General features: G+C 40.0%; 6 protein-coding genes, 1 long non-coding RNA gene and 2 pseudogenes across 51 annotated transcripts in view; 2 read left to right on the top strand and 7 right to left on the bottom strand.

Annotated features, from left to right (window-relative positions):
* FAM184B (family with sequence similarity 184 member B) overlaps positions 1-37226 on the bottom strand; it is a 48468-nt gene extending 11242 nt beyond the window's left edge. The window contains exons 1-9 of the mRNA XM_045573885.1: positions 36871-37226; positions 15262-16068; positions 13952-14087; positions 11734-11873; positions 10312-10518; positions 6839-6949; positions 5392-5499; positions 2892-3045; positions 747-910 (exon numbers count right to left, since the gene is read on the bottom strand). Of these exons, the coding sequence (XP_045429841.1) occupies positions 747-910; positions 2892-3045; positions 5392-5499; positions 6839-6949; positions 10312-10518; positions 11734-11873; positions 13952-14087; positions 15262-16068; positions 36871-36993 (1950 nt within the window). The 5' untranslated portion in view covers positions 36994-37226. The remainder of the gene's footprint in view (positions 1-746; positions 911-2891; positions 3046-5391; positions 5500-6838; positions 6950-10311; positions 10519-11733; positions 11874-13951; positions 14088-15261; positions 16069-36870) is intronic.
* A 1959-nt stretch (positions 37227-39185) lies between these two features.
* Positions 39186-42973, bottom strand: LOC123651460. The gene is made up of 2 exons (XR_006740199.1): positions 40954-42973; positions 39186-39633 (listed from the first exon to the last, which is right to left on the bottom strand). It is a non-coding gene; the product is annotated as an uncharacterized LOC123651460 (long non-coding RNA).
* Positions 42974-45425: 2452 nt separating this feature from the next.
* DCAF16 (DDB1 and CUL4 associated factor 16) lies at positions 45426-57415 on the bottom strand. Of its 2 annotated transcripts, none has more exons than XM_036419990.2 (3): positions 57269-57415; positions 52089-52183; positions 45426-49536 (listed from the first exon to the last, which is right to left on the bottom strand). In XM_036419990.2, exon 3 carries the CDS (start codon positions 48917-48919, stop codon positions 48269-48271), a length of 651 nt encoding a protein of 216 aa, XP_036275883.1. In that variant the 5' UTR covers positions 48920-49536; positions 52089-52183; positions 57269-57415; the 3' UTR covers positions 45426-48268. The 2 variants fall into 2 exon arrangements, with proteins under 2 accessions (XP_036275883.1, XP_036275882.1); XM_036419989.2 differs by having other exon boundaries at positions 45426-49521.
* A 7817-nt stretch (positions 57416-65232) lies between these two features.
* Positions 65233-89473, bottom strand: LOC118708506 (general transcription factor II-I repeat domain-containing protein 2A). Of its 10 annotated transcripts, none has more exons than XM_036419961.2 (5): positions 89223-89473; positions 80108-80173; positions 69237-69316; positions 67930-68029; positions 65233-67275 (listed from the first exon to the last, which is right to left on the bottom strand). In XM_036419961.2, exons 1-5 carry the CDS (start codon positions 89332-89334, stop codon positions 65324-65326), a joined length of 2310 nt encoding a protein of 769 aa, XP_036275854.1. In that variant the 5' UTR covers positions 89335-89473; the 3' UTR covers positions 65233-65323. The 10 variants fall into 10 exon arrangements, with proteins under 10 accessions (XP_036275854.1, XP_045429791.1, XP_036275872.1 ...); XM_045573835.1 differs by having other exon boundaries at positions 89227-89301; XM_036419979.2 differs by lacking the exon at positions 80108-80173.
* A 5946-nt stretch (positions 89474-95419) lies between these two features.
* Positions 95420-97512, bottom strand: LOC118725424 (stress response protein NST1). Of its 3 annotated transcripts, none has more exons than XM_045573871.1 (3): positions 97318-97512; positions 96178-96199; positions 95420-96037 (listed from the first exon to the last, which is right to left on the bottom strand). In XM_045573871.1, exon 3 carries the CDS (start codon positions 96004-96006, stop codon positions 95464-95466), a length of 543 nt encoding a protein of 180 aa, XP_045429827.1. In that variant the 5' UTR covers positions 96007-96037; positions 96178-96199; positions 97318-97512; the 3' UTR covers positions 95420-95463. The 3 variants fall into 3 exon arrangements, with proteins under 3 accessions (XP_045429827.1, XP_045429829.1, XP_045429831.1); XM_045573873.1 differs by having other exon boundaries at positions 96178-96194; XM_045573875.1 differs by lacking the exon at positions 96178-96199.
* Positions 97513-97639: 127 nt separating this feature from the next.
* Positions 97640-125156, top strand: NCAPG (non-SMC condensin I complex subunit G). Its single transcript, XM_036419935.2, has 21 exons — positions 97640-97883; positions 98777-98977; positions 99760-99988; positions 101382-101527; positions 101815-101899; positions 103556-103748; positions 104394-104543; positions 107491-107631; positions 108393-108516; positions 109742-109831; positions 110974-111153; positions 111724-111834; positions 113727-113846; positions 116888-117115; positions 118388-118569; positions 119253-119427; positions 119700-119861; positions 120095-120233; positions 120594-120680; positions 123961-124030; positions 124937-125156. The coding sequence occupies exons 1-21, from the start codon at positions 97773-97775 to the stop codon at positions 125058-125060; spliced, it is 3048 nt and encodes a 1015-aa protein (XP_036275828.1). The 5' UTR covers positions 97640-97772; the 3' UTR covers positions 125061-125156.
* On the bottom strand, positions 124085-243724 carry LOC118708384 (ligand-dependent nuclear receptor corepressor-like protein). Of its 33 annotated transcripts, XR_006740177.1 has the most exons (11): positions 243393-243724; positions 215069-215120; positions 210668-210733; positions 193781-193860; positions 192738-192867; positions 157693-157944; positions 155853-155943; positions 143182-147989; positions 134286-134312; positions 129453-129512; positions 127414-127444 (listed from the first exon to the last, which is right to left on the bottom strand). XR_006740177.1 is itself a non-coding variant. In XM_036419747.2 (10 exons), the coding sequence occupies exons 1-9, from the start codon at positions 243567-243569 to the stop codon at positions 129496-129498; spliced, it is 5673 nt and encodes a 1890-aa protein (XP_036275640.1). In that variant the 5' UTR covers positions 243570-243724; the 3' UTR covers positions 127312-127444; positions 129453-129495. The 33 variants fall into 33 exon arrangements, 32 of the variants coding, with proteins under 32 accessions (XP_036275793.1, XP_036275802.1, XP_036275810.1 ...); XM_036419747.2 differs by lacking the exon at positions 134286-134312 and having other exon boundaries at positions 127312-127444; XM_036419728.1 differs by lacking the exon at positions 129453-129512 and having other exon boundaries at positions 127313-127444.
* A 29313-nt stretch (positions 243725-273037) lies between these two features.
* Positions 273038-273792, top strand: LOC118725373 (annotated as a pseudogene).
* A 13124-nt stretch (positions 273793-286916) lies between these two features.
* LOC118712248 lies at positions 286917-287117 on the bottom strand (annotated as a pseudogene).
* Positions 287118-288358: the final 1241 nt, after the last annotated feature.

Raw genomic sequence — 288358 nt, 5'->3', positions numbered from 1 at the left:
GCAGCGGGGAGCACGAGGGCCATGGGCCAGTGTGAATGCTGAGGCAGGGCGGGGCCAGAGGCCTGGCTCCCAGGAGCCCCCTGTGCCGCCCAGCTCGGTGGGCATCAGGGATGAGCAAGCAGGGCGGGAAGCTCATGGAGAGTGAGCTCTGAGCTGGGGGGCGAGGCTGCTCCCACCAGGGGAGCAGGGAGGCCTAGAGGGGGGAGGAGCTCAGAGACAGGCCCTGCAGCCCTGAAAAGGGAGGGTGGGGGGCGCGGACTGGCTGCCTCTAAGCCCTGTCTGGTGCCAGCTCCCCGAGAGGCTGCTGGGTCTGAATGAAAAACAACACGCAGAACTCGAAATCCGTGTTTGGCTTTACGAAGAGGGGAGCGAGGGACCCCCTGGCACCGTGGTCGGCAAGCTGCAGCTCGCGAGCCACATGCGGCTCTTTGGCCCCTTGAGTGCGGCTCTTCCACAAAACACCACGGCCTGGGCGCGTCTATGTTGAAGAAGTGGCGTTAGAAGAAGTTTAAGGTTAAAAAACGTGGCTCTCCGAAGAAATGTCAATCGTCGTGCTGTCGATAGTTGGCTCTGTGGACTAATGAGTTTGCCGACCACTGGCCTAGCGGAGGCAGAAGGGTGCTCCCGTTTCAGACAAATACCCGGCCTCTCCTTCCCCGCTTGGAAAGGGGGGTGTGTGTGTTGGGGAGGGACGGGGGGGGGGGACAAGGGTGTGTGTGTGGGGGAAGGGGGGACAGGGCGCTGACCTCTGTGGTGCTGGCGAGGCCCTCGCTGCCCCCTGCACCCGGGGGGACAGGCTGCTGCCGGTCAGAGCTGCCCAGGGCCCTCAGCTCAGCCTGCAACGCCTCCAAGTCCTGCTGGTGCTCGGAGCAGGCGGCCTTCTGCTCCCACAGCTCCTGCCGCAGGGACTCTGCGGAGGAAGCGCAGTCAAGGTCAGGTGTGTGCAGGGAAGGTCAGGGACACTCAGCCAAGGTCAGGTGCCCCGGGAGGCTGGTGTCTGTCCCGGGGTAGGCGCTGCTGCAGGCTTTGGGTCACGCTCTCCAAACTTATTTCAAGACGACAGCGACAAGAGTTCCATTTGCAGCGCTGAACCCCCAGTGAACTGTTCCCAGAAGCCCTCCAACCATCCTAGCCCCTTTTTGTGGGGTGGGACCTGGGGCTCAGAGAGGTTGAGCGAGGAGCCCAGAGCCACACAGCGAGGCAGTTGTGGAGTGGGGATTCCACGTGCCCAGTGGTTCTCCGTCCCTCGGCACCGCCTCGGAGACCCTGCCGGGTGTCAGGAAGGCGGAGGGTTCGGGTGGGGCAGCCTGAACCGGCACTGAACCCCGAGGCAACTCTGAGCCTCAGCACCACGTCCACGGACCGAGAGGAGAACAGGGACAAGCACCTCTTCTGGGGTTGCAGGTCTCCCAGTCTGAAATGTTGACGTTTATGCCAACTCTTAAAGGGACAGAACGTGACCCTTCCCCTGGGGTGGAATGTGGGGGCAAGAGATGGCACATTATCCCAACAGAACCGAGCAAAACCAGAATCACCAGGAGAAACAGACATGCCCTCCTGAACTAAGGAGAGGAACAGCCAGAAACTCACATTTCTCCCCTGAGGATGGTGCTGGGTTCTAGGTGTGCGCTGCTGTGATTGAAAGTCAGAGGAAGCAATCCTTTCAAAATGACTATTTTTGAATAGAGTGCACGCTATTCAGTGACTTTTTTTTTTTTAAAGAATATAATTTTTAGGACTAGCAAATTTAGTACTTTTCTCTTACGGGATTTTGAGACTACATTTTAGTTATTGCAAGTGACTTTTGAAATATGGTCCCAATAATTCCATAAGCTATAAGGTAAGCACCAGCATGGACCTCAGTACATAGCAATATTTGTAAAATAAATGAATGATGTCTAGAGTGAAAATCTATGATATTGTGAAAGTGTATTAGCTGTGAAAGGTTTCCCATATGCCTACTAAGCGTCTCTCAAAATGTATAGTATATTAAACACATATAAGAGCTTAATATATTCTGATGACATTATGCTGAAAAACTGACCTGGTCATGTTTTCTCCTCAATAGAATTTTAATAAAGTAACTTCTATAGCTTTTCTTTAAAAAAAAAAAAAAAAAAAAAGAAGAAGAATCCAGACACTGCCCATTTTTTAAAATCCTTTACCACAAAATGGCAATAAAACCTTTTAGCAAAGCATCAACTGTAGTGTATTCATTACCTTCCCCTCTTCTCCCACCACTCACTCAACCATCCAATTATTCATCCATCCATCCATCCCCCTACAAACCCAGTTATCCATCTCTCTGTCCACCTGTCCATCCTCTGTCCCATCTACAGTATCTCCCCACCGATCCATCCATAGATCTACTCATCCATCCACCCACCCACCGATCCAGCATATCTCGGTCCCATCCCAGTGTATCACTCACCTTCACACCCCTTGCCCACTGACCTCTCCTGCAGGTCAGGTGTGTCTCAGACAGGGAAGGCCTCAGCCCCCCAGGTTTGCAGAAATCTCCAGAATGGAATGAGAGATTGAGGCAATCCCAGAAAGTGCAGATATGTTCAGTAACAATGAGAATGATCCTTCACTGGGCCCATGCTGTGTTTGGTGTTCTCTATGCAATATCTCCCCAAATTCACATTACACCCCTATGAGGCAGGGCAATTGTAACTCCATTTTATGAAAAAGGAAGATGCGGCTGAGGGTGACCCACCCCAGGTCCCCAGGTCTCACAACTAGCTGCTGGCAGAGCCAGGAGAGTTGTTCTGGCCTGTGTGCCTCTTCCACCTGCTGCCCGCCTACCTCTACCACCCCACCCCCCAGCCCGGCCTCCCACGGCCCTTGGCTCCCCATGCGGACCCCTCAGGGGTGTGGCTGGTGTGTACCTAGCAGCAGAGCCTGCGGAGCCTGCATCCTCGCCTGCTCCCCCTGGGCCTCTTGTGGGACCTTCTCCTCCAAGGCCGGGCGTTCCAGCTGGAGGGCCTGTTGCTGGGTCTGGAGGCCCTGGCCGGACTCCTTTTCCAAGAGCTCCTCGGGGGCCTGTGGGGAAAGTGGGAGGAAGATCACACTGGGCACAGCAGGGGACACCTGTGCCATCTGCCCAGCTCCTCCTCCGAGCTGGCACCGGCCCCCTGGTGGGGCGTACCAGTCTCCCCTCCACCCTGCCTGGGATGGCAGCGATGGCCTGGCACAGCAGCCATTCTGGACCCTGTGAACCCGCCCTGGTCCACAGCTGACTGGACTAGAGGCCCCTGCTCAGAGCTGGACCGGTCAGTGGGAACGTGGTGTTAGGAGGCAGGAGGAAAGAGAACAAGAGAAAGACAGACGCTGACTAGATGCCCTCAGAGTTAACACTCAGGAAAACAGCCCCACCAGCACCTCATGGGAGGACTGCGGACCTCCAGAACCGTAGGACAAGAGCTGTGTTGTGTTGAGCCACCCAGTTTATGGTCATTTGTTACAGCAGCAATAGGACACCAATAGAGTTTCTTTCTCTTTTTGTGGCAGCAGAGAGTTGTAGTTGATACATTTTGAAATGAGAAACTGGAGGCCAGAAGAGATAAATTCGCGTTTCCAAGGTCACACAGAAGAGATGCAGGACTCATCCTCCCCTCTGCCTCTCCTTTTCTGTTCACAGAGGAGGACAGAGGCTCAGGAAGGTGGGGTGACCTGACTGAAGAGAGGTGGACGGGGGTGGTGGAGCAGGACATGGTGGAGGCAGGATGGTAGCCATGGGCTGCAGTGTCCACTCCCTCATGCAGCCTCTGGGAACAGTGGGAAACGGGATCTCAGCAAATGCAGGAAGCTCCCTCCCCTGAGAGGGGACAGAGCCATCCTGAGCACAGGAAGGCACTTCTCAAAACTACTGAACATTCTCTAAATGTAAGTGACTTTACAGGACCTATTACAGTCCCCTGTAATCCTCTCGGCCAAACCCCAGCGCATTAGGGGTTCGATTTTAAGATGTACATAAAGCATCTTTGAAAGGTGGTCAGCTGCCCTTGAGAATGACTTTGAACGCTCCCTTCCAGGGCATTTCTTTAAAACAGAAGCAGTCTGGGAGAGTGAACTGCCTGGAGGACGGAGACCCAGTGTGAACACAGGTTGAAAATGACCTGCCGCTGCCGAAACTGGTTTGGCTCAGTGGATAGAGCGTCGGCCTGTGGACTGAAAGGTCCCGGGTTCGATTCTGTGGTCAAGGGCATGTACCTTGGTTGCAGGCACATCCTCAGTAGGGGGTGTGCAAGAGGCAGCTGATCAATGTCTCTCTCTCATCGATGTTTCTAACTCTCTATCCCTCTCTCTCCCTCTCTGTAAAAAATCAATAAAATATATTTTAAAAAAAGAAAGAAAGAAAAGAAAAGAAAATGACTGCCGTTTGACCAGGAGGAGGGCGGAGGCTTCTGCAGTGCGTGTCTGGAGCAGAAGCAGCGCTCTGTTTTTCTGTGCACGGTTTACACCCAGGTCATGTACCGCTAGAGACAGCGCTGAGCTGAATGTCCACATCGCGTTAACTCTGTTTATGTGTTTTCCTTCCCTGTGCCGTCTGCTCAAAGTACCAGCTCAGAACCCCACAACCGACCGCCGAAAGAAGGAATAGCGGGATGCAAAGCTGCACCGAATGGACCTGACATTCATGAGGTTCCCCGCAGCCCTGGGGTGCCCTGGGGTCCGTGCTTCCCTCTGGAAACGGAGCCCTTAAGGGAGGAGCTGGGAGAGGGGAGGAGCTGGGAGAGGGGAGGAGCTGGGAGAGGGGAGGAGCTGGGAGAGGGGAGGGGCTGGGCCTCCCTTGGAGCCCCTGGACTCCTGGAGGAACCAGCCTTGATTTCGGCTTCTGGCCTCTAAGCAAGTGAGACGCCACGCTTCTGTCTGTGCTCTAAGCCACCAAGGGTGTGACGGGTCACCATGACACTCCAGGAAGGGTATACAGCCACCGGAGCCAACAGAGACACTAACGGGCACCAGTGTCTGCCCTGGAGCAGCATCCCTCATAGGGCAGCGAGCGAGCAGGCTAGCCGGGGAGCAGGTGATAACAGGGAGGTGGAGGGAGGTGGCGGGAGGCGGCCTGGGCGTTGTTGTGACTCTCAGGCTTCGCGCTGAGCAGAACCCAAGGCCCCTCTGGGTCCAGGCCGCTTTCTCTGCCGGGCAGGCTGCCCTCAGCAGGAGAGAAGACCCATCTGACAAGCCTGCTCTCTCCCACACCCCTCGCGGCAGTGTTGGGGCTCTCTTTTGTTCATGGCTATTGCAGAAGGACTTTGTAGTGATTTATTTTTCCCCAGGGGATTGGCAGCTCTGAGGGGAACAGTAAAAAAGCCCATCAGCGCCAGCGTGTGCCACTGGGACACAGAGAGAGGTCCTTCAGTACAGCCGGAGGGGCCGGCTCACCTGGGGCTCCGCGCAGCCGCGGGGCGGGCAGTCAGGCACCGGGGGCCCGTCCTCGCCTCTCCGGGGACATCCCTTACTCTGCTGGATGAATTCTTCCAGCCTGGAGACCTGGAAGAGAGGAACAGGCATTGACACCTGCCTCCTGGCCGTGGCCGTGAATCTGGGAGTTCCTTCTCCTGGTCCTCAGTCTGGGGACAGTGCCCCATCCCACAAAGACTAACATGCTTCCAGAGAGGCCCGCCCTCCCTCCCTCCCTCCCTCCTCCCCTCCCTCCCTCCCCCCCTCCCTCCCTCCTCCCCTCCCTCCCTCCCCCCCCTCCCTCCCTCCTCCCCCTCCTCCCTCCCTCCCTCCCCCCTTCCTCCTCCCTCCCTCCCCCCTTCCCTCCCTCCCTCCTTCCTTCCCTCCCTCCTTCCCTCCCTCCTTCCTTCCTTCCTTCCTTCCATCTTTCCTCCCTTCCTTCCTTCCTTCCTTCCTTCCTTCCTATCTCTTTCTCTCCTTCCTTTCCTCCCTCCCTTCCTTTCCTTTTAATACGTTTATTGATTTCAGGATGGAAGGAAGAGGGAGAGATTGAGCCTGAAACTGGGCATGTGCTCTGGACAGGGGGTGGGCCCATGAAGCAAGCTGCTGTTCATCTGGTCTACATCCCATGCCTATCCCTTCCTCCCTCGCCTGCCTCCACCATGGAGGCCGGACAGCTGAACCCTGGCCTTCCCAGGCTGGCCACGTGGCACCGGTGTTACCCCCGGGGGGCAGGAGTCCGCTGGGTGCTGAGATCGCTCTCTGCTGCCTGCTGAAGCGGGCAGGCCTGGTCACCACTGCTCCCAGCACCCCCCCCTCGCCCCCCACCCCACCCTTCCCGTTTTCTGGTTTAAATGTGGGCCTGACAGTCGGTGTGGCTACCGACACCAGGAATCTGAGCCGACTTCTCCATTCGAAGCAGCAGGCTCAGTGCCCGGGGCCCACGATATTTTTAGGGGCCATAGAAATATTTTAATTTCTTTCAAAATCACAAGAAAAAAAATACAGCCTGGCTATATTTATCTTTATAGGAATGCAGTCCTAAAAATAATTTTTAATTTGTGATCCAGGAAAGGAGCCACGACAGCGTGTCCAGTGCCCACAGAAGTGAGAACGAAGCCGGGTGAAGGAGCCATCCGGACCGCAGAGGGGCCAGCGTGGTATCATTTAGCCACAGAACCAGCACCGCAGCCTCCTCCTCCTCCTCTCACGAGAGACAGTAAGAGCCTCTTGGATAAGCCTCCATAAATCAGGCTCTCTGCTAGCTGTGGCTAAATTTATTGTTGTGCTCAAGTCCTTTTGTTTCTTCCGAGGATGCCGAATGCGATAAGGCCGGGGCAGTTCCCTGAGATTGCCAGCATCTCCGTTAACCAGCACCTCCGAGGGCCCAGAACCCCCCTCCCACACCCCGCATTGATTCGAGTCTTACCTGGAGCAGAGAATTCTGGAGCTTCTCATTTAGGGCCGCTTTCTCTTCTTCTAGCTGCTTTATTTCGTTTTCTGACTTCTTCTTCACCTCTTCCAACTGTTCTTCTACTTCCTAAATGGTGGTGAGGAGAGTTAGCCACACAAGGCACAGACACATGGGCTGGAGTCACCCTGCCTGATTCCCAAAGGGGTTCCAAGAAGCTTATGAGAGTCATAAAATACTGAAAGGATGAACAGCAAGATGGTAGACAATGATAATGACATTAAATGTAAATGGTCTAAGTGACCTCCAAAAGCCTGAGGCCAAAATAAATAAAGAGTAAGATCCAGCGATACCATCAAAGCTCTTTGAATAGAAAGACATAGGTAGATCAAAAGTAAAGAAAAGGATTAAAACAGACCATGACACAATGACAATAAAAACTATAGAATGACTATATTTGTATCGAAGTAGACTTCAGGACAGCAGTATTTCACAAATGATTAAAGTGCCAATTCATTTAAAAGACATAATAATCTTTATTTTTATTGATTTCAGAGAGAAAGGGAGAGGGAGAGGGGGAAGGGGACAGGGAGGGGGAGGGAGAGACATCAATGATGAGAGAGAATCATTGATTGGCTGCCTCCTGCACACCCCCTACTGGGGATCGAGCCTGCAACTTAGGTATGTGCCCTTAACTGGAATCAAACCCAGGACCCTTCAGTCCACAGGTTGACACTCTACCCACTGAGCCAAACCAGCTCAAGTTATCTTTAATAAATCAATCTGAATTTATATAAAGCAAAAGCTAAGGAGAACTATAAAGTGTGACAATTTAAATGTGAGATTCAGTACTCCTTTCTCAGTAATCAACAGAACAAGTAGAGCAAAATTAATGAGGAAATAAAATACTTGAGCAAGACTATCAACCAACACAACCTAAATCAGCACTTATAGAATCAGCAGCAGATCCATATTCTTTTCCTAGTGCACAAGGACCATCCATCAAAACAGACCACATTGGAGCCATAAACAAGATGAATAATTGAAAAGGTATGAAATTATATAACCCATTCTTTGACCACAAGGGAAATGAAATAGAAATCAACAGGAAAAGATCCCAATATTAAGCAGCATATTTAAAAACAACCAAGAGTATTTTTTGGAGTTGATAGAAATAAAAAGTTGGGAAATTTTTTAAAGAAAATTATTCACATTTATAATTGTTAGTAAAAGTAGAACGCAGAGGCCTAGAATGGTTTGGGGTGATTTCCTCACGGTCTGACAGTGAGTCTGTTTCCCCAGACTCGGCACTTCTTACACACTAACTTGAGTCTGCGTTTGAGGGCATGGGAGGTGTTTAAGTTCCTTGAAAGCATGCATGATTCCTGTACCTCTGCATTGCTGAAAACACAGGGTACACATTCAATACACAGTAAACGAACAGTGCAAGGCGAGTGGCAGGTGAGGACTGGGAGGATGCTCACCAAGGCCTGGGCATGCGTATCCTGTTATGCCACAGAGGACAAATCTTAGGGACTCTCAAGTTACCTAATCTCCCAGGTTCCTCATCTCTGAAACAGGAAAACCTCTGCCTCCAGGGTTGGGATAAGGGGGAACCATGGCGTGGAGGATTGTCATTCCTTTGGGCTGCCCAGCATCTGATTCTCCTCCAGATATTGGGGAAGTCCCCCGCTCTGTTACATTCAGAGCCCTCCTTCCACCTCAGAACCCAGGACCACCAGCCCTACCTTCCCAGACTTAACATTCAGGGCCCAAAGCGGCTGGGGGGGCAGAGCCGATGCTACCTTTGTTTGGTTTATTTGCATTCTCACTCCTGATTGGCTGGTGGACGTCGTGAAGTGATGGTCAATTTGCATGTTTCTCTTTTATTAGTGTAGATATTGTTAACTTGTTCCATTTTATTATTAGTTATTGTTGTTGTTAGTCTCTACCAGGTCTAATTTATACATTTAAGTTTTATCTTTGGTATGTATGCATAGGAAGAAGCATAGTGTATATAGGGTCTCAGGCATCCACTGGGGGTCTTGGGATTAGGGTGACGACTGTAATTAAAGCTCCGCCTATGTTCACAATAATTACCAGTTTCTAAAAACATTCACAAAGGTTATTTGCTTTCCCAGCGAATGGGAGAGATGAGGCTCTGTGTTCCTCCTTAGCAGAAAGCCTCCCCTTTGCTGGGAGGTCGGAGCAGTACCCCAAGGCTGAGAGTCTCGCACACGGCCAGACCTCCGTGAAGTGCCTACACCCACGCAGTGCTTGTGCGGCCCCAGGCACGAGCATATGCTGTGCTTTTTCCAAATGGCTCACCTCATTTAATCCTCATACTCTGTGGGGTGCTATTTTCATCCTGTTTTATACACGAGGAAGCTGAGGCTGGCAGAATTTCTCTCTGAGGGGGCCCAGGTTAAATAACGGCTCTGGTCACGGAGCGAGAGGGTGGCAGGGATGGGATGTGAGGCCAGGCTGTCGGCCAGGCCGGAGTGTTTGTTTCATGTTATTTCTCTCTGTTTTTGCTGAGTAAAGTTGAATTTGCCTGTTAAACGCTCGGATGACACAATTCTAGCCCATGTCAATGGCTCCAGACCCACAGTCTTAAGGGGTGATAGGGGGAGACTTACAATCTATAGATAAGAGCACCTGTGTTAGTCTGAAAAGTAACCATATTATTTTAAATCTTAGAGCACATATACATATGTGAATAGGGGGTTAAGTTTTTCTTAAAAGTTTCCTCTTTGTGTTTTTTTAAAAAATTTTTTTTTAATTCAATTCAGAAAGGAAGGGAGAAGGAGAGAGAGAGAAACATAATGATTAGGAGGTTTCATTGACTGGCTGCCTCCTGCATACCCACCCCTGGGGATCGAGCCTGCAATCTGGGCATGTGCCCTGACCAAAAATCGAACTGGTGACCTCTTGGTTCCTGAGTTGATGCTCAACTGCTGAGCCACACTCTGCTGGGCTCAAAGCTTCCTTTCCAAGGCCTGTGTGAAGCGATTGACTCAGCTGTGAATTCAGCAAGCAGAGTTCATAACCGTGGTCAGGCCGACCCACCAGGGGTCAAAACATCATCTCATCGCCTGATGACTAATTACAACAGCTGACATGTGTGGACCCCCAGGCCTGCACGTAGCTGCACTCCTCACCCCAGCCCCTTCCCCTTTATAATCCTGTCCCCTGCCTCTTGCTGGAAGGCAGGGTTTGATGCTTGTAAGCGCCCTATCTTTTTGGTTGGCTGGCCTTCTCAATAAACGCCCGATATGATTCAACCCTGCCTTCGTTATTGGACACAGCGGGGTATCCCCATGCCCTCCAAAAGACCCTGAACCTCCTCTGGATGGAGGACTAGCTCAGACCTGCACACAGCAGGAGCTCAGACGACGTCTGAGGAAGAAAAGGGGAAACAGAGGAGGAAAGAGGGAGGAAGGAAAGGAGAAGAGGAGCAAACGGAAGAGTATCCGTGGGCGCGACCTCACCCTCTGCAGCCGCTTCCTGTCGGCTGCCGCGGAGGAGCGCACGGACTTGATCTCCGCCTTGTGCGTCCTCACCAGCTCCTCCAGGCGCCGCACCAGCTGCTCCTTCAGGTGCTGCTTCTCCTCCTCCGTCTGCCGTGTGAGCTTCCGGAGGTCCTGCTCGTACTGCTGCTTCAGGTGTCCCGTCTCCACAGCCGCCTCTCGCTCCGTCTGTAAGAGGAACGCCCGGTAAGCCTGCCAGGCGGGGAGATGAGCAGGGGACCGCCGCTTCCTTTCCTTGCGGCTCGCACAGTGTTTATGTGCTGGTTTTACAGCCTGTTTCACAAGGCGCAGTAAAGTTTACAAGACTGTATATTGGATATGTGTAAGAGGCTTGACTTGATGGACCGTCGGAAAAGGGCTTTTTGGAATAATCGTGTGTTAGCTGTTGCAGGATCAAACAGTCAGGCCCACACTATAGAGGAGGGGTGGGGACCCTCTGGCCCAAGGGCAGTAGAAGGCCTGCGAAAGCATTGGGTCTGGCCCTGCCAAGGCATTGGGGATGAGTTAATTAAATGTCTGACCAACTATAGCAGGCCAGTTTTTTGTTTTTTTTAATATATTTTATTGATTATTTACAGAGAGGAAGAGAAAGGGATAGAGAGTTAGAAACATCAATGAGAGAGAAACATCGATCAGCTGCCTCTTGCACATCCCCTACTGGGGATGTGCCCGTAACCAAGGTACATGCCCTTGACCGGAATCGATCCTGGCACCTTTCAGTCCGCAGACCGACGCTCTATCCACTGAACCACACCAGTTTCGGCAGCAGGCCAGTTTTTAAGCTGATGATTTTGTATAGCCTGCGCATGACGTTATAAATATCTAAATGGCCCTTGGCAGAGAAAAAGGCCCCCCACCCCCTGCTGTACAGGTTCCTAAAGCACTGGTGGGCAAAGTCAGGAGTCCACAGAGCCAACTATCAACAGTGCAATGACTGACATTTCCTTGGAGAGCCACATTTTTTTTCAACTTAAACTCCTTCTAAAGCCACTTCAGCACAGACTCGCCCAGGCCATGGTGTTTTGTGGAAGAGCCACATCTCAAGGGGCCAAAGAGCTGCATGTGGCTCGCGAGCCACTGTTTGCCGACCACTGTCCTAAAGAATGCTTTCTTTGAACTAGGGACATAGAGAGGGACACTAAGCAAGTTTCCAGTTTCCCTTCCATGATCAGGAGTTTGGAGAATTCTGCTACATGCTCTGTCTCCTAGTTCCAAACGCCATGACGTTGGTGGGAAGCTGGTGGAACCCAGACCCACATTCTCTCCCTGGGGCCCTGGCCCCTGCTGCTTCCAGGGAGATCATCGTGGCTGGGGACTGAGGTCTACCTGACATTCATTCTAGCAAAGCCCCATGTCCCCACCCCCAGCGCCGGGTCCACACACCTGCGTATCGGTGCCTCCTTTCGTACACAGACACTCCTTGGGAAGGTTCTGATCCTGCTGAGGATGGGGACTGTGGGCGTCCACGTCGCTGGCTTTCCCTAAGACTTCCTTCTCCGGAATTCGCTCTGTCTTCGTGTCATCTGCGAGCAAAAGGTTCAACAATGCCCTTGGCCTTGACCGCATTCTGAGGCCTCCTGCCACTGAGTGCCCATGCCGCTACTCAACAATTCTGCCCACCACTCCCCGTGTAAGCCCTGCCCGGTGGCCTCCTGACCCTCAAGCATGGTCAAGGTGGCGACTGCCATCTTCACTCAAGCAGCACCCCGAGTTCAAATAGTTGTCCTGCTCTCCCTTCTTAGACTACTCATCTTTCATTTTTGTGACTGTTTTCCATAAGTTACAAAAATTGAACATGTTCCTGGGTATACGTATATATGTAAAGGATAAGACTAAAAGTAACTATAACCAAAACTGTTCATTTTCTTCCCCTATTCCCCCTCATTCCCTATATTAGAGACCACCATGCTCTAAACCACATGTGTCAAACACAAGGCCCGCGGGCCAAATCCGTCCCGCCAGGCCTTGCAATGTGGCCCGCACCGCGCTGTCATCACTGCACTCCGCTGCGTTTCCATCACAATGACAGTTTATGACTGTTCAGTAAACCATTCGGCCCGCGATTTAGGCTGGATTTTAGATTTTGGCCCCTTCTCTGATTGAGTTCGACACCCCTACTCTAAACCCTCCACGCCTTCTGGTCCCCACTCGGACCTCTCCTCCTCTGCACCTTTCCAGGCCTCCAGGATTTCTCCTTTCCCTGACTCCTCCTCCTCCTCCTCCTCCTCCTCCTCCTCCTCCTCCTCCTCCTCCTCCTCCGGCCTGGGCCACGCAAAACTGTAACTGTCCTGCATGCCCCCTGCAGGCGGAGCCCCTGCTGTGGGCCTTTGTTGTCTCTCCCAGGCAAGCTGGTCACACTGCAGGTATCAGAGAACTTTCTGGGGAGGGGGCCCCGTGGGAGGCGTGTAGGAATCAGATATTCTTAGCCACGAGCACCAGCTCTATCACCAACCAGTCTGGCTGGCCTTGGCCTCGACATTTTCCCTTGCTCAGACTCGGTTCCTGTGATGCTGACACCACCCTGCTCCCAGAATTATGGGGAAGACTTAATAAGGTCACAGTGTAGTTGGTCCGAAGGTTGTGGGTTATTGTGAAGCTGATTAATAAGGTCACAGTGTGAGATAATGTTAAACGTCTAGTGTGTATGGTGGTTATCAGAGGAGAACGGGGGTTGGGAGAGGATGAAAAGGAGAAAGGAAGATGAAGAGAAAAAAGGGGGCTAAATATATGGTGACAGAAGGAACCTAGGCTCCAGGTGTTGAGCACACACTAGAGTATATATATGTAAGTTGTACAACTGAAATTTATAAATGTTATTAACCAACGAGAGGGGTTGTCCTTCAGCCCTGCCTGCCCCCTCTCACAGTCTCAAGGGCAGGAGGTGACCCGGTGATCAGGAGAAGGCAACACCCCATCACACCTCTGCTGCTGCCACTGCCGGCAGCACAAGCCTCAGCCGGCCTTGGTTACCTGAGTCTTGGGCAGCCCTGGGCAGATGGGCAGCCACCATCCAAGGCTTTCCCGCACCTCGGGCCAGCCCTGGGCAGTTGGGGGGCTAAGAGGACTGGGGGGCTCCAGAGGCAGGCACACAGAGTGGCTGGGCCTTGGAGGTGGGCTTGGCCTTGCCACAGGCCTGCCACCCCACCCCAGGAGGGTGTGTGTGGGGACTGGGCGCCATCATCTTGTGGCTGTGGGCACCGCCATCTTTGAGGGTGGGGCAGTCAATTAGCATATTCTCTCCTTATTGGCCATGGGCGCTGCCATATTTGACCACATAAAGGTCAATTAACATATTCCCTCTTTATTAGATATCAGCTCAATTAATAAAAATATTAAAAAGTATATAGTGTTGTCTAAGTGTGGTGTGCTGAGAGGTGCGGGCACGGTGGTGGGCTGGTGGGGCCACATTTGGGAGCAAGGGGTCCTTAAGACTCACACCTTTTAGAGGTCTGGCCTGCAGCAGGGAGGTGCTGGCTCACCTGTCTTCTATGGACCGGACTGGCCCACCAGGTGGGGCAGATCAAACAGCCCTGCCCCTCCACTCTGCACCCAACCAGGCGGCTAACCGTCCCCCTGCAAGTAAATCGTTGTACGGTCTCACCTGTTTTCTGTGCCACGTGGCACTCCTGCAGTATCAGTCTGTCCTTGGCCACAGCCAGCTTCTCCCCAAGTTTCTTTGCGGTGCTTTTCAGCTCCGAGTTCTCCTGTCGAGCCTCCTTGAGCTGCACATCCAGGTCCTAAACAGACAGATGGTCGCATGTCTCTGGTGACAGTTCTGGGGAGAGACACCCTCTGCACACAGAACCAACATCAGGTCTGAATGGTGGGGAAGCCCTTAGTCTCTGGAATTCAGTGGCCCAGGGCTCATCAAATCCCTGCTCACCCTCTGACTGGCTGTGTGACCTTGGGCAGGTTACTTAACCTTTCTGAAGTGAGGATCAAACGAGATGACGTGTCTGGGACTGAAAAAAATGCTCAGGGAGCACAAACCGGTTTGGCTCAGTGGACAGAGCGTCGGCCTGCGGACTGAAAGGTCCCAGGTTCGATTCCGGTCAAGGGCATGTACCTTGGTTACGTGCACATCCCTAGTGGGAGTGTGCAAGAGGCTGCTGATGGATGTTTCTCTCTCATTGATGTTTTTAACTCTCTATCCTTCTCCCTTCCTCGCTGTAAAAAAAAATAAATAAATAAAAAAAAATCAATAAAATACATTCTTTAAAAATGCTCCGGGAATATTAGGAATATCAGCCATTGCTACTGTAGGGATTGGGGTCTGTGGGGCTCACATAACTGATTTAGTGGTCTGGCTCCCTACAAATACAAAGCCCCAGGGATTTTAGGTTATAGGCAAGCTGTTCTGGAATGAGCAGGGTCTTTACAATTAAGCTGACCTGAGCTCAAAAACTTCAGGAGTGGCCGTGTGCCCCGCTAGGCCAGCCCTTAAGGCTCTCAATTTCATCTGCAAACTGGAAGTCTAAGCTCGCTGAAATCAGGGGCCAACATGAGCTCGCCACGTGTCTCCTGCCCATAGCCCTGGCCTGGCACACAGTAGGTGTTCAATAAACACTTGCTAAATACATGTGGTTGGGATAGAACGTCGGCCTGTGGACTGAAAGGTCCCGGGTTCGATTCTGTGGTCAAGGGCATGGACCTTGGTTGCAGGCACATCCCCAGTAGGGGGCGTGCAGGAGGCAGCTGATAGATGTTTCTAACTCTCTATCCCTTTCTCTTCCTCTCTGTAAAAAAAATCAATAAAATAATTTTTAAAAAATAAATAATGCACGTGGTTGGGCTCAGTGGAGATAATAACGCTCATTTCAGTACAAGTCGAGTGCTTCTCACCGTGCCTGGCACATAGCAGGTGTGCAAATTGCGGGGCCCCCGCGGGAAGGTGGGAAGGGCCTGCTCTACCTGAATCCTTTCCTTCAGCTTCAGGGCGTACTTCTTGAGGTCGCTGATCTTGCGGCCCCGGTGCTCCAGGTCCCCTTCCAGCTTGCGGACCTGGGCCTGCAGGGCGGCCTCCTGCGCCTGGAAGTTCTTGCGCAGGTCGGTCTCCTTCTCCTGCCACTGCCACAGGGCCTCGCTCACCGACTGCTGCATGGCCTGGCGCACGGCCTCGTTCTCCCGCTCGTAGGTGGCCCGCAGCTCCTCGGCCTTGCGGGCGTAGTCCTTGCTCAGCTGCTGGTTCTCGCCCCGCAGCCGCTCCACCTCCAGCAGCACCTCCCGCATCTCCTCGGGAGGCCCGGAGCCCGGCTCCGCCTTGGGGTCGGGGCCCCACGGGGGCGGCTGCGGCGCCTCCTGGCTCACCAGGCGCCGCAGCCGCTGCTCGTAGTCGGCCTTGAGCTCCAGCATCTCCTTGGACAGGGACAGCACCCGCTCGGCGTGCTCGGCCTCGGCGCGCAGCTCCCGCTCCTTGGTCTCCAGGCGGCACGAGGCCGACTGCGCCAGCGCCTCCTGCGTGAGCCGCCGCTGCAGCTCCAGGGCGCCCTCCAGCGCCCGCACGCGCTGCCGCAGCGCCTCCTCCTGCTCCAGGGCGCCCTCCAGCGCCCGCACGCGCTGCCGCAGCGCCGCCTCCTCCGCGCCGCCCCGCTCCCGCTCCCGCAGCAGCCGCGCCTCGGCCTCCGCCACCGCCTGGCGGAGCTCCGCCTGGTGGGCCTCCCGCAGCGCCTCCAGGCCGGCCTCCGCCTCGTCCTGCCGCGTGTTCAGCGCGTAGATCACCTGCGGGGAGAGCCGCGGGCCCGTCAGTGTGTGTGCGGGCCAGGGGACCCCGAGAGGAGCACCCCAAAAGGGGGCGGGTGTGGAAGTGATTTATTAGAAATCGTGTCCAGCCGAAACCGGTTTGGCTCAGGGGATGGAGCGATTCCGGTCAAGGGCATGTACCTTGGTTGCGGGCACACCCCCAATACGGGGTGTGCAGGAGGCAGCTGGTCGATGTTTCTCTCTCATCGATGTTTCTCTCTCATCGATGTTTCTGTTTATCCCTCTCCCTTCCTCTCTGTAAAAAATCAATAAAATATATATATTTTTAAAATAAATAAATTACAAATAAAAGAAATTTTGTCCAGGAGAAACCAGTAAGGGAGCAGGGGAGTGGGGCCGGGTGGAAGCAAGAAGGGGGTGAGAGAACAGAAAGGGTATCCCAGGCAGTGCTCCCTAGGGGCTTCCCAGTGCTGTGGGAATCAGCGGGGGGTTCAAAGCCCTCATTTGTTGAGAAAGAACACTTTGGGGTGCAAAACACAGAACGCAGAATTCAGCTATACATAGAAAGGATTCTGCCCCAGGATCAAGGGGGGGAGGCACCTCATACACCACCGTAGGCACTCATACACAGTAGAAACCCATACATAGCAGATACTCATACGTAGTTGGAACTCATGCATAGTAGGTACTCATTCACAGTAGGTTCTCACTACATAGTAGGAACTGATACATACTAGGTACTCATACACATTCTATCCACTGAGCCAAACGGGTTAGGGCAACAGTTTCCCTCTAAAGATGAAAAAGCTCTAGAAATGGTGGTAATGGTTGCATAACAATGTGGATGTAACTAACGCCACAGAATTGTATGCTTAAAAATGGTACATTTCATGTAATTTTATCACAACATAAATGACCTAAAAACGTATTGAAGTCCCCTGTCTCTCACACCCAACATCCACTCCATCAGCGTTCCACGCTCCCCTTAATCCGGGCCATGAGCACCTCTGGCCCCGACCACAATGGCCTCTTCATCCTGTTTCTATTTGCCACCTCCAGTCCGAGTGAAGTCAGTCACCCTGTGTCACTGCTCAGAACCTCCTGACGGCTGCCCAGTGCACTCAGGAACGGCCAGCGCCCGGGGCTGGGAGTGGAAATGCCCGGGAAGTGCAAAGGTCATGTGGCTGCTGTCCCTTCCTTTACGGAAATAGCTCGGAACCGGGCCTCTGCCGGCAAATGGGCTTGGAACTGATTTCCGGATGGAGGCCAGGACGCTAATGAAAATCTCACACCGGCCAGCGGAGAGCTGTTGCTAAGCGCCTGGCCGCACAGGCTTTGAGCTGAGGCATTAGCTCCTGAGGAATTGAAGCCCAACCATCTCCCAAACCAATGTGGATGGAGATGGAGCTGAAAGGTAAGGGGTGTCTCTCCACAGGCTCTCATTAGAGTCCCTCCTGGCGAACACTCACACAGACAGGCCTGCCTGCCTTCCAGCGAGTTTCAGCAGCAGCAGCAGCAGCAGCAGCAGCAGCAGCAGGGGGACCTGGATTGATCTGGAATCACTAGTTTTAGCGTTTGGAAGACAAAGACTAGCCATCGCTCCCTTGGTTAGCCAATCTCGTCAATAGCTGTGCGTGCCTGTGTGTTCGTGATACTTCTGCGAATAACGCCAGTGCAGAGGCATCTTAATGCCACTCCCAGGGAGTATTTGAACAGGGAAGTAATCCAGGTAGGAGCCGCAAAATCAGGAAGGCAGCCGGCCTGCGTCTGTGGGAGCGTTTGCCTGGGCCAGTAAGAGGAGGGGCTGTAAGGAAGGGCCTGTGGTTGGACGTCAGCCTATGAACCCAGAGGTCACGGTTCCATGCCAGGGTTACCAGCTGGATCCTCTGTAGGGGGGCGTGCAGGAGGCAGCCAATCAATGGCTGCACGGCCTTCTCACTCATCATCGATGTTTCTATTCCTCTCTCCCTCTGTCTTCCTCTCTGAAACCCATTTTAAAAAACTGCGTGAACTCAAAAGCAGAAATAGCCACTCCTCAAGTTTACCAGCCAGGCCTCTGTGTTCTGGTCACCCCAGACAGACAATTCAACAATAACTGGGTTTGCCCCAACAGTTGGCCACTGAGTTCCTTTATTATTATTATTAATTATTTTGCACCAAATTCGTGCAAGGGGCTCGGCCCTTGCAACCCCAGCTTTAGCTGAAGCTCGCCCGGAAGGGACTTCGAGGTTCAGTGGAGGTGAGAAGGAAAACCCCTATTTTGTAAAACAAACAAACAAACAACAAACAGAAAAAACTGCTGTTTTGAATTTTCTGCTGTTTTTCTTAGATAGCCTCTTATTCTAAAAAAATAACTTCCTCTCTCCTCTTTTATTATTATTCTCACAATAATCCCAGAGCAGGTAAGTCTCATCGCTGCCCAGATTGGCAAACCAAAGCATGGAGTGGCTGGGTAATGAGATTGAGGTTATGGGGCTGGTTAGCCACCAGACCAGGCTCATTTCCATGATCGCTCTAGAGTAGGGGTGTCGAACTCAATCAGAGAAGGGGCCAACATCTAAAATCCAGCCTAAATCGCGGGCCGAATGGTTTACTGAACAGTCATAAACTGTCATGGTGATGGAAACGCAGCGGAGTGCAGTGATGACAGCGCGGTGCGGGCCACATTGCAAGGCCTGGCGGGATGGATTTGGCCCGCGGGCCTTGTGTTTGACACATGTACTCTAGAGCCTGTGTTCTTAACCACCATGTAAACCACCGAGTGCCAATGGAGTAAAAGTAAGTCCTAATGTTGCGATTGGCAGGATACAGGCTAGGCTGATACAAAAGACTCCCCTAAATACAGAGGGTTCGGTAAGGTGGAATTTATTTTTCTCTTTCTCATAATAGTCCCAAGCTGGTGGTGGTCAGATGTGGGTGGGAAGCTCTGGTCTCTGATCACTCCGCTCGCCACCTTCCACCTTCATCAGTCCTCAAACTGCAGCTTCTGCTCTCTGAGCCCAAGGCCACTGTCATGTGTGTTGGCTTTCCCGTCAATAGGAAAGGGAGATAGAGGAGGTCCAAGGTAAGCAGCTAGTGCTTAGGCTGGTGGTGAACTGGTGCATACATCACCCTTCTCACCTCCCACTGACCTGCACTTATTTCCACAGCTGCAAGGGAGGCTGGGAGATGCGGCCTCTGACTGGGCTGCCGTATGACCAGTGAGAGCACAGATGGTTCTATTACAAAAAGAAAAGAAAAAAAAAAAATGGGGGAGACAGGCTTTTTCATTAGAAAATTAAAGCTAGATCTTGCCGTTCACCCAATCTACACCAGCTGCGTGTGTTTTAAAAATATATATATATTTTTTATTGATTTCAGAGAGGAAGAGGGAGAGACAGAAATACCGCATTTTCCGGTGTATAAGACGACCTTTGAAACGAAAAGAAGTCAACCGAAAATCGGGGGTCGTCTTATACACCGAGTATATCCCAAAAAAACGTCTCAATATGCAGCTAAACAAATTTTCCAACTCGATCCCACATTAATCACTGCAAGGCTGCTCGGACCGCCTCTCTAACTCAGCCAATCCAAGCAGGCTTTTTATGCATGCAAATTATACATGTTCTGTACCCGAAGCTACACTGTGTCTAGTAAAAAGCCTGCTCAGATTGGCCAGAGTCAGAGAGGCGGTCTATTAACAAAAGAACTGGTGTTGCCTCGGAAGTTGGGGGTAGTCTTATACAGCGAAGATAGGCCTAAACCTATGTTTTAACTGTAAAATTAGGGGGTCGTCTTTTACGCCGGAAAATACGGTATCCATAACGAGAGAGAATCATGGATCAGCTACCTCCCGCAAACCCCCCCACTTGGGATCGAGCCCACAACCTGGGCATGTGGCCCTGACCGGAATCGAACCTGGGACTTTCAGTTCGCAGGCTGACTCTCTAACCTAGGGGTGTCGAACTCAATCAGAGAAGGGGCCAAAATCTAAAATCCAGCCTAAATCGCGGGCCAAATGGTTTACTGAACAGTCATAAACTGTCATTGTGATGGAAACGCAGCGGAGTGCAGTGATGACAGCGCAGTGCGGGCCACATTGCAAGGCCTGGCGGGATGGATTTGGCCCGCGGGCCTTGTGTTTGACACATGTGCTAACCGCTGAGCCAAACCGCCGAGGGCTACACCTGCTGTGTTATGTGTAAATGAGGAAGCTGAGAATCAGAGAGTTTAAGCAATATCCTTCATCTCCTCAGGGCAGAAATGAATCTAGAGCGTGTCCCCTGATTTCTAGTCCAATGCTCTTTTATCCTAAATTGAGTCTTCAGATTAAGTTGAAAAGGTTACCATCACGTTTCTAATGTATGCCAGAAAAACGCAGTGACCTTTAAAAAAGGATACATGACTGTGACATTGCTTGAACATTGAGCTGAGTTTCAAAAGGAGTCAAGAAATGTTGAAAAGAAAGATGAATATATTCACAGCATTTTAAGATTGTAAGCACAATATCCCCAAGACCATATCTTCCTCCGTTTCATAAATAAGTCAACTTTGGCCTCAGGAGTCTTCTGATTCCTACATGGTCACACAGCTTCTGTGAAAGAGCCACAATTGGGCCTTTATCTCTTACAATCTCTTCATTTTTGGCATTCCCTCTGTTACAGAGTTCCCGAACAATCAATCAATGCAGGAGGAGAATTTGGAGAGACTTACTTTATTCATCGCACGATGGGCTTAGAGAAAATGAATTCAGATTCTAAGCAAGGCTACAAGCAGAACGTCCCTTTTTATTAAAGAGCTGGCCCTATGTGCACTTAGTGGTTATCTCAATGCTGGCCTTGAAAACAACACAGTTCTATCCAATTAAAAAATGCAGCTGGCATGGCATTGAAATTACGAGCATATCTAGTGTCTGGCCTACAAGGTCATACAGCCAAGTTTATCTTCATCATTATTCAAACAGGCTAAAGCAGGCTAGAAAGCAAAGTTATTTTTTTTTTTAGAATAAGAGGCTATCTAAGAAAAACAGCAGAAAATTCAAAACAGCAGGTGGGTTTTTTTTGTTTGTTTTGTTGTTTTTTTGTGTTTTTTTGTGTTTTTTTTTGTTTTTTTTTTTTTAACAAAATAGGGGTTTTCCTTCTCACCTCCACTGAACCTCAAAGTCCCTCGTGAGAAGGATAAAGGGCCTCGGAACACCCTAAGACTCCCAGGAAATCCCACTTCTATCTCCTTGGGCATTAGCTACAGAATTTTTAGTCCTTTGTACTGGCTCATATTCAGAAACCAGCTAGTTTCAATTCATGGAGATTCTTCCCTTCATCAAACACTATGCTAGGGGCAGAGGAGGGATGTGAAGATACAAAAGCCCTGGTCCTTGCTCTGGGAGCTTACAAGTTAGTGGCAAATACATAATAACAACCATGAAGAAGAGTAAAATGACATAGTGGCTGGATCTAGCATGGTGGCTACTTTATTTATTTCCCCGGAAAACACTAATCCATACACCATCATTGATGGGCTCTGTCCACAGGGTGAGGAGGTATTCTTGTCTGGGCTGGGGATAGAACACCAGCCAAAGCGACAGACACCTGATGGGTATATGATCCAAGCCAAGCCAAGCAGAGTCCTCGCTGGGACTTTATTTATTCAGTTTGGAGAGAATCTCTCTAGCTGACTGGGTCTGAAGGTTGGAAGGATGTAACTTCAGAGTGACCTGTCTTCTTCTTTTCACTAATGTGTTAAAAGCCAATTAATAGGAAAGAATGAATGACTCTGCTATTTAGACCCATGTAGAGAGAAAAGCGGGAGAAAGAGTTAAAGACATTTATATGTCTAAGAGCAAGAAATATCTAGGTCTTTGTGTCATCCTTATCATCACCACATCCTCATTATCGACACCACCACCACCATCACTATCAGCATCCTCATCCTCATCATCACCATCCTCCTCCTCCTCATCATCATGGAAGCAATTTCTAAGATACCTAAGAGGAGGCGAGAGTAAACTCCGCCCTCTGGTGATTCAGAGGCCTGACAGAGATATCTGGGGACCGTTATTCAAGCTCTAGAGTCTGTCCTGGAGTTGGAGAACCAGCTAAGCAAGCTCCTGCCAGACCTGAAGACCGTAGCTCCTGTCAACCAAGTACCTGGCTGAACAGAAGAAGGAAATAAACTACCTGCAATGCCACCTGGTGTGTCATAAGAAATTAGAAAAGCAGGCCTGGGAGGAGGAAGCCCTGTTGAAAAAGCCTGTGGAGTAAATAAACCTGACACCTGAAGGCAGCAAGGAGAGTCTTCCCATTGTGGAAGGTCCCCAGTCAGCTACTTAAGAACTTTAATGGTCTCCATTGGACAGAAGACTGCTTTCCTTTGTTGGGGTGTGTACAAATCAATCCTTTTTTTGCACTTAAAAAAAATGTACTTTTGGATTCTTCATCATAGTCAGCAACAGATGGCATTGGAAACAGATTTATACCCAAGAAAGCAGATTAGGTTGTGGACATTCTGTTTGTTATTCTGTCTCCCACAAGTATCCAACAGCTCTTCCTCCCTCCCTCCCTCCCTCCCTCCCTCCCTCCCTCCCTCCCTCCCTCCCTCCCTCCCTCCCTCCCTCCTTCCCTTCCTTCCTTCCTTCCTTCCTTCCATTCTTTCGAAGTATTTTGATTGTTTTCAGAGAGAAAGGGAGAGGGGGAGAAATATAGAAACATCAATGATGAGAGAGAACCACTGATTGGCTGCCTCCTGCACATCCACACTGGAGATTGAGCCCACAACCCGGGCATGTGCCCTGACCAGAAATCGAACCGTGACCTCCTGGTTCATAAGTCAATGCTCAACTACTGAGCCATGCCAGCCGGGCCTTCCTTCTTCCTTCTTAAGAGAACCCCAGTTATGTTCAAGCAGCTGCTCCCCACGCAGTCTGGGGGACTCAGGGCAAGCTGGCCCCATGCCCAGCTCCTCCAGCAATGGGTCTCCATGGGGCTTTGGCCAATTGATACAGAACAAACACAACCCTCCACTCAGCTCTGATCTCATATTTACTGAGGCTGTCGCCGGACCACGTGACGGGCTTCCTCAGGACACACCGGCCCTGCTCCAGGGGCTGGGACAGGAATAGCAGGTCTGGACGGACACACTCTGGCAGCCGGGGAGGAGCGCTTTGCGAGATGAATGGCCGCAGTGTCGCCGGCTCTTCCTGCTGCAGTAACTTCTCCTTCGGAAGAACGCTGACCCGTTTCTCCAGCCCGCGGCTCTCATGGGCTTTTTATTCGGAGGCCATCCTTCCCACACAAAGACCTGCACTGTGTTCAACGATGAGCCTTCTAATGGAATTTGCTATTTCTGGGTCTCTGGGAAAGTGCCGTGAACGTGGGCTTGCAAGAGCAAGGGATGGCAGGTGTCCAAGGGGCACGCTGCTCAAGGGCGGGCTGCCCTGGCAGGAGCCGGGAGAAACCCAGGAGCAGGTTCTTTCTTCACTCCTTGGAACTGGTTTGGCTTCACTGCAGTTGTGATGTGGACACATTTTAAAAGACAGATTGAGCCGAAACCGGTTCGGCTCAGAGGATAGAGCATCAGCCTGGGGACTGAAGGGTCCCAGGTTCGATTCCGGTCAAGGGCACATATCTTGGTTGCAGGCACATCCCCAGTGGGAGATGTGCAAGAGGCAGCTGACCGATGATTCTCTCTCATCCATGTTTCTAACTCTCTATCCCTCTCTCTTCCTCTCTGTAAAAAATCAATAAAATATATATTAAAAAAAAAAAAAAAGATAGATTGATCTCCCCACAGCAGGTCTTCTCACCTCTCACTCCAGTTTCTTACCGGGTACTGGCCCACAGATGGTAGCCTGCTCAGTTTGCCCAGTGTCTTTGCCCAGATGTGTGATCTGCTGGTTATTTGGACTGGGATACGGAAGCATTTGTGGGTGGCAGCCCAGTAGGAGCATGCACAGAGGATGTTGGGGGGGGGGCGGGTAGCATGAAGAGCACCACAGACCCTGCACCTTACTCTTTCTTTCTGTTTTTTCAATATATTTTTATTGATTTCAGAGAGGGAAAGGGAGAAAAAGGTAGAAAACAATGATGAGAAAGAATCATTGATTGGCTCCTTCCTGCACGCCCCACACTGGGGAACAAGCCTGCAGCCTGGGCCTGGGCCTGGGCCTTGACCAGGAATCAAACCGTGACCTCCTGGTTCTTAGGTCTATGCTCAACCACTGAGCCATGCCGGCCTTCCTGTTTCTTTTATTGCTTGGAGCAATACAGCTCTGCCCCCAAACCCAGCAAGACAGAAGCTTTCTGCTTAGCCAGTGGTGCCCTCCTTCACAAAATACTTTCCTGCTCATCTCGTTACTCCACAAGGTCCTCCCAAGTGGCACCTCCCTCTGGGAATGGCTCATGGCATCACATGGAGAACTTCCCTTAAGGCGGGTTCTGCAGTTTCGGCGTCATCCCTGGGCATGTGCTGGCACCCAGCAATGTGTTAGCATCCTTAGAGATGCAGCTTGGCTGGCCCACCTGGCATTTCATACTCTCCTGATGGCACCTCCCTGCTTCCTGGCACTGATGGAGGCGCTAAGACATATAAATAAGGCACAAGGTGAGGTCCTTGTCTTCAAGGATTTAACAGTTCAAATTAACCAGCTCATATTACTGAGTGTTAATGGGAACAGGGTGCTATGTGAGAAGCCCTTAAAGGTTCAGAAATGGCCGAAACCGGTTTGGCTCAGTGGTAGAGCGTTGGCCTGCGGACTGAAAGGAGCCTACCTGTAACAACGGTGAGTGCTGTGCACAGAAACTTATCTGAAGGAAATAATCTAGCAAGTGCGCAGGGATGCCCAGCATCAAGAATGCCCAGCACCATCCTATATAATAAAAGCGTAGTATGCAAATTGTCCCCTCGACTGGGAGTTTGGCCAGGAGTTTAACCAGGGGGAGGGGCCACCTGGGGGAAGGGAGAGGGCCCTGGCCAGCAGCCGGCAGTCACTAGGAACCCTACCAGTGCATAGATTTCATGCACTGGGCCTCTAGTGCTGATTTGAATAATGGAAAACTGGAATCAACCAAAATGCCCACCAGTAACTGTCCTTGCCTATCTCAGGGAACCTTCCTTGATCCCTCCAGTTGTTCAATGTGTTTGTACTTCTCGCTTGGCAGCACATTCATATGGCAATTCACTTTTTTTTTTTTAAATTCTCACTTGAGGATATTTTTTTCCATTGATTTTCAGATAGAGTGGAAGGGAGGAGAAAGGGGGAAAGAGAAGGAGGGGAAGGAAGGAGGGAGTGAGGGAGGGAAGGAAGGAGGGAGGGAGGAAGAGAGAGAGAGAGACATCAATGTGAGAGAGGCACATTGATTCATTGCCCTTCTCATGTGCTGTGACCAGGCCAGGGATTGAACCCACAATCGAGGTATGTGCTCTAGACCGGAATCAAACCCGAAACCCTTTGGTCCTTGAGCCTACGCTCTAACCACTAAGCAAATTGGCCAGGGCAGTAATTCACTTTTTGTATTAAAACAATAGAAAATAGAAACTCTTGTAACCAGTCTCCATTCAACCAACATGTGGATAATTTAATACCCTTCCTCCTTCTGCTGGAAAACTGCCACATGTCTGCTCACATCAATGATCCTGTTAATGCCAGTGGTATTGCTATTGTAATTATGTAACTCAACACCACACTAGATCAATTATTTATGAATGTCAAAGTAAGGTGCTGTTCCTATGGAAACTGGTGTGAATGCTTTGGAAAGACTCAGTAAAGGTGTTACTAAAGAAAAAAACATAGTACCAAATTAGGTGTGACAGAGAAGGGAAAGTTTTAAAGGTTCAGAAGGATTCAGAACTCAGGTTTGAATTACATATGACTTTCACATGAATATTCTCCTCCTTTTTGATATTTTCTCAAGCATTTAAAATTGTAAAGACTGTTCCTGATTCACAGTCATACAAAAACGGGCAGTGGGCTGGATTTGGCCTGTGGGCTGTAGTTTGCTGACCCTGTTTTAGATGAAGAATATATATATTATGTTTCGTATGTGTTAGGTTTTTCTTTTATGGTTTTCATTTTTAATTATTCAAAATGTTCAAATGACATTAAACAAGAAGGCTGCTATTTTGTTTGGTCTTATTCTTTCTATTTCTCGTGCTTCTAAGATCCAGCCATGATAAGGGCTTTTTTACCTGGCACATGATAGGTGCTCCAGAAATGTTACCTAAATGAATGAAGGGAAATTATTCAATATTCACACAATGGAGTACTGACACAACCACTAAAAGTTATGTCAGAGAGTTCAAGATTCATTGTGAAGGGAGAAAAAACAAAAACAGGGTCACACAATATTGCAAAATATAAGCCTATTTCAGAAAGCTCTGCCCTAACCAGTTTGGCTCAGTGGATAGAGTATCGGCCTGTGAACTGAAAGGTCCCAGGTTCAATTCCGGTGAAGGGCGTACCCTGGTTGAGGGCACATCCCCAGTAGGAGGTGTGCAGGAGGCAGCTGATCGATGTTTCTCTCTCATTGTTGTTTCTCACTCTCTATCCCTCTCTCTTCCTCTCTGTAAAAAATCAATAAAATATATTACAAAAAGGAAAGCTCTCTGTCTATACATGTATGGGGAACAGTATAGCAGAATATATGAAAACGGTATTAGTTGTAGAACTATAGTTAGCATAGGTTTGGGGATGCTTTAGGATCTTTTCCTTTCTCCTTACCGCACATTTGATTTTTCTTAGATAGGTATTATCTGTGTATAACTGGTCACTGTTATTTTTCCCCCCTTACAACGCTGGTGTCCTGAAGGAATTTGCATCTGACCAAATGGAAGCTCCAGTTTGGCCAAACCCTGCGTCTGTGGTCAGGGTCTGGCTGACCAAGTCCGATGTTGGCCTGGGAGGGGATGGGGGAAGCCACCTGCTTGTTATGTAGGTCCCTTTCCACTGCGCTCAGAAAACCCGGGGCTCCTGAGTCCTGGCCTGAGAAAGGGGCTCCTCTCTCTCCCACAAGATGACCACGCGCAGTTACGTCCAAGTGTGGCTTTTTATCCGAGCAGAGTCAGGAGGTCCCGGAAGAGTGTGTTCATCAGCCTCTCGATGAGCTGGGTACCAGCCTCTAACCAGGCCGTGTGAGGCACTGGAGGTTCAGGAGCGAACAGCGCAGACAGAAACCCCTGCCCTCATGGAACGTCCTCTGGGGAGAGGAGAAAGCAGTAACCAGATAGCGGGGCCATGGGGACAGCTGGGGCACCCAGGGAGCCTCAGAGGGCAGGGGGCCCTGTCTGAAGAGACGTGAGCAGAGCCAGGATCCGGCAGGCTGGCAGCCGCCCGTTGTCTTCACTAGCAGAGAGGTGTGGACAAGGCTGGAGACCCTGAGCTCTGACGAAGGTCAGGGCTGTACACCCAGTGTTTAGTGAGACAACATCCCCAGCAGACAGCCATGTAAATCCTTACTGACCAGACAGTCTGCCTGTTACAGGAAATTGTCTGCCTAATGGCTATAGGTGTATCCCAAAATTAAATAAAGGGATGGCAGAGCCCAAGCAGAGTCCTTCCTCTGGAGCTGGGCTTCCAACTTGTTTCTTGTCTTGTCTCCTTCCTTTGTGTGTGGCGCCTCTTCCAGAGCCCGAACTCTGAACCATGTGGGACCAGCAGAAGAAATCAGGAGGACGAGGTCCAGGCAGCGCGAGCCGGCCACTCGCAGGCCTGAAGGCGGGAGTGACCCTCAGATGATGCCACCGGGAGGGACCATGACAGAGAACTCACTCCAGGTGAGCGATGTTAGTCCGGGTGGCATGGTGGCCATGGGGGCTTCAAACAGGACAGTGAGACGCTCTGGTTTATAGAAGATCCTTCTTGTCCCTGCTGGCGGGCCAGGGTGGCCCACCGGGCTGTCAGGCCCACAGCAGGGGCGGAGGCGGCCTGGACAGGAGGGCTGTGCACATGGGCGAGGGAAGGCGGGCTGATGGAGTAAAGCACCAGGCTTGCTTCAGAGCTGGTTTAAGCAGGAGCAAGACAAGATGCAGCCTGCTTTATTTCATTTTAAACTTTATCTACATAATGTTTATACCTTTACATCACAGTTGGCCCGTTTACTGTGTACAAGGCAACGTTTATTCACAGAGTTGGATAGCCATCACTGCAGCTGGCTTTAGAATATTCTCATTAACCCCCCAAAAAAACCTGCATCCCCTAACCCCGTGGTCGGCAAACTGTGGCTCAAGAGCCACACACAGCTCTTTGGCCCCTTGAGTGTGGCTCTTCCACAAAACACCACAGCCTGGGTGAGTCTATATTAAAGAAGTGGCGTTTGAAGAAGTTTAAGTTTAAAAAATTTGGCTCTCCAAAGAAATTTCAATCGCTGTACTGTTGATATTTGGCTCTGTTGACTAATGAGTTTGCTGACCACTGGGCTAACTACTCGCCACACTGTACTTTCTACCACAGTTACATACCCATTCAAAGGATGGACATTTAGCTTATTCCCACTTGGGGGCTGTTGTGGATTATGTTGCTGTGGACACTGTGTAGCAGTCTTTGTGTAGGTGTATGCTTTCATTTCTCCATGGTGTGTACCTACGCATGGAGTTATTGGTTTCTATGACAACTCTCTGTCTTACGGCTTGAGGAACGGCCACACTGTTTTTCCAAAGCAGCTGCCACGTGGTACATTCCCACCGGCAGTGTCTGAAGATTGGAGTCAGGTGTGTTGTTGTTTTAACGTTTTTATTGATTTCAGAGAGAGGAAGAGAGAGGGAGAGGTAGATGCTGATGAGAAACATGGATCAGCTGCCTCCTGCATGCCCCCTTCTAGGGATGGAGCCCACAACCCGGGCATGTGTCTGGACCAGGAATTGAACCTGGTGACCTCCTGGTGCATAGGATGACGGTCCCACCAACTGAGCCACAACAGCCAGTGGGAGTGAGGTTTAAGGTCACACTGTCTGCTGTGAGGAGAACGGATTGGAGGAAGGCCGTGTGGGTGTGGGGGGAATGCAGACAGGAATGGTTATGCAAGAGTGGTGCCATTGCCCTAACAGGTTTGGCTCAGTGGATAGAGCATCGGCCTGTGGACTCAATGGTCCCAGGTTCGATTCCGGTCAAGGGCATGTACCTTGGTTGCAGGCACATCCCCAGTAGGGGGCGTGCAGGAGGCAGCTGATTGATGTTTCTCTCTCATTGATGTTTCTAATTCTCCGTCTCCCTTCCTCTCTGTAAAAAATCAATAAAATATATGTTTTAAAAAAGTGGTGACATTTGAGTAGGGCTCAGAGATACCTGCTTAAGGTGTTCTTCATGCTAATGGATGGCAAAAATGTGTTTGCAAGATAGCCATCTTTGCATCATGAATCACACTGTTCATTTAAAAGATGCCAACAGAGAGGACTTGTTAAAACAGATCTGCAATTTTCAAATCTAGAATCCTAAGGCAAACAGTACAGGACGGCTCACACACTTCCCCAGACAAGCTCCTGCATGCCGCGGAGGGAGTCTGGGTGCAATAACACCTCCAACCTCCAAGCCACGGAAACACGGGTGCGTGTGGCACCAGCTGCTGAGGACTCCAGCGGCCACAGGGAGGGGCTGGCCTTGCTCAAGCAACAACCGGGTCGCTTTCTGTCCCTCCACGACAGGAAGCAAAAGCACACTGACATCCGCCAAGCTCACCGTGTGCCAGCCCTGGGGAAGCGCCCCACGTGCATGCCTGATGTGTGCGAGACCTCGCAACCAGTCCCCAAGGGAGAAAGAGTGATCATTCCCAGCTACAAGGAGAGCCAAGTTGATCGCCTGGAACTGGAAGGTGATAAAGGCCCCTCTGAAGAGATGGCCTCTTAGCTGATACAGTCACGTGAGGACCAGGAGGAAGAGCATTTCAAGGCCAACCCTCAAATTGTTCATTAGCCTTCCAGGCGTCTTCACGCTTATTCATAGTTAATTTCTTAAAAACATACCTTTATTGATTTCAGAGAGGAAGGGAGAGGGGGAGAGAGAGATAGAAACATCAATGATGAGAGAGAAGCGTTGATCAGCTGCCTCCTGCACACCCCACACTGGGGATCGAGCCTGCAACCCAGGAATGTGCCCTGACAGGGAATCGAACCTGGGACCCTTCAGTTTGCAGGCCCGCGCTCTACCCACTGAGCCAAACCGGCTAGGGCCACAGTTCATTCTAAATCTCTATGTTTAAGAGTAAGAAGTGCCCCTCTAGAAATAAGTCAAGTTTAAATTCATTTAAGAGAGAACTTCAAGTCCAGCCAGAGTGGCTCAGGGGTTGAGCGCCATCCTGTGCACCGAAAGGCTGCCAGTTTGATTCCAGGTCAGGGCACATACCTAGGTTGTGGTTTTGATCCCCCATTGGGGCAGGAATGGAAGGCAAGTGATGGATACCTCTCTCCCACACCCATGTTTCTTACTCCCTCTCTCCTTTCCTCTCTAAGCATGTGCTTGGGTGAGGATTTTAAAAAGAAAAAGAAAAAGGTAACTTCTAGTGGAGAGTATAAATCTTTTTCCTTATTATTTATGACTGGGCCTCTCTCACAGTCTGGGAGCCCTCAGGGGCAGGAGGTGACTCGGTGATCGGGGAAAGGCAACAACTCATCACACCTCTGCTGCTGCCACTGCCAAAGTGCCAGCCTTGGTTGGCCCTGATTACCTGAGCCTCGGGCAGCCTTGGGTGGCTGGGCAGCCACTATCCAAGGCTTGCCTGTGCCTCAGACGGACTCTAGGGGCCCAGAGGGTTAAGGGAACTGGGGGACTCCGGAGGCAGGCACCCTGGCAGGGCTGAGGGGACTGGGCACTGCCATTTTTTAGGGCATGACAGTCAATTAGCATATCCCCTCCTTATGGGCTGTGGGTACTGCCATCTTTGAGGGTGTGGCATTCAATTAGCATATTCCCTCATTGGCTGTGGGCACTGCCATCTTTGAGGGCAGTGCAGTCAATTAGCATATTTCCTTATTGGCTGGGTGCTGCCATCTTTGTGATGGTGTGAGGGTCAATTAGCATACTTATTCTTTTCTTTTCTTTTTTAAAAAATATATTTTATTGATTTTTTTACAGAGAGGAAGGGAGAGAGAGAGAGAGCTAGAAACGTCTATGAGAGAGAAACATCGACCAGCTGCCTCTGGGACATCCCCTACTGGGGATGTGCCCGCAACCAACATACATGCCCCTGACTGGAATCGAACCTGGGACCTTTCAGTCTACAGACTGACGCTCTACCACTGAGCCAAACCGGTTTCGGCTAGCATACTCATTCTTTATTAGATAGGTTTTTTATACTCAATGCCTGTTCTCCATAACAACATCCCCCCACCCATCTCTACCACCTCCCTATACCATTGTTTCTGCTTATTATGTGTCTTGGTAGACTTTGGTGAGGTTCTGGAACATGGCAGACACAGCTCCCTTGATCTGCTTGTGCTGGAAACAATGGCTTTGACCCCCAGAATTCCCCATGAAAAAAAAAGTATCTATGAACACAGGAGTCCCCCCTTATCCATGGGGTTATGTTCCAAGACCTCCTGTGAATGCCTGAGGCTGGGGGCAATACCGAAACCTGTATGTACTATCGATATGTTTCTTCCTATGCACTCATACCTGTGACGAAGTTTAACTTACAAATTAGGCACCGTCAGAGAGCAACCACAATAACATACACAATAAAGTAGGACAACTGTAACCACAGGCTGTACTGAAAGTTGTGGGGATGGCTTTGGGGTCACCATTAAGTGACATCGGGGTCACCTGAACACCAGCAGTGGCAGGTCAGTCGGCCTCATAGCCCAGACAGCTCCTAAGTGGCCAGCTGGGTGGGGATGGCTCTGGAACCTCCCGTTGTCCTAAGTGACTCCTCTGTGCCCGCTTTACAGCGTAAAGTGTCAGTTCTGAAGCAGTGGTTCTCACGTTGTGTTAACGTTAGGAGCTCTTTAGGGGCTTTGGGAAAACAGGAAGCCTGCCACCACCCTCCCCTCTCCCTCTGAGATGGGGCCTGGGCCTTACATGCTTTTGTTTTTTAGAAATATTTTGAAATATGGCAGGGGGCGGGAGGAGGGGGGAGAGGATGCCAGGAAAAAAAAATAATAATACAATGAACATCCACATAGCCTTTTCCCAGATTAATCTATTTTTAATATCTGGCTCCATTTCTTTTATCATTTATTTGCTCTCCTTCTATATTTTATTTTCTCTCTTTTGTTTATAAGATGCTTTGAGAGTAAGACATCATATGCACTTCCTTAAAAGACATTGTCAACGTGCATTTCTTCACAATAAAGACACTTTCTGACCTAGCTGGTTTGACTCACTGGTTAGGGCCGTGGTCGGCAAACTGCAGCTCGAGAGCCACATGTGGCTCTTTGGCTCTTCCACAAAATACCATGGCCTGGGTGAGTCTATGTTGAAGAAGTGGCGTTAGAAGAAGTTTAAGTTTAAAAAATTTGGCTCTCAAAAGAAATTTCAATCGTTGTACTGTTGATATTTGGCTCTGTTGACTAACGAGTTTGCCGACCACTGGGATAGAGCATTGGCCTGTAGACTGAAGGGTCCTGGGTTCGATTCCAGTCACGGGCACATACCTCAGTTGTAGGCTCCTCCCAGGCCCAGACCGTTAGGACGAGTGAAGGAGACAACTAATTGTGTTTCTCTCACATCGAAATTTCTCTGTCTTTCCCTCTCTCTTCCACTCTCTCTAAAAATCAATGGAAAATTTTCCTTGGGTGAGAATTAAAAAAAAGGAAAAAAAGAAAAAGACATTTTCTTACATAGCCACAGTATAGTTGTCAATGCCAATGCCAGGAGGTTTAACATGGATACAAACACTTGTGTTTTCTCTATCCTCATATTCCAATTTCTCAGTTGACCAGTAGCATTTTTCCATCTGGGACAGAATCCAGTCTGGGATCAGGCAGTAAGTGTAGCTGCTGTCTCGTGTGCTTTCCAAAGCTCTCTAGGTGGATTTAATGTGTGTCCTGTATTTATTTACTTGCATGTAGTAAACAGGTATTAGCTGTTTACCACGTGCAAAGTATCATGAATAAACTAAGGAGTTTCTTATTTATTTATTTATTTATTTATTTATTTTATATATTTTTATTGATTTTTACAGAGAGGAAGGGAGAGAGATAGAGAGTTAGAAACATCAATGAGAGAGAGTCATCAGTCAGCCGCCTCTTGCACACCCTCTACTGGAGATGTGCCCGCAACCAAGGTACATGCCCCTGACCAGAATAGAACCTGGGACCTTTCAGTCCGCAGGCCAATTGAGCCAAACCGGTTTCGGCAGGAGTTTCTTATTTTAAGGGCTAAACATACCAGCGATTTTCAACCTTTTTCACCTATCAGAGATACAAGTAAAATAAAACTTATAGAAAGATTACATAGGAAGAGGTGAAAAATACACGATAAGTAATCGGTGGCCAAAAGAAAGGAGTGTTTCGCCGAAACCTGTTTGGCTCAGTGGATAGAGCGTCGGCCTGCCGACTGAAGGGTCCTGGGTTCATTTCCGGTCAAGGGCATGTACCTTGGTTGAGGGCACATGCCCCGTAGGGGGCGTGCAAGAGGCAGCTGATCGATGACTCTCTCATCGATGTTTCTAACTATCTCTCTCCCTTCCTCTCTGTAAAAAAATCAATAAAATATATTTTTTAAAAAAGGGGGGGTGTTTCAATAACAGTATCAAACATGACTAATCTAAACAATTAGCATGAAAACGGTAAAAAGAGGCACAGCAGAATAAGAATCAACTGTGAATTCCAATGCAGAACCTATGTTGAGACATGCTGCCTTCTGCACGCTAGGGACCATGCCTGCTTCCTTCACTGCCATGTCCTCAGTGCTTGGCGCACAGACGGTGTGCCATAAATGGTGATGAGTGACCTGACTGCATTATGTTCAAATGCTCTGTTTATGTGTGTGTCATGCCACAAGGATAGGGCCCTGTCTTACTCAGCTTTATGCCATCAGTACTCAGCACACAGTATGCATTCCCTAAATTCCCTAAATTCAAGGCTCACTTCTCCCACAAAACCGCTCTGAACTGCTCTGACCATAGCGACTTCGTTTCTACTTCTATAGAGCTGGTCATTTGAAATGTCCAATTTAGCAGCTGATTATATAGTAGTGTTTTTTAGGTTTTTTATGGTCTAAAGTTTTACATATGTCTCCTTCCCCCCTAATTGACCCCCCTCCAATATCTTTTATTTATTTTTATTTTTTAAAAATAAACTTCTTTATTGATTTCAGAGAGAAAGGGAGAAGGAGAGAGAGAAACATCAATGATGAGAGAGAATCAATGATTGGCTGCTTCCAGCACATTCCCCACTGGGGATGGAGCCCGCAACCCAGGCATGTGCCCTTGGCTAGAATCGAACCTGGGGCCCATCAGTCCTCGGGCTAATGCTCTATCCACTGAGCCAAACCAGTTAGGGCCGTGTCTTTTATTTTTTGATCCAACCTTGTTTCTCCAAAAATATTTTAGAGATGATGGCTTACACTTTAAAAAAAAATTATTTTTTATTTCAGAGAGGAAGGGAGATGAAGAGAGAGAGAGAAACATTACTGGTAGAGTGAAACACAGATCTGCAGCCTCCCGCACACGCCCCAGGGGGGATCCAGCTCGCTTGTGCCCCTGATTAGGAATGGAACCCACATCCTTTCAGGGCACAGGAAGATGCCCAACCAACTAAGCCATGATGGGCAGGGAGCCTTATCCTGTTTATGGTGCCCTGAATCAAGAATATCACTACTGCCCTAGCTGGTTTGGCTCAGTGGATAGAACATCAGCCTGCGGAGTGAAGGGTCCCAGGTTTGATTCCGGTCAAAGGCACAGACCCAGGTTGCAGGCTCGTCTCCAGTGTGGGGATTGCAGGAGGCAGCCAATCAATGGTTCTCTCTCATCATTGATGTTTCTATCTTTCGCCCTCTCCCTTCCTCTCTGAAATCAATAAAAAATATACTAAAAAAAGAATATCAGTACTTTTTTGGGGGTTGATGTCACTACTTGATGAATGTAGATTAGATCATTGGTGCCAGCAGCACCTGCCATGACCTCCAAGGACTATCTCCATGCCCTTTTCCCATCCTTCTTAAAAAAATAAAATAAAATAAATTAATATATATATTTTAAAAAATCAACTATATATTGTGTGTGTATACACACACACACACACACACACAATATATAGTTGATTTTTTTAAAAGAGAGAAAGGGAGAGGAATAGAGAGCTAGAAACATTGATCAGCTGCCTCCTGCATACCCTTCGCAACCAAGATACATGCCCTTGATCAGAATCTAACCTGGGACCTTTCAGTCTGCAGACCAATGCTCTCTCCACTGAGCCAAACGGGTTTCAGCCCTTTTTCCACCCTTGACTAAAGAGGTCACTATTTACAGAGAGGCACGTGTGTAAGAACGTGGAGAAGTTACCCTGGGAATTGGGGATGCGGGAGAGAAGGCAGCTACTGTCCAATTCCTGGTCTCTGTGCTCTCCCGCTCCTGGCGATGTGGGAAGGAACATGCCTGCAATCCTACCCAAAAGTGGGTGTGGGGAACGGGAGGGAAACAGTCAGGGAGGAGGGCGGAACCTGGACCTGGAGTTTAATATGAGATCCAAGGAAACCCCAGGGGAAACCACTGACTCCCGCTCTGGGGACCTCGGTGGAAGGCAGAGGGGGATGTAGATGTAGCTCATCTACCCACAGGCACAGGGGGACCTGCCACCAGGAGCTCCTGACTGGGGGCCACAGGGGGACTAACGGGCAGAGCAGCAGCTCCTCGCTGGTCTCCGTGAGGAAGCACACAGTCCGCGGAGGAATCGGGGCCCGGGGTGGGAGAGGGATGGGCTGGCTGCCCTCCCAGGCCCTCAGTAATCCCACAAGGAACGGTGACCCTGCACTTGCTCATTGATGCTCCACACACGTCCGCACCCAGTGTGATAGTAAGTCCCCGGGCTGCCTGCCAGGTGTAGTGACGGCGCCACACAAGCTCCTGGCACTCAACCAAGGACCCAAATATTTGTTGGAAGAAGAAAACAACGAATCAAGTGTTTAAATCGAGCGCATATGACCTGCCCCACTGTAAAGCTCAGCGATTAATAAAATCACAACATTCCAGGCATGGCCACTTGAGCAGAGCGGGCAAAAGGAACACACACACACACACACACACACACACACACACACACACACACACACACACACACATACACACACACACTCATACACACACACACACTCACACACACACACACACATACACTCACACACACACTCATACACACACACTCACACACACACACTCACACACACACTCATACACACACACACACACACACACACACCAGCCCTGAATCAGCGGGATCCGCACCCCCCGTTGGGCGCAGCACCCCCGCCGGGGCACAGCTGGGGATGGAGGAGCCTCCTGACAGGGCGCCCCGCAGCTGCCGCGGCTCTGCCCGCGGCCAGTCTGCCCCCGCGGCCGATCTGCCCCCGCGGCCGGTCTGCCCCCGCGGCCGGTCTGCCCCTGAGGACGGTCTGCCCGCGGCCGGTCTGCCCCCGGCCGGTCTGCCTGAGGACGGTCTGCCCCCGCGGCCGGTCTGCCCCCGTGGCCGGTCTGCCCCCGTGGCCGGTCTGCCCCCGCGGCCGGTCTGCCTGAGGACGGTCACCGCGGCCGGTCTGCCCGCGGCCGGTCTGCCCCCGCGGCCGGTCTGCCCGCGGCCGGTCTGCCCGCGGCCGGTCACCGCGGCGGGATGCCGGGCGCTCCCCTCGCAGGGCGGCCTCGGACAAAGTTCCCCCCGGGCTGCCCGGCCCTCCCGGCGGGGACCCGGGGCGGAGCCCGCCGGCCCTACCTTGGTGAGCTGGGCGATCTTCTTGCACATCTTCACGTGCAGCTCGGGGTCGCCGTCCGCGCCGGAGCCGGCGCCCGGGGCAGGGCCGGGGCCGGGGCCGGTGCTGCTGACCGCAGAAGCCATCGCTGGGCGCCGGCGCCCGGCCCCGCTCGTGTGCTCGCGGCCCGCGGGGGGCACGTTCGCGCGGGCGTGGGAGCGGGGAGCGCGTGAGCGCGGGGCGCGGGCTCCGGGGGAGGCACTGCGGTCCGGCCGCACCGCCGCGGCCCCCTCCCGCTGCCCGCCCTGCGGGCGCCGCTCCCTGCGGGCGCCGCTCCCTGCGGGCGCCGCTCCCTGCGGGCGCCGCTCCCTGCGGGCGCCGCTCCCTGCGGGCGCCACCGAGGCCCGCACGTGCGGCTCGAGGTGCGGCCGCGCCCCCTGCGGGCTTGGTGTTTGCGGGCGATGGGAGAGCGGAGCCCGGGAGGGAGACGCCGGCCTCGGAGAGGTGCGCGCTGGCGGCGCGGCGCTCCCGGACCCGGTGGCGGCGTCCCTGGCGGAGCGGGGACCGGAGCCGGCCCCAGCCCCAGCCCCGGGCCGCCGGGCGCACCGTTAGGGAGGAGCCCCTGGCGACGTGCTGCTGGGGGAGCGGGGTGACGAGGACCCGGCACCTTCCCAGCTCACCCAGCCAGCGGCTTTGGAGCCTCGGACCCTGGTCGGAGGGCTCAGGTGGGGGGGCGGGGTGCCCGGAGAGGGGCAGGAGGCGAGAGCGAATATCGGAGGAGAGGAGGCTGCGGGGCGTCTTGGGGAGGAGCCCGGGCGCTGCGGGAGGATTGCGGGGGATCACCAAACAAAGGGAAGGAGGGGGCAGAGGGGCGCGGAGGAGCTGGGGATTGAACCCGGGACGCAGGTGCGGGAGGCGGGCGGGGCGCAGGGGGAGGCGGGCGGGGCGCAGGGAGAGTGAACGGAAAGGTGGAAGATGGTGGAAAGGAGGGGGTGAAGAGGATGGGGAACAGTGGAACAGATGGAGTGCGGATAGCATAAATCAAGCCCAGCGAGAGGGGGTGACTCGCCCTGATCCCAGATCCTGGATTACCAATTTGTTCAGTGAGTGGAGAGGGGGGAGGGGGCCAAATGTTTTTGTGGCTCTGCTTTCTCTGGTTTCACACCATGGGCTTTTAGGGAAGCTACAACACCCCATGCAGATTCTCAATAGCGTCATCATCATAATAAGCAATTAGCATGGTTAATATTTTACAAGCTGCCTTAGACCAAGAATTTTAATAATCTCCACAAAGCAGGCACGCTTCAGTCTCAGAAACCACAACCCCATGCATGGCTTTGCATTTCTCTGAAACATCTATATAATTTTACTTCTGAAAGCTACAGTTTCCTGTTAAACATCTCTTTTTAAAATATATATATATATATATATATATATATATATATATATATATATTTTATGATTTTTTATAGAGAGGGAGATGGATAGTTAGAAAAATTGATGAGCGAGAAACATCAATCAGCGGCCTCCTGCACACCCCCTATTGGGGATGTGCCCACAAAGTACATGCCCTTGACCAGAATCGAACCTGGGACCTTCCAGTCCGCAGGCCGATGCTCTATCCACTGAGCCAAACCGGTCCCAGCCACATCAGACATTTTGATTTAGTGCATCTGGGTAAGGTATTTTAAACAATCGCTTCAGTGATGCTGTTGTGTATGGTACCAGACCCCACCTTGAGAATTGCTTTAATAGTGCAATCAAGCTTCGTCATGTCCCTCTATGAATTTTTGCTTTATAATCTACGCTATGACACGGCAATTTGACTCCTATGTATTATACCCAAGAGGAAGGAGTACGCATACCCACCAAAAACACAGGTATAAGAATACTTATTGCAATTTTATGTATAATAGCCCAAAATTAGAAAGAACCCGAATGCTATCAACAGGTGAATAAATGAATGACGGTATATTCACAGAATGGAATAGTCAACAGCAATGAAAATATGGACCACTGATATATGCAAACACCTGGATGAATCCCGTTACACTGCTGAAAAGCTAAGCATAAAATATCTCATTCATACGAAGTCGAGAACAAGCACAACTAATTGCTATTTAAGAGTAGCTAGTTCAGACTGGGAAAGGGTGCAAGTGAAAAATAAACTTTTTGTTCTTTGACTTCAGTGTTTACATACATCGTGATATGAGAGTATCCTTATGTGAAAACCATCACGTACACTTAGGATTAGCACACTTTATGTACTTCACTGTAGGTTTATTATTCCTTATTTTTAAATAAGGGCAGATGGACAAATTGGTTTCCTTAAAGGATTTTTGTTGTTAATCCTCACCCGAGGATATTTTTCCATCGATTTTTTAGAGAGAGTAGAAGGGAGAGGGAGAGAAGAAACATTGATGTGAGAAAGATTGGTTGCCTCCTGCACCCACCCCAACCAAGGGCCGGGGAACCTGTCACCAAGGTACATGTCCTTGATCGAAATCAAACCCGGGACTCTTCAGTCTGCGGGCTGACACTCTATCCACTGAGCCAACCATCTAGGGCTCCTTAATGGATTTGATGACAAAGAAAAAAAATGTATCACCACACAATCATATGCAATTAAATCAAAATTTATTCCAAGAATACATAAGCCTCTGTAATAATAAAAGGGTAATATGCTAATTAGACTAGACGTTTTCTGGACATCATTCCAGATGTCCTTCCTGATGAAGTGGGGGTCAGGGGGAAGCAAGCCCCAGTCCCAGATGCCTGCGGGCAGCCTGGGAAAAGGAAGCCCGGGTCCCATGTGCCTGCGGGCAGCCAGAAGGAAGCCAGCCTGGGTCCCGGGTGCCTGTGGGTGGCCAGAGGGAAGCCAGCCTGGGTCCTGGATGCCTGCTGGTGGCCAGAGGAGGGAAGCCCAGATGCCAGATGCCAGAGGAAATCTGGTACAGGCAGCCCGGATCCCAGCAGCAGGGGGAAGATATTCTTGCATGAATATCTGTGCACTGGGCCTCTAGTATATAATAAAAGCCTAATATGCTAAGTGTCCGGTTGTCTGATGGTCCGTTCAACCAAAGCATAACATGCTAATGATATGCTAAGAATGCTCAACTACTCACTATGATGTGCATTGACCACCAGGGACAGAGGCTCCAACCAGTAGGTTAGCTTACTGCTGGGATCTGGCTGATTAGGACTGAGCAAGACTGGCTGGACAACCTCCTGCATCCCTCCCCAGCCTTGCTCATGCACCTGTGTGGTCCCTCAGCCTGGCATGCACCCTCTGGCAATCCAGGCTGAGGGACACTCTCTCTCCCCCCGAGTGCATGAATTTCATGCACCGGGCCTCTAGTAATAATATAAACAAAGTATAGAAAAAACCTCAAACATAAAACTCACAGGAAAAGTATCTAAAGTGCTACAGGAATATATTATGGGAATATATTATGGAATATATTATGAATCTATAATATAATAGGAATATATTATGAATCTATCACTGGATTTAACTATATTTTGATGGCAAAAATAGTATGGAAGATAAAAAACTATGAAATTTCAAAATATTGTTTTTAAAGACATAGATAATTCATTATGCTTTTGAGCCCACAAAGGTAAAATCAAAATGAAAAACTTGAGATGACTGCTGTAGATTACGTATCATTTTTTATAAACATTTTGAGACTTGCCTAAGCAAGGAACAGTTTCTTTTACAAGATAAATTTTTAAGTAATATTTTCTCAAAAGAATTTCTGCAGTGCACAACTTACTGGAAAGTGAGGACCTTTTGCAATTGTGGTGTATGATGCCTGACAATGCTACATCTGTATTTTAAAGTGTCTACTAAGTCTTACTAAATCTGTAATAATTACATTTAAAAATAAAAATTTCAGATTTACTTTTGTGATAGTGACATTCATCCAAAATTGTGTATTTGGTATACTTCTAATTGATTTTAATACTAACCTAGTTTTCTATGTAATTATCTTCTTTTCCCCTAATTTCCCAATATCTGTCTCAGTCTTTTCTACATTTTCCATATACTTACTTTGTCCTAAGTTTTCTAGAGACCTACTTCCTAAAACCCCTATCCTACTTACTTGACACAGCAGTCATCCTGGGGTTTTTCCTTTATTGTAGTCCTTTGTGAGATCTTATGTTTTGAGGATCCCATGCCTTCTGACTAGATTACTCCTTTGTTTTGGTGAAGCACATCCTCCAGTAGTCTCCGAAGAAAGGGTACCTGGTAAGGTAACATTCTGAGATCATGCAAGTCTGACCTTTAGGTTAGCCCCATACTTGGATTGACTGGATATAGAATTCTAGATCAGAATTTTTAAATTAGAAGGCCTTGCTTTCATAGTCTTCCAAAAAGTCTGAATGCCATTCTGAAAATACCCTTTTCTGTAAACCTTGTTTTCCCCCTTGGGAAACTTTTAGGATCTTTAGCCCTGGGATCCTGAAATATCATGATGTGCTTTTTTATTTTTTAGTTCATTGTGATGGGCACTCAGTAGATCCTGTTAGTTTAGAAGACCTATGTCCTGTTTTTGGGAAATCTTTTTTTCTCTTTTCACCTCTTTTCTCTCATTTTGAGGTTTTTATTCATCAGATGTTGCATCCCATTCCGATCTTATTTTCCTATTTTTCATCTCTGCCTTTTTCTTCTTTCAAAAATTTCTTTAACTTACCTTCCAACACATCTACCAAATGTTTCATTTTGGCTTATTTTTCCCAATGCTTTTATTTTCCGATTCTTCATTTTTTTAATAGCATCCTGTTATTTCATAGATGCAATATATTCCCCTAAGTTTCTGAGAATATTATAGCTTCTTTGGGAGTTTTATGTTCCCTGCACTATTCCCCCCCCCCCCCCCCCCCCCCCCCAGTCATTTTGTTTTGGTTCTCATCTTTCATTGTTGAAGGTATCCTCAAATGTCTAATGATAATGATTCTTAGCTATCAGTTCATGGTGAGTTCAAGTGACTGAAAGCCGTGTCTGAATGAGCAGAATTTCACTGCAACAAATAATCAAGTGGCCAGCTGTTTTTTTTTTTTTGTTTGTTTTTTAAATTTTTTCATCTTTCTGGATTGGGTGGACAGGACTGGTATAAGCCTGGCTGCCAGATCATGTAGCTGGTGGACAAAAGGGACTGATAGCTCATAATGTTCAAAATACATTCTCTCATCCTGTTTTCAGGATAGTACTTCACTACCACTCTCCCCCAGTCCCAGTTCTTAGTCTAACTGGGCCTTTGGTTCAACTTCTCTAGAAATAAGCCTCTGATCTTTGGCTAGTCAGAGGTATAGTCACCTGGCTACAAAAGGAGGGCACAAATAAACTTTTCAAATAATCCCCTTGCTTCCAACTCTGCTCCTCAACCTCACCTCCCAGGGTACTTTGTGCTTCCACTCCTTGTGTTTTTGGGGGGCTCTGGAAGGAAGGGGTAGGTGATCCAAATTTGTGGATCTTTCCTGAAATGAAGAAGAACTACCAGAACTGAAGTATTGGAATTAAAAAGTAATACTTGGGCAGAACTATTCTGTTCTGTGGGAACAACTACATGACTACAACCCAAGCTGTATCAAAGCTATAAGCACACGTATAGGGCTGCTAGTTCAATTTAAATTTCAGAAAATTACTTTTTTTCATTGTTTATCTGAAATTAAAATTTATTTGGGTGTCTTGCATTTTTATTTGCTAAACCTGTCAGCCCAACACATTTAAAGAAATAATGTGTCATAACCAGATAAGACCAACACTAACAAAGAAGACAAAAAAGCCATATTGACAGATGAAAATTGGGATCTGAACCAAAGCATTCAAGTCACTGGGAAATTCCACATTATTTCCAGGCAGTAGCCAGGGCCAACACCATATAACCCACTTTGTGGGTAAGTACTCACAGAAATGCATAGGCTGTGCATTGATGCTTTCAGTTAATACAGAAATTTAATTCTCTGGCTTGTGGTTGGCCTCTAAGTTGTGTCATCAGAACTCTTGCCACCTTACCAAGTCGTCCTGCTTGCTCAGAGTGCAATCATAGAGCCAATCCAGGGCCTTTTTTGATGGAACATGGCCATACCCTTGGAGTGTTCCAATTGTTTGGGGACCTCCCAAAGGAGGTTGCCCCTCCCTAATTAATACATTGTAAAACACTAGTTGATATATTGGAGCATCAGGTTCCACAGCTGAAGCTATGTCTGGAAAGGTAACATTGATCAAGGGTTTAGCAGTTAACCTAAACTCAACTTCCCCCACAGAAGAAGACATTACCAGATGCTTAATTTACAAGCTGTAGGACTCTTCCATCTGGTTTCTGTTAAAATCTAATTGGACATGATGCCAGCTTGGGTTTTCTGTGTATACTAGGAAACTCAGTTTTAATCTTGCTTGGCTGATCAGGATCCCGAGTTTCCTACAATAGATCCGTGGTCAGCAAACCGAGGCTCGCGAGCCACATGCGGCTCTTTGGCCCCTTGAGTGTGGCTCTTCCACAAAATACCATGGCCTGGGTGAGCCTATTTTGAGAAGTGGCGTTAGAAGAAGTTTTAAAAATTTGGCTCTCAAAAGAAATTTCAATCGTCTTACTGCTGATATTTGGCTCTGTTGACTGAGTTTGCTAACCACTGCCCTAGATGATTACTATGTCCTACTCCAGGGAATAGGGCATCACTTTCCAAATGAACCCAGGGATTTTTATGTCATGTATTGGGGTCATCTATATCTTTCCAAATACTAGTAAATTGCCCAAACACCAGTCAACTGTTTTACAATTCAACTCTCAACTATTGATAGCATGTTTACACCTGTTTATATGCATTAACTCTGTACTATCTGCCTACCACACCATTTGAAAAATCAGGCAATCCTTTCCCATATCTGAAAAGAATGTCACAGCTCTCACAACACAGGTGCTGAGTAGCTATCAAGTGTTAGGTCATTGTGGTACCCTTTTCCTTCCATTTTCTTGGTTTACTTACATGGGAGATCGTATACAATGACCACTCATATGCAAAGTCATTAACTAAACTTTGTTTAAAATACCAGATTTCCCTTTTGATAACAGCAAGTTGACACAGGAGAAATACTTAGTAGTTTGTCACCTAGTATAACTTCAATTTTCTCTCAGTCTAATGGATATTGGACTCATATGCTGGCGGCTTGCATGAAGTCAGAAGTTACCTACTTTCTGGATCTCTCTATAGATAGATATCCCAGCCACATGAGCAAAATACTTCTGGCCTGACTTTTGTATGCCATTGTCTTGTGAACTTAGCATACACAACTTAAATCTGTGCAAAATATTGATTTTATATCCTTAGCTGATTTTCCCTTGTGGGGCTTAATTGTTGGAGTGTACCTTTCACATGAATTTATACATTTGGATGGCTGTCCTACTTTAAAATATTTAAGGGCTAGTATAAGGATTAAGCTTATTTAATATGATTAGAGAACAGAAATAGTATCTATAGCCAAAAGATTTGGGATAATTTATCTTGGCTCAATATATTTTAAAATTAATCTCTTATGTATACAGTATTTTATTTAATTTTGCACTCCCAGTATCTGGATTATAATAGCTAACATTATTAGATGAATGACTAAATTTCTAACTAGAGATATTTAAAACTAACAGGTTGCCCTAAAAGATGAGTTCTCTAACACTGGAGCAGAAAAGCAGATAATCATTTATTGAAGATGTAGGAGTATTATGCAAATATGTATAACCCATGGGGTGGGCTAGAAGGGGTAAATGGGGGAAAAAGGAGACATGTAATACTTTCAACAATAAAAATAAAAGTATTTATATATCAATAAGAAAATAACCCAAGTGACTTCTAAGGTCCATAAATTGCTCTAACAATCTATTCAAACATATTAACACTGTTTTCATCAGAGCATTTTTTTTAGGTAGATAGCTGTAATAGGAACTCCGGAGGATAACCCCCCTAAAGCTGACCTAACATTTGTCCTTCTGCAATGCATTGATTTTTTTTTTCTTAAGAAGCTGATGGGTTTAAAATACATGATGTGATCTTCTGGGCTCAAAGTATTTGGACGTCAACAAAAAGGAGGCTGCTATCTGTTCTGTGAGAGACTACCTTTAACATTAATGTCCATTGGTTGTTTAGAAATCCTGTTTCCTTAGTTGTTTGATAAGTATTTCTATAGAGAATAAATGTGCCCTTCTTTATCCTAATTATGGTGACTGCCCTGGACCAAAGGCCCATGTAGGGAAAGTATGAAAGTGATAAATTCACTCCTACCCCCACATCCATGACACACAGAAAGAAGTAAAGGATTATGGCTTATTCGGGTGCCTATCCTTTTGTACAACCTGGGATTACTTACTGTGTGAAAAAATGAGTTCAAATGTGGGTCTTGACATCTCACATTACCTTCTTTAGGTATGTTTCTTTCCTAGAGTTGCCAAGTCACCTCCTATCAGAGACACTGTATAGACATAGGCACGACATCTACTGAATTTACTTAGCACTTAGTGAATGCTGAATATGCCTTAAGCACAGCAGGATCATTTGTTGAGAATAAATGACCATACTCTGTTCAGCATGTACAAAGCTGTTGGTTTATTCAGCTACAAAGTTGGGGAAAGGGTTCCTTTAGGAGTGAATAGCAAAAATGTGTCTATGAGCAAGGTATTTTTATACATACACACACACACACGCAACACACACACACACACACACACACACAGAGAAAAAGGAACATATACATCGTATTTTAATTTTTTGATTTCCCTATCTTTCACACCTCCCCTTAAAAAAACAGGTTGTGTGACACAATGTATTCTCACATAGAGTTGGTACACCATACTGGTGTGAATTTGTATCTACCTCCTTGAGAGCAGATATGTCAAGCCGAAGGTACGAATTTGCACAATTTAACCGTTATGAAACAAATGACTATAGACAGTGGAGTCTTCATAAGCGTCACATGTCTACTGGCCACATTCCCTCTTTTGTACAACCTAGAAGGAAGACCATGGGACAAATACATCCATGCCAATGAATAGAGGATCAATCAATGCCTCAACAGAACCTGTTGAATGGGGACCCAATGTGGAACTAGATGATATGACAGGAAAAAGAATTGTCAAAATTGCGCTTGCTATGATGTTCTGTCTCGTAAAGAGGCCTCAACAGAATCCTATGCAACAGGTCAATAAGAGATTTAACGTACTTCATGTGACCTTGTATTCAGGCACCAACCATTGATCCAGATCCGGCTCTAGATCTTCGTGAGTCCACCGAGTGGCTGAGTTCTGAGGAACTTGACGTGAAGATCCTTAACACACTCCTATTCATTGATGATAGTGATCTTCCTGGGCCCACTTCAAGAGCGTTTGTTACCCGACTTCGGCTGATTTCATCATTTGCAGAGATGACACCTTATACAATAATCAGCTCTCTTATAAATGATGGTTTCTCAAGGGTGATGATGATTCAACAAGTAACTGCTGATGCTGTAAGATTCATCAAGCTTGAGAAGCTTATTCAACAACATACTGAGAAGAAGTTTCAATACTTGAAGATTCTTAAGCTTGGGGGTCATTACCTACTCACTCAGCAATCGTTCCCTCATCTCTTTAGAGCTGCTCTCTTGTTCAAAAGAAAACGCAAGGGAACATTCAAGGATTACAGAACCACAAGAGAACTCAATGCAGAGGTCTCCGAACAAGAGAAGAGGTGCTGCAAGAACCGCCGTTCAAGAAGATAAAGCTGGCACAACTTGACCATGAAGGCTTAAAGACTATTTATGGGATGTCAAATGAGGATGTTGACTCAGTTGTAAATGCAGGTGAAAAGACCAAAGAGCTAATCATGAGCAATTTGTTGCAGTTACCAAAGTCCTCGAGAGGCTTGCATCAGGAATGGAGCATCTTCCACCGAGAGACCAGACTACATCATGAAGAGACTATGAAAGTTATCCGATGACTACCAATTATCTACCTCACTTTACAGCCATTTAAGAAAAAACAAACAAAACAAACAAACAAACAAACAGGTTGTAACATTTTAAAAACCAGTTTCACAGAAAACATCTACATAGGAACAGTTTCTGATACATTCAGTTACACTAAGTGTATATGGTTTCAGTTCAATCATTTTCTACCAACAAACATTTTTCTATCAATTACAATCTCTTCCTTTTTTTCTTTAAGACAACTAAGGCTCAGCAGAAAATACCATTTTGGTTATAAACACCCTTCTCTTTCCTAAAGTTGCTACACATTTACAGAATTTGTGATTCTATTAATGCTTTAAGATTTTGATGCCACATTGTAGATAGCACTTAGTTATGGAGAATAGGAAAAAGCAAAACTAAACTAAGGGGGTATAAGATAAATCTTTAACAATCTATTTTTGAGCCCTTTAGATGCCGTCAACCAAGACCATACACAGGTTTCAGTCTTTATAGTGTGAAAAGATCGAACGGTCTCATGCATTTTATTTATGTTGACTTTTACATTTTGACTCATCTAAATACACTGCAAGACCCATTTACAAGAGTACATATACGTTCTTGTTTATATAGATCTAAAGCTAATATATGTAGGAAAACAATGATACTAAAAAACTCTAACTTCAGGTTATATTAGGCTGAGACTTTCCATAGTAAGGTTCTTTCCATTTAGAAGCGATCCTGGAAAGTTTGCAATGGATGGGAAAGTGCATTAAGTGCTGTACCAGGAAACATACAGACTGAAATACTTTAATCCACTAGCAGTTAGTATAGAAAACATAAATGCTCTCTTATAATCCTTTCTCTTTGGTCTTTTGGAATGTATTTCATTTCCTCTTGACTAAAGTCTGGGTGCCAAGATGCAGGAAATAAATTCCTTATAGAATAGGTGCCTGTTTAATGCCATAAGCAGACCTATCCATATAAAAGCTGTGAGATAAACCATATTCCCACCTTTGCAACTACCTCCCTAAAAATGAATGTCAGAGAAGGGTATGCTTAGGGAAGGTACTACTCGGAGTAGCTAACCTCCCACTTTCCACAGTGGCTGCTGTGAAGGCTGGGTAAGAAGAGTAGCCTGCCCTGTCCTTCCCATCAATCTTTAGATACCTAGAGTTAGAGTCTATTCAGTTAGGCAGAGTAAACTGGGGAGAACTGAATGTGGAGAGTAGTCAATTTATTTTTTGCAACCCTGTTCCTTTTGACGAATTCTCTATTGAAGTTCTTGTTTTTCCACAGGATCTGTCAAAGTGAGTGCTCACAATGCATGTTTTCTGTAGTTGATTGATGGGCCCCTTGGATAGATATTCAGCTTGTCAGGACAGGGCAGTTTGGCTGAGAAGGCTTTCCTTTCTCAGCTCTGGGCTGTGTAACTTGCACTGCTTTCTCAATCAGAAACAGGAGATACCAGAGCAAAGGGTGAATCTTTACAGGGATGTAGTTAGGAGTTTGTTAACTGCCTTCTGGAAGTCAGTGTAAGAGTAAGTGGTATTGATGGGTTCAGTGCGGGTTGTTTCCTTAACTGTTTTAGTTAACCAGCCACAGCAACAACCAGAAACACACGAATTAGGGATCTGTTTTAGGAATTCAGGGATGGGAGTGGCTCTACTCAGGGTTCGGCTTAACTGTTTGGTGGCAAATTGCAGCGCTCCATTTAGAGTAGCGTGATCTCTGGAAAGCCGGCTGGGACTTGTCAGCGGCTTTTGAAAAGGTGGGACGCCACAAGAAGCCAGAGGTGGCCACTCAGGAATGGGTTCGAGTTTGGGTACACAGTGGGAGCAATGGGAGAGCCTTAGACCTATCTCTCGAAGTATATGGACTGGTGTGTTTGGATCTAAGAGTTTAGCATGATACAACCAGGAATTAGGATTTAAAGGTCTCCAAGTAGTTGAATATTTTAAAAGGCACTTAACCTGCCAGGCAAGACTCTCCAGAGGTGTCAGGTTGGGCACCACAGGGTCCTCTTCTTCAGAGGAATCCCACTCTTCCCCAGAACTCTCATTTAGGTAGTTAGCGTTTTCTTCTTCCTCACTTTCTGATTCTGATAAGGGACCAGGAGAGGGGTTTCTGGGACCCATTGGAATAGAAAAGAAAGAACCAGAAAAAGGTAACAATTGAAGCCAGCAAAACACTAACACTGGCAAACAGAACAAAAGATGAAAAATCCTTTCAACAAGATTACCTTGCCTGTTTCTGAGTCCGTTACACACACAGTATGCCTCTGGCTTGCACCGCTACGCAGTTCTTTGAGATTATGTTGTATATTCTTCACTTACAAAGAAGACATCTCGGCTTTCAGGACCAGTTCAGTGTGTAAGTCAGTCACTTACCAGTGGCACAGGTCAGTCTCTCTCCTTTAAGTCCTGGCTACCCAAGAAGAGAAGGATCTTCATATAGGCAAGCTGATTTTCTTAGCTTGGTCTCAACTGGCTGTGATACTCTGAAGAGACACTTGTGTCCTCTGTTTTGTTGTTAGGGATATTATATCTACTTGGTAATGAAAAGAAGCTCAGTGGTCGGCTTCACAGTCTGCTGGTGCAGCAAATGTTGTGCAAGGGATGGTGGGATGAGTTGTCAAGGACATCTGGTGAGCACGGATCCGATGTTTTCCACAAGTGGTGCAAACGCCCTTGGAAACTGGTGACTTAGCTGTTGGACTACCTGGAAAGGTAGCCTTAACCTGTAAATGAGAAGACTAGACACGATATTAAAGCCTGAAAGCACTAGGTAACATCACTGTCTATCTGTGGATATCCAAGAACACTGATGCTGAACAAGAAATCTTCTTGACTTTCCCATCTCTACTTTATAGGTGTAGGCAGATTTTCCTATTGGGAATGGCTCCTATAATCATAAAATTGGAAAGGAGACCTGGGCCCATTTTAATCCTTTGTTGGTACATATCTGGGCCAGCTTGTTTTTACATATGCAGTTTGAGCCCAGAAAATTATTTCCACAAAGCAGATCCCTTATGTCTCGAACTCCAAGTAGAGAGCTATAAAAACTATTTTATTTATATCTTTTTTACCTTTAGCTATGCTTGGTGGGATTTAGTTTTAAGAGACGTGTGTCCTGCTTGTAGAGCTGCTAGATATTAGGACATTTGGTGGGACCCAGAGGTGGTGGTCATATGACCCCATTCTCCAGGTAGTTGAAGATGGCAGGTATAAACCTTAATACAATAGGAATTACACTGAATGTAAACAGGTTAAACTCACAATTAAAAGGCAGATAGATACTCAGACTGGATTAAAAAAACAAAACAAGATTCAATAATGTCGTTAACAAAAGACATCTTAAAGCAAACAAAAACAACAAAAAACAACATAGAAAGGTAAAAAAAGAAAGAAAAAAAAAAGAAAAAAGACAGCAATTTTAACATACAACAACAAAAGATTTTAAGCCAAAAATTATAGGGTCAGAGATGGAAGTGACCATGAATGAAACAATGGTATTCGATGTTATTTGAGGATTTGCTGTTCTTATCATATATTCACCTGAAAACAATACTCAAATTTTCTTAAGTAACCACTAATAGAACTGAAGGGAGAAATGTAAGCAAGGATACAAAAAAGCATGAAAATCAGTTAAAATATTAATGTACTTTGAGTATTACATGATTAAACAGAACAATACCAACCAACCGATATTGGAGGATGCACACACACAAATAGATCATGCATAAGGTTATAAAGTATAACTAGGGCCATTTGATTCAGAGTAAATCTCTGACCACCATGCAATAAAAGTAGGTATTAAGTGTTACTTAAAAGTACTCCCCTGGGAAGGGCGGGTTCGGGTAGAACCCGCTCTTTTTGTGGGAAAAAACCACCACAAAAGGGACATCTGTAATATTTCAATAATAAATATATATTAAGAGAAAAAAACAATCCTATGCTGAGACATAAATGAATCAGGGATTAAAATGAAAAGTATAAAGATTAAAAATATTAACACCGAATAATAAATGTTAACTCGTTTTAAAATCTCCTACAAAACCTATAAGATACTTTTATTGTCCCCATTTACACAAGGCTTAAGCTACATGGCCAAGGTCACACATCTACTGATAGTCAGAATTTGAACCCAGGGCACTCTTAACTTCTATACCAGTAATACTAACTAGAAAATGCATTACAGAAATACCTTTCACAAGGTAAATTACAAAGTAAAAAAAAATGATAAATTCGATGACATCAAAATTAATTATCTTTTGACTGAACTAAAGACATTAAGAACAAAGTTTACAAATCAACAATAAGAAGTAGCAACCTCAGTAAAGAAATAGGCAAAGGACAAAAATATCCAATTTACAGAAGGGAAAAGCCACGTTATTAGCCATATGAGTAAAGGGATACCACACTATTCCATTTGTTTGGCAAAAAATTAGAAAGCTGGAAAATATCAGTGTTAGTGAAGAGACCAAAGGAACTCCTTTGGAAACTAATAATTATAGACTGGGAGAACCTTTCTGAGAGCAATTGGCAGCACTACTTAGCCAAACTATTTGCACACCTCACAATCTAGCAATTCTACTCTTGAGTAAATAAAGCAAAAAAATTCTCTTAAGACCAACATGCATTCTGATGCTTCATCTTTGATAGTAAAAAATTAGAAGCTTTCTAGGTTTCCATCACTGGAGGAGTGGGTAGGTAAAATGTGGTGAAAGCACATTAGAAGTACCGTATACATTGCAAATGGCTGGACTAAAAACATAGCTCTAAATGGAAAAAGCAAAATCCAAAATAGCAAATCCCATTTACGCCATTCTGTAGGAGGGATTTTAAAAATGAGTTGGCAAGCATCACTAGTTTCAAATACACATGAGTTGTAGAAATAAGGTCATATAGTATGGCTTCATGTCATTATTAGTCTTCTCAAAAATATTTCTCTGTCTTCTACACATTCTAATTCAGAACCCATCAGTGTCTGGCACATATTAGGGTCTTAGCAAGCTTTTTGAAAAAAAATTAATGAGGGAATGATGAAGGCCTGCTGTAACTATAGAAATATGTTCTATTTTGATTTGAGGGAGCCAGAAATCCCAAATTATACTTAACTGACTTGTTAATATGTTGGACAAAGACACATTAAAGTTTTTTAAACAAGATCAACACAGATGATGCTACTAAAGCAATATAAAGGGAACTACTTATAATTTCATCTTTTAAGAGAAACAAAGCAAATAGTTTTAAGTTTATAATATTATTATATAGTTCAATCTGAAAAAGAAAACTCAAAACATACCGTAAGTCTTTATTTTATTGAGACAGGAGAAGCTGTTGGTTTTAATTCTTCTGTCCTCTTACATTTTTATTATTTTTCTTTCAACCAAATTCCATCTGCAAGATCAAGTACACTTAAGTTATTACTCAAAACATGCTGTAAAAGGCTCACTCAAGGAGAAATAAAACAAAGATTTTTTGCAGGCATATGTAAATTCTAGAATGAATTCATTACAGTTTTTTTCTTTATATCACATGTGCAGTTTTCCCATATCAAAACTGAATTACCACACCTATTCTATATATGCTCATGTAGAATTCACCTTTAAAGAATGCGTTTTCTGAAATTTTGTAACTAAACAGCCTTATCATACAAATTCTTTAGTTTTGTTATTTCTTCAACAAAGTCTCCCAAGGACAGAAAAAGATTTATTCCCAAAGTTGCTATTATTTGTTCTTTTCCCGCAAAGCACTAAAAATAAAATTCAAGAAATAGGCTAAGGTTCAAGAGAGTGAAACTATAGTGTTTAAATTGTATTGTAGCATCTTCTTTTTTGGTTTACTAGCTTTAATCAAGTATGATTGACAAATTTAGATATTTGAACATGAATGTGATATTTTGATATATGTATTCATTACAATTACCACAAACTAACATTATCACCTCAGTTACCATTTTTTGTGGGTGGTGAGAACACTTGAAATCTACCTTCTCAAGTTTCAAGTATGCATACTAATTATTTTTTTTCATATATTTTATTGATTTTTTTACAGAGAGGAAGAGAGAGGGATAGAGTTAGAAATGTTGAGAGAGAAACATCTCATCAGCTGCCCCTGCACTCCCCCTACTGGGGATGTGCCCACAACCAAGGTACACGCCCTTGACTGGAATGGAACCTGGGACCTTTCAGTCCGCAGACCCACGCTCTATCCACTGAGCCAAATCTGTTTTGGCCATACTAATTATTATTATTTTTTAAAAATATATATTTTATTGACTTTTCACACAGAGGAAGAGAGAGGGACAGAGAGTTAGAAACATCGATGAGAGAGAATCATCGATCAGCTGCCTCTTGCACACCCCCTACTGGGGATGTGCCCACAACCAAGGTACCGTATTTTTCGGACCATAAGACGCTCCGGACCATAAGACGCACCAGTTTTTAGAGAAGGGAAATGAAGAAAAAAAGATTCTGAAACAAATAGTGTCCTAAAATATTTTATGTGCATTAAAACCCAACATCACAGTCAAACACATGTAATCAACCCTGTAAAGTAAACAGCAGCATTTAGAACCATTTTAGAGCCGGGCAAGCACACAGAGACCACACAGGGCCGGGCAAGTAAAAAAACTTTTTTTAAAAAGTATATGTGTAGGCTATATTTGGACCATAAGACGCAGGGACTTTTTCCCCCCACTCTGGGGGAAAAAAAGTGCATCTTATGGTCCGAAAAATACGGTACATGCCCTTAACCAGAATCGAACCCGGGACCTTTCAGTCCGCAGGCCGACGCACTGAGCCAAACCGGTCCTGGCCCATACTAATTATTAACTATAGTTACCATGCCGTACATTAAATCTCCAGAACTTACTCATCATGGATCTCTACTTTCTCTCCACCTTCCAGCTACTGGTAACTTCCATTATACTGTTAAGAATTTGACTTTTTTTAGATTCCACATGCAGTATTTGTCTTTTTGTGTCTGCATTATTTCACTTAGCAGAATGTACTCCCAACTGATCCACATTGTTGCAAACTGCAGGATTTCCTTCTTTTTAAAAGACTGCATGTTCCATTCTGTGTATCTCACATCTTTATGCATTCATCCATTGATACTTAGGCTGTTCCCACATATTAGCTACTGTGAATTACGCTGCAATAAATGTGGGAGTGCAAATATATCTTTGAGATAGTGACTTTATTTCCTTTGAACATATACCCACAAGTGAGATGGCTGGATCACTTGGTTGTTCTATACCGTTTTCTGTAACGGCTGTATCAATTTACATTCCCACCCACAGGTATAAGGTTTCCTTTTCCCCCACATCTTTGCCAACATATTTTCTTTTTCTTTTTTTTTTTTTTAAAATATATTTTATTGATTTTACACAGAAAGAAATTGAGAGGGACAGAGAGTTAGAAACGTCGATGAGATAGAAACATGGACTAGCTGCCTCTTGCACACCCCCTACTGAGGATGTGCCCGCAACCAAGGTACATGCCCTTGACAGGAATCGAACCTGGGACCTTTCAGTCCGCAGGCCGACGCTCTATCCACTGAGCCAAACCGGTCCCGGCTTCTTTTGACTTTTTAATAACAGCAATCCTAACAGGTGCCAGGTGTTATCCTATTGTAATTTTGATTTGCATTTGCCTGATAGTGATGTTGAACACCTTTAGGCTGACCTCTGTTGGCCATTAATACGTCTTCTTAATGAAAAATGTGTATTCAGACTTTTGCTCCCATTTTTAATTTTTTAAATTAAAAAATATTTTTTATTGATTTTAATAGAGAGGAAGGGAGAGAGATGGAGAGTTAGAAACATTGATGAGAGAGTAACATCCATCAGTTGTATCCTGCACACTCCCCACTGGGGATGTGCCTGCACTCAAGGTACATGCCCTTGATCTTCGAGAATCAAACCTTCGACCCTTGAGTCTGCAGGTCGATGCTCTATCCACTGAGCCAAACCAGCTAGGGCAATTTTTTTGTTTTGTTTTATATTAGGTTGTATGAGTTTCTTATATATTTTGGATAATAACCCCCTTTGAAATAAATGATTTGCAAATATTTTGTCCCACTGCAGGTTACCTGTTCATTTTGCAGGATATTATCTTTTAAAAAGTTTCCAGATTATAATGTTCAAAAAGTACTGAAAATGTTATTCATCCAAATAAATAAATAAATAAATAAATAAATAAATAAAATTAAAATATAGTTAGGCTGACCTCTGGTGGCCAGATGCCTTATCCTTTGGTAACTGACAAAACTGTATGAAGTGCCCTGGCTAGTTTTGCTAAGTGCACACCTGCAGACTGAATGGTCCCCAAGGACGTTGGTTGCAGGCTCTATCCCAGCTCTGGTTGGGAGACAAACAATTGATGTGTCTCTCTCACACTGATGTTTCTCTCTGTCTCACCTCCTCCCTCCCACTCTCTTTAAAAATCAATGGAAAAATATCCTCGGGTGAGAATTAACAACAAAGAAAATCATTTCTCATTTGTGGCAAGGTAGCCAACTAAAATACAGTAAAGGAAATAATATTGTTAGAAACTTCAAAAACAAAGCTACGAAGGTAGCAGGCATCCAAAGCATGAGGAGAGCTGAGCAAGTAAAGGCCATAAAAGAAAATGCCTCCAAATATTAGTTTGTCCTAGTTAGCTTACCAGTTGATTGAGTTTACATAAAAAAAACAAATGGTATATGTAGAAGTTCTCAAAGTAAGAATAGGTCTGTACTATCCCTTTCTGTATTCACTCTCTTTAGGTGTCTATTGAGCATCTGAAATGTGGTTAGTAAAATAATGCCCAATTTCAAAGACTTAGCAGAAAAAATATAAATTATCTCATTAATTATGTTTACATGTTGAAATGTTGTAGATATATTTGATTAAAAAGTAGATGCCCTTCCTAGGCTACTTCCACCACAACTTTCTGGTCAGTGTACATTTAAGCTATAAATAGTCTATAAATGTTATCAGTATCTTTCATGCATTCTTAGGCCTCTAAGTAACTTATTAGGTAAAAATGCTTTTTCAGAAATTAGACATCTTGATCATTTTGAAATTATGGGCAACCCAAATGCTTTCACATGAATTACTTTGAATACCTAAATGTTTAAGGAATTAGGAATATGAAGAGAATGGATGAATCAATTATGGCATATTTATATAACTATAGCAATACTATAGCAACCTGTGCCTCAGTTTCCTCATCTTAAAAGAAGGTAAGTTACTTCACAAAGGTTGTCTATAAAGATTAAATGAAGTAAAGTGTTCACACCAACCAGTCAGTGTCTGGCACCTAAGTGTCCACAGATATGTTATTATGAAAACATCAATATGAGTAAACCTTAAAAAAACAGTACTGATTAAAAAAGGGAAATTGTATATTTGAATATTCATATTAGAACATGAGAACAATCGAGTATACTTATTCAGAGATGTATTTATAAATTATTAATATATAAAAGTTAACAGTGAATTCAAAAAATTCGTTACTACTGGCTCTAACAATAAAGTGCTCAAACCAGTGTCTGGCACATAAAGGTCCACAAATGTAAGTTATTATTATAAAAATATCAACATGAATAAACCTCAAGAACAATACCGATCGAAAAAAAGGAAATTAAGAACATGACTTTTCATATTAGAACACAAAACAATCGAGCATATTCAGAGATGTATTATCTATTATTATTACTACTACATAAAAATTAAGTGAATTCAGAAAATCCGTTATGCTAGGGAGGGAAGGTGATTCAATAGGAGAAAAGATGTAAGGGCAGCTCTGTAATCCACTTCTTTCTTTGTGTGTGTGTGTTTTTTTTTCTCATTGATTTCAGAGAGGGAGGGAGAGGAGAATCACTGAGTGGCTGTTTCCTTCACGCCCCCCAAAGTGGATTGAGCCTCTAACCCGGGCATGTGCCCTGACCCAAATCGAACCCTGTTCACCTGGTTCATCGGCCGAGGCCGGGCTGTAACCTATTTCTTTAGATGGCTGTGAGCACTGAGATGCTCACTCTGGTCTGATACAATTAATTCCACTAAAAAAAGTTTAAAGGCTCAGTTCCCCCTGAAGGCAGCACTCCTTTATAAACAAACAAACAAACAAACAAACAAACAAACAAACATTTCTTTAGCTTAACCACCCTGTGAACGCTGGTGCCATTCTGTCCCGTTTAGTACCCGGTCGGTGCCCACCTTTGTGAACCAGGCCTCGAAAGGAGGCCCCCGTAGAGCAGCTGCATCTACACTGAATGGCCGCCTGGCTCCCCCTCTGCAGACCTCCCACCAGCCGAGGGCCCAGGCTGGGAAAGGCCGCGGCCGCCTCCATCTGCAGATCCCGTCTCCCTTCGCGGCAGCAGCCGGCCGCGGCCCTGCCCTCAGCTCTTTCCCTTCTCCACGGGCTCCAAACGAACCCCCCTCCCAGCTCCCTGCTCCCCTTCCGCGGGATCCCCCCGGCAGACTGCCCTTCTCACCCAAGGAGCATTTCTTTCCGCCTCACGCCCCGCCGCACGCTCTGGCGAAGGCCAGCGCGGCCACCCGACTCGCCCTGTCCATCGGGCACTACTTCCGGGCGAGCCTTCGCCCCGCCTCTTCTTAGAAACGTCACTTCCTACCCGACAACGGCTGCTTAAACCGCTACGTTGGTGGGTGGTCTTCCCGCCGCCGCCTCGGCAGTCTCGCGATATTTGCCTCTCCCGGGGGAGTAATTTAAATGCTGGGGCGGTAATCACGCCCTGCGAGCTCCGAGGCCCGTTCTCACCCCTCCCCATGGTTAAATGGAACCAAAATCACCAAATAGCAAGTTAATTACCAGGACCTGGCTCTCCCCATAAATGTACATACTGTTTGTTTTGAATGGAGCCGTGAGAAGACTAGGACAATGAATTTCGGAGAAATAAAGTATTCTGGGGTCCAAGAAAAATAATTACTACTAGTTCAGAAAGGCTAAATATGATGAAGTATTAAAGTATTAAAGCCACTGGTGATCTTGAGTTCATGAAGCATACTTTTAGGAAAGTGGTACCCAGGCATATTGAGAATGAAAGGATGCTGGGGGAAAAATCCTTTCATTGTCAAAATACACCTTTTTCCCCCCAGGAGAAATTAATATCTCAGGAGAGAAATTCATGTCAATTCCCTTTTGATGGTTTGCTAATTCAGTTTTCTAAATGACTTTAGTTTGTCTGTGTTACGGCTAATGCATTCAGCATTCTTAGAGTAATGTTGGCTGATCTGGGGGTGGAAATGGGGACATCAGAACAGGGTGTAAAAGGACAACTTCCCAGTAACATTCTTTCTGGATCAGGCGCCATGACATTAAAGACTTGGGAGTTTGAGTTTAGGCCCTCAGCTGTTCGGCCACAGCATTTCCGTGAGTCAAAAAGTATTTAATGACGCCAACACAGAGCAGACTTCTCACTTGGCTCTCAGCACACGCCAAAGGGCAGGTTGCCTGTGTCTCTGTCCCACCAGAGTCAGCGGTAACTTCCCTGAGCCTTTCGTCTCCCTAATTTCTTGGGGTCATCGTTTTATTCACTGGTTTCCAGAAAGCCAGTGATGTGTACAGTGATGTGTGACACCAGCTTATATTCTGCCTCGGTGACCTCACGATAACCTCAGAGTCCTGGCCCAATCACAATGACTACCTTCCAGCCCTCACACCTGCATGGGGGCTCCATGCTCTTTGAACACCACCTGCTGGGAACCAAGATCAACAGTAATTAATATAAATGTGAGAAGTCCACCAGAAGGCTGAGTTTGGACTCTGGTATTCACAGGGTGAATTTGCATCTTATTACCTACTGCTGACTCAGTGGCCTAAAGCAAACTCCCCCCTAACCTGATAATCTTACTGTTTACTAAACATTACCACTGATAAGTCCCTTTGCATTCCTAAAAAACAATTGTGTATTCTAGTAAATAAAAGCAGTAGGAAATGGAGACTCTGGTGGTACTTAACTACTACAGTTAAGCTTTTCCCTGGCTTCCCCCCATCACTTCAAAATTAACTTTTCTAGTCTAGTGTGTCAATTTTCATGTCAGCTCTTTCTCCAAACCTTTGAACCCTAGAGCCACGCTGGCTGTGGCTTTTCACACCGCCCACCTGGGGCTCACCTGTACTGTGGAGGCTTCTTCCTGCTTCATCAGTAACTGCACCAGCTCTGGCTCCCACAACCCAGAAATGGCCTCCACCAGCGAGCTGCCGTCATCAGCTTCTCCAACAAGGTCTTCTTTGCAAAGCTTTGCTTCCACCGCTCCATTCCTGTTTCAAAGGGGATGGGAGTGTCACCTGTTGGGAGTCCTGTGAGTCTTGCAGCAAGAGGAGGGACAATCGGAGTTTGAATGGTGGGAGCCTTTGCTGCCTTATTCAACAAACTCTCCCCAAAGGACTGAGTCTGCTGGGAGGAGTAAGACCTTGTCTCCCCATTTGCTGGGGATCGGCAAGGTCAGGCTCCCGGCATTCAGTCAGCTCCTCAGGCTCCAAGATGGCTCTGTCCCCTCTCAGGGGAGGGAGCTTCCTGCATTTGCTGAGATCCTGTTTCCCAACTGTTCCCAGAGGTTGCATGAGGGAGTGGACACTGCAGCCCATGGCTACCATCCTGCCTCCACCATGTCCTGCTCCACCACCCCCTTCCACCTCTCTTCAGTCAGGTCACCCCACCTTCCTGAGCCGCTGCCCTCCTCTGTGAACAGAAAAGGAGAGGCAGAGGGGAGGATGAGTCCTGCATCTTTTCTGTGTGACCTTGGAAATTCGAATTTATCTCTTCTAGCCTCAATTTTTCATTTCAAAATGTATCAACTGCAACTCTCTGTTGCCAAAAAAAAGGGAAAAAATAAATCTCTAAAACTGGTTTGGCTCAATGGATACAGGGTTGGTCTGCGGACGTAAAGGTCCAGGGTTCAATTCCAGTCAAGCGCATGTACCTTGGTTGCAGGCACATTCCCAGTAGGAGATGTGCAGGAAGGAGGCAGCTGATTGAAGTTTCTCTCTCATCGATGTTTCTAGCTCTTGATCTCTCCCCTTTCCTCTCTGTAAGAAATAAAAAAAAATTTTTTTAAAGAAGAAAAAACAAAAAACAAAACTATTGGTGTCCTATTGCTGCTGTAACAAATGACCATAAACTGGGTGGCTCAACACAACACAGCTCTTGTCCTATGGTTCTGGAGGTCCGCAGTCCTCCCATCAGGTGCTGATGGGGCTGTTTTCCTGAGTGTTAACTCTGAGGGCATCTAGTCAGTGTCTCTCTTTCTCTTGTTCTCTTTCCTCCTGCCTCCTAACACCACGTTCCCACTGACCGGTCCAGCTCTGAGCAGGGGCCTCTAGTCCAGTCAGCTGTGGACCAGGGCGGGTTCACAGGGTCCAGAATGGCTGCTGTGCCAGGCCATCGCTGCCATCCCAGGCAGGGTGGAGGGGAGACTGGTACACCCCACCAGGGGGCCGGTGCCAGCTCGGAGGAGGAGCTGGGCAGATGGCACAGGTGTCCCCTGCTGTGCCCAGTGTGATGCTTGTTCCTCCCACTTTCCCCACAGGCCCCCGAGGAGCTCTTGGAAAAGGAGTCCGGCCAGGGCCTCCAGACCCAGCAGCAGGCCCTCCGGCTGGAACGCCCAGCCTTGGAGGAGAAGGTCCCACAAGAGGCCCAGGGGGAGCAGGCGAGGATGCAGGCTCCGCTGCTAGGTACACACCAGCCACACCCCTACGGGGTCCGCATGGGGAGGCGGGTTTGCGGGGGAGGATGAGGGAGGGGACCAGGGCAACTCTCCTGGTTCTGCCAGCAGCTTTGGTTTCCCCGAAAATAAGACAGTGTCTTATATTAATTTTTGCTCCCAAAGATGCGCTAGGTCTTATTTTCAGGGGATGTCTTATTTTTCCGTGAAGAATACGGTACACATTTACTGTGAAATGAAAATAAAGGAAATTTATTACCTGTATACGGTATGGTAGTACGGTAGTTGTCAACACAAACCAGACAAACTGTGAATCCTACAGTATCAAGAATTTACTCATTTATTCAATGACAATCATGTCATCATCCTCTGGAACATCATCATAACCATCCAATTCCTGAATCTCCTGGTGAATTTCTTGTGACTCCATTTCTTTCAGAATCAGTGGACCAAATCTTTCATGTTTAGCAATAGCACTGTCTTTAAATGAGTACTTCTTGTCAAGGTATCCTGCTCGCAGTGCATTTGCAATGCAACTGTCAGTGATTTTCTCCCATGAATTCTTCACCCAAGTCACAACTTCTTGCAGTTTAGGTTTCACAAAGTTTCCACACTGATTTCTCTCCATTCTATTTTCAACGTAGTCATTAATTTCCATGTGCAAATTGTCTTTGAATGGCTTGTTTATTGCAATATCCAGAGTGTGGAGATAGGCTGTCATTCCTGCAGGAATCATTATCTGATCTATTTTTCTTTCTTGAAGAAATGTCTTCATGTCTTTAGCGCGGTGAGTGCTGGCTGCATCCCAGACTAGCAGACCTCTTTGGCTCCCTCGCATAACAAGCGGCAGCATTAAATCGACCCACTTCCTTATAACTGCTTGTGTGGCCCAGGCTTTTTCAGTTTCAAGAATAAAAACACCCAAAATACGTTCAATCTTTTCCTTCTTGCCCTTAGAAATGATTAAAGGTGGGATTTTAGTGCCATCCAGACGAATTGCCAAAATACAGGAAACACGTGCACTTTCGTAAGCAGTGGAGGGAATGTAGGCTAAGGAAGCACCCCGCTGTTCAATTGTTGTTTGAGATGATTGGCCCATAAACACTGCAGTTTCATCCATAGCTATCATGTTGGAAAGATTGTATTTAGAGAAGTCAGCATCATCAATAAAGGACTTGAATGCAAGTGCTCGCTTAATAACTTGAGTATCTTCCAACCTAAACAATGTTGTAGATCTTCTTAAAGACAGCTCACTTCGCTGAAGGAAATTGTCCAGCCAGTGTTGTGATGCTTTGAAGTCTTCAGGGGCTATGTCAAACTGTGGTGCCATTGCAAGGGCAAATTCTTGAATCTGAGCCCTATTCACAACTGAAGCCTTTGCTCTCCTGTCAACAACCCATTCACAGATCAGGTCTTCCAGCTCGGAAAATAATGGTTGCCGACCTGATCCACACTTGCGCTTTTTAGCATTTCCCTTGTCCACTTGTTCAATGAGGTTACCATACTCTGCTCGCCATTTTCGGACCAATCGCATACTCAACATCTTCTCTTTGCAGAAAACAGTAAGATTTTGGCCCCAAGAGTCTTCCACGATTCCTTTCTTGTACTCCACAGAGTAGCTTTTTCTTTTTGTGCTCATTTCTAGGGGTAAAAAAAAGGAATTGGGGTATCAAGGTGGGGAGAGGGGGATCACTTAAAATGACATAGGGGGGATCAAAGGGGGAAATCAAAATGGCACAGGAGAATCAGAGGGGGGATTACCATTTTAGTAACCCCTTTTGATCCTCCTGTGTCATTTTGATTGCCCCCTCTGATCCTCCTGTGTCATTTTAAGTGATCCCCCTCCCCCCACCCCTGTGCCACTGAACACCTTCATCAGACATCCCCCCTATCCCTTTATCAGACATTTACCCCCTGGGGCCTGCCTGGGGACTGTCACTGGGCTTGCTGGGGCCTGGATCTGGGCTGGAGCAGGGTCTGCCACTGACTGAGAACCTTCAGTCCTCATGAGGGCGGCCGCGAGCATCAGGTAGTGTCACCAGAGACAGACCAGCCTTCACCACCTTTGCCGCGTCCCGTCCACTCTAATCCTCCTGTTCTTCTACAGGCATCTGCGAAAGTCTCCTCCTCTCTCCCGCCCCACGCTCACCCCTCACTCCAACCTCCGCTCCGCCTCCACACAGCAGTGACGTCAGGACTCCACGTAATGTCACTGGTTGCTAGATGCCAGTCGGGGCGGCCCTAGCTACCAGTTTACAGTAAATTAATTTTCATTCTGAGACAGAGCCTGGGGGGGGGGGGTGTTTATTTTCGGGGGATGCCTTATATCAATATTTCACTCAGAAGGAAACCTGTAAGTAGGTCTTATTTTCGGAGGATGTTTTATTTTCGGGGAAACATGGTAGTTGTGCGACCTGGGGACCTGGGGTGGGTCACCCTCAGCCGCATCTTCCTTTTTCATAAAATGGAGTTACAATTGCCCTGCCTCATAGGGGTGTAATGTGGATTTGGGGAGATATTGCATAGAGAACACCTAATACAGCATGAGCTCAGTGAAGATCATTCTCATTGTTACTGAATATATCTGCACTTTCTGGGATTGCCTCAATCTCTCATTCCGTTCTGGAGATTTCTGCAAACCTGGGGGGCTGAGGCCTTCCCTGTCTGAGACACACCTGACCTGCAGGAGAGGTCAGTGGGCGAGGGGTGTGAAGGTGAGTAATACACTGGGATGGGGACCGAGATATGCTGGATCGGTGGGTGGATGGATGGATGAGTAGATCTATGGATGGATGGGTGGGCGATAAATGGGACAGAGGATGGACAGGTGGACAGAGAGATGGATAACTGGGTTTGTAGAGGAATGGATGGATGGGAGGGGTGATATATGGACAGACGGATGGACAGGTGGACAGAGAGATGGATAACTGGATTTGTAGAGGGATGGATGGATGGATGGATGGATGGGAAGATGGGTGAATGAATAAGTGGATGGTTGGGTGAGTGGTGGGAGAAGAGGGGAAGGTAATGAATACACTACAGTTCATGCTTTGCTAAAGGGTTTTATTGCCATTTTGTGGTAAAGAATTTTAAAAAATGGGGCAGTGTCTGGATTTTTTTTAAAGAATGCTATAGAAGTTGCTTTATTAAAATTCAATTGAGGAGAAAACATGACCAGGTCAGTTTTTCAGCATAATGTCATCAGAATATATTAAGCTCTTATATGTGTTTAATATACTATACCTTTTGAGACACTTAGTAGGCATTTGGGAAACTTTTCACAACTAATACACTTTCACAATATCACTGATTTTCACTCTAAACATAATTTGTTTTCCAAATATATGCTGAGCACCTGCTATGTACTGAGGTCCATGCTGGTGCTAACCTTATAGCTTATGGAATTATTGGGACAATATTTCAAAAGTCACTTGCAATAACTAAAATATAGTCTTAAAAGCCCATAACAGAAAAACATTAAATTTGCTAGTCCTAAAATTATGTTCTTTTTAACAAAATAAATAAGTCACTGAATAGCGTGCACTCTATCCAAAAATAGTCATTTTGAAAGGATTGCTTCCTCTGACTTTCAATCACGGCAGCGCACACCTAGAACCCAGCACCATCCTCAGGGGAGAAATGTGAGTTTCTGGCTGTTCCTCTCCTGAGTTCAGGAGGGCATGTCTGTTTCTCTGGGTGAGTCTGGTTTTACTAGATTCTGTTTAGATAATGTGCCATCTCTTGCCCCCACATTCCACCCCAGGGGAAGGGTCATGTTCTGTCCCCTTAAGAGTTGGCATAAATCTCAACATTTCAGACTGGGAGACCTGTAACCCCAGAAGAGGTGCTTGTCATTGATAATTTCCTGTTCTCCTCTTGGTCTATGGCAGTGGTCGGCAAACTCATCAGTCAACAGAGCCAAATATCAACAGTACAACGATTGAAATTTCTTTTGAGAGCCAAATTTTTAAAACTACATAGGTAGAAACATTGTTTTTAACTTAACTAGAGACCCGGTGCACAAAATTCATGTACAGGGTCGTGTGTCCCTCAGCCAGCCCCTCAACTCTCCAATCTGGGACCCCTCGAGGGATGTCTGACTGCCCAGTTAGGCCTGATCCTTGTAGAATCAGGCCTAAACGGGCAATTGGACATCCCTCTGACAATTCAGGACTGCTGGTTCCCAACTAATCACCTCCCTGACTTCCTGATTGCCCCTAAACACTTCTGTCTGCCACCCTGATAACCCTATAACTACTCCACTGCCAGCCTTATTAATGCCTAACTGCTTCTCTGCCACTTACTGCCTTCCACTGCAGGCCTGGTCATCCCTAACTGTCCTCCCCTGCAGGCCTGATTGCCCTCAACTGCCCTCCCCTGCTGGCCATCTTTTGGCAGCCATCTTTTGTCCACATGGGGCAGTCATCTTGAGTGTTAGAGTGATGGTCAATTTGCATATTACTCTTTTATTATATAGAATTAGGGTACTCCTAAGCTGGCCTTTGCTAAAAACCTCCTCAATCTGAGTGAGGTACGTTCACTGAGGTAGACCCCTTCCAACTCTCCCATCCACACTCGTCTTGTATACTTGTTTTGTCTATCTCCTGTTGTTCATCCTCTCTATATGTCCAAATCATCTCAATATAACTTTCTCAATTCTTGACACTACATCATCTTTCACTCCACAACGTTCTCTAAAATTAACTTAATAAACTTAAAGTTTTGTCTTAGTTAATTAAACTATAGGTACGTTAAATAAAATTTGGTATCATACTTAATAATGATATTATTTATTGATAAAATTAAATTCTTTACAATTTACAATATACATAAAATTAAATCATGACAATGACTGACGAACACTAATGTGAACAATGGCCTTGCATCTCCTTGGAAAGTTTGGGTAAGTCAGGTTTGTATGTTGTTGTTTTTAATTTTACTCGCGATTCCAGGTTCTCATCAATAAGACGACTTCTCAATTTACTCTTGATAAGGTTCATGCTTGAAAATGATTGTTCGCATAAATATGTAGACCCAAATAAGGACAAAACAGCAAATGCTAGTTTTTTCAGTTGATTGTATGAGTCAGGAATACTATTCCAGGTGTTAAAAATCAACATATCTTCCTTCTCCAGGTGTTTCAAAGCAGACCACTTATGCTGTGAACTGAGTTCACATTTGTTTTTCTCTAATATTTCTATATCAGCACAAAGACGTTCAAATTTCGAGCTCCACAATTCTTTGTTTTTTAAATCTAGCAGTTGCATTTCAAAGTTGCCAATGTCAATATTAAAAGGAGAAAAATTTAATTCTGTTACAGTAGCATTAAGAGGTTTTTTAACAAAGGCTAAGGTTGCTTTGCTGTTTCTTAATTCCTTAAACCTATTGAGAAAAGCTTCCCTCATATTTAATAGTGTTGTTTTGAAATAGCAAATGTCAATATCAGAATTGTTTTCTTGGCGATGTTTCAACAGGCTTGGAAAGTGAATCAAAGTTTCTCTTTCAAAATCTTGAGCAAAAAGAGATAATTTATTTTCAAATGAAATGACTTCTTCTAACATTGAAAAAACTGTGTTTCCTTTCCCCCGTAGTTTATGATTAAGCTGATTTAGATGAGATGTAACGTCTACCATGAAATAAAATTTTTGGATCCATTGATCGTTCATTAGTTCTGGATAGTGAACACCCTTCTCAAGGAGAAATGCTTTAATTTCTGTTAATAAGGAAGCAAAATGTTTCAAAACGTTTCCTCTTGATATCCAACGTACCTTGTTATGCAGCAGAAGATCTGGGTATTCACTCTCCATTTCAACTAAAAATTCTTTAAATTGGCAATGATTAGGAGCTTTAGCTATAATGGAATTGATCATGTTAATCACCAATTCCATAACTTTGCAAATTTCTTCTGGAAATGTCTGCGCACAAAGCGCTTCTTGATGAATGATGCAATGGTAAGTAAGTATCTCGTGATTAATTTTTTCTTTCAAAATATCAACAAACCCGTTTCTTACATCGGTCATACTTTTTGCCCCGTCTGTTGAAATTGAGACAATTTTATCAAGTGGAATATGATGTCTTTCAATGCACTCAATTACAGAATTTGCTATATCCTCTCCACTTGTTTGACCTTTGAGTGGCAATAATCCTAAAAGTTCTTCTTTAGGACCTGTAGATGAAACAAATCGTACAAAAAGTGAAACTTGTGCTGTATTATTTATGTCACAAGACTCATCAACTGCAATTGATAAAGATGAAACCAATTTAAGATCTTCAACTTGCTGGTCAGTTATATTCGAAGACATTTTGACTGTTCTATCTTTCACTGTTTTAGCAGACAATGGTAACTCTTTAATTTTTTTTAGAATATCTCCTTTGTTCTTAAAATCTCGAAATAGCTTTTCGGATACATTTATAAAACAACTTTTTATGTATTCGCCGTCTGTATATGGTTTTCCTCTCTTAGCAATCTCTTGACTAACCACAAAACTTGCAATATTAACATTGTTGGAAGACTGCATCCCGTAATTAAACACAGAACTTGATTTTTCTTGACTCTTCTGAAGTTCCTCAACTGCCTTCTTCCTTGCATCACCGACAGGATATTTAGTACTAAATGACACGTGTTTGGTTGTAAAGTGTCTCTCCAAATTCGATTTCTTGTTATGTGCCAATTTTTCCTGACAAATAAGACAGGTCGGAAGGCCATTTAAGTTTTGAATAAAGGCGAAAGTCTCGGTCCATTCAACTTTAAATTCACGGTTTTCGTCTTCTGTTTTTCTTTGCTTCTTCTTTGTAGCCATGTCAAACATGGCACCTAAAAAAAAGTTTCATTTTATAATAATAAAGCCACCAACAAAAATAATTACAATTCTTAAATTGATGACAAAAATACCTGTAGTATTTGTAGCTGGTTGGAAAAATACAGGTAACTTTATGCTTCAAGTAGGTACTTTTGTCACTGTGTGCAATTTGCGGTCACGACCAGCACTAACCACTGCACAATGAGAATGCTGACTGACTGGCTCACTCAACTCGCTCGAACCTCCCCAGCGCTGTGTCTCCTGTCGCCGGACTGACACCCCCACTTCTTTTAAGGCCACTTCTTCAAAATAGACTCTCCCAGGCTGAAAACTGACTTCTGCGCATGGGCCAAGAAGTTTCAATCGCACTGTACGTGTGCGCCCTCACGTGGTATTTTGTGGAAGAGCCACACTCAAGGGGCCAAAGAGCCGCATGTGGCTCGCTAGTCGAGATTTGCCGACCACTGGTCTAGATATCAACAGGAATTAAACACTGACATTTTAATGTCAAGTAAGCATACTCATGCTACCCAAGAAATAGTCAGTAAATGCTATTCTAAGGATAGTTTTACAATATCACTTATTAAACATGGAAGAACATTTGAAGTCTTGAGAACAGAAACAAAATAAGGAAGACCAGAAGCATAAAAAATGTATACCAACATTACCTTTCTTTCGAAAGAGTGTATTTAGGTAATTTTCTGCTTGGTATTCAATCTTTTCAGTGTTGGACTGGCCCTGAGATGATAGCTCCTCTGTTGGTGTTGACTGTGAGGAATCAAGAGATGGTACACAATCCTAAAATTATATATATAAAAAAGAAACACCAACAATTAAAAAAATCACTTTCTAACTGTGGGATTCCATTAAAAATGGCAAAAAAAATTAACTCTAAATGCTCATTTGTTCTATCTTTTAAATATATCAAATTATCTAGAGAATATTAAATTTGAAACAGAGTCGGGAAAAATATTTAGCTCTGACAAAGGGCCAAATTAGCTTATTTCTTAGTAAAAGTATAATAAAAAAATAGAAGAGCAGATAAGATATATTGCTGAATAATTTCACTATATAACATGCTAGCAATGAGAATTTTTAACAAAGCAGTTATGGTTACCTACTAATCTAATCAAAATAGGTACAGGTTCTAGAGTTCTCATTTCCTCTCAGACCTCTCACAACAGAACATAAAGAATTAGGATCCCGCTATACAAGAAGATGCTGCCTGTCTAGTTTCTGCCCTGTTTACAGTAGACACTAATATTTAATAATTTACACAGGATAAAATTACGATATTCAAAAGACTTCAAGAGATAGAAAAAGTTAAAACTTTTTTAGTAGTACCACATTATCCTCCAACTACTGATTCCTAAGAAATTAGCCAAAACCGGTTTGGGTCAGTGGATAGAGCATCAGCCTGTGGACTGAAAGGTCCCAGGTTCGATTCCTGTCAAGGGCATGTACCTTGGTTGCGGGCACATCCTCAGTTGGGGGTGTGCAGGCGGCAGTTGATCGATGATTCTCTCTCATCCATGTTTCTAATTCGCTATCCCTCTTCCTTCCTCTCTGTAAAAAAATCAATAAAATATATTAAAAAAAATAAAGAGAAAGAAAGAAAGAAAGGAAGAAAGGAAGAAAGAAAGAAAGAAATAAGCCTGTAGGATGGTCTTAGATCAAACCAGGACTCCAGGATCATCAGCTTTGTCTATGTAAATACAAAACAGATCAGAACTGATTTCATGAGTCAGGGAGCTATGAGAAAGAAGTGTGACATAAGCAAAAAAGATGAGTGGTTTAGGATTTTCACCTACTAGATAAGGTGAATGTTAGACTTCTAACAGACTTTAAAATTCTTCTAAGTAGGAAAATCAAGTATTTATATTCTATAAGACACAAATTCTAAAACAAATTATATTTAAAAATTGTGTTACAATTGTGCAAATAGTTGAGATAATTTCATAGCAGTAAAACTTACACTATCTGCTTCTCTTTGTAGGTTACAAAATGAACAATTTTCATCCATAGACCAGTCAGTCAGTTCTTCTGGTTCACAGTCTTTAAAAGAGGGAAAAATATTCATTAAATACACTAACTTTATTAAAACAAAAATACCACTCTCCAGAGCAATGGCTCATATAAAAATAAATAAATAAATAAATAAATAAATAAATAAATAACTACTAACAGTAAGGGGAAAACACCAAAATTAAATGGTGACATCTAGAAAGAAAGAAACAGAGAAAGCTGTAAGGAGAGTATTTTTGCACTATTATGGGACAAAGTAGCAAGAACAATGAGCTGGTTATAAATTAATTTTCTAAGTATAGGGTTCATCCAGTTTTCTGAAAGACTCAATTTATCATTGCCTATTACATTTTTTATTTTCACTATGATATAAATCAGAACAGAGAGATATGGGGGGAAAGGAATAAATTTTGCATATTATGAAAGACAACATAAAACGAAGAAATGAAGTAAAACACCAGAAAAGCCCACAGATTTGAGAACATGGAATGCTGCCTAAGAAAAAAGTAGAAATCGCCGAAACCGGTTTGGCTCAATGGATAGAGTGTCAGCTTGGGGACTGAAAGGTCCCGGGTTCGATTCCGGTCAAGGGCATGTACCTTGGTTGCAGGCATATCCCCAGTAGGGGGTGTGCAAGAGGCAGCTGATCGATGACTCTCTCTCATCGATGTTTCTAACTCTCTATCCCTCTCTCTTCCTCTCTGTACAAAATCAATAAAATATATTAAAAAAAAAAAAAGTAGAAATCCACAGCTAAAAAGTCAGACCAGATTTTATTACGTTGTTTAAAGGCTTTATTGCAAGAGTTAGAGAAAAACCAGGTAAACAAGTTATATCATTCAACATACAACATGACTTTTTTCAGAAGAATGTTCCGTATAATTCAACTACTAGAATATATAGTATTTGTGGAAAACAAACATTGTGTAATGAAAGATTTTCTGAAGATATAACATTGTCATCCCAACTATACTTGGTATAGACTATAGAGTGATTTTTGAAACTTACTCTGGTAACAGAACTACCCCCACTCCCGCCAATTTCTTTTCCCAAATAAATTCATATGTAGAGCCTCAAACCATAATCAATGTGAGGCAGTTGTACCATAGTAATTTACTCTCATACTTTTGAAATATATAAGGAAGTTGAATATGTTTCTGGTAAACTATCCAGAAAATACCCTTATCTGTTATTGAAGTAATTATGAGTAAAATTTAGTTATCAGCCCTTAGAATACTCTTGCATCAATGCAAACATACATTTGAAGATAATACATAGAAGATAATGTAATTTTTGGAATATAAAGTGTAGTGATAGCTTCCTTTGACTTTTGGCAGTGATCCAGAAATATTCCTGATATTTATCTGGACTTGGAAAAGGCAGCAAATAGGAACATAAGATCCAGTAAAGAATAAAGGAAAGATAACTATATGTGAAGTCTATGAAAATCTAAGATTTGAACTTACTAGCTCTAACTAGTCTAGCCATAAAGTTTTTTCTTTAATTTCTACACCTATAAAATAAGGATCCCACCATCACTTATTTGTGGATCAAATGAAAAAAGTAAAATACTTTATAAACTATAAATATGCAAAAGCTATGAACAAGGTAGAACTACCAGTCTATTAACTCCTATACTATCACACTTATATTTAATAAGGTTAGTTTGCAAAAGGCAGGTAATTTTAATTTAATATCTGATTAAGATATTAAACATGCTTTTGTAAACAACCAGACAAATCAAAAAGTTTATGCAATCTATACAATTAAAAATCCAGAAGTGTAGCTACATATATTTATAATTTTTTTCAACCTTTCACTCTGTCACTGGAACAGAATCACACATTCATTCACACTTTTGAATACAGGATCACAGGGTCTCTTACTAGGGGCCCAGAGCTGTCTGACCAATGGGATGTATATGGAGAAGTGACAGTATACCATTCCATAAAAATGCATGGAGAGTTCTCCCAGTTCTGAGCTTCCACCATCCAATGTGTGAAGAACTTGCTTCATATAATCATTACTGCTTTAGTCTGTGACCTGTAGTCATGAGGTAATATGATCCCATCCACAGCCTGGAGTTCAGTGAATCTGATCACACATAAGCAGGAAACAGATTTTGGAGCTGTTTGTTATGCAACTTTACTGTAGCAAAAACTTGACTCGTGCTAAGCAGAATATAATTTTGATAGTCAATGAAATCTAAACTGCTTTTTTTTTTTATTATAACTGCATTAATAGGGAATATGAAAACAATCAGCATTGTGATTTTTAAAAAATAGGTGGTAGACTAGGGAAGGGGTATATCTGAAAAAACATTGTAAGGTTTCCGTAATAAATATGTTGATTCAAAGGATGACTTTGGATTAATTAAAACCATTACCAGTTGTAAAATAAAATCGGGCATGCTGAGATTATCATCATTTACTTCAGAAATTCTTCAAAGAAATGTTAATTAAAATAAATGTCTACATAGTTAAATAAAGAGCAAGGAATAATCAACGATTACATAAATGCCAGTAAATTTTGCTGGGTTAAAAAAATCTATGACTTTACCAATACTTAAAAATTGCTCTTTCTCCAGCAACTTTTAAAAAATATATATATTTTATTGATTTTTTTAAAGAAAGGAAGAGAGAAGGACAGAGGGTTAGAAACATCAATGAGAGAGAATCATCGATCAGCTGCATCCTGCATAGCCCCCCTGGGGATGTGCCTGCAACCAAGGTACATGCCCTTGACTGGAATTGAACCTGGGACCCTTCAGTCTGCAGGCCAACGCTCTATCCACTGAGCCAAACCGGTCTCGGCTCTCCAGCAACTTTTGATTTTTTAGTCCAAATAAATGATGGTAGGATTTATGTGTGTGTGTGTGTGTGTGTGTGTGTGTGTGTGTGTGTGTAAACAGGTTTTGAAAAATCAAGTGTAGAACCAATTTCTTCCTCTGTACAGGTTGTCTTTTTATGTCATAAAAATTAAATAAGAACTAAATAAAAACAAAACATAAGGCCAAAAGGCACATGAAAACATGCTCAAAGTCACTAATTGTCCGAGAGATGCAAATCAAAACAACAATGAGGTACCATCTCACACCTGTCAGAATGGCCAACATCAACAAATCAACAAACGACAAGTGTTGGCGAGGTTGCGGAGAAAAAGGAACCCTCGTGCACTGCTGGTGGGAATGCAGACTGGTGCAACCACTGTGGAGAACAGTGTGGAGTTTCCTCAAAAAAACTGAAAATGGAACTCCCATTTGACCCAGTAATCCCACTTCTAGGAATATATCCCAAGAAACTAGAAACAACAATCAGAAAGGATATTTGCACCCCTATGTTCATAGCAGCACAATCTACAATAGCCAGAATATGGAAACAGCCTAGGTGCCCGTCAGCAGATGATTGGATCCAAAAACTATGGTACATCTACACAATGGAGTACTATGCTGCCATAAAAAAGAAGGAATTCTCATCATTTGCAGCAACCTGGATGGAATTGGAGAACATCATGCTGAGTGAAATAAGCCAATCAATGAAAGAGAAACACCACATGACCTCACTCATTTGTGGATAATAAAGAACATTATAAACTGATTAACCAAAAGATAGATATAGAGACAGTATATCAACAAGCAGACTGTCAAATTACAGCGGGGAGGGAAGGAAGATCTGGGGATGATAATAGATCAACCGAAGGACTTTTATACATGCATATAAGTACAACCAATGGACATAAAACTCTGGGGAGGGAGGGGATGTGTGGGATGGAGAGAGGGGGACAAAAAAAATCAATAAAATATATTAAAAAAAAAAAAAAAAGAATATCAGACTAAAGATTCCAGGGGAGTGATACGAATAAGATAAGCACTTTGTGAACCTTAATTTTAAAATGTTACACTTAACCCATAGTTTATGAGTGCCAAGAAGTTCTCAGAAGTCACAGAGAAGGTAGAGCAACACAACCCCTATTTTATTTCTGTCCCACTCTAAATGGACAATTTTCACACAAGAGAAAGATTTGAAATTATTTAAAGGTAGGACCTCTCTTGTACCTTCCCACTCAATTAAACTTTGGCTTTAAAAAGAAAAGAAAAGAAAAGAAAAAAAAAAGAACATAATCATTTTCTCTTTCAAATACACTTTGACAATGAATTAAATATCTTCTTTAAGTTGTCTCTCATTTTGAAAATTTTAATACGATTTTATAAGTTCAAAAGGATCAAATTGTGTACTTTACAGGTACAACCTTATTAATGTCATGTCCTAGCCTATTTGCTCAGTTGATATAGGATTGGCCTGTGGACTGAAGGGTCCCAGGTTGGATTCCAGTCAAGGGCACACATTGTGGGTACTATCCCCAGTAGGGACTGTGCAGGAGGCAGCCAATCAATGATTCTCTCTCATCACTGATGTTTCTACCTCTCCCTTCTCGGAAATCAACAAAAATATATTTTTTTAAAAAGGGCAATGTTATAATGAAAACAGAGTAAATGAGTGACCATCCTTTCCACTGTTGGCAAGTACTCTTACAGTCAGTTTTCCTCCAATCATTTAACCCCGTGGTCAGCAAACTGCGGCTCGAGAGCCACATGCGGCTCTTTGACCTTTTGAGTGTGGCTCTTCCACAAAATACCATGGCCTGGGCAAGTCTATTTTGAAGAAGTGGCATTAGAAGAAGTTTAAAAAATTTGGCTGTCAAAAGAAATTTTAAGCATTGTACTGTTGATATTTGGCTCTGTTGATTAATGAGTTTGCCGACCACTGATTTAACCTAATCTATTTTGGAAAGGTAACAGGCTTGGAAATTAGAAAACCTTAGTACTGAACCATGGGTTTTCCACATTCCAGATGTTGCTTTGGGCAAATTACTTTCTCTGAGCTTCGGTTTCCCTCTCTGTAAAATGATAAGTTGCAGCTTAAGGCTGTAGTAAAAATTAAATAAAAATATGCAAAACACCTAATAAGCCCTAATACCTTTATTTTATTTTAAATAATAATACTTATTTTGAATATTCTTTTTCTATTCAGTAGCCTTTAACCATAAGAAATATAGTAGTTCCCAAAGACAAAACCCAATGAAAAGTGAAAAAATACAGCAAGGAAACTTAAATGCATATTGCTCAGTGAAAGAAGTGAAAAAAGCTAAACACTGTATGACTACAAGTGTATTACATTTTGGAAAAGAAAAAGCTATAGAGGCAGTGAAAAGATCAGTGTTTGACATAGTATAGGAACAAGGGAGAGGACTGATTTTTAGGGCAAACTATTGTGTATGATACTTTAGTGGTGTGTAAGTGACATTGTATATTTGGCAAAACCCACACAAATGTACACACACATAGAGAAACCTAGTAAAAATTATGAAGTCTTCAGTTAATGCATCAATATTAGTTCATCAAATGTAACAAATGTACCATTAATGAAAGATGTTAATATGGGGGTACCTAAGACAAGGGGAAGAGGGAGTATATGGGAACTCTTCATACTTTCAACTAGATTTTTCTGTAAATTTAAAACTGCTCTCAAAAATACCATTTATTTTAAAAATGAGAATCATATTATGTACATGTATAGTCCATCAAAGAGATAAATTTAACTTTTTAATAAGCATACTATTGTTGGCTAATTAAGCTTGTTTCTCTAATCTTGGCATTACAAACACCATGATATTTGGAGACATGTTTTTCTACATTGTACACCAACACCTGCGGGAATCCACAGGGAACATGACCAGCCCCTGCAGTCCCAGCCCAGCTCGCCCAGAGGAGGCTGGCGGGTGTGGGGCAGGTTCCTCACAGGCACCTGACAACTGGCACCTGAGTGCCCATTGCCAGTGCATCGCCAATGCCCACTATGTTCTGCCCCACCCTCTGGTGGTCAGCACATGTAATAGCAAGCGATCATATGACCGACCAAGGGAGGGGACAATTTGCAATTAGGCTTTTATTACATTGGATTAGTGCAATTATACTTAAGCAACTTTAATTAGAAGTCTTTTTAATTAAAAAAAGAAATAAGAATTTTCCTATGAAATTTGGAAAAAAGCTAGAACATTAGGGATGAGAAAGGGCAATGAAATTATGTGCCTATATAAGAAAAAAAGATTGAATTCCAAAGCTTAGCTGATTTTATAAATACCCTACCAAAAAAAAAAAAAAAAGTACAAAAGATAAAGTACAAAGTCTATTGGAATTAAAAAGTAAATGGAATAAGATATACTGCAGTGGGGTATGAAATTAACTAATTAGATAAATCTGTTATAATAGATCCACAATGTAGTACTGTGCAGCCATTTAGAATAATGATCAAGAACTTTATATACCTGGAAAGAAACCAAGATGGCAGCATAAGTAAACGCCTAACTGCAGCCTCACACAACAATTTCAAAAAATACAACTAAAATATAAAGTGGACATTATCCAGAACTACAGGAAAGTTGACTGACTGGAAATTCTTCAACTAGAAGGAAAGAGAAAACAAGAAGGAAAATCAGAGGAGCTGTAAAAGCCTAAGGTACGGAGACATGGTGCACACGTGGGGAGAGAACGGAGCCGGAGAGGAGGGGCGGCTGAGTGCCTGGCTGGCATTCCGTAGAGTAGGGGTGTCGAACTCAATCAGAGAAGGGGCCAAAATCTAAAATCCAGCCTAAATCGCGGGCCGAATGGTTTACTGAACAGTCATAAACTGTCATGGTGATGGAAACGCAGCGGAGTGCAGTGATGACAGCGCGGTGCGGGCCACATTGCAAGGCCTGGCGGGACGGATTTGGCCCGCGGGCCTTGTGTTTGACACATGTGCAGTAGAGGGAAGGAGATAAAAGCTCCGGACTGTGCTGAACCCCAGTTCCGACTGCACTGAACCCCGGTTCTTGGTGAGACTCTGGGGTCCCAGGCTCATACAGAGGGATTCTAGGCTGTAAGGCGGAAACTCAGGGGAGCGGTGAAAGGCAGAGCCCCCGAGTGGAACACATTGCACGCAGAGGACTGACTGTTGACTGTGCAGCTGGATTGCCCTAGCTGGAAGGAGCTCCGGACTGTGCTGAGTCCCAGTTCCGACTGCATTGAACCCCATTTCTAGACCAGACCCTGGGGACCTAGGCTCATATGGAGGGAATCTGGGCTATAAGGTGGAAACTCAGGGGAGCGGCCAAAGGCAGAGCCCCAGAGTAGCGCACATTGCGCGGAGAGGACCAACTGTTGACTGTGCAGCTGGATTGCCCTAGCTTGAAGGAGACAAAAGCTCCAGGCTGCACTGAACCTCACTTCCAACTGCACTGAACCCCAGTTCTGGGTTCATTGGGGGAGAGCCTAGACTGTCTGGTAGTGGGCGAAACTCGAGGGCATCTTTCTCTCAGAGGTGCTTGCAGCGAGTACCGAAGCACCGAGTACCAAAGGACACTGAGGAACACTGAGACTCAGGAACCTCATAGGGTGGGGCTGACAGGAAGCCAAGGCTGTAGGCTCTACCCTGAAACTCCACCCCATACGAGCTGAGCAGAGAGGCTTTTGAATAAGGCTGTCTCCCGGCATAGACACAGCTGATCCTCACAGACAATTAGACTGGAGGTCAGTTCCCCCAGTGATACCAACAATTAAAACGTAACTATTAAAGGCTATACACACAGTCCACAAAGGGATGCACCAAGAGTGTCTACGTCAGATAATTGGGAGGCTGACCCACTGAACTATATAGGACACCTTAACACACAAAGCCACCCTACCAACTCAGGGAAACTGTGAAAATGCCGAGACAAGGAAACAGATCACAAACAAAAGAAATGGAGGACAAAAAGCGACTAGATATAAAGTTCAAAACCACGCTTATAAGGTTTTTCAAGAATTTCCTAGAAAGGCCGATAAAATAAATGAGATCTATAAGGATATGAAAAGGGATCAACAAGAAATTAAGAATACATTGTCTGAAATAAAAAATATTATACAGAATCCTAAAAACAGAATGGAAGATCACAAGAATCAAGTCAAAGATTTGGAACACAAAGAGCCAGAGGACACTCCCCCACAGAAGCAAGAAGACAAGAGAATCCAGAAAGTTGAAGATAGTGTAAGAAACCTCTGGGACAACTTCAAGCGAACAAACATCAGAATTAAGGGAGTTCCAGAAGAGAGAGAGCAAGATACTGAAAACATACTGAAAGAAAAAGTGAAAGAAAACTTCCCCCACCTGAGGAAAGAAATAGACTTACAAGTCCAGGAAGCACACAGAACCCCAAACAAAAGGAACCCAAAGATGACCACACCAAGACACATCATAATTAAAATTCCAAGAACAAAAGACAAAGAGAGAATATTAAAAGCAGCAAGACAGGTAGTTACCTATAAAGGAGCACCCATACGATTGTCAGCTGATTTCTCAACAGAAACCATGAAGGCCAGACGGGAATGGCAAGAAATATTCAAGGTGATGAATAGCAAGAACCCATAGCCAAAAATACTCTACCCAGCAAAGCTACCATTCAGAATCAAAGGCCAGATAAAGAGCTCCACTAATAATAAAAAAAAAAGCTAAAGGAGTTCATCACTGCCAAACCAGAATTATACAAATTGCTGAAGGGGGTTCTTTAGGAAGAGGAAGAAAATAAAGATAAAAATTATGAAAAACAAATATGTAACTATCAACAAGTGAATCTAAAAACCAAGGGAATTAAAAGCCTGATGAACAATATTAACTTTTGAATATAATAGAATCAGAGGTATGGAAGGGGAGTGGACTGATGATTCTCCGGGAAAAGGGGAGTTGGGGGGAAAAAAAAGAAAAAGAAAAGGGGAGTGGGGAGGTGCGGGAAGAGACTGAACATAAACTGTGCACCTATGGATGAGGACAATGGGAGGTGGGGAAAGGGCAGAGGGTGGGGTGGGAACCTGGTGGAGGGGAGCAATGGAGGGGGAAAAAATGAGGAACATTTGTAATAATATGAACAATAAAGATTAAAAAAAATTTATATACCCAAATGATACACTAGTGAACAGAGTAGGTATAAAAACTATATACTATATGTACAGTATATACTACTTTAGTAAATCAATAAATACATACTAACATATTTTAAACATATATAAAAATGTTAAAGGTTATCTCTGGGGCATGGACTAATTTTTTAGTTTTGGGCTCATTTATATTTTATAATTTCCTAAAATAAACATGTGTTATTTGTACACAAAAGAAATAATAGTCAAAAAATAAAATACGGGTATTAATTCCTTAGAATATTCTGCCCTTTGTGTAATAACTAAAGAAGGAGCACAAATACATACATATATTCATAACTACATATGTAAATAATTGAAAGCAAGAGTATACAAATCACAAGTTGGACTTTGGATTATCAGAAAGCAATTAAGTATAATGCTGCCTTCTGACATGAATGAAAGAACAGTAGGCTCATGAAATACCAACATAGGTTAAACTGTTATTTCTTTAGATTTTTCCTTTATTTATAAGCTCAGAAAAAAAGATGAAACTATAATTAGTCAGTTTTGCTTATAACAGGTAAAAATATTTAATTTAGTGTAAAGCTGTGACACAGTGAGAGATGTTGAAAGTTTAAAAGGTAGAAGATAAAGATCTTAGCCATAGAATGATAAAACATTGGAATGGGTATAGTTTGAAGTCTTGGTCCTTATGGTCATATTCTGCATGGATGTCATTCATCTGGTTGAAGATGGGTGGTTGGAACAAATGATCTTGCATAGATACTGTCAGCTCTATGATTCATAGCTCAATAATCCTCCTCAACATTAATAAAGAATGAGCAGAAAACTTTGGATTACTCCAACTATCACTATAAGTACCTCAACTCAAAGGACTTATATCCACAGAGAGAAGGGCCTTTAAGCTATTAGATAGGACTTTGGTCATAGTAGAATGGAAGGTACCAGAGAAGGACAAAAGGTAAAAGAGTCAGCATTAAAAAGTGACAAGATACAGCCGAGGCCAGTTTGGCTCAGCGGTAGAGCATCGGTCTGCAGACTAAAAGGTCCCAGGTTCGATTCCGGTCAAGGGCATGTACATTGGTTGTGGGCACATCCCCGATAGGGGGTGTGCAAGAGGCAGCTGGTCGATGTTTCTCTCTCATCGACGTTTCTAGCTCTCTATCGCTCTCCCTTCCTCTCTGTAAAAAAATCAATAAAATATAAATATATTAAAAAAGTGACAAGATACAGAAATAATTCAATCAAAATCAAAGTAGAAAATCTATTCTTGCATTACCCATTTTGTAAATGAACTGTACTATTCAATCTCACATGCCAATCTCACATGCCTACAAAAATGCTCTCTCCCTGTGCTCTATGTTTCCAAGCAAGCAGTAAAACAGCTAAACTATGCTACCACAGCCATTATATCCCAGATCAAAATCTTACACCAGCATTAATGCAACAACATTTGGAAGGGTGGGCTATCATAAATAGAGGCTATACATAAATAGAAAACTCTGACCACATATGGCAGGATTTCTCAGTGACAATCCGAGTTTTAGACTGCCTGTATCATAAGCAACAGGCAACTTGAATCCCTTTAAGTCTTCTTTAACAATAAGGCAGGGAGAGTAATGAATAAAATGACAAAAACCAAATTTACCACTGAGCCAAAACAAAATTCATTTTCAATTTTGATCAGTGAACTAAATTTGTAAAGATTATGACATCATAATAATAGGAATATTTGGATCACTGTATGTATTCATTAAAATATTTTCCAATTAAACACTAACACAAATTCATGTTTAGTATAAAGATAGTGCAGAAGAACCATTTCTCATTTCTTAAATGGGACAGGTTAAAATTTTGAAATAAAACATTACCTTCAAATAAACTGAGGTCTCTTCGTAGCCGTGGTCCATAAAGCCCTTCTAAAATACTCTCAAAACCTGTGTTATTAAAGAAAGAATATTAACTATGAAAGGAAGCTTAATTTTATAATAACAAAAAAGCCATAAACTCTATAGGAATCAGCAAATTTAACACTATAAGGTGTAATTTCTCCTATAGCTGAGTTAATTTGAACTAGGCAATACATAGCATGTCATACAATAATTATCAGAAATTACATGATCATAAAGAAATATTCAAATGTAAATATTCACTACTAAAACAGATAAACATTTCTGTCATTTAGAAATATTCCCAGGTTAAATTATTATGGGCAGATTTCTTTTGTAACAATTTTGTAGAGAGGAGAATAACTAGAAAAGATGTATAATTCTGTTTATATCTGTAACAACATATGTTAGCTTATAAAAAGTAGCATGTTTAACCTCAATTACCAAAGTGAGTAAATGAGTGTCAATGGGGAGAAATTCTTGCTATGCAAAGTATGATGGCCCGGCCAGGTAGCTCAGTTGGTTGGAGCACCGTCCAGGGCACCAAAAAAGGCTGCAGTTCAATTCCAGGTTGGGACACATAACTAGGTTGCAGGTTTGATCCCTGTGGTGGCACCCATGGGAGGCAATCATGTGATGTTCCTCTTCCACATCCATGTTCCTCTTCCACACCCATGTTCCCCCATCTGTCTCCCCCTTCCCCTTTCCTCTCTCTCTCTTTTTTAAAAAAAATATATATATTTTATTGATTTTTTACAGAGAAGAAGGGAGAGAAATAGAGAGCTAGAAACGTCGATGAGAGAGAAACACAGACCAGCTGTCTCCTGCACACCTCCCACTGGGGATGTGCCCGCAACCAATGTACATGCCCTTTACTGGAATCGAACCTGGGACCTTTCAGTCCACAGACCGACGCTCTACCACTGAGCCAAACCGGGTTCGGCTCCTCTCTCTTTCTAAAATCAAACATATCTTCGGGTGAGGATTTTTTAAAAAATTAGGTATAAACTGTTAACCTACTTGTAAAAATCATGACATAATTTATTCATAGGTATGGACTGTTTTAAAAGGTTATTAAAAACCTTGTCAAGTTAGAAACCTTGTTCTCGACCTTACACAGTGTTTCACTATCTGGATATAGTAATTTTAACATTTTACAATTTTCTTTTTAAAATCTGTATTATATTAAATTTAAGGCAGTTTTTTTTTTTTTTTTTTAAACTATCATCCAACGGAAAATTATCAGAATAGGAAATAACTGGGAAATTAACAAAAAGGATTATTTAAAGATTGCTTACATTAGGAAGAGAAAATATTAAAGGTAGAATGATAGATCGGAAAAATGAAAGGTAAAGGATATTTTTCTCAGTGATATTCCTAAATTATAAAAATGCAGAAATATTACTCTAGAAATGTTCCATAACCCATGCTTTATTTTTAAAAAAATATATTTTATTGATTTTTCACAGAGAGGAAGAGAAAGGGATAGAGAGTTAGAAACATCGATGAGAGAGAATCATCGATCAGCTGCCTCTTGCACACCACCTACTGGGGATGTGCCCGCAACCAAGGTACATGCCCTTGCCCGGAATCGAACCCGGGACCTTTCAGTCCGCAGACCGATGCTCTATCCACTGAGCCAAATCAGTCCCGGCCATAACTCATGCTTTAAAAAGACATGTTAATATCTCTATAATCAAGATGCATATTCATGTCAATGATGTGTCATGGTGAAAAAAAAAATAACATTTTTTCACATAGAACATGAAGAAATGATGCATCTTATCCTATATAATAAAAGGATAATATGCAAATAGACCAAATGGTGGAACAACTGGTGCAACCGAACAACCAAACAACCGGTCTCTATGACATGCACTGACCACCAGCTGGCGTGAGTGGAACATGGTGGGTGTTTACTGCAGCTGGATGGTGGAGCAGGTGAGCAGGGGTGCCAGACCAAGGCGGGACACCGGTCACTGTCATCAGGGCGAACCTCTGGTGGTTACTGAAAATTCTTCACTCCTGTCCTCCATGGTCCTGCCTGGCACTTGCACCTTCTGCTGGCGCTAGAGCTACCACTCATGGCACCCAGCACTGGCCCAAATTGGTTGGTGCGGTCAGTGGAAGTAAGCAGTGCTGCCAGCACCAATTGCCCCTTAGGGCTTCTCCACCTCCCCTGCTTCTGAGAGGAGATGAGGCTTAGCAGCTGTTTCTTACACCTGCTGCCAGCGATGGCCTCGCTCACACCCACAGCTGGAGCTGCTGCTCGCACCCATTGCTGGTACCAGTCCTGATCGCTGGGCTGCTGGCCCTGAAATCCCCTGAGGGCTTCTCCCCCCTCCCCCCCCCCACTCCTGAGGGGTGATCGGGCAGCACCTGCCACTCACACCTGCTACTGACATCAGCCCCAACTGTTGCGTGCCTTCAGCATGTGGGAGCAGGGCTGTGGGCAGACAGGTGACTGAGGCTGCAGTGGGAAGGGTGAGGTGGGGACAGGAGGATGGGCTGAGACCTAACCCTGTGCCTACTGCAGCCGAGGCCCACAGTTCCTTTTGAGGTACATGATTTCGTGCACTGGACCCCTAATAACTTATGATGTCTTGGATTTGACAAAGTAGTTATCATGGAATGTAGACAATATGCACTTAATAAAATCTTTGTGAAATGATGCAGTACTAGTTCCCATGAGTGGACATTTCAGGTAGAAAAGTGAGTGAACTAGAACCAGAGAGTGCTTTCAAGAACTTTCCTACTGGTTAAAACCTCAGACCGAACGAGCCCCAAATCTCTTTCTATTACTAAGATAATCTAATTCTATTTTGCTGTGATCAATGGACTCCAAAAATTAACCATGCAAACAAACTATTTTAGGATGTCATTCTATTGAACAAAATATATAGCCTCTTCCTATGTAAGTTACTAAACTGGATTTCTCATAAATTGCTGGTGGGATGCAAAATGGCACAAGCATTTTATTTTAAAAATATATTTTATTGATTTTTTTACAATAGAGAAAGGGAGAGGTATAGAGAGTTAGAAACATCGATGAGAGAGAAACATCGATCAGCTGCCTCCTGCACACCTCCTACTGGGGATGTGCCCAAAACCAAGGAACATGCCCTTGACCGGAATCGAACCTGGGACCCTTCAGTCCGCAGACCTACACTCTATCCATTGAGCCAAACCGGTTAGGGCTGGCACAACCATTTTAGAAAACTTTGACAATCTCTACTAATTTAAACAGGCAGTACCACATGATCAAACAATCTCACTCCTAAATATTTGCCAATATTTACCAAACAGAAATGAAAACTACATTTACACAAATACACAAGTATTTATAGAGTTTCATTCAAATTTACCCAAACTCGAATCAATCCAATGTCCTTCAACCATTGAATGAAAAATCAAATTGGTACAATAGAATACTACATAGTAAAAGGAACAAACTACTGACACATGCAGCAACATGGATACTTGTAACAATACTTTCTTTAAAATAATGTGGCAATAATATTAGGGTAAAGAAAGAAAAAGAAACAAATATAAGTAAGCAAGGTAGGATTGTTGCCAATTAGGAAAAAACTCTACAAATGGCAAGGAAAGGAAATAAGATGTTTAGAAAAGTGATTCCAGTCTAGACAGTGTGACTCAGTGGCTGAGCATCAACCTATGAACCAGGAGGTTATGGTTCCATTCCTGGCCAGGGCACATGCAGGAGACAGCTGATTGATGATTCTCTGTCATCACTGATGTTTCTATCTCTCTCCCCTTCTCCCTTCCTTTCTTTGAAGTCAATAAAAAACATTAAAAAAAAAAGTGATTCCTCATAAGTTTTATTTTCTAGAAAACACAAAAAATCTGAAAGCAACATTTTTATTTAGCTTTAAAGACAAAGTGCCATTATTCAAATACAAATATGATATTGTTTCCTTAGTTTCCTAATGGAAGCAGTAGGTTGGTCTGAGCCTATTCACATTCTCCTATCTATAATATATTCTGTGGTGGGAAAAAACAACCCTTTTGAATGAATTATTTGATGATATGGTAAATTCAAACCCAGTATGGACTCTCATAATACAAAAGTTAAATGGGTCTCCAAAATGTTGAATCTATGAATTTGGTGCTCAAACCCACTGTTATCTATCACCCATGAATGCTGGCAAAAAAGAAACTCCACACATAAAAAATGTAGGTTATTATAATTGAAAGACTGGACTTACTAGTAAGGAAAAAGAAATTACATATCCATATATCAGAATGCCTGTGTTGCTCCTCCCAGGACAGCACTGTGATAGAACCACCAGAGTTCACAGTCATACAAGACAGGGGAACATACAGGACACAATAAACACCAAGCTGTCACTGCAAAGCCAAACAGGAAGGTGTGCATGCATGTAGTCAGCCAAGGAAAGTAGCATGGGCATAAAGAGACAGCTCCACGCAGAAAGGACGCTATATTATGCTCCAACCAGCCTGTCGCCCGAATCTAATTTAAAACACAAAATTCACACAGGTGGCAGAATTTTACACTTCCAAGTATAAAATAATTCAGGAGTACTCAGAATTTTAAATCTTCCATGCAAAATTCATTGATAACTTATTTTACAGAGATATTTGGATGTACATCTTAACTATCCAACTACATCTAAGTCCATTTGTCTAATGCATGCTACTAGGCATTGTCATAGTTTATATCTTTTTAAGTGGATAAAAAACTTGCCAGTGCTTGAACAAATAGCTGTATAGCCAAGGTCTTAGGGTAGTTGGCCCACCATACCAGTCCTTACCAAATCCAGATTTCTAAGTGAATTCACTCTTTTGGGATTTATATTGCAACAGTGACTGATGAGCTAGACATTAGTGGAAAGTCAAAAGAGGAAAAAGCCAGCAGCAGTCAGAAAGGTATTAGGTTGATTATATAGAATTTTATTTATGGCCTATTCAACATCTAGGAAGTACTCTTATATAATTTCTTCAGAGGTTTTTTTTTAAAAAAGGGAAATGAACATTCTCTGACATTGATAACTGCTGATTATAGATGGGCCAGGTAGTTTGGAAAAAAAAAGTCCATTCTACAAACACTTGCGGAGTGCAGATCTCTAAGACAGTTATGATATTACTAGGAAAGTTACTTAGAATGGAAGGCATCAGATGTCTTTTGGTCTCATATACCAAAAGCTGGGGTTCGACTAAGTGAAACACTGTGATTTAAAAAAAAAACAACACATATTTTTTATTGATTTTGTACAGAGAGGAAGGGAGATAGAGAGTTAGAAACATTGATGAGAGAGAGTCATCGATCAGCTGCCTCTTGCACACGCCCCACTGGGGATATGCCCGCAACCAAGGTACATGCCCTTGACAGGAATCGAACCCGGGTCCCCTCAGTCCCCAAGCCGACGCTCTATCCATTGAGCCAAACCGGTTTCGGCTGAAACACTGTGATTTTTAAACTATGACTCTGACACCATAGAAAACAGATCATTCAAGCCCTTACTACCTTTTCCTCTAACATGCCTCAGGATCTTTTTATTGTTCATCAGCATTCCCACCAGAAAGAATCTATTGGCAAAACTGTAAAGCTCAAACCTGCTAATATCCTGTGCAAATCAACAATAATAATAGCAAAATTTTTGGAATGCTATATGCAGACACATGTTGACATATATTTTCTCCCAAATTACATATTGATGACAAAGGGATAAGTGATTACTTTCAAGAAGTATGGGGAATAATGCTTTAACCAAATTTTCAAAGCTAACAACATGAAGCTCAAGATATGATATACTACTATTAAGAAGCACAGAACATCTCTTCAGAGGAAGTACTGGCAAAAAAAAAAAATTCACAATCAATCTAATCATGAGAAAATAACAAATTCAAATTGGGAGATATTCTGCAAAATAACTATACTGTACTTATCAAAAATATGAAGGTAAAAAAATACAAGAGAAGCTGAGAAAGCATTGAAGATTAAAAGAGACTAAAGGGATGTGACAACAAAATGCCATGTGTGATTGTGGACTAAGGAAAGGAAAGCTTATAGATAGAGAAATAGATAAAATTTGAATATGGATTATGATTGAGATAACAGTATTATGTCAATATTAAATCTCCCTGTTTTAATAACTACACTGTGGTAAGGTAAGCACAATTTTTTTTTTTTGATTTTAGAAAATATACACTGAAGAGTTTAGGAATAAAGAGGTACAATAGCTGCCAACTACCTTCAAATTATTTCAAAAGAAGTTAGGATGAATGGATAGAGAGGTAGACAGAATGATATGGATAGAAAGCTAGAATGATGAAGCAAATGCAGCAAACTATAATGCAATTAGTGGATGTGGATAAGCATAGTATATGAGTTCCTTGTACTATTCTTCCAACTTTTTGTGTAAGTCTGAAATTATATCAAAATTAAAAGTAAAAATAAATAAATAAATAAACAAATAAATAAATAAATAACTTGACCTATAATATTTCCTTTCTGATTGGTGTTTCTGGTTTCTTAGGATATATTCCTAGGAGTGGGTTTACTGGGTCGAAAGGGAGTTCATTTTTAGTTTTTTGAGGAAACTCCATACTGTTCTCCACAGTGGTTGTACCAGTCTACATTCCCACCAGCAGTGCACGAGGGTTCCTTTTTCTTTGCAACCTCACCAACACTTGTCGTTTGATTTACTGATGTTGGCCATTCTGACAGGTGTGAGATGGTACCTCATTGTTGTTTTAATTTGCATCTCTCTGATAATTAGTGACTTTGAGCAAGTTTTCATGCGCCTCTTGGCCTTCCTTCTGTCTTCTTTTGAAAATATTCTATTTAGGTCCATTGCTCATTTATTTTATTTATTTATTTATTTATTTTAAAAAAATATATTTTATTGATTTATTGATTGACAGAGAGGAAGGGAGACAGAGTTAGAAACATCGATGAGAGAGAGTCATCGATCAGCCACCTCTTGCACACCCCCTACTGGGGATATGCCCGCAACCAAGGTATATGCCCTTGACCGGAATCGAACCTGGGACCCTTCAGTCCCCAAGCCGACGCTCTATCCGTTGAGCCAAACCGGTCCCGGCCATTGCCCATTTTTTAATTGGGTCATTTATCTTTCTTTTATTTAGCTGTATAAGCTGTTTGTAGATGTTGGAGATTAAACCTTTATCAGTGATAACATTTGCAAATATGTTTTCCCATACAGTGGGCTTTCTTGTTGTTTTGTTGATGGTTTCTTTTGCTGTAAAAAAGCTTTTTATTTTGATGTAGTCCTATTTGTTTATTTTCTCTTTAGCTTCCACTGCTCTAGGGTCAGTATCAGTGAAGTTCTTTTGGCATAGGTCAGAGATTTTGCTACCTGTGGATGCCTCTAGTATTTTTATGGTATCCCGTTTTATGTTTAAGTCCGGTATCCATTTTGAGTTTATTTTTGTGTATGGTGTAAGTTGGTGACCTAGTTTCATTCTTTTGCATGTATTTTCCAATTTTCCCAATACCATTTATTAAAGAGACTGTCTTGACTCCACTGCATGTTCATACCTCCTTTGTCAAATATTAATTGAGTATAGAGGTTTGGGCTGATATCCGGGTTCCCTATTCTATTCCAGTGATCTGTTCTTATGCCAATACCAGGCTGTTTTGAGATCAGTGGCTTTGTAATACAGCTTGAAATCTGGTATTGAGATCCCTCCTACTTTATTCTTCTTTCTCAGGATTGCTGTGGCTATTCAAGGTCTTGTTTTGTTCCAGATGAATTTTTGGAGAGTTCTTTCTAGGTCTGTGAAGTATGCCGTTGTTATTTTAATGAACTTTCTCCCCATAAAAGTAGAATATTATATATATTATAAAAAAGTGAATCAAAGACTTTAGGAATTGAGATTTAAAACATTAGTACTGGGTTAATACTATAATAAGTTGTGGTACAACCCTAAGACATTGCTTACAATTTCCTTATTTAAAAATACTGCTTTTGAATAATTTCCTTCCTCAAAGGCAGAAAGAGTATTTTATAAAAACGATTTCAAGTCGTAAGAGCACTGGACATGCAAGAAAAAAATTTATATATACACATAAAGTACATTCACACGCATACAAACATGCAAAGGAAAAAGAATGTCCGTTTGCAAATCTTTAGAAAGTGAAATATTGAGTATAAGCACATTAATAGCAAAAGATAAATTGAAATAAGTACACAAGCTACATGTAATCCCAATTCACACTATGAATAGATGCTTCACATATAGGATACTGAAAACATGCAAAACCTAATCAACAAGTGTACATCCGGCTTAAAAGAGTTCCATTGTTTATTTAAAAACAACAAGGACAAAAACAAAAGTATGAGATGGGTCTTACTAGGTCTCCTGACTAGGACTGGGACTGAGGGGGGGGGGGGGGGGAAATTCACTATACAGTTAGAGCCTCCCTCCAAAGAGGAAGAACTTCAAATCCCAACCGCCCGCGCTCCAGCGGCTCCTTCTTAAAGGGGCACACACCGCGCCGCCGCCGAGCGCCTCCGAGAGGGCAGAGCGAGGCGCCCCCGTCCCTCGGGCGCCGGGGGAGGAAGGGGGTGCGGGGTACGGTCGCCTGGGACGCCCTCCTCTGGAACTCGGTCGTGGCGGCCGGCCCGGCCCCCGGCGGCGGCGGCGGCGGCGGCGAGAAGGGGGTGTGTGAGCGCCCGGCGGGGGCGCGGACCAGCCCGCCTTCCTCCGCGGCTCCCCTCCGCCCGGCCGCCGCCGCCGCCGGGCCGCTTCCTCCCCCTGACAGGGCGGCCGCCGGGCGGCCGGGGGCGCCGCGGAGTTGGGGGACAGCGCGAGCGAGCGAGCGAGCGAGAGGCTGCCCCGGGGGCCGGGCGAGCGGGTCCGAACTAACAGTTCGCGGGGAGCCCAACAGCTCCGGGGGGAAGGAAGGGGCGCGGACGGCGCCCGGGCCGGAGCCCCCAGACAAAAGGCGAGCCCGGGCCGCCGCCGCCGCCGCCAGCCCGCTCCCCACTGAACTGACCGGACAGGAGACAACTCAGCCCTCAGCCCCAAACTCCGCGGGCGCGGCGGGCGGCGCGGCGCGGCGCGCGGCCCCAGCCCGAGCCTCTCTTACCCACACAGTGCATGAGGCGGTGGCGCCAGGAGTCCAGCTCCCGCCGGAATCCTCTCCTCTCCGCCGCGCACCGAGGGCTCCGGCACTGAGCGGCGGCGGCGGCGGCGGCCATTCCCTCTCTTCCTCAGTTCATCAGCGTCCCGCGTCACGCGCCCTCATTTACATACGAGCGGCGCAGGCACGAGGCAGCGGCGCGCGCCCCCCGAAGGGGAGTTGATTGACACATGTCACTACCTTCCCTCGGCCCAGCCTTCCCCGTCCCGGAGAGGCGGGGAGGGGAGGGAGCGCGACGAGGAGGAAGCAACCTGCCGCTTCCGCTGACCCCGCCTCCCCATCCCCTCGCCGGCGCCTCCTCCCGCCCGGAGTTTACTCAAGCGAGCCATACTGCTCCCGCCGCCCGCGAAATCCCGGAGCGAAAGCGAGAGGCTCCCGGCCCCGGCCAGGAACCTGAGTGCCAAGCCTTCCCCAAGAGACTTGGGCTGCACGCAGACTTCACTTCCCAGGCTCCGTTGCGCCAGAGTCCCAAAGTGGAGCTGGACGCCGCGGCGCCATGCATGCTGGTCCTAGTAGTCCAGCAGGGATGGGCATGCTTCAGTCCTACTTGCATACTTGAGCTTGGTCCTTGGACTCCTTTGAGCTGTGCCTCCAATGCCCTGCACCTGGAACTGCTGTGATCTAGCCTCCTCAACTTCTTTAGGTTCTACTATATATGGGCGGTGAAAATCGCAAGAGTAGACCGCTTCTTAATGGTTCAAGCTACACTTAGTACTTTAAGGGCTGGAAATTTTGGGGGGGGTTACTGTCATCTCGCCACGGCAGGGAAAAAGCAGGCTGGTCATTGGGCCGCATCCCAAATAATGGCGAAATGTCCAGAGAGGTCCCTCCCTGGGGGATCTCTCCAGGGCGAAGAGATTTCGGAAACTATGTGTAAGGCTTAAGGAAAAGATGCGAGGCTTTTCACCGAGAATTATTTACGGAGGGCATTGGGCTGGATGAAAAACCCCCAAAGAGGAAACTTGTTATCCTCCGCAAAATGTAAACTCCTGGAGGATAGTGACCCATTGAAACTTCTGTACCGTGACATCTTTCACCTGATTGACCCTACTACATAAAGTGTGGCACTTTACAAATGTTATGGAACATATTCTACTCTATGCTTGAGAAAATACTTTTTCTTCAGAATGAGTTTTTCATTTAAACTTCAGTGACACTTTTGACTTTTGCATCACAACAATTGTGCTTGTGATTCTGTATATGTGCAGGGGGCTGAACCCAAAATTTACTAAGAAGTTCTGTGTATTACTGAAAACATATGCACAAGTATGTGGGAAATATGTTGTAATTCTTCCTGGAAATTCCTATGAATTCTGAGTTCAGTACTCCCTGTTTTGCAGTTTATCCTTATCCATCTTTCCTTTTTTCTTTTTTCCTACAAAGAAGTATTTCATTGCTCATCACTACCTCTCAACAGTGAAGATATAGTTCTACACTTTCACAGATTAAGAAAATGAAGTTTGAAATCTCCAAATCACCTTTCTAGAATGGTCCCAATTACAGAAGTAAAATCTCACATGAAGGTGCTTTAGGAATTATCAGTAGAGTTTCAATTACTGATCCCACTTGTAATTGCCAGCTATCAGCATTTGTAGCTTTCTGATCACTTTTACAGTAATTGACATTAGTTAGGATGGTCTAGTTTATGATGTAGCCATAAACCCTAACAAAGGGTCCAAAATTGTGGGGGTGGAGCTTCAGAGCAGGTCCTTGTCACCAAGCAACCTGAGCATTTAGGACAGCCCCAATCATTGTAACTTCCCCACCTGCATGATAGGTCCAAGGAAGATGAATGATGAATTGGTTCTTCCTGAAAGTGATTCAAGTCAGTTCCACTCACGTTTCTTTGATAAAAGCAAATGACACAGGCATGCCTATTTTTCAAGGGAGCTCAGAAGTGCAATCCTCCTATTTTTCCAGAACAAAGATAATCAGAATTTACTGGTGAAGAGCACCAATGATTCCAGTCATCAATTTACAATTCACTCTCTTTACACTACAAAATATATTCATCCCTATCACAAGTGAGATAATCCAGAAGTTCTATTCAGTAATGGAATATAACTCAGTTTAGCATCTCTGGGTGATGGCTGATAGTCCCTATGTTAGAACAGGAATAAGCTTCTATTGTTATAGGGATCTCAAAAGACAAAGAATTATCCCTCTCTGCTTACACACACACACACGTTCAGTGATGGGACAGAGTCAGGATAACCTCAGTAAAGGTGAAGAATGGAAGACTCACATATGTTACCACAGCTAACACAGATTACTTACTTTCCAGCCTCTTAACAGTTTCCTTGCCACCACCATTGAGGCTCTAAGTCACAGCCACATATTTTATGTTTTCCATTCTGATAATTCTACTCCTTTCTGCATAGTCAGAATGGACTAGATCAATGTTAGCTAAACTCATTAGTCAGCAGAGCCAAATATCAACAGTACATACGACGCTTGAAATTTCTTTTGAGAGCCAAATTTTTTAAACTTAAATTTCTTCTAACTCCACTTCTTCAAAATAGACTCAATGGTATTTTGTGGAAGAGCCACACTCAAGGGGTCAAAGAGCTGCATGTGGCTCAAGAGGCACATTTGCCGAATACTGGACTAGATTCTTTTCTAGTAACGGAGACTCAAATCTCAGTAGCTTAAAACAAAGATTTCATTTTTACTTAAACTGTGTCCTCCAAAATTCAGTATGAAGGAGGGTGGGGAGAAGTGTTCCATGTCCTTTCAGGGACCCAGGTTTATGGAGCCCCACGACCTGGAACCTCCCCAGTCACCATGACAAGAAAAAGATGTTAAATCACTGTCCAACTTAAATTAGTCTGAAAATTTCACTAGTATTTTACTGTCAAATTAAATACCCTAACAGCAATCTTAATTTACCCTGTAATTATTAGTGAAAAGGATTATTTACCTTCTTGAGTAGGCTCTGAGCATTCCTGGTACTAGGTTGGATTTACTTATCAAAAACCCACTTTTCTGCCGAAAACGGTTTGGCTCAGTGGTAGAGCATCAGTCTGCGGACTGAAAGGTCCCAGGTTCGATTTCGGTCAAGGGCATGTATGTTGGTTGCGGGCACATCCCCAGTAGGGGGTGTGCAAGAGGCAGCTGGTCGGTTTCTCGCTGGTCGATGTTTCTTTCTCATCGACGTTTCTAGCTCTCTCTCCCCCTTCCTCTCTGTAAAAAAAAAATAAAATAAAAACAAAAACAAAAAAAACCCAACACCACTTTTCCACACCATGGGTACAACACAATTCAAGCAAGTCTTGTTGCAGTTCAATAATTCACATCTATATGATAATTACCCCTCTCTGTGCTCTTAAGACACTTTATATAATTCCTCATTGCTCTTACAGTCTTCGATGTATTATAATTGCTGTATTTGTGAATGTACTTTACTGTTTTACTTCCACTCCCTGAAGATTGTGAAGTGAAGGCCTGAGTATTCATCATTTCTGTATGCCTGCAATCTATGGTTATTTGATAGCAAAGACACTTTTGTTGGATTAAAATGAAAGGGATTTTTACAATAAAATATGGAAGACATAGGTCTCTCACCCACATACCCACCATCATTCTATTCATAAATCTGAACTTATTTTTCTTCTGTGATGTTAAGACAATGACAAAAATAGATGGCATGTTTTTATAATTTACAGGAATTATGTTCAAACCAGAAATTAACATCATTTGGCCTTTCTGCTGGTTGAAACTCCTAATATAAAGCAAACCACAATGTCTTATATAAACAAAGCATATCATTTTTCTAACTAAAACATTTTAGGGAAAATATAAACAATTCATGAATTTTAAAATGGTTTTCCATGCTATTGTTAATATTTGGGTTTGGTCTTCAGTTACAACATATAGAAAATGTTTATTTTGATATGAAAATAGAACAAAATACCAATATTTGGTAAAGAAACCCAATAATAAAGCTCTGAAGTGAAATCCAGTGAATTGAATACCTTAAATTATCATAAAGGTTTATTAAAACAATGAAGTATGACAAGGGTCTATATTAATACCAACCTAGAAGATAGAGGTGAAATAAAGATAGAAAAGAATGAAGTGCCGAAACCGGTTTCGTTCAGTGGTAGAGCGTCGGTCTGCGGACTAAAGGGTCCCGGGTTCAATTCCGGTCAGGGGCATGTACATTAACTGTGGGCACATCCCCAACAGGGGGTGTGCAAGAGGCAGCTGGACGATGTTTCTCTCTCATTGATGTTTCTAGCTCTCTCTCTCTCTCCCTTCTCTGTAAAAAATCAATAAAATATATTAAAAAAAAAAAAGAATGAAGCAATTCAATTATACTATGATTTAGCCTTATAAAATAGAAGAGATAGAAATTAACTACTAGTATGATGTTGGTATAGTGTTAGTACCTCTTAACTTAGTGGTCAATGTCAAGGTCATATAATATTTGAAGATTTAAATTATAATAATAATCTTATACTGTTTTAAATTATAATAATCACTTATGCAACAGTGAAAGGTCAAGTTTAATATTATCCTATCATAGGCTTTCAAATTTAATAAGCAAAATCACCTGGTATATTCTGCGGGAGCCTGATGTGGCTGGGATCTCCCTTTTCATATTAGAACATAAAACAATCGAGTATATTTATTCAGAGATGTATTATCTATTATTAATACATAAAAATTAAGTGAACTCAGAAAATCTGTTACTGCTAAAAAGGGAAGGTGATTCAATAGGAAAAGAGATATATGGGCAGCTCTGTAATCTACTTATTTATATATATATATACACACACACACATATATATATAAATTTATATATACATTTATATATACACATTATATACATTATATACATCACACACACACACACACTAGCTGTACCCAGCCACATGTTGCTGTGGCTCAGTCTGGTTAAATGGAAAAGAAAGAAAAGATAAAGTACACGTTTCTAATATGTTTAATTTCACAATGCTTGTGAGTATATAGTATTTTTTGTTGTTCCATTGTCTGTGCAGTTATAGAGATTGTCTGGTTTGCAGACTCTAGAACACACAACATATAAAAGCAGCAATACGTGTCTAGATCTAAACTGCACAATTCTAAAGATTGGCCCTGAGCTTTGTTGATGGTGATTGCAAACACCATTCAAATGGGGAATTACAATCTCTTAAATTGAAATGGCATATCCGTTGGAATCATAGGAATGTGAGGAATGAGAACCTCTTCACCTTTGAAAGGTCCTGTCAAGATTGATGCTTCTATATCATTGCTCATTAATTTTTTTTTTATTGCAAGCCGTGTGCTGTTGCAAAGCTTTGGCTGGTTATTTTGCAACATAATAATTGGCACACCAATTTTCAATTGCAGTACATGTGGTGGCATCTCTGGCAGATAAGAGTGAATTCAAAAATTCTGCTGGATAATGAACTGCTTCATCTGCTTCCAAGAGTGTCAACAGACTTGTATGTGACTGCCTCGCTTTGAATGTTAGACTGAATAATGTTAAGTTTGTTGATGCCATTGTTCTTGGCCACAAGAATAGCTCTTTCACTCAGCCAATTGTGATTCTTTTTTTTTTTTTTTTATTAACTATTGTTTATTGATTTTTCACACAGAGGAAGGGAGAGAGATAGAGCTAGAAACATCGATGGGAGAAATACATCGACTAGCCGCCTCCTGCACACCCCACACCCGGGATGTGCCTGCATCCAATGTATTATACATGCCCTTGACCGGATCGAACCTGGGACCCTTCAGTCCGCAGGCTGACACTCTATCCACTGAGCCAAACCGGTTTTGGCCAATTGTGATTCTTTTTTTTTTTAGTTGTATTTCATTAAAGTTGTTGTGTGTGGCTGCGGTTAGGTGTTTACCTGTGCAGCCATCTTGGATCCTCCTCTTCCTAATGCCCAACTGTAATTCTTATAATTGGTTTGAATATTGGGAAATACTTTTTCAACCAATTTTTCTTTTGAAGTCACTAAATTGAAGAAATTGAGGCAATGAAATTCATCCTGAGGTCAGATCAACTGGCACCTTTCCGTTCCCAGTTTCCAGCAATTGATGTGAGAATATTTCAGCTGATCGTTTTGCAGCTGGACACGCATATTTGTAGTTAATTTTAACGCCTTTTCGTGTCGCCACAAAGTAGAGTATTTCATGCAAGCATTTATTTCATTCGCTGGTGTCGATTGAGGAATTACAGGTAATGTTTGCCTGAAACCTCCTGTTCTGGAGGTTCTCCAAGTTGAGGTAGCTTAATTTTTCTGGCGACACAACACATTCCTTTTGTTTCTGCATTAAATTTCAGAGCCTTGCAATAAGGACACACTTCAGTCACAGTGCCGATGAGAATATGCCAGCTCAAACTATAATCATCAGCTGGGTTGTATTGGAATGCAAGGCGATGGCAATCGCGTGATTGCTGAGCACGGAGTTGTGTTTGATACTGATCTGCTGTTTTGCGTTGAAGTCTTTCCGGCACTCTCAGCCTGTGGCGTTCATTCTGCTGAGAACGAAGCCGATTTAAAGCTGCAGAACGCGATCGCCGTGCTCGCAACCGTGCATCCTCAAGTCTGGCTGCACGTTGCTCTGCAGTTTCCTTGGCACGTTTTTGAGCCATTCTTTGTCTGTTTCTCTCGTTTGCTGATGCCCGTTCTTCCTCAGTTTGATTTGCAATTACCCGTCGCACCGCTTCTGCTCCGCGAGTACGACGACCTAGGTTTGATTTTCTGCGAGGCATTATTTGGATGAACTAAAGCAGATCGATTGCACTGAAAAAAAAAGTTATAACAAAAATATATAAAATTGCAAAACATTAAAAAAGGAAAAAACATGAACTAAAAACAAAAGAACAAAACATAAAAAAATACTAAAGAAATATTTCAATTCAAATGCAGATCAATCGACATACCTCAATTCCACCGCCAGCTGCACTGAAAAATAAGAAAACAGTAAAAAAAAAAACAAAATGAAAAAATAAACAAATAAACTATACTCACGAAACAAACGCTATGGTAAACGACATAGCTCAATTCCAACGCAATGCCACACGAAATAATTAAATCAAAATGAAAGTAACTCAAAATCTATGAAAATTCAATTTAACAATGTAATCGGAAACACTGTTATGAAATGGAATCGTAAAATATTTAGTATACAGTAGATGTGTTGCTTTTACGTCCAACACATGGCGCTGTTTTTCCAAAAAAGCATGTTTTTACCTGTCACATGTGTGACATTTATATAATAGTAGGTATATAAAAACAGTGCGTAATTGAATGCAACGTTGTGTCAAAATTTCAAATATAGACTTTTCATTGATTTCACAGAGGGAAGGATGAGAGAGAGAGAGAGAGTGAGAGAGTGAGAGAGTGAGAGAGTGAGAGAGTGAGAGAGAGAGAGAGAGAGAGAGAGAGAGAAACACCAATGAAGAGAATCACTGACTGGCTGTTTCCTTCACGCCCCCCAAAGTGGATTGAGCCTCTAACCCGGGCATGTGCCCTGACCCAAATCGAACCCTGCCCACCTGGTTCATCGGCCGAGGCCGGGCTGTAACCTATTTCTTTAGATGGCTGTGAGCACTGAGATGCTCACTCTGGTCTGATACAATTAATTCCATTAAAAAAAGTTTAAAGGCTCAGTTCCCCCTGAAGGCAGGACTCCTTTTTACACAAACACACACACACACAAACAAACATTTCTTTAGCTTAACCACCCTGTGAACGCTGGTGCCATTCTGCCTCCGTTTAGTACCCGGTCGGTGCCCACCTTTGTGAACCAGGCCTCGCAAGGAGGCCCCCGTAGAGCAGCTGCATCTACACTGAATGGCCGCCTAGCTCCCCCTCTGCAGACCTCCCACCAGCCGAGGGCCCAGGCTGGGAAAGGCCGCGGCCGCCTCCATCTGCAGATCCCGTCTCCCTTCGCGGCAGCAGCCGGCCGCGGCCCTGCCCTCCGCGCCCGCTCTTTCCCTTCTCCACGGGCTCCAACGAACCCCCCTCCCAGCTCCCTGCTCCCCTTCCGCGGGATCCCCCCGGCAGACTGCCCTTCTCACCCAAGGAGCATTTCTTTCCGCCTCACGCCCCGCCGCACGTTCTGGCGAAGACCAGCGCGGCCACTCGACTCGCCCTGTCCATCGGGCACTACTTCCGGGCGAGCCTTCGCCCCTCCTGTTCTTAGAAACGTCACTTCCTGCCTGACAACGGCTGCTTAAACCCTTAGCGCATGCGCCCAAACCGCTACGTTGGAGGTCGGTTTTCTTCCCGACCCCGCCTCCCGCCGCTGTCTCGGCCCCGCCTCCCACCTCCCGCCTCCCGCCGCCCTCTAGGCAATCTCGCGATATTCGCCTCTCCCGCGGGAGTTATTTAAACGCTAGGCGGTAATCACGCCCTGCGAGCCCTGAGGCCCGCAGGAGGGAGTCGGAGGGGATTGAGCGGGTTTGGCTGGTGTTCAGTGGGTCGAGCTGCCGCCGAGCGCCGACAGGACTCGTCCTCGCGGAGTCGCGCCACCATGGGGGCCGAGAAGAGGCTGCTGCCCATTAAGGAGGCCTTCCAGCTGGCGCAGCAGCCGCACCAGAACCAGGCCAAGCTGGTGGTGGCGCTGAGTCGCACTTACCGCACGGTAAGCGCGCCGGACCCCGAGGCCCTCGGCGGCCGCTGCCCGCGGCCCTCCCGGAAGCCCCGGACTCGGCGCACCTCCCGCCCACCCTCCTCCAACCTCCGGCCTGCGGAGATCGCCGCCCCCCTCCCGTCTTACCATCGCCCACCCCGCCTTCCCCTCACCCCGCTCTCCCCAGCCGCCTCCGGGGCGGACCGTTACCCCTTGTGGGCGCTGAACTAACTGGGGAGAGAATGGAGGCGGCCTGGCACCAGCTGGGTGGACCCCGAGCTGTGGGTCACACCGCCAACCATCAGCCATCCGTTCTCACCCCTCCCCATGGTTAAATGGAACCAAATCACCAAATAGCAAGTTAATCACTGGGACTGGCTCTTCCTATAAATGTACACACCGTTTGTTTTGAGTGGAGCCTTGAGAGGACGAGGACAATGAATTTCGGGGAAATAAAGTATTCTGGGGTCTAAGAAAAATTGTAAGTCAGTAGAATACGAGTTGAAGACAGGAGACAGATGTGAGAGTTATAGTAAACAGAAAGGCTACAGATGATGAAGTGTTAAAGCCACTGGTGACCTTGAGTTCATGAAGCATACTTTTACGAAAGTGATACCCAGGCGTATTGAGAATGAAAGGATGCTGGGGGTGGGGGGCGGGGGGTGGGGTGGGAATCCTTTCATTGTCAAAATACATGGTTGTTCCCCGCCCCCCACCCCCGGGATAAATTAATATTTCAGGAGAGAAATTCACGCAAGTTCCCCTTTGATAGTTTGGATGATTTAGTTTTCTGAATGACTTTAGTTTGTCTGCGTTATGGCTAAGGCATTCAGCATTCTTAGAGTAACGTTGGTAAAATAAGGATCTTATCTGTGCAGTTTGTGAAGGTTTCGTTTGCATTTCAGACGGAGGATAAAGCAATTTTTCACGAGGAGTTCGTTCATTACCTTAAGTATGCCATGGTGGTCTACAAACGTGAGCCTGCCGTGGAGAGGGTAATAGAGTTTGCAGCGAAGTTTGTTACTTCATTTCACCAATCGGATGTGGAAGACAACGAGGAGGAAGATGGTGGACTTTTAAATTATTTGTGTACTTTTCTGTTAAAGGTATGATGAAAACTACAACTTGGGGGCAGTAATTGCAGAACATTTTACTATATTAAAAGGTGCAGGGGAGTTTGTATATTTTAGAGATTGAAATACTACGTAAATGACAAAATGTCTGTGATCGAATCTGCTTTTTATAGGAAACATTGAAACTGTCGTTAAGATAAAAAGGTGGATCTTTTTAAATTTTTTATTTTATTTCATTGGGGTGATACTGGCTAACAAAATTATACAGGTTTCAGGTGCACAGTTGTGCAACACTAATCTGTGCACTGCATTATTTGTTCTCCACCCGAAGTCATGTCTCCATCCATCATCACCCCCCCATACCCTATAAAAAGTGGACTTTTAAGATAACACCAGCATTACATTTTTAATGACCTCTCTGAACCAGTTCCATATATTATATCTACTTTAGAAGAGTTCGTACAAAGAGGAATTTGCTCTTATAATTTAACAAACACTTCAGTCTGTGCTTTTGAGAACTTATGTGATATATTTTTAGTACACATGCATCCTTTGTATACCGTGAACTTGGGAGAGAAATGATTACTGGCACTGAGGCTGCCTGGCACAGTGTTGGGTGGGGAGGGGGCGGGTGGATATCTCCTGCAGGTCTGGAGGTTTAGGGAGGTTGGGTTGGCAGTGTGAAGGATCAAGGGAACAGTTTTTCTGTAAGTATTTAATTACTGCTATAATTTCTTAACTTCTAAACATATGTGATTGACATGTGATTATTTAGTAATGGACTGTGACTACAGTTTGGTTTGTATCCATTTCAGTCTCATGAAGCAAACAGCAATGCTGTTAGATTTAGAGTATGCCAGCTCATAAACAAACTCTTGGGAAATATGCCAGAAAATGCCCAGATTGATGATGATTTGTTTGATAAGATTAATGAAGCCATGCTTATTAGATTGAAAGATAAAATTCCAAATGTGAGGATACAGGCAGTTCTGGCTCTTTCAAGACTTCAGGATCCCAAAGATGATGAATGCCCAGTGGCTAATGGTATGTGTTGCTACTAAATCCTTTTTCAGTTTTTATTGACTTTGTTAAATTATCAGTAGATTACCGTATTTTTCGGACCATAAGACGCACCGGACCATAAGACGCACCAGTTTTTAGAGAAGGGAAATGAAGAAAAAAAGATTCTGAAACAAATAGTGTCCTAAAATATTTTATGTGCATTAAAACCCAACATCACAGTCATAAACACATGTAATCAACCCTGTAAAGTAAACAGCAGCATTTAGAACCATTTCAGAGCCGGGCAAGCACACAGAGACCACACAGAGCTGGGCAAGTAAAAAAACTTTTTTTTTAAAGTATATGTGTAGGCTATATTTGGACCATAAGACGCAGGGACTTTTTCCCCCCACTTCTGGGGGGAAAAAAGTGCGTCTTATGGTCTGAAAAATACGGTAATTTTTTTATTATGAACTATATATTTATATAAATGATTAAAAAAAAAACCCTGCTCAGTGGATAGAGTATGGGCCTGTGGTCAAAGATCCTGCCCCCTTGTGGACATAAGATGGCCAGCAGGGGAGGGCAGTTAGGAGCGACCAGGCCTGTAGGGAGGACAGTTAGGGGCAATCAGACTGGCAGGGGAGAAGTTAGGCATCAATCAGGTAGGCAGGGGAGTGGTGAGGGGATGATCAGGCTGGCATTAAGAAGCAGTTAGGGGCAATCAGGAAGGCAGGCAGATGAGCAATTGGGAGCCAGCAGTCCTGGATTGTGAGAGGGATGTTTGACTGCCCGTTTAGGCTCGATTCTACTGGGATCAGGCCTAAACAGGCTGTCGGACATCCCTTGAGGGGACCCATATTGGAGAGGGTTTAGGCTGGGCTGAGGGACACCTCCCCTCCCCATGCATGAATTTTGTGCACCAGGCCTCTAGTGTTTAATAAACATGTAGTTGATTGTGAACCTGGACAAAATTTGAGATGTAGAGGTAAATACATATTTAAACTCAGGAATGGATTTTGTTTAGGTGAGTAAAACCAGAAGTTCTTTCTTTTTAGAACTCATTAAAAATCAAAATAGTAATGGCTTTTCATAAAGCCCTATCAGTTTAAAAGTAAACTGCCTGCTATACTAGACATTCTTCTAAATCTTGAAGAGTAGCAGCTTTGTAATCCTGATGGTGGATTTTCAATGATCTTTACGGCTGTTTGTTTTTGCTTTAGCCTTCGTGCTCAATCCATTGAGTAATTTCCTATTCTGTCCTTATTAAGGGAAGTTGACTGAAGAAAATCTTCAGCTAGCATACATATGCCAGACTAAAAAGTGATATTTTTATCATTTTAAAGATACTATTAAATATCAAAATGTGTGATCGTATGACGATGGTTAAGGAAACATTTATTTAATGTACTAAAATATATTGTTTTATTTTTAGCATATGTTACTTTGATTGAAAATGATTCAAATCCAGAAGTTAGGAGGGCAGTGCTATCATGTATTATACCATCAGGAAAGACTTTGTCAAAAATTGTAGGACGCACCAAGGATGTGAAAGAGGCTGTCAGAAAGCTGGCTTATCAGGTAAATAAGTTCAATATCCTGTGTAGGCATATTCTTAAAAGACAAAAAGCCATATTTTAAAAATACTTTGAAAAATATTTGGCAAATAATAATGATTTCTTTAATTGAGATTTTTATGTTCAGAGAGCATAGGTAATTTAAGTAGAATCTTATTGCATTAACTGTGTTACCAGATATTCATTTTTTTTTTAGATTTTGGGTCATTTTCTTAGATGAAGGCGTTGTTGCTAGTTATGAAATGTAAACTATATTGAGATAAATGATCATTTTAATATTATCTCTTTAAGGTTTTAGGTGAAAAGGTTCACATGAGAGCCATGTCTATTGCTCAGAGAGTAATGCTCCTTCAACAAGGTCTTAATGACCGAGCAGGTAAGATAGACATCTTCATATATAAAACGTTTGTAGATTTTGAGTTCAAACTTAGAGATCTTGATACTTAGAAGGAAGAGAGTTCATTTCAATTTTCCTGAGTTTTACAGGTGGGGAGGCTATAGAGCTAATTTACACAGAAATAGGGCACGATCTCTTTTTTAGCTCTCCTTTATTAAATGCTGTCTTGCCCTGGCCTGCTGGCTCAGTTGGTTGGAGCGTCCTCCCATACACAAAAGGGTTGTCGTTGGATTCCAAGTCAGGGCACATATCTAGGTTGTGAGTTCTTCAGGGAGTGGGGGGTTGGGATAGGGAAGCAACTGATTGATGTCTCTCTGTATCTCCCTCCCTCCCTCCCTCCCTTCCTCCCTTCCTCCCTCCCTCCCTCCCTCCCTCCCTCCCTCCCTCCCTCCCTTCCTCTAAAAATCTAATGAAATCATATCCTGGGGTGAGGATAAAGTAAAAATGCTATTTATCCCCTTTGTGTGTATCTTGATATGAATGTTTTCTGTGCTTTAGAAACAACAGTCAGGAATGGTCATCCTATATAATGAAAGCCTAATATGCTAAGTGTCCGACTGTTTGACTGACTATTCAACCAGTCGCTGTAATGTGCACTGACCACCAGGGGCAGATGCTCCCACCAGTAGGTTAGCTTGCTGCTGGGGTCCGGCCGGTTGGGACTGGGCTAGATTGGCTGGACAAGCCCTGGAGCCCTTCCTTGGTCCCTCTCCGGCCCCAATTGGCCTTGATCGGTATTGGGCGAGACGGGTTGGACACACCTTGGAGTCCTCCTGCAGTTCTCCCTGGCCAGCCAGCCCAGATCAGGATTGGGTAAGACAGGGCAAACATGCCCTGGGGCCCTCCCAGTCCCTTCCTGGCCCCAATCGTGCACTGGTGGGGTGCCTAGGCCTGGCCTGCATCCTCTTGCAATCCGGGCCCCCTTGGGGGATGTCGGAGAGCTGATTTCGGCCCGATCCCCGAAGGCCAGGCCAAGGGACCTACTGGTACACGAATCCATGTACTGGGCCTCTAGTACTACTATAATTTTCTTAGTTTTTTTGTTTGTTTTTTTTGTTTTTTCCTCTTCCTCTTAAAACTAGAGAATCTGTTTATAAGCATGATGAGGAATAATCTAGTTTAAATTTCCAATCTGTATGAGAAGGCTAAGGTAGCTTAATTTTGCTCTAGCAAGAAAACCTGAGTTTGAAAACATATCACAGGACAATGATTAGCATAACTTTAAAAGTTAATAGGTTTGTTCAGTGATACATGTTTGTATGATTCAATACAAATAGCAGCATGTGTAATAGATAAGTCAGTCAACAAGTGAAATAATAGGTAGTATTATATTAATACTACCTGAAGTTCTCTGAGCCCAGGGAAGAAAGAATACAAAATTGTGATAGTGGTTGTGTACTTGGTTCTAACCTTTCTCATTTTATTCAGAAATGAGCATCATAGTGATTTTCGCAATCTCACTGTACTTGTGTTTTTTTTCATTGGCATGCTTTATTCTGCCTCTTAGTTTCTTTTTATTTTTATTGTAAATGTCAACTTTATGTTAACACTGATCTGGTAAATTAATTAGACAAAATTCAGGAAATGGAAGCTAGAGGGAGCCTCTGTTCACCTATGTTTCAAATGACTTAACAGAGGCTGTGAAACAAGCAACACAAAAGCATCTTCTCCAAGGCTGGCTGCGTTTCAGCGAAGGAAATATATTAGAGCTGCTTCATCGGTTGGATGTGGAAAATTCTTCTGAAGTGGCAGTCTCTGTTCTCAATGCCTTATTTTCAGTCACTCCTCTTAATGAACTGGCAGAAATCTGTAAAATTAGCGATGACAGGTATATAAAGTATTCATTGTTTGAAATGTGATACTGGTGAACTTCTCTAATAAAAAATTAGTCCTCTCCCTCCATTACTTCAAATTGCATAGATACTTTTTATCCCTCTTATTTATTTATTTATTTATTTACTTACTTACTTACTTACTTACTTACTCTGATGGACATCCCTCCCTCCCCCTTTCTCCTCCCTTGTGTAAGAACTCACTACTTTTTCATAGACTACTTTAGCTGCATTAAAAAATTTTTTTTTAAATTAAGATATTACATATGTGTCCTTATCCCTCAATTGCTGCCCACCCCCCCACACTCATGCCCTCAACCCCCTGGTGTCTATGACCATTGGATAGGCTCATATGCATTTTAGCTGCATTTTTTATTGTTTTGTTACTTGATTTTTGCATTAACCTACCATGGAAAGTTGAACAACATTGCATCCTATAGTTTGCTCATTTGATATTTATTTATTTATTTTTGTCTAAATATTTTCATTCTTTTTTTTTTTGTGATAACTTAATGATTTTGCAGTTTAAAAGGATGGTAGTTTTAAATCAAGTTTGCTTATTTTTATTTTTATATTTAGTTCACAATTTTAACTGAGAATTAAGATCATGCTTCCTTTTATTTTCTCCCTTTTAAATGAAGGAAGTTGATTCCAATGGAAACATTAACTCCTGAAAATGCTTTGTATTGGCGTGTCCTTTGTGAATATTTGAGGTCAAAAGGAGATAATGGTGAAGAATTTTTAGAGCAGATTTTGCCAGAGCCTGTGATATTTGCAGAGTATTTGCTGAGGTAAAATTTTTTCCTTTGGTTTGGAATATATAATATGTGGGAATCTGTGGGCTATCCTGTCTCTGTCACAATGACTCAATTCACTGTGGCAGTGCAGAAGCAGGCAAAGACAGGATATAATGAATAAGTGTGACTGTTTTTCGATAACACTGTCATTGATTTTATGGATGCTGAAATTTGAATTTCATGTGATTTTCACATGTATATATTTACACGTGTATGTTTTCACATATATATTTTAAACTACTACCGTGTTTCCCCGAAAATAAGACATCCTCTGAAAATAAGACTTAGCACATGGAAAGATAAGACATCCCCTGAAAATAAGACCTAACACAACTTTGGGAGAAAAAATTAATATAAGACACTGTCTTATTTTCGGGGAAACAGGGTATGTAAAAATCTTAGCTTGCAAGCTATAGAAATACAGCCAATAGGCTGTATCTGGTGCATGGACCTTAGTTTTCCAACTGACAGGGTAGACATTTTGGCCAGTACTTAAAGCTGTTACTGTTTGGCTTTTTATTTTCAGGTTTTTTTTCTAAATTATTTGAATTACTCAAATTTTTACTTATTTTGCTTTAAAATTGTACAAATAAAATATGAATTCAATCTTGTTAAAATTCCAATACAGATATATATATATATATAGAATAACAATGTGGAATTTCCTTTTTTATCTGCTAATTCCTCAATCAGCGATTTCCTTGGATCAATGACTAAACAATTTGGGGTGTATACTTTCAAACCTGTCTCTACATTTACATACATGTATACTAAATGCAGAAATGCTTTTTTAAAATATAGTGCACTTTACATAATTGTTTGTTTTTTTAAACCACTGGTGTCTGAGATCATTATATGTTGGTGCATATAAATATATTACAGTCTTAACAGTTTTTCATTCCATAGTGTGGTAGTGTTTGAATTTACTCCTCTGTTGATGGACATTTTAGGTGTTTACGATTTTCACTGATGTTATAAGTGTATTAAATTTCCTTGTACATTTTTATGTATGTTTGAGATTTTGTAGGGTTGATTCCCAGAGTGGAATTGCTGGGCCAAAGATTATATATATTTTCATAGATATTGATGTGTAGATTTTTAACTTTGTTTTTGATTCATTTATAAAAGCTTGTATATAATATAGATTATAGGCCTGAAATTTCTTTGCATAAAACATACTATTATGCTTTTGCTTTTAAAGGTCTCACATATAAATTTTGCTTATAAAGGTCTCATAAATTCAAATTCTACATGAATTTGAATTTCACATGGAAAATAAATTTAGGCTAAATATCTTAAATGTGAGCCATATGAAAACTGAACAGTTTAAGCTCATAATAACATAATGAAAAACGTGTAAATTTACTAAGTGTTTTAATGGTAATTATTTCAGGCTTTAACATTTAGTTAGAATATCCTATATAATAAAGAGGGAATATGCTAATTGACTGCCATGCCCTCACAAGATTGTGACACCCACAGCCAATAAGGAGGGAATATGCTAATTGATTGCCACAGCCTCACAAAGATGCCAACACCCCATCCCCTCATCCCTGCCTCTTCCAGCCTCAGTCCTCTAGTCTCCTCAGTCCTGCAGGGGAAGGCAGTTGGAGACGATCATGCTGGCAGGAGAGCAGTTAGGTGTCAATCAGGCCAGCAGGGGAGTGGTTAGAATGGTTAGGGGAAACAAGGCAGGCAGGCAGGCAAGTAGTTAGGAGCCAGCAGTCCCAGATTGTGAGAGGGATGTTCCAGATTGGAGAGGGTGCAGGCTAGGCTGAGAGACACCCCCCTCCCATGCACAAATTTCATGCACCGGCCCTCTAGTCTAATACTATAATTAATATAGAAATAATAAATGCTTATAAAAGATAGAGAACATATTAAAAATATGAGGAAATGTTAAATATTTAAATAACATAGAGGGGAAACCTCTTATCAAAGACTGCTACACAAATTGATTGATTCTTAGTTAATATTGACATGTATAGAACATAGTTACTTATGTTTATATTTCCTTTGTCATTTAATCTGTGAGCTTTATAATAACTTCAGTCAACTTGTGTGTTTTTTTCACCTACAGAGAAGAAAACTTTAAAAGTTGTATTTTAATTATTATTATTGAAAGAATACTTAAGAAATAGAATGCTTTTCTTTTTGGAGCAAAATTACTTGATAGGAGTAATATACTCAAGTAAAGAAACAAAATTAAGTGGAAAATTGTTTCATGATACTCAAGAATATATTTTCAGGCATTTTGTAGCAAGACGAGTTAATTACTCAAGAGTAGTTGATGGTGCTACTCAATAGCACCTACACCAAAATAAGAACAATACAGAGATTGTAGAGCCCCTAAGCAAAGATAATACAAATTAATGAAGCTATTTTCCTGATTTTTAAAAGATCATTGTATTCATAGATTACTTGTGTAATTACTATTATTACTACTTTTCTTTTAAACAAAATAGTGGTTAATTAGAGATGATGATGGGAGACTAGCTCTTTATGAAATTGAATTTTGGAAAATGGATTCAGAACTTTAAAATTGAGAATACTAGTGACATATACATGAAACAAATATAAAATACTGAATATCAAGTGTAATGGAAAAATAAAAAGATTAAAAATACAAGGATACTAGTGACATTGAAATAGTTATCAGTTTGAGAGCACTAAATATGTACCTCTTAAAAATTTCCCGTAGTAAATTTGAATCTTCAATGAAAATGTTTTCCAAATTTTTCTGATTCAAGTCAGTAAATTTCTATGCAAAAAGTTCAGGATGATAGCGTAGAATTTATTCTGTAAACCAAATTAGTACCACATGGTATAAATATCTATATATTTGGATTACTGTGAACTGGAAAAAAAAAACTTCTTGTCATCTAATGAACTGTTTAATGTTTCTTAAAACATCCTACATTTATTAATTTTCTTGTTTTAGTTATATTCAGAGCATTCCAGTTGTTGATGATGAACGCAGAAATGATTTTTCTTACATTGGACATTTGATGACAAAAGAGTTCATAGGTCAGCAATTGATTCTAATTATCAAGTGTTTGGATACTAATGAAGAAGGAGGAAGGTATGTCTAAATGTTAACCATAGTTCTATTTTATTCTAATTCTATATTGAAATATAGTCTTGTTATATAGAGTGGGCAATTAAATATACAGGGTGGGCAAAAGTAGGTTTACAGTTGTTTCTATGGAAAATAATAGAATAGTTAGTAAAAACACAAGAATAAATGTTTCATGTACTCAAAATTGTAAAAATACTTTTATCCACTCTTGTATTTAACCTAGTTCTCTAACATGTTATAAAAAGTATTTTCTCTCCTCATATATAGATAATAGTTAAAAGGAAACATACCCTTCCCTCTCTCCCTCCTCTTCCTCCACCAGAGTGTGTATGCATATAAAATATATGAGGTCCTTTTTTTCATGAGGATTCTTTATTTTTCTTTATTTTTTGTTTATTTTTAAATTTTATGAGGTCTTAATTCAATTTCTTTAGAATAAATCAATGAAATTGCAGGTTTATACATAAAAATATATTTGTCTTCAAGACAGGGCTAGTAACTCTATCTAAAAGATCTTATTCACTTATGATATTTTGTCATTTCATTATGCTGATTTATAAAAGATTATAAGGCCATTTATAATTTTTCTTGCAGAACATAAATTTTTGATCTAAAATCTCTTCATATATTTTTTTGCCTGTAGTGATAAATATAACAAAGAACTGAGATAAATGTGATTTAAGTCTGCAGAAGAGGAGAAATGTTAGAGATAAAATGTGTTTCTGCTGTCATATTTAAATTATAATAGTTCTTTTTGAATGCAGGAAACGACTGCTGGCTATTTTACAGGAGATTCTTACTTTACCCACAACCCCAATGTCCCTAATTTCTTTTCTTGTTGAGAGACTGCTCCACATCGTTATAGATGATAATAAGAGAACACAAATTGTAAGTAATTTTCTTCATTGTTGATAAAGTTAAGAGGTTTTGGTCAGTGACTGAGGATTGTCTTTCTTTTTTTCAATACATTTTTTTTGCTTTGTCTTTAACTTTTAATTTAGTCTCTATCAAGTTTTTAAATTTAAAACCAAATCTTTCTCTCTCTCTCTCTCTCTCTCTCTCTCTCTCTCTCTCTCTCTCTCTCACACACACACACACACACACACACACAGACACACACACACATATGCCCTTAAAAAAAATATCTCCTCCTCTTAGATACTTACCATTGTATTGTATCAATTTGAAATGGAGTGGATTAGAGAAGAGGTGACGTAGGGCATGGTCACTAGAGTATTTGAGAGCTGGCTCAGTTATACATATATACATACCTGGGTTCAAACCCCCTCTGACATTTTCTGGCTTTGTGATTTTGAGCAAGTTATTTAATTTAGATTTTTTACTTGTCTGCAAAATAGAATAACAATAATATCTTTCATTATTTAATGAAACAATGTTCATGAACTACTTTGTAAATACAGAAATAAATGTTAGTATAATATTACTGTTGCCAAGTGTTATTTTCTCTGGGGTAGCCAAAAAAGACAGACCTTTATCATTGCTTTTTGTAAAATCATAAGTTAATTTGCAGGTTGTCTTTTCCAACACCTCCTTATACTTATACATAAGTCCCTTCTATGACATTCCTAGTTAGTGGTTATCCAGTGTCTGCTTAAGTACCCTCATTTGGGATACAGACTTTTCCTGAATTGGCTAACTCCAGTAGCTCTGAAAGGAAAGTCTTTAGCTATGCTGTTTTTATTTATGCATTGTATATACAGAAGAACAATAAAGAGTATTCTTTATTTAGATCCCATGGAGATGAATAAAGGAGGGAGGTGAAAATTTTAAGCAGAGAATTTTAGTTTTATGGTACCTAAGGTGAAGCACTATATTCATTTTTTTCTGTTTTTCAAGCAATATTTGAGAACTTAATCTTCAGTATCTATGTGCCTATTATCTTCCATAATATTAGTTTTTAGTTAGATGTATTTGGTAATTTTTTTCTAAACTTGTCTAGCAATTAGAATGTGTACCATTTTTACTTGTATATTTTGCTTTATTTTTCAAGACATTCTGGATACTAATGAGTTGTATATAGCAGTTCAATGTCATTTTCTGAAATAAAGTATATATAACAGCATGTTGGCTGAATTATAACTTTACTTACCAGGTTACAGAAATTATCTCAGAGATTCGGGAACCCATTGTTACTGTTGGTGTTAAAATTGATCCAGCTGAAGCAAGAAAGAAAGAACTCAAGGTAAATTTCTTCTGAATTAAAGAGATGCTTGAATATAATGTAGTTTTGCAAGTCTTTTATTCCCTTTTGCTGTACATTTTCAGAATTGTTCTCACAAGGTAAAATTATTGATTAACGTGTTAAGCACCCAGCCTGTTCTGTCTTCTGGATGGAAAGTATAGTGTCAGTCACTGGTGACTGACATGGGGCTTAACATGTTAACTATCTATACTAATAATCTGTACTAATAAAAGGGTAATATGCTAGTTAGACCGGACGTCTTCAGGACATCCTTCTGGTCATCCTTCCAGACAAAGCCATGGTAGCAGAGACAAGGCAGAGGCAGTTAGGGGTGATCAGGTTGGCAGGGGAGAGCAGTTATGGGGATCAGGCCAGCAGGGGAGCTGTTAGGGGCAATCAGGCCAGCAGGTGAAGAGCAGTTAGGGGCCATCAGGCAGGCAGGCAGAGTGGTTAGGGGAGATCAGACAGGCAGGTGAGTGGTTAGGAGCTCGCGGTCCTGGATTACAAGAGGGATGTTTTGGACTGGAGAGGGTGCAGGCTGGGCTAAGAGACCCCCCTCCCCCCCCCACCTGTGCAAGAATTTTGTGCATTAGGCCTCTAGTCCTATATAATAAAAGGCTAATATGCAAATTGACTGAACAGCAGAATGACCAGTTGCTATGATGCACGCTAACCACCAGGGCCCAGACGTTCAATGCAGGAGATACCCCCTGGTGGTCAGTGTGCCCCCACAAGGGGACTGCCGCTCAGCCAGAAGCTGGACTCATGGCTGGCAAACGTAGTGGTGGTGGTGGGAGCCTCTCCTTCCTCTGACAGTGCTAAGCCGTCAGTTGGACATCCCCTGGGGGGTCCCAGACTGCAAGAGGGCACAGGCTGGGTTGAGGGACCCCCTCCCCCCATTGAGTGCACAAATTTTGTGCACTGGGCCTTTAGTTAAGCTATAAAAGTATCTAAAATGTTGTCAGATTATGTCAATGAGAAAGATTTTTGCAGGTCTCTGTTTCAGGAAGACTACAACTTTGTATATGCCTGACTGATTAACTTCTGGGACATTGAGTTGTTATATTATACTCTTCAGTTTGCTACAGATTTTCATATTAATAGTTTTTGTTTGGTATTTACTCAATTTATATCTTTCCTAGATGGCTGAGATAAAAGTTAAACTTATTGAGACAAAAGAAGCTTTGGAAAATTGCATTACCTTACAGGATTTTAAGCAAGCATCAGAGTTAAAAGAAGAAATAAAAGCATTAGAAGATGCCAGAACAAACCTATTGAAAGAGATAGAGCAGCCTGAAATTAAAGAAGTCCATGTAGAAAAGGTATAGATAACTTCTTTATACAAAATTTCAGCTGATATTTATCTCAACTAAACCTGTTTTTTTAAAACCGAAAGCTGCCAGAATATATTTACTTGGGAAGGCTTTTTCTTTTCTTTTTTAAAAAATATACTTTATTGATTTTTAACAGAGAGAGAGGGAGAGGGATAGTGAGATAGAAATATTGATGAGGGAGAAATATCGATCAGCTGCCTCCTGCACACCTCCCACTGGGGATGTGCCCACAACCAAGGTACACGCCCTTGACTGGTCCTTTCAGTCCGCAGGCCGAGGCTCTAACCATTGAGCAAAACCAGTTACGGCTTGGATGGCATGAATTAATATGAAAATATTTTTTCCTCTCCTGTTTCTTATTATTTTGGACTTTGAGAGGCCTTAATTAACTTTAATTATTGTAGCTAGGATTTTATTTGCCCCTTATGTGCTAAAGTCTTCTGCCCTGGCTGGTGTGGCTCAGTTGGTGAGAGGGTTGTTTCATACACCGAAAGGTTGTGGGTTCTGTTCCCGGTCATGGCACATAATAATGCTGAATATTTTGTGTTTCATTTTTAGAATGATGCTGAGACATTACAGAAGTGTCTTATTTTGTGTTATGAACTGTTGAAACAGATGTCCACTTCAACAGGGATAAGTGCAACCATGAACGGCATCATTGAGTCTTTGGTATGTTGGTGGTCTTTGAAGCTTTATTTTAGTGCACTCTTTCCTTACTTTATAAGTAAATTTTCTCTGGGATTCAAAAGAATGAAAAGATGACCAATTTAAATATCTGGTAAATATAAGTGGTAAAAAAATGCAATGGCTACAATCATATTATGAAGATTAAATTGATGATAATGCATGTAAAGGACCTGGTATATAGTTATTCCTTTAAACATTGTGAAAAAATTAATTTATGCTGGAAAGAGATATTGAATATTTTCATTCCTTTAAGTACTGGAATCTTGCTATATAGTAAGAGTAGGAAAAGATACATGGTGCATCCTGTGAATGGAGTTTTTTTTTATTACTATATATATCAATATATAGAGACTTTTTACTAAAGTAGCCCTTCATAGGTAATCTCCATTTTATTGAGCTTAGGGACATAAATACTGCAAGACTCCAGAGCAGCATTGTCTGATAGAAATATCATACAAACCTTTAAATTTTCTAGTAGCCACATTTAAAAAATAAAAAAGGAACAGACGAAATTAATTTTAATATCTTTAACCAGATCTACCCAAAATATTATAACTTCATCATTTACTCAATATGAAAATGATTGAGATAGTTTAATATCTGTTTTGACATACCAAGTCTAAGAGCACATCTCAGTCCAAACTAGAGACATTTTAAGTGTTCAGTAGTCATATGTGGTTAGTGGCTACAGACTTAGACATTGCAGCTGTGGAGTCTCCTTTTTTAGCTGTGTACTCATCCAAAGCAAATTTTGAATGTGTTTTAAGTTCTTCCAGGATTCTCCCAAAATGGTTTTTACTTGGGATTACTGAAAAACAGCTAATGAATGTGATCTAAAATTTACATTTTGGGTTGTCAGTTAGTTTCTTAATTCAGTAAAGAAGACCAATTATCCTATATAATAAAAGCCTAATAAGCAAATTGACTGAATGGTGAAATGACCAGTCGCTATGATGCACACTGACCTCCAAGGGCAGACGCTCAACACAGGAGCTGCCCCCTGGTGGTCATTGTGCTCCCACAGGGGAAGAGCTGGTCAGCCAGAAGCGGGGCTCACAGCTGGTGAGTGCAGTGGCGGTGGCCGGAGCCTCTCCCACCTCCATAGCAGTGGTAATGAGAAGTGAGCCAAGCAGTAAGGAACAGCGAGCAGGTAGGCGGTAAGGAGTGAGGGGTCCCAGATTGTGAGAGGAATGTCCAAATGTTGGCTTAGGCCTGATCCCCGCAGAGAGCGGGCCTAAGCCGGCAGGTGGACATCCCCCACGGGCTCCTAGACTGCTAGAGGGCGAAGGCCAAGCTGAGAGACCTCCCTCCCCCCCAGTGCATGAATGTCATGTTCTGGGCCTCTAGTTGTTTATAATAGCTTAGAGCTTTTGATAAAAACTAGGTTCTGTTAAACCATTGGTTCTCAACCTTTCTAATGCCATGACACTTTAATACAGTTCCTCATGTTGCAGTGACCCCCAACCATAAATTATTTTTGTTGCTACTTCATAACTGTAATTTTGCTGTTAATGAATTGTAATGTAAATATCTGTGTTTTCCAATGGTCTTAGGGGAGCACAGGTTAAGAGCCGCTAGCAGGGTTCCTAAACCGCTAAAGGAGTTTTATCTTTGTTCTATGAGCATTGGGAAGCCATTGAGAGAGTTTCAGCAGGTGAAAGAGTCTCACAATCAGATTATTTCACTTGAGCTGTATTCGTCTGTTTAGCAATTTAATACTTACCTTTTCAATTGAAAATTGAATTATTTGAGTTAGTAGATAATAGGGAAATGTTGGTATACAAAAATCATACAAAAATTATTTTGAACATATTTTTAATATAATATTGTAAACCTCTTTACTGGTAAAAATTATAACCTCTAATTCATTTTAGATTCTTCCTGGAATAATAAGTGTTCATCCTGTAGTAAGAAATCTGGCTGTTTTGTGTTTGGGATGCTGTGGACTACAGAATCAGAATTTTGCAAGTAAACACTTCATATTGCTCTTACAGGTAGGATTTATCCTGTGACAAAATCTTGATTGTTTTTTCTAATGTACGCAAATCTGTGATGATAATGCTAGTACTCTAAAAATAATATTATTGAAAATGATGATTATCATGACTTTGAGAGACAATTTTTATTTTTTGTTTTTTCTTATTCATTCAAACATCTCTGTAAAAAAGGGGTGAAATGTCAGTTATTTAAGGATTTTTAAAATTATACAGTAGCCGAAACCGGTTTGGCTCAGTAGATAAAGCGTCGGCCTGTGGACTAAAGGGTCACAAGTTCGATTCTGGTCGCGGGCACATCCCTGGTGAGGGGTGTGCAGGAAGCAGCTGGCCGATGTTTCTCTCTCATCAATGTTTCTAGCTCTCTATCCCTCTCCCTTCCTCTCTAAAAAATCAATAAAATATATTTTAAAAAATTAATCATACAGTAAATATTTATTGAGTGCATATTATATGCCCAGCATTATTCTAGGCTTAGAAAAAAATAAGATAGGATGGTACATTTTAGAAGAGAAAGTACAATGAAAAATGAACAATATATAGTGCGTCTGTGGTTCTGCTAGTAATTCTAAAGGAAGTTCTCATTTACTATTGTGAAATGTAATGGCTTTTAGGTGATCTGGAAATAAAATCCTACATTTTCAAAGAGATTTTGCTAAGGAATTAGAAAAGAAAGTTCTTGACTTCTGTTTCCGTATTTCTTGAAGTTTAGGGTCTTGAAGTGTCAGACTGACCCTGATTATTACTTTTCTTTTCTTTTTTTTTACAATTTAAAAAAATTATTGGGGTGACATTGATTAATAAAATCATATAGGTTTCAGGTGTGCAATTTTATGCTATAGCATCTGTACATTGCATTGTGTGCACACCACCGAGGTCAGATCTTTTGTCACCATATATTTGACCTCATTTACCCATTATCTCAGCTCCCCAACCCCTTTCTTCTGGTAACCACTACACTATTGTCTGTGTCTATGAATTTTTGTTTGTTTTTCTTGTGTTCATTTGTTGCTTTCAGTTTTATATCCCACAATTGAGTGAAATCATAGGTTTTTGAATTTTTCTGGGTTATTTCACTTAAGCATGATCCTCAAGATCCATTCATGTTGTTGCAAATGGCAGTGTTTCATCTCTTCTTCTGGCTAAGTAGTATTCTATTGTATGTGTATACCACATTTTCTTTATCCAGTTGTCTCTTGAAGGACACTTAGGTTGTTTCCATGTCTTGGCCACTGTGAATAGTGCTAGAGTGAACAAATGGGCACATGTACAATACTTTGGAAATGAGTAATTTCAAAATTTTCGGATAGATACCCAGAAGGGCTGCATTTTTTTTTTTTTTTTAAGTGGAAGAAAAAAAATCTTAGTAGAATATTTGATAGTGAAGGGTTCATTTATGTCTAGCTTACTAAATAGTTCTTTTTGGCTCTAAAACTGAGGTAAAATGTTCTTTAAAATGTCCTATATACCGTTGTAAACCTGCTGAAAAATTATAGTAAGTTGTAGTTAAGTTGGAACTCTGACAGAGGAGATTGACAGTTATGTAAAGTTTCTAGTATAGCAGCAAAGGAAATACCATTGAATTCTTTTAAAAATATTTATGTTCACTTGACCTTTATAGAGGAAATGTGAATTTTGATCCTTTTAACTTTTGCTGACATAATATCAGTAATAAAATGTGGTTTGGTCATTTCACACAGAAGAAATGCAATATGAATTTAATGCTCAAGAGTGTCCTGGAGCATTTTGAAGTGACATAATACTGAGTCACCCCTATGAGAGGGAGAGGGAGAGGGAGAGGGAGAGAGAGAGAGAGAGAGGAGAGAGAGAGAGAGAGGAGAGAGAGAGAGGGGGGGGGGGAGGGGGAGGGGGAGGGAGAGGGAGAGGGAGAGGGAGAGAGAGAGGGAGAGGGAGGGGGAGAGGGAGAGGGAGAGGGAGAGGGAGAGGGAGAGAGAGAGAGGGAGAGGGAGAAGAGGAGGGAGAGAGGGAGAGGGAGAAGAGAAGGGAGAGAGGGAGAGGGAGAAGAGGAGGGGGAGAGGGAGAGGGAGAGGGAGAAGAGGAGGGAGAGAGGGAGAGGGAGAGGGAGAAGAGGAGGGAGAGAGGGAGAGAGAGGGGGAGGGAGAGAGTGAGGGAGAGAGAGAGGGAGAGGGAGAGAGAGAGGGAGAGGGAGAGGGAGAGAGGGAATGAGAATGCTCTGTTGGGAGCCTTAGGAACTGTTTGTTCCTAAGGAATTGTTTAAGTCAAGTTGATGTGGAAGATAAATGAATATTTCTTATCAAGACTATTCCACAATTTTACCTTCTTAAGTTTATTTATTTTTTAGTTTAAACAACTTTGATCTCTAAACTTACTTTTTTTCAGGCATTTGCTATTAATATTTGCTTGAAAAAAATATTTTTTAAAATTAAAAATGTTTATGAATGCTGGATTCAAATAAAATAAAATGTGTTACATGTGAAATTTTGTGCACTCTAAAAGTAATTAATATAGTCAAGTAGTTTATCACTCACCAAAACTTAAAGTCATTAAAGATTATAGTAAATCTCTTTATACTAGAAATATTCAGCTCTATTTTTTCATGGTTGTGAGGTTTGTGTGTAGGAATTCAGTTTTTTTTATATGAGGATAGATTACACAAATTGCTGGGTTTTCCAGGTCATCTCCAGTCCAGTTTACTGAAAATGGAATTCACTGTTAACAAAATCTGGATTCAGCTAAGAAGAGAAAATCAGAATTGAACATTAAAAAAAAAGAAAAGAAGAAAAAAGAATATAAAAAAAATAAAAAAGTAATATAATTCAGCCTGACACTACTTCTAGACTTTTTGATTAAAGATTAACTTCTTCTGAAGGAATTATAACTCTTATGGTACAAATAAATAAAAATAATAACTAAAAAATGGAAATTTCAGTTGGTTTTGAAAAATGTTTTATGTAGGCTTGACACTTAGGAAATTAAACTGAGAAGATAAGATACATGTTAATTTTATGCAGCATAACCAAAGTTGAATAAATTCCCTTTTTTTAAATGTTTTAATTTAGGTTTTGCAAATTGATGATGTGACAATAAAAATGAGTGCTTTAAAGGCAATCTTTGACCAACTGATGACATTTGGGATTGAACCATTTACAACTAAGAACGTGAAAGCCGCTCAAAGTGAAGGTGCAGAAATAAACACTGATGAAGAGCCAGAGTCAAAAGAAGCTGAAGAAGTGACTGCTACAGCCAAGAATGTTCTGAAACTGCTCTCTGATTTCTTAGATAGCGAGGTAGGAGATCATCACAGCCTTCTTATTCCGTAATGTTCTTTTTAGCATGTATGTTTATGTTCCTTATAATGTTTAGGCTACAGTTTAAACTTGGCTGACATTTAAACATTTTGCCTTTTGCCTATCATAATTAAATTTAACTTTCACTTCCAGTATACCTAGTTCCTTGCTATCAAATTTCATGTGCCGAGAATTGCAGTGTAACAAAAATGAATGACTGTTGGAAGGGGTTGCTATCATATTTTCATCTTTTTCCCTGTCTTTGTGATTTATGACTTAAAATACTTTTCCCTCAAGAGTCTTAAGAAATAAAGTAATTTTACATTGGGTGGGTGGAAGATGAAAGATATGGTATAGAGTTGCATGTTTTTTCTTAAGGTATTCTTGAACTACATTTTCCAGCATATGTAAACATTTAATTACAATTTTTTATATTGACTTTTTTACTCAGGTAAAATTGACATTACATGAGCTAGCAATTTTAAATCGAACTTTATTTATTGGCATTTAGTACATTCACAATGTAGTACAAGCACCACCTCTAATTTTATTTTATTTTATTTTATTTTTTTTATTTTTTTTTGTTTTTTTTAAATATATTTTATTGATTTTTTACAGAGAGAGGAAGGGAGAGAGATAGAGAGCTAGAAACGTCGATGAGTGAGAAACATCGACCAGCTGCCTCTTGCACACCCCCTACCGGGGATGTGCCCGCAACCAATGCACATGCCCTTGACCGGAATCGAACCTGGGACCTTTCAGTCCGCAGACCGACGCTCTACCACTGAGCCAAACCGGCTTCGGCGACCACCTCTAATTTTAAAAAAATGTTTACATTATCCCAAAAGGAAAGTTAACCTATTAAGCAGTCTATTTCCCTTCCCGCCAGCCCCTGACAACCATAAATCTGCATTTTGTCTCTACAGATGTAACTATTCTAGATATTTCATATAAATGGAATTATATACAGTGTGTGACTTGGTGTCTTTCACTAGCTTGTCTTTGAGTATCATCCATGTAGTAGCTTGCATCAGTACTTTATTTCTTCTTATAGCCGAACAGTATTCCACTTTATATACATACCACCATGTGTTTAGCTGTTCACTACCTTTTGGTTATTATGATTTGACAGTTCTCCCTTTTAACAAATTCATAATAACACGAATGATATTGGGTAGTTCATATAAAAATATTGTAGTACAAGCTACATTTTAAGGCTTAAGAAGGAAATACAAATAAAACATTTATTTTAATGAAAGTCATTTTCATTAGGTGTCTGAACTCAGGACAGGAGCTGCAGAAGGACTAGCCAAGCTGATGTTCTCTGGGCTGCTGGTCAGCAGCAGGATTTTGTCTCGTCTCATCCTGTTATGGTACAATCCTGTGACAGAAGAGGATATTCGACTTCGACATTGTCTAGGCGTGTTCTTCCCTATGTTTGCTTATGCCAGCAGGTATTTATTCAGCCACATCAATGAGTCAGAATCTGATTTGAAGTTAAATTCACACTCCCCAGGATCATATTTGTAGTATTGCTTTGTTTATTCTTTTTCTTCAGTGTTAAGTGGTGAAATAAGAACTTGTTAGAGTTTATCTACCTGAATTGTTTTTCCCCCCAAATGAAAATGTACTGTGTCTTGATGGGATGAATTTTATACATACTAGAGGCCTAGTGCACGGTGGGGGTGGGGGGGCGCCCTCAGCGTGGCCTGCCCCCTCTCGCAATCCGGGACCCCTTGGGGGATGTCCGCCTGCTGGTTTAGGCCCCATCCCCGCAGGTCTAAATGGGCAGTTGGACATCCCCCAAGGGATGTAGCAATGCACCAAGCAGCAGTGGCCAGGGAGGAGCCTGAGCTGGAGTCAGGCACTGCACCACCTGTGCTCATCCCGGCCTGCTGCGCCTGCTCCGTAGTGCTGCTGCTGCATTGGGAGAGGCTCCCGACCCCGTGGCAGCTGCGCTCATCAGCCATGAGCCTGGCTTCTGGCTGAGTGGCGCGCCCCCTGTGGGAGTGCATTGACCCCCAGGGGGCAGCTCCTGTGTTCCATCTTAGTGGTTGCTTAGGCTTTTTTATAGACACATTTTTTAAAATCACGTGCTTTTTCTTTGACAGTATACTTTCAAATTGTTTTTCAATAGGACTAATCAGGAAAGTTTCGAAGAAGCCTTTTTCCCAACTCTGCAAACACTGGCCAATGCTCCTGCGTCTTCTCCTTTAGCTGAAGTAGATATCACTAATGTTACTGAGTTACTGGTAGATTTGACAAGACCAAGTGGATTGCATCCTAAGGCCAAGAATTCCCAAGATTATCAGGTGGGTGTGAATATGTCAGCTTGTGGATGGGATGGTAGGGCTGATTAGGATGCAGGCCACTGTTTTTTAAAAGAATGCCTCTCAGAAATTCCTTGAAATAGAAGATTCAATTTGATCTTGAGATTTCTGGAAAGAAATACGTTAATAGGTTTTAAACATTTTGCATTTGGGATGAAGGCAGATAATTAGTTGGAAATGTTTGTTAGATGTTTAGGACTGTAGTATAAACATACCATTTTCAATTTACAGAGATTTTTCTCTTGCTTTCCCAGGCCTTAACAGTTCATGACAATTTGGCTATAAAAATCTGCAATGAGATCTTAACATGTCCATGTTCACCAGAAATTCGGGTCTATACAAAAGCCTTGAGTTCTTTGGAACTCAGTACCAATCTTGCTAAAGATCTTTTGGTTCTGTTGAATGAGATTCTGGAGGTAAAGTAGTTTCTAATTACTCTTATGTATATATTCTTGTCAAAGTAAAATTTACATGGCTGTATTAAATTATACATGTTTGAGTATTGTGACTTTTGCTCATTTGAAGTAAGTATTTCCTTCATAAGTCTAATAGAATTTTAGAATCTTTAAACAACTTGATATTAGTGTACAGCTTTTTTGCAAAATTAGAAAATGCTGTATTTAAAAAATGTTAATATTTTCTATTATAGCAAGTAAAAGATAGGATATGTCTGAGAACTTTGGAGAAAATCAAGATGCAGTTAGAAAAAGGAAATAAAGACTGCGGGGAGCAAGCTGTGGCAGCACAGGAGGCCAGCACGACCACCACTGTGTGTGAAAACGAAGAGGGTAACAGCAAACTAACCTGAATAAAATTCCTTCTCATCCTTAGACACATTTTCTCTCTTATAACATGTGGCTGGGTTTCAGAAATGAAAAGGAAATTTTTCTAATTAATCCTCTTGGGAAAGCATATGACTGCTAAGTGCTTATTCTACTTTTATAATTTTTTGGTGTACATTTCTCACTATATGACCGCGAGTTTTGCTTACTTACTTGCCAGTATTCATTTTTGGAACACTGATTTATAATAAATTTTCAATAGCTGCTAATGGGACTAGTTGTGATTATGAAAAATTGACTTAGACCATTTAAAATATTTCATGAGGCTATTTTTTATTTACATTGTTGCATTATTTCCTGTAATAGAAAAGAATAAAGAAGTATGTGCAACTCCTCTCAAGGAAGTAAAAACAACCCGAGCGCCAAAATCCACTCAGCAAAAGCCTGTCAGAGGTAGGGCATGGATTGACTAGTTTTATAATACAACTTTCCAAATTTGTTTTCCAATGAACTATTGGGTCGGCAGCTAAGTAATTGCGGGTTTCACACATATATGGCTTCAGTTGAATTTTTAGGTTTGCAGACGTAGTACAAATGTAAAACACATTTTGTTATTTGATAGTTGGCTATTCAGTTGTTAATCAGTAAAAAAAGTTTTTTGATCTGTTTTGTAGTTTTTGTTTGGCGTTCGTTGAAAAATGGAAAATCAAAAGGAACATTTTTGTCATATTTTGCTTTTTTATTTCCACAAAGGGAAAAACGTATCCCAAGCTCATAAAAAGTTATGTGCTGTTTATGGTGACGAATCCTTAAAAGAACGGCAGTGTCAAAATTGGTTTGCCAAATTTCGTTCTGGTGATTTTTCACTCAAAGATGAAAAACGCTCTGGTCGTCCAGTTGAAGTTGATGACGCCCTAATCAAAGCAATAATCAATTCGGACTGTCACAATACAACACGTGAGATTGCAGAGAAGCTTCATGTATCACATACATGCATTGAAAATCACTTAAAACAACTTGGCTATGTTCAAAAACTCGATACATGGGTTCCTCACGAACTGAAAGAATCACAGTTAACGCAACGCATTAGCAGCTGCGATTTGATAAAGAAACATAATGAAAATGATCCATTTTTAAAACGACTGATAATTGGCGATGAAAAATGGGTTGTTTACAACAATATCAAGCGGAAAAGATCGTGGAGCAGGCCAGGTGAACCAACTCAAACAACATCAAAAGCTGATATTCATCAAAAGAAGGTTTTGTTATCAGTTTGGTGGGATTACAAAGGAATTGTCTACTTTGAACTCTTACCACCCAACCAAACGATCAATTCTGATGTCTACATTGAACAACTAACGAAATTAAACAATGCAGTTAAAGAAAAGTGGCCCGAATTGACAAATCGAAAAGGTGTTGTATTCCATCATGACAATGCAAGGCCACACACATCTTTGGTCACTCGGCAAAAATTAATGGAGCTTGGTTGGGATGTTTTGCCACATCCACCATATAGTCCTGACCTTGCACCATCTGATTACTTTTTGTTTCGATCTTTACAAAACTCCTTGAATGGTAAAAATTTCAATAATGATGATGATGTCAAATCGTACCTGATTCAGTTTTTTGCTAATAAAAACCAGAAGTTTTTTGAACGTGGGATTATGATGCTGCCTGAAAGATGGCAAAAGGTCATTGATCAATATGGGCAATACATTACAGAATAAAATTATTTAGTTCCATAAAAAAATTGTCTTTGATTTTCTTTAAAAAATCCGCAATTACTTAGTTGCCGACCCAATACTTACTTTGCAAGTTTCCTTATCTTTGTTTCCATAAGGGGAAAATGTCTCAGGTGTTCTTTACTTTTTAATTCTTTCAGCCGATAATTAGGTTTTGCTGTGTTTTCTAAAAGATGGTCTGTGTTGCTCCAAGTGCTTTGGTTTGAAATATGATGCAAAAGATCACATTGCAAAGGATTATTTGGGTTAAATGGATTTTTATCAGCAAATGATCAGTGATGATTTAAATTATTAGTTATGTTGTAGTCTTTATATGGTTAAGCAATTTTGTCCCTTTTATTTGCCTCATATTTTTCTGGGTTTCTGTTTTCCCTTTTTTCCATTTTATTTCCTATTTCCCCAACATAATTTATTTCCCAAGGGATATCTAAGAGGGGACTTGTTGGAATAATGTAAATGTTGACTATTAGGGGATCACTTGGGAAAAAAATCTGTAATTCAAGACTTCTTTATTGTTTTATTTTCTTATTACAAAAGCAATGCATGCTTATTACAGAAAATCAGGAAATACATCCAAGCATACCAATATAAAGAACACTAATAATACCACCCATGAGCCAACAATTATTTTAATCCTTGAAAATGTTTTTGAGGTCTTTTTCTTAGCATTTTGTTTTTGTAAATAAAATTAATTCATATTATTTTGTAGCTAGTCAGTTAATTAAGTGCTAATTGCTGGATGTTCCAAATTAGTCCCACATTGTTGTATATTTTCTTGGTGTTTAGTTACATTAGAAGTTTAAAAGCAAATATGTAAGGTTTATTGGTGAATAACCAACAAGTCTCACATGAAAAAGTTAGGTTTACAAATTTCAAACAAATGATCATATGAACAATTTACTTTTGATAAGATTGCTTATAGTCCTAACTGGTTTGGCTCAGTGGATAAAGCATCAGCCTGTGGACTGAAGGGTCCCAGGTTTGATTTCGGTCAAGGGCATGTACCTTGGTTTCAGGCACATCCCCAGTGGGGAGTGTGCAGGAGGCAGCTGATCGATGTTTCTCTCTCATCGATGTTTCTAACTCTCCCTTCCTCTCTATAAAAAATCAATAAAATATATTAAAAATGATTGCTTTTAGATACAATCCATTAGACCACCACCTTTTTTTGATAACTCAAACTTTTAAAATTATTTTGTTTTGTGTTATCATATATGGGGAGCATCCCAGGCTAAACTGTCTTTTTAACTTTGTCAATTTCTAGCAAGTAAGAATTTTTGCAATTTCCAAAAACAACATATAAAGACTAACTTTTATACTGAAATATGTTTTAGAACATATTTGGACTGGCCATGTATGTTTGAATGTTTCCTAAGAAGCCATTACGTACTTTATTTATTTTTTAATATATAATATTTTATTGATTTTTTTACAGAGAGGAAGGGAGAGAGATAGCTAGAAATGTCGATGAGAAACATCGACCAGCCGCCTCCTGCACACCCCCTACCAGGGATGTGCCCGCAACCAATGTACATGCCCTTGACCGGAATCGAACCCGGTCAGTCTGCAGACCGACGCTCTACCGCTGAGCCAAACCGGTTTTGGCAGAAGCCATTACTTTATTGATTCAAGTTCTGTTTCTTTAGGATCAGTTTATGGGCTTACCCTACCTACCGTTCTGCTTTAATTTTCATTAGTTTCTCCATACACTGCACTATAACCACTTAATATAGCATGTTTTCCACAAGCTTCTTTCCTAATATTTAACTGAAATTTGCCTATTTATAACTTAATATCCCTATTTCCCCTTGCCTATTATCTGAGCTTACAAAAGAAATTAATAAATTTTTGATCTTAAGTTCCTTTTCCCTGTGGTGTTGAAATTGGTATCAAAGAGGAAATGTGTTTAAGAGGGAAAATAAAGGACTTAGGTAGCCCAGAAATCGATTAAAAACAATAAGCAATTGATAATTTTGATAACTGTCTTTAAGGACGGAGAAAAGTGACAGCTTCAGCCAGGATTAGCAGGAGACGACAGACTTCTGAGGCTGACTCGGAAAGGTATGTTATGCTTGTGTAGTGTATGTGTAGGTGTCCTTTTTTTTTTTTTTTTTGGTCTAGAAGTAGAGAAAAATTGTATTGGTGCTTCTACTGGGGCAGAACAACTCAATATTTAACAAGATAAGCAGTGAAAACCATACATGGCTATGTCTTGGATTCCACTGTCAAGAGCATTTGACTTCCTATGGCTTATTTGCTTTTCTCATTAGTTGGCATGGCCTTTACTATTAGGTAGTCACCTTTAGTATGTTCCTTCAATTTATATTTCCATGTATTCTAATTACATGGTGGTCTGTATATGACTCCTCTAATTTTGAATTAGCAACTCTTGAGATTTAGGTTTGGATTCTCTACATTTATAGCTACAGAACATAATTTGGGAATAGTGTTTGTATTTGATTTCTGCCAATTAGCCACTGTTGGAAGCCGACAGTTGTAGCTCTCTTTCATTCACTTATTCATGGTAAAACTGTATCCTTTCAGTACATACCTTTAGATTAAGCTGTGACTAGATTTAAAAATCTTTTGGGGAAACATGCTGTTTATAATGTTTTAGGATTTTATTGCCTAAATCAAAAGAACCTAATTTTCTTCTTCCATTTCTTAAAATTCCCCAAAAAACTTTTGGGCAGTTGTTATGGTCCCTGTTTAATGACAACCTTCATTACAAAAATTTTTTTCTTTCTTATGTATAACACTAGATATAAAAAGAAATTAGCTAGGTTTCCCATGCTTTCAATTTGCTGGATAGCCAAAGTGTTTTGGTTTTGGTTGAGATTTTAGTTTTAAGTTTAGTGGAATCAGGTTATCAATTACACACTGTCAGAAACAAAAAAACGCTTTATTTATAAATAAACTGTGGTTTAAAAACTTATTTAAATTGATGTATTTTCAAAATCTATTTAGTGATCATGAAGTTCCAGAGCCAGAATCAGAAATGAAGATGAGATTACCAAGACGAGCCAAAACAGCAGCACTAGCAAAAAGTAAAATGAACTTGGAGCAACTTCTCAATGAAGAAATAAATTAGGGGAAGAGATGATGGAAGTGGAGTCCTTCTACAAATACCTTTTACAATTATTTTTAGTTCTTTGTCTTAATAAACTTAACCCTTGTGTCAACATTAGAAAAATTTTGTCTGGTTTCTTATAGGACTTTCTGCCAAGTGGTTCCACATGACTTTGGCCTGTAGGAAAGCATCAGGACAAGTCTGTCAGTGTGCTCCACAAGCCATCTGCATCAGTCGCAGGGACTGCATCCGAATCGGAAGTGGGCCCAGGAACCTGGTTTTTAAACTGGCTTTCCAGATGATGCCTATGAACTCTATGCTTAATGCATGGCATTGTGGGCAACTTTTAAGTGTAACTAGCTAGTAGTCTGCATTTGAGAAGCATATGGGCGATCAAACAAATGAACACATTTCCAATCTCAAAACACATTTAAAAAACAACACCCCAAGGGCAAGTCACTTTCAGAGCAGACCAGTATAATGAACCAGAGTACTCAGCGTCCAAGTTCAACAGTTCTCATTTTGATTTTGTTTTACATTTCTTATATTAAAAACATTTTTGATATGCTATCTGAATGGGTAGTTTCCCCCCCTAAAATGCTGTTCCCTGGTCTGGGCTGATGTTCACATGTACATATTAATCATGGACTTGCTTTCTATTTTTTTTTGGCATAATAAAATTCTTATGGTGGATAAAAATACTAGTGGGAAAATAATGTGACAGGAAGTCCTCTATATACTAATTTATGGCACTGTTTTTTCATTATCAACTTCACTTATTTTCTGGAATTGGCATTTGCCTTACTTATGAAACGTGCATTATGACACCAGTCCCCTTTCCTCAGGCAACACCCAACACAATCTTTTCTTATCCATTGATAATTGCCTTTTCTCTTTATTCAGAATAGAAATGCCCTAACTTTGGATCTGTTTTATTAATTGTGCTTTATTTAACAGAGGCCATTTATTTAGTGATGTTCTAAGATGGAGCTAAAGATTATTGTGCTTTTTAGAACCAAATTGCTATATTACATACATATAAATGCACTTTATAAAACTCAAAAATATAAAAGGAGCCTGAAAGTTACACAGAATGCTTATTAAACAAAAAGAAAAGGCAGATATGGTGATGATATAAACAATGAAAAATAGGTGAGTTCCATTCTGTTGGATCTGTCTTTTTCTGTGCTTCAAATTCTTTAATTCTTTGTTAAATCCCTTGAAAAAAATTTTGTTTGGGGAGAGGCGGGATGGAGTAGGTTGAAATAAGGACTTAAAATGTCCACAAAACAAAATTCCATTTACCTCATAGCCAGGCTATCCAAAGAGCCTACCATACTTACATGGGCCACCATATCAAAGCTTTCTTTATCTGACTGGGAAAAACAAATTAAGCACCAAACCTTTAGTATTCTTACTGTTCAAGTTTTAGACATGATCACATAAGCCATTGCTGAAGCTATGCTTTTGCACTATTAGAGTTAAAGGTAAGGAATATCCTGATTAAAAAAAAAAAATCCCTTTACACTGTAAAATAAATGGCTACAATACAATAAAATCAGTAGATGTAAATCCGTTTACCATTTTTCTTTCAAAACTGGTAACTTACAGAAAGCAAATAGTATTGTCTGTAAGAGGCACAAGTTTGCTGAAGAGTAAACATGCAGTTGTGCTATTGAGCTCACAGACTTAAAAGGTTTAAAAATACAGAGAAAGAAAATTGATCAGCTCAAATTCTATGAATGGAAACATGCTACTTGATAAACTGATCAAATTTTCTCTCTATAACTTTGAAAATGATATACTTCTAAGAGATACCTTTGCCTTTCACCAATTCGAGGTAGTTGGTATCCACCAGCTTAAAACTGTTCACGGGTCAGGTCATCATCACAAATCTTTACACTTCCAAATCACGCAGTATGTCATATATTAAAACTTTGTGCACAGAAATAAAATTGAGGGCAACTATGTATTTAAACGTAGGGCATACAAATTTCACAAAATACCATTAAGAGAGAAAAACATCAAAATCCATCGTACTGCAAAATTCCACAATGGTCTGATGTAAAACATGTAAAAAACATACAAAGAATATAATCAAAGTGATTAATGCTAATATAAAGACAAATCACAGAACTAGAAGTATTTTAAGATCAATTGGTAAATGCTTATTGTTCAGCAGAAAGAATATTGACGTACAAAATAAGGATAGTGCAAGAAGAACTGCAATCTATTTCTCTTCACTTGTGAGATTTTGGTTTTGAACTGTACAGCTTGCTAGAGATGCTGTCAAATTCAGATTCCATTCAGTGGGATGATTAAGGCACATCTTAATGGGACTCAAAGGGCTACTTGCTGTATTCCCATCAGACAAATTCAGTTTCTCATTTTTCATTTGTAGCATGCTGGAAAAAAAAAAAGTGTAAAGCATTTCAGTTTTACTTCAAAGAAATTAACTACCTTGTAAAAGAAAATTTAGTTTTATTATTGGGACCTCTAAACATTAAGAGTGGATAGAGCGTATATTATCCTGAAAGTATATATTTTTTTAAATAACTCCTGCCTCCTTACTGAACAATAAGCCAGGTGCTTGAGAAATTGGTCACTCAGCTACCACTGGATAAGAACGCTCCACTGCATTTACAGATTTCATCAGTATATCTCAGAACTGCACTAGGCAGCATTCATCCCTTTTAATTTGTCCTTCAGCCTACCAAGAATCAGAGCCACTCTGAGACAAGAAGGAATTAACCTTTGTTGAATGCCTACTAGGCACATTCACATGTATTATCTCATCTAAATTTCATAACAAGCCAGGTTAGTATATTTATCCTCATGATAAATGATAAAAAGTGGAGACTTACATACCAATATGCTGAGGTTATAGTCACCAGGCTGGAACTGGACTACAGTCCCTGCTCTTGCCCTTATGCCTGCCTATTAACTCTTATGAGAAGCTTTAGACTCAGAAACTTGAGTGTCCACTTGACATGCTATGCACATGTAATCCTGAGCCTTAATGAGAGTCAGTTCACATCTTCAGATGTGACCATTACTTATAAACTAACAGCTTGCTATACATTAGCTCAGTTGATATTTCCTAAGCTTTATGTAACCACACAGGTCTATGATCCCATTAGTAAAGAGGAAAATGAATAGTGTAACTAGAATTAAGTGACTTGGAGTTGGTAAATGGCAGCAGCATTCAGATTTCAGTAGAATTTCCTAATCCTTGCATCCTCAACAAAATGTCTCATTTGCCATTCAATAGTAAGCCAGAGATTAACCTGTTATACCATAATTTAACAGCCACTGTGTTCTGAGTTTTCCCCAGGCAAACAGTCCCAGTTCCAGTGAAAATATGATTTCTATGTATATGGAATAAACTATAAACTAGCTTAAAAGATTATTCACTTAAAAATAGTAAATCAGTGTTGGTGAAAGTCAGAGGTGGGATGAGAGCCTGGTGGAGGGGGAGAAAAGGGAGAAAATGGGGGACATCTGTAATATTCTTAACAACAAAAATAAAAACAAATAGAAAATAACAAGTCAAAACAAGCCAGGTTAGTATATTTATCCTCATGATAAATTATAAAAACGAGTCTTATTTAAAGTAAATCATGGCCTGATATGTGACAAATCAGAGATCCAAAACATTTTCATTTATGTTAGAAATTTTAACTGATTTTTGATAATATTTATATTGGTTACTATTAGACTGGTGTGTCTGCATGGATCTCAAATTCTTTTACTTTTCAAGTTGGCAAAGCTCAGATAAAGCAGTAATGTTTTCCTTTCCTCCAAGGATTCTAGTCTTCAGTTTTTGTGTTTACAAAACCAATCTGATAAACACTTCTTTGAGAAACTCTAAGGCAGGCCATGAAAATACAATTATATTAATTGTGGTAGATAAGTACATCAAGTATCCAACAAATCATGGTCATAAAAAACTTGTTTTCCGTAAGTTAATTGATTGACAAAGATGTATTCATTACAGAATACTTTAATAAAATAACCACATGATTCTTTGTAATACTCTAAAGACAGTTTTTTAAAGAAAACTTTCCTAGTGAGTATAGTCTAAATTTGGGCACACAAGCTCCAAGGAGGCACAAAACTACAAATGCATAGGAAAAAACAAAACAAAAACAATGTTGGTACAAATACAGATTGACATGTATAATTAACCAATATACACTTAAACCTAGGATTCTATCAAAAGCTCAGCAATAGTGTATTATACACTTAGCATTCTTGAGAGTAAAGATTTAGAGGAAAGAATGTAAAGACCTAGATTCTAATTCTGACACTAATAATAATCAGCCTTATTGACCTTGAACAAGTAACCTTAGTCCCCTTCAGTTTAATTTTCCTCATCTGTAAGAAAAAAAAAATGACAGCTTCCTTGCTTACCTTCTATATTCCTGATGATCTAATGAGAGCCCATTAACATGCTCTAAAAACCACACAGAGCTATAGAGAAATGCAAAGGGTTAGTTAACACTGCATATTTTGGTGAAAGGAGGAAGAAGCTGAAAGAGAGGCTCTTGCTGTAGACAGTAGGTGAAAACTGAACAAGGCAAGGGGTGCTGAAATGATTATCTCAACATCTATCCTATAATACAGAGGGAAAATGGTGGCACCCACAGCCAATAAGGAGGGAATATGCTAATTAGCCCACCCTCAAAGATATCAGAACCCATAGCCACAAGATGGTGGTGCCAGTCCCCTCAGCCCTGCTGGGGGGCAGGCGTGCAGCTAGGCTGGGCCTGCCTGGTCCAAACACCTACCTCCAGAATTCCCCAGTTCCATCAGCCCCCAGCTGTCCAAGGGCCAGCCTGAGGCACAGGCAAGCCTCAAATGGCAGCTGCCCAAGGCTCAAGTAACCAGGGCCGGCCCAAGGCTTGCACTGTCGGCAGAGGCAGCAGCAGAGGTGTGATGGGAGTGTCCCTTCCCCTGATCATCATCTTGCCTCTTGCCCCTGAGGGCTCCCGGACTATGAGAGGGGCAGGCCAGGATGAGGGACCCCCCTCCAGTGCATGAGTTTTCATGCACTGGGCCTCTAGTTTTTAATATTTCAGGGCTTTAATACCCTAAATGACAGCTTCTATACTATTTGAATGGAAGCTTATTGAATACTAAGGCCCAGTGCATGGATTCATGCACTGATGGGATCTCTCTGCCTGGCCAAAACTGGCTCTCCAGCATCCCCCAAGGGGTCCCAGATTGCGAGAGGGCAGTTCTTGGGTGACGTACCCTGGAATCGGGCTCCCTCTTTTCTGGTTCCAAGTGCATCACCTGGAAACTGCTGCCAAGTCACTGCTCAGCAGCTCCTGCATTGAGTGTCTGCCCCCTGGTGGTCAGTGCATGTCATAGGTACTGGTTGGAGCATCTGCCCCCTAGTGCTCATTGTGCAGCAGAGCCAACAGACTGTTGCTTAGGCTTTTACATATATAAATATGCATTTGCAAAGTATGAGATGAAAATTTTTTGTGGATCATAGAAATACAGTTGTGATTTGTGACTTAATGGTTACTGGTAATTCTAACAAAAATAATGTTATAAAAATCCAGCTCTAATAACTTAAACTTGCTTTATTACTGGAAAAATGTTATGGTTCATTTCTGTCATACAGACAACACACTTTAATGCAAGCTAGCAATGTAGGAAACAAATAAAATTTAGTGATTAAGGTCTGAAAATAATTATGGAGCAGTTGTTATATGTCAGGCACTATGCTATTATAAAAGTCCTTTTTACATTACCTCATTCAATCTAACAACACATTGAAGCTCAAAGATGTAAGATGACTTATCCAGGCCACATAACATAAAGTAGAAGTCTTCAGGGCCTATGATCTATGATTGTACCCTGCATACTAACTCTTGGGTTGTAATTTTGTCATGATTCTCCAAGTCAATACCCATTTATATAATACTTAAAATATGATAAGTGGCAGATCTGTAGATTTTAGACAAAAAGGTATCCCAAAGGGCTATATAGTAATAACTATATATATAGGAGAGCTATATATTTAGAGCATGAAGTTTCCTCATATTTAACTAAATAAGGAGCTGCTAGTCATCTCTCTCAATTTCTCAAAGCACAGAAAGTGTTAAGGCATAAACTGATATTTTTGAGGTCTACCATTTAGATTGGGTTTCAAAAACATCTTTTCAAAGGCAGAAAGAAGTCAGCTGTATGGGAGGGAGAAACTGAATTCTGTGTTGGGATTTGAAATTGCAATAGCTACTCTAAAGTAACTAAAACCATTGAATTTGAACTCATCCATTTTAACTTCAAATTCTGGAGTTAGGTTACTTTGATGAGTTTACTCTATACTTTTGCTATCACCATTTTCTTCTCTTTTATTCCTAACCCACTCCAATCTGGCTTCTAGGTCTTTCACTCCATAGAAATAGCACTTAATAAAGTCACCAGTGATGTCTAAGGTCTGATGTTTAATTTTCAACTTTTTGGCCTTCTAAAAACATTAAACACAGTTGACTACTTCTTCTACTATAGACTTAACTGTGTTTATATGTTGAAGCCCTAGCTCCCTATATGAAACAATACAGGGTCTTTAGGAGGTACATAAGGTGAACTGAGGTCAGAGGGCGGGTCACTAATCTGATGGCCTTGGTGTGTCTCTAAGTAGAGGAGACACCAAAGAACAGAAAGGTGGCCATCTGCAAGCCAGGATGAGTGCTCTTACTAGAAACAGAACTCTCCAGACCTTGATCTTGGGTTTTCTAGCCTCCCAAACTGTGAGAAATTAAATTTCTGTTGTTTGCTATACAATCGACGGTTTTATTAAATAATTTACTATTATTTTTTTTATGGCATCCCAAGCAGAATAAGACATTCTCTTTCTTAAAACATTTTTTCTTTTTTCTTTTGAGACAAAACAAAATTATTGGCTCTCCTTTGCCTCTTCTTTCTATTGTATGTCCTGCTCATATGTTTGAATTTCTCAAGGCTGACTTCCAGGCCTTTTTTTTTTTCTTTTCTTATCCTATCATCTCTTAGGGGTTCTCCTCCTAATCAGTTTCAGTCAGCAATGATATCCTAGATGTCTCCACTCTACTACAGCTATACAATACTTCTTCCGAAAGCATTTTTCTGAGCAATCAACCTAAATAGCTGGCTTCCCCAAGAAATTCCTTGTACCTTCTAATTTCACTACCACAATTTACCACTGTCTCGTGTTTTTATTTTATTTTTTCTTCCCACTAAAATACAAACTTGGTGAAAGTAAAGATTCTTGCTGGTCATATATCTTCAGCACCTAGCATATAGAAACTGGATACATATTTACTAAATAAATAAATAAATAAATAAATAAATAATAAATAATAATAATAAAAAAATCTGGGGCTTCCAGCCAAGAAGAACTGATAGAAAACACTTTTTTTCTTTTTCTTTTTTAAGACTGGGTGACAGAAATTGCAAAATGACAGTGATACCTGAAAGAAGGGACGCGAAGTATTTAAGTGCTGAATTTCCCCTGGCTACTGCCTGGCGAGTTTCCAGGCCCCAGTGTAGGGAGAGGAACCCACAATAGCTTAGCTTGGAAATCTTCCTGAAATGAGAAGACAAACTTTGGAGGTGAGGGAGTCCATATCAGCTAGATTTTGTGGGGCAGCGTACAGGAGAGAGCTGCACACAGAGAGCTCCAGAGATCTGTGTAGGGTTCCCCTGGCTTCTGTAGATACCGATCAGTGCATGATTATTTCCCAAGGCTTTGAAAAAGACTACTGAAAAGGACCAGGCAGAAAATCCCTAGACAGAGACCGTATAGGATTAGACATGATCTATGTTCCCACCACCAAGAATGGAAAGACCTTCTAAAATACGGGCAGGATAACAGTCTTCAGGTATTGGTACTGCCTACCTGGTGGTGTAAAATTAGTCCTAGGACAGGGTTTCTCAACATTGGAATTACTTATATTTGGAGTCAGACGATTCCTTATTGTGGGGGCTACTTTATTATTATATACTGTAGAATGTTCAGCAGCAACCCTGGCCTCTACCCTTTAGGTGTGGCAATAAAAAAGTTTCCATACATTGACAAATATCCTCTGCAGGGCAAAATCATCACTAGTTGAGAAAAACTGTACTAGATTAAAGGCTATTCTGGCTCTAGGAATGCTCAAAAGCAACATTTGAAAGAATAAAAATGTTTCTCAAAAGTTAATGATAGCCAGAATAGAGCCCAGATACATAGAAGGCATTGAAAAAAAAAAAAATCCAGCATACAATGTAAAAGTGACAATGGTTAGCATCTATTATATCGAATCCAAAAATTCTAGGCATTTAAAAACAGGAAAACATAGTTTATAATGAGGAGAAAAGTCAATCAATAGAAACTGACAACACATATTGTAAAATGAGCACTCGAGGAAGTTAATGCAGGTTATTTCAAATAGACTCCACACAGCACAAATATGAAAAGGATGTATATGGCAGATACAAAGAATACTAAATCTAAATTTCTGGAGGTGAAAATATAATACAAATGTATGAAATGAAAAGTACCCTGGAATTTATCAACAGCAGATTAGACAATGCTAAAGAAAAGGTTAATAAACTTAAAAACACAGAAATAATATAATCCAAAGTAAAACAAAAAATTTGGACAAAGCATCTAACAACTGTAACTGAATTAAATTATAAATCAGGAGACATTTTTGAAAGAATGAATTAATGGGGTTTAGATTTCTATATTTATATAACATAAAAACAGCAACAAATGAATTTTCCAGGTTGCCTGCCTGGAATTGGAATTGGGCGGGGCGGGGGGGGGGGTGCGGGGGGTGCGGGGTAAGAAGCCAAGGTTTTGTTTAAAATTAAACAAACGAACAGAAAAACAAGATAAAACCTGGCAGGATGAAATCATTCAGATACCTACTCTGTTTTTATGTTTGTAATTAAATGACAGGTACACTCAGCAGACTTAACATAGTAATCACAGAATGCTCAGCTCCACCACAAAGAAAACTGTATAATGCCTAGGAGAATGAAATGGGGAGGGATGATAGCCAGTAGAGCTGAACTAAGATTTTTGAATTCCTATGTGAAGAAATGAAAAAAAAAAAAAAAAAATGGGGGGAAGGGGAGGAAGGGAAGAAAAGGAGAGAAGAGAACATTTGGGGAAGGAATATAAGGTATGAAGCACCAAGATCAATCTCTTTCCAACAGGTGTAAGGCCTTGTTAAGGAAAAGAAGGATGACCCTTGAACTTACCTCATATAGACAAAGCAGGACTGGAGGCTGCAGGGAGAGAATAAAGATTTACAAAACCAATAAAACTGGCACTCATGGCTCCCCCAGCATCACTCTGCTGGATGAAGACAAGTCTATCCCACAGAGAGAAGACACCACCACCTGTCAGAAATACACTGCATTGTATGGGAGGAAGGAATGGACAACGGGAGGGAGTGGATGGTGTTGGGTAGGAACTGGATATAATAATATTAATCTACTAAAAAAAAAAAAAAATCCAATGCTTTTCTAGCCACTCCATATAAAATTATATTGATATGAAAAAGGGGTGAGCACACTTTTCCTGCAAAGGGCCAGGTGAATATTTTAGGTTTTAGGTAAAATATTAATAGTAGTTGATATTTAGGTTAAAATATCAATTTAGTAGTTGATCTTTGTTGCAACTACTCAACTCAGCTACTGTGGCACAACACCAACAACAGAAGACATGTCCATGAAAGGGCACGGTGGTGCTCCAACAGAGCTTCAGTTACAAGTGCACCATGGGCTAGCCTTCCGATTTAGGAAATATTATCTTTAAAAATAATTTTATACTCCATACAACACTTGTATGGAAAATCAGCCAAATTATCTTTCTTCAATTTATACTTAATTTTTATGTTGCCACAGTAAAAACAATGTGAAATATTTGTTGACTAAAGGGAATGGTTTTCCATTAAAGACATGGGGTAATTAGTGAAGCAGGATATCCTAAAAAAACTCAATGATGGTTGACAAAGTAATGGGATATAAAATATTCAAGATTAGAAAAAACACCAAGACATGAGATTCTCAAAGTAGCTGATTTATCCTAATAAGAGTAAAGGCAAATGAACCATCATTCCATTACACCCACAAACCACGCCCACCAGCCAATCAGGAGTGAGTATGCAAATTGACTCAACCAAGATGGCTGTGGCCATGGAGAGAGCAGGAGGGAGGCTTGGGTTTCCCCAGCAATGGAGGAAGCCAAGCTTTCTGCACACTCTAGCAGGCCCAGGCCTCCACTCCAGGCTACAAAGTTTCAATTATAGAAGATAAATAAACCCCAACAAAAATGGCGGCAGCCATGGAGCTGGAGAGAGCTGGAGGCTAGGGTTTCCCCAGGTGATGGAGGAGGAAGCCAAGCTTCTGCAGCCCTGACCTGCCTTGGCCTCCGCTTATGGCTACGAAGTTTCAATTGTAGAATATAAATAAATCCCAGATACCAGAGCCTCCACTTGGGTCGCTAGGGGGTGTGGCCAGCCTGCAAACCACCACAGGCCCCTTTCCCAGCCCCCCCCCCCCCCCCGCCACCTCAAGGGAACCCCCACAATGATCCAGTACACCCTTCAGGGCAAACCAGCTGCCCCCCACCCATACACCAGGCTTCTATCCTATCTAATAAGAGTAATATGCAGATTGACCATCACTTCACACAAAGATCCTGCCCCCATGTGGACACAAGATGGCCACCAGAAGATGGCCAGCAGGGGAGGGCAGTTGGGAAGGACCAGGCCTGCAAGGGAGGGCAGTTGGGAGCAATCAAGCCTGCAGGGGAAGGCAGTTAGGGGCAAACAGGCTGGCAGAAGAGCAGTTAGGCAACAATCAGGCTGGCAGGGGAATGGTTAGGGGGTGGTCAGGCTGGCAGGCAGAAACGGTTAAGGGCAATCAGGAAGAGTGGTTGAGAGCCAGCAGTCCTGAATTGTGAGAGGGATGTCCAACTGCCTGAGTAGGGATCAGGCCTAAAGGGCAGCTGGACATCCCTCGAGGGGTCCCAGATTGGACAGGGTGCAGGCTGGGCTGAGGGATGCTTCCCTCCCCCATGCATGAATTTTGTGCACATGGCCTCTAATCCAGCGTTTTTCAACTGCTGTTCCACGGCACACGATGTTGCCTGGTGTGCCGTAGGTGCAGACAAGACAAGAATTTTATAATTTTTCACTATTTTGTTTACTTAATATTTCATAATAAAGTAATTATAAAATACTTTCTTTGTGTTTATTTGATTCCTATTCAAGAGAATTACTTTATATATAGTCAATATAGGCACAGAGTTAAATTTTTTAACATTTTCTAATGGTGGTGTGCCTCATGATTTTTTTTATGAAACAAGTGTGCCTTTGCCCACAAAAGGTTGAAAAACACTGCTCTAATCTATATATAAAAGTCTAAGTGATCGTCACAACTGCTGGACTGACACTATGATGTGCACTGACCACCAGGGGGAGACACTCAATGCAGGAGTTGCCTCCTTTTGGTCACTCCCATAGCCAATCTCCCGCAGCCAGCTAACTTCCTGTAGATCCTCCCCCAGGCCAGCCCCGATCGGCCCCTATGGTGTCTGGTCAAGATGGCCTGATTGCTGTCCAGGCTGAGGGACTCTACCCATGCATGAATTTGTGTACTGGGTCTCTAGTAGTTTAATAAGTATTATGGTAAAAATCAGAGGCCTTTCCAGACCTAAAATTCTTCACTCAATTCCTATGGAAATGACAATAGAGACAAAATTAAATTGTAAAGAGAATAACTTCTTAAAAATTCCTGATTTCACTATAAAACTTTAAATAGTTTCACCTAAGGCACTGGCCATTAGCAAAGTGGTAATATGAAACCCATATAAAAATGAATGCTAATGAATTTACTAAGTCTTACATTAAAATATCTATCTTCCTTTCATCTAGTTCTGACCAAATTAAAATTGTGGATTAATTGAGTTGAGGAGACAATTTTGATGATTCTAAGTTAATTTATATACAAGAATAAATCTAGTTTGTAAACTAAATTACATTTTTATAGTCATTGCATTCTTTCTGGAAACCCTAGTAGCAAACTATGTAGGGCAACATTTTCCATTTTTGTTCCGCAATAGGATATAAAAAGTTGTCATAAACATAAAGGCTGGAGAATATAGTCTAACAAGCTAATGGGGCACTCACTGTGATTTGAGAAGCACAGGAAAGAGAACAGAGCATGCTCAGTGTTGTTATACCATGGGATCCTTTGCACACAGAACACCTTTGGGGACTAGTATTTCTTGAAATACACCTTTGGAATGCTTGTGGAGCCAACTAGATTAGGGTGACTGTGAGCCATTTTGATCAGAACTGTATTTTCAGATAAAAAAGAGATTTAGAAAACCATCTATTCTAGCTTCATAGTTTTTCCATTAAACGAAAATAATGATGTTGAATAATGGCACATGAAGAAACTCTGAACTTTAAATTGTATTAAAAATGTTTAAGAAAATTCTGTGTCAAGGGTTGCCTCAATCACACAAATTTAAAAGAAAATCTTGAGTAAGGATTAAAAAAATGTGGTAAAATGTTCAAAAGCAAGACCAGAGGATGTATGGTTCATTAGTCTGGGTTTCAGCTTGTTGAAGAATATACTGTTAATTAAAATCACCTACCAGTAATATACCTATATGAAAACCAACATTTGAAAAGAAAAATGTATACTCAGTCATTTTTAAGGATAGATGACAAAACAGAAGAAGCTGACAAACTGAACGTTTTTCAGTCATCTCAGAATACAATTCAAAGTGTCACCTTGAATTCTGAACTTTTATGGGAAAATTCAACATTTTAGAATGAGAACCATGAATTTAGTAGCTTCAAGTACACATTAGGTTATTCTAGTTTTAAAATTTCCTTAAAGGTGTCCAAAGTCAGTTTATGTATATCCACATATGTATCAATTAGGAAAAGGCAACACTTTTGCTTTGGGAACTCAAAAGAAAAGAATTGATATTTAAAAAGCCGACATTATTATTTCCAATAGTCATACTCCATTATCACCTCAAAAATAATGTCTTGTAACTAGCCCTTCACATTTCCCATTTTGTGGTACCCCTCAAATCTATACTATTCAAAAAGATTCTGTAGAATTATATCTTGATTAGATAGTTTCTCATTATTCTGAATGAATTCTTGGCTTGATCTCTTTGTCCTTCTGTTATAACCACTTGGTGATCCCAATAACTACAAAACCTAAGGGCCCATCTTTCTCCATGCTTACACGCTGGCTGCAGAGATAAAATCACAAAACTGTTCAATCCTGTTATTTCTTGAGAGAGTATTTTTAATCTTATCCACATTATCAACATTTATCATAGAACTCTTGATTCATATAAAACAGACTCTAATAACCTCAACATTTTGCCTATTCTATATAATAAAAGCCTAATATGCTAAGTGTCTGGTCGTCCGGTTGTCCATTCAACCAACCAAAGAGTAATATGCTAATGTTGCCGAACTGCTCACTATGATGTGCACTGACCACTATGGGGTAGCAGACAATTGACTGGTCAACCAGATGTTATGATGTGCACTGACCACTGGGGGGCAGATGCTCCAACCTATAGGTTAGCTTGCTGCTGGGGTCTGGCCAATTGGGACTGAGTGAGATGGGCCAGACATGCCGTGGAGCCCTCCCATGGTCCCTCCTCAGGTAGCCAACTTTCCGTGTCCCTCCCCGGCTGGCCAGGCCTGATCAGCCCCAATCGGGACTAGGTAAGACTGGGCTGGACATGCCCGGGAGCCCTCCTGTGGTCCCTCCCCAGCCCTGATCGTGCACTGGCAGGGTCCCTAGGCCTGGCCTGTGCCCTCACAATCTGGGACCCCTTGGGGGATGTTGGAGAGCCAGTTTTGGCCTGATCTCGCCAGCCAAGCTGAGGGACCCCACTGGTGTACAAATTCATGCACCGTGCCTCTAGTGAATTTACAAAGTGATTTGTGTCCTGATATATATCCCACTCTTCTTATGTTTTAGGAAAGAAGTGACCCTTATGGCCAAGGCTAATCTTGCTAATGATGTCTCATAATATCTAATCATCAACTCAGGGGCTTCACCCCAACTTTCACTGCTTGCCATCTCATTTTTGTATCTTCAACCTTTAATTTTCCACTGATTTTAAAAACCTGCCTTAAACAGGGCTTCCCTTTCTTTTCTTTCTTTTTTTTTTAAAAATATATAATTTATTAATTTTTTACAGAGAGGAAGAGAGAGTTAGAAACATCGATGAGAGAGAATCATCGATCAGCTGCCTCTTGCACACCACCTACTGGGGATGTGCCCGCAACCAAGGTACATGCCCTTGACCGGAATTGAACCCGGGACCCTTCAGTCCGCAGGCTGACGCTCTTTCCACTGAGCCAAACCGGTCTTGGCTTCCCTTTCTTTTTAAAAAAATGTATTTTTTCTTTATTAAGGTATTATATGTGTCCTTATCGCCCCATTGCTCCCCTACCCTCCACTCATGCCCTCACCCCCCTGTTGTGTGTGTCCTAGGGCTTCCCTTTCATTACCTTGCTATCTCCTCTCCAATCATAGCCACTTATAGTTTTCTGTGCTAATTTCCTTCATTTCTTCTTTCTGCACATATTTAGTCATTAGGTTCCTTGCTCTGTTAGCCCACCAAAACTGCTCTCTCCCAAACCAACTATAATTGATCTGTTATCAACAGTTTACACTATTTTTTCCACTGTTGTGACACATTACCTTTTCACCACCCTCCCCTGGCTCCCTTTCACCTCCTGACTAATACCATCAGTCTCCTATTGTACACATATTTTCTCCATATTTTAGGGCTCTGAGATGCTAGGCTCTTCCCACTTCACATGAATGATCTCTCCCACTCTCATGGCTTCAATGACTTGCTAATATCAAATCTTTATCTCTAGCTCATACCATTCTCCTGAGCAAAAAGGCCCTATTAACTAATAGCTTCCTAAACATCTTTTCTTGGATATTTCACTGAATACCTCAAATTCCTTATGTCTAAAACCGAATACCCTGAGATATAGTGTTCTTATACCCCCGTGCATATTACTACCATTTGCCCAGATACTTAAGCCAAAAACGTGGATGTCACCCTTTAATTCCTTTACTCTCTAAGATACATTGATTCTACTTTACAGAACTTTCTCTCAAATATATCTATTCTTCTCCATTAATGTCACTATTAGGGCTCAAACATTTTTTTTTTTTCACGAATGTACAATTTGGGCAAAGCTTCCCTAGGTAGCTTTATCTTTTGTTATTTCCCTATTCACCCCCTGTCCCATCCTTAAGCCCTATTTTATGACTCAGCTATTTGGACAAAATTATTTAGTGTTCCTAACAAGCCTTCTTTTTGTCACCCTGATTTTCCACATGCAATTTGCTCTGCTGAAATACTCTCCCAACTTCTTTCAGCACCCTTCCAATCTCAGCTAAGATGTAACCATATAGGAATCCGTGCCCAATTCTCCAAATATGGGTTCAATTTCCCTCCCATGTGCTCCTACAATTCACCTCCCCCTGCGATCATAGCACTCATTTTTCCACTGGAGTTGCCTATTCACTGTCCCCCAAGAGATGATGAAGTCCATGAAAGCACAAACCATGGCTTTAAGACTTTAACCATTAAAACATATATTAATAAAAAAATAAAATAAAACTTAGAAAATTAAAAAAATAAAGTAAAACATATACTATCCCTCTTAAAACATAAAATACACTATTTGTTGGATAAATAAATGATGTAGGTCTTGTTTATCTACTAAGTAGAAAGAGAATTTTTTGAACCTTCTACAGGCCTTAGGGCATACTGTAGGCATTCATTAAATATTTGTTGAACTAAGAATAGAATGGAATTGTATTTCTTCTTCCTCGTTTCCATAATTACAGATATATAGCAATACAAATGTATTAAAGTATAAATCTTAAAACTCCTATGTATTAAACTATATCTGAACAGTTAAGTTTGAAATGTACAAGAATAAGACATTCATTCATGGTAGAAGCAAAACTTTCCATCAATAGAAATATTCTATACTACATTATATACACTGAACTAGAATCTTTCTAGAAAACCCTATTGTTAAAAGTCTCTCAAGTTTCCACTCACTAATTATTCTATGAAAATAAGAACACATATAAAATAATGAATTTGTGTCATTTCCAAAAGAAATATGAAATTCCAAGTATGAGAAAAAAAATAACACCTCAAGAAACATTTAAAAATTAGACAAATATAATATTGTTTCAAATATAACTTTACAAAAATGTCCTTGATTGATTAAAAAAAAGAATGTTAAAAAATAAAGAAGGAAAGTTATCAGTAAAAGATAAATAAAACTTTACGCAGAACAGGAAAATAGTACTAGTAATTTTTAAAATGTAAAAAGTCTTGCTCTGATACTAATTTTTTTTTTTTTTTACATAACACAAAATGATTTTGAATTTAATTTGAAAAGTAATAATTAGGCATCTTCCATCTTATTTTTCTAGGGTAACCTAATATTTAGTGTGATGAAGAATCATATTAAAATAAATTTTATATTTAGACCTTAGAAGATACAATGGCTAAGAAGCTGAAAAGACAAAATACAGTTCTGTTGTAAAATGAATTAATGCAAACTACCTCTGGTAAACTAAAAAAGCATGAAATGAGGGTATTAACAATGAAAGACTACACTTTATTCTCCACTCATGACAGTCTTTTAAAAAGATGTGTGTATATTTTTAGGTGACTTGTGTTGTTTTTTCTAAATTACTATCAAGCTTTCCTTTTTTTCCTGACATACTATTTGTTGTGATGTTATTTTTAGTTATCCTGAAGGTAGAAAACAAAGAGTATAATTTTAGATTTGATTCTTGTTTCAGAATGGGAACTAATTTAAAAATTTTATTCAATGAATTTTGTTAAAATTTTTAATCACTGCATGTTAGATATTATTGAAACAGGTATTTTAAAGTTACCTCTTTAGTTAAACAATAGCATATACGGGGCCAGAAAACTCAAGTTTAATTACTGCTTTTAATATTTTGATAGTACTTTTTTAACTCACAAAAATGTTTTAAAAGGTAAAAATAAAGCCACCAATACCTTCCAAACCCCAGAAAAATCCCCTAAAATATACAATGTAACAATGCAATTATATGAAAAAAAATCCTTAAATTTCCAGTTTAACTTGGCACTCTTTCGTGTCAGAAAAAAAATCTACAAGCTCTACCATACTTCTACTGATCAATGAGCAGAGTTAGAAATGGCTACATTGGCAGCAACAGTGTTCATAGCCTATTTCTGCTGCCTTCTAAGATACAACAGTTTCCCTTAGGCACCAATGTCAGGTTAGCATAACAAAGGAAAGCATACAACTGCTTGACAAGGTATTACTGCGTTACCTTAAAATTATCTGTATATGACTTTCTTCCTAGATAGGCTATCGATTATCTTTGGAAAGAAATCCATGCAATCTAGTTCAGAGTCTAACAGAAATAAATCTGTTCAACTAGTTTGATTTGAAAATTTTTGTTCCTTGACACTATTTAAATAAGCTGAGGATTAAAGTGGTTCGAGAAGCAGTACCAAAGGGCAAAACGACTTAAGGGTGAATGTGAGACTGATATCCTAGAATTATTATATACGTGATAGCCTTTATTAATTTAGTGATGAGACAGAGTCTTTACTTCTTTTCACATGTCTGGTCTCAAAGCTATTATCAGATGATAAACATACATTAGTCTGCAGTATAGTCAAGTTTTAGATTACTTGGGCATATTTATCTATCAAATTGTTTTCTGTATTTTATATTAGATTATATTAGATAAAACACAAAAGTAGATAATATAACTTTTATATTAATGGTACATGTTTAGAGGCTTTCTATGTCTCTACTAAATATATTTTAATTTGCTTGAAATACTGGACACATTATATGTGGGGAATGCACTGGTACATTTAACAGCACCTAATTTCATGAGTTTCATACTAGGTGCCGAGAAATTAGGTTGTCCAAATATTTTGGAAATAAATGAAAACTCAATCAGCTGTTTCTTTTCTACCCATTATCTTATACTTTCTTCAAGGCACCTAAAATGAAACTTTAAAACTAAGTAGAGAAAAACTTACCTAGTTGGGATTTTGAATAATAGTTTGCCATTTGTCCACTGTTGCAAGACTGTCGTTTATGTCTTTTTGTTGGAATTTCTGTGGTCTTCCATGGTGGTCTTTTTCTTTTCTTCAATTTGCTAAGAACTTCAGAACCATCAGAAGGAGTCTTGTCATAATTAACACATTTATTTAATTTACTACTGTCAAGTTGGCCAGAAAATTTATCAGCTGCAGGACTATTTGCCATGGCATTTTCTAATTCTTTAGATTGCTTGTTAAAAGAATTTTGCTTAGCAGAATGGGATCTTAAGGTAAAGCGCTTTGATTCTTCCATATGAGTCTGACAATTACTTCCACTGTTAACAGATTCAGGAGAGTAAATGATTGTATTTAGCTTAAAAGTATTTCTGTGTTCAAGGTAGTTGATCTTTCTCAAAAATATCCTACAGTCTTTTAAGGTTTTTGACCTCCAATTACTTGGACATACATTCCCTAGTCTTGGTCCCTTTCCAAAATCTTTTTGGCTACAATTGGTTCCATTTTCCTTTGCTTCTGACTTATATTTATTCTCTAAACTAGCATGTGTTTTAACGTCAGACACTGCCACCTTCTGTTGCAAAAAGTCATCCCTGATCTCAGGTGGCAAAATAAACTGGTTACCTATGGAATTTGTTCCTTGGTGTGGGATGTCAGCATTTGGTCCTCCCTCACTCTTACTTAAAAATTGGTTCTGGCAGAAAAATCTCAGGTTCCTCCTTTTAGAGATCCAATTAACCTTCCCGTGGTTGTGCAGCTTTCCCTCTCTTCTCCACCTCTCATGTCGCAATCTCTTAAACTCAGTTCTTTTGAATCTACCTAGTGTTAAATTATTTTTCACATTTAAAAGTGGAGAGCTAACCATTTTATGCAGTATATGCAACTTCCCTGATTTTGAAGGAGAAGATAGTGCAAATTTTTTAAAGTGCTTTCTGAAGGGACTGGTATTAAAGTCAGAGTATTTGGCCCCTAATTTAATTCCTCTGGTATTTATTACTTCCAAAGGGTTTCGAGCATTTGCTTTTCTAACTAGTGAAAGAGATTGTGTTTCTGTCGTTTGCATAAACCAGGTACAGAGTTCATTCAAATCATATTTTTTCTGAAAAAGCATTTTTACAGGTGAAACTTCAAGTTCTACAAGACAGGTTTCCAAAGGGTTTGCTATTTTGAAATTACTTCTAGTGTCTTCCCTTTTTGTATGAACATAATTTTCAGCTTCATCTCCACTGACTTGCACCCAAGCATTTGTAATTTGCTCAAATCTATTGTTTAACGCCTCTAATAAGGAATCATTTGAAGCAGAAGCAGCCCACCACCTGAGCAAAGGGTTTGATGAAATTACAGGGTCCAGAGATACTTCAGAAATGGGTATTAATTTATCTTCCAAACATTTTTTTGCATTCCTTAAATTTCTAGTTCCTGGTGTACCTTTGGGAGCTATTTTTAACCTTGACTGCCTATTTTTTTCCTTCTGACTTTTGCCTTTTTGCAAATGGAGTTTGTATGATTTATGAAGCAGAGTATTTCTATAAATAAGGGAGCTAGAAGATGCTAATGAATGTAAGAAATGCAGAGATGGTTTTCTGTCCCTAATGGAATGTCTCAAAGGTATAGCAGCAACCATACTTTGTGATCCATTCTTGAATATGTCAGCTTCAACGTGCTTTGTATCCATCTTATTGCATTGAGAAGCACATTTTTCTTCAGGCAAACTTTTTTCTAACATAGTCTCTTGTTCTAAAGGAGGTAAATAGCTGCTAATACTAACTGCTCTCTCCTGAGGTGAAATTCTATTAATAGTTACAGATATACCAGAGATTTTCACTTTTGCAGGTCTACCAGGCTTTCTGACTATTGCCAAAGGCTTCTGATTTGGTCGAACAATGTTCTTAGAAGGTTGAGGAATCACAGACTTGTTTTTGATAGGTCTAACATATTCAAAGCCCAAGATCTCACTTTCAGTTGTCAAACTTGAAATGGCACTTATTCTTTCACCTGAGTCAAGTTCAAATTCTCTAATATTTCTGAGACTATTACATTCAGTTCGAAAATCAGTAACCTTACTGTTTAAAGATGTAACATTGCTTATGCTTACACTTCCTTCAGAAACATGCCTTTTAGTTCTTCTTGACCTCCCATAAATAACAGTTACAGTAATAGTCTTTTTATAAATACCTTCCTTTTCTTCCGATAGGGGAGATTCTGGGCTTTTCTTTCCAGAAGTAAAGGATTCATTTTGACAAATGGTAATGTCCGTTTGATCAGTTTTCGGTTTGGGTGGTCTTCCAATTGGTCGCTTAATCTGTTTCACAACCTGAGGACCTATTTTTTTAGGTCTACCTGGTTTTCTTTTAAAAGATGAATCAATTGCATTGTTTGAATTTTCCATAGGTTCTTCCTGTGGCTTATCATTATTTGTATCGATTAACATTTCAGAAGATTCTGCTGTTTCTTTCCCACAATTTAATTTGTCTAGTTCTTTATGAAGGGTGTCATTAAGATTAGAACTAATATTTTCCAGGTTAGCATTTGGAATGTCCTCATTTGTTTCTGTTATTTTTTCAATTATATGATGGTTTGGATGTTTTTCAGAAGAAGGAAAAGCAATGTTTGATTCAGAATTATTGACTGAAGTTAAAGTATATTTCACTCCTTCACTGCTTTTAACTTCAGATAAAAACATGAGTTTGATAGGACTAGAATAATTGGAAAAAGAAGAGCTTTTGTTGGCTTCATATTTTGTTGGTATATTCTCAACAGAGGAAATAAAGCTACCTGTATCTAAGATAGATGACTTTTTCAGATTATCAAGTCTTTTGTTATTCAAATCTATTGGAGGCATATGACTGCTTTGGATATTATTGGATACTGCCACAGATTTTGATAAACTCTGCTCTTTGCAAGTCATTCTACTTACAGTAAGAGATATATTTCCACCAGCATTTGGATCTTTACCATCAACTTCTTTCAATTTTTTAGAAGCTTTATATCCTTCCAATAATGACTGATTATTCCAAGACTTCTTGGCCATATTTATTGTATCTTCCAAACGCTCCACAATAACTTGCAAATTAGAATTCATTGCAATTTTACTTAGATCTATAGTGTGTGAGCTTTCAGTTTGAATATTTTTCACCTGATCTTTTCTTTTTGTAGATTCAGAAGCCTTTTTGGCCTTAGGGGATTTTTTGAGAACATAATTATTTGTTACATATATAGAATACCATCCTGGAGGCACAATATTTCGTTTAGTTCTGTTCAAAAGTCCAGGAACATCACATTTCAAAGGAGTTTGAGTATTTTCTTGTTTTGAATTCTCATGATTTTGCAAAAAAAATTTTCCAGCTGCAGATTTCTCCTGTGAATTTCTTATGCTCATTTTCTCAGGGGTAGTTGTTTTGAGGTTTCCTGAAAATGTGTCAAAAGCCAAGTTAGTATCTAAATTATGAAAGGGTAGTTGCAAGGACTGCAATGCATAATCTGGTGAAAATGATACATCTGCATGATTGCTGTCTTGAAGGCTTTTAGAATTTTGTGAAGAAGACCCTTGGCAATTATAGAATTCTTCTTTGTCTGTTGAAAGTATCACATTATTGCATACCAATTTCCTTGAAAATTTTTCACTGCATTTTTTTCTTACGAAGTTTTCATCAAGACTAGCAAGTTCTCTTTTTATCTGTAATGCCTGCCTTCTAAACATGGGTGAATCAGGAGAGTGGTGCATTGCAAATAATGTTTCTTGACGCTTTCGAAATCTTGTCTGAATAATTTTATTTTCTAGCTTCTTATCATGTTGACTCAGTAATTCCATAAAACTGTAATCACTGGCCTTTGCATTATGCAAGAGGGAGGTTATTAAATCTCTCAATTTTAAATCATTATCTGTATTACAATCACTGCTAGACAATTTTATAAGGTTTGTCGTATCTGTAGTTTCTATTGATTTTAATTTTTCATTAATACGGTCCATTAAATCTTGAAAAATTACAGTAGTCTCACCTTTTTCATAATTTGTAGTACAATTATTGCTGCCTTCTAAGAGCAAAGAATCAGAGTTACTGGATATTTTGGTTTTATGTATTTTACCTTCATGATCATCTTTGTCATTACTTATTTCTGCTGGTGTGAGGAATGGAGGTTGGTTAATGTTTGTTTCAAGTTTGTTATTTTCTAAGGCTGAAAGCTCTGAGATGACATCTTTCAATTTTTCAAATCCTTCAGTCTGTACAGGTGATAATGGTGGGGGTGAAGGACTTCGAGATCTACAAATATCTTCAAGACTGACTGAAATATCACTGAATATTTCCCTTGATGAAAAAGGAGTATGAAAAGCCGATTTTGTAGAGTGAATGTTTGGAAACAGTCCAGAAGAGCACCTGTGAGAAGTATAACTGTTTGCAATTCCTCTATTCACTACTGTCTTAATGTGTTCAATGGTTACAGTTTGGCAAGACAAACAATGTAAATCTTTAATACAGACTGGCAGAGGCACAAAACCAGGGCTTTGTCTTTCATTTTGTAAATACCCTCTTTCTGCCAGCCTATATTCACAATGACAGAATAGACCCTGTATATCATCTTCAATTAGAGGCTTTTGAGATTCTGAAGACACAGTATAAGATGTATTACAACAGCAAAGAGAAGCAGCATTCTGCTCTTGGACTAGAAATTTCAACATAGCCAAAACTTGTTGCTGGTGATGTATGCACAAAGATTCCAAAACTTTGCTTAATGCTGATTTTCCTTTTTCCATTTTAGTAGCTTCCTCTGATTTTGCATCAACAGTTGAACTAAAAATAAAAATCAAACAAAAAATAAATTACAGGAAAAATATCAGTTTTATAAGGAGTTATAATTTTAACAGAGTTTGAACAAGAGATATTTTGATATTGCTGGACTCCTAATTCCTGCAATAATGGCATCTTGATTACTGTTTAGCAAAAATATAATGAAGCACTGATGATAATTTCCTGCAATAAATCTGAGTCAAAACAAAGCCCAAATTTTGTGATGTAAAAGCTGATGATTATAGATATGACTATATTTTCAAATTGCTAATGTTTAGTTCTTTGAATATATTAAGAATATTTAATGGAAAGTGCTTCACCTGGAGTTAAATTTTTTGTAAACATTGTTATTTTGATAATTATCAGTCTGTATTATTGCAAATAAAAATAAGATGTACGAGAAAAAGCTTATCTTTATTTAAATATATATTTTTTCAAGGTAATGAAAATAAAATGATTAATAAAAGCTTTGTCGCAAGAAAAATTAAGGGATTTAGATTTCATAAATAACAAAATATCTTTTCTAAGATTAAGCTGTAGGCATTTTAACCTATTAATAAATAATTTAAGCTATTTAAAAATGAAATCTTTTTTATTTGATTTTGACTAAAGTAATTACATTGAAACTAAAGGCATTACTTACCTAATTATTTAATTTCAAATGGAAAATGTCCACTTCAGAAACTAATATACATCTAATTTTAGCTAAGACTCATTATTACTTAGCAACCAATGTAGAAGTCTAAAAATTTTTTTAAATTCAACTACCAGCAGTAAGAAGATAAAATATATAAAAGAATTCTGTTTCAGAAAAGTATCCATTTAAATTAAACATATCACCAAACTCTGTACATGAAAATAGCCTCCCACTCTTGACTTCTTATATTTGTTATTGCTAGTAGCTCCTGGTTTGTAAAAATTTAGGGTTGGAATTGGGATGTGCTGATTATGAATTGCTACAGAAGAATGTACTTTATTTAATAAAAGGTTATGTTCATGTATATTAAAAATTAAAGAATTTTTCTATTAAAATGAAGTGAAATTTTTTATTTTGTTCCCTAAATATCACTTAATTTCTCAGGTAAGTATGCAATATTTTATCTACACTTTATAAAAATTGTTACTCAAATAGGAAAAATACCAAAGCAAATTTTGAACATTAGATCAATTTTTTCAAGGAAAAATGACAACACTTTACTAGATTCAACCAATATTTCACTAAAACTAGCATATGATTTTACATAAAGTAGTTATCAAAGTGAGAATAGATATGAAATTACAATAAAACTTCTTAAAGCCACTGCCACCTCTAGACAGATGAAAATAGGACATGACCCCTGTTACTTTTCCTTGTTTTATCATGGTTGGGAGTGTAAAATGATGTAACCAACTCCCAAGATTCAATATTAGATCATTTTAAAATATATGTAGGGAATAAAGGCAGAAGAAATTGTTAGCTATCAAATATAAATAAAATTATGATTTTTTCCCCAGCAAATTAAAAATTATAATTTTTATATAAGCAAAAGAAAACCCACAAAAAGTTCTGATAAGCACACTTAGTTTCTTTAGTTCTGTTATGGCCTATTAAACATATCTGTGTCTAACCAGTTAAACAGATTTTATATGGCTCTAAAGAAAATATATTATACTATATTTTAAAGATTAATATGCTTGCCTAACAGTTCCTGAAATGCTTAAGTGATTTTTTTCTATTAGTGAAGTCAAGTAAAATGTAGAAATAAAATCTAATGACTAGTGTTAACTATTCTGAAAACCACCGCAAGATTTTTGTATTTCTCGTCTAACATTCTAAGGAAATCTAGCTTTTAAAAGAGTTTCTTATTCAGTTTATTACTTCTATTAATGACATTTTAAAAATACCACAGTGGCTAGTAATTTCCACCTAATCCTATATGAAGAACAGTTTAATAAAATTCCTAATTATTCAGATATTAGATTAGATTTAGTTATTAGATAACTAGGTTCTCAAATCATGAAACTATATAGTATGCTTGTCTTCAAAATTCTTTTCCATATTTAATGCATTTAAAATCTCAAAGAAAAACCTAATATAAAAAAAATAGTTGAATACATTTAAGTCTACAATCTAAAATTTATTCCCAAATGATTACATAAAGGTTCCAAGATTGTACCTCTCATAGATGCCTTTTTTTGAATGCTAAAAAAGTTACTAAACTTTTCCTATTTGATTTAGAAACCAAAACACCCTGTCTATTCTTTGTATGTTACTATTCGTTTTGCCCATTACAAGTTTTGTTGTTGAGAAAGTTTTGGAGAAAGTCAATTTCTAATATTTGATATTAATAAAACTGCTTCCTAAAATGAATTAAAGAAGTCAGTGTAGTCAGTCTTTTCTTTTCTTTTTTTTTCTTTTACTGAATGAGTAAATCAATCACACACCAACAGTGTTGTAAATTTAAGTGCAAAAGCATTGAAGTGCTTTACTACAAATTACAACCTAGAAACACGTTAACTGAACAATTAAAATTCATACAATCAGATTTAGATATATAACAACACAAAGTAGGAACAGAATTACAGTACATTACAACACAAGACAGATACATGAATTCATTAGAAAATATTGTAATAAATAATTCATGAATTATAGTGCAATTGATTTATGCATAAATATAACTAATTGCCTAACAATCAGTTTATATTAACAAAATCTGTCAAAATCAAGGCAGCACAGAGTTTTACTAAATTACTGCGACAATGAAAATACTGCAATTAAAAAACAAATACAAGTATTTGTACTGTAAACAACTAAAAAAATCAGTCTCACTAAAGTTAGTATACAATTTAATATAAAATTATCATTAGCTACCAGAAGTGGTTTAAACAACTTTACTGAACAGTAGTTTTCTAAAAACAGAGGCACTGTTTTTTTCTTTTCCTTCTTTTTTTTTTAAATATAAAATACTTGAGGAACATTCAAATAAGTAGAAAGCACATAAGGTTTGCTTTCATCTTCATTAAAAGTCTGCTGAAACTGGATATTTCAGAAAATTGTTGATTGATAAATAGTAACTGGTAACTAAATTCATAAAGTACTTTGAAAGTTTAACATAAAGAACATCTTAATAGAATCACTGGGGAGAAGGGGAACCCATAAATTTCCCTGCCTTTCCTAGTTTGTATAATCAAAAGTTAACTCAATAATTAGAAACATTTTGTTTCTTTTAAAAGTCATGGGTTATTACCTATAAACTATCAAAAAATATTTAATTTACTATTTCTGACCAAAAATAAATAATACAAGTACTAAAATGCTGCAAATTAATTATAATATTACCTATAAAACTACTGATCACTGTGAAGTCAATAGCAAAATGATCCCTGATTTTATGAATCCTGTAAAGTTTTTGGTCAGGTCATCTTTTAAATGATATAAAAGAGTTCTGTTAAGTATCCCTTTACTATAAACTTCTCAATCAATTTGTTAATGTAAATATACTGTGAGGAATAAAAAAGCTCAATACAATACAAATATTATGTAATGCATTCAAGCCCCCAAATTTTTGCAAGTAAAATTCTGTATAAAGAGGTCAATAAAATTGTGTTGAAACATTAAACTTTGTTTTTTAGTAGGGAGAGGGGTAATACATTAAATAATCCAAGTTCTGGCCCTCACAAAATATGGCTTAATTCTTTAAAAAGAAAGATGACCCTGACATCTGCTGTTTTGCAATCTATTATGTATACTTTCTTGGAAAAGAAAAGAGCAAGAGGATTCATCATACCCTATTATGCAGGTAACATTAATAGCTAAAGAGTGTTTAGTATAGATCTAAGAGACCAAATAACTACTTGTTTAGTTCCCACTCTTCAGTTTCTTTAAACATATGTAAGCAGTTTTTAAATGTAATAGCTGGAAATCTTTTTAATATTACATGTATATGTGATTATTAGATACACACAAACACAAGTGTAAAAACACAAGTATTTGACAAGGTGCACTTTTTTTTTTTAAATTCAGCTTTTGGATTTATGAAAAGTGGCTTAGAGAAATGATTAAAACCTGAATTTTAACAGAGAAAAGGGGCACTCAGAGAATTTTTAATATATGAAGCAAATCCCCATTCTTTAAATGGAGGCACATGCTTTATAATATATTACTACTAAAACTGCATATTCCATAAAACCAACATGGATACTCTGAACCACATTTTAAAACTGCTATATAAAAATTACTGGTCTCTTTATGAGTCTCGTAAAAGTTAAAATGCACTGCCCAGCTTCTAACTACCCAATTAGTAGAGTTTACATTACTGAAAGTTCAAAACAGCTTCAGTGTTAAATATTTGTAAATCTATTCAAAACCCTGAACAAACTGCAAATTTGGTTATTAGCAAAATGATAATGTTTCGCCCACCAAAATGAAATCTGTAATTCATTTTGATAAACTGAAAATGTTTTGAAATGTCACAGCAGCAAGTATATTAAAGTTACACTGAGGTTTTTCAATAGTAGGAGTGTGTCACAATCCTTAAAATTTAAAGTAGTCATAACATCAACTAACCAGCACATTTAAACCAAAATTCTCATTCTCAAGCTTTTTCTGTGCACATTATAAACATGCTCTAAGCTGCATTCCAACTTTCTTTTCTAACCTTACAAATTAGCTTATTTTTCAAATAAAACACAAAACTAAATTATTTTAATAATTAAATTTAAATTACTTTTTGTTCTTAGTATTCCACCTTATATTAAAGAATTCTATAGCTGCTGGGGTTAATCACGTGTCAGTTTTTTTTTATTTTAAAAAAAGCATATCTTATAAACCCCAGCATCCTGCTAAATCAACTATTAAATGATAAATATTAAATTTCATTATATATATAATTTAAGGTTTTCTTTTCAATTCCTGGTGGATGCACTTGAGTGCATTTCGTATTTCATAGAATGCACTACAGTGTACTAATACTGTATATATTAATTTTTCTTAGTATGGAGATAGCTGTCTATTTAAACTTGGATTGGTTGTTTGATATACTTACAATAACTGTAAGTATGTTATATTAAAACGTTTACAAACCATTAGTATTATCTTTTCATTATAAGATGGTTCAACTGAATGGCTGGAGTGGTCTTTCACCAATAAAAATATTTCACTTGACAATTACTTGTTTTCCCACAACGCTTTATGCTATTGACTACTAAAGAAAACCTGAATCTTTTTCACCTATTTATACAAGGATTAAATACAAACTATCAGAAGTAAGCAACTATATAATCTGTCCACAGTGAAAACCCTGAATAAAACTTTTTCAAAAGGCATGTAAGTGGTTTTTGAACTGTAAAATTTCATGTCTCCTGTCAGAGTGAGCATCTGTAATTCCCACATGTGTGTATATAGACATACAAATACACACCTGTGCGCACGCGCACACACACGTAAACACACACACACACACACACACACACACACACATTTTCCTAACAAGTAATCTACACAGGCTTGCTGCTGTTTTTGCAGCTGCCAGTCCCTGAATCTGTCATATTATATAACCCAGTGTCTGGTAATCGGAGTTTCTTCTTCGGAGGAGTCTTCAGTGTTCCAGATCTTTCTTTTACCTTGTATTCTAAAGTGCTGTGAGGTACCCCATATATTCCTTGTGCTTTGGAAACACTCATTTTTCCACTCATTACCATTGCAATAGCCTCTTCCATTATTTCATGATCATATTGCCGATAACGGCCACGTTTTTTCCTGGGCTGCTTATTATCTTTTCGATCCAGTCCATCTTCAGTAGTTTCAGAGGTTCCATCAACTGTTCCATTTTTAGAATTAAGACACAAAGGAGAGAGGTCCCCATGTATAAAATAAGAGTCAACACTTGAGTGAGTTATGGACCCAGAACATTCTATTTTGTTCTGTTTAGGGAGTATATTTTTCAGTTTTTGGAGAGCTGATCCTTCAAGAACTGGAGAGGTTTTGGAAACTTGATACACAACATCCAGCAGACCAGGACCATCAGGTTGTGGTTTTGAAACAGAGCTTACTCGTAGCTGAGGAATTTTTAACTGTACAGTAGGATGTGAAGTTTCATATTGTAGGCTTTCATTTTTTTCTTTAAATTGAGTAACCATTTTCTGTAGAGTTAACTGATGGAGGTAACTGGAAGCTGTTGGGAATTTTAATTCTGAGGTTTCAAGTAGATTGAGTTTACTTTTTTCTGTGCGCTCTGCTTGAGCTCTTGCCCACAAGGCTACTTTCTGCAGCACTGCACAAGTTTCTTTACTGTCTTTATATGAATAACTATCATTGAAATCTCGAGTTTTGTTTTTAAAAGATGCAGGCTTCCCTGCTGGTAAGGCTTCTAAGTGGAGAAGTAAAGTTTTTTGAGGTATGCCATAAAGTATGCCTGCTTTATTTATGTCCAGTGCTCCAGACTGAATGTCTTTCAAAGCTTTTGAGAGCAAACCATCTGCAAACTCAGCACTTCTTTCCACATAGTCCTCTCTGTTTCTGTGTAGTCTCCTGGATGGATGGAATGAAACGATGGTAAACTGATGCATGAGAGACTCTCACACAGCTATGGAAGGGGAGGGTCCACTCCTTTATTATACTCCTTGCTTAGGTAACATCACTGCTTATACACTTTTAAGTCTGTGAGATGTGGTAGTTACTCCTTATCAAAGCAAACGCTACAGTCCTGGTAGGACAATGTGTCAATCGTACGGTGGCCTCAACAGGCAGACCTTCCAAGAACATAAAATCCTAATTCAGTATTTGTAAAAATATTCTCATGATGTTGCTATTCCTGACAGATGCTTGCAGAGCAACACTTAGATTTTTTACTTGTACAATTAGAGTTCCATTATTAAAAAAACAAACAAAAACAAAACAAAAAAACCAACCCAAATCCTAAAGGAGTTTTTGTTAGTAGAAACGTGACGTTACCACTAAACAAGTAATAAAAGAGTCAACCCCTTTAAAGGAAATTTGTAGCAGTAAGAGTATTTCCAAACATGATATCTCATATTTTCACAAGATCCATTTTTCTCTAGACAAAAACTTAAAAATTGGAAGTTTAAAACTTAAAAAGTAGATAAGTTATATTTGGGTAAAATAATTTTAGATTTTATAAATGTTTTTTCTATTTCTAATGTATCACTGTAATTTCAAAGTTTCTCAAACAGAAAGCTTAATTTGCTTCATGATTCAAAACCTACTACTGCTTTAGTTTAAACAAATTACACGCTACATCTACGATTTAAGTGTGACAAAAAAGCTTTCTGTGTAGTTTGTTAATGGGAAGATGCAAATTACAAAAAAGATTAAAAAAAATCCAACAGAACAGCATTTCGCTAATTATCTATTAATTTAGTAACAGATTTTAATCAAAGCATAGAAGGATTTTTTGTGGTGATTACTAGATATATTCCATAGTCTGCCACCATGCCTAAAGCATAATGGAAAAACACACAAACACTATAAACTAACTATAATTATTATTAAGAACAGTACTTTTAAAATGTATTGTTTTAAAAAATTAAATAGTGAAATTACATATTTCCCTTAAATTTGACTCCTGAATCTGAATTAAAATTCTCTTTACTTGTCCTGCTTCTTAGTTTGTATTCTATGGTTAAGTTGGTAGTTCATTTTAGTAACATGAACTAAAGTTTGGTGATTGTTCTGATAACTTTTCTTTAACAGAAAGAAAAAAGAAAGAGGAAGGACAAAATGGAAGGTATGAGAGACAAACACTTATGAGTGACAAAGCCTCTGGAGGAAACTATATATGTCAATCTACTCAGAATAGCATTACGAGTTCTCTGAAGAGATAATTTTATATTAATATTAAGTTATATTTCCTGGATATTGCTTACCCAGCCATTGAATTTTCAGAAGGATCACATATGGATGACTCTTCAGATTTTATGCTGATTTTCTTTGTAGAGAGATCTAACACTCCATCCCCTACAAGTTTTGCAAGAGAAAAAACTTTATATTTGTAACAGATTAATAAAACAAACAGGCTATGATATAAAACCTGTTTAAAATTAACCCTTGGTCACCTTTCCCACTGTTCACAGTGCACAGCCATCTGACTACTCATCCATGACTGTTTCTATTCAAGGCTGCACAGATGATGCTTTGGGAAAGTAGAAATGATGTCAATTGCACAAAAGAGAGCACAGAAAATATAATAATAAGTAAGAACAAAAATTAGCACTATTATAACTAACAATATGTGAAACATATACTTTAGGTAAATTGTGACTCTGCATAACCATTGTGTTTTTAGAAATTACAGTGTAAAATTTTACTGTTTTAAACAACTGAAATGAACAACAATTGAGTCAGTGCCTATGGTTATATATGTGACTGAATGGAGATATAACTTATCACAATATAACACTTTAGGAAAACAGTGCCCAAGTATTTGTTATTAAAAGATAATTATTTTTATGACAATTATAATAGTGAATTTACATAAATAAGATTTCAACGATTCAGACATATTGTTAATAGGACAACTTCGGATCAAGGGGAATAAAAATAAAATAAGAATGTATAACACACCAATAAATAATATTGCTAATACTACTATATCTTCAGTGACAGCTAAAAATTAAAAATTTAAACTGTAAGAAAGGAGTCATTATAAAAAATATGCTTAAAAATATACTCAAAAATACTGCTGGGTTTTTCAAAAACAATCAAGTGGGTTTTACTGTTATCATATAAATCTACTTAATACTTACGTGCCCTAGCAAGACACAAAGATGAAAAAAATAACATATCCCACCCATAACATACTATGTATAATTCAATAATAATTTTATTGAGTGCTTGGTATGTGCAAAGCACTATTTTAAGAATTTGGAGAGCAGCCCCATTCTCATGGTGCATAGGACCTAGTGAGGTAGTCATACATATACCACCACCCAACATATTTTAGATTGAGGATAAGGGCTCCTTAAAAACAAACAAAGAAGAGTAAGCTGATATTATTCTGGCTTCAAGGATTGACGATGATTTCCCTAACTTGTGTTAACAAAAGCTATTTGTTCTATCTTTTTGAGTCAAACACTTATTTGGTGGCATCCTCTACATACAAGCACTTAAAAGGCCCTTGCGCCCTTTCCTCTGTAAATTATGGCTCTTCTTTCAATAAACTATTAGATAAATCCAATATAGCTCTCATCATTCAGGCTCTTATGAAAAACAGATCTCTATATAGTGAAGTACAAGATTACATTATATTTATCACATATATTACCTTTTCTTTTTCCCCAGTTACATCAATTGAAGATAAATCAATTTCTTTTTATTTTTCAACTAAGTGTAAAAAATTGAACAGGAAGTGTTTACTAAATGTTCTCAGTTGAATATTCTAAAAAATAAATTTTATCATATACATCTATTTGTATACTTTGCTTTTAAGTTGCCTTTTAGGATTCTCTTACCATATACTTCATTGTGAAAAGAGACTGAGGGCAACTCAAATTTCTTTTTTTATAAACAAAAGAATGTATACATTCTTTTGTTTATAAAAACAAATGCAATACAAAAGCTCAAATTTAGCACTTCTTGCTAGTCCATATTATATAGGCTAATCACAAGTAATATTACTTCTAAAGTTTATCTATAAATATAACATTATTTATAGTTAAGAATATTAAAACATAAAACTACGTATTACACAAACACAAAAAATCTTACCTTGCTGAGTATTTTGTTCTTGCATTCGATTCACAGTGAGGTCTAAGGGGCCTTCCTGTTCTTCCTGAAGGGAGTTTTCTGATTGATTCATTTGGATACTTTTACATATTAGACTTGGTCCAATTGAACCATTTCTATTCTCTTGAATTTTACCACTTTTTGAAATATACTCAATTGCAAACTGACGTATCATCTTTTTCATTAATTCCTGAGCAACTAGGGGAATGTTAGGATCACAGTTCTGAGGAAGATCTAGAGAAGAAATAAGTATAATAAGCATTAAAAACTGAAATGCGAAATACCCATATTTAAACTTATCATATTTTTAATTACTAATTAACAATTAAAGAAGTCTTTTAGTGTCAGTCTGTAATTGGTTTCTAGGACTTTGCAAAAGAAACCATGTAGATTTAATTAGTATTTTGATATCAACCTCTAACTTGGCACATTTAACCATTTCTTCAAAATAACATTTTTGTTCACAAACTAAAATATAGGTAAGAAATTAAGACATAGGAATTACTATGTCTAATTTTTAGAGTTTTAAATGTGTTCTACTAGATATTAAAACACTTTAGTATGTGAATATAAACTATATATATAGCCAAACAAATTTTAACTTAATATACTAGTGCATGCATTAACTATTAAAGAAAACATCTCAACTTTCATGATTGTTAATTACCATTTAATTCTTCAATTCTGTCAAATATGCATTTTCTATACATTTTAAACGTCATCATCAAGGATTTTTTCTTTTTAAGTATATTTTTATTGATTTCAGAGAGGAAGGGAGAGAGAAAAATATCAATGATGAGAGAATCACTGATTGGCTGCCTCATGCATGCACTCTTGTGGGGATTGAGCCCACAACCTCAGCATGTACGTTTGACTGAAATCGAACCTGGGACCCTTCAATCCGCAGGCTGACAGTCTATTCACTAAGCCAAGCTGGTTAGGGCTGGATTTTTTTTCTTTCTTCAAATTTTTATATTTAGAAATTTAAATCAGAAACAATAAAATAAAGAACAGTATAATCACACAGACAGCCTCGACCAAGATTCTAGAATTGTTAGTATTCTGCCACACTCACTCTCTTTTAACTGTTTTTGGTTTGCAGAACTACTAAAGTAAATTTCATAATTATGATATTTCACTCCTATATGTTTCAGCAAATATCTACTAAGATTCTCCTATAAAAATGGCAGTATCATAATTAAGTGCCTTAATTAATCCTTGATCCCCAAACATATTGATCAGCTACAACTATAATGGTCAGCAATTGATATTTAGTTCTACTTGAAACTTGTACAAGAGGTCAAAACAGTTGAATGATTTTACAGTGAGAGGTACAGAATAAGGACAGGCCAGTTATGAACATAGCATATAATAGTGATAAAGTTTTGGTATTGAGGGAGAGGGGAGAAGTTGGTGGTGGCTTTTCACATAACTTCTGGCCTCAATCCAATGCTTTTATTTACTCTGTTCCTTTGACAGTAGAATGGCTGGTAAATTGGAAAGGATGAGTAATCATACTTGGTTAGGCTCCAGAAGTGGTCTGACTTCTTGAGAGACTAGTTCAATGCTCCTTAAATGCCTCGACTCTTTTTTTTTTTTAAATTTATTATTATTATTATTATTATTATTGATTATGGTCTAACATAATTGTCCTTATCCCCCCATTCCTATCCCAAATCCCTCCCTAGATATGCCCCCTCACAACCCTCATTGTCCATGGCCACTGGCTCAACTCTTACCCAGGCCGATAGGTATTGTGCTAATAGGTCTGCACTGGTCCAGGGCTGTTTGAGACAGAAGGGTCAACTCTCTTTGGTTTGAGGGTTCAATATTAGCTGGAGAACTTGGCTAAGACGTGTGAAGAAGAGTCTTTTAACTAGCATTTATTGTTACAGATCCCTGATTTTACAATGCAAGAAGGCTTGAAAACATACAACTTGGTGTTTGTGAGAAGAGGCAACAAACACCTCCACTACGATATATTCCATATTTGATAGCAAAAGGGACCTATGATAGCATGAATCTATTTATGGTCTTTGCAGAAATATAAATATATTTGATCATATGGTGCTGTTTTGAACAGGCTGAAGATGATAATAAACATTTCCATTATATTACATCTTTAAAAAGTATTTTAAATTCAGAAGAAACATCTGAGAAAAGGGACTGTGGGCTTATTTTAACCTTTACATTTATTCTTTGACCCAGTAAGAAAGAGAGGCAGTATTGGTTTGGGGGTACTGGAAATAATAGACTTAGCTTATCTCCTCCATTTTATAATTTCTTTGTTCACAAAAATGGAAATGATAACAGAACCTTGAAAATCATAATAGGACTTGCTCATAGCATATTTTAAGGTTCTATGAGATTGCAGATCAAATACTTGACATGTTTATAGTGTGGTAAACATTAGTGTTTAATTATAGTGGAAATAATAAGATAAAAAGATGCAAGCTAATCAATTATATTTTATTTAAATCATAAGATGTCAAATAAGTAAAAATATTAAGGCAAATATAAAATTATCAACTCGGCGGGGGGGAGGGGGGGAGAGGACATAATATCTAAGCCCATTTTTTTGGTACAGCCCATTAGCACATATAACCTAAATAAAGTGATTTATCAAAACAAAAAAGTTTCATGTTGCCCATAAGAATTCCAGTTTATATCATTTCTCAATTATTACCTCCAGGAATCTTTGAAGTTTTCTGTGAACAATCTTCATCTTTTTCAAACCTAATTTTACTTTGCATTATGTGTTAAAAGGAGATACTGAATGTATTTTGGTTAACTTCTGTAATTTATTGACCAATATCACCTTATAAATTTAAAATAATTAAATTTTCCAAAAAAGAGCAAAAACATACTTTATGATTGAGTTTAGAGCCAAGTTTAATGCAGAATAGATATCACTACTCTATTCAATTCACCTACTCAGATTTTGTCCCTTTATATTGAGGAATAAGTCTATGTGTGAAACCAAAGGACTTGGCAAAAGATAAATTAAAAAATAAGATAAAAAAGAGACAATAAAAATGCTGATCAGCTGCTAATTAGCTAAAGAATCGTCTGAATTAAACATATAAACGCTTATAATTACAAAAAGCAAATAAGCTGATTAAAGATGTAGGCCAGGGATTAAACTCAAGTGTTTTGAAAGATCAGGCAAATAATAAATATTTGGCTAGAAGATAAAACACTGCCACTTGGAAATGGTGTCAACTGCCCTTAAGAAGATAGAAGACGTCATGATTTGATTCCTGGGCAGGGTACATGTCCAAGTTGTGGGCTCAAATCCCCAGGAAAGGTTGTGCAGGAGGCAGTCAATCAATGATTCTCCCTCATCATTGATGTTTCTATCTTTCCCTCTTTCCCTTCCTCTCTTATATCAATACAAAATATATTTTAAAAAAGACAGAAAAAACTTATTTTTATCCTATCTTTTCATTTCTGAAATTTAACTAATTCAAAGTTTAACATGCTCTTTGTGGTAGCTAGTATCAAGCTTGTCCTCAATGATTTCTACACCTTAGTTTCCTACTGCTGTGTAGTTCTTTCCACACTGTATCAGGGGTGGTATGTGTGATTAATAGCATAGCACAGAAATGTACCTCATTTCTGATATTAGGTTATATAGGTGTATGGTTTCTATCTTGGATACTCCTGAATATTGATGTTTGCTGCCTCTTCTCTATTCCCACCCCTACTTGATCCTTGCATCTCTCTCTCTTTCCTATTCTAGAGGAAGCCATACTGTAAGCAACCCTATAGTGAGGCTCATAAGAGTTTGATGTTCTTGGAGAACTCAAGATGACAGCATAGGTAAACACCTGAACTTGCTGCCTTGCACAACCACTTTAAAACTACAACTAAAAGACAAAACGGACATCATCCAGAACCTCAGGAAGGCTGGCTAAGTGGAAATTCTACAACTGTAAGGGAAGAGAAAAAACACACTGAGACTCAGAGGAGGTGTGGAAGGTGCAGAGGTACAGAGGAGTGTGCACAGAGAGGGCTAACAATTGAGTACACAGCTGTCTTTTTCAAGCTGGAAGGAGACACAAGTTCCCGACTGCTCTGAACTCCAGTTCCGGGCTAGACTCTGGGGACCCAGACTCATACAGGGAGAAACTGGATTATCTGGCAGCAGGCGAAAATCAAAGATGTCTTTCTCTCAGAGGTGCTTGCAGTGATAACCGCAGGACACTGAGACCAAGGGGCCTCTTAAAGGCAGGGCTGATGGGAAGCCATTGCTGATTTCTCTGCCCTGAGACTCCACCCCACCCAAGCTATGTGCAGAGGCTTTTGCATATGAATGGCTTGGTCCTTTGAATTCTAAACTTATCTAACAGACTGCAGCTGAGTCAGAGAGACCCAGAACATCCAAAAGAAGGCCTAAGGCCCCACCGCAGCTTGAATTGCTTCACAGCTGGGCCTCATTTGAGCACCTCCAAAACCCAAATAAGAGGAATCTGCAGATCTCTCCATAGCTCCTGCTGGGTGGCCTCAGGCAGAGGCTAAATTACCACATCCTTGGAGATCCAAGAGCCAGTGTATCCAGGGGTCAGAGTAGGACCATCCAGATAACAACTCCTCAGATCCATAAGGGACACACTCAGTGCGCAGACTCAGTGAACACCGAAGCCCCACTGAAGCAAGTCCTGCCTCATAAGGCTGTCTCCAGCACAGAAGTTCTTCCATCGTAGACATAGCTGATCCACACAGCCAACTGGCCTGGAGGGCAATTCCTCCCAGTGACACATACCGACAACAATCAAGGCTTAACTACAACAAGACTGTGCACAAAGCCCACAAAGGGGTGCACCAAGAGTGCCTACCTCAGGTAACTGGGGAGGCTGAGCCACTGGGCTCTAAAGGACACCTAGCACACAAAGACACTCTTATCAACTCAGAGAAGCAACCAAAATGCGGAGACAAAGAAATAGGTCACAAATGAAAGAAATGAAGCAAAACAAATGACTAGATAGAGAGTTCAAAACCACGGTGATAAGGTTTTTCAAGAATTTTCTAGAAAAGGCCGATAAATTTAGTGAGACCCTTGAGAATATGAAAAAGGACAAACTAGAAATTAAGCACTGATTGAAATAAAAAATATTATATAGAGATCCAACAGCAGACTAGAGGAACACAATAATCAAGTCAAAGATTTGAAATACAAAGAAGCAAAAAACACTCAACTGGGAAAGCAAAAAGAAAAAAGAATCCAAAAAGTTGAAGATAGTGTAAGGAGCCTCTGGGACAACTTCAAGAGTACCAAAATCTGAATTATGGGGGTGCCAGAAGAAGACAAAGAGAGCAAGATACTGAAAACCTATTGGAAGAAATAGTGACAGAAAACTTCCCCCACCTGGTGAAAGAAATAGACTTACAAATCCAGGAATCACACAGAACCCCAAACAAAAGGAATCCAAAGAGGAACACACCAAGACACATCATAATTAAAATGCCAAAAGCAAAAGACAAAAAGAGAATATTAAAAGCAGCAAGAGAGAAACAGTTAGTTACCTACAAGGGAGCACCCATACGATTGTCAGCTGATTTCTCAACAGAAACTATGCAGGCCAGATGAGAGTGGTAAGAAATATTCAAAGTGATGAATAGCGAGAACCTACAACCAAGATTACTCTACTCAGCAAAGCTATCATTCAGAACTGAAGGTCAGATAAAGAGCTTCACAAATAAGAAAAAGCTAAAGGAGTACCGTATTTTTCGGACCATAAGACACACCGGACCATAAGACACACCAGTTTTTAGAGAAGGGAAATGAAGAAAAAAAGATTCTGAAACAAAAAGGTCAGTGTTACCACTACAATGTGTAAACCCATAAATCATGCAGAGACTTTCTATGCTTTCTTTGCATAGTTTATGGGTATCTACACATTGTAGTGGTGAGAGAAGAGGCTGGAGAGTGTTTTACATTATGGTAAATGTTATTGGTTTGGTATTACAGAAAGTCTCTGCATACAATATACCGGTATGAAGTGTGTTGCAGTACAAACATTTTGACAGTTACCGGTATAATAGTATGAAGAGAAATTCTGACGTAGCGGCGTTATCAATCAGGGCATCCAGCGGAGGGCGGAGTTTACTGGTGGGCGGAGATCTACAGTATGCCTACCCAGTAGTCAAGCATGGCAACAGAGGGCGGAGAGGAATGATTGGGGGAATAGACGCGGCATTCTTCCGGGCACGGAGTACGGGCCAGCAAGGGGTACAGGCGATGATTACGGTTTGGATTATGCAGTTACCGTACACCGCACCTGGGCTGACATGGAGATATGGCTGCAGCGAGGGCATGGAGGCTGACTACCATACATGGGAACTCCTCTACCACTCGGGGTTTACAGAGCGGGGCAGACACTCTGGGCACGGAGGAATGGACAGTGGCTGCAGCAAGCACACAGAGCTGGGCAAGCACACAGAGACCACACAGAGCTGGGCAAGTAAAAAAACTTTTTTTTTTAAAGTATATGTGTAGGCTATATTTGGACCATAAGACGCAGGGACTTTTCCCCCCCACTTCTGGGGGGAAAACAGTGCGTCTTATGGTCCGAAAAATACGGTATATCACCACCAGTATTATATGAAATGCTGAAAGGTATTCTATAAAAAGAGGAAGAAGAAGAACAAGATAAAAATTATGAACAATATAGACATATCTATCAACAAGTGAATCTAAAAATCAAGTGAATAAAAAATCTGATTAACAGAATAACCTGGTGAATATAACAGAATCAGGGACATAGAGAGGGAGTGAATTGACAATCCTTGGGGGAAAAAGGGTGTGGGGGTGTGGGAAGAGACTGGATAAAAATCATACACCTATTAATGAGGACAGTGGGGGGGGGGGGAAGAGCATGAGGTCGGTGGAAACGGGTGGAGGGGAGTTAAGGGGGAAAAAAGAACAACTGTAATAATCTGAACAATAACGATTAAAAAAAGTTTGACATTCTTGAGCCATATGAATGAAAGTGAAACAAAGTACTCCCGAACAATCAAATGCCATACGATTGCAAACCTATCTGACCCCTTTATTACTGCCAAATAAAAAACTGTACCAGAAACATCCAGCTGAGTCTCTCTCAGATTTCTTGCTCAGAGAAAATGTGAGATAATATTTGCTATTTTAAACTGCTAAATTTTGGAGGTAATTTGTTAAATAGTAAAATAAAAACAACATTATGGTATACATTGGTGGGATGTTACTGTATTAAAACCTAAAATGTACATGTTGCTTTAAAACTAGACAGTGGACTTTGGGGAGAGTGTTAAATATAAGCCTGATGTAAAATAAGTAGAATGAACAGGAAAACACTACATACTAAAAGATATGAGATACAGCTAATAAGGCAGTGCTTGGAAGACAATTTAGCTGTAAAAACATAGTTAATTTTTTTTTTCAAATTTAATGACCCAATAACCTAACCTTTCAATCTATGAGAAAATGAATTAAAAACTAAACCCAAAACAAGTATAAAGAAATATAAAGTTAGGGGGAAAAAATAGAGAATGGAAATAGAGAAGATCAATAAAACCAAAAGATGATTCTTTGAAAATATTGAAAATTTATAGAACTTTAAACTATCAGAAAAAACAAACAAACAAAAAAAAAACTAGAGAAGATTTAAATTGTGAAAATTATGAAGGAAAATACATCACCATTATCATTAAAGAAAAGCAAAAGATAAATACCATTAAAATATATTAACTAATTAATTCTTCTAGATGAAATGGCAAAATTCTTAGGAAGACAAACCAAACTAATTCAAGAAGGAATATAAAATGTAGCCCGGCCAGCACTGCTCAATGGCTGAGTGTCAACCTATGAACCAGGAGGTCATGGCTCGATTTCTAATCAGGGTACATGTTCAGATTGCATGCTCAATCCCCAATAGGGGGTGTGCTGGATGCAGCTGATCAATGATTCTCTCTCATCATTGATGTTTCTCTCTCTTTCTCTCCCCTGCAACCCTGTAACAAGTGCTTGGATCAATAACCAAAAACTTGCCACAACGAAAAGCCCAGGGACAGACAGATTAACTGGTGTATACAATTAGACTTAATGAAGAACTGACACTGATTCTTCAAAAACTCTAAGGAAACACTTCCCAACTTATTCTATGAGACCAATAAGTAACCTGATATTAAAAAAAGACAAAACAAAAAACCCACACACAAGAAACACACACACACACACACACACACACACACACACACACAAAATGCATGAAAAGAAAACTACCCAACCAAATAAAAAATTTCCATTATGAATAAATAAAAAGAAGTCTAAACAAAATACTATCAAACAGAATCCAGCAATATAAAGAATACAATGTTAGTTCAACAAATAAAACCACTCAGTGTCTGGTTTTTGAAAACTTCCTTATTTTGGGAAGTTTTCTTTATCTATTTTCTACTTTCCTATCCCTAGTGTATTTCAAATATAAACTTTTCCTTCATTTAGTAGGGATTGCTATTTAGGCATTAAGTGTGGTCATTGTGACTTTAGTGTCACTGATTATAGAATCTTATGGCAGGCAAATCTTATAAATGCCACACACAATTTTTCCATGTTCTGTGTTATCAGCATGATAATACATCTTTCACAAAAATTTACTCAAAATAGGTAATATACCTAAATGAAAAGTACAACTATAAAGTCAATAGAAGATAACACAGGAGAAAATCTTGGTGACCTTAAGTTTGACAATGACTTTTTAGAAAACAAAACATAATGCATTAAAAATACTGATTAAGACTACATTATAATTTAAGAATTTCTGGTCTGTGAAAGACTATTAAAAGAATGAAAATGTAAGCCACATACTGAAAAAATATTTTCATAATCTGATAAAGGAATCTTAAGTCAAAAATACACAAAAAACTCTTAAAATCAACAATGAGAAAATGAATAATCCAATACAAATGGGTTATAAATGTGAAAATCTGAACAAGTAACTCACCCAAAGAAACATGCAGATAACAAGCATATGAAAAAGTGCTCAATATCGTTTGTCATTAAGGAACTGAAAATTAAAACAATACTGAGATATCACTACACACCTATTTAGAATGGCTAAAATCCAAAACATTGACAACAACAAATTCTGACAAAGATGGGGAGCAATAAGAATTCTCTTTCATTGCTTGTGGGAATGTGAAATGGTACAGCCACCATGGAAGATAATATGGCAGTTTCTTACAAAGCTCAATAGTCTTATCATAGGACCCAGGAATTGTACCCTTAAGGTATTTATGCAAATGAATTGAAAATATAGCTACACATAAACTAGTAAATATTTATAATTGCTAAAATTAGAAAAAAACAAAATGTCCTTTAATAGGTGAATGGATAAACTGTGGTATATACATAGCATTCAGTATTGAAACGATATGAGCTATCAAGACACACAAAGGGGAAAAAAAGGAACCTAAAAAAGGCTACATACTGTAGCATACCAAGTATATAATATATAACATTTTGGAAAAAAGCAAAACCATGGATACAGTAATATCAGTGTTTGACACAGGTTGGGGCAAGGGATGAAGGAACAAATAGGTGAAGTAGAGGAAATTTTTAAGGCAGTGAAACTATTGTGTATGACACTGTAATGGTGGATATATGAAATTGTACATCAAGCCAAACTCAGTGTGTACAAGATACAGGGTGAACTTAAGGTAAAGTATAAACTACATTTAATAATAATGTATCAATAGTAATTAATCAACTGTAAGAAATGTAGGGGAAAGGAGAGAGCTCGAATATATGGTGATGGGAGATTTGACTTTGGGTAGTGGGAACACGGTATACTATACAGATCCTGTAACATAGTCAGGATCTGTAAATTATACTGAAACCTGTATGTTCATGTTAACCAATGTCACCCCAAAAATTTATTTTAAAAAGAAATGCAACACACTAATGAAAGATTGTTAATAACAGGGAACATGGGGGGGGGGGGGAGAAAATGAATTTTCCACACTTTCTGCTCCATTTTTCTGTAAATCTAAAAGTGCTCTAAAAAATAATATCTATTAATCTAAAAAACAAAATATAACTGGATTAAGTGAAAAATTCATCTGATTTCATATACTTTTCTTTCTTTGAAAACTGTTCAGTAGATGGCACCAGAGACCCTTTAGAATAAGAAATTACAAGATGGTATTGTACTATTCATAAAGACTAGTTTTGATCTTGATACATGCTTTGAGACTGTATTGAGTTATTAAAAATATTATTATCGCCACTTTTGAAAAAAAAATGATGTGTTACAGACTAAATTTAGATGCAAATTATATAATTATAGAAGATGGTAAATAAGCATGGAACTCTAGGAAAGCAGATCTGAAGAATTACATTGCCAGAGTAATTCTATATTATCTATGCTATCTAATAAAAAAGTAATATGCAAATTTACCGTATATCCACAAGCCACGCCCACCAGCCAATCAGGAGCATGTATGCAAATTAAGATGGCTAGGGTCACAGAGAGAGCAAGAGGCTTAGGTTGCCCATGGTAATGGAGGAAGCCAAGCTTTCTGCCTGCCCTGGTGGGCCCAGGCCTCTGCTCAAGGCTATAAAGTTTCAATTATAGAAGATAAATAGATCCCAACAAAAATGACTGCAGCCACAGAGCAAGCAGGAGGCTTGGCTCTGCTCAAGGCTACAAAGTTTCAATTACAGAAGATAAATAAATCCCAGATACCAGGACCTCTGCTTGGGTTGCTGGTGGCTGGCCTGAAAACCACCACAGGCCCCTTGCCCAGGCAGCCCCACACTTCAAGGGAAACTCCAACCTGATCCAGGACACCCTTCAGGGCAAACCAGCTGGCCCCCACCTGTGCACCAGGCCTCTATCCTATTTAATCTTATCTCATTAAAGGGTAATATGCAAATTAACCATCATTCCAACCAACAAGATGGTGCCCCCATGTGGTCAAAGATGACTGCCCCCTATGTGGACACAAGATGGCCAGCAGGGGAAGGCAGTTGAGAGGGACCAGGCTGGCAGGGGAAGACGGTTAGGGGCAATCCGGCTGGCAGGGCTGCAGTTAGGCATCGAACAGTCTGGCAGGGGAGTGGTTAGGAAGTGACCAGGCAGGCAGGTAGAAGTGGTTAGGGGGAATCAGGAAGGCAGGCAGGCTAGTGATTGGGAGCCAGCAGTCCTGAATTGTGAGGGATGTCTGACTGCTAGTTTAGGCCCAATCTCAGTTGGGCCTAAACCCTCGAGGGGTCCCATATTGGAGGGGGTGCAGGCTGGGCTGAGGGACACCACCCCTGTGGACGAATTTTGTGCACCAGACCTCTAGTGTGTGTGTATGTATATGTGTGTGTGTGTGTGTGTGTGTGTGTGTGTGTGTGTGTGTGTATATATATATATATATATATATATATATATATATATATATATGCCTAAGTGATCATTTTGACTGAATGACTGGAATGATGGACATGACTAGTTGACCAGTCATTATGACATGCACTGACCACCAGGGGGCTGACGCTCAATGCAGGTGCTGCCCTCTGATGGTCAGTGCACTCCCACAGCCAACCTTCTGTGGCCTTCCCCGCCAGCCAGCCAGCCAGCCCCCCATTCAGCCCCATTCGAGGGGAGGGAGCAGCCGACCAACCTCCCACAGCCCCCCCTGGTTGGTTGCCCCCAAAATCAGCCCCAATCAGGGGAGCCAGCTGGCCAACCTCCCATGGCCACGCCTCCCCCCTACCGGCCGCCGCCCCCCCCCCCGTGCCCCCCCTCCCAATAGGCCCCAACCAGGGGCTGGCTAGCCAACCTCCTGTGGCTCATCCCCCTAGCTGGCCAGCCCCCAAATAGGCCTCAATCACTGGCCAGGCTGAGGGACCCCACCTGTGCATGAATTCATGCACCAGGCCTCTAGTAAATAAAAAAGGTGCACTATGAAACTATTTAAAAACTAATCCTAACTCATATTTTGATAACTACATAACACATCCATCTGACACTTCTTGACTACTAGTGAGCAAGTATCTCATTAGTAAATTGTCTTTCTTCACAGGCTAAAAGCATTCACTAAATGTGACATCAGGGCATTACAAAATTCTTTTATCTTCAAGCTAGGAGAGAAAAAGTATTAACTTTCTAAAAAGCAGAGGGTAAAAACATTCCCACCAAGCAACCACTGCTTATTTACCCACTAATTTTTAGATTGACAAAGCAAATATGCAGTTTTATAGAGATCAAATGAGATAGCCTAGACTTACAAAAATTATCTCTTTCCCCATATTCTTAATTTATTTCCCTTGAAAGTGATACTATTGAGAAACCAAGATGGCGGCATAGGTAAACACCTAAACTGCTGCCTTGCACAATAGTTTCAAAACTACAACTAAAAGACAAAACATCTGTCACTCAGTATCACGGGAAAGCTGGCTGAGTGAAAGGTGTCTGGGTGTACTGCTTCTTTCAACCAGATGGAAGACAAGCTCCTGATTACTCTGAATTCCAGTTTCTGGGGAGACCTTGGGGACCCAAACTCCTACGGGAAGAAGCTGGACTGTTTGACATCGGGTTGGAAAGTGAGGGCGGCTTTCTTGCAGAGGTGCACCCAATAATCATTGTTTACTGTGCTGGGGAGCGAGATACAGGGACCTGGAAACAAAGATGGCTGACTGGCAGCCATCGCGGTTTGCCACACCCTAGTCTAGTGACTACCTGAGATCACACCCCGCACAATCTACAAACTTACCCCAGTACCATGCAGCGGCTTTTGCATATAAACGGCATGCCTTATCACAGATTAACCTAACAAACCACAGCTCTGGTCAGACAGTCCAAAACCTCCAAACACTAAGCAAAGAGGAGAAAACTGTAGATCTCACTGTAGCTCCTGCTGGTTGGCCTCAGACAGTAGCTGACCTGCACTCAATTGGAGATTCAGAGGCTAGTGTATCTAGTGGTCAGTGTGAGATGACACCAGATTTCAACTACTCACATCCATAAGTGACACATTCAAGAGATAGACTCAGTGAGCTCAAAAGCCCCACTGAAACAAGTCCTGCCCCATAAGAGTGTCTCCAGAATAGCAGTTCTGCCATTACAGACACAGCGGGTCCTCACAGTCAATTGGCCTGGAGATCAATTCCTCCCAGTGACACCAACAACAATCAAGACTTAACTAAAACAAGGCTGTACACACAGTCCACAAAGGGGTGTACCAAGAGTGTCCACCTCAGATAACTGGGAGGCTGACCCACTGGGCCGTATAGGACACCTACCACATAAAGCCACCCTACCAACTCAAGAAGCAGCGAAAATGTGGAGACAGAGAAACAGGTCACAAAAGAAAGAAATGGAGGAAAACAAATGATTGGATAAAGAGTTCAAAACCATGGTGATAAGGTTTTTCAAGAACTTCCTAGAAAAGGCCGTTATAATGAGATCCTCGAGGATATGAAAAAGGACCAACTAGAAATTAAAACATACACTGACTGAAATAAAAAATAATATACAGAGATCCAACAGCAGACTAGATGAATGCAAGAATCAAGTCAAAGATCTGAAATACAAAGAAGCAAAAAACACTCAACCAGGAAAGCAAAAAGAAAAAAGAATCCAAAAAGTTGAAGATAGTGTAAGAAACCTCTGGGACAATTTCAAGCATACCAACATCAGAATTATGGCGGTGTCAGAAGAAGAGAGCGAGCAAATTTCAATTGAAGAAATAATGACTTTCACCCTCACCTGGTGAAATAGACTTACAAGTCCAGGAAGTGCACAGAATCCCAAACAAAAGAAATCCAAAGAGGACCACATCAAGACACATCATAATTAAAATGCCAAGAGCAAAAGACAAAGAGAGAATATTAAAAACAGCAAGAGAAAAACAGTTACCTACAAGGGAGCACCCATATGATTGTCAGCTGATTTCTCATCAGAAACTATGCAGGCCAATCAGGAGTGGCAAGAAATATTCAAAGTGATGAATAGCAAGAACTGACAGCCAAGATTACTCTACATAGCAAAGTTATCATTCAGAATTGAAGGATAAAGAGCTTCACAAGTAAGAAAAAGCTAAAGGAGTTCATCACCACCCAACCAGTATTATATGAAATGCTGAAAAGTATTTAGGAGAGAAAGAAGAAGAAAAAAGAAAAGATAAAAATTATGAACAACAAATACATATCTATCAACAAGTGAATCTAAAAATAAAGTGAATTAAAAATCAGATGAACAGAATAAACTGGTAAATATAATAGAATCAAGGGCATAGAAAGAGAATGTGGGGGGTGTGGGAAGAGACTGGACAAAAGTTGTACACCTATGGATGAGGAAAGGGGATGGGGGAGGTAAGGCTAGTAAGTGGGGTGGGAACCAGGTAGAGGAAAAGGAGGGGGGAGAAAAGGAGAAACAATTGTAATAATCTGAACAATATTTTTTTTTATTAAATTAAAAAAGAAAATAAGAAAAAAGAAGTTACAAAAAAAAATAAAGTGATGCTATTATACAGTTATTCAGATTTTCTGTACTTTACCATTAATGAAAATCAAACACTATATACTGCAACTTTGGTGGGAATAGAAGAGAAAAAGGTAGAAGAAGGAATCAAAGAAGTAGGGGGGGAAAAGTAAAATGTATTTTTACTTTTCCAAATTTAGACTTCAATTTTCAAAAAGCAAATTAAGTTAGTAATATAAACAAGTACATTAACCTTTGATTGCCATTTTAGACTTCTGTACACTCCTGAATTACTATTTAACATTTATTTCCAATAAAAAAATACTATTCAGAGTTCCAAACAAATTAATAAATTTTTGGAACATAGTTTAACTATAGTTGTGGAACAACAGAAATGCAATGAAAGACTGCAGGAATATTCTTTAAAAATTTTTTCTTTATTAAGTTATTACATATGTGTCCTTATTCTGCCATTACTCCCCATTGCCCCCACTCATGTCCTCACCCCCTGTTGTCTGTGTCCATTGGTTAGGCCTATATGCATGCATACAAGTCGTTTGGTTGATCTCTCCCTCTTTACCCTCGCTCCCACCTTCCCTCTGAGGTTTGACGGTCTGATAGATGCTTCTCTGCCTCTGGATCTGTTTTTGTTCATTAGTTTATGTTATTCATTATATTCCACAAATGAGATCATGTGATATGTTTCTTTCTCTGCCTGGCCTATTTAACTTAGCATAATGCTCGCCAGTTCCATCCTCGCTATTGCAAATGGTAAGAACTCCTTTTTTTTTTTTTTTTACCACAGCATAATATTCTGACCATCAGAGAGCAGATGCTCAATGTAGGAGCTGCCTCCTGGTGGTCAGTGCACTCCCACAGTCATCCTCCTGTGACTGGCCAAACTCCCATGGTCCCTCCCCCAAGGTTGGCTGGCCCTGATGGGCCCCCTTCACCCTGATCGCCAGCCAGGCCAAGGGACCCCAACAGTGCATGAATTTGTGCACCAGGCCTCTAGTGCTCCAATAACTATGTATAGTATCAGATGGGTATGAGACTTATAAAGATGATCACACAGCAAGTTATATAATGTCTAATATTGGAGTGTACATCATAAACTAATATAATATTGTATGTCAGCTGTAAGTGAAAAATAATAAATGATTTAAAATGGGCAAATGATTTGAACAGATTTTATTTTTTTAAATATTTTTATTGATTTCACAGAGGAAGGGAGAGAGAGGGACAGAAACATCAATGATGAGAGAGAATCATGGATTGGCTGCCTCCTGCATGCCCCCCACTGGGGTTTGAGCTTACAACCCAGACATGTGCCCTTGACTGGAACTGAACCCGGGAACCCCCAGTCAGCAGGCTGATACTCTATCCACTGAGCCAAACTGGTCAGGGCTTGAACAGATTCTTTAAAAAATATAGAAATCACCTATAAGAATCTGAAAAAACTCTCAATATATGTTACCAGGGAAATACTATTTAAAGCAAAATGAGATAGCATTTCAAACATAATATAATTAGCTACTAACAAAAATTGGTAACAGTAGTTGCTGATAGGAAAATGAACTCTCATGCATTACTAATGAGTTTTGGCAGTTTCTAATATATTTTAAATATACATTGACACTATGTCCAATGGGTTTTCTTAAAAATAAAAAAAACAATATCCAAAAAAGTATCAGAACGTTTATAACAGCTTTATTAATAATCTCTGGTGACTTATTAATAATTCCTTTCAGATAAAAAATGATTCTTGTACTTTAGTCCTCTGTGAGTGCAAAGGTGTCAATGGCACTGACTAATAAGAAACACAGGAGGAAAAAGAATATATTTAAAAGTAAGATAGGTTTAGCGTAGACTCATTGAACTTATTTAAAATTCCTCCCCCAACATATATATGGAGATGTCTAGAACTTGGAGAGAGGTTAAATGTTGAAGCCAAAAGAGGGAATGAGATGGGAGGGAGGAGAATGCATACCGTATTTTTCGGACCATAAGACGCACTTTTTCCCCCCCAGAAGTGGGGGGAAAAAGTCCCTGCATCTTATGGTCCAAATATAGCCTACACATATACTTTAAAAAAAAAGTTTTTTTACTTGCCCAGCTCTGTGTGGTCTCTGTGTGCTTGCCCGGCTCTAAAATGGTTCTAAATGCTGCTGTTTACTTTACAGGGTTGATTAGATGTGTTTATGACTGTGATGTTGGGTTTTAATGCACATAAAATATTTTAGGACACTATTTGTTTCAGAATCTTTTTTTTCCTTCATTTCCCTTCTCTAAAAACTGGTGCGTCTTATGGTCCGGTGCGTCTTATGGTCCGAAAAATATGGTATATGTACATAAATATACATGTATATGTGTATATAAATTCTAAGGACACAGTCCTTCAGGTATAATATTCTGGGGAGAGCACGAAGACCAAACAGTAAAGGAGGTGGATAGGATTCCTACCCCTGTTTTTGAAATGGCTCCTTTGATAGTGTGGAGAAAACTATGAGCTCCCCAGAATCATGTTTTGAATACTCAAATCTATAGGATTAGGAACAACGCCCAAGTATATTAAAATATAATTGTAAAAAAATATTTTTAATTGAGATACAGGGATATGTGCTTTTTTTTTCTTATGTGCTTTATTAATTTTCTTAATAATTAAAATATAAAATCTAGCCCAAACCGGTTTGGCTCAGTGGATAGAGCGTCAGCCTGCAGACGGAAGGGTCCCGAGTTCGATTCCCATCAAGGGCATTTACCTTGGTTACAAGTACATCCCCAGTAGAGGGCGTGCAAGAGGCAGCTGATTGATGACTCTCTCCCATCGGTTTCTAACTATCTCTATCTCTCTCCCTTCCTCTCTGTAAAAAAATCAATAAAATATATTAAAAAATATATAAAATCTAGTAGAGTATAAGTTTACTATGTGCCATAATTTCAAAGTAGTGAGAATGTAAGTAAAACTTAAGATATAATATCACATGAAAATATCTGATTATTTACTGCTAGACCAGGTATTACTAATGTTACTATTGCTTGTTGTCAATATTTATATTTGAAGAAAATGTTAAATTTCAGCTAAGTTTAATGAAAATAAAGGTATCATTTCTCCCTCATTTAATTTCATGGACCTAAGAAAAGCTTATACATGAATTTGTTGGGAAGTATCCTAGGTTAGAACCCCTGAACTAGGAAGTAAAATTAAAAAGAAAGAAAAACTTGACAAAACAGTATGTTGGAAATTATAGCAGCAAAATGGAATGCTATTTTTAAACTTCCACGATAAAATAGTATACCCACCACTTCATTTCTTTCCACTGTGAAGTAGAATGAGAAGTCAGACAGTGAACAGTATGTTAAGCAAGTTTCTGACAATTTTCAGAAAAAGAAATCACAACTGTATTTAGACTAATTTATAAAAATGTATCCCCATTAGGAATCACTACCACAGACTGCCAATACAATGATCATTCTATATACCAGACATCCTATTTCCAATCTGCTTCATCCAGCTTCTATTTTTTATACAATCTACTTTTACAATATATTCTGTCATACAAGCCAGGGTCAGAACAGATGAATAATAATGACACAAGTCTTTCATCTGGCCTAACTACCACCCTAGAGATAGGAAATAATCTAAGAGGATACTAAATAGGAGGGGTGAACCATTTTCCTCTTACAGAGATGCAGTCAGTCAAGTTACTCTAGATACACTATCTAAATGCTCATATTTATTTCTCTATACAATAGTCTGGGTTATAGTAAAAATTTGACGAGAATGTGGAATGCTGAAACATTTCCCATGACAGGCTTTTTTTATGCCTCCTCAGTGGCTATGACACTTGCTATTAAGAAGGATCAATCTCTGACCCAACAAAGTATTTGTTAGATAAAGCCTTTCTTATACCACAGCCTTCTTCAACAGAGCTTAGAAGTATTGGTCCAGAGGATACTGTGGGGAATTATGGCTGGCAGGGCACAAGTGTTTGTAGAACACACCCACTTGTAGAACATACCCACTGTAACCAGTGTGGCACTCAGAGCGATACCAGTGTCTCCAGACAAGCATTTAGATCTGCTAAAGCTAGGGCATTCTTGGGTATAATTGGAAAACAAAGTAAAAGTGTTAAAAGGAGACTCCCTACCAAAGAAAATCTAATACAATAGAGTAAAACCCAAATAATGTTAAAAAATCTATTCAAAACAAGTTTGATAAAAACTACCATGAACTACTATAGGGTTTAAATGTACTGTTCTCTGGGCATTACAAAACCATTTAGAATCTAATTGCTACAGTAATGGGCAGAAAGATAAACTGAGGAATGAGCTTTAATAATCAACTGACTAGGTGAAAGAAACAAAGAGAACACAGAACTATAGGATCTCTGCCTTTATAACATTTTAGAACTGTTTTTTTTTTTTGGGGGGGGAAGGGCTGATGGTTAGGGAGATAGAATTACATTATCATAAGAACTCATACAATTATTATAAAAGAAAACTCTTGCTGCACCCCAGTTATACTTCCATGTTTCATTTCTTACAGCCCACTTAAGGTTTTAATAAAAGCCATGACCTACCACAGCTTAATGTAACTATTTATCTATTATATATGGAAGATATTCTCTTTTAGACCTAAATCATTTTGCCCCTCCCCACCCTTCTTGCTCCCCATGCTTTTTGTCTCTGTAAAGCCATGACCAACCACTGTATTAGTCAACTCCTGTGACTACAACTTTTCCTATTAGACCTTTAGCAATTAAATATTCTTTGTAAATCAGCTCACCCATTCTGGACTCTGAAGAATTAGTCAGTCTCTAAAATCTTCAGAGTAGTTCTTCAAATCTTGTTGAACATTCATCAATTACAAAATTGATAATGTACCTTAAAATATGTATATTATATATAAACTAGAGACCCAATGCACAAAATTCATGCAGGGAGAGGCAGTGTACCTCAGCCCGGCCTGCACCTTCTCCAATCTGGGACCCTTTGTACATCCCTCTCACAATCCGGGTCTGCTGGCTCCTAACTGCTCACTTGCCTAATTGCCCCTAACGCTTCTGCCTGCCAGCCTGATTGCCTCCTATAACTCCCCTGATGGCCTGACACCTAAATGCTCCCCTGCCGGCCTGATTGCCCCCAACTGCTCTCCTCTATCGGCCTGATCACCAACAACCACCCTCCCCTGACACAACCTGCCTCCTCCACCAGGACTAGCCTTCTCCACGCTGCGCAGAGCCTCGGGACCCCCAGGCCTCACCCTCTGGAGCAGTCACGAGGCCCCACCTCCACTGGGCACACAGCCATCTTGTGATGACATGAGGGCATGACACCACCTAGGCTATTATTAGTATAGATTACATAGATATTCTTATTATGAACCACATATTTTAAGGCACAACATATATTTGGACGAGGTTTGTCATTGACAGTACCTTCTAAACCTTATTTTTCAAACTTAATTCAGTAACTACAAAGTATAATATGTATATCCTTGTTACCTTGGCCATGTAAATTACAATATATCACAACACTCAGAACACAAACCAAAGAATGAGCCTATTAGAAATATGGCACTAAGCTAATGTTTCATTTACATTATATTAATCTTCACAGTGATATATCGCTCAGTAACCTGATCAACATAACAGCCATTTAATTAAAAAAACAAACAAAAAACTAGCAACACATCTAGTTTTGACTCTGTAGCCCATATTCTTTTTTCCACCAGAAGCTACTAAAGAACACAGTATATCTATCAATGATTAAAACACTGAAATCTAGTATCTTGTTTTAATAAAACTTTTTTTTTGATGGGTAACTATAGACAACAGAGTATAATGCATCTTCTCTATATGAGCAAACTTAACTTTTTGTTAAGTCACAAAAAGGGTAAACAGTTTGTCAGAATCTTATCTAATATATGATGGGACATGATTTGAGTCCATATTTGTTCAATGACAAAGCTTATGCTTTGCCGTTCTACAGAAAATATAAACATTTTATAAGACTTGACTCAAAACACTTTAAGGAGAAAAAGACACACATAAAAATGAAAGACATGGTTGCTACTTAGTACTAACAAATCAGTGAATTCTAATCAATAAATAAACTTTATAAAACCATCTGTACAGACTACGGATATAATGTAATAAGCTAATAACAAAAAGTAAACTGTAGCTGAGATTGCATAATTATATGCAAGCTAAAAATAGTGAGATAATTTATAAAACTAATTTATCACATTTTACACCCTTTGCTAGAGTCCTAGACTTGTTGTATCTCAGTAAATGACATTAAGAATTCATCAGCCACTGGGGCTCCAAAGTAACAAAGAATAGGTAATACTTTAAAACAACTTTAACTATATTATATTAAATAAAAAAGGAAAGCATATGTGTTAGAGTATATTTAACAAACAGCTATTTCTATAAAAAGTGAAATTTTAAAAATAAACTTCTTTTGTGAGAACAAGATTTAAAATTATAAGACAAAACCTTTTATAAAAGAATTAAGATGTGGTTGGTTTATAACTCAGGTGCTTTTTTGTTTTGTCTTGTTTTTACACTGTAATTTATCATTCATAAAACTAAAATATATGAAAAAAGTTATCTGGGGAGAAAATAGCTGACCAGAAACATCTCTCCTCTCCCTTTTTATTACACATGAAATACTTCTATTCTTGACCATTAAAAGTTTTATTTTTTTCCTTGTAAGGCCTTAATCCTGAGATTCTAATATTACCCAATTTATTAATATATATATTTTATTGATTTTTTACAGAGAGAAAGAGAGGGATAGAGAGTTAGAAACATTGATAAGAGAGAATCATCGATTAGCTGCCTCTTGCACACCCCCTACTGGGGCTGTGCCCGCAACCAAGGTACATGCCCTTGACCGGAATCGAACCCGGGACCCTTCAGTCCTTAGGCCGACCCTCTATCCACTGAGCCAAATGGGTTTCGGCTAATATTACCCAATTTAAAAGGTGAAATATTTATGTGATCTGAAGAGAAACCAGGGTATTAATATTACCCAATTTAATATGTTAGGCTGTCTTAAATTTGCAGGCAGACTACAATCAGGTTTAAAGTTTTATAGCTGAAAACTAAGAAGAAATATTTTTGAGAATTCTAAATTAGACTTTTGGGGGATGGGTGTAGGTGGAAGAGGGCACAGAGATAAATAGTGATGGAAAACACAAAAAATAAATTAAGAGTTGCACATGCATTACTTACAAGAATGAAAGTTCTGTGTATTTATGCTTTATAATTTACAATTAGCCAATAGCAAATAGTAAACTAGTAAATCTTTGGGAAAAAGTAGACAAATTAATTGTCTAAAGTCATCTAACAACCTGATCTTTTATGTACAAAATAACAGATAACACTGTTTTTAAAGTATACAAACTAATAAATGTTGTGATTTAATTAAAAATTTTTAAAATACCATGAACTTGAAAACCTGATACAGAATTTAAAAAGAAAAAAAAAAACTTAAAAAGAAAAAAAAAATCAGAGAAAAAATCTCCTTTAAGGCATGTAGGTTTTCCAAGAAGTTTTAAAAACTCAAAGCTTTATTTTCATAGCATCTAACAAATACAAAAATCTGTAGCAGGGAAACTGAATGAATGTGCAAACACCAGTTCTCATAAAAACAAAACCCATCGTTTAAAAAAACCTTTATTATTCAAAGTATTACATATGTCTCACTTCTCCCCTGACCACCCACCACTGACCCTTTCTAGCCCACTCCTGCCCCCTGCCTTCACCACACTATTGGCTGTGTTGATAGGTTATGCACAGATGTATACAAGTTCTTTGATATCTTCCCAGTCACCCACCCCAGCCTTCCTTCTGAGATTCTCCAGTCTGTTCCATGCTTCTGTCTCATCAGTTTATTTTGTGCATTAGATTCCACATATGACTGATATCATGTGGTACTTGTCTTTTTCTGACTGGCTTATTTCACTTAGCATAATACTCTCCAGGTTCCTCCATGTTGTCTCAAAGGGTAAGACATCTTTCTTTATTGCAGTATAGTATTCCATGGTGCAAATGTACCACAGCTTTCATTTTATCCACTTACCTACCTACTAGAGGCCCAGTGCACAAAATTTGTGCAGTGGGGGGTGAGCCTCAGCCCAGCCAGCACCCTCTATAATCTGGGACATCACTCTCACAATCTGGGACTGCTGGCTCCAACCATTTGCCTGCCTGCCTGGCTGATTGCCCCTAACTGCTTCTGCCTGCTAGCCTGATCTCCACCTAATCACTCCCCTGCCAGCCTTATAGATGCCTAACTGCTCCCCTGCTAACCCTATTGCCCCCAACTGCCCTCCCCTGCCAGCCCAATATCCCCAACTTCTCTCCCCTGCCAGCCCAATATCCCCAACTTCCCTCCCCTGCCAGCCTGGTAACCCCCAACTGCTCTCCCCTGCAGGCCTGGTTGCCTCCAACTGCCCTCCCCTGCAGGTCTGGTCACCCCCAATTGCCCTCCCCTGCATGCCTGGTGGCCCCCAATTTTCCTCCCCTACAGTCCTGGTTCTACCCATCTGCCCTTCCCTGCTGGCCATCCGGTGACCACATGGGGTGACCGTCTTGTGTGAGAGTATGATGTCAATTTACTTATTACCTCTTTATTATATAGGATGGGCACTTGGGCTATTTCCAGATCTTAGCTATTTTAAATTGCACTGCTATGAACATAGGAGTGCATATATTCTTTTTGACTGGTGTTTTGAGTTTCTTAGGATACATTCCTAGAAGTGGAATCACCGAGTCAAATGGCAGCTTCATATTTAATTTTCTGAGGAAACTCCATACTGTTTTCCATAGTGACTATATCAGTCTGCATTTTTAAAAATGTATTTTATTGATTTTTTACAGAGAGGAAGGGAGAGAGATAGAGAGCTAGAAACGTCAATGAGAGAGAAACATCGACCAGCTGCCTCTTGCAAACCCCCCACCGGGGATGTGCCCGCAACCAATGTATTGTACATGCCCTTGACCGGAATCGAACCTGGGACCTTTCAGTCCGCAGAGCCAAACCGGTTTCAGCTCAGTCTACATTTTTACCAGCAGTGTACCAGGGTTCCCTCCTGTCCATATCCTCGCTAGCACTTGTCATTTGTTGCTTTGTGCATGATAGCTGACAGGTGTAATGTGATACTTCATTGTCATTTTAATTTGCATCTCTCTGATTAGTTACTTTGAGCATTTTTTCACGTCTCGTGGCCATCTGTTTATCCACATCCATTTTAAAACATTATTTTATAGAAAATTTTAGGACACCTGAATATATTGCACCCGAAAAGGTGAAAGCTTACCAGGAAACTGCTTTTATATCAATTTTTTCTCTCTTTATTGTTGAAAGGATTATAGATGTCTCATTATTTCTCCCATTGACCACCTCTCCACCCTGCTTCCCATGCCCAGGTCTTCACCACACTATTGTCTGTGTCCATGGGTTACACATATGTGCATATAAATTCTTTGCTTAATCTCTTCCCACCCTACTCCCATCTGCCCCCATTTCCTCTGATATTTATCAGTCTGTTTCATGCCCCCTTTTTCTCAGGATCTATTTTGTTCGTCAGTTTATTTTGTTCATTTTGGAGTAGGCTCTTCGTGTATTTGCTTAGCCTCTTGGCAAAACTCCTGAACCACGTTGCTGTATGACATCCTAAAACTTGTTAGGCAACTGAGACATGCTATTCCACCACACATGCATGCAGTGTGAATGAACATAAATGTTTTAAAGATTCAATTTTTTATTACTTTATATCTAAATGAATATTTCCTAAACTGAGTGTCAAATATCAACCTCATGTTGAAGAATGTCTTCTATTTTTATTTTTATGTCTTTGACCAAAACTCTATTCAAGGAACTGAAAAGATAAAAGTTAAGATATTCTTTGTCTCCGAGGAGTCCAAAATCTACTAAAATCAATACTCCTGAGGGGATAGAAAATTTTATTTAAAACAGATAAAGTTAAAATCATTTTGTAGAATCAAAATTATTCTTAAAAATGTGTTGTATTAACCCATAAGTGCAGTATATACATCAGTTAAGGTCTGCAGTCTCACAAATTATTATTTATATACTAGAGGCCTTCCTTCCCTTGGCTGTCAGCACTGCCTTTGCTCCGGCCTGGAGTTGCCTTTCTGCCTTTGCTCTGGCCTGGAGCCACCTTTCCACCTTCCCATGCTCCCCAGAGGCCTGGAGCAGCTGGAGCAGTGTGGAATGCCTGAGTCCCGCCCCTGGCCGCTTGGCACCTGCGTAACCCAATAAAGATGGTGGGTTAATTTTCATACTCACTCCTGATTGGCTGGTGGGCATCATGAAGGGATGGTCAATTTGCATTTTTCTCTTTTATTAGTGTGTAGATATAAAACCTTAGTATGCAAATAGACCGAACAGCAAAACAACCGCTATGACCACCAGGAAAACATGATAGGTGTCGGCAACAGCAGGATGGTGGAGCAGGTGAGTGAGGGTGCCAGACCAAGGCGGGGTGCCAATTGCTGTCACCGGGGTGAGCCTCTGGTACTTACTGAAAATTCTTTGCTCCCGTGCGCTGCAGTCCCACCTGGTGCTTGCACCCGCAGCTGGAGGCCCTGCTTGCACATATTGCCAGTGCCCAGTGCCAGTCCCAATCACTCAGCGCTGTTAGTGGGTATGAGAAGCAGCTGCCAGCCCCAATCGCCCCTGCGGGCTTCTCTACCACCTCTGCGCTGTCAGCAGATGCAAGTGAGGCCAGCGCCATTAGTGCATGGGAGTAGCGGGAGCAGGGCTACCAGCAGAGAGTGGACCTGGGGACCATGGCCAGAAGGGCCAGGCAGGGCACCGAGGATGGGCCAAGACCTGCTCTTGTGCCCAACAAAGCCTTGCATTCCACAGTTCCTTTCAAGATGCACAAATTCATGCACTGGGCTCTTAGTTTATTATAAAACAACTTTTAAACGAGAGAATCACACTCTGTTTGCAGAGCTGCTTTAAAGCACAGGAGGCATGTAGAAACTAAAAGCTATTAAAAGGGTAGTAAATTCACTTATGTCCCATCTCATGGTCCCTATGGGGTATATTCTGACTAAATAGAAGATTGGATAAATATATCCACATGATTCAGATTATTTTTCACACTCAATGTGAAATATCTTTTGCTATGCTTATGCATCTGACACTTCTAGATGTAGGATTTATGAGATCATTTTTATAAAAAGACTAGAGGCTGGCTGCACGAAATTCATGCACAGGTGGTGGGTCCTCTCAGCCCGGCCTGCACCCTCTCCAATCCAGGACCCCTTGAGTGATGTCTGACTGCTCCCAGGGATCGGGCCTAAACGAATCTAGGACCACTGGCTCCTAACCTCTCACAATTCGTGACTGTTGTCTCCTAACTGCTCACCTGCCCGACTGCTTGGTTACTCCTAACCTTCAACACCCCTCCCCGCCCCCGGCTGGACTGGTAGCCCCTCACTGCCTCTGCATGCCTGCCTGATAACCCCTAACTACCCCTCCCCCACCAGCCTGGTAACCTCTTACTACCCCTTGCTGGCCTGGTCGCCCCCAACTGCCGCCCTGGTGGCTGGTTGCTCCAAACTGCCCTCCCTCCCCCCTCTCCCTGCCTGGTCACCCCAGAAGCCTGCTGTTCAGTTGTTGGTTGTCCCTCACTAACCCCCCTGCCGGCCTGGTTGTAGGCAGCCATCTTGTGAGAAAGTGAGGGTTAATTTGCATATTACCTCTTTATTATATAGGAGGATATTGTAAGTCACTGAGGCTTGGATAAAAGGATCACACACACACAAAAAAAACAATGAATAGAGTATGAAGGAAATGTTGACTATAAAGCAAAAAGTCTTACAACTTGCAAAGGAAGCCTTGCTAAGGATTTAATGAACTGAAAGTGAAAAAATTAAAGAACTGCTAACATCACATAGTGATCATTCACAAGTACTTGATATATCTTTAAAGGAAATTTCAGAACATGTGTCTGAATGTGTTACAAGTAAGTTTGGTTATGGAATGAGAAGTCTCCTCACATTAAAAAAATGAAGTTGCAAATAAAATATGGGTGACCAGGAGCTGAAAAACTTCAAGTGAAAGGAACTTAAATAGTTCATCCATTTGCTAGCTTCATTGTATTATTTTCAAAATCCCACTGTCTTTTTTTAACTTCAGCTGATGGTTCAGAACTAGTAACATGGATGAACCGTAAACATTTAATACCCTATTCAGTATTTACTGACCCTCCTTTGGTTTAGCATTACTAACCGCCAAAGAGCAACAGAAACTAAAGCCTCCATCTCTTAACATCGTTCTTGAGGTGGGCAACTCTATAATCTATTAAAAATTTTTTTAAACTTTATTTTTATTGTTTACAGTCTAGGGGTGTCGAACTCAATCAGAGAAGGGGCCAAAATCTAAAATCCAGCTTAAATCGCGGGCCGAATGGTTTACTGAACAGTCATAAACTGTCATTGTGATGGAAACGCAGCGGAGTGCAGTGATGACAGCGCGGTGCGGGCCACATTGCAAGGCCTGGCGGGACGGATTTGGCCCGCGGGCCTTGTGTTTGACACATGTAGTTTACACTATTACAGATGTCCCCATTTCCCACCTACATTTATAAAATATGTTTTATAAAGCCCAACCTCCACCTTTGCCTCATCCCTCCTTCCATATGGCCATAACCACACTGTTTGTCTGTAGGTTATGCATAATTTAAAATTTGTAAATGCTTTTAAAATATTTTTTATTTTATGCTATGGCAATCATTAATTTTCTTACATTTTTAAAAATTATTTATTGCATCGTAGTATATGTTTGTTGATCAAATTATATTTAACTAATATTTCTTTGTATGTAAAGAAACAGACAGATAATCCCTATCTGCTTTAAAATTTTATAATTTTAGATTGGTCTTAAAAGGAATATAAATAACCTATAAAACTGAGGAATAAGAGTGGCAATCATCTACCACATGCTTGACCTATTATTTTTTAAAACTGATATTTTTAACTCTTAAAACTTATTTCCTCTAGGATTTCTGTAGTTTGCTATCTTAATTTTTTAAAATATATCTTTGCTTAAATGTATCTTACTATTCTTCATAAAATTTCAATTACCACCTCTTTTCTGACAGTCCCCAGGCTCCTCTCCCCATTTGTTTCCAATTATGTAAAGATGGGGCAAAAGTAGGTTTACAGTTGTTCATATAGAAAGTAATATAATAATAATCTATACTAATAAAAGGGTATTATGCTAATTAGACCGGGAGACCTTCCAGATGTTGTTCCAGACAAAGCTATCTATGGTGGCAGGGCCGAGGCAGAGGCAGTTAGGGGCAACAAGGCCAGGAGAGGAGGGCAGTTGGGGGTAATCAGGCCAGTGAGAGTAGTAGTTGTGGAGCAAACAGGCTGGCAGGAGGGGCCAGTTGGGGGTGAGCAGGTCGGCAGAGGGGGTCAGTTGGGGGCCAGCAGGCCAGCAGTGGGGGGAGCAGTTGGGAGCAATCAGGTCTGTGTGTGTGGGGGGGCAGTTGGGGGCAAGCAGGCCAGCAGGTAGGATAGTTGGGGGTGAGCAGGTAGGTAGTATGGGGGCAGTTGCGGGCAATCAGGCCAGCAGGGGGCCAGTTGAGGGTGAGCAGGCTGGAGGGGGGTGGGGGTGGGGGGAGTTGAGAGTGATCAGGCCCGACCTGGTCCCAGACTGGAGAGAGTGCAGGCCAGGCTGAGGGACAACCCCCCTTATACTAGTGGCCCATGCAAGAATTTCATACGCTGGGCCACTAGTATAAGAATAAGGTCTGTGTTTTGCATACTCACAAATATAAACCTCTTCTGCCTCACCCTGCATTCATATACATTCAGCAAGAGTGTGAGAAGTGTGTGTACATATATATAACCACAAATATAACTTACTTGTTTACTGTCTGCCTCCCTTCACTAGAACATAAAGGCACATGAGGACAGGGATGTTTTTTTACCTTTTGTTCCTGGAACAGTTCCTGACATGTAGATCCATTAGTGGATCTTTATAGAATAAATAAACTTCTCTAATCATGGACCAAAAATATGTTTTATAAAGCCCAACATACTAGTGTTGATTCAGGACAATCATACTTAGGGAAAGAAAAAGAGATGGTTACAAAAGCATCTTTTATGAATACAGAGGTTTTAGTTCAGCAATAAAAAAAAAAAAGGGAAAATTAAGAGAAAAGACTGAGGACATAGGGGATTTTGCTGATCAAAAACCACCAATTCCAGAAGACACAAAAAGAATTTCTATGCTTGTAAAGGGTAGATGACTGGGAGACATTAAAGAATAAAAAAGACCAAAGGAGGTAAGAATCTAGGTGATAATGAATAACCTAGTAGTTGGCGTTGGCCTTTAACTCCTGCTACGGATGGCGTTGCAGGTAGAAAGGTGATTTTCCCCAAAACACAAAAACCTTAAATTCAGTTTTAATTCTAGGTGTGCTCTTACCATTTCATTCATGTCCTCAAAGTAGCTGGTAAAAGAAAAATCTTTTTTATGAACACCTTTGAATGTAGTTCATAATGGTATGTAAGTTATTTTATGGCACTAATATACAGTTCTCTGAGCATTCCAAAAAGGCAAGCAATATAAGAAATTCAATATATGACCACAACTGTATCACAAAGGCACATTAAACACTTAGGACCTGAATGAATCAGGTCAAATTTACAGTTACTCAAGAATGCCTGCATTTAGAGAAAAGTAATCTAAAAAATTAATGCACCTGTTTCTAAGAAGTAAAAAGCTTTATCATCAGTTATAAGGGTTTGGTGAGCAGTATTGATATCTATTACATTGCTATAGTATAAAGCTTAAAAATTTAGCAGGCAAAAGGTCTGTGTTTAGAAAAGGTTTGGAAAACTTTATATAAAACCTGGCTATCAATTAATTTAAGGGGGAAGAGTGGATTAATAGCAGCCTTCAACTAAATGCATCAAGTACATCAAGAAAGTGTTTGGAGCCCTGGCCAGTTTGGCTCAGTGGATAGAGTGTTGGCCTGTGGACTGAAGGGTCCCAGGTTTGATTCTGGTCAGAGGTACATGCCCAGGTTGTGGGCTTGATCCCCAGTGCGGGGTGAGGTGTGCAGGAGGCAGCTGATTGATGATTCTCTCTCATCATCAATGTTTCTCTTTCCCTCTCCCTTCCTCTCTGAAATCAATTTAAAAAATTTAAAAAAGAAAAAAATTCTTTGGAATTAAAAGGCCAGGCCTGGCCAGCATGGCTCAGTGGTTGAAGATTGAACCAAGAGGTCATGTTTGATTACTGGTCAGGGCAATTCCCAGTGCAGTGTGTGTGGCAGGCAGCTGATCAATGATTCTTTCTCTCATCATTGATATTTTTGTCCATCTCCTTCTTCCTTCCTCTCTCTGAAATAAAAAAAACACACATTAACTGGAAAAAATAGTATCTATACTAATATATGTAAAAGGCTAAGTGAATGACTGTACATCCGACTGACCGTCTGTTACATATGACACACACTGGTAACTTAAAAATAAATGTTGACTTGCGCATGCGTGATACATCTAAAGCTCTCACTGGTGCCAGTCGCATGCATGTCTTTCGATCTGCCAGTGATATTAAATTATTTCTTCTAATTAACTTCCTTTCAATGTGCACGTATCTGTGCACTGGGCCACTTCTCTCTCTCTCTCTGAGTGTGTGCGTGTGTGTATGTATGTGTGTTGTGTGCGTGTGCGTGTGTGTATGTATGTGTGTTGTGTGTGTGTGTGTGTGTGTATACACACACACACATATATCATATATATATACATATATCAGGATAATATGCTAAGTGTCCCTCCATTCGACTGGTCATTATGATGTGGACTGAGCACCAGGGGACAGACACTCGCTGCAGGAGCTGCCATGGCATGCACAGAAAAATGGCACCATTGACCTGGTGCCCATCAAGTAACATTCGGCTTCCCCCAAATGGGACAGAGGTCCCTCTACCACCCCGGAGTGACAGCCCACCAAATCACAGCTGATGCTGCTGAAACCCCATGGTGCAAAATGCAGCCCACAGCCCAGCCTAGCGACCTTGCAGTTTCTTCAGCCCAGGAATACAACTTGCTTTATAGCCAGGTACAAACATTTCATACTTTAACCAAATGTCTATGAAGTATTTTCTGTGCCTCATCTCTTTGATCATCACAGAAGTGGAATTCTATTTTCATTAGCTGAAAAACAGAGATTTAGAAAGCGTAGAAACTTGACCCGACTGAAAAAAAAGTAAGAAATGGTGGACCTTGACAATGACTTCAGGTTTTCTCACTGTGCAGAATACAGTCAAACGCTGCTGCAGTTAAATGTACTATTGTTTGTTCTCCCTGAGAGATCTATAATAATAATCTGCTTCGTGTTGATATTTACTGCTGTAATTGCTAACTATTACCTGAAAGAGAAGTTGGTGTATTTCACTGGGCTGGAAAAAGTTTAGCTAAACCAGAAAGCAGGTCTACTCAAGCAAGTTTATTCTATATCTATAGGTTAAGTTGACTCATGTATGCATGATACATATAAAGCTCTCACTGGCACCAATTGTATGTGTGTGTTTCCATCTGTCATTGTCGATTGTGAATTTGGTTGACACTTCTACGGCAGAGAAAGGGCAAATAGCGATGTTAAAATATTTCTAATTACTTTTTTTTTTTTTAAAGATATATCTTATTGATTTTTTACAGAGAGGAAGAGAGGGATAGAGAGTTAGAAGCATCGATGAGAGAAAATCATTGATCAGCTGCTTCTTGCACACCCCCTACTGGGGATGTGCCCGCAACCAAGGTACATGCCATTGACCGGAATCGAACCTGGGACCCTTGAGTCCACAGGCTGACACTCTATCCACTGAGCCAAACCGGTTTCGGCTAATTAATCTACTTTCAATGTGCACAAATCAGTGCAATAGGCCATTGGTTAGAAAATAAAAGGCCAGAATAGTAGTTACATGAATTCTAATATGTTGGGGGTAAAAGATAAAGCAGGAAAAACATATTTTGATTAAGGATGGTTTCATTTTATTACATATTTAGCAGTACGATGTATTCAGGTACTATGTGCATACTGTCTGTCCAAGTTAGTCAAATCAAGTAGCCTTCAAATCAAGAAGAAACATTTTCCTGAATAACAAATCAGTGACTTACACTGCTTCAGTTGATCAGAGAATGTGAAGTTAAAATCAAAATAATTTAGTGCATACCTCATGGTGATGGCTTTGTAAAAGACCTATCTATGTGCTTATGTTTATCTCATTACAAAACAAACAAAATGACTGATATTTAAACTATATACAGTAATTAAGTACAAAGTAGAAAAAGGTAAACTATATATACATGATAAATAATTTTCTTCTTTAACAGTACAAATAAAACTGGAGTATGTATTATAGAGAAACTGGAAAATATATAGACAGTTTATCTTAGTATTCACTCATTCATTCATTTATTTATTCAAGAAAGTTACTGAAATCCAGGGTTATGACAAGTACTGTTCTAGATACTGAGGACTCTGCAATTAACAAAACAAAGTCCCTGCTATCAAGGTACTTTCACTCTAGCATTCTAGACAATTTTACAATTAACTTCTAGAAGAAAATTCAATTTTGAATAATTTCTAAAGTAAAGAAGAAGCAAAACTAGTTAAGTTTACCTCTGTACTAAAATTTCCCTTTCCTCCCTGATTCTATTTATCAACCTGTAAGATTATTTTTGAATAGCTCCCAATTACAAGGAATCATCCAAATTGTATATAGCTTAAATAAGTTTCCTTAGTTCTATCTCTAAACACTATAAGGTAGTGATTTTCAACTGTTATACTGTAAGAATTTTTAAAATATGTATATGTGACTAGTCAGCAGCACTGACCTCTTTTCTCTTAGATTATATATATATATATATATATATATATATATATATATATATATATATATATATATATAAATGACAACAGCCAGCACAACAATAGCTGTCTGGTGTGAACAAATCAAAATTTACATCTATTTTTTTTGTCAGATTGACAAAAATATATTTTATTTTATATAAATGTTTGTTGCAGGATTTTAGTCATTAGTTTATGTATGCCATGAGATGAAAAAGATTGAAAATCATTACTATTAAGGGATCTAATCACTAAACCTATTCCGTTCATATAAAAGAAAAATGGAAACCCATGAGAAATTCTCATAGGTTCCCTTCCTTAGTCTAATTCAATTAAAATAATTCTAGTCATAGGCTGCTAAATAGCAGAGAATAGGGTTTCTCAACTTAGTGCTTAAAAGAATCTAGATGTTCCTCACACAGGACATCTTATACCTTTTAAAATTTATTCTTGAGGACTCACATATTCAATACATAGAACGAAAAGACACTAAACTTCTCTGTACTTCATTGTCTCTGCCTGTTAAAAAGATAACAGTACCTACCTCTTAACATTGTTTAACTAAATGAGATAAGGTACAAAATGGGATTAGTGCTCAATCATAATTGCTGACATCAATCATAATTATCCCGAGTTGTGAGTTCTTAATAATAATAGCATATAATTATAATCATCCCCATCCCCAAAACCACTGTTAGAAAAGATAATAAGCAAGCTACAATAAGGATCTTAACCGATTTCTTATTTTTTGGCAAGATGATCAATGTTCCTCAAACTAGTAACAGATTTCAAGTGTCAGCAATACTAATGTTATTAATACCCAGTAACTAAAATGTTCAAGATTGGGAAATTTTCAGGAATCAAATAAAAACTTAACCAGTAAGATGTGCTATCAACATATTATTTGCTACTCCAAAGTACTTACTGTATTTAAAAGATAGTATGTATTCAGAAGTACTTACTGTCTTTTTTTTAAAAAAATAATATATTTTATTGATTTTTTACAGGAAGGAAGGGAGAGGGATAGAGAGCTAGAAACATCAATGAGAGATGGTTCATCACCACCTAACCAGTATTATATGAAATGCTGAAAGGTATTTTTTAAGAAGAGGATGAAGAAAAAAAAGTAAAGATAAAAATTATGAACAACAAATACATATCAACAAGTGAATCTAAAAATCAAGTGAATTAAAAATCTGATGAACAGAATAAACTGGTGAATATAATAGAATCAAGGGCATAGAAAGAGAATGTGGGGGCTGTGGGAAGAGACTGGACAAAAGTTGTACACCTATGGATGAGGAAAGGGGATGGGGGAGGTAAGGCTAGTAGGGAGAAGGTAAGGGCAAAGGGTGGGGTGGGAACCGGGTGGAGGGGAGCTATGGGGGAAAAAGGAGAAACAATTGTAATAATCTGAACAATAAAGATTAAATTAAAAAAAATAAAGACAATGCCCATTTCTCAACACAGTATGTCAGTAACAAAATATTTTCAGTCCCCTGCATTATAAAAAAAATTCTTATATTAGGCCTTTTAATATACTAGTGATTCTTCTAATCAGAAAATTCTCATATTTCAACACATAAAAGACCTCATTTCACTTCAGATTAAACAAAAGCCTGCTTTCTTTCTTTTTTCTTTTTTAAAAAAATATATTTTATTGATTTTTCACAGAGAGGAAGAGAGAGGGATAGAGAGTTAGAAACATCGATGAGAGAGAATCATCGATCAGCTGCCTCTTGCACACCCCCTACTGGGGATGCACCTGCAACCAAGGTACATGCCCTTGACCGGAATCGAACCTGGGACCTTTCAGATCCCAGGCCGACAAAAAGCCTGCTTTCTTAAAGGTAAGGACTGTTTTCAATATTATTGATTAAAACTTGAAAGTTAACAATTTAACAGAAAATATTTGATATTATGTAATTTCAAACAGGAGTAAAAGTAAAACAGGGTCAATACCTAGATAAGAAAAAGGTAATGCTCTCAATCTCTGGAAGTTGGAGGTTAGAAAGATCCCCCTCCCATCCTGTATTCCTCTACACTAGGGTTGTCAAACTCAATCAGAGAAGGGGCCAAAATCTAAAATCCAGCCTAAATCGCAGGCCGAATGGTTTACTGAAAGTCATAAACTGTCATTGTGATGGAAACGCAGCAGAGTGCAGTGATGACAGCGCGGTGTGGGCCACATTGCAAGGCCTGGCGGGAGGGATTTGGCCCGTGGGCCTTGTGTTTGACACATGTGCTCTACACCATGAATTACTATGTGGTAAAAATTAAGACACTCTACTACTGTAGAAATGGCCAAGAACAAAAAATGGAAGGTTCTATAGTTCTATATTTTCTCCAGATAACAAAGATGTAAAAGCTACTTCTGCCGATAATATATATCAAGTAAAGTAATAAATGAAACAAGCCTCATTTGGTTTATATAGTCCAGAAACAGGAATTAAAAAGAACAATGACATTTTAATATCAAGTAAGCATACTCAAGCTACCAAAGAAATAACTGATAAATGCTATTAACTTATTCTAAGGATAGTTTTACAATGTAATAAATCTATCACTTATTAAACATAAAAGAACATTTGAAGTCTTGAGAACAGCAACAAAATAAGAACAGAAGCATAAAAAAATGTATACCAACATTACCTTTCTTTCGAAAGAGTGCATTTAGGTAATTTTCTGCTTGGCATTCAATCTTTTCAGTGTTGGACTGGCCCTGAGATGATAGCTCCTCTGTTGGTGTTGACTGTGAAGAATCAAGAGATGGTACACAATCCTAAAATTATATATATAAAAAAGAAACACCAACATTAAAAAATCACTTTCTAACTGTAGGATTCCATTAAAAATGGCAAAAAAATTAACTCTCTAAATGCTCATTTGTTGTATCTTTTAAATATATCGAATTATATAGAGAATATTAAATTTGAAACAAGAGTCAGGAAAAAAATTTAGCTCTGACAGAGGGCCAATTAGCCTTATTTCTTAGCAAAAGTATAATCAAAAAAGAGAAGAACAGATAAGATATATTGCTGAATAATTTCACTAAATAACATGCTAGCAATGAGAATTTTTAACAAAACAGTTATGTTTACCTACTAATCTAACCAAAATAGGTACAGGTTCTAGAGTTCTCATTTCCTCTCAGACCTCTCACAACAGAACATAAAGAATTAGGATCCCGCTATACAAGAAGATGCTGCTTGTCTAGTTTCTGCCCTGTTTACGGTAGACACCAATATTTAATAATTTACACAGAAGAAAATTATCATATGCAAAAGACTTAAGAGAAAGAAAAAAGTTAAAACTTTTTTGGTAGTACCACATTATCCTCCAACTACTGATTCCTAAGAAATCAGCCTGTAGGATGGTCTTAGACCAAACCAGGCCTCCAAGATCATCAGCCTTGTCTATGTAAATATAAAACAGATCTGAACTGATTTCATGAGTCAGGGAGCTATGAGAAAGAAATGTGATATAAGCAAAAAAGATGAGTGGTTTGGGATTTTCACCTACTAGATAAGGTGAATGTTAGACTTCTAACATGAGACTTTACTATTCTTCTCAGTACCAAAATCAAGTATTTATATTCTACTATAAGTCACAAACTTTCAAAACAAATTAAGTTTAAAAACTGTGTTACAATTGTGCAAAGAGTTTAGAAATAATTTCATAGCACTAAAACTTACACTGACTGCTTCTCTTTGTAGGTTACAAAATGAACATTTTTCATCCATAGACCAGTCAGTCAGTTCTTCTGGTTCACAGTCTTTAAAAGAGGGAAAAATATTCATTAAATACACTAACTTTATTAAAACAAATAAAAATACCACTCTCCAGAGCAATGGCTCATATAAAAACAACAAAAAAACAAAAAACAACTAACTACTAACAGTAAGGGGAAAACACCAAAATTAAATGGTGACATCTAGAAAGAAAGAAACAGAAGGCTGTAAGGAGAGTATTTTTACACTATTTTGGGATAAAGTAGCAAGAACAATGAACTGGTTATAAATTAATTTTCTAACAATAGGGTTCATCTAGCCTTCTGAAAGACTCAATTTATCATTGCCTATTAACTATTTTCACTATGATATAAATCAGAACAGAGAGATATGTGGGGAAAAGAATAAATTTTGCATATTATGAAAGACAACATAAAACGGAGAAATGAAGTAAAACACCAGAAAAGTCCACAGATTTGAGAACCTGGAATGCTGTCTAAGAAAAAAGTAGAAATCTACAGCTAAAAAGTCAGACCAGATTTTATTACATTGTTTAAAAGCTTTGTTGCAAGAGTTAGAGAAAAACCAGGTAAACAAGTTATATTATTCAACATACAACATGACTTTTTTCAGAAAAATGTTTCGTATAATTCAACTTCTGGAATATAGAGTATTTGTGGAAAACAAACATCGTGTAATGAAAGATTTTCTGAAGATATAACATTGTCATCCCAACTATACTTGGTATAGATAGTGATTTTTGAAACTTACCCCGGTAACAGAACTACCCCCACTCCCGCCAATTTCTTTTCCCAAATAAATTCATATGTAGAGCTTCAAACCATAATCAATGTGAGGCAGTTGTACCATAATAATTTACTCTCATACTTTTGAAATACATAATGAAGTTGAATATGTTTCTGGTAAACTACCCAGAAAATACCTTTATCTGTTTTTGAAGTGATTATGAGTAAAATTTAGTTAGAATCAGCCCTTAGGATACTCTTGCATCAATGCAAACATACATTTGAAGATAATACATGGAAGATAATATAATTTTTGGAATATAAAGTATAGTGATAGATTCCTTTGATTTTTTGGCAGTGGTCCAGAAATATACCTGATATGCCGAGACCGGATTGGCTCAATGGATAGAGCATCGGCTTGGGGACTGAAAGGTCCCGGGTTCGATTCCGGTCAAGGGCATGTACCTTGGTTGTGGGCATATCCCCAGTAGGGGGTGTGCAAGAGGCAGCTGATTGATAATTCTCTCTCTCATAGATGTTTCTAACTCTCTCTCCCCCCTTCCTCTCTGTACAAAATCAATAAAAATGTATTTTTTTTTTTAAAAAGGATAGGTTAAAAAAAAAAAAAAAAAAAAAAAAAAAGAAATATACCTGATATTTATCTGGACTTGGAAAAGGCAGCAAATAGGAACATAAGATCCAGTAAAGAATAAAGGAAAGAAAATTGTATGTGAAGTCTATGAAAATCTAGGATTTGAACTTACTAGCTCTAACTAGTCTAGCCATAAAGTTTTTTTTGTGTTTGTTTTTTTTTAAACTTCCACACCTATAAAATAAGGATCCCACCATCACTTAACTTATTTGTGGACCAAATGAAAAAAAAAAAAATGAAATACTTTATAAACTACAAACATCATATAAAAGCTATGAACAAGGTAGAATTACCAAGTCTATTTTAACTCCTGTACTATCACACTTATATTTAATAAGGTTAGTATGCAGAAGTCAGATAATTTTAATTTAATATTTGCTTAAGATATTAAACATTCTTTTGTAAACAATCTGACAAATCAAAAAGTTAATGCAATCTATACAATTAAAACTCCAGAAGTGTAGCTATACCCTCCAAATTAACCATCACTCCACTACACCCACTAGCCTTTCAGAGCAAGTATGCAAATAAACCCCAACCCGAGAGCAGGAGGGAGGCTTGGGTTTTGCTACCAATGGAGGAAGCCAAGCTTTCTGAACACCCTGGCTGGCCGACGCCTCCACTCAAAGGTACAAAGTTTCAATTATAGAAGGTAAATGAATTCCAACAGAAATGGCGACAGCCACTGAGCTGGAAGAGCAGGAGGCTAGGGTTGCCACAGGTGCTGCAGCCCTGGCCGATCCAGGCCTCTGCTTAAGGCTACGAAGTTTCAACTATAGAAGATACATAAATTCCAACAGAAATGGCTGCCACCCCAGAGCGAGCAGGAGGCTTGGCTCCGCTCCAGAGTACAAAGTTTCAATTGTAGAAGGTAAATACATTCCAGATACCAGGACCTCTGCTTGAGTCACCAGGGGACGTGGCTAGCCTGCAAACCACCACAGGCTCCTTGCTCAGGCTGCCCCATGCCTCAAGGAAACCCCCACCCTGATCCAGGACACCCTTCAGGACAAACCTGCTGGCTCCCACCCATGCACCAGGCCTCTATCCTATCTAATAAAAGAGTAATATGCAGATTGACCATCACTCCCACACACAAGATGGCTGCCCCATGTGGACACAAGATGGCCAGAAGGGGAGGGCAGTTGAGAGGGACGAGGCCTGCAAGAGAAGGCAGTTGAGAGGGACCAGGCCTGCAAGGGAAATCAGTTGGGGGTGATCAACCCTGCAGGGGAGGGCAGTTAGGGGTGACCAGGCTGGCAGAGGAGGGAGGGAAGTTGGGGGCTAACAGGCTGGCAGAGGAGCAGTTAGACATCAATCAGGCTGGCATGGAAGTGGCTAGGGGGTGCTCAGGCTGGCAGGCAGTAGCAGTTAGGAACAATCAGGAGGGCAGGCAGATGAGCAGTTGGGAGCCAGCAGTCCTGGATTGTGAGAGGGATAGGGCCTAAATGGGCAGTTGGACATCACTCGAGGGGTCCCAGATTGGAGAGGGTGCAGGCTGGGCTGAGGGACCCCCCTCCCCAACATATTTCATGCACCAGGCCTCTAGTATATTTATAATTTTTTTCAAACTTTCCCTCTTTTCACTGGAACAGAATCACACATTCATTCACACTTTTGAATGCAGGATCATGGGGTCTCTTACTAGGGGGCCAGAGCTCTCTGACCAATGGGATGTATATGTAGAAGTGACAGTATACCATTCCGAACAGAGGAATAAAAATGCATGGAGAGTTCTCCCAGTTCTCCTGAGCTTCCACCATCCAATGTGTGAAGAACTTGCTTCATATAATCATTACTCCTTTAGTCTGTGACCTGTAGTCCTGAGGTGATGTGACCACCAGCCACAGCCTGGAGTTCAGTGAATGTGATCATGCATAAGCATGAGATTTTGGTGCTGCTTGTTATGCAACTTTATTATAGCATAAACTTGACTCATGTGCTAAGCAGAAGATAATTTTGATAGTCAATGAAATATAAATTGCTTTTTTATTATATCTGCATTAATAAAGAATATGAAAGCAATTAGCATTGTGACTTTTGAAAAAATAGGTGGTAGGTTAGGGAAGAGTATATCTGAAAAATCATTGTAAGGTTTCATGAGGTTTTAAGTGATAAATATGTTGATTCAAAGGATAACTTTGGATTAATTAAAACCACTACCAGTTGTAAAATAAAATTGGGCATGCTGAGATTATCCTCATTTACTTCAGAAGTTCTTCAAGAAAATGTTAATTAAAACAAATGTCTACATAGTTAAATAAATAGCAATGAATAATTAACGATTACATAAATGCCAGTAAATTTTGCTGGATTCAAAAAATCTATGACTTTACAAATATTTAAAAATTATTCTTTCTCCAACATTTGATTTTGAGTCCAAATAAATGATGGTAGAATTTTAAATATGTATTAGATGCCCCTTTGCTGGAAGATTCCTGCAATATGGCTTCCTGCTTCAGTCTCCACTGCCCCACCTGCTTCTCTCCCTTCTCTGCAGCCTCACTGGCTTCTCTCCCTTCTGCCCAGGCCCCACCTGCTTTCCTTCCTTTTCTGTAGCCCCGCCCTCTTTGCTTGCCTTCCTTCTCCGCAGCCCCATTTGCTCCCTTCTGCAGCTCTTGGCTTCTTTCTATGCTGTCTTCAGTCTTCACGCTGGTCTGGATATACAAATTAACCACCATCTTGGTTGGGTTAATTTGCATACTTGCCCTGATTGGCTGGTGGGTGTGGATTGTGAGTATAGTGAAGGTGTGGTCAATTTGCATGTTTCTTTTTATTAGTGTGTGTGTGTGTAAACAGATTTTGAAAACAGAGGCCAATTTCTCCCTCTGTATAGGTTGTCTTTTTATGTCATAAAAATTAAATAAGAACTAAATAAAAACAGAACATCATCATTTTCTATCTCAAATACACTTAGTACTCTTATAGTCAGCTTCCCTCCAATCATTTAACCCCGTGGTCAGCAAACTGCTCCTTAAGCCACATGCGCCTCTTTGGCCCCTTGAGTGTGGCTCTTCCATAAAATACCATGGCCTGGGTGAGTCTATTTTGGTTAAGTTTAAAAACTTGGCTCTCGAAAGAAATTTCAAGCATTGTACTGTTGATATTTGGCTCTGGTTGATCAATGAGTTTGCCGACCACTGACTTACCGTAACCTAATCTATCTTGGAAAGGTAACAGACCTGGAAATTAAAAACCTTGGTACTGAACCATGGATTTTCCACATTCCAGATGTTGCTTTGGGCAAATTACTTTGTCTGAGCTTCAGTTTCCCTCTCTGTAAAATGATAATAATAAGTGCAGCTTAAGACTGTCGTAAAAATTAAAAATATGCAAAACACCTAATCAGCCGTATTAAGATATTACTTTTACTTTATTTTAAATAATAACACTTACTTTGAATGTTTTTATTCTATTCAGTAGCCTTTAACTATAAGAAATAAATCTGGAGTTCCCAAAGACAAAACAATGAAAAGTGAAAGAATAATACTGAACCAGATTTTTCATGAAGGTCATGAAAAAGTGATTATCACTATGCTGATTTTGAGATAAGATACTGAAGAGTGGGCAATTTTAAAATAATTTTCCAAGGAGTTAGGAGAAGGGGACTGTAAAGGGGGAAAATAGGAGATATCTGTAATACTATCATTAATAAAAATATTAAAAAAAAGAATTTAAATAATTTAGCGTGTAAAAAATAGTAAGACAAAATAAAATCATTTTCTATTATGGAACTACATATATTGAAAGTTATAAGAAAAACTATTCTTAATCCCATCAGCCAGAGATAATTATTAATGCTTACAATATGCCCTTCTAATTTATCTATGCTTTTTTAAAAATTAGAATCAGCTGATTATTTGAGAAGATCAATATAATTGGGGATGAATCTCTAGCCAGAATAACCAAGAAAAAAAAGAAAGAGAGAAAACAATAGAAAATAAATAATGGACCATCACTATTGGTCCTATGCATATTAAAAGAATATAGTGAACAACATTAGTTGCCCTGAAATTTTATAACTTTAGATAAATGGATGAATTACTTAAGAGACACAATCTACCAAATTGCACACAAGAAAAAATAAAGAAGCTCAACAGGCGATTTCTATTAAATATTTAAAATCAATAATTAATACCCTCCCAAAACAGAAAGCACCAGCCCCGATGGCTTCTCTACAATCTGCTCCAGAAAAAGGAAGTATTTCTTCACTTATTCTGATCCATCATTACCCAAATAGCAAAACCTGTCCGAATAGATACCTCAACCAAGAAGATATGCAGAGAACAAATTAAGCAAATGAAAAGGCACTCAACCTCATATATCATTAGAGAATTGCAAATTAAGACAAGAAACCACTACACACCTAACAGTATGGTTAAAGTCCAATACACTGACAACATAAAATGCTAGTGAGGATGTAGAACTAAAAGAAATGGTGGGAATACAAAATATTGGGTCGGCAACGAAGTAATTGCGTATTTTTAAAAGAAAATCAAAGACAATTTTTTCATGGAACTAAATAACTTTATTCTGTAATGTATTGCCCATTTTGATCAATGACCTTTTGCCATCTTTCAGGCAGCATCATAATCCCACGTTCAAAAAACTTCTGGTTTTTATTAGCAAAAAACTGAATCAGGTACGATTTGACATCATCATCATCATTGAAATTTTTACCATTCAAGGAGTTTTGTAAAGATCGAAACAAAAAGTAATCAGATGGTGCAAGGTCAGGACTATATGGTGGATGTGGCAAAACATCCCAACCAAGCTCCATTAATTTTTGCCGAGTGACCAAAGATGTGTGTGGCCTTGCATTGTCATGATGGAATACAACACCTTTTCGATTTGTCAATTCAGGCCGCTTTTCTTCAACTGCATTGTTTAATTTCATTAGCTGTTCAATGTAGACATCAGAATTGATCGTTCGGTTGGGTGGTAAGAGTTCAAAGTAGACAATTCCTTTGTAATCCCACCAAACTGATAACAAAACCTTCTTTTGATGAATATCAGCTTTTGATGTTGTTTGAGTTGGTTCACCTGGCCTGCTCCACGATCTTTTCCGCTTGATATTGTTGTAAACAACCCATTTTTCATCGCCAGTTATCAGTCGTTTTAAAAATGGATCATTTTCATTACGTTTCTTTAGCAAATCGCAGCTGCTAATGCATTGCGTTAACTGTGATCCTTTCAGTTTGTGAGGAACCCATGTATCGAGTTTTTGAATATAGCCAAGTTGTTTTAAGTGATTTTCAATGCATGTATGTGATACATGAAGCTTCTCTGCAATCTCACGTGTTGTACTGTGACAGTCCGAATTGATTATTGCTTTGATTAGGGTGTCATCAACTTCAACTGGACGACCAGAGCGTTTTTCATCTTTGAGTGAAAAATCACCAGAACGAAATTTGGCAAACCAATTTTGATACTGCCGTTCTTTTAAGGCTTCGTCACCATAAACAGCACATAACTTTTTATGAGCTTGCGATGCGTTTTTCCCTTTGCGGAAATAAAAAAGCAAAATATGACGAAAATGTTCCTTTTGATTTTCCATTTTTCAACGAACGCCAAACGAAAACTACAAAACAGATCAAAAAACTTTTTTTACTGATTAACAGCTGAATAGCCAACTATCAAATAACAAAATGTGTTTTACATTTGTACTACGTCTGCAAACTTAAAAATTCAACTGAAGCCATATATGTGTGAGACCCGCAATTACTTAGTTGCCGACCCAATACTATGGCCACTTTCAAAGATAGGCTGGCAGTTTCTTCCAAAGCTAACCATAGTCTTCCCAATGCCATGGTGCTCCTCAGTATTTACTCATATGAGGTGAAAACATGTCCATACAGAAACCGCAGACAAATGTTTATAGCTGTTTTATTCATAATTGCCAAAACTTGAAAGTGACTTAGATGTCTTTCAAAAGGATAAATGAATTAAGCAAACTGTGGCACATCTGTATAAGGCAGTATTATTCTATCTAATAAAGAGGGAATATACTAATTGACCATCATGCCCTCACAAAGATGGCAATGCCCACTGCCAATAAGTAGAAAATATGCTAATTGACTGCCATGCCATCAAAGATGGCGGTGCCCACAGCCACAAGATGGTGGCGCCCAGTCCCTCAGCCCTACCGGAGTGCCTGCCTCCAGAGTCTCAGAGTCCCCTCAGCCCCCCAGCCTCCTACAGCCAGCAGAGGTGCAGGCAAGCCTCAGATGGTGGCTGCCCAGCTGCCCAGGGCCAGCCTGAGGTGCAGGCAAGCCACCAATTACAGCTGCCCAGCCACCCAGGGCTGGCCCGAGGCACAGGTAACCAGGTCCAACCGAGGCTTGCACTGCCAGCAGTGGCAGCAGCAGAGGAGTGATGGGGGTGTTGCCTTCCCATGATTGCCAGGTCACCTCCCACCCGAGAGCTCCTGGACTGTCAGAGGGGCAGGCCAGGCTGAAGAATGCCCCCTCTAGTGCATGAGTTTTCATGCACCAGGCCTCTAGTTTAGTAATAAAATAAAATAAAAAAAGAGCTATGAAGCCATGAAAATATAGCAATAAACTTAATTCATTTATCCTTTTGAAAGAAGTATAAAAAAGGATAAACACTGTATGATTCCAAATATATGACATTTTGGAAAAGAAAAAACTATAGAGACAGTGAAAAGATCAGTGTTTGACATAGTATAGGAACAAGGGAAAGGACTGAAAAGGTGAATACAGATAATTTTTAGGGCAAACTATTGTGTATGATACTCTAATGGTGAATATATGACATTGTATATTTGGCAAAACCCACACAAATGTACACACACATAGAGTAACCTAGTAAAAAATATGCAGGCTTTAGTTAATGCATCAATATTAGTTCATCAATTGTAACAAATGTACCACTAATGAAAATGTTAATATGTGGGTGGGTACCTAAGAGAAGGGGAAGAGGGAGTATATGGGAACTCTTCATATTTTCTACTAGATTTTTAAGTAAATTTAAAACTGCTCTCAAAAATACTATTTTATTTAAAAATGAGAATCATATTATGCACATGCTTATTTATCACAAATACTTTCCATCTCAAATATACTTTTAAAAATATATATATTTTATTGATTTTTTACAGAGAGGAAGGGAGAAAGACAGAGAGCTAGAAACATTGATGAGAGAGAAACATCGACCAGCTGCCTCTTGCACACCCCCTGCCGGGGATGTGCCTGCAACCAATGTACATGCCCCTGACCGGAACTGAACCTGGGACCTTTCAGTCCGCAGACCAACGCTCCACCACTGAGCCAAACCAGTTTCGGCTCAAATATACTTTTATATAATTTTTAAAAGATAAATATAGTCCATCAAAGAGATGCATTTAACTTATTTAATCAACATCCTATTATTGGCTAATTAAGCTTGCTTCTCTAATCTTGACATTACAAACACCATGCTGAATATATTTGGAGACATGTTTTTGTACACATTCATAGAAGCTAATACTATAATTTATATAAATAAGTTTAAAATAGTATTAGATTCTCAATTCATATTTGAAAACTACCAAATTTTGACAATATTAGGCCATGAGTTCCTAGTAGGAAGAGATCTTGTTTATTCTTCTTTCCTCATTGCTTATCACAGTTCTTAACACAAATTAAGCATTTCAAATAGTCCATACAATAAATTAAAAGTTAGTTTTGATGCCTCCATCATCATAGTGTTAACACTTGGAAAAAAATTAAGCCAAAAAGATTAAATTTCAGTCAGTGTAATATGTCAGGAGTAAGCAAACCTTTTCTATAAATCACGAGATAGAAAATATCTTAGGTTTTGCAGGCCATGCAGTCACAACCATTCAACCTTACTGTTGTAGTATAAAAGCAGTTCACAGATAAACGTTAACTGGATAATTAAATTTGAACATTTTATAATTTTCACCTGTGAAATATTAATCTTTAGATTTTATTCAACTATTTGAAAAATGTAAAACCCATTCTCAACTCAGAGGTCTCCCCAAAACAGTCAAAGAGCTTGATTTGGTCCACATGCTATAGCTTACAGACAGCTGATATAATCACCCTTTGAAATGTGAAGACACATACACACACACACACAAACAACAACCACCAAACAAAAACAAAAAAAACAAAACAATAACAACAAAAAACAACAATAACAACAACAAAAACACAGTAAGGATCTTAACAGCCAGTTTACATAGGCCTACTGCAGTCTTAATATTCTTTTTTGTTTTTTTAAAATATATTTTATTGATTTTTTACAGAGAGGAAGGGAGAGAGATAGAGAGCTAGAAACGTCGGATGAGAAACATTGACCAGCTGCCTCCTGCACCCCCCCCACTGGGGATGTGCCCGCAACCAATGTACATGCCCTTGACTGGAATCAAACCCTGGACCTTTCAGTCCATAGACCGACGCTCTACCGCTGAGCCAAACCGCAGTCTTAATATTCTTGTAAAATATCCATAGTCAGGCAATTAAATGAGATGATCCCATGGATGAAATAAGCTGGCCCATCAATAAAATGAGAAAAAGAATTGACTCAAATTCCAGTGACAGCAGGAATAGTGAGTTTTCAGGAGATGGAGGAGAAAGAAAGGCAGAATACAGAGAAGTTTTAGTTCTAGGAGTATATAAAATAGGGAAGTTTATGACATTCAAATTTTCTTTGGAGACTTTACTCCAAAAAAAAAAAAAAAAAAAAAAAAAAAAAGCTATGTTTTCCTCAAAAGGACAAAAAGTCATGACAACAGGACAAAGAACAGAGAAAGCTATTTTGTTTCCAACAAAATAAAAATTAGCAGTACTCAAAAGCTTTTTTCAAAATCATTTAATCTGAAGGTAGATCTGAATCAAATTAAATTATAGATCTCTCAATATGATACAAAAAGTATTAAAAACACAGTTTTGCCGAAGTTGATTTTTAAGGTAGCAGTATAAATTTATATATATGTGTGTTTGTATATATATATATATATATATATTTTTTTTTTGCATAGAAAATGAGGCAGGTTTGTGATGTGGTTTGTGTAACTTAAATGTACTATAAAATTTAAATGATATACATTTAACTTTCTAAAAAATTTACAGTAATATAGAAGAATCCTTTGCTATCCAGTTTACTTGGTTCCTGAGTTTGGAAGTAAAATGGTTCAGATGTCCAATAGTTTAAAAACATACATTAATCTATTTGATACAGATATGGATAGTGAGAAATACCTATACTTGTAGTCCTAGCATCTAATAGGAAACTATTTTTTAACAATGATAACAAGGAACACACTTATTTAAAAGAGGGTAAGAAGTTGGAACTATAATAGATAGCATCTACATGGCTTTTCAAAAGGCTCTATGCTTTATTGTTGTTGTTTCTTCAATTTAATAAATCTTTATTGCTCAGATTATTACAATTGTTTCTCCTCCCCTCCCCCCCAATAGCTCCCTTCCACCCGATTCCCATCCTACCCTCTGCCCTTACCTTCCCCCTCGTCTTAATCCATAGGTGAACAATTGTAGTCCAGTCTCTTCTTGCACCCCTTACAACCCTTTCCCCCTGATAATTATCAATCCACTCCCTTTCTTTATCCCTAATTCTATTATATTCACCAGGTTATTCTGTTCCTCAGATTTTTAATACACTTGATTTTTAGAGTCACTTGTTAATATATATGTATTTGTTGATCATAATTTTTATCTTTACTTTTTTCTTCTTCCCCATCTTAAAAAATATCTTTCAGCATTTCATATAATACCGGTTTGGTGGTGATGAACTCCTTTAGCTTTTTCTTACTTGTGAAGCTCTTTATCCGACCTTCAATTCTAAATGATAACTTTGTTGGGTAGAGTAATCTTGGTAGTAGGTTCTTGCTATTCATCACTTTGAATATTTCTTGCCACTCCCATCTGGCCTGCATAGTTTCTGTTGAGAAACCAGCTGACAATCCTATGGGTGCTCCCTTGTAGGTAATTAACTGTTTTTCTCTTTCTGCTTTTAATATTCTCTTTTTGTCTTTTGCTTTTGGAATTTTAATTATGATGTGTCTTGGTGTGTTCCTCTTTCAATTCCTTTTGTTTGGGGTTCTGTGCACTTCCTGGACTTTTAAGACTATTTCTTTTACTAGGTTGGGGTGAAAGTCATTATTTCTTCAAACAGGTTTTCAGTATCTTGCTGTCTCTCTTCTTCTAGCACCCCCATAATTCTGATGTTGGTATGCTTGAAATTGTCCCAGAGGTTTCTTATACAATCTTCAACTTTCTGGATTCTCTTCTATTCTTGCTTCTCTGGAAAAGTGTGTTTTGTCTCTTTGTATTTCAAATCTTTGACTTGATTCTTGAGATCCTCAACTGCTGTTGGGTCTCTGTATAATATTTTTTATTTCAGTCAGTGTATGTTTTTTTTTTCTTTTTTAAAAAAATAAATCTTTATTATTCATATTATTACAAAAGAGCCTCATTTTTTCCCCCTCCACCAGGTTCCCATCCCACCCTCTGCCCTTTCCTCACCCCCCAGTGTTCCTCATCCATAAGTGCACAGTTTATGTTCAGTCTCTTCCCGCACCCCCCACTCCTCTTTTCCCCAAGAATTGTCAGTCCACTCCCCTTCCATACCTCTGATTCTATTATATTCACCAGCTAATATTGTTCATCAGGTTTTTTAATTCCCTTGGTTTTTAGATTCAGTTGTTGATAGTTACATATTTGTTGTTCATGATTTTTATCTTTATTTTCTTCCTCTTCCTAAAGAACCCCCTTCAACAATTCATATAATTCTGGTTTGGCGGTGATGAACTCCTTTAATTTTTTTTTTTTTTATTTGTGAAGCTTTTTATCTGGCCTTCGATTCTGAGTGATAGCTTTGCTGGGTAGAGAATTTTTGGCTGCAGGTTCTTGTTATTCATTACCTTGAATATTTCTTGCCATTCCTGTCTGGCCTGCATGGTTTCTGTCGAGAAATCATCTGACAATTGTATGGGTGCTCCTTCATAGGTAACTACCTACTTTTCTCTTGCTGCTTTTAATATTCTCTCTTTTATCTTTTGCTCTTGGAATTTTAATTATGATGTGCCTTGGTGTGGTCCTCTTTGGATTCCTTTTGTTTGGGGTTCTGTGTGCTTCCTGGACTTGTAAGTCTATTTCTTTCCCCAGGTGGGGGAAGTTTTCTGTCACTATTTCTTTCAATACATTTTTGGTATCTTGCTCTCTGTCATCTTCTGGGACACCCATAATTCTGATGTTGGTTCGCTTGAAGTTGTCCCAGAGGTTTCTTACATTATCTTCAACTTTCTGGATTCTCTTGTCTTCTTGCTTCTGTGGAGTGTCCTCTGGCTCTTTGTGTTCCAAGTCTTTGACTTGATTCTTGCAATCTTCCATTCTGTTTTTAGGACTCTGTATAATATTTTTTATTTCAGACAATGTATTCTTTATTTCTTGTTGATCCCTTATTATTTCTTGTTGATCTCTTATTATTTCTAGTTGATCCTTTATTATTTCTAGTTGATCCTTTTTCATATCTTCATAGGTCTTGTTTATTTTATCGGCCTTTTCTAGGAGATTCTTCAAAAACCTTATTAGCGTGGTTTTGAACTCTATATAGAGTCGCTTTTTGTCCTCCATTTCTTTCGTTTGTGATCTGTTTCCTTGTCTCGGCATTTTCACTGCTTCCCTGAGATGGTAGGGAGGAAGGATCAGCTGTATCTATGCCAGGAGACAGCCTTATTCACCTAGACTTGGAAAACTGCAAAAGACTCTGTGCTCAGCTTGGATGGGGCGGAGTTTTAGGGTGGAGCCTATAGCCTTGGCTTCCAGTTAGCCCCGCCCTATGAGGTTCCTGAGTCTCAGTGTTCCTCTGAGAGAAAGGTGCCCTAGAGTTTCACCCCCTACCAGACAGTCTAGTCTCTCCCCCAATGAGCCTGCAACTGGGGTTCTGTGCAGTTGGAAGTGGGGTTCAGCACAGTCCGGAGCTTTTATCTCCTTCCCGCTAGGGAACGCCAGCCAGGCACTCAGCCACCCCTCCTCTCAGGCTCCGTCCTCTCTGCACACGCAACGTGTCTCCGTACCTTAGGCTTTTACAGCTCCTCTGATTTCCCTTCTGGTTTTCTCTTTCCTTCTCATTATAGAATTTCCAGTCAGTCAACTTTCCTGTAGTTCTGGATAATATCTACTTTATATTTTAGTTGTATTTTTTGAAATTGTTGTGTGAGGCTGCAGTTAGGCAGTTACCTATGCCGCCATCTTGGTTTCTCCTCTATGTTTAATTTTTAGTTGGTCTTTTTTCATATCCTTGAAGGTCTCATTGAATTTATTGGCCTTTTCTAAGAAATTCTTGAAAAACCTTATAACCATGGTTTTGAGCTCTATATCCAGTCATTTGTTCTCCTCCATTTCTTTCATTTGTGATCTGTTTCTCTGTCTCTGCATTTTTGCTGCTTCCTGAGTTGGTAGGGTGGCTTTGTGTGCTATGTGGCCTATATGGCCCAGTGAGTCAGCCTCCCCAGTTACCTGTGGTAGACACTCTTCGTGCTCCCCTTTGTGGACTGTGTATACAACCTTGTTGTAGTTAAGTCTTGACTGTTGTTAGTGTCATTGGGAAGAATTGACCTCCAGGCCAATTGGATGTGAGTATCAGCTGTGTCTATGCCGGGATACCTTTTTAGCACTTTGCGGCTCCTCTGATCCATGAGCTTTTCTCTTTTCTTCTAGTTGTAGAATTTCCACTCAGTCAGCTTTCCTGTGGTTTTGGATGATGTCCTTTCTGTCTTTTAGTTGTTCTGAAATTGCTGTGCAAGGCAGCAGTACAGGTGCTTACCTACGCCGTCATCTTGGTTTATCCAGGCTCTACATTTTGATAACACTGATTTAATTTTCCTTAAAAACATAGCTGTCTTCATCCTTACACAGAGACAGATTTATTACAATAACAAAATTCATGCACAGGTGTGGTTCCTAAGCTTGGCTGGCGATCAAAGAGCAAATGTCTGGTGTGAAAGGGCATGTCCCAGCTGACCTCTAGGCGCTGGGCAGTCCCTGGGCTTTGTGTTCCCCCTTCTGCCTGAGTCACAGTGCCCAAGTCCCCATGTGAAGATGCAGTGAGCGTGGCCAAAGGCCATGGGCCAGGGTGCAGTGTGAGCCTTGGGGCTGCCCAGCATTGCTACACAGAAGCCAGGCGGGCAGCGCGCTATCGCCTGGCCAGCCTCACACACCAGCTCCTGTGGGAACCCACAGGGAGCCCAACCAGCCCCTGCAGTCCCAGCCCAGCTCACCCAGAGGAGGCTGTGCGGGTGCAGGGCCAGCTCCTTGCAGGCCCAGCAACTGGCAGCTGAGTGCCCACTGCCAGTGGTGCATTTCCAATGCCCCCCATGTTCCATCCCACCCTCTGGGGGTCAGTGTACATCACAGTGAGTAATTGAACGACCTACTGCAGGAAAGGACAATTTGCATATTAGTCTTTTATTACATGGGATTAGTGCAATCATACTTAAGCAACTTTAATTAGAAGTATTTTTAATTAAAAAAAGAAAAAAGAATTTATCCTATGAAATTTAGAAAAAAGAACATTAAGGACAAGAAAGGGCAATGAAATTATGTGCCTATATAAGAGAAAAAGATTGAATTCCAAAGCTTATCTAATTTTATAAATACCCTACAAAAAACAAATACAAATGTGGAGATAAAGTACATAATCTATTGGAATTAAAAAAAATAAATAGAATAAGATATACAGCAAAGGGGTATGAAATTAACGAATTAGTTAAATCTGTTATAATAGATCCACATTGTAATACTGTGCAGCCATTTAGAATAATGATCAAGAACTTTATATACCCAAATGACATACTAGTAAACAAACATAGTAGGTACAAAAACTATATATACTATATGTGTAGTATATACTACTTTAATAAATCAATAGATACATACAAACATATTTTAAACATATATAAAAATGTTAAAAGTTATCTGTGGGGCATGAACTAATTTTTTACTTTAGGGCTCATTTATATTTTATAATTTCCTAAAATAAACATGTTACTTGTACACAAAAGAAATAATGGTCAAAAAATAAAATATGGTCATTTATTTTCTTAGAACATTCTGCCCTTTGTGTAATAACTAATTTCTGAAGAAGCAAAAATACATATATATATTCATAACTATATATGTAAATAATTGAAAGCAAGAGTTTACAAATTACAAGCTGGACTTTGGATTATCAGAAAGCAATTAAGTATAATGCTGCCTTCTGACATGAATGAAAAACAACAGGCTCAAAAAATAACAAGCATAGGTTAAGCTCTTATTTCTTTAGATTTTTCCTTTATTTATAAGCTCATAAAAAAAGGTGAAACTATAATTAGTCAGTTTTGCTTATAATAGGTAAAAATATTTAATTTAGTGTTAAGCTGTGACACAGTGAGAGAAGTCAAAAGTTTAAAAGATAGAAGATAAAGATCTTAGCCATAGAATGATAAAACATTGGAATGGGTATAGTTTGGAGTCTTGGTCCTTATGGTCATATTCTGCATGGATGTTATTCATCTGGTTGAAGATGGGTGGTTGGAACAAATGATCTTGCACAGATACTGTCAGCACTATGATTTATAGCTCAATAATCCTCAATATTAACAAAGAATGAGCAGAAAACTTCGGACTACTCCAACTATCACTGTAATTATCTCAATTCAAAGGACTTACATCCACAGAGAGAAGGGCCTTTAAGCTATTAGATAGGACTTTGGTCTTAGTATAATGGAAGGTACCAAAGAAGGGCAAAAGGTAAAAGAGTCAGCATTAAAAAGTGACAGGATACAGAAATAATTCAATCAAAATCAAAGTAGAAAATCTATTCTAGCATTACCCATTTTGTAAATGAACTGTGTACTATTCAATCTCACATGCCTACAAAAATGCTCTCTCCCTGTGCTCTATGTTTCCAAGCAAGCAGTAAAACAGCTAAACTATGCTTCCACAGCAATTATATTACAGATCAAAATCTTACACCAGCATTTAGGCAACAACATTTGGAAGGCTGGGTTATAATAAATAGAGGAGGCTATACATAAATAGAAAACTCTGAACACATATGGCAGGATTTCTCAGTGACAATCTGAGTTTTAGACTGCCTATATCATAAGCAACAGGCAACTTGAATCCCTTTAAGTCTTCTTTAACAATAAGGCAGGGAATGTAATGTATAAAATGACAAAAACCAAATTTTACCACTGAGCCAAAACAAACTTCATTTTCAATTTTGATCGGTGTACTAAAATTTTTAAAGATTATAACATCATTTAATAATAGGAATATTTGGATCACTATATGTATTCATTAAAATATTTTCCAATTAAACAATAACACAAATTCGTGTTTAGTATAAAGTTAGTGCAGAACAACCATTTTTCATTTCTTAAATGGGACAGAAGGTTAAAATTTTGAAATAAAACATTACCTTCAAATAAACTGAGGTCTCTTCGTAGCCGTGGTCCATAAAGCCCTTCTAAAATACTCTCAAAACCTGTGTTATTAAAGAAAGAAAAGAATATTAACTATGAAAGGAAGCTTAATTTTATAATAACAAAAAACAATAAATTCTATAGGAATCAGCAAATTTAACACTATAAGGTGTAATTTCTCCTATAGTTGAGATAATTTGAACTAGGCAATACATAACAGTCATACAATAACTGTCAGAAATTACATGATTATAAAGAAATATTCATGACCTCACTCATTTATGGATAATAAAGAAATTATAAACTGATGAACCAAAAGATAGATATAGAGACAGTAAAGCAACAAGCAGACTGTCAAATTACAGCGGGAGGGTAGGGGGATCTGGAGAAGATAAGAGATCAATCAAAGGACTTGTATACATGCATAAAAGTACAACTAATGGACACAAAACTCTGCGGAGGGAGGGCATTTATGGGGACGGGGGGCAATGGTATATGTATACAGGTAATAATTTAATAATAAAAAAATTTTAAAAATGGGGGAAAAAAAGAAATATTCAATGTAAATATTCACTACTAAAGCAGATAAACATTTTTGTCATTTAGAAATATTCCCAGGTTAAATTATTATGGGCAGATTTCTTTTGTAATAATTTTGTAGAGAGGAGAATAACTAGAAAAGATGTATAATTCTGTTTATACCTGTAACAACGTATGTTAGCTTATAAAAAGTAGCATGTTTAACCTCAATTACCAAAGTGAGTAAATGAGTGTCAATGGGGAGAAATTCTTACTATGCAAAGTATGATGGCCCGGCCAGGTAGCTCAGTTGGTTGGAGCACCGTCCAGGGCATCAAAAAAGGCTGCAGTTCAATTCCAGGTTGGGACACATAACTAGGTTGCGGGTTTGATCCCTGTGGTGGCACCTACGGGAGGCAATCAAGTGTCGTTCCTCTTCCACATCCATGTTCCCCCATCTGTCTCCCCCTTCCCCTTTCCTCTCTCTTTCTAAAATCAAACATATCTTTGGGTGAGGATTAAAGAATATTGAGGTATAAAGTGTTAATCTACTTGTAAAAATCACGACAATAATTTATTTATAGGTATGGACTGTTTTAAAAAATTATTAAAAACCTTGTCAAGTTAGAAACCTCGTTCACGAACTTACAGTGTTCCACTTTCTGGATATACTAATTTTAACATTTTGCAATTTTCTTTTTGAAATCTGTAGATATTAAATTTTAAGCAGTTTTATGATAAACTACAAAGCATCCAAAGGAAAATAATCAGAATGGCAAAATAACTGGGAAATTAACAAAAGGGATTAAAGAATGCTTACATTAGGGAGGGAAAATATTAAAGGTAGAATGATAAATCTGAAAAATGAAAGGTAAAGGATATTTTCTCAGTGATATTCTTAAATTGTAAAAAATGTAGAAACACTACTTTAGAAATTTTCTATAAATCATGCTTTTAAAAGACATGTTAACATCTCTATAATCAAGATGCATATTCATGTCAATGATGTGTCATAGTAAAAAAAAGTAACATTTTATCACATAGTACATGAAGAAATGATGCATCTTATCTTATATTATAAAAGGCTATTATGCAAATAGACCAAGTGGTGGAACAACTGGTACAATCGAACCACCAAACAAGTGGTCCCGGTGACATGCGCTGACCACAAGGTGGTGTGCGTGGAACATGGCTGGTGTTGGCTGTGGCAGGATGGTGGAGCAGGTGAGCAGGGATGCCAGACCAAGGCGGGACACCGGTCACTGTCATTAGGGCAAAGCTCTGGTGGTTACTGAAAATTCTTCACTCCTGTCCTCCATGGTCCTGCCGGGCACTTGCACCTTCTGCTGGCCATAGAGCTACTCACTGCTGGTGCTCAGCACTGGCCCCAATCACTCCATGCCATCAGTGGCTGCCAGCACCAATACCCCCTCTGGGCTTCTCTATCTCCCCCTGCTTTTGAGGGGAGATTAGGATTGGCAGCCGCTTCTTGCACCTGCTGCCACTGATGGTGCCGCTCACACCCAGTGCCAGTATCAGCCTCGCTCACACGCATTGCTGGCGCAGGTCCTGATTGCTCGGTACCATCAGTGTGTTCGAGGGGCAGCTGCTGGCCCCGAAAGCCCTTGAGGGTTTCTCCACCTCCCCCTGCTCCTGAGGGGTGATCAGAGTAGCAGCTGCCACTTGCAACTGCTGCTGGTGCCAGCCCCAATTGCTTCGTGTCTTCAGCAGGTGTGAGCAGGACTGGCACCATCAGTGTGTGAGAGCAGGGCTGTGGGCAGACAGGTGACTGTGGCTGCAGCAGGAGGAGTGGGGCAGGGACATGGAGGATGGGCTGAGACCTAACCCTGTGCCTACTGCAGCTTCAAGGCCCATAGTTCCTTTCAAGGTGAACGAATTCATGCACTGGGCCCTACTAATTTATGATGTCTTGGATTTGACAAAGTAGTTATCATGGAACTTAGATAATATGCACTTAATAAAATCTTTGTGAAATGATTTAGTACTAGTTCCCATGAATGGACATTTCAGGCAGAAAAGTGAGTGAACTGGAATCAGAGAGTGCTTTCAAGAACACTATCGAAAAGACTTTCCTACTGGTTAAAACCTCAGACCGAACAAGTCCCAAATCTCTTTCTATTTCTAAGATAATCTAATTCTATTTTGTTGTGATCAATGGACTCCAAAAATTAACCATGTAAACAAGCTATTTTAGGATGTCATTCTATTGAACAAAATATTAGGTCTAGTAATAATTAATGTCGTTTTCTAATATTATATATAGCCTCTCCCTATATAAGTTTACTAAACTGGATTTCTCATAAATTGCTGGTGGGAAGTAAAATGGCACAATCATTTTAGAAAAGTTTGACACTCTCCACTAATTTAAACAGGTACTACCACATGATCAAACAATCCCACTCCTAAATATTTACCAATATTTACCAAACAGAAATGAAAACTATATTTACGCAAATACACAAGTATTCATAGAGTTTCATTCACATTTACCCAAACTCGAATCAATCCAATGTCCTTCAACCATTGAATGAAAAAACAAACTGGTACAATAGAATACTACATAGCAAAAGGAACAAACTATTGATACATGCAGCAACATGACTATCTCAAAAGCATGTTGTTAAATGAAAAAAGCCCTATGCAAAAGCATATACTTTATGATTTCACTTATTCTCTAGGAAAAGCAAAACTACAGTGTTAGAGCAGACCAACAGTTGCTAGTGCCAGGTTACCTAGATAAGAAAATAACTGAAGAATCACAAAACAACTTTTAGGGATAATGGAACTGTTTTATATATTGTATATTGAGGAGTTGGTTATCCAATTCTTTGTGTGTCAAAACTCAGGGAACTGTAAATTATATCTTAATAAACCTTGCTTTAAAAAAAATTTTTTTAAAGAAAGGCTTAACCAATGGTTTCTGCAGCAGAGAAAGGTGAAGGTCAGTAGATGACTTGATAGGTTATCCTTAAGAAACAAACAAGCAAAAGTGAATCATGAATGGTTAGGGTTTAGAGTAAAGATGGAAGACTAAAAATTATGTGTCAAAGTCATCAGTAAATGTAATAGGAAAAGGTAATTAGAGACATATGAAAATATGCTCAGAGTCACTGATCATCCAAGAGATGCAAATCAAAACGACAATGCTGTACCATCTCACACCTGTCAGAATGGCCATCATCAAAAAAATCAACAAATGACAAGTGCTGGTGAGGATACAGAGAAAAAGAAACACTTGTGCACTGCTGGTTGGAATGTAGACTGTTGCAGCCATGGTGGAGAACAGTATCGAGTTTCCTCAAAAAACTAAAAATGGAACTCCCATTTGACTCAGTGATCCCACTTCTAGGGATATATCCCAAGAAACTAGAAACACTGATCAGAAAGGATATATGCACCCCTATGTTCATAGCAGCACAATTTATCATAGCTAAAATTTGGAAACAGCCTAAGCGCCCATCAGCAGATGAATAGATTAAAAAACTCTGGTACCTCTATACCAGTGTTTTTCAACCTTTTTTGGGCAAAGGCACACTTGTTTCATGAAAAAAATCACGAGGCACACCATCATTAGAAAATGTTAAAAAATTTAACTTTGTGCCTATATTGACTATATATAAAGTAATTCTCTTGAATAGGAATCAAATAAACACAAAGAAAGTATTTTATAATTACTTTATTATGAAATATTAAGTAAACAAAATAGTGAAAAATTATAAAATTCTTGTCTTGTCTGCACCTACGGCACACCAGGCAACATCTCGCGGCACACTAGTGTGCCGCGGAACAGCGGTTGAAAGACGCTGCTCTATACAATGGAATATTATGCTGCAGTAAAAAACAGAAGGAATTCTTACCATTTGCAACAGGATGGATAGAACTGGAGAGCATTATGCTAAGTGAAATAAGCTAGTCAGAGAAAGATAAATATCACATGGTCTCACTCATTTGTGGAATATAATGAACAACATAAACTGATGAACAAAAACAGATTCAGAGACAGAGAAGCATTGATTAGATCGTCAAACCTCAGAGGGAAGGAAGGGGTGGACGGAGAGGAGGAGAGATTAACCAAAGGATTTGTATGTATGAATATAAACTTAATCCAGTGGTTGGAAAACTCATTAGTCCACAGAGCCAAATATCAATAGTACAACGATTGAAATTTCTTTTGAGAGCCAAAATTTTTAAACTTAAACTTCTTCTAACGCCACTTCTTCAAAATAGACTTGCCCAGGCCATGGTATTTTGTGGAAGAGCCACACTCAAGAGGCCAAAGAGCGCCATGTGGCTCGCGAGCCGCAATTTGCTGACCACGGGCCTAACCAATAGACACAGACATCAGGGGGGTGAGGGCATGAGTGGGGTGGGGTATGGTGGGCAATGGGGAGATAAGGACAAATATGTAATACCTTAATCAATAAAGAAATAAAAAGTAAAAAAACAAAACCATTTAGCTATTAAAAAAAAAAAGGTAATTAGCTGACTACATGCTCACAATTCTAAAATTTCCATGATCCTAAAAAAATAGCTTTTTGTATTGGATAGAACAATGATTTGAAAGAAAAAATCATGATACAGACTACACAGAAAAATTATATTTGGGGAAAAAAAAGATTTTGAGACAAAGGATAAAAAGACAAATGTAAGGAAAATGTGATAAATTCATGTGTGTGTGTGTGTGTGTGTGTACAAGATTTACAGAGGAGTTTATCAGAGGAGGACAGTTAGGGGCAATCGAGCAGGCAGGGGAGCAATTAGGTGTCAATCAGGCTGGCAGGGGAGTGGTTAGGGGATGCGGTTAGGGGCAATCAGGCAAGCAGGCAGGGGTTTGGGAAGAAGCAGTCCTGGATTGTGAGAGGGCAGCCGGACATCCCTTGAGGGATCCCCGATTGGAGAGAGTATAGGCTGGGCTGGGGGACACCCTCCCCAAGCATGAATTTTGTGCACAGGGCCTCTACTTAAGAAAAAACTTTACAGACCGAAACTAAAAATTAGTACACAAATTTCAATACTTTGTATCTTCTATAATCTTGTTATTAAAAACTGATTCTTATATTTAAATACAACAGACATTAAGGCAAAAGGCAAGAGTTCCAACTTTTGGGATGGATGACAAGAAAAGATAGTGTCAGGGAAGGTTTTCCAGAAATGTTATCCAAATTGAATCTTAGTGAAAGAATTAGAGTCAGCTAGACAAAACATGGAAGATCACATTACACATTTAGATAAGGAGAACATCGTATATAAAGTCATAGGGAAAAGAGAACTCAATATACTCAAGAACAGCACTTCACAATATAACTTTGTGTAATGATGGAATTTATCTGAATCTGTGCTCTCCAATATAGGGTGGGGCAAAAGTAAATTTATGGTTGTTTCTATGGAAAATAATACAATAATTAGTAAATAATAATACAAGAATAAACAGTGTATTTCACATACATCTGTAAACCTAAGTTTGCCCCTCCCTATTTGAAGTTGAAAAACTTATTTTTACATTTTATTTAATTTTGTTAATTTAAATTTGAACAGCCATGTCAAGAAAGTAAAAAGTATGGCAAAAATAAAGAATGTGATGTGAAGGAAGGGCAGCAAAAAGGCTGAAGATATATGCACAATATGGATCTTGAAAGGGCTAGCATGTTTTGGCAAGCAGTTAATTTTTATCCTCAGAGCAATGGTAGGCCTTTATATAGTCCAGAGACTGGATTAGTTTTGCATTCAGAAAAGATCACTCAAGCAGCAGTGAAAATGGAAAAAGAATAAAGACAATGGTTAGAACACTTGCAGAAGAAATACAGCAAAAGAAACAGAAAATAAATCTAGACAGAAATTTACTTGAGAAATAGGATAACTTTTAGTGATATAATACAATTAAATAAACTAATAATGATACCATAGTTTTTATTAAAGTGAGCAAGCAAGAAGTAAATACTTCACCACTGTAGAAGTAAAGACACACTTAAATGGATTTATCATTTGGATACTAACTGAAGAAGCACTTTAATTGTGACTCTAGGAAAAGACTAGTTATGTAAGTCAAAGTTATCAGGTTTTCTACTTAAATGACAATTGCATACATTAACTACAATATCAAGTAGTGCAATATAGAAAAAAACTTGATATGTCATCAGATACCATGTTACCTCCTACTCCCCACTCTTGCCAATACTCAAACCCTAAAAAATGCCACACCATATCCCACCTCAGGCATCCACACAAAGCTCTTCTGTCAGCCTACTGCACACATTCCAACCCCTATTCCCACCCCCAAACACATCTGGATAAATCCTACTCAGCTCAGCCTTAAAAAGAATTATGGTTTTAAGAACCACTGAAATTGTAACATTCCTAGAAAAAGTACAGGAAAAAAGATTATTCACACTAGTCTTGGCAATGCTTTTTTTGTATATATCAAAAGCACAAGCAACATAGTAAAAAGAAACAGGTGGGACAACATCAAACAAAAAAGTTTCTCCATAGCAAAATAAACTAGCAACAAAATAAATAGGCAACCTAAGAAAATATTTGCAGCCTTGAACCTGATAAGAGGTTAATATCCAAAATATATAAAGAATTCATACTACTCAACAGCAAAAAGCAAACAATCTGATTTTAAAAATGGCAGAGCAACTGAATATGCATTCTTCCAGAAAAGAAATACAAACGGCCAACAGGTCCTGAACAAGATGCCCAGGGCAATCAAATGAAAACCACAATGAGCACAGCCCGCGTGGCTCAGTGGTTGAGCGTTGACCTATGAATCAGTAGATCATGGTTCAATTCCTGGTCAGGGCACATGCCCAAATTGTGGGCTAGATTCCCAGTGTGACACTTGCAGGAGGCAGCCAATCAATGATTCCCTCTCAACACTGATGTTTCTGATGTTTTTATCTCTCCCCCCCTCTCCAATCCTCTTTGAAATCAATAAAAATATATTAAACTGCTGGAAAGCAAATCAGTTTCACTAAAAAAGATGTTGACAGGAAGCCAGGAAGGCTGGTCAACAACCTTAATTGCTCTAACCTTTAGTTGAGATATTGTTAGCTGAAGCAGAATCTACCTTGTTTGTCCCATGTAAGTTTCTGTTATTTCCTGCCTAAGGGCTACATGTAAATTTCTGTTTATGTTGCCTAAGATGTTTTCCCCAAAGCCTCAATAAAAGGGGATGGCAGGGCCAGAGCAGGTAGTAGTTCTCCCACTGGAGTTGGACTACCGCCTGGCCCCCATATTGCCAAATTGAATTTCTTTAAGTCTCTTTTCATTTGTGTGTGGCCCTTCTCCAGAACCCGAACCCTGAACTGGATCTCTTTCTACGCGGGCTGTGAAAGAGAGTCCTATATTAAACACACAAATAAAAAACACAATGAGATATCAGACTTATTAGGATAGCTGTCATAAAAAAGAAGAGATAAGTGTTGGTGAGGATGTGGAGGAAAAAAGGAACCCTTGTGCACTGTGAGAATGTAAATGGGTGTAGTCACTATGGAAAACATTATGCAGTTCCTCAAAAAATTAAACAAACTATCATATAATCTAGTAATTCCACTTGTGGGTATATATTTGAAGGAACAAAACCATCTCAAAAAGATATAACTCTATGTTCAATTCAGGATTATTTACAACCAGTGGCCCGGTGCACAAAATTCCTGTCGAGTGTGTGTGTGGGGGTGTGTCCCTCAGCTCAACCTGCACCCTCTACAATTTGGGACCCTTTGGGGGATATCTGACTGCTGGTTTAGGCCCAATGCCTCTCACATCCAGGACTGCTGGCTCTAAACTAGGGGTGTCGAACTCAATCAGAGAAGGGGCCAAAATCTAAAATCCAGCCTAAATCGCGGGCCGAATGGTTTACTGAACAGTCATAAACTGTCATTGTGATAGAAACGCAGCGGAGTGCAGTGATGACAGCATGGTGCGGGCCACATTGCAAGGCCTGGCGGGATGAATTTGGCCCGCGGGCCTTGTGTTTGACACATGTGCTCTAAACCATTCGCCTGCTTACCTGCATGATCACTCCCTAACCACTCCCCTGCCAGCCTGATTGACACCTAACTGCTCCCCTGTTGGCTCAATTGCCCCCAACTGCCCTCCCCTGCCAGCCTGGTCGCCCCCAACTGCCCTCCCCTGCAGGTCTGGTCACCCCCAACTGCCCTCTCTTGCAGGCCTGGTCGCCCCCAACTTTCCTCCCCTGTTGGCCTGGTCACCCCTAACTGCTCTCACTTGCTGGCCTGATTGCCCACAACTACCTGCCCCTGCTGGCCATCTTGGTCTACATGGGGCAGCCATCTTGTACCAGGGCATGAGGGTCAATTTGCATATTACATCTTTATTATATAGGATAGCCAAGGCATAGAAATTACCAAAGTATCCACTGAAGGATGAATGGATAAAGATGTGGTATGTACAGACAATGGTATGTTCAGGCAATTACTCAGACACAAAAAAGAGAGAAATTCTGCTATTTACAACATAAATGAATCTAGAGGATACTACGCTAAATGAAATTAGCCAGACAGAGACAAATACCATATGATCTCACTTATATGTGGAATCTGGGGGTTGAGGAGAGTCAAACTCATAGAAACCAAGAGTAGTATGGTGGCTACCAGGGGATAAGGGTTGGAGAAGATGGAGAGATGCTAGTAAAAGAATATAAGCCTTGCATTATAGGATGAACAAGCTCTGGTGATCTAACGTACAATTTGGAAATTATAGTTAGTAATACTGTGTTGTGTACCATACTTGAAATTTGCTAAGGGAGATTTTTAGCTTCCTTCCCTCTTTCTTTTCGTCCCTCCCTCTCTCCCTCCCCCTCTCTTTCTCCTTTCATAACTGTGAGGTGACAGATATGTTAACCTGTGGTAATCATTGCACAACATATAGATATGTCAAATCACACTATCCACTATAAATATACATGCTATTATTTGTTAATTATGCACTAATAAAACGTGGGGGAGAATCACTACCTTAAAGTTTCATCTAATTTAATTTAGATTAGAATAGACCTATTGTTACATGTTATCTTAATAGTAATATGCAAATTGACCATCACTCCAACACATAAGATGGCTGCCCCATGTGGACACAAGATGGCTGCCACAAGATGGCCAGCAGGGGAGGGCAGTTGAGAGAAACAAGACCTGAAAGGGAGGGCAGTTGAGGGCAATCAAGCCTGCAGGGGAGGGCAGTTAGGGGCATTCAGGCTGGCAGGGGAGCAGTTAGGCATCAATCAGGCTGGCATGGGAGTGGTTAGGGGTGATCAGGCTGGCAGGCAGAAGCGGTTAGAGGCAATTAGGAAGCAGGCAGGCAAATAGTTGGGAGCCAGCAGTCCTGCATTGTGAGAGGACAGTCGGACATCCCTCGAGGGGTCCCAGATTGGAGAGGGTGCAGGCTGGGCTGAGGGACACCACCAAGCCTTCTTCCCACCATGCACAAATTTCGTGTACCCGGCCTCTAGTATTACATAATACCTTGCATTATTCCCTTTAAAACACTTACTAAAGTTCCATTTAATCATATGCAATTTGTAAAATTTCTCTTCCCAAGTAATCAATTATTCATTTAACAAATATTTTATGTCTACCAGATGTTCTAAAAGCTGGGATTCATTGGTTATTAAAAAGTCAAAAATTCTCCACCAACTCACACTGAGAAAAAAGGAGTGATAAGGGGGAAAAAAATCAAGTAAGTTTTTATTTGATATTTTCACTTAATAAATGCCACCACATTTTCATGTCATTTTGCTTACTATGGCACAAATGAGGCACTCAAATATTTGAGAGAAAAATGTCACTTTGAAAGTAAAGATATTCATTCTCAAAATAACTTTTAGAGTACATCCCAAATTGTAAGTTAAAAATTGTTAATAACTAGGAGCCTGGTGCATGAAATTCATGCAGGGTAGGGTCCCGAGACCTGGTTTCCTTGACTACCCCTTCCCTCAGCACCCTGCTGCCACTGCTGGTTGCCCACCATTTTTCACTCCATCCCCTAGTGGTCAGTGCATGTCATAGCAAGCAAACTCCTGAGCAGACAATATGCATATTAGCTTTTTATATATATAGATTCTCTTTCTTCACATTATCACTCTGAAATTCATAGGCATTTCTTCACTTACAGCCTACCTTTTTCTAAAAACAACTCATAATTGTATCTTGCTTGGTTTAGTGCTTTTTCTATTTCTTTAAATCTAAAACACTTTAATTTTGGTCTAACTGCCTCTTTTTAAAAAAATAAATATTTATTGTTCAGATTATTACAATTGTTCCTCTATTTTCCCCCCATAGCTCCCAGCCACCTGGTTCCCACTCCACCCCCTGCCCTTACCGCGCCCCCCCCATCTTCATCCATATGAGTATGATTTTTTTCCAGTCTCTTCTTGCATCCCACACCCCTTCCCCCCCGAGAATTGTCAGCCTACTCCCTTTCTATGCCCCTAATTCTACTATATTCACCAGGTTATTCTGTTCCTCATATTTTTTAGATTCACTTGATATATATTTGTTGTTCATAATTTTTATCTTTACCTTTTTCTTCTTCTTCCACTTCTTAAAGAATACCTTTCAGCATTTCATATGGTACTGGTTTGGCATGGAACTCCTTTAGCTTCTTCTTATGTGTGAAGCCCTTTATCTGGCCTTCAATTCTGAATGATAGCTTTGCTGGGTAGAGTAATCTTGGTAGTAGGTTCTTGCTATTCATCACTTTGAATATTTCTTACCCCCTCGTCTGGCCTGCATAGTTTCTGTTGAGAAATTAGCTGACAATCGAATGGGTGCTCCCTTGTAGGTGATTAACTGTTTCTCTCTTGCTGCTTTTAATATTCCTTTTGTCTTTTGCTTTTGGCATTTTAATTATGATGTGTCTTGGTGTGTTCCTCTTTGGATTCCTTTTGTTTGGGGTTCTGTGTGATTCCTGGATTTGTAAGTCTATTTCTTTCGCCAGGTTGGGGGGGGGGGGGAGTTTTCTGTCATTATTTCTTCCAAAAGGTTTTCAGTATCTTGCTGTCTCTCTTCTTCTGGCACCCCCATAATTAGGATGTTGGTTCTCTTGAAGTTGTCCCAGAGGCTCCTTACACTATCTTCAACTTTTTGGATTTTTTTTTCTTTTTTCTTTTCCGGTTGGGTGTGTTTTGCTTCTTTGTATGATATTTCAAATCTTTGACTTGATTCTTGTGATCCTCTAGTCTGCTGCTGGATCTCTGTATATTATTTTTTATTTCAGTCAGTGTATGCTTAATTTCTAGTTGGTCCTTTTTTATATCCTCGAGGGTCTCGCTAAATTTATTGGCCTTTTCTAGAAAATTCTTGAAAAACCTTATAACCAAGGTTTTGAACTCTATATCCAGTTATTTGCTTTCCTCCATTTCTTTCATTTGTGACCTGTTTCTCTGTCTCCGCATTTTGGCTGCTTCCCTGAGTTGATAGAGTGGCTTTGTGTGCTAGATGTCCTATAGGGCCCAGTGGCTCAGCCTTCCCAGTTTCCTGAGGTGGACACTCTTGGTGCACCCCTTTGTAGATTGTGTGCACAATCTTGTTGTAGTTAAGCCTTGATTGTTGTTGGTATGCATCACTAGGAGGAATTGCCCTCCAGGCCAATTGGCTTTGAGGATCAGCTGTGTCTACACTGAGAGAACTTCTGTGCTGGAGACACCCTTATGAGATAAGACTTGCAAAAGCCTCTGTGCTCAGCTTCGATGGGGCAGCGTCTCAAGGCAGAGCAGACTGCAATGTCTTCCCGTTAGCCCTGTCCTAAGAGGCCCCTGGGTTTCAGTGTCCCGTGGTAATTGCTGCAAGCACCTCTGAGAGAAAGCCGTCCTCGGTTTCAACTGCTGGCAGACAGTCCAGTTTCTCCCCAAGTAAGTCTGGGTCCCCAGAGTCTCACCTGGAACTGGTGTTCAGAGCAGTTAGCTTTTGTCTTCCTCTCAATTGAGAAAGCCAGCCATGTACTTAGTTGCCAGCCCTCTCCGCATGCGTTCCTCCATACCTCTGCCTTCTGTAGTTCCTCTGAGTCTCAGCGTGCTTTTCTCTTCCCTTCTAGTTGTAGAATTTCCACTCAGCCAGCCTTCTTGTGGTTCTGGATGATGTCTGTTTTGTCTTATAGTTGTAGTTTTGAAACTGTTGTGCAAGGCAGTAGTTTAGGTGTTTACCTTTGCCGCCATCTTGGTTTCTCCTCACAACTGCCTCTTTCTTAAGTGTCTTTTCTGTGAGCAGATGTCAAATATATTTTCCATTTTTACTTAAGGGTTGCAGTACCTCTATTAATAAAGGTGTCTCTCCTACAAGCTTTTGTAATCTCCATAATCTCTACACATATGGAACTACTGGTTATCTACTGGCATCATGGATGCTGCTAAACACCCTACAATGCACAGGACAACTCCTCAAAACAAAGAACTGCTGAGCCTAAAATGTCAATAGTGCCCAGATTAATTCAAAAGTCAGTATTAAGGAAATAGATCAAATGTCTGAATAGGTGTTAAATAAAAGAAAACACAAAGGCCAAAACCGGTTTGGCTCAGTGGATAGAGCGTCGGTCTGCAGACTGAAAGGTCCCAGGTTCGATTCCGGTCAAGGGTATGTAAACTGGTTGTGGGCACATCCCCAGTAGGGGGTGTGCAAGAGGCAGCTGGTTGATGTCTCTCTCTCTCTCTCATAGATGTTTCTAGCTCTCTATCCCTCTCTCTTCCTCTCTGTAAAAAATCAATAAAATATATTTAAAAAAAAAAAAAAAAGGAAATACAAAGAATACCTTAATTATATACCTTTCTCTCTAAATATACTTACCTAACAAGTGGAAACCAAATTGGTCATCAAGAATTACTGAGGAAAAGCACATGTGTAAGATAAATGGTTACCCTGTTCAAAACTTAAACACAATTGATTTGATATTAGGATAATTATTTCACTGTGTTTAAACGCTTCTAGGTACTATAGGAAACCAGATATATATAATTCTGGTGTCTGAATCAGATTTTACTCTTGACTTCATAGGCACAAATTCAGGAAATAGAGTATGACCAGGCTGTGTTTATATTATTTCCCTTTATCTTTTACTAAGTTTACTCTTATAAGGTTATACTATGACAATGTTCATATTTTATAGCATTGATTTTTAAGCAAGTCTAATGAATAAACCAACTCGGTTTATATATAAACTAGAGGCCCTGAACTGGTAGGGCCCCTATCGGCTGCTAGCTGGGTACTCCCTCCATTTCTCCGGCGGCCTGCCACTGTCACTGGCCAGGGCCTTCATCTATTCCCCCACCCACCTCCTGGTCGAACTCCAGGAAGAACTCCGGTCGAGGGGACAATTTGCATACTATGCTTTTATTATATAGAGTAAAAAGACACAAGAAGGAGTAATTAATATGTTTTAGGGAGAAAACATACTACTATTAATACAAGCTTTGTTAAGCATTTAAAATTAAATGGAAAAACTCAATATGCAATTTCTTTGAAAGACACCTAGTAGACAAAGTATATCTGACTCCTACACTGAAATAATTTATAGAATGGGACTGGCAAATGATATGTAAGAATTTCAATTCCATCTGTCATGATTTACTCCGTTAAGATGTACATTATATTACTTGGTAAATTTGTTAGAAGTTTGATATAATCAGTTTATAAATGGAAAAAATTTTTATAATTCCAAACTATAAATTTGTTACCTTAAAGATTCACCTCTATTGAACATTATTTTCAGAAGTACAGAAAATATGAAGTTTACTGGAATACCTCTCTGATTACCAAGGCTCTTATAATGGATATTGGAATCATTGTTCTTTTTAAAAAAAGCTTTATTTATTTTCATTTATTTATTTGTTAATCCTCACCCGAGGATATTTTTTCATTGATATTTAGGGAAAGTGGAAGAGAGAGGGAAAGACAGAGAGAAACATAGATGTGAGAGAAAACACATTAATTGGATGCCTCCTGCCCAAGCCCTTACTAGGAAAGGGTGGGGGAGGAGCCCACAACCAAGGTACATGTCCTTGATGGGAATTGAACCCGGGGCCCTTCGGCCTATAAGCCAATGCTCTATTAACTAAGCCAAACCAGATAGGGCTAGAATCAATGTTCTAATCAACTTTCACTATCTAAAATAGCATAAAAATATGTTAATTCTGCTTAAAATTCCCCACTGGGTCTCCACTGTTTATAATAGATTCTAAGATAGCATACACAGCCTTTTCTGAACCAGCCCTTGCCTATTCTCCAACCTCATTTTATATCACTTCATAAGTAAATTGCATGCCACTTACAAGAACAATTAAATCATTACACTGTTTACATCTGAGCTTTCTTTGTTCACAGTCGTGTCACATCTTCCAAACTAACCTAAAACATTGTCTTTCAGCTTTCCAACTAGCTGAGTAATTAAGCATATTAAGTAGCAGTTTGTTCATGTGTAAAATACACAGGTCTGGTATACAACAAGTGCTATCTGAATGGCATCAAAAAGACTTTTCCAATCTCATTTGACAGAATTCATTGTTATCAGCATCACATTCTCCAAGTATGTTTACATCCTAATTTAAGATTTTCTTTTTTCCTCTCCCCTCTCCTTTCTCTTGTTCCCTTTTGATTGAGGAAAGGGAGCTAGAATGTTTAGTTACTCAACAACAGATTATTATTGCTTCTGTATTATCCCTAAGACTTGTCATAGTGATTCTCCTAACAAATGTGGTTGAATTTCATGGCCTGACAGGATTTAGCTAAAGGGAGAGAGGGACCATCTTTTCCCAATAAAGAGGTAGAAGAATTTTTAAATAATAACAAAGATGACTAATGTAAAAATGAGCGTTTATGGGAAGTGAGAATACTTTAGAAAAGACTAAAATAGGTGACAAAGTCTTCATATGGTCAAAAACATTTTTGTTAAACTCCTACCTGATCCTCATAGTTTAGCGAGGAAGAAAGATAAGCTCAAGAAATATTATATGGAATGCCTGAGATGAGCAAGAATGGAGAGATTAAGCCTAAGAGACAGTGGGAAAAATAAGATGGTAGAAGGTACACTCTTATTATTTAATTGGAAGGTAGGAGCAGGCACGAATATTAATACAGGCATAGTGTTAAAGCAAAGATGAATATGTTAATTTCAGAGAAGACAAATCCATAATAAAAAAGGCTAATATTAAAAAAGAAAACACTCTGATAAATTAAATTATCTCAAGTATAAATTAAGTATGAGATAACTTGTAAAAGTGACCAGTTTGGAAAGCACAAGAAACTCAAAAGCACAATATACTATAAGCTCTGGCCTGGTATCTCAGTTGGTTGTCCTGATATATCAAGGTTGAGGGTTCAATTCTTGGTCAGGAACATACAAGAATCAACCAATGGACACATAAATAAGTAGAATAACAAACTGATTTCCTCCCCCTCCCTCTCTGCTCTCTAAAATCAATCAATATCAGATAATAATTTAATAAAAAATGTAAAACAATAAAATAAAATAAATCAATAAAAAAATTTGTTAAAGTACAACATACTATAAACTCTGGCTTATTTCAGTGGCTTAACTCTACCTGAATTCAGTGACTTAATTATATAAAAGGAAGTTTTTATAAAGCCACAATGAGCAAGGAGGAGAATCTATGTTTCTTGAAATCTCACTTTTGATAGTTTATTGTTCATAAAATTTCCTTTTGGGCTCCAAATCTTTTGGCTATTTCCAAAAATTTAAGACCACTCTCAAAGGACAAATGAGAGAGGGGGGGGGAAGGAAAGGAGAGAGAGAGAGAGAGAGAGAGAGAGAGAGAGAGAGAGAGAGAGAGAGAGAGAAACAGATTGGTTTCTTTATGTGCCCTAATAGGGGATGGAACCAGCAACCTAGGTATGTGCCCTGATCAGAAATTGAGCCCACAACCTTTTGGTGTATGGGGCAATGGTCCAAACAATTGAGCCACCTGGCCAGGGCACTAATCCATTTTAAAGTAACTAACTCTGCACATCTAACTAAAGAGAATAAAATAAAGGCAGAAAGCAATTAAGTATATTAACCAATTTCCATTATACAGGGATGGACAAAAGTAGGTTTATAGTTATGAGTACATGAAACAGAGTTTACTCATATTGTTATTTATTGTACTATTTTCCATACAAACATCTAGACATCTAACTTTTGTCCATTCAGAGATATATATATATATATATATATATATATATATATATATATATATATGGCAATGAAAGAGTAAATGTATTATAAAACTCATTCGCTAACATTTAAATATACAGGGTGTGCCAAGGTGACAAGGAAGGAGAAAACATGATTTTATCTTTACACACACACACACACACACACATACACACACTGAACTTTGTGGAAAATATAGGATAAAAGTTTATGACAGAAGAAGAGAGTGATATCATGCATACAGAATCCAAATCCAAACCTGGAGAGATTAGGAAAGTTTTCCTGCAAAAAGTGAAATTTAGTTAGCTAAAATATGGCTGAAAAATGTTCCAGTAGTTAAATTATAAGAAAAAATGTATAATGTATAAGAATGTCAACTGTATTATTTATAATAAACTGGAAATAACTCATATATCTTTCAAAACAATAGATTTAAAAAAAGCTATTATATATTTACATATTAGAATATTAGAAAGCAATGATATATCTATCATTCTATATTTTCTAAAATTCAGATTTTCCATGGCATATATTTATTTGGTATGGGTTTTTAATAAACACCCAAGACATAAGTACTACCAAATTATCATAAGTGCTGTCCAGTATAAGATTAATGTGAAAATATTTTTAATAAATTAGTGTTATATGAACAGCAATCAAGTAAGATGAATGATCTAAGGGATTTTTGACATATTAGTTATAAGAAAGGAGAGAGAAAGATGAGTGGTGGGAAGGGAAAGAAGGAAGAATAGAGAGGGAAAAGAGGAGAGAGAAAGGAAAAAACAAAGAGAGAAAGAATAGGCTTCTGGAGACTAGAGCTCAACTTCTTTTGCTTAAAACCATACCATATTCAACCCAAAATTGCTTATATTAAACCTAAATGCAAGCAGTAAAATATCATGATCAAATAAATATATATATGTATATATACATACATATATATACATATATATATATATATATATATATTTTTTTTTTTTAAGAGAAAGGGAAAGACACAGAGAAAAATCAACGTGAGAGAAAAATATCCACTGGTTGCCTCCTGCACGCATCCAACCAGGGAGGAGCCTGCAACCGAGTGCCCTTGATTGGAATCGAACCCGGGACTCGTGGGTCCACAGGCTGATGCTCCATCTACTGATCCATCCCTGCTAGGGCAATCATCATATTTTTCATAACTCTGGCATAAATCCACAACTACTGCAACAAAATGTGTAATCTGGGCTCATTCATGTTATTATATCATAGAATGGATTACAGCATTCAGGCAACCAACAAAATTTTTGTTCCGATTGAAAACTTTAATATCAAACACTAGGTCAGAACTTGTAATACTATTAAAGCTGGATCACATGAATATGGAGATTCATTATGCTTTCTCCATATTTGTACATATTTGGAATTTGCCATAATGGATTCCAGTTTTTCAGTCTCCCAGGAAAGCTACTGTTGATTTCCATAAAGAGTAATCAGGGTTTGCATAGGGTTGGTATAAAACAGAAAACTGGAACACTAAATTCATTGGATACATTGGGTAAAGAGGCATTCCTATGAACCTCCCCACTTAAAAACAAGCTAACAAAAATGTTACCTGAATCCCAATTAAACATCAGAGTAGCGTTAATTCCTCCAACTTTGTTCTTTTTCAAGATCACTGTTGCTAGTCAGGGTTCCATATAAAATTTTGGAATATGTGTTCTAGTTCTGTGAAATACGTCCCTGGTATTTTGATAGGAATTGTGCTGAATCTATAGATTGCTTTGGGTATTATGGACATTTTAATGATGTTAATTCTTCCTGGTCACAAACACAGAATATGCTTTCACTTATTTGTATCTTCTTCAGTTTCTTATAATTTTCAGAGTACAGGTCTCTTATATCCTTGGTTAAGTTTATTCTTAGGTATGTTTGTTATTCTTATTGCAGCAATTGTAAATGAGGTCATTTTTTTAGTTTCCCTTTCTCATAGTTCATTACAGGTATATAAAAATGCAACTAGTTTCTGGATCCTGCTACTATAATGAATGCATTTATCAGTTCTAGTAGTTTTTGATGGAATCTTCAGGTTTCTCTAATAGATAGCATCAAGTTATCGGCAACAATGACAATTTTACTTCTTCCTTTACAATTTGGATGCCTCATTTATTCTTATTAGCTAAAGACAGTCTATTCAATAAAATGTGTTGGGAAAATTGGACAAGTACATACACACACACAAAAAAAAAACTAGTCCATCTTCCTATATGTACACAAGAATAAATTAAAATGGATTAAAGACTTAAATGTTAGACTTGAAACCATAAAAATCCTAGAAGAAAACATAAGCAGTAAAATCTCAGACATTTCTCATAGCAATAGTTTTTTTTTCCAGATATCCCCACGGGCAAGGGAAACAAAAGAAAAAACAAACAAATGAGACTAGTACATCAAACTAAAGTTTTTTTCACAGCAAAAGAAATCATCAATGAAATGAAAAGATAATCCACTATATGGGAATACATATTGGCCAATTATGCATCTGATAAGGGTTAATATCCAACACTTATAAAGAACTTATTAAACTCAACACCAAATAAACAACCAATCCAATTAAAAAATGGACAGAGGATGTGAAAAGACACTTCTCCAAAGAGGACATAGAGTTAGCTAATAGTATATAAAATGATGCTCAATGTCACTAATCATCAGAGAAATGCAAATTAAAAATCACACCTGTTAGGATGGTTATCATCAATAAATCGGCAAACAAATGTTGGCAAGGATGCAAAGAAAAGGAAACCCTTGTGGATTGTTGGTGGGAATGGAGACTGGTGCAGCGACTATGGGAAACAGTATGGAGTTACCTCAAAAATTAAAAATAGAATTCCCATCTGACCCAGGGATTCCACTTCTGGGAAGATATCTAAAGAAACCCAAAACACTAATTCAAAGGAATGTTATGCACCCCTACGTTTGTTGCAGCATTATTTAAAACTAGAGGCCTGGTGCATGAAATTCAGCCCAGCAGCACCCTCTCATAGTTCAGGAGTCCTTGGGGGATGTGGGCCTGAGATGGCAATCAGATATCCTGAGCGCTGCTCCTGCGTTGAGCATCTGCCCCCTGGTGGTCAGTGTGTGTCATAGTGGCCAATCATTCCACCATTCAATCTATTTGGACATTAGCCGTTTATAACATAGGATAGCCAAGATTTGGAAGCAACCCAAGCATCCATCAGTAAATGAGCGAATAAGACAGCTATAATACATTTATACAATGTAATATTACTTAGCTATGAAAAGGAAGAAAAATTTACCCTTTGTAATGGCATAGATGGACCTGAAGAACACTATGCTAAGTAAAATATGCCAAAGACAAAACTGATCCAATAAGCAAAGTAGAGACAGACTCATAGAGAGCAGGCAGACAGCTCTGGTGGGGACGCGGGGGTGGGTGAGGAATGGTGTGGTGGGACTGAGCAAAACAAACAAACAAACAAACAAACAAATAAAAAAACACACACATAAAGCCTCATGGACATAAACAGTGTGGTGATTGTTGGAGGATGGTGAAGGTGAAAGAAGGTATAGGGGGGAAAATGATGATGGAGAAAAAATTAAGTAAATAATAAATAAATACCAGAATAAAGACTAATTCCTTAGGACAATATACAATATTTTTTTAAAAGTTCACAACTTTGCCTTAAGCCAATAATAAAAAAAAAACACACCAAAAACACCACAAACAATGTTAGTATATTTTCTTACATATGCTTTTGTCTCTGATGCAAAAGGAAGTCATTGCTGGATTGAGAGTGGAGCAAATATGTCATCAGATTTTTGTAGCACAAAAGACTAAATTAAAGAAAAATCTGAGCATAAAAAAGGAAATCATGAAAATTTTTGCAGTCCTCCTGGCAAAAACAAACAAACAAACAAACAAACAGCCAGACTAGAGTAGAAATGAAGGAAAAGATGGATTTAAGATATATGTGGAAGCATAACCAATAATAATTGGTGGCTGGGTGTAAGAGATGAGAAGGAAGATAAATGAAAGGTAACTTCTATTTCTCTGACTTGTGAAACTAGTTGTACTGAGATGAAGAACACCATAGGAACAGATTTGGTATTTGGTAGAAGGAAATCAAGAGTTCATTCTTAGATATATTAATATTTAGGATATCTGAAAGACATACAAGTAAGTGGAAATAGATTAAGTAAATCAAATATTGAGAGAGGCTAATGACTGGAAGGAGATAGAGAAAAATAAAGATCAAGGAAGTGTTTGGGTTTTGTTTAAAGACAGAATCATATGTCAAATCTATGGGAATCTAAAACCTAACCCTAACTCTAACCACCCTCCCCCCACTCCCAGGTAATAAACTGTGTTTTTTTTTTTAATGTTTTTATTAATTTTAGACAAAGAGGAAAGGAGTGGGAGAAACAGAAACATTGATGAGAAACATCAATATTTTTAAAAATATATATATTTTATTGATTTTTTACAGAGAGGAAGGGAGAGGGAGAGAGAGTTAGAAACATTGACCAGCTGCCTCTTGCACACCCCCTACTGGGGATGTGCCCGCAACCAAGGTACATGCCCTTGACCGGAATTGAACCTGGGACCTTTCAGTCCGCAGACCGAAGCTCTACCACTGAGCCAAACCGGTTTCGGCGAGAAACATCAATATTGACAGGCTGCCTCCTGCATGCCCCCCAGCACATGCCCTGACTGAAATGAAACCAGTGACCTCCTGGTGCAAGGGAAGATGCTCAACCACTGAGCCACACAGGCCAGATCATAGAAAATGTGTTTCAACTATTATTGGTAAGGCTCTGAACAACAACAGGCTATTTGTAGTTAACTTTTTGGGGAGTCAAAATTTATGTAGATTTTGGACTGCACAAAGAGTCAGCACTCCTAACCCCCAAATTGTTAAAAGGCTAACTGTATATAGGTCCAAATTTATTTCTATATTTCTGTATCTTTCTCTACAGATAAAATGAAAATCAGGATTTCACACTAATACCTCCAATTTCTAACCCAACAGTATAGAGAGCATTTAAATTGTCTCCATTATCATATTTATCACTTCTCAGTGGGAAGCATGTTTCCCATTATTCTTAATATTTGTTCATTTGACCTGTCTCCCTGTTGTAACCAATCTCACATGTGGCTGCCTTCCCCTCTCCACAGAGATGCTCTCTTTTTCCCTCCGTGACTGGCTCAACACTTTCACGCTTCTTTCACGAGTATAACCTTCTCACTTTGTTCAGGTCTTTATTCCTCATGCTTGGCACCCCTCCTATAAGAATACTCTTCTCATCCTGCTCAAGCTCTAACATCCCATACTGAGCTGACCCTTCAATAGATACTTTCTTCTTCCCACCCTTAGGCTCTGAATCTTGTATTAGAATGCTTCCATGCATGGATTCCGTCCTCACCCCAGTTGAACCTCAGTATATCCACTTACGTTTTTTTCTTTTTTACTGGAACACAACCATGCTCATTCATTTATGTAATGCTTACATCCTACAATAGAGACCATGTGGCCTTCAAGTCTAAAATATTTATTATCCAGCCCTTACAAAAAAGAGTTTGCCAAGCCCTACTTTCACACAGGCTTTTGTAGCCTAGCAATTTCAGATCCTTCAAATCAAAATTAAATGCTCCCTCCTCTGCCTTTTCATTATACCAACTCTAATGCTTACCATCCCCGTTAACTGTAAGCTCTTTAAAAGCAAAGTCTAAACCCTATTCCTAATGTAGACAATTTTTTTTTTGTACAATCCACAGTTCCCACCTTTCCCAACACTTAGCACATTCTTGGGATAAGCATTTTAGAAGAAACTCCTGCCCTTTTTCTCTACCCCTTATTCAGTCCTCCCAAAGGAAAGATGTATGACTAATACTGGCAACATCCTGATAGTGGGATGGATTAATGTTTTCAAGGTTATTTTTCATGCATGACCTCCTGCTTGCTTTGTCTAGTTATACCTACCAATAAGTAAATCGCATGGTAAACTCACCAGGGTAGAACTTATTTTACCTGTGTTTCAGAAGAGGCCTACAGCTTCAGCTGCTCTGTCTTTGATAGACTGGTAAATTCATTCCAGGGGGATAGGAAGTAAAGAAGTCCAATGTCTAATTTTGGTCTCAGTCCAAGTCAAGTTCTTTAATACAAACTTGTCATTTAGAAAACTAGTATTTTTTAACCAAGCTCACAGACACAGAGAACATATTGGTGGTTGCCAGATGTAGGGAATTGGCGGGCAGGTGAAATGGTTCAAAAGGTACAAATGTCTAGTTATAAAATAATTATGTCACGGGAATGAAATGTATAGTGTGGTAACAATAGTGAATAAAACTGGATTGCATAACTGAAAATTGCTGAGAGAGTAAATATTAAAAGTCCTCATGAAAAACACCCAATCAGCTAACACAGTAAACTTAAAGTGTCTGATGACTGACAACTGTAAATTATTTGAAAAAAATAATTCCTTTAAAATGTATAACCCACTAATGCCACATACACCATATCTTAGTGATAAACCTAATAGGGAAAATGTTCTTTGAAGAAAAAGAAGAGATAAATTTAAGAGTCCACATTCAGTGATTCAAATCAACCCCATCCTATTATTCATCTAATTTTTCTTTAAAAAAAAAAGTTTCACTGATTTTTTTACAGAAAGGAAGGGAGAGGGATAGTTAGAAACATTGATGAGAGAGAAAAATTGATCAGCTGCCTCCTGCATACCTCCTACTGGGGATGTGCCCGAAACCAAGGTACATGGCCTTGACTGGAATCGAACCTGGGACCTTTCAGTCCAGAGGCCAACATTCTATCTATATACTGAGGCCAACCAGTCAGGGAGCATCTAATTTTTCTGACTCATTATTTTGTTACTATCAAGTTTCAGCTTAAGTAAACATGAAATATCATGAATATTGTTGACTCAAAAAACTATTCCTCATATTACCTAGTATTGTAAACGGTATCTCCCATCTAAAAGAAACCCCACAAACATTCCTAGACCCAAGATACTTTCAGTTACTACTCCATTGATCTATTCTTCCTCAAAATTTAGCTTCTCAAATGAGGAATCTACTACAAATGTCACCTTTATTTATTCACTTAGTTACTTTCTAAGCTATTACAATAAGGCTTCCATATCCCCACCGCTCTACTGAAATTTAGTCAAGATTACCTAGAATCTCCATGTTGCCAAAAAAACAACACTATACACTTCCGTTTCATGGTAAGTGACACCTCATCAACATATAACAATTCCTTCTTATTATAACACTAGGGGCCCAGTGCACAAATTCATGCACCTTGAAAGAAACTGTGGGCTGCGAGGCTGTGGGGGCACTGGGGCAGGTCTTGGCCCATTGGGAATCCCCCTAGATCCGCCCCCCATCTCGTCTGCCAGCAGCCCTGCTCCCACCGCTGCTGCTCCCACATGCTGATGCGTCGGTACCACTTGCACCACTGATGGGATGACAGCACAGAGCGATTGGGGCTGGTGGCTGCAGTGGGTGCTAGCAGCGGCTGCTGCCCCGATTGCCCCTCAGGAGCAGGGCTAAGTGGAGAAACCCACAGGGACGATTGGGGATGGCTGCCACCACTTGCACCTGATGGCAGCACCAAACTGATGGTGCCAACCTACTGGGACTGGTGTCAGGTGTTGGTAGCAGATTTGAGCAGTGGCTCCAGTGCCAGCTGCGAGTGTGAGCAGGGCCAGTGCTGGCAGTGAGTGTGAGCAGCAGCTCCAGTACTGGCAGAGGGTGCGAGTGGGGTCATCAACAGCAGTAGGTGCAAGAGGAGACTGCCAGCCCAAATGCCCCCTCAGGAGCAAGGGGAGGTGGAAAAGCTCTGAGGGGCCATCAGGGCCAGCAGCCACTGCTCACACTGGCTGACAGTGCTGAGTGATTGGGGCCAGAACGAGGTGCCAGCAGCGGCACAAGCTGGGACAGTGCCAGCAGTGGGTGCGAATACTGGGTGGGATCATGGCACACGGGAGCAAAGAATTTTCAGGAATTACCATAGGCTCACCCCGATGACAGTGACAAGCACCCTGCCGTGGTCTGGCACTCCTGCTCACCAGCTCCACCATCCCACCGCATGCCCTCTGTTGGTCAGAGCACATCATAGCAACTGGCTGTTCAGTTATTCTGCCATTTGGTCTATTTGCATATTAGCCTTTTATTATATAGGATATTTCTCTCTTCTTAGATGTGGAGATACTACTCTCTCCTGCTCTTCTATTTAGCCAATAGACTTATTTTCCAGTGTAAAAGTTCAGTGGCCTTACTGAGTAGTTTTCTACTTAGCCAATAGGCATATTTTCCAGTGTAAAGGTTCAGCAACCTTACTCATCCTTTGCCCCCAAAATGTTAAGATTACTTAAAGCATGGAACTTTACTTCTCTCATTATACTATCTTCTACCCCTGTGTGATCTTATTTATTTCCATGGATTTAAACATCATCTTTATGTTGATAATGCCCTTACTTATATATTCAGCAGAGAAACCACAACTATGTATTACAGCACCTTCCATTAAAAACAAAATGTAGTGAACACATGAGGACCAATATCATCCTAATTTTAGATTTCCATCTGTGGAAGGTGTAGTGACTAGTGCCTAAGGTTATGATGATGGAGGTTAATAAAGGAACTGTGCTCTTCTAATTCTTCATTCTTTCTACCATTTAGTCCCTTATTTAAATACTAGGGGCCCAGTACATGAAATTCATGTAGTTTGGGGGGGGGTCCCCTTAGCCTGGCCTGGGAGCCCTTGGGGGATGTCCAACTGCCGGCTTAGGTGGGGGCAGGCCTAAGTTGGCAGTTGGACATCCTTAGTGCTGCTGCAGAAGCGGGAAAGGCTCCTGCCACCACCGCTGCATTCACTAGCCATAAGCCCGGCTCAGGGCTTCTGGCTGAGCAGCACTCCCCTTGTGGAAGCATACTGACCATCAGGGGGAAGCTCTTGCATTGAATGTTGCCCCTGGTGGTCAGTGCTTGTCACAGCAACTGGCCATTCCAACATTAAGTCGATTTACATATTAGCTTTTATTAAATAGGATGAAGTCTATTGGACAAAGTTATTTCTTACCTACACACACCATACATATATCTATCAGAAAATAATTGGATTTGAATTAATGGAGAAAAAAATCTCAAACTTGTTTTTCAATAAATACTTAAGAAAAGCCTCCAGATTACAACTGAATTGTAAAGGTGAATATGTAGGATAGGAGATATGACTAAAAAGATACTAAAAAATGTGGGGCAATGGGTGTAATAGAGAAGTAAAAATAGATGCAAATGGTTGGGCTGTCTAAAGAAGAAACTAGAAAAACAAATACGAAAGAGTAAACTATGATCAACTAATTGAAAATGGTTAGTAGCCTTACTTGATGAAAAAGAACAAATGGGAGATAGTATTGCTTTGTAAACTATAAAATCAAAGCAGCTATTTTCAAATAATGATTTAATGTAGGGATATAAGCTAGACTGAAAGACAGTAAAACTAGCAATACAGATACTGATATACACCAGAATCTTACCTGAATCTGCTCAAGTGCACTTACTCTATTAGAAAAACTGAATCCAGGAGATATTTTTAAGAAAGTAATAATATTTGCATTTGTAACAATACTTTCTTTAAAATAATGTGGCAACAATATTAGGGAAAAGAAACAAATGTAAGCAAGCAGGATAGGGTTGTTGCCAATTAGGAAAAACTATGAATGGCAAGGAAAGGAAATAAGATGTTTAGAAAAGTGATTCCACTCTGGACAGTGTGACTCAGTGGTTGAGCGTCAACCTATGAACCAGGAAGTCACGGTTCCATTCTTGGGCAGGGCACGCACAGGAGACAGCTGATTGATGATTCTCTGTCATCACTGATGTTTCTCTCTCTTCTCCTTTCCTCTTTCTGAAGTCAATAAGAAAACATTAAAAAAAAAAAAAAAAAAAGCAATTCCTCTTAAGTTTTATTTTCTAGAAAACACAAAAAATCTGAAAGCAACATTTTTATTTGGCTGTAGTTAAAGACAAAGTGCCATTATTCAAATACAAATATGATATTGTTACCTTAGTTTCCTAATGGAAGCAGTAGGTTGGTCTGAGCCTATTCACATTCTCCTATCTATATTCTGTGGTGGGAAAAAAACGACAACCCTTTTGAATGAATTATTTGATAATACGGTACATTCAAACCCAGTATGGATTCTCATAATACAAAAATTAAAAGGGTCCCCAAAATGTTGAATCTATGAATTTGATGCTCAAACCCACTGTTATCTATCACCCATGAATGCTGGCCATTTGATAAGGATTACTATCAAAAAAGAAACTCCACACATAAAAAATGTAGGTTATTATAATAGAAAGACTGGACTTACTAGTAAGGAAAAAGAAATTACATATCCATATATCAGAATGCCTGTGTTGCTCCTCCCAGGACAGCACTGTGATAGAACCACCAGGGTTCACAGTCATACAAGACAGGGGAACATACAGGACACAATAAACACCAAGCTGTCACTGCAAAGCCAAACAGGAAGGTGTGCATGCATGTAGTCAGCCAAGGAAAGTAGCATGGGCATAAAGAGACAGCTCCACGCAGAAAGGACGCTATATTATGCTCCAACCAGCCTGTCGCCCGAATCTAATTTAAAAACACAAAATTCACACAGGTGGCAGAATTTTACACCTCCAAGTATAAAATAATTCAGGAGTACTCAGAATTTTAAATCTTGCACACAAAATTCATTGATAACTTATTTCACAGAGATATTTGGATGTACATCCAACTACTTCTAAGTCCATTTGTCTAATGCATGCTATTAGGCATTGTCATAGTTTATATCTTTTTAAGTGGATAAAAAACTTGCCAGTGCTTGAACAAATAGCTGTATAGCCAAGGTCTTAGGGTAGTTGGCCCACCATACCAGTCCTTACCAAATCCAGATTTCTAAGTGAATCCACTCTTTTGGGATTTATATTGCAACAGTGACTGATGAGCTAGACATTAGTGGAAAGTCAAAAGAGGAAAAAGCCAGCAGCAGTCAGAAAGGTATTAGGTTGATTATATAGAATTTTATTTATGGCCTATTCAACATCTAGGAAGTACTCTTATATAATTTCTTCAGAGGTTTTTTTTAAAAAAGGGAAATGAACATTCTCTGACATTGATAACTGCTGATTATAGATGGGCCAGGTAGTTTGGAAAAAAAAAGTCCATTCTACAAACACTTGCGGAGTGCAGATCTCTAAGACAGTTATGATATTACTAGGAAAGTTACTTAGAATGGAAGGCATCAGATGTCTTTTGGTCTCATATACCAAAAGCTGGGGTTCGACTAAGTGAAACACTGTGATTTTAAAAAAAAAACAACACATATTTTTTATTGATTTTGTACAGAGAGGAAGGGAGATAGAGAGTTAGAAACATTGATGAGAGAGAGTCATCGATCAGCTGCCTCTTGCACACGCCCCACTGGGGATATGCCCGCAACCAAGGTACATGCCCTTGACAGGAATCGAACCCGGGTCCCCTCAGTCCCCAAGCCGACGCTCTATCCATTGAGCCAAACCGGTTTCGGCTGAAACACTGTGATTTTTAAACTATGACTCTGACACCATAGAAAACAGATCATTCAAGCCCTTACTACCTTTTCCTCTAACATGCCTCAGGATCTTTTTATTGTTCATCAGCATTCCCACCAGAAAGAATCTATTGGCAAAACTGTAAAGCTCAAACCTGCTAATATCCTGTGCAAATCAACAATAATAATAGCAAAATTTTTGGAATGCTATATGCAGACACATGTTGACATATATTTTCTCCCAAATTACATATTGATGACAAAGGGATAAGTGATTGATTACTTTCAAGAAGTATGGAATGCTATGCGTAGACACATATTAACTTATATTTCCCCCCAAATTACAAATTGATTACCAAGAAATAAGTGATGACTTTCAAGGAGAAATATGGGGAATAATGCTTTAACCAAATTTTTAAATCTAACAACATGAAGCTCAAGATATGATGTACTAGTATTAAGAAGCACAGAACATCTCTTCAGAGGTATTACTGGAAAAAAAAAAAAAAAAAAAGCACAACCAATTTAATCATGAGAAAATAACAGACAAATTCAAATTGGGGGATATTCTACAAAATAACTATCCTGTACTTTTCAAAAATGTCAAGGTCAAAAATACAAGAGAAGCTGAGAAAGTGTTGCAGATTAAAAGAGACTAAAGGGATGTGACAACAAAATGCAATGCGTGATCCTGGACTAAGGAAAGGAAAGCATATAGATAAAGTAGATAAAATCTGAATATGGATTATGATTAACAGTATTATATCAATATTAAATCTCCTGGTTTTAATAACTACATTGTGGTTAGGTAAGCACAATTTCTGTAATTTTAGAAAATATACACTTAAAAATTTAGAGTAAAGAGGTACAATAGCTGCCAACTATCCTCAAATTATTTCAAAAGAAGATAGGATGAATGGATGGATGGAGAGGTAGACAGATAGAATGATATGGATATAAAGCAAGAATGATAAAGCAAATGAAGCGAAGTATAATACAATTAGTGGATGTGGATAAGCATATATGAGTTCCTTGTACTATTCTTCCAACTTTTTGTGTAAGTTTGAAATTATATCAAAATTAAAAGTAAAAAAAAAAAAAAAAAAAAACTTGGCCTATCTCCCAGATCAAATATCCTAACAGACTATATAAGTTCTGATAATATTTACAATTATATTAATGCATTTCTTTTCTCCTGGACTTTACCGTGTTTTAAATTTTCTAACTTATCAGTTACTAATGATATTATATATGCCACAAGATTCAGGGCTATATGTTATACCTCAATATTATACCAAGCACTAAGATACTGTTTACTGTCTCCAATAAGCACTAAAACATTTGTTAGATGAGTATACTCAAAATTATAGCACAGCATATGATGATTACAGAAAAATAATTAAATTATAAAAAGTACCACATTGCAAATAGAGGTATTGAGACATAGGATGTATAGGAAAAGTCTTAAATTATAAAAAAATAATAAATCATAATCATAAATCTAAAGAGATGACTTCCACAAATAGAGAAATGTAAACTTCATTTTTCCTTATCAAGAGTTATGCATATTAGCTAACTACAAGGATGATGAACTTTCTCCCCATAAAAGTAGAATATTATATGTGTTATAAAAAAGGGAATCAAATTAAAGACTTTAGGAATTGAGATTTAAAATATTACTACTGGGTTAATACTAACTTGTGGTACAACTCAAAGACATTGCTTACAATTTCCTTATTTAAAAACAATGCTTTTGAATAATTTTCTTTCCCAAAGGCAAAAAGGATAATATTTTATAAAAATGATGTCAAGTCGTAAGAGATCTGGATATGCAATATGAATATTTATATATACACATATAGTATATTCACACATAAAAACATGCAAAGGAAAAAGAATGTCAGTTTGCAAATGTTTACAAAGTGAAATATTGAATGTAAGCACATTAATAACAAAAGATAAATTAAAATAAGTACACAAACTACATGTAATCCCAATTCACACTATGAATAGATGCTTTACATTTAGGGTACTGAAAAAAACAAACAAAACCCAATCAAGAAGTGTATATCCGGTTTAAAAGAGTTTCATTGTTTATTTAAAAATAACAAGGACAAAAACAAAAGTATGATATGGGTCTTACTAGGTCTCTTGAATAGGACTGGGACCGTGGGAAAAATTCACAATATAGTTAGAGCCCAGTTAAAAAGTTCCTTTCAAATACAATATAATTATATATTACATTAAAATGTAATATAGAGATTGCATATTAGACATTAACAGCATGAACTCAATTTTCAATGTTTCCTAATCCTATTTCATATCCAAGTATGTAAGGCAGAAAGTCCTTTTTCACATGAAACCCAATTAATTTTCTATTTAATTAAAACTTGACTTTTTTCCAAAATCACATATATTTTTTTTAGGTACAGAGCATACTTAATGCACCCGAATTAGCGAAAAGATGGGATTAAAAACCTTAAAAGATTCAAAAACTTAAAATTGACCAAAAACATCGTAAAATCACCGCTTGCCTGGGGCGAGGGGAGGGGGGGGGGGGGAGGCTTGACACCATAACCTCTCCAGTGAGCCAGTGTTACAATGCCGTTATCCTGATCCTAAATCAAGGAACCCAATTTCTAATCAGGTTGTCAGGAGAAGAGATCTTTCCAATAAAAAACGGGTCCATTTTGTATTCTGGAAGCACTAACACTTAGCTTTAAAAATGTTTATATAAAGAATATAAAGAATGCCGTGTGCTTGCTTTTTCTACACTTTTTTTTTAAGAACTAAAAAAATCACTCATGAGAACGCGATTAACGCTATTCTCCAGAATGTCTCCTTAGCGAAGACCAAAAACACTTTCTAAGGGTACACAGTAAATTGCTTCAACATAAAAAATGCCCCCTACTAGGTCCTATGTCCATCGTATTCCGCAGCGCACGCTTCTGAGTTGAAGTTGTCCTAGTTCATCCTACTAGGATCTCCCGCTCGCTAGCGGAAAAACAAGGATCTTCATCCCGGCGCCAAACGAAAAAAACCTGGGGGGGGGGGGGGGGGAAGAAGAGGGTTCCGAGGTGGCGCAAGAACAGATGGAAACAAGGTAAGAGAAGGTTAGTGCCTCCACTCCAGGTGCCAAGATTGAATCGCCCTCCGAGCCAGCTGCTTGCACGATCGATCCGCTCTGCTTCCCTTCACTTCTCTCACCCCAAATCCCCTTCCGAAAGCAAACGCGCACAGCGCACGCCGCATCCATCCCGGCACCCGCGCCGTCCCCAGCCCGCCCACCGCACCGACCTGCGGGGTCCCAGCTCCCTGCACGCGTCCCGCTCAGACACACAAAAAGCGGGCGACAGCGGCGGCGGCGAAGGTCCGGAGGTCCCACCTCCGCCCGCCGCCCCGGGCAGCCCGCAGACTGACAGCTCCGAGCGCACAAGTTGGAAAAGCGCGCAGGACGCCGCCGCCGCCGCCGACCCCGCCGCCTGGGAAGACGCGCCCGCGGCTGTCAGGAGCGCGGCGGCGGGAGGCGCGGAGGGAGAGGCGCCGGTAAGTGCGGGGACGGGGCCATCACATGACAGGGAACGAGGACCAGAGTCGCCGGGGCGCACGCACCCAGAAGGGGGGGGGGGCGAGGGTGTCATCTCCATGGCAACAGTCCGTCGTCCGCCCCCCACCCCGAACCCCCCACCTCCCCGCCGTCCAGACTTCCAAAGAGGGAGGAAGAACTTCAAATCCCAACCGTCAGCGCTCCAGCGGCTCCTTCTTAAAGGGGCACACACCGCGCCGCCGCCGAGCGCCTCCGAGAGGGCAGAGCGGGGCGCCCCCGCCCCTCGGGCGCCGCCCCCGCCGCCCCGAGCCCCCCGCTGGCCCACCCGAGGCCGCGGCCCGCGAGCGCCCGGGGTGGGGTTGGGGGGTGTACGGGGTACGGTCGCCCGGGACGCCCTCCTCTGGAACTCGGTCGTGGCGGCCGGCCCGGCCCCCGGCGGCGGCGGCGGCGAGAAGGGGGTGTGTGAGCGCCCGGCGGGGGCGCGGACCAGCCCGCCTTCCTCCGCGGCTCCCCTCCGCCCGGCCGCCGCCGCCGGGCCGCTTCCTCCCCCTGACAGGGCGGCCGCCGGGCGGCCGGGGGCGCCGCGGAGTTGGGGGACAGCGCGAGCGAGCGAGCGAGCGAGCGGCTGCCCCGGGGGCCGGGCGAGCGGGTCCGAACTAACAGTTCGCGGGGAGCCCAACAGCTCCGGGGGGGAAGGAAGGGGCGCGGACGGCGCCCGGGCCGGAGCCCCCAGACAAAAGGCGAGCCCGGGCCGCCGCCGCCGCCGCCAGCCCGCTCCCCACTGAACTGACCGGACGGGAGACAACTCAGCCCTCAGCCCCAAACTCCGCGGGCGCGGCGGGCGGCGCGGCGCGGCGCGCGGCCCCAGCCCGAGCCTCTCTTACCCACACAGTGCATGAGGCGGTGGCGCCAGGAGTCCAGCTCCCGCCGGAATCCTCTCCTCTCCGCCGCGCACCGAGGGCTCCGGCACTGAGCGGCGGCGGCGGCGGCAGCAGCGGCGGCGGCAGCGGCCATTCTCTCCCTTCCCTTGTCCATCTGCGTCCCGCGTCACGCGCCCTCATTTACATACGAGCGGCGCAGGCACGAGGCAGGGGCGCGAGCCCTCGGCGCGAGCCCCGCAGCGCGCGCCCCCCGGAGGGGGGTTGATTGACACGTGTCACTACCTTCCCTCGGCCCTGCCTTCCCCCTCCCACCGCTCCCTCCCTCCGGGAGAGGCGGGGGGAAAGGGGAGGGAGGGAAAGGCGGGAGGGGAGGGAGCGCGAGGAGGAGGAGGAAGCAACCTGCCGCTTCCGCTGACCCCGCCTCCCCATCCCCTCGCCGGCGCCTCCTCCCGCCCGGAGTTTACTCAAGCGAGCCATACTGCTCCCGCCGCCCGCGAAATCCCGGAGCGAAAGCGAGAGGCTCCCGGCCCCGGCCGGGAACCGGCGTGCAATGGAGCGGACTAACGACTCCTCCCTTCAGCCTTCCCGAAGCGACTTGGGCCGCACGCAGACTTCACTTCCCAGGCTCCGTTGCGCCGGAGTCCCAGAGCGGAGCTGGACGCCGCGGCGCCATGCATGCTGGTCCTTGTAGTCCAGCAGGGATGGGCACTCTTCAGTCCTCCTTGCACTCTTGAGCCCTCCTTGCACTCTTGAGCTTGGTCCTCGGACTCCAATGCCCTGCGCCCCGGACTGCTCTACTCGCCTTGCCGGGTCTGATCGAGCCTCCTCAGCTTCTTTAGAAGGGTGGTGAAAACCGCAAGAGTAGACCGCTCCTTGATGGTTCAAGCTACACTTAGTGCTTTAAGGGCTGGAAATTTTTTGGGGGGTCACTGTCATCTCGCCACTGCAGGGAAAAAGTAGGCTGGTCATTGGGCCGCATCCCAAATAACTGGGAAGTGTCTAGAGAAATCCCGCCCTAATATAAGTTTCCAGGGCGAAGAGATTTCGGAAACTGTGAATACGTGTAAGGTTTAAGGAAAAGATGCGAGGCTTTTCACCGAGAATTATTTACGGAGGGCATTGGGTGTGACTGGATGAAAATCCCCCAAAGAGGAAACTTTTTATCCTCTGCAAAATGTAAACTCCTGGAGGACAGCGACCCATTGAAACTTCTGTACAGTGACATCTTTCACTTGCCTGATTCTAGGACAGCGAGTGGCGTGGTATTTAGCAATTTACAAATGTTATGGAATGAATTCTACACTATGCTAGAGAAAATACTTTTTCAGAATGAGTTTTTCATTTAAAATAAACTTCAGTGATACTTTTGGCTTTTGTATCACAGCAATTGTGCTTGTGTTTCTGTATATGTGCAGGGGGCTGAACCCAAACTTTACTAAGAAGTTCTGTATATTACTGAAAATGTATGCACAAGTATGTGGGAAATATGTTGTAATTCTTCCTGGAAATGCCTATGAATTCTGAGCTCAGTACTACCCTCCCTGTTTTGTAGTTTATCCTTATCCATCTTTCCTTGCTTCCCCCCCCCCCCCCCACAAGGAAGTATTTCATTGCTCATCACTACCTTTCAACAGTGAAGATATAGTTCTACATTTTCACAGATTAAGAGATTGAAGTTTGAAATCTCCAAATCACCTTTCTAGAATGGTCACAATTGGAGAAATAAATAAAATGTCTTGTGAAGGTGCTTTAGGAATTATCAGTGAATAGTTTCAATTATGATCCCACTTGTAATTGCCAGCTATCAGCATTTGTAGCTTTCTGATCACTTTTACAGTAATTGACATTAGTTAGGATGGTCTAGTTTATGATGCAGCCATACGCCCTAACAAAGGGTCCAAAATTGTGGGGGTGGAGCTTCAGAGCAGGTCCTTGTCACCAAGCAACCTGAGCATTTAGGACAGCTCCAATCATTGTAACTTCCCCACCTGCACGATAGGTCCAAGGAAGATGAATGATGAATTGGTTCTTCCTGAAAGTGATACAAGTCAGTTCCACTCACGTTTCTTTGATAAAAGCAAATGATGCAGGCATGCCTATTTTTTTAAGGGAGCTCAGAAGTGCAATCTTCCTATTTTTCCAGAAGGAAGATAACCAAAATTTACTGGTGAAGAGCACCAATGATTACTGCAATCCATCTTTCTAGTCACCAATTTACAGTTCACTCTCTTTACACTACAAAATATATTCACCCCTATCACAAGTGAGATATTCCAGAAGTTCTATTCAGTAATGGCATTTATCTCAGTCTAGCATCTATGGGTGATGGCTGATGGTCCCTATATTAGAACAGGAATAAGCTTCTATTGTTATAGGGACCTCAAAAGACAAAAGAATTATCCCTCTCTGCTTACACACACGCGCACACACACACACACACACACACACTTATGTACAGTGATGGGACAGAGTCAGGATAACCACAGTCAAGGTAAAGAATGGAAGACTCACATATGTTACCACAGCTAACACAGATTACTAACTTTCCAGCCTCTAACAGTTTCCTTGCCACCACCATTGAGCCTCTAAGTCACAGCCACATATTTTAGGTTTTCCATTGTCATAACTCTACTCCTTTCTGCATAGTCAGAATGGGCTAGATTATTCTCTAGTAACAGAGATTCAAAACCTCAGTAGCTTAAAACAAAGATTTCATTTTTACTTAAACTCCGTGCCCTCCGAAATTCAGTATGAAGGAGGGTGGGGAGAAGTGTTCCATGTCCTTTCAGGGACCCAGGTTTATGGAGCCCCACGACCTGGAACATCCCCTGTCACCATGACAAGAAAAAGATGTTAAATCACTGTCCAGTTCTTAAAGGTTTCTGCCAGAAGTGATGTATTTCACTGGGTAAAGCACATTATATGGTCATGCCTAACTTTAAGAGAGGAATATATCAGACTAGAGGCCCAGTGCACAAATTCGTGTATAGGTGGGATCTGGCTGGCCCACCCCGATGGGGGCTCATGGGGCCAGGCTGGTGGTGGGAAGAGGATGCAGAAGGTTGGCCAGCCTCACCCCTGATTGGGGTGGGGGGAGCTCATCAGAGGTAAGGCTGGCTGGGGGGAGGGACCACAGGTGGTTGGGGGGGCCAATTAGGGCCCTGATTGGGCTGGTTGGCTGCCGAAGTATGTGTCTTAGTGACTGATTGTTCTGGTGATTCTGGTCGTTCTGGTCACTTTTATATAAATAGACTAAGGCCCAAGGCATGAAATTTGTGCAAGGGGCTTGGCCCTTGCTGCCTCAGCCCTTGTAGCCCCATCTTCATCTGCATCCGGAAGGTCATCCAGATGGTTGTTCTTCTGTTTGGACTAATTAGCATATTAGCTCTTTATTATATAGGATAGCTTTGCAGGTATAACCAACCCCCAACCCCCAACTTAATAGCTTAAAACTTCAACAATTGATTTAGCTTATGATTCCATGGAATGGCATTTGTTTGGTCTCAACTGGATAGTCCAACTTACCTGGGCTGGGCTCACTGAGATGTTTGTGATTAGCTTCCTGTTAGAGAGGCAACTCTGTTTCTGAGGGTGAGTTGGCTGTCATCTGGAACAACAGACCAAGCAGACCAATGGTTCCTTATCATCAAGAGGGTAGCCTTGGCATGTTCACATGGATTTCAATGTCAGTAAAAGAGCAAGCCCTAATGCACAGGCACTTTTAGAGCTTTGGCTTGGGTCACATTTGCTCCTATCCAAATGGCTAAAGCAATCATATGGCCAAGCCCAGAGTTAATGAGGATAAGTACCTTTGAACAAGAAGAGTTGCAAGTCACATTGCAGAAGGGTGTGGATAGAGGGGAAAAAAAATAATCTATGGCCACTTTTGTAATCAACTGCAGGTGGCAAAGTGTAATATTACCATGCTCCCTAAAAGAAGGAGGAATAGAAATAAATATCAATAAAAATATATTTTTAGTCCAGCCAGTGCAGCTCAGTGGTTGAGCCTTACTTTATGAATCAGGAAGTCATGGTTCTATTCCTGATCAGGGCACATGCCAGGTTTCTGTGCTCAATCCCCAGTTGTGGGCTTGCAGGAAGCAGCTGATCAATGATACTCTATCTTTCTCTCCTTCTCTATTTCTCTCTGAAATCAATAAAGACAGACAGTTTTAGATACAGTTTTCACTGAATTAAGAATTCTCACATCCTAAACTGTCAAGATAACCAATTAATAGGGTGGGCATTTAAAAAAATAATATTATGCATCTTTGAACTTGGCAACTGACTTTTTAAAAAATACCATTTATCATCTATTTTCTCTTACATTCAGGCAGATGATAATAGGACCTGATTTATCACTACTCTTTTTTTAAAAAATTAAATTATTATCTGTGTACATATACCATTGCCCTCTGCCTTCCCATACATGTCCTCCCTCCCCAGAGTTTTGTGTCCATTGGTTGTACTTATCGATATATGCATGTATACAAGTCCTTCAGTTGATCTCTTATCTACCCCAGATCTCCCTATCCTCCCCGCTGTAATTTGACAGTCTGCTTGTTGTTTTACTGTCTCTATATCTACCTTTTAGTTCTTCAGTTTATAATGTTCTTTATCATCCATAAATGAGTGAGGTCATGTGGTGTTTTTCTTTCATTGACTGGCTTATTTCACTCAGCATGATGTTCTCCAATTCCATCCAGGTTGCTGCAAATGATGAGAATTTCTTCTTTTTTATGGCAGCATAATATTTCATTGTGTAGATGTACCATAGTTTTAGGATCCGATCATCTGCTGATGGGCACCTAGGCTGTTTTCAAATCCTAGCTATTGTAAATTGTGATGCTATGAACATAGGGGTGCATATATCCTTTCTGATTAGTGTTTCTAGTTTCTTGGGATATATTCCTAGGAGTGGGATTACTGGGTCAAATGGGAGTTCCATTTTCAGTTTTTTGAGGAAGCTCCACACTGTTCTCCACAGTGGCTGCACCAGTCTGCATTCCCACCAGCAGTGCACCAGGGTTCCTTTTTCTCCGCAACCTCGCCAACTATCACTACTCTGTTTGTGTCTACTTGAAATCACTCTCCTAGTCTAACTCATTATCATTTTCAGCCGTTTTAATAAAATTTCAATGTATTATATCAGTGGTTGGCAAACTGAGGCTTGGGAGCCACATGCGGCTCTTTGGCCCCTTGAGTGTGGTTCTTCCACAAAATAGCACGGCCTGGGCGAGTCTATTTTGAAGAAGTAGTGTTAGAAGAAGTTTAACTTTAAAAATATTTGGCTCTCAAAAGAAATTTCAATCGTTGTACTATTGATATTTGGCTCTGTTGACTAATGAGTTTGCTGACCACTGCATTATATGCTTACATTGTTGGTTTTTTCCATTTAATCCAATTTCATAGTTCAGTATCAAAGTCAAATAAAAATGTTGTCTATAGCGCTTACTCCACCACAGTTTAGAGAGAGTACAGATCACCTAGGTCAGTAGTCGGCAAACTCATTTTCTTTTGACAGTCAAATTTTTTAAACTTAAACTTCTAATGTTACTTCTTCAAAATAGATTCACCCAAGTCGTGGTATTTTGTGGAAGAGCTTGACTCTTTTTGCTGTAATTAAGCCATCATTGTTAAACACTGACATACATTATTAATTCATTTAATCTTTATCATAACTATATACAATAAGTACTACGATTGGTAGGAAAGGAATTAACAAATTGTCCCAGAGAAGTTAACTTATCCAACATCTAATTTGTGGTAGAACTATATTTTAAATTTCTGTCTTTCCAAATGCAACTACTTCTGTACACTGGAAAGCGGATTTCAAGGTGACAAAGCTGTCTTGAAAGGAATCAGAAATGGAGGAACTTGGACTTTATCTGATTTTCATGAGGGACAGTGATATTTGGGGGGAAGACAATGACACAAACACAAAAGCATGGTCCCACAGAATTCAATCTATCACCCTTCCAAACTGGGGTTTTTGCTCCTTCCCATCTGATACTTCCATGCTATTCTACTCTCATGGAAATTGTTCAATAATTCCCAGTTGTATAAAATTACCCCTTTCTGTGCTCTTAAAACATTTTATTTATATATTTCCCCTCTGTTCTTACAGTCTTGTGCATTATAATTGCTGTATTTGTGAATGTACTTTATTGTTTCATTCTCCCACCTTGAAGATTATGAAGTCAAGGCCTGAGTATTCATCATTTCTGTATGCCTGCATTCTATGGTTGTGTGGTAGCAAAGACACTTTTGTTGGATTAAAATGAAAGGGATTTTTAATAAAATATGAAAGACATAGGTCTCTTACCCACATACCCACCATCATTCTATTCATAAATCTAAACTTATTTTTCTTCCTTGATGTTAAGACAAAAATAGATGGCATGTTTATAATTTACAGGAATTATGCTCCAAACCAGAAATTAACATCATTTGACCTTTCTACTTGTTGAAACTCCTAATATAAAACAAACCACAATGTCTTATATAAAGCATATTATTTTAATTACTAAAACATTTTAGGGAAAAGAAATATAGACAACTTATGAATTTTAAGATTGTTTTCCATGCTATTGATAATATTTGGGTTTGACCTTCAGTTACAACATACAGAAAATATTTATTTTGATATGAAAATAGTACAAAATACCAATATTTGGTAAAGAAACCCAATAATAAAGCTCTGAAGTGAAATCTGGTGAATTGAATACCTTCATTTAAAATTATTATCATAAAGAAGGTTTATTAAAACAATGAAGTATGATAGGATCTATATTAATATCAACCTAGAGAATAGAGGTGAAATAAAGATAGAAAAGAATGATGCAATTCAATTATACTATGAGTTAGCCTTATAAAATAGAAGAGATAGAAATTAACTACTAGTATGACGTTGGTATAGTGTTAGTACCTTTTAACTTAGTGGTCAATATGTCAAGGTCATATAATATTTGAAGATTTAAATTACAATAATAATCTTATACTAATAATAAGATTGAAATTAGAATTAATAATCTCTTATGGAACAGTGAAAGGTAAAGAAGAATTTAATATTATCCTATTATAGGCCTTCAAATTTAATAAGCAAAATCACCTGATATATTCTTATAAACTAAAGCCATTAATCTCTAAACTGAACACTTGAAAGAAAAAGAAATCTAAATATAAAACTCAGCAACTATTTTGAATATCATTGGTCTCCAGTCCTTGTTTCTCCATTGTTCACAGAAATTAGAATTTCAAGACAAAAGTTAGAGGTGAGAGCACGGCTGAATGCCTGGGGCTTGGTTGAAAGATTGTGTAAGAAGCTGTGAGAACCATCCACCTTCTTCTCTAGACTCCCTCTCCATACATGCAGCCAGGCATTTTTATCCCTTTTTTTTATTGTTTAAAGTATTACATATGTCTCCTTTTTCATCAATTGACACCCCCCCTCCCCTGTCACTCCCTTCGCTCAGGACAAGCCCCCACTACCCCAGTGTCCCTGTCCATTGGTTATGCTAACATGCATGCATACAAGTCCTTTGATTGGCCTCTTACTCTTCTCACCCCCCACCTCCCTTGCCTTCTCTCAGAGGTTGGACTGTCTGTTCAATGTTTCTTAGACTCTGGATCTCTTTTTGTTCATCAGTTTATGTTTATCCCAACTTTTGCAACACACAGGCAGAAGTTTGTTTTCTGGAGAAATTGGGCTGGAGATACTGTGGATTTAGCTCACTAAACACAGTAGAGGGAGGGGCCAAACTTGCAGACTGAGTTTGCTAAAGCTACCCTACTTTGCTAATAGGACACCTATAACCAGATTATACCTTTTAGCAGGAAATTGGAGATCCTTCTCAAGGGGATCTTTCATCAATTTCTAAGGCAATTATTTTGGCTAGGAGAATAAAATATTTTGATTGGTTAAGCCTGGATCACATGATCAACTCAAGCATGAATCATGGGTCATTCTTATCCACATAGAGAGAGATGATCAGAGAGAGAGATGGCTTCTCAAAGGAACACCAGGCCACTATTACCAGAAAAGGAAATATAGATATGCAGACTGGCCAAAACAAAGAGCTGTTTTACTGGTAAAAAAAAAAATTTAGCTGCTTTACCCTGATCTCTTTTTGAGAGAAGAATATTCCTCCAAATAAGCCTTTCAAAACAGAAAATAACATTTGAGAATGCTAGTCACATAAACTTTACATCTTATATATCTCATCTCTGACCATTCTTACTTCCTGGTGTGTTACTTGTGGACCAGCTCTGTTTAATAGAAATATAATGTAAGGCACAAATACAAACTATCTATATCATTTCAAATTTTCTATTTTATTTATTTATTTATTTATTTTAATATATTTTATTGATTTTGTACAGAGAGGAAGGGAGAGAGATAGAGAGTTAGAAACATCGATGAGAGAGAGTCATCGATCAGCTGCCTCTTGCACACCCCCTACTGGAGATGTGCCCGCAACCAAGGTACATTCCTTTGACCGGAATCGAACCTGGGACCTTTCAGTCCCCAAGCCGACACTCTATCCATTGAGCCAAACCGGTTTCAGCTCATTTCAAATTTTCTAGTAGTAGCATTTAAAACGTAAAAGTGAAATAAATCTAAAGAATATATTTTATACTTTTACACATCCAAAACATTATCATCATATAATCAATATAAAAGTTATTGAGATATTTTCCATTGTTTTTTCTATTACCATCTTTGAAATTTGAAGTGTATTTTACACTTACAGCACATTTAAATTCAGATTACACACATTTCATAGTCACAAGTGAACGGAGGCTACAAATTTGGCAGAATATTTCTGGACTATGACAGCTTTTATATGCTAGTAGAGGCCCGGTGCATGAAACTTGTGCACTGGTGTGGGGAGGAGGGTATCCCTCAGCCTAGTCTGTACCCTTTACAATCTGAGACCCTTTGGGGGATGTCCAACAGCTGGTGTAGGCCCAATCCCACAGAGAACAGGCCTAAACTAGCAGTTGGACAACCCTCTCATAATCTGGAACTGCTGGCTCCCAATCACTTGCTTGCCTGCATGCCTGATTGCCCCTGATGATGTCTGCCTGCCAGCCTGATCACCCCCTAACCACTCCCCTGCTAGCATGATTGATGCCTAACTGCTCCCTTATTGGCCGAATTGCCCCCAACTGCCCACCCCTGAAGGCCTGGTCACCCCAACTGCCCTCCCATGCCAGCATGGTTGCCCTCAACTGTCCTCCCTTCCAGGCCTGGTCCCCCACAACTGCCTTCCCTCCACTGCAGGCCTGGTTCTCCCAATGGTCCTCCCCTGTTGGCCTGGTTACCCCTAACTGCCCTCCCCTGCTGGCCTCATTGCCTACAACTGCCCTTCCCTGCTGGCCATCTTGTGGTGGCCATCTTGTGCAAAGGCGTGATGGTCAATTTGAATATTACATCTTTATTATATAGGAGGATTAAGTAGAGTTTAGTCTCCCAACTGTTTTCCTGTCTTAAAAACCTTCTTTTCATTCTAGTCATCTCTCTTCCTTCAATCAAATAGTATAATGCATCAAACAGGACAATGTTAATTTATTCACAGTCTTACAATTTGGAAAAGGGAATAAGTCACATATTTTTTATTTTTCAAGAGTAAGAGCTGAAATGAAATGGCAAATCACACTGGTGCTATCATTCAGCATGAGTTAAAGCCATATGAAACAGATGATCACATCTTGATGACAATTATGGTACTATTTGGCAGGAAAAAAGTGAAGAAAGAATTTGGCCTGGTAGCATTAAATAGCTGCCCAAATAGGTTCTACAAGGAATAGGGAGAGTGAGAAGAATCAAGTTACCCACATGCAGCTAATGAAATAGTTGCATCATGCTGTTGGGGGAATCTCAATTGCTAAGATATCAATAGAATGTCTGTTAGCACACATTCATTCCTAAAAGATGTCTGCTTTGCACATACAGTACTCATTTTAGAGAATAAATCTTCAGATGTATTTCTCTGTATGTTAAAAAAGTAGGCTCTTTTTCTATTATGAATCCCTTGATCCAAAAGTTTATTTTGGCACCTTGAGGATTATGTAAAATTTATTGCCGAAGCAGCATTTTCTGTTAAAGCATTGGTTTCCAAGCACTTTTTAAGAAAGATTAAAAATAAAATTGAATAAAAAGCCATCCAAAATGTCAACTACTTTGGGGTGGGTTTTTAATTATATTTTCAATTTAAATAAAACTACAGTATATATAAAAATGTGACAGAATTTTGTTTTGCAAATTCAGTATCATTAGAATTTATATACAGTTATAAAAAATACTGTTCATTTTAATGGAAATATTTTAACTTGAATTTGTATAAACTGAGTGATTTAATTTTTAAATGTCAATATTTAAGTTATATACCATATCATAAAATATATCTTTTAGTCAGAAAGCAATACCCCAAACATAAAAATTCAGGGAACATGTTGGGCATCTAACTTTAGTCAGATAATGCTCCAAGTGCAGGGTCTTTGGTGTTGTTACAGTACCTAAAATTGTTAAATTATTTATTTGTTTAAGGCCTGATTCCATAAAGTAAATCTCAAGGTACATGCAGACAGGACCTTGTCTGTCTCTTTCATAGCTTTATCCACACACAGCACAGAGAACATAACTCATAGTAAATAAGTACTTGATACTTATTTGGGGTTTGATAACGAGGCCAATGCTATGAAACAGAGCTTACAAAAGGAGAGAGAGAAAAACCAAGTTCTATAAAGAGCTCTGTCTAAAACCAATAACCTTGGACTAAAGGATGATAAGAGAGTAAAACAAATGAAAGGCAATGAGTTGAGGGGAAAGAGGATGGAGTTTATAATGGGAAAGAGCATTCCCATTCTAAAATGAGGATAGACTTTGTTTTAAGTATTTTTAAAATAGATCATCTTAATGTATATCTCACAATAACTACAATTTGCTTACAGTTTACTCAGGTGATAAGTGTCAGAGCCAGATTTGAACCAAGTAAATTTAATTCCTGAACTTATCCCCTCAATCTCAATTCTATATTAATTCCAGGAACATACTTTCAGGCAACCAGTTGCTCCTATAAAACACTGAAGCGAATTACTTAACATATAATAAGTATTCAGTGAGTGTTCTTCAAATCCCCACTTTTTAAAGTTGTACATCTTTGAAAGACTTTGGCTACTAAAAGTTTTTTTTTTTTTTTTTAAGGATTAAGATATGTCATCAATGAAGGACCATGACCAAAGCTTGGAAGGCAATTCTAGACTAATTATGTCTCAAAAATGTCTTCTTGCAGTATGAAAAATTATTATACTGAGCTTTAATTTTTTCTTACTCAGAATTTCTTTATTTGCAAGTAACAGAAACCCACACAAAATAGCTTAACAGAAGGGGCAATTTATTTTAAGTAATCAAGGCTATCTTGGGGAAATCCTATCAGAAGTAGAACTGTGTTTTGTAAATCTAACAGGATTTGACTAGTGATCCAAACCTACTCTTTATCTCTCTTTCCTCTCCCTGGAACTGCAAAGTCAATTATAGTTTGTATATCTGCATCATTATTTCTCATTTCCCCTCCTATAGTTGCTCAGCTTCTCTGTGTACAAGGCAATGGAGAATAAGGGAGCAAGATGGCTAATCCAAAAATGGAGTCCCAGTTCTCAGTATACAAGCTCCGCACCTGCAGATAACTGATGTGTGCTCTTTATCCCAGGTTCTCAATGACAAATTCCCAGTAGAGAGAGTTCAATAGTCCACCTGGGCTTAGTGTTAACCCTTGTCTAATTAATAATGGTTAGGCCTCAGAATGGACTCAGTAAAAAGTCCCAATAAATTAGGTGAAGTAGGTATGGGAGATGTCCTCAGAGAAGGGGAACAGGAACTGGGTATATGTACCAGACGTGTTTACTATAACTTTCAAGGTGACAATCTTAGGGGAGATGGTCATTTAAAATTATTATAAATTCTTGAGTATTTGCTTTAGGAAGCCAGTTTAATTTCTTTATAGTCAACTTGTCTTTACAATTTGTGGAATTCTGGCAGAGTTAATGTGCAAATAATTCATAGTTGACTGTAAGAGGGTAGGATAAATTAAGTATATGGAGATGAAACCTTACAAAATCATAACAGTAGGTACAGATTCATCATTTTGTAATATTGGAAACAGGAGAATTTTCTTATTTATTTATTTATTTATTTATTTATTTATTGTATTTATTTATTTATTTATTTATTTATTTTAAAATCAATCTTTATTGTTCATATTATTACAAAGGTTCCTCATTTCTTCACCCCTCCACCTGGACCTGGCTGCTGCTGCTCCGGGCCTGGCCGCTCCCAGCCTGGCAGTCGCTGCTCTGGGCCTGGCAGAAACAGGAGAATTTTCATTATCACATTCCAAATAAGAGAGTTCAGAAAGGTAGCCAGTAAAAATTTCAAATTAATCAATTTATTTGCCATACTAGCAGCAATAATTACTGAAATAAGGAGAAGGAAAAATGGAATAAGAAATAGACCTAAGAGTAATGTTAACAAGAGAGTGTAATATCCAGGAAACTATGAAACTTTGCTAAGAGATAATAAAAAGAAGACTTAAATAAATAGAGATACCATGCTCATGGATAAGATGGGTACAGTGGATACAAATTTGGAAGGCATGCAGATGAGTGCATATATCTAAGCCTGGGCCAAATGTAGTACTTCATTTCTCTTGTTAGAGTAGCTAGTCCAAAAGTTGACTGCTCAAATCAAACTGGTATTTTCAGATACCATCCTGACATTTCTAAAAATTAAAGCAAGAGAGATATTCCACTGGCTTTTAGGTCTTGGAACTGAAAAAATAAATCTGGGTCTTCTGGAAGTCATGTGCCCTACCATTTGGAGAAAATCTATCTGTGATAGCAGAGAATAAAGCCCAGAGAGACAAGCAGTGATGAGACTTGAAGTCAGCAATGTCCTGGAGGCATCAGCTCCTTGGTTCCATTTTCTGAGCTCTCCAGAGCCACTTTAATCCTTATTTTATTATTCATTTATTTCTGTGACTATTTTAGTAACCTTCCAGGAAATCCTTAAATCTTTAAAAAAATATTTTCATCATTTATTGAATATCTAGAAGATTTGAAGTATGAAAGGGATTATTCTATCTGAGGGAAATTCTCCTTTGCTGACTTTGCAGAAATATGGGCAGCCCCTGGGAGCTAAGGGTAGCCCTTAGCTGACAGTAAATGTAGACTTCAGTTCCACAACCAAAAGGACCTAAATTCTGCCAAAAATCTGAATGAGCTTGGAAGGAGATTCTTCTCTAAAACCACCTGAAAGTCTGCACAGCTAAAACATTGATTTCAGCTCTTCCAGATCCTAAGCAAAGAACTCAATCACATCATGATATCCCTTGCAATATTGGGCCTCAACTGGCATTTGTACAACCACCAAGATTGCAAGAGGTTGCAGGCTAGGCTGAGGGACCCTGTGCTGTGCCCAAATTTCGTGCACTGAGCCTCTAGGCAGCTAATAAATGAGTACTGTTTTAGGCTGCTAAGTTTGTGGTAATGTATTATGCTGCAATAGAAAACCAACATAATCTTTTGGAAAAAAAGTAAACATGTTCAGTCTTTGTATTATATTTAGTCAATATTTATATTCCAAAAAAAAGCATGTGATGCTATATCTTGGGTCATGGATATGCTATTGGGAGTTGGAGTTCAGATCACCTTGATTAATTGTGCCAGACACAACAAAGGAGAGGTAATTTTGTACAGGAAAATTGGGGCACTGTTACTAAAAGAGCAAATGTCCACAACAAACGTGTTAAGGGGAAAACCTAGAGGAGAGATCCAGTGAGAAGATTATTTCAAAAGTACCATATGGGGCGAAAAGATATTAGAGTAGGATGAAGGAGATACTTACTATAAGCAAACAGATACACAGATTGATGATTTGGGGGATGCCCCTAGGGATCTGAGGGTGGTGACATGGCCAGGCAGTAAACTGGTTTTATAGGAAGGTGTAGAAATGTATGTTGTTTTTGGTTTCCCAGCACCCAAAGGTTCTTCATATTTTGGAAGAACCCCAAATAGGAATCCTGCCTTCCACCATGGGAGCCAGAAGTGTGTGCAGGAAGTCATGTGTCCTACCATTTGAAGAAAATCTATCTGTGGTGGCAGAGAATAAAGCCCAGAAAGACAAGCAGTGATGAGACTTTTTAAAGACTCTCTCTCCAAGCTTCTACATACAGTAGCTAAAGTGAAGGTATGTCACCTAGGCTGGGCTCATCGGATGCTTCCATCTGGAGCTTTGGTTCATGCAGGAATGATGGATTGGGGTAGGGAATGGTTAAAGATTATTATTTTGTGGCAGAGCTGTGAGTCCAGAAAAATTAGAGTGTTTGGTGGTGATGACATAGGGACAGTATTCCTAGCTGCCTGTGTCTGTGTTGGGGTTGTGGCTGTGACTTGGATTTCCTTAGTTTCTGCCCATTTTCTAAGGCTGGTTCTCCAGCCCTTTCATCGATCCGCTGAGCTAGTCCACATAGACTTCCAATCAATTCATTTTCTACTTAAGCCAAGAGTTTGTTCCTTTGGTTTGGAAAGATGGATGATGATGTACAGAGGCCACAATAGGGTTGACAGTGATTGGTATTTTAGTCATGACAAGTGAAAGAAAATAGCGTAACAGTCACATAGAAATGTTCGGACTCAGCTGGATATGTGCAAGGAGTGCGTGCATGGAATCTGTAGTGGAGGTGGAGTGGGTTGTTATCTACCTAGAAACGATTAAGGCAATTATGACAGTGGATGAGTTTGCTGGAGAGAAAGTGAGTATGAAGAGAAAAAAGAATTCCAAGGGTACTTAAATAAGAAAGGAATAAAAGGAATAAGAAAGGAATAATCAGTGAGGTGGGTGGAAAGACAATACAGTTCAATCATATATAATTAGGAAGAAGAGAAGTTCAAGGAGAAGTTGAAGGGTCAAGTGGGTCATGAAATGTTCAAAGAGAATGATAAACATGTATAATGTTGTCCATCAGTCATCTGAAGCATTTAAAAAATAATACATATCACTGCAAAATATAACCTATGTGGTGCTAATATTTATTTGAATGTTATATGGTGGGCCCTGGGATAAACACTCTATGTAAATTATTGTATGTGAAATAGATAATATTATCTGCCTTGTGTGTATAAAGGTGTATTAAGAAACCGAAACTAAGTGAAATGAAGTAATATACCTGTGTTCCCATGACCAACAATTTTCATATCTAGGATTGAAACATGTTTGTGTTATTCCAGAGGTCATGTCCTTAATCATGCCACTCAGTGAAGTGGCAACATGATTGTATTTGAATGAAGACCTTAAAGCTGAGCTTGCCATTGATATAACACACTACTCTATCATTCCCTTTGCTGTTGATTCATTCGCACCTTTCCCCATTTTACAGTTTCATGCTGTTGGATCTCTGCCACTTATAATGCAGTCAAATAGGACTCTGTTTATGCTTGGACTGTAATTATTTTTAAAATCTTTGGAATAGAATGATTCTTAGTACCAGAAAGTTTATAGAACTTTTGTAAAACATGAAAACCTCTCCCCTCATACTTCATTGTTTCAATTTAAACAAACTTGGCCCTGACCAATTTGCTCAGTGGATGGAGTGTCGGCCTGTGGACTGAAGCGTCCCAGGTTCGATTCCAGTCAAGGGCATGTACCTTGGTTGCGGGCACATCCCCACCAGGAGGTGTGGAGGAGGCAGCTGATCGATGTTTCTCTCTCATCAATATTTTTTTTTTTTAAATTCAATAAATTTAATATTTTCTTAATTTGTTTAAACAACAAATAAATTATTTTAAGTAGCAAAAATTATTCAAATAAGAAAATATCTCACTTGCTATTTCATTTAAGAAGGGAGATTATTGGTAGTAGTATTTTCATATATATATATATTTTTAGATAACAATTCCTACTTTATTATTGATTTTTTTTGCCCCCCTCCCACACATCCCCTCCCTCCCCAGAGTTTTGTGTCCATTGGTTGTACTTATATGCATGTATAAAAGTCCTTCGGTTGATCTATTATCTCCCCCAGATCTTCCTCCCCTCCCCGCTGTAATTTGACAGTCTACTTGTTGATATACTGTCTCTATATCTATCTTTTGGTTCATCAGTTTATAATGCTCTTTATTATCCACAAATGAGTGAGGTCATGTGGTGTTTCTCTTTCAATGATTGGCTTATTTCACTCAGCATGATGTTCTCCAATTCCATCCAGGTTGCTGCAAATGATGAGAATTCCTTCTTTTTTATGGCAGCATAGTATTCCATTGCGTAGATGTACCATAGTTTTTGGATCCAATCATCTGCTGACGGGCACCTAGGCTGTTTCCAAATTCTGGCTATTGTAGATTGTGCTGCTATGAACATAGGGGTGCATATATCCTTTCTGATTGGTGTTTCTAGTTTCTTGGGATATATTCCTAGAAGTGGGATTACTGGGTCAAATGGGAGTTCCATTTTCAGTTTTTTGAGGAAACTCCACACTGTTCTCCACAGTGGTTGCACCAGTCTGCATTTCCACCAGCAGTGCATGAGGGTTCCTTTTTCTCCTCAACCTCGCCAACACTTGTTGTTTGTTGATTTGTTGATGTTGGCCATTCTGACAGGTGTGAGATGGTACCGCATTGTTGTTTTGATTTGTATCTCTCAGACAATTAGTGACTTTGAGCATGTTTTCATGTGCCTTTTGGCCTTCCTTCTGTCTTCTTTTGAAAATGTTCTATTTAGGTCCTTTGCCCATTTTTTAATTGGATTATTTATCTTCCTTTTATTTAGTTGTATAAGCTGTTTGTAGATGTTGGAGATTAAACCTTTATCAGTGGTATCATTTGCAAATATGTTCTCCCACACTGTGGGCTTTCTTGTTGTTTTGTTGATGGTTTCTTTTGCTGTAAAAAAGCTTTTTATTTTGATGTAGTCCCATTTGTTTATTTTCTCTTTAGCTTCCATTGCCCTAGGGGTAGTATTAGTGAAGAAGTTCTTTTGGCATAGGTCTGAGATTTTGCTGCCTGTGGATGCTTCTAGTATTTTTATGGTTTCCCGTCTGATGTTTAAGTCCTGTATCCATTTTGACTTTATTTTTGTGAATGGTGTAAGTTGGTGATCTAGTTTCATTCTTTTGCATGTGTCTGTCCAATTTTCCCAACACCATTTATTGAAGAAACTGTCTTGACTCCATTGTATATTCGTGCCTCCTTTGTCAAATATTAATTGAGCATAGTGATTTGGGTTGATATCTGGGTTCTTGATTCGATTCCATTGATCTATATGTCTGTTCTTGTGCCAGTACCAGGCTGTTTTGAGAACAGTGGCTTTGTAATATAGTTTGAAGTCTGGTATTGAGATCCCTCCTACTTTACTCTTCTTTCTCAGGATTGCTGTGGCTATTCGGGGTCTTTTATTGTTCCAAATGAACTTTTAGAGAGTTCTTTCTAGGTCGGTGAAATATGTCGTTGGTATTTTAATGGGGAGTGCATTGAACCTATAGATTGCTTTAGGAAGTATGGACATTTTGATGATGTTGATCCTACCAATCCATGAACATGGTATGTTCTTCCATCTCCTTACATCTTCCTCTATCTCTTTTTTCAGTGTCGTGTAGTTTTCCGCATATAGGTTCTTTACTTCCTTAGTTAAATTTATTCCTAGGTATTTTAATTTTTTTGGTGCGATGGTAAATGGAATTGCTTTTTTAGTCTCTGTTTCTGCAGTTTCTATGTTGGTGTATAGAAAAGCCATGGATTTCTTGGCATTAATTTTGTATCCTGCTACATTGCCAAATTCATTTATTAAGTCAATTAGTTTTTTAATGGAGTCTTTTGGTTTTTTTATGTACAATATCATGTCATCTGCAAATAAGGATAACTTTACTTCTTCTTTTCCAATTTGGATGCCTTTTATTTCCTCCTCTTGTCTAATTGCAATGGCTAGTACTTCCAGTACTATGTCAAACAGGAGTGGCGAGAGTGGGCATCCCTGTCTTGTTCCTGTTCTTAGAGGGAATGGTTTTAGTTTTTGCCCATTGAGTATAATGTTGGCTGTGGGTTTATCATATATAGCTTTTATTATGTTGAGGTATGATCCTTGTACTCCCACCTTGTTAAGAGTTTTTATCAGAAAAGGGTGTTGGATTTTATCGAATGCTTTTTCTGCATCAATTGATATGACTATATGATTTTTATCTTTCAATTTGTTTATGTGATGTATCACATTTATTGATTTGCGGATATTGTACCATCCTTGCATTCCTGGAATAAATCCTACTTGGTCGTGGTGTATAATCTTTGTGACGTTCTTCTGGAGTCGATTTGCTAGAATTTTGTTGAGGATTTTGGCATCTATGTTCATGAGGGATATTGTCCTATAATTCTCTTTCATTGAGTTGTCTTTATCTGGTTTTGGTATTAGGGTGATGCTGGCTTCATAGAAGGAATTTGGAAGTGTTCCTTCCTCTTGGATTTTCTGGAATAGTGTGAGGAGGATAGTTTTTAGTTCTTCCTTGAATGTTTGGTAAAACTCTCCTGTGAAGCCATCTGGCCCTGGGCTTTTGTTTGCTGGAAGCTTTTTGATGACTGTTTCAATTTCTTCCCAAGTCACTGGTTTATTGAGATTTTTAGGTTCTTCCTGATTGAGTTTTGGAAGATTATATTTTTCTAGGATTATGTCCATTTCCTCCAGGTTGTTCAGTTTGTTGGAGTAGAGTTGTTCATAGTATTTTGTAACAATCCGTTGTATTTCGGTGGGGTCTGTTGTTATTTCACCTCTTTCACTTCTGATTTTGTTTATTTGGGTCCTCTCTCTTTGTTTCTTGGTTAGTCTGGCTAGAGGTCCATCTATCTTGTTTATCCTTTCAAAGAACCAGCTCTTGGTTTTGTTGATCTTATGTATTGTTTCTTTGGTCTCTATGTCGTTTATCTGTGCTCTGATTTTTGTTATTTCCTTCCTTCTACTTACACTGGGCTTTTCTTGTTGCTCTTTTTCTAACTCTTTGAGTTGTAGAGTTAGATCATTTGTTACACTTTTTTCTAGTTTTTTGCAATAGGCTTGTAAGGATATGAACTTCCCTCTCAAAACTGCTTTTGCTGTGTCCCATAGATTTTGGATTGTTGTGTTTTCATTGTCATTTGTTTCCAGGATGTTTTTAATTTATTCCTTGATTTCTCTGGTAACCCAGTCCTTGTTTAATAGCATGCTGTTTAGTGTCCATGTGTTTGATTTATTTGGATTATTTTTATTGTAGTTAATTTCCAGTTTTATGCCATTATGGTCTGAAAAGATGCTTGATATGTTTTCTATCTTCTTGAATTTGAAGAGACTTTGCCTATGTCCTAAAATGTGGTCTATCTTTGAGAATGTCCCATGTGCACTTGAGAAGAATGTATATTCTGTGGCTTTGGGGTGGAATGTTCTGAAGATGTCAATTAATTCCATCTGGTCTAGTGAGTCATTTAGGATTGATATTTCTTTGCTGATTTTTTGTTTAGATGATTTGTCGAAGGGTGACAGTGGGGTATTAAAATCTCCTACTATGATTGTATTGCTGTTAATATCTCCCTTAATGACCTCCAGCAGTTTTTTTTTTTATGTATTTGGGTGCTCCCGTATTGGGTGCATATATATTTACCAGGGTTATTTCTTCTTGTTTGATTGCTCCCTTTAGTATTATGAAGTGGCCTTCATTGTCTCTTGTTATGTCCTTCACTCTGAGATCTAATTTGTCAGATATAAGTATTGCTACCCCAGCTTTCTTTTCATTTCCATTGGCCTGGAAAACCTTTTTCCATCCCTTCACCCTCAGTCTGTGTACATCTCTTTTTCTGAGGTGAGTTTCTTGTAGACAACAGATGTATGGGTCTTGTTTCTTATCCAATCTGTTACCCTATGTCTTTTGATTGGAGCATTTAAACCATTTACATTTAATGCTATTAATGATAGGTACTCATTTGATGCCATTTTTATTCTATACCCCTGTGTTCCTTCTTCGCTTCCTATTTCTTTATTTTTACAGTAGACCCTTTAGCATTTCTTGCATTGCTGGTTTGGTGGAGATAAATTCCTTTAGTCTTTTTTTGTCTGTGAAGCTCCTGATTTCCCCTTCAATTTTGATTGATAGTCTTGCTGGGTACAGTATTCTTGGATTCAGACCCTTTCTTTGCATGACTTTGTATATTTCATCCCATTCTCTTCTGGCCTGATGTTTCAGTTGAGAAATCAGTTGTTAGTCTGATGGGGGTTCCTTTATATGTAACTTTCTGTCTCTCTCTGGCTGCTTTTAAGATTCTAACTTTGTCATTGGTGTTTGCCAGTTTAATTATAATATGTCTTGGCGTCGGTCTTCTGGGATCCATTTTGCTTGGGACTCTGCGAGCATCTTGGATTTGTGTGGGTTTTTTCTTCTCTATCTCAGGAAAATTTTCGGTCATTATTTCTTGAAATACGTTTTCCATATCTACCTCGGTTTTCTTTCCTTCCGGAACCCCTATTATTTGAATATTGTTTTGTTTTGCATTGTCCCAAAGCTCCCGTAGGCTCTCCTCCTGCTTTTTAATTTTTTTTCTAGAAGCTGCTCTAATTGGGTATTTTTTTCCATCTTGTCTTCTAGCTCACTGATGCGATCCTCTGCTTCTTCTAGTCTGCTCTTGATGCTTTCTATTGAGTTCTTCATAGTAGCGATGTCATTTTTCATTTCATCTTGAGTCATCTTCATTTCCTCTTGGGTTTTTTTCATTTCCTCTTGGGTCTTACTCATATTGTCAAATTTGTCTTCCATTCTTTTTAGCCATCTTAAGATCGTTACTCTGAATTCTTGCTCTGGTAGGTTGCTTGCCTCTATATCGTTTACTTCCTTTTCTGGTGAAGCCTGCTTTTCTTTCATATGTGGGCTGTTTTTTGGTCACCCCATGATCTAGGATGTCTGGTTGTGTAGTTCTCTCTCTCCTGCTTTGATTTAAAGGCACAAAATACAACACAACCAGGTTCAACACACAAGGCACTGAATAGAAATGTGTTTGCGATATTAATAACCACCAATAAGGGTGACTAGAACCCAGCTAACAAAAACATACAATCAAACAAAAAGCATAGGCAAATCAATCTTATAAAAGAAAAGCATACAACTTCAGTAAAGTTAACATTCAACATACAACTTCAAAAAGTTAGAGAGAAAGACTTTTGTTTTTTTTTGTTTTGTTTTGTTTTTAGGACAACTGCGAGGGAGGTGTGAATGGGTTTGGAGCAGGTAGTTGGAAATTAGATATATACAAGTAGGGTGAAATTTAAGAGGGAGTAGACAGAAGGAATGGGGGAAATCTAGAGCAGGAAAGGGTTAAGATAAACAGGGTATCAAAGGAAAAGATTGGAAAGAGGGTGAAGGCATAAAGGTAGGGTTGAGATAGAATAAAACGTTGGAGAAAGAAGGATAGATAAAGACTGTAGAACAGTAATCCTGAAATTAAAAAAAAATAATCAAATGAAATAAAAATAATAAAAATAAACAAAAGAAATTAAGATGAAAAAGGTAAATTAGTAGTAGTAATAATGTTGACTACATATACAATGTAATAATTATCAAGATAAAATCAAGTGAGGAAAAAGAAAAACAAATAGTTTCTTGAGTAAATGTTGCAAATAATGAAAACAAAAATAAAAAACAAAAATTTAAAAATTAAAAAAATAATAAAATTTAAAAAATTTAATTAAAATTTGCAGTAATGAAGGTCATTCGCTTTCTCTATTGTTATGATCCAGTCCTGATTTTTAGGCAGGTTTTGCTTTGTTTTTATTACACTAGAGTCAATTTGTGAATTAGCCTCTGGGGGCAGTGTTTCTAGGTTGACTTCCAGACTGTAGAGCAGGGGTGTCGAACTCAATCAGAGAAGGGGCCAAAATCTAAAATCCAGCCTAAATCGCGGGCCGAATGGTTTACTGAACAGTCATAAACTGACAATGTTAACCAGAAATGTGAATTTAAAATGAGTGGAACAATCTTTTCCTTAACAGTGCTGTTAACCAACTCACATGCTATCAAGCAAAACAGTAATATTGGTATCAAGCAAAACAGTAATATTGGAATGTACCTAAAATGCTCATTGTTTTGTTTTCTGGCTAGATGTCTGACACCGTTTTCCCCGGATCAATGAGTCAATGTTCGGTTTTATTTCTTGGGCTGTAGCAACCCGCAAAACAGCATGGAGGTTGTCATCGGTAATGCGTGATCTGTGCTTGTTTTTGTTCAGATTCATTATTGAAAACATCTGTTCACAAAGATAGGTGCTCCCGAACATGGATAGAATACAGGCAGCATGAAGTCGGAGCTCTGGCATTGAGTCAGGGGGCAGTAGAGGGTAGAAGCCCTCAATTTCAACATCCTGAAACCTTGATTTCAGGCCACTGTCAGACTGAAGCTCGATTATCTCCATCTGAAGGTGATGGGCCACATTGTTGACATCAACTGTAAAAGGATTGGCAAAGATGTCAAAGCCTGAGTGCTGTGTTCTAAAGTCAGAGAAGCGCCGCTCAAATTCACTTAGTAAACGGCTAACTTTGGTAGCCAGCCGACTGCAAGGAAAAGTACCAGAAATAGTGGTTGAGATACTCAAACAAACGGGAAAGTGGGCAAGATTGTCCTGTTCCAGTTGGGACTTCCATAGTTGAAGTTTATGCTGGAATGCTGTGATCATATCAGACATCTTCGTGATGACTTGTTTGCGTCCCTGCAGCTTCAGATTCAGTTGGGCGAGATGCTCGCATATGTCACACATCATAGCAAAATCACATAGCCAGGCGGGATCCGACAGTTCAGGCAAGGGCTTTCCTTTACTTTCCATGAAAAGAGCAATTTGTTCTCTGAGCTCAAAAAATCTTTTGAGGACTGCGCTCTTGCTCAGCCATCTTACTTCTGTGTGGTATGGCACGTCTCCATGCTCTGCACCCACCTCCTGTAAAAACTGCTGGAACTGGCGATGATTCAGGCCACGTGCCCGTATAAAGTTAATAGTTTTAATGACTGTGGTCATTATGTCATTCATGTCCAGAACTTTTCCACACATAGCCTCTTGGTGGATAATGCAATGATAAGTAATCAAGGGTGTGTGGCAGTGACTTTTTTTGCATTCTTTCCTTCATTAGTCCAACCAAGCCTTTCTTTTCTCCGCACATTGAAGGTGCGCCTTTGGTAGTTAGCCCCACCAACTTTTCCCAGGGTAATTTAAAATTATTTATAGATTTCTCCACAGCCTCAAATATATCTCTACCAGTCGTCGTCCCATGCATGGCAGCTACATCCAAAAGTTCCTCAGTGACAGAGAGGTCGGTCTTCGTAGCACGTATAAAGATGGACAGCTGCGCTGTATCAGTGTTGTCTGTGCTTTCATCGATAGCAAGTGAAAAAGCGAGATAACTGCATGCCTGTTCGGCCAGCTGTGATGATAGATTTCCTGAGAGTTCTTGAACTCTATCTGCAATGGTGTTTCTTGACAAACTGACATTTTGAAAACTCTGTATCTGGTCTGGGCATACTTGCTCACACACTTTTAGCATGCATTGCTTAAAAAAGGCACCCTCTGAAAAACACCTTGAAGTACGGGCAATTTCTTCAGCCACTATAAAGCTTGCTTTCACTGCAGCATCATTTTTCGCTGTAGCCTTTGTAAACATTTGCTGCTGTGATTGTAGTTTGCCTTTTAGTTCTTTAACAATTTTATGCTTTTCTTCCAAAGTATATTTGCCATACTTAACATTATGTTTGGTGTCAAAATGACAACGTATATTGTACTCTTTCATCACCGACACTGTCTCATAACACAATATACACACTGGTTTGCCCTCTCTAAGCACAAACATGTATTCATTTTCCCATTTGTCATTAAATTGTCTGCCTTCACCGTCAACTTTTCTTTTCCTGGACATTTTGGGATCAATATTGGCAGTAAAAGATGTAGTTTATTGGAAATCTGCGTTAGAAGGAAAAAGTTGAAAACTGCACAGGGATAGCTTGATTTGGCAGATGGAGTGGAGAGAAAAAAAGTCAGTCAATAAATGCCTGGCTGGGTACAGATAGCAGATTCTGTTGCGATTTTTATGCCTGCACTTTATGCCAGGAACTGGCAGCTTCTGCTGTGTATTTTTTATGCCCGCACACTCACTCTCTCCTCTGCTCTGCCACCCGCACAACCACATCGGATGCCGGACTATAGGTCACGCCTCCTGAATCTCGCGTGACTTGTTATCTATGCGCATGCGTAATAGATAGCAAGTAAGGTGGCCAGCGAGGCAGCCGGTGAAATCACAAGCCTCCTATGTCCCCGCGCGTCATTGTGATGGAACACAGCGGAGTGCAGTGATGACAGCGTGGTGCAGGCCACATTGCAAGGCCTGGCGGGCTGGATTTGGCCCGCGGGCCTTGTGTTTGACATGTGTGCTCTAGAGCCTTTCCAGCTTTTTTTTTTTTTTTCGTCCTCTCTGAAGCTGGAACTACGGAGTGGGCGGAGGGGGCAGGTCCGAGCAACTGGAATCTCCCGCAACTCTCTGATATCCCTCCGAGCCGGATCCAAATGTGTTGCTCTTTAGATATCTCCCCTGTTAGGAGCCCCGTCCACTTTCAAGGGTGACAACAGCCCAACAGCGGGGGCTTCTACTTGTAATCACCGCCCTTGTCCTCCAGCTTCTGCGAGCGTGCTCTGTGCGCGCAGGCTTTTTGTTTTCGCTGCGAGCGCTCTCCACCCTCTCCCCGCGAAATATGACCTTTTCGCTGAGCAGTGGGGCAATCCTGTGAGGGCAGGTGTTCGAGCCGCCTGGGATCCGCGTTCTGGGAGTCACAGATGCTTGGTGGTCGCTGCGGCTGTGGATATTCAGGCCTCTGACATGATCCTATCTTCCTCTCAAGATGGCGAGGTTTCCCCGTCCAAGCTGGTAGGTAGCTCCGGGCAGGGACACAGCCCTCGTGGGTGCTTCCCTGTGAGGGGCACCTCTGTCAGCAGCCCCCCAGCAGTTTCTTCTGGTGTTCACTGTCTCCCAGCTTGCCGATAAACACTCACAGCACAAGACCCTCAGTTGCTCTCTCTTTCTGCTTAGGGAGAGGGCTCAGAATCCACCCATCTATTCTTCCGCCATCTTACCTCCTCCCTCATCAATATTTCTGATTCTCTATCCCTCTTCTTTCCTCTCTGTAAAAAAAAATCAATAAAATATATTAAATAAACAAACAAACTTGTACACTGCTTTCAACAATTTCCAGAAAATTGATAAAAATCATGTATGCAATGATTTATACGGCTGTACATATGTTTCCATATATGCAAAATAAATTTTTACCTTTAATAAAACATTTTAAGTCTACAAAAAAGAAAAACCATCCAGAAGTCATCATTTCCCTTGCTTTTCCCCTCTCCTTCCCTTCCACTCTAGCATAATAATTAGTTTTGGACCTAATGTTAGACCTCTTGGGTGTAACATTCTTGGCTGTATAACTTACTGTTTGGCCTTAGGCAAAATATTCAACTACTTTGAGTCTGTTTTGTCTCTGGAGTGAAGATTATAATTGTACTTTATTGACTTCCTATGAGAACTTAAAGAGATATGTTGGGTAGAACTAAGAATAGTGTCTGATACCTAATGAGTACTCATTCAATGTTATCATTATTCCAGGTTGCTTCAATCTCCTTTGCAGAAAAACTTGTTTGTTGATCTTGGTATGTAGTTTCTTTAGAGCCTTCAAATGTCTGCTCTCCCACCTGCTGCCTTCTCCTTTCCATCTTTTCATGATTCCCATTTCCTCACAATAAGCTTTAAAAGTATTCTTGTGTGGCCATCCTGACTAGCCTTATGAATATAACCATTTCATTCACTCAGGTGTTTTCTCAACTCCTAAGTCAATTGTTTCTCACAGCTGCATCAACTTATAGTTCCTTTGTACACCAAGGTTTATGTGTAGTCAAGTTATTTTTCCCACTCCTATTTTGTTGTTGTTATGATGGGTTGGAAAGATAGCTGGACTAGTGTTGTAAGAACTTAAGTGACAATGCCTCATCTGATACTCACTAGTGGTGTTACTTTGGACAAATCCTTTAGGCTGCCTGGGTCTCATTTTTAACTTCGGGAAAATGGGAACTGGGCTAAGAATAAAAGCTAACATGACTGATTTCTGTAAGTCAGACACTGCTCCAACAGTTTTACAATAATCTATAAAGTAAAATCTACAATTATGACCATTTTACAATGACACAACTGAAGCTCAGACTGCTAACTAGTTTGCTTTAGCTGAGCCAGATTTATTTAACAATTGAATTTGTACTTTTATATTTATGATGATCCTAGAAAGTAATAAGTTTCTTGGCATCTAGACTGATATTTTGTTTTTTTTCCTTGTATTTTTAAAAATATAATTTTTGTATAAATCAGGGAACCAAGTATGTTGATTACCTACCCATCCATTTGAAAACTAAAAGTATTTAGGTTTACTTTGAGGAACTGAAGCTAACCAAATTTTGGGCAAATTAACACACACACACACACACACACACACACATACACACACACCTGATATAGGTGGAAGAGCATTATCAACATTTTTGAAAGAATGTAACTCATTTTTTAAATCATTGGTTTCAAAAATATTTAAAAAATATAAAACTTAGACTTTTGAATTCAAAATTCGTTGGGGATTTTTAGTTCTTTTTATGGGTATAGAACTAGGTCACTGAGTAATGTTTATAGATTTTTTTTTGGTTGTTAACCTTTAAGAAATTATGTTGACTTTGGGATAAAGAGTTGTATTTTTATCTCAAAAATATGATAAAGATGGTAAATTGGTGTTTACACAGTCTGAGAAAAATAGACCATTAGAGAAGCCAGAGCTGGGCTATATTCTACAATCAAGCTGGTTAATTTTCCCTTAATGTCAGGAAACTAAATAAAAAATTTAAGAGATTTCAAGGCCTCTCCATCCTTCTTGAATGACCCTCTTTAATAGGAATTATTCAGACCACTGAATAAGAATATAATTGCCTGCCAGTGCTAGTCAAGATTCTAGAGAATTCAAGCAAAATGTTCCTTAACCTTTAGAGCAAACTGGGTTTTCTTTAACTTGATTTACTCTGCCCATCAATATTTCCTGGAATGTTATCCACCAAATGCTATTTATTTGAAAAAAAAATTCTGTGTTTAGATATATTTGAGTAACTCTGAAATATAAAGATGTATTTTGCATATATGTAAACATAGGTACAGCAGAACTGAAAAAAAATTTAAATTATACTTTTTCTTAGAGTATTTAGTATTAAAAATACATGTAAGTTTTTGATCAACAAATATTTTTGAACACTTTCCATAGACTAGACACTGTACTACTAGCCTTTGGGGTATAGTAGAAGCATCATTTCTGCCCTTAGGAAAGTAAGGGCTGGTTTGCAGTTCTTATACTTATTTTTGGCCATAAGAACATTTTCTTTTTCTCTTCCTTCCACCATTCCTACCATTCATTTCTTCTTTCCTCTTTTCTTTTTGCCTTCCCTCCTCCTCCTCCTTTTTCTCCTCCTTCTCCTCCTCCTCCTTCTTCTTGGTGTGTGTGTGTGTGTGTGTGTGTGTGTGTGTGTGTGTGCGCATAGCATCCCCGGAGACTATTTTTCTGAGGAATGTGATTTGGGAAATGCAGGACTACAGTTATTAATTGATTCCCTGGATATTACTTTTCTCAGTGATTTCCCTAGAAGTCCAGATGCTAGAGAACAAAGCCAGGATGAGCACGCAATAAGGCAGATTCAACTGATGACTTTAGACACCAGTCTTCTCTGAGTGTACCCAGCCATGGTGAGCCCAGCACTGGGAGCATAGGGACAAGATGGGAAACAAATACTTGAAGTAGTGAAATCTTTCAATGGTTTAATGTCAACAGAGATGCTGATGGACAATACCTATATTTGGAAGTTTTCAAAATATTGATTACCAATTTGAATTCTAATCAGTGAATCTGAGGGTGCAGTGTCTTTTTTCCTGCCTGGGTAAAAGGAGGTGCCACCAAGAGACTACTCTGTGCTCATAGGGTTAAAGGACTCTGGTTATCTTTTCTTTGTGAAGAAGAACCAAGCAAGGGTTTGAGATAGTGAGACCAATGTGGTTGGACAGGAGAAGGACATTAGTCAGTAATGCAAGAGGTTGGGGAACTGATATTACTTCCAATCTGAGGCCAACTGACTTAAATCTTACATAGAACTGTAGACCTTCTGTCCATAGCACCCTGACCACAGCTTTACAAAATGAGTGACTAGTTTATGGTAATAGGATGGCACCAGGAAAGGAATGTTTTCAATGTTAGATAGACCTAAGCTGCTTCATTTTTTATTCAGTGCCTGTGACTTATAATTATTATGCCCTCAACTATGTGCAAAAGCCCTGTGAACAAGTTACAAAGATGGAACAAACAGGAACTTTGTCCCCAAAGAGCTTATGATTTGAATGGGAGATAAGGTATGTACTTTACCCATGATAGAAGGCAAAAATGGAATAAGGATCAAAGAGCGTTATAATGTGCCTTTTAGCCTTATATTTTCCATTTAAATTTCATTTGTTTGAAATAATAAGTGCCTTTCTAGCATATGAATATTATATCACTGTGAATCCAATTTCTTAAGAAAAAAGTATTTTGTTGTAAACATATCAAAATTACATCTATCTATCTCCACTTTGGTTGCATTTCTAGCAAATTTTGCTTTTATTTGTTAAAATTAGTCATTAGTTAAACTGTTAATTTTAGTTCTACTAATAAATAATTTGAACATGTATAGTACTTTCTAAATTTCAACCTGCTTTCATATCTATTTTCTCATTTGTTCCTTCTAACAGTTAGATGGGGTAAGAAAGATGTAGCACTCCTATTTGACAGATGAGGAAACTGAAGCATAAAGTCATTGGGTGACTTATCTAAGTTCAGCAAATCCTATATAATAAAAGCCTAACATGCTAAGTGTCCGGTCGACTGATTGTCCATTCAACCAATCAATGATGTGCCAAGGCTGCTCAACTGCTCACTATGATGTGCACTGACCACCAGGAGGCAGACATTCTGACAAGTAGGTTAGCTTGCTGCTGGGGTCCAGCTGATCGGGACTGAGCGGGATAGGCCAGACATGCTCTGGAGCCCTCCTGTGGTCCTTTTCTGGCTGGCCAACCTCCAACATCTCTCCCCAGCCAAGATTGTGCAATGGTGGGGTCCCTAGGCCTGGCCTGCGCCCTCTTGCAATCCAGGACCCCTCGGGGGATGTCAGAGAGCCAGTTTCGGCCTGATCCTACAGGCCAGGCTGAGGAACCCCACTGTTGCACGAGCTGGGCTGGAGAGAGATGTTAGAGAGACAAATTCATGCACCATGCCTCTAGCGAGGTAATAAAACCAAAATTTACTGGTTCCAATTCCTGTGTTGTTTCTTCCAGACTGTGGTTTTCCAGCTTTTGGGCTTCAGAATCTCAGAAAAGCTACAAATTCTTTGCAAGACTTGAGTGAATCCAAACATACATAAAAAAGTGAATGGTAGCCTAAAGAAATACATTCTCATGCATACATCCACTATTATTTCTCCATGTAATTAAGATGCTATTGTGAGATTCTGTGAGGCAGTGGGGATGGCAAGAGGATGAACAAGTTTGAGGCATTGAAAGATGATGACAGTGGTGACCATGATCAGAATGAAGAAAACAGCACACAGAAAGAAGGCGAGAAGGAAAAAATGGACCTGGACAAAAGAGCAGTAGCAAGAGGAAGGCAGTTGTCCCGGGACCAGCAGAGCATTCCCTGAAGTACAACTACACTTTCTGGTACTCCAGGAGAAGGCCCAGTTGACCCACCAGCTCATAGAGCTATGAACAGAATACCCAACAGATTGGCACCTTTGCTTCTGTGGAGCAATTCTGGATGTTTTATAGCCACATGGTACATTCTGGGGACCTGACAGGCCACAGTGACTTCCATCTCTTCAAAGAAGGAATTCAACCCACGTGGGGGGATGATGCAAATAAAAATGGTGGCAAGTGGATTATTAGGCTGCGGAAAGGCTTGGTATTGCCTTGCTGGGAGAATCTCATCCTGGCCATGTGGGGGGAACAGTTCATGGTTGGGGAGGAGATCTGTGGGACTGTGGCCCCTGTTTGGTTTCAGGAGGACATTATTTCAATATGGAATAAGACTGCCAGCGAACAAACAACCATAGCCTGAATCTGGGATATGCTTTGGCAAATGCTTAACCTACCTCCCTATACCATTACGGAATACAAAACCCACACGTACAGCACCAAAATGCCAGGTGGTTGGGCCCCCAAACACTCCTTTTTCAAAATCTCTGGAAGATGCAGTTAATGTGCCATGACCCTCTCCCTCTCTGGATGGCACCATCACTGAAGCTGGCCTCATCAGAGTCTCTTGTTCTGTCCTGGACAAGAGGAATTGGAAAAGCATTTTATGTTTTAAGAACAGGCTGACACACAGCAGCTACAACAACAGCTGAGATCACTTAATAAATTGTGCTAAACTTAAAAAAAAGACGCTATTGTGATAAATATATAATCTCCTTTAAGAAGGTAATTAACTCATATGTTGTCTGTCGTTATACATTTTCTTCAACCATTATATGGAATGTCTATTAGTATTGTTATTATTTCTTTTTAAAAAATACATTCTTATTGATTTCAAAGATGAAGGGAAAGTGAGAAAGAGATAGAAACATCAATGATGAGAGAGAATCACGGATCAGCCACCTCCTGTACATCCCACACTGAGGATCGAATCCAAAACCGGGGCATATGCCCTGATGGGAAATTGAACTGTGATCTTCTGGTTCATAGGTTGACACTCAATCACTGTGCCATGCCGGCCTGGCATTGTTGTTATTATTTCTAAATTGGAAAAGGAATCTTTGTTGCGTACTCCTCCAGAAGGGAAATGATCAATTATTTTAAGTAAAATGCAAATCAATCCACTGAAAACACTACCAAGAAAGCTAGTTTGCTTCTTCTCTTTCGTTCGTCCTTTCTCTCTCTTTCTCTGTCTCTTTCTCCTTCCTTCCTTCCTTCCTTCCTTCCTTCCTTCCTTCCTTCCTTCCTTCCTTCCTTCCTTCCTTCCTTCCTCTTTTTTATTTTTAAAAGAAACTTCCAGCTGGTTAATGCTTTGGAAGCCTGTGGTTTCTTTGAAGTCTAACGCGCTATTTTTAGTCTGCACCCCAAGGTCTGGAATTCTCATATTGACCCAGATGACCAAATTTTCCTTTTCACTAAGCTATTGATGAGACAGGATACAGAAGTCCATTTCTACCTTTCTCTGTGCAATTGCTCTTGTGAGATATTAAGTATCTATAAATAGGTCATCCAGAAAACAACAACCAAAAAAAAAAAATTCACCTTATAATGTTATATCAGATTAAACAAATAACTGGTTCTGCTACCGTTACATAAAATGATAAAATATGTCCATTTAAATCCTCAATAAAAAAGGCACAGTTTTTAATTGGGGTTTTAAAAAAATATGTATTATCTGGGGCCAGAAAAAAAACAATGGCAGACTACAGGGAAGAACACCACACAGGGAAAACAGAGAAGTAGGAAAGAGAATCCTACCAGCCCCCTCCCTCTTCTCCCATTTGCCACATGCCCCTCATTGCGAGGACACTTTGCAGATGAAAAGAAGCAGTCTTAAGAAGTATGCTGGTATATCCTGGACAGTATCCCCCTAGCAAACTTGGAACCATAGTCTTCTCGCTTATCACCACAGACACAAACAATTAGGAATTGGCTTCTGTAAGGTACATTTTAAAACAGTTGAAAAATTTTAGAATTCCTTTTCCACTCTCTCATACTTGAACTTTGAGTCCCTGTAATAGCAAAATGGTATGCAAGCTTAGTTGCTTTATTGTTCAGAGATGGTCAGATTAGAAATGCCTTCAAAATAGGTTAGAGTGATACCAGTATTTATCCTTCTCTGTTCTTTTATACGTTTTTGTACTACAGAGAAGAGGCTGAAAGAAGCAAATCTTGCCAAACATGCAAATGAAGGAAAGAGTTACAGTAAAAGGTTATTTCCATTAAAAATGTGTTCTATTTTCTAAGAAAGCAAAAAAAAAATTAATTTAAAATTTGTTGCAAGAATTAACATGAATATGAAGTTTCAAAGTGTTTAAGGTCTTTCTCCAGTTTTCCTCCATTAAGCCCACTGCTTCTCGTATTCCGCTTTTTGTTCCATTCATTTCATTTGTTTGTGCATTGAAACTTGTTGCTGGTTATTGGCTAATTTATAAAGAAAATGATGGAAATGGTTGACTATTCTAAAGATAACAAAGAAGTGGGAGATGTATTGAGACTCCTACAGAAATTGCAAAAGTATCCAAAAAAATAATTTATAATAATTTTTAAATAAAGAGAAAACACAGTGTGCTTTCATACCCAGAGAAGATGGCTGAAGCAATCACATAAATACTCTGACATCTTTTCAGGAATTTAAGGAGGCCAGAACATTATGATGAGAACCCGTTTGATATGAAGAGAAGAGAGGAAGCAGCTGGTAAAGCAGAAAGAATATACCTAGTTGGATTTTGTTTCAGGCTTTTAGATAGTTTATATATATATTTTATTCATGTAAAATTTTATATTTAAAAAATTCTGCTGTCTGTGCTTGCGAGAAACCAATATTCAGTTGCTTTTCATGACTTACGGTGGTTATTTCTATAAAGTCACCATGAGCATTGAGCTATCTGCTCCTGGGGGAAATGCAGGGTTAGGATCCCATGGAAACTCTGGTCACATGTCCAGCATTGAGCAATACATAGCATTGTTTTTAATGTGTGTCTCTGTTTAAAGCCACCTCATTTGACATATATTGTTGATTCACTAACATTGAACTCATGGCTATCAGCGCTGTAACCCATGCCTGAAGAAAGCTTAGCTAAGACATATCACAGACTCCTTGTGCTTAACAACACTAGACAGCACTACAGCACTGTGCGTGGGGACCACTTTAAATAACAAAACCACCTGTCTGCTTACCCCACCCCCCACCCCAAGAAATAGAGCACAGAAATGAGAAAACTATATACATCATGAAATACACCTGTTTGCTATGAGAGCTGTCTTCTTGTTTGACCTCAGCGGGAATGTGCACTACATTTTTCTAACCAGTGCATACCTACAGGTGACCATGAAAGCTCTGAGGGTTGCAAACAAGTGGTACTGGAGGAGGCAAATTTGTAAATACAGAATCCATGAGTAAGGAGAATGGACTGTAACATATTCACCTTTGTGTCATCCTCCTGTCACTCGTAAGTACAATGCTGCTCAATCCATACATGCTACATAAATAGAAATAGTGTCCCTTAATTTTCAAATCCTAGTCTATTTTATGCTTTTAAGGAGTTTGTGGTACAGCCTCACTTTTTCTGCATGTGGATATCCAATTGTTCCAGCACCATTTGTTAAAATGATGATTATTTTTTTGATTATTCTTTCTCATAGAATCATCCTGTACTCTAAAAATCAGTTGACCATAGATGCAAAGGTTACTTTGCTGGACTCTCAATCCTATATCATTGATATATATTCTATTCTTATATCAGTATCACACTGTAAAGTTTAACTTTGTAAAGGTGAACATTTTAGAAGAATATGAATTCCATGTTTGTTAGGCTCACAATCTTTGCCCTTTGGGACTTAGAGATATTGCTCCTCTATCTCTGGCATCTAAAATTAATGACAATTCTGATGCCAATCTAAATTTCATTCCTTTGTAATATCTGTTAATTTTCTCTCCCCACAGCCCCCAGTTGGAAGCTGTTAGGATTTTTAAATTTTCCTTGGAATACTGAAAATTCATATGTATTTAGATTCTTTGAATTGGAACATCTCTGTTTTTCTTTGGTTCTGGGAAATTTTCTGCTTTTGTTTCATTTGTTACCTCTTTTCCTCTATTCTTTCTGCTATTATTTACAGAAATCCTGTTAAATGAGTTCAAAACCTATGAATCTAGTCAACATAACTGAGTTTCTTTTATACATTCCCTCAGTGTCCTTTCTTACTGTGTTCTGGAAGTACATATTGGCTTACATTTACAACTCACATATTTATCTTCTGTCTTATCCATTATTCTCCTCAGTTAATGTGTTGAGCTGTTTTTTTTTTTGTTTTTTTTTTAAATTGCATGTATATATTTTTTTGAGTTAAATTTTACTTATCATAAAAGGGGTAAGGTACAACCTCACTTTTTCTGCATGTGGATATCCAGTTGTTCCAGCACCATTTGTTAAAATGATTATTATTTTTTTAATTATTCTTTTTCATAAAATCATCATGTACGCTTGTTAAAAATCAGTTGACCATAAATGCAAAGGTTACTTTCTGGACTCTCAATCCTATGTCATTGATATATATATGTCTATTCTTATATCAGTATCACACTGTATTTTTTTAAAAAACATTTTTATTTATTTTAGAGAGAAAAGGAGGGGGAGAACGAGATAGAAACATCAATGCTGAGAGAGAATCATTAATCAGCTGACTCCTGCACACCCTACGCTGGAAATCTAGCCCACAATCTGGGCATATGCTCTGACTGGGGATCGAACTGTGACCACTTGGTTTATAGGTCAATGCTCAACTACTGAGCCACACCAGCTGGGCAGTATCACCCTGTCTTGATTACTGTAGCTTTGTATTCAATTTAAAAAATAAGTAAGACTTCCAACTTTGTTGGATTTTTCCCCTCAAGATGATTTGGCTCTTCTGTATCCCTTACATTTCCTAAGCACTTTAGAATCAACTCCTCAGATTCTGTAAAAATTGCAGCTGGGATTTTGATAGGGATTGTATTGAATCTGTAGATCAACGTGGGGCCTATAACAATGTTATCAATACCAATTCCAATACCAACTTCAAGTCCATCAACCTGAGATGTCTTTCTGTGGGTCTGGATCATCTTTAAATGCCTTCGGCAATGTTTTGCAGTTCTCCGTGTACAACTATTAACACTTCTTTCCAGAATGAAATGAGGCGCCATTAGGCAATCTCAAGCAGAAGAGTGAGGTGATGTGATTTATGTTCTAAAAGGATTCATGTGATTTATGTTTACTGAACAGGTCTGGCTTGGAAGGCCAAAAGTTTCATTTTATCCATCTTCGGTTTGAGACGCCTGACATCTCCAGTAGAAATATGGAGCAGGCAAATTGGATAGAGAGTCTGGAGTCCAAGGGAGAGGTCTGAGCTGGAGATATAAATTTGGAAATTGTCAGCACATAGATGGTATTTAAAGTAATACGTTTGCATGAAAGCCCTCGAGAATGAGCAGACGCGAGGAAGAGGTCCAAAGATGAAAACGTGGTGCTCCAGCGTGAAGAGAAACCCACAAAGGAGCCTGAGGAGTATCTGAGAGGTAGAAAGATGACCAGGACAATGCGGGGTCCCAGGAGCCAAGAGAATGAAGTGTTGAAAAGAAGAGTCAACTGCGTCCAATAACCCAGGACTGGTGTGCACAGAAGGGAGAGGGGAGAGAGAGAACTATGTGGGGATGTGTCCCTTTGTCTCAGCTCAGAACGTTTTCCTCCTCCCCAAAGCCTCTGTAAGTTCAGCCATGTGGTGATGTAAGGTGATGGGCTGGGTTGGGCGCCATGGTTGACTTGTTTTTGGTATGTGTAATCCCCCTGTCCCTCTTCTGCCTTGATTACTGATGATCCTGGCGAGGAACATTTCCATGGGGATGTGTGCATTTGCTATGCCTGGCGTGTGGACAAGTAAATACAAATGCTGCTTTATCAATTTACAGTACAATTGCTCCGTGGCCAAAAGCAGAGTTGGAAGTCTGCCTCCAACTGCCTCCAGGAGAGAGGCCAAACTCCTTAGCATGCCATATCAGTCTCCATCAGATGGCTTCATTTCTTGCCATCCGTCCCGCTTCTCCACCTCCTCTACCTTCCCCCACGCCTCCTCCGCCCACCGCATACCCCCAGGCTCCAGTGGCTCCGGACCGCTTGCTCTCATCTAGGCACACTGTGCTCTTCTATGCCTCTGCCCCTTACGTTGGCAATGCCCTTCCCGACTTTTGTGCTCAGGAAGGCACTGCTGGTCCTTGGAAGGACCAGCTCATGTGGAGTTTCCACCATATGGGCTTTCTGACCCATAGGCTGCAGGATTTAGTCCTCTCTCTGCTGCCTGCTCTCCTGTTGCATTCCCACATTGTACTGACATTGTTTGTATGTCTGACATTTCCACTGGGTTTTATAGTCTTCAAAGTCAAGGGTCTTACTTTTCCTGGTATCTCTTGCTCTGTCTGGCACATAGTAGGTATTTCATGATAATAACAGCGAACGTAAGAAAACAACTTAACAACATGCTTATCTCTGCGCTAAGTGCTTTTGCATGGATTTTTTTCCCCTCAGTTTATCCTAAAAACGATAAGGTTCCTTATTTTTTCCCACGTGATAGATGAAAAAGTGAGGTTCAAAGTGGTTATTAAACTCGCTGAAGGTTATATAACTTATATTTCAAATCCAGTTGGTTGCAGGCGCAAGTATTTAAATTCTGTTCTATAGCCTTAAATAAAGGAGAAAGACAGGAAGGGTTGTGATTCAAAGTTCTTTTTTCGTTTTCTGGTCCAAAACGCCCATATTTTATCTCGTATTCATTTTTTTAAATGTGCTTTTAATGTACTTTGCATCTTCCCTCTTTCAAAATGATTATGTGGCATTCTTTCCTCCTTCACATGTATTACAATAGTCCTATTTCTTTATCCAGGAGGCAACTCAAGCCCGGCCTGAGTTCAGGCAAAGGCTTAATCAGAAGTGGTGGGGTGGGAGAGGAGGGAAATCAGTGGAGAAGCAGGCCCCCCCCCCCCACACTGTACAATTCCTGGATGAATCTATCTCATTGTGATCTTTCCTGAGTGGTGTACTTGAGATAGATGGATGAGTGGGATGATCAATTGTATGTGTCAATGTGGCTAGGCTATACCCTACAATCAGCTGGCTCCTAATTGTTCGCCTGACTGCCTTCCTGATTGCCCCTAACCGCTTCTGCCTGCCAGCCTGATCACCCCCTAACCACTCCCATGCCAGCCTAATTGATGTCTAACTGCTCTCCTGCCAGCCTGTTGGCCCCTAACTTCCCTCCTCTGCTGGCCTGGCCACCCCTAACTGCCCTCCCCTACAGGGTTGATCACCCCCAGCTGCCCTCCCTTGCAGGAATGGTCCCTCTTAACTGCCCTCTCTTACAGTCCTGGTGCCTCCCAACTGCCCTCTCCTGGTGGCCATCTTGTAGTGGCCATCTTGTGTCCACATGGGGGCAGGATCTTTGACCACATGGGGGCAGACATATTGTGTGTTGGAGTGATGGCCAATCTGCTCATTACTCTTTTATTAGATTGCATAGAGGCCTGGTACATGGGTGGGGGCCAGCTGGTTTGCCCTGAAGGGTGTCCCAGATCAGGGTGGGGGTTCCCTTGGAGTGTGGGGTGGCCTGAGTGAGGGGCCTGTGGTGGTTTTCAGGCTGGCCACGCCCCCCGGTGACCCAAGCAGAGACCCTGGTATCTGGAATTTATTTACCTTCTACAATTGAAACTTTGTACTCTGGAGCGGAGCCAAGCCTCCTGCTCACTCCAGCTGCTGCCATTTCTATTTGGTTTTTGTGTATCTTCTATAATTGAAACTTTATAGCCTTGAGTGGAGGCCTAGGCTGGACAGGGTATGTGGAAAGCTTGGCTTCCCTTGCTGGAGGAACCTCTCAACTGTTCTCTGTGGCTGCAGTCATCTTGGTTGGGGTTTATTTGCATACTCGCTCCGATTGGCTGGTAGGTGTGTTTGGTGGGTGTGGCTTGAATGGAGTGATGGTTATTTGCATATTACTATTTTATTAGGTAGGATAATATGAATGTGAAGAGGGGCCAAGGAGTGGAATTGGAGGGTTGACTGTCATCCTTTAAGACTCTGCCTCTATGCTTCCTCACCTACACTTCCTTCCTCTGCCTCCTGGCCTAGGCAGTTCTTATTCTGCCTCACCTATTGTCAACAATATGATAATTTCATGCTGGTTTATTTATGTTTCCCCACTCTCTTTTCCCATCCCTCATATGTGAGTTTTAAAACCTCAGGATACAATTCATCTCTTTATCTATAGCACTTAGCTCAATGCTAGACTCATAATAGGAGGTGAGTAAACATTTATTGATAAGAGTTCACAGCCTTTTTTATTTTATTTTATTTTATTTTATTTTATTTTATTTTATTTTATTTTTTTTAGAGTTCACAGCCTTAGGTGCTCAGAGATGCCAGCCCAAACCAGACCAAGGAGGGCTATCCTAAGCAAGCAGTCTCTGAGGACCATTGGAAGGGAAACTACAGCCAGTTGTTCTGGCTCTATTTCCCTCCATCCATGTCCTGGTGCCTTCAGGAGCTCACAGTTCTCTGGGTCTCTTCTCTACAAGGTGGTCTTACTAATAGACTTCAGGCAGTGCTTCTTACTTGATACTGCTTCATTGGAAGACTCAATTGCCACCTCGCACACAGGCAACTCTCTCAAGGCATCTTGGTATCTTGAGAGACCTGTGGATATTTCCATTTTCACCAGTGACTTTCCCTGGGCTCCATTCATTCTTCTCTTTGGTGGCACCAGAGCTTGAACCATTTCTGGAGGACACAGTGTGCTGGATAGGTGTTTTTGCAAGGTGAGATGCAAGGGCCCTCCCTACAGGAGAAAGGAAGCACAGGTACTTCTAGAGATAGAACACCCACCCAGGGGATGCTCTGATGGGGTCCAGGGATGGACTTTCTTCTGCACATGGGCCTTCCCCTCAGACATATAAATCACTTCCTGGAAATACACAAAAAGAAAGGAGAGAAGCCCTTTCTTCTTTTCTTCGTTTAGGGATCTATATTTTTTGGACTTATTCTGTTATGTCTGCTGCATATCTCTTCTTTGTTGTAAGCAAAAAATGACAGAACCTCATGTCTATTGAATAAAGAATTGTTGAAAGAACTAAAATTGATTGTAAACATGAAAATAAAATTGAAGAAATGGCTGATTCTAGGATTGGGGTAGGAAATGACATAAGATGAGCCTGTGCATCTTGCAGTGCCCCAAAGTAAGGAAATGCTAAGATGTCAACCCAAGAACTTTGATGCATATATGCTTAACTCGTGGACACAGACAATAGGGTGGTAATAACTGGGGTGGGGGAGGGGTGTGGGTGTGAGCTAGAAGGGGTCAGTGGGAGAAAAAAAGGGTACTTTCAACAATAAAGATTAAAAAAAAATAATTAAGGAAGTGCTGAAAAGAAAACTAAATAAATAGAAATGTACATTGATGTGTGTATGCCAAAGGGACACCAGAGTCATTGAAAGAGCTGCCACTAGCCACAGCTGGAAAAATGCAAGCAAAAGATAAAGTAGTTGTGGATTATAACCCAAAGTATAAAATAAATATCCATGAGTTCACACTGATATAGACAAATGATCGAATGAAAAAATAAATGGGGAGAAGAGATAAGTCTCCCATATAAAAGTTCAAATAAGTTGCAATATCCTCTCTAAAGGAAGGGGTGTAGGCTGACACTGTGAAACTACTTACAAAATGTAATCGATGCAGAAAAGGATAAAACATAATTTTATAATGGCTAAAGCTGGCAAACATCGCTTCAGCCAGGTGGTCAAGTTCAACATCAATAATAAATAGTTACGTTGATCTATGCATCCTTGATATGATGTGAAGAAGATAGCCCTTTATCTCTGTGATCTTCCTCCCCAAACCTATAACCGTAGACTAAACATGAGAAAAACATTAGACAAACTCGAATAGAGGGACATCCTACAATTTCCTGACCAGAACTCCTGAAAAAATGTTATCATTAAAAACAAGGAGAGTCTGAGACTGTCACAGCCAAGAAGAGCTTAAAGGGCCATGACTACTAAATATAACAAATGCAGTATCCTGGATGGGTTTCTGTAACAGGAAAAATGACATCAGGTAAAAACTAAGAACATCTTAATAAACTGTGAACTTTATTTAATAACTAGAAGCCTGGGTGCATGAAATTTGTGTGCTGGAGGGGGGTATCTTTCAGCCGAGCCTGCACCCTCATCAACCTGGTACCCCTGGGGGATGTCCAACTGCCAGTTTAGGCTCAATCCCTGTGGACTCAAATGGGTATTAGAGTATTCAGACATCCCTCTCACAATCCAGGACTGCTTGCTCTTAACCATTCACCTGCCTGCCTGCCTGATTGCCCCTAACTGCTCCTCTGCTGGCCTGATTGACACCTAACTGCTCCCTTCCTGGTATGATTGCCCCCAACTGCCCTCCCCTGTTAACCCAATCACCCCCAATTGCCTTCCCCTGCAGGCCTGGTCACCCCCAGTTGCCCTCCCATGCAGGCCTTGTTATACCCAATTGTCCTACCCTGCCAGCCATTTTGTGATGATGTGGGGGAAGCCATCTTGTGATGCTGTGGGGGCAGTCATCTTGTGACAATGTGGGGGTGGCCATTTTGTGATGCGAGGGCGTGGGGGCCAATTTGCAATATTAGCTCTTTATTATATAGGATTATTATATAGGATAATGTACTGGTACTGGTTCATTAATTTTAACAAATGTACTACATAAATGTAAGAAATTAGTAATAGGGAATACTGTTTGGTGGAGGGTATATTGAAACTCTGTTGTACTACTTTCTAAAATTTTCCACAAATCTAATACTGTTCTAAAATCTATTAAAAAACTGATGAGAAAAGAGGGAAAAATGTATAAGAGCCTGCTATAGTTGTAGAGATATACCGAATTAAGTGCATGCACACACATAGACATGTACACACACACACACACACACACACACACACACACACACACACACACACACAGTTTAACACCTTATTACAATCTGCTAAAATGAAGGCTCAGATATTGCATAGTAATTATGTGTCACCTGCCTTTTAAGTCACACATCTTCCTAGTAACTCTTTGGCCTTAGAACTGGTTATTGATTCTCATGACCATGATATCTTGAAGAGAAAAGGAAAGATAGAGGAAAGGAGGTGCTATGCCTTCTTGAAATACTTTCCCACTTAATTGACATTTCCTATTGTTTAAAGTTCTATTTATTATGGTTAAAATAATATGAAGAAAGAGTGGAGGAGAGAGTAAGTAGCTCACAGGCTAAACTTTTACGTTCTTCTAACCTTCACTCTTTAAACTCTGCCTTGGATGAAAAGGAGAGTAGATACTCAGTTGAAGGCAAATACTATTCCATATGAAGTTTAATATGCTTTCTTGACGTATCTTATGAAGTATGGTCTGGCAATGGTTCCAAACCCTCAAGAATGTTAAACTGAATTACCGAAAAGAGCAAAAATTTGATAAAATGTTCCAAAAAGAAGAAGGAAAATATGAAAGAGGATTTCTTAGGATTTTAGGTTCAGGGTCAACTGTGCCTAAATTGAAAATTAAGAGGGATTGAGGGATTTTTGAAGAATATACCAGAAAATAAGTAAGTCATTTATATTTACACATATTTTCCAACCTAAAGCCAGGACACAGTTTACAGGGACCAAGGGAAGAACATTCTCAACTGAAGCTGCTTTGGGAAATCTGGGTGGCAGAACCAGTGAAAAGTGAAGAGGGTAGGAAAAGGCAAAAGTAGAAGAATAGGTAAAGGGTAGATAAGCTATTGATCCTACCAGTCCTGCTTATCTTTTGTGATGGATATTCACAATTGCTAAACTAATATTTGTTCTTTTCTTCACACTAAATAAACACTTATTTTGTTGTATGTAAATATGCCTCGCTCCAAAGGGCATTTCCCATACTCCCTTTCAGCCGTGACTAGCCACATAACACAGTTCTGGACAATGAGATGTAAGCAGAAGTTGCTGAGAAGAGATCTGAGAAAATTCTTTGAAAGGAAGAGAATTAGGTGCCGTTTGTCTTTCCCCTCTTTTCAATGAAAGGATGGACTCAACATTTAACACAAAGAAACAGTCTTGCCACAAAGAGGCAGCATGAGAATAGGAGACACCTCCAAGGAAAAATGATGGGGTGGACAATCAGAAAGAACCTAGGTCCTTGAGAGCATCAGAATGTTACCATACATTCTTGGACTGTCAAATGGGTGGACTTGTTTTTCATGAGAAAAATAACCCCCCTAAATTGACTGGGTTATTATTTTAATGGCTTCTTGTTACTTCCAGCTGATCCCAACTTCAATAGATCAACCTCTTAATTAGAGCACTTTCTGAGCATGCCCAAAATTCTTTTAAGCAATGACCAAGAGCAAGAACTGCAAGAACTGATAGGATCTCTCTACCAGGAAGAAAGTAAATCTTCATAGGGACTCAAATGGGTACTAGAATTTTCTGGATAATCACTTTGTAAGTTATATAAATGTCTAATGACTATGTCACACCCCAATATTGTATGTCAACTGTAAGTGGAAAAAAAAAGGGATATAAACTTTGGCATATAAATCTTTCCTGAGTAGACCTCAAATGAAGTTGGTGCTGACATTTTAGTTTCTTTCTTAACTCATAGCCCTGTGGCTAAGCAGTGGCATGATGGAATGAAGTCAGAGGCCTTACGTTTAAGAATTATGTAGTTGCCATCGGCCTATGTAATCTTTGACCACTCTCTTAACTTTTTGTGTACCCTCTGTTTATTCATACATAAAACAGGCCTGACATTACCTATCTTGTAGGATTGTTGTGAAAATGGAATGAGATCTGCTGTGTATAAAATTTAGCATAGTTCTCAGCACATTGTAAACGATTTCCTCAGTGGTAAATGATGATTTTTATTTCAAATACATTTTTAAAAGCTTTACAAATTGCAAAGAGTATACAAGTATAAAGGATTAGTCTTCTGATGATAACTGTGCCAGTTATTAAGTTACCTTTCAACTCCAAACCCTCCTTTCTAGACTTAGCACTGCATTGTTGGGGCTAGAACTTGGCAAACGCCATTGGGGTTGCAACCATTCCACTCCTCTTCTTTTGGGCAACTGTAGAGGGAGACTGGGAGGCTGGAGGAGGAAAGGGTGGGGTCCTTTCTGTCTGCTTCCTGTTCTGTGAGTTGTGCTCTATGGCTATTTCTTCCCATAGTCAGGATTGACTCCAGGTTACAGCTTCTCTGACACTTGTAAATATTGTTTCCCCTTCAGAGTCACCAGCTACACATCCATTTTGTTAGTTGTATTTATTTTGCATTTATTTATTTTTCAAACTTGAACAGATTTGTCTTTTTGAAAGGGATGGAGCAGAGAGGTGTGGAATAGAAAAATACAAATGCAGCTATTTTGCTAATTTGTTTTATAACCACAACAAATTAAGCACAGAGAATGCCCTGCAGGAAACAACGTAATAAAAGTTCAAAGATCTATGTAGGTGTCCATTAGGAAAGGCTGAGCATGGCAGTCTCTGGTGTTTGGAATTTAGTCTGCAAGTCTTGTTTTGGGGTGGATCATGGGGTGTGTAGCACAGTCCATGCTGTCAACCAGATCTGAACGGAAGAATGGCCACTTGGCCCAGGTAGAGGAAGTGTTTGGCTTTATGTGTCATGTAACTACTGAAGTTCATCAGTTTGGGTCATATATCCTCCTCTATGTTATATTTCTCCAGAGCCTAAGAAGCACACTCCATGGAGTCCTGTTGCATCCTCTCTAACATATCTGCATGCTTGGTCATGGCCTCTCGGTCATGGCTCGTGGTTCCCTTGGAGCAGGGGCTGCCCTTCTGCACAGGTCTCCTTCCCAGAGGCTCAGCTTTGCCCACACCTCCTTTTCAGAAGTGCCCTCTTCTCAGGGTCTCAGGCCCATGGTCCTCCTCTCCCTCCACCAACACCAGCTGATCCCCACTCCCTTAGATCTTTGTTTCAGCTCTGCAAGGCTCCTCCTCTAAGCTTCTCAATTTTGATTAATTTCAGCTTCTCTGTTCCTAAAACCCTCGGGGTATTAGCTGTTTCCCCACAGTTGCTATCTCTGAGCTAAAGCCAGCCCATCCATATTGGCTTTCTAGAGTTGATTGCTAAATTTTCAGGAATTTTGCAAGTCCATTGTTAAATTGTTGGGGGATAGAAATCTGCCATGGTGGGAGTATGTACACCGGAAATTGGCCAATGCTATACATGAGGTTTCTCCCACCATGGAACTGGCTGAACTGAGAGCAGCACACCACTACAACAAAGTTCTCCTTTTACTCCTTTAGTGATTTAGTTAATCACTTTATATTGAGTTAGGAAGACTTGGTATTCATTTCTCTCTGTCCAACTAACTAGTGTGGCTTCTGTATCCTCAATGGACCCTGAATGTAGAGCTGTGTCTCTACCAACCCAGATGAACTCCAGGAAAACTGGTAAGTGTGTGCAGCTTTTTGTTTTGTTTTGTTTTGACAAATATCTTTGGTAAAAAGTGCCTGACACTTAGAATTTTTATAAATATCCAATCATCTTAGTTGTCTTATTAACATTTGTTAACATTGATAACATGAGTTGGTGCTGGCTCAGAGTCTCCTGTTTTAGGATATAGTTGGTAATTCTCTTCTTTATATAGAGAGGAATGAGATACAGCCACGAACCATATTTTTGCTGAGCAAGGAGGATGGCATGTTTCCTGGGGGAATGGGGGGTGGGGGGAGAAACAAGTCAAATCATTTTAAAACATGTTAGGGTACACTGGGTCATAGGAATCTTGTTATAAATCCTTGGTAAATGAAATACTATTTCCTATTCTGGCACTGGTATAGATTTGATTTCACAGTCAGGTTTCTAAAAAGCAAGGGATACTTGATATCTCTCATTCCTTAAGATATGTACTCTAGCTCTTGGTAAGGATACACTTTCTGTTCAGGCCTTTGATCTCAATTTTAACAGCATAATTTTGCTTATTAGACTTGGAGAAACCTGTCGTTGGCTCTCCAGATCTTTGATCTTGCTC

Source organism: Pipistrellus kuhlii, unplaced genomic scaffold (genome assembly GCF_014108245.1).
Source record: "Pipistrellus kuhlii isolate mPipKuh1 unplaced genomic scaffold, mPipKuh1.p scaffold_m20_p_1, whole genome shotgun sequence".
Taxonomy (NCBI): Eukaryota; Metazoa; Chordata; class Mammalia; order Chiroptera; family Vespertilionidae; genus Pipistrellus; species Pipistrellus kuhlii.
The sequence above is the reverse complement of the archived record's forward strand: the minus strand, read 5'-3'. Positions and strand labels throughout refer to the sequence as shown.

Coding starts and splice junctions, on each gene's coding strand:
- DCAF16 (XM_036419990.2), bottom strand. CDS start 48,919: ATGGGTCCCAGAAACCCCTCTCCTGGTCCCTTATCAGAATCAGAAAGT.
- NCAPG (XM_036419935.2), top strand. CDS start 97,773: ATGGGGGCCGAGAAGAGGCTGCTGCCCATTAAGGAGGCCTTCCAGCTG. Junction 99,989..101,381: donor TGAATGCCCAGTGGCTAATG/GTATGTGTTGCT, acceptor TTTTATTTTTAG/CATATGTTACTTTGATTGAA. Junction 109,832..110,973: donor CAAGAAAGAAAGAACTCAAG/GTAAATTTCTTC, acceptor TATCTTTCCTAG/ATGGCTGAGATAAAAGTTAA.
- LOC118708384 (XM_036419728.1), bottom strand. CDS start 243,569: ATGAGGGCGCGTGACGCGGGACGCAGATGGACAAGGGAAGGGAGAGAA. Junction 192,868..193,780: donor TACAAAGAGAAGCAGTCAGT/GTAAGTTTTAGT, acceptor ATATAATTTTAG/GATTGTGTACCATCTCTTGA. Junction 134,313..143,181: donor TTATTCAAAATCCCAACTAG/GTAAGTTTTTCT, acceptor CTCTCCCTGCAG/CCTCCAGTCCTGCTTTGTCT.
- LOC118725424 (XM_045573871.1), bottom strand. CDS start 96,006: ATGCCTCGCAGAAAATCAAACCTAGGTCGTCGTACTCGCGGAGCAGAA.
- LOC118708506 (XM_036419961.2), bottom strand. CDS start 89,334: ATGGCCGCCGCCGCCGCCGCCGCTCAGTGCCGGAGCCCTCGGTGCGCG. Junction 69,317..80,107: donor AGACCTCAGTTTATTTGAAG/GTAATGTTTTAT, acceptor CCTCTTTTAAAG/ACTGTGAACCAGAAGAACTG. Junction 67,276..67,929: donor TACACTCTTTCGAAAGAAAG/GTAATGTTGGTA, acceptor ACTTTTTTTTAG/GTGCCATGTTTGACATGGCT.